We start from the raw sequence: 288,358 nt of genomic DNA on the forward strand, positions 1-288,358 counted from the left end.
CCCATTATATCCTGTCCCTGAGGCCACTAGGCAGCGATCTCTCCCGTGTAACCACAGACAGCAATATGAATGTGTTTTATGGATAAGGGTTGGAATCTCTTTCAAGTTTTTATTTATTTCTGTGTCAATACTGAGAGATACCCCTCTATTCTGAAAACAGTGATCAAACAAACTGTTTTGGTTGGAGTTCTCTGTTATTATCTTATCAAATGGAACAACTAAGCATAAACAATATGGTTTAATAATGTGAAAATGTTTTATTTAAAATTGCTTATTCTAACTTAGTGAGGTCAACTAATACATCTTTTATAGACATACTTAAACCAAATTGTTTTGCTAATCAGTATTTTTTTCAATCTGGTAATTCCTTAAATAATGCAGATTTTTCGATTCTTAATTCTTACAGAGTAAAAGAAGATTAAAGGCTCTGTGTATGATTTAATAATTGCAGCATTTCGAAAAATAGAAATATAGTAGAGAAAAAGAAAGGTAAAGAGAGATGAGATGGAAAAAAAGTTTAAGTTCTAAGATGCATACAATGTTGATGTTTGGGCATTTAGTTGAAGCATGACAATACAATTCTCCAACAGTAAAAGCCATTGTGGAAGAGGACAATTATCTAGTGTTGGTTGAGTTTAATTGTAACTGCTTTGTAAGCACCCCCCATAGTGGGGCACAATGATCTGTCATGTCTCAGTTTTTCAGTGTCTGATCTGGGAGAAGGAAATGGAAAATTTCTTGGGATGCCCTGCATGTGTGGAATTTCATGGATGGAAGATTAATTTTTACCTACTTTTCCTCTTTCTTACCTTTTGACTTTGCTGTGTGGGTCCACCTATGTGTCATGATGGTTGGTGGAGAAGGATGAGACTATTCCTCATTTTTGCTGTAGAACTGAAAGAGGTCATAAATTGCATGCAATGAAGATATATTGAATCTGCTGAATTTGTGTGAAATTATTAGAATCAATGTATGGTCTAAATAAAATTTTGTGATGATGGGTAGTGGCTGGAAGGAACTGCAAGTAAAAATTGAGAGTAAGCTGTAAAGTAAAAATGTAAGTTAGTGCTTTTTAAGACTAGGTTGGTTATTGGTGCTTGAGTCAGACCTAGTGTTGATGTGTTAGTATCTGCTTGATTTACAGCCTGAAAGGAAGATTTTCGAAACTATGGAAAGAGTACCTAAAGTGATACCAAATTATCAAAAATAAAAAAGATGTTATGGGTTCCTCCTCTTCTGGAGTCCCCCACTGGCACTATCTGCTCTTCTTTCCTGTGTGTGCTAAGGGGGCATCTGTGTGGGCATACTCCTGAGACAGGCTATGAGTGTCCATAGACACACACAGTGCCAGTAAGCCACAGCCACAAGTAAGTGTTTAGCGGCAGGGGGAGCTAGGACAAGTAGTGGAGCTTTTTTTTACCTTAATGCACAGAATGCATTAAGGTATACAAAGTTTTGATTTTACAACCACTTTAAGGCACACTATAGATGATGCATTTTTTTTGTTCAACAAGCAGGTTGAACAAAAAAGATTCCCTCATCAACGCACTCGGTATTGAGGGGGAATCCCTCCTGCAAAACTGTTGTATTCTGACAGCCGGAAGAGTTCCCTGCCATCAGAATAGAATGATCAGTGTTGCCAACCATAGCTGGTGGCACTGATTAAGAAAAAAAAACAAAAACGCAACAGGCTGGTTGTACAGAAGTCGATCGAGAGATCAACTTCCATACAACCAGCCTGCTCATAGATGGAATCATCTATAATCCGCTGAAGTTTGTTAATTTACCTGAAAATATGAGTAATGATGAATAAGAAGTCATAATATAAAGCTAAAGTCATTGAATTATTTGACCTGAGGGAGGATAAGTCTTTAAGTGTAGTGTAGATAAGGTACGGGAATGTGAAATTATTTAAGAAATCTAATGACGAGAGGCCAAGATGGTGGTTAAGAGCACTTTATCTTTTTTAGAGTTATTAAATGTTTTACATTCAATAACATAAAAGTAATCTCATTCAGTATGTATGTGTTGGTGTGTGTGGAAATAGCTGGAATGGGTAGACGTCTTAGCCAGTTAGGATAGCAGCTAAGCTGCTGTGAAAGAGTAGGATAGGCATTAGTAGTTTTATACCCCCTGCCCCAAAAGCTAGTGAGAAGTGGAAAAGTATAATAATACTTCTAAAATATAAAATCTGAAAGTAAGCAGGAATATAATGAACAGATCCATTAAATCCATCAGACACACAGCTTGAAAGCCTTTGAATATTTTACATTTTTGAATTACTTTTTGAACATGCACCAAAGACTTCAAAATGCTCTTCTTTCTGTTGCTTTGACTAAACTTGTAATGCATTTGCATCATACACTAACTAATCTGCATTCCCAGGTGTTTTCCTCATTGCCAGATCCTGAGGGACCACTTAATACTGCTTCAGTAACAAAGACTAGGAAGGGTCAAGCAGCACTTTACCAAGCCACTAAAGCCTCATTGGGAGGGACCTTTCCAAGCTCTGTTGTCTATTGCTACATCAGTAAAGATTGAGTGTAAGCCCACCTGGTCTACACCTCCTTTTTTGATGTCAGCACTCCAGGTGGTTTCAGTGACTGGGTTACCAGCCAAGTAGGAATTACTGTTCATGGAGATGGTCACTCCTTACGCTGCTTGGAACCCTTCAACAGGAAGTTGTTTGCGGCTGGTTATGTGTAGCTTTTAGAAGTCTTACTTAAGCCCAGTTGACTATTTATTTTTTGTCTGGAACTGTCTCAAGGATGCTGTCCATCACATGAAAAATGTATGTCTTCAGTATCTTGTTTCTAGCTTATGCTAAAGCTCCAAGGACTGACAATGCTACAGAGTGCTACTCGAACTAGAACTATAATGTGTGTGATCATATTCCTCTAAGTTTTTTAGAGCTTCCCTAATTGGGATTCCATTTGTGAACAAATTTTTTTCCAGTGACAGTTTGTTTGAGCAGGACACTTCTCATCCCTGGAAAACTTAAGTTAGCATTCTTCCTGCATCTTGTTGGTTTTACTTTAGAGAAATTGCAAACACAAATCTGTTTTTAGCATCACAAAAACACACAAAATAAATGGAAAAAAATGCAGTGCTTCCAAATGAATATACAGTAACTTCCACCAACACAATATAATGTCCCAGCATAAATATAATGTGTTTCAAAATCTTCTAATCTGATATTCCATACTTCAACAAAAGAAATCAGACTCTGCTATGATCCACTCTCCCCTACTGACAACACTATTGACCAGGCACAGAGGCAGTAAGGAATAGAAGGAAATTTTCCTACCCGTGTACCCTAGGCATAAGTGGAAGGGACTACCCCCCCACACACACACAAGCATAACCACAGTATCACTCCACTATGTAAATATACACATAAAACATTGCATTACATGTTGTGAAAAAAAACAAAAAAATAATATTATTCTTTTGATATTGTAAAATGAATGTCTCTTAAGAGTAAAGTTGTGACAATATACAATACCTACTCATAAAACACAAAAAAATTAAAACAATTGAAAAAAACAAAAAACTAAACAATAAAAATCTCAAATGGAGCAGGCATACAGGATATCTAAAAAATGCATCTTGCAATATTAAATATTAAAAAATTACAAGCTAAAAATAAAGAAATAAATAAAAAATGACAGCTATTATCATTAAATCAGTTAATATTATTATTATTATTATTATACAGTATTTATAAAGCGCCAATAGTTCGCTCAGCGGTGTACATTACAAAGGGGGACAGAACATGTGACAGAACAATACCAATACAATGCAAAACATGAGGGGATCGAGGGCCCTGCTCTTTCAAGCTTACAATCTAGGAGGGAGGGGATGGTGGCACAGGAGGAGATAGCTGTGGGGGATGGAGTGGTAGGAAGAGTGGAGGAGGTCGGCAAGTTAGCAGGGGGCGGGGTAGGCTTCCCTGAAGAGATGGGTTTTCAGGGTGCGCCTAAAGGAGAGGAGAGTAGGTGATAATCTGATGGGTTGGGGCAGGGAGTTCCAGAGGATGGGTGACACCCTGGAGAAGTCCTGGAGGCGGGCATGGGAGGAGGAGACCAGGGAACTAGAGAGAAGGAGGTCTTGTGAGGAGTGGAGTGTGCGTGCTGGGCGGTACTTGGATATTAGGTCAGTGATGTAGTTCGGGGCAGTATGGTGGACAGCTTTGTACGTCAGCGTTAGGATTTTGAATTTGATCCGTTGCGCAATCGGAAGCCAGTGGAGGGATTGGCAGAGGGGGGTGGCGGAAACGAAGCGGTTGGAAAGGTGAATGAGTCTGGCAGCCGTATTCAGGATGGACTGAAGCGGGGATAGCCAGCGGCGAGGCAGGCCAGTGAGGAGGGAGTTGCAGTAGTCGAGTCGCGATATGATGAGGGAGTGGATGAGCTGTTTAGTGGTTTCTGTAGTTAGGAACGTGCGGATTTTGGCGATGTTGCGGAGGTGGAGTCTGCACGAGTTTGTTAAAGAGTGGACTTGGGGCTGGAAGGATAGGTTGGAGTCCAAAATAACACCAAGTACTCTGGCCTGCGGGGCGGGTTTGATGGTGGCGTTGTTGGACATGATGGAGAAGTCAATGGGGGGTGGTGTCCGGGCTGGAGGGAAGACAAGATATTCCCATCAATATTCCCATCAATATTAGGACCATGGGGCAAACAAATTTTTGGGTTTGATTAGACATAAAATACATTTTTCTACGCAGCTCGGATTGCCGGCCAACCCATCAATGTACATGCTGCACATTTCTTACAAGGATAGAAGCCTTTCATGTGTCCAAAAATGATGCTCTAATAGGCTGTTTAATGATATTTGGTAACAATGGATCTTTCAAACAGGAAACTCTTTTAAATAAAATCAAGGAACTGTCAGGTAATCAACACCCCAAAACTTAATCATTATTAAGGATTGACCATTGTTTTTTAAAAATTTATTTAATTGCATATTAGTGTGCAGAATATGAACAGTAGATCACTCAAACCAATTCTCCACCTATATCTACTTGGTTTTTTTGGAGCAATTACTTCCTGTTAATCGTGTATCATTCTGTATTTCTTTATACTAATCCTCTTTACTTTTGAATTGTATTTCGTGTCCTGACAATCACTGTAAAAATGTTAAAATTGATTGACAAATGATTGCTGTAGTAGTAGAAATTACAAATTCAAGTTGAGACAGGTAACTACCCAAGGGGTTCACCATTTTAATTTTGGGAGAAGCAGTACACATTAATGGCACTGACAAAGGGAACTTTAGTTCCTTTGCTAACAATAAATGTGTCCTTAAAATGGAGGCTAGAAAAAATGTATGATTTCTTAACGAAACCTTCAGAATGTTTACTTCTCATTGGTCCAACAGATCCCTAGTCCCTACAGAAAACATTAATTTCTTGTGTGGAATAAATGTCCTAAAATAGCCATTTAAATTTCATGGGTAACTGTATGTTATATTTTCCATATTTGTAAGGGAAAGTTTTTATCTCTTAATATTTCTCTGGTCTTCAAGTTAAGAGAGACATTTTTACCTTCACGTCCTGGATGAGGGAATTTATTTAATGGAACAAATAAACATTTTCTCCTAGAGAGACCCTGCAATTTGGTATCAGGTAGTGACTGTTGCACATCTATTGCAGACCTTGAGGATCTCATAAGGGAATATTTAAACAAGGTCAAAGAGTTGCAATAGGCAGTTAGGACCTACCGGTAAGTGAGAGTGAGTGGGATCCTATTTCTTGAAAGGGGTTAAATGGAAATTAGTTGAGTGGAATTCTGGTTTAATTTATTACACCAATAGTTGCTTTTATAGTTTTAATAATCATTTTATGCATTTCATCTCCTGACTTGTTTAAACAAATGTACTTTTGTTATATTAGTATCTGATTACCCTATAAAAGTGGCATTGGTAAGAGAGTGTGTGGTTGGCTGCACCAAAGTTGCACAAGAACACAAAATTATATATTTCTTTATTGTAAGTTTATATTATTAATAATATGAGAATTCTAAATGTTCATTCTGTGATATTTCATCTGTAGCCCACACAATACCATACAGACAGTCTCTGTGGTTGAGGGCACAGTGTTCCTGAAGTAAAGACGTCATTCAGCTGCATTACCTCATGAAGGCTATATTTGGGTTACCACAGAGAAAATACATAGATGTTCGCTCAAACCAAACAATGATACAATTCAAAAGCAGTATTAGGAACCTCTAAATTAATAACCTTTGTTATAGAACATTTCTGTGTTTCACTTTCGGCTTCTGCTATGAAAGACTAAAATCGATTGGATTTAGAATTTTGAATTGGTGGCTTTTTTGCCTTCTTTATGACATTAATAATTGCAGATTCATAATACTGCAAACAAATATACTAATAGTACAGACAGTCCCTGCGTTACAAACATCCGACTTACATATGACTCATACCTAAGAACAGAGGCAACGTGACCCCATGCTGGTCTCGGAAACCGCTGGGTGGCCATTTTGTTGCACACCACATGCTACCACCTACTGTTTGGTGGACCTGTCAGCAATCCCACATCACTTCATGGCCAGATAACCATTCCCTATACTATCCAAAACTTAAAAATAATTTTTTGGCTGGAATTACACTTAAAAAATGTACCTGCTGCAAATTACATACAAATTCAACTTAAGAACATACAAACTTGAACTTAAGACTGCCTGCATACATTTTTGCTAATACATAATACTGTAAGAACTTGTATCAGAATACAGATACAGTTGCAAGAAAAAGTATGTGAACCCCTTGGGATTACGTGTAGTTTTGCATGAATTGGGCATAAAATGTGCTCTGAACGTCATCTAAGTCACAACAATAGAAGAACACAGTCTGCTGAACATAATACTACACAAACATTAGATGTTGCCATTGTTTAATTGCACATAACATGTAAACATTCACAGTGCAGGGAGAAAAAAGTATGTGAGGCCCTAGCTTAATGACTTCTCCCAGAGCTAATTGGAGCCAGGAGTGAGCCAACCTTGACTCCAATCAGTGTGATGATATTGGATGTGTTGCTGACAGCTGTCCTGCCCTTAAAAAACACACACCTGTTTTGGGTTTACTGGTTTCAAGAAGCACTGTCTGATGTGAACCATGCCTCGCAGAAAAGAGCTCTCAGAAGACCTACGATCAAGAATTGTTGACTTGCATGAAGCTGGAAAGGGTTACAAAAGTATCTCCAAAAGCCTTGATGTTCATGTGTCCACGGTAAGACAGACTGTCTACAAATTTAGAAAGTTTAGCACCGTTGCTACTCTCCCTAGGCGTGGTCGTCCTGTAAAAATGACTGCAAGAGCACAGCGCAGAATGCTGCATGAGGTAAAGAAGAATCCCAGAGTGTCAGCTAAAGACCTACAGAAATCTCTGGCACATGCTAACATTTTTGTTGACACATCTACAATAAGGAAAACATTAAACAAGAATGGAGTACATGGGAGGACACCACGGAGGAAGCCATTGCTGTCCAAAAAGAATATTGCAACACGTTTGAAGTTTGAAAAAGAGCACCTGGATGTTCCACAGCACTACTGGCAAAATATACTGTGGACAGATGAAACCAAGATTGAGTTGTTTGGGAAGAACACACAACACTATGTGTGGAGAAAAAAAGGCCCAGCACACCAACATCAAAACCTCATCCCCACTGTAAAACATGGCGGAGGGAGCATCATGGTTTGAGGCTGCTTTGCTGCCTCAGGGACTGGACGGATTGTTGTCATTGATGGGAAAATGAATTCCAGAGTTTATCAAGACATTTTGCAGGAAAACGTACGACCATCTGTCCGCCAACTGAAGCTCCGCAGAGGATGGGTGATGCAACAGGACAATAACCCAAAGCATACAAGTCATTCAACAAAACAATGGCTGCAACAGCACAGAATATGTCTTCTGGAGTGGCCCAGTCAGAGTCCTGACCTCAACCCGATTGAAATGCTGTGGCATGACCTTGAGAGAGCGATTCACACCAGACATCCCAAGAATATTGCTACACTGAAACAGTTTTGTGAAGAGGAGTGGTCCAAAATTACTCCAGATCGTTGTGCAGGTCTGATCTGCAACTACAGGAAATGTTTGGTTGAGGTTATTGCTGCCAAAGGAGGGTCAACCAGTTATTAAGTCCAAAGGTTCACATACTTTTTCCTCCCTGCACTGTGAATGTTTACATGTTATGTGCAATTAAACCATTGCAACATCTAATGTTTGTGTAGTATTATGTTCAGCAGACTGTGTTCTTCTATTGTTGTGACTTAGATGACGTTCAGAGCACATTTTATGCCCAATTCATGCAAAACTCCACGTAATCCCAAAGGGTTCACATACTTTTTCTTGCAACTGTATATATACATATACAGTGCTCAGTAAAAATTAGTACACCCAAACAGATTTGTCAGAAAACCTTTACTTTTCTTTCAGAATCAACATTTTCTATGGGTCATTATATTACAAAATACTCCCAAAAATGCAGGCCATTGATTGCAAACAAGATTTGTTAATTTGCACACACACGAAAGTATTTTTCCTAACGAATTCATTCATGACCATGTTGCAAAATGAATACACCCCAATGAAAGTCTTAGGAGCAAAGCTAAATTTTAGACAACATCCTAATTAACAAGAATTCAACTACAGGTGAGTCTAATTATACGATAAACAGGTGTCCAGCAGGCAGTTGATTATAAAAGGGCACTGCTTAAGAAAGAAAACCCCTTCCCATTTCATGCTGTTAGAAATGGCACCACATGGAAGAGAAATGTCACAAGGCCTGCAACCACATCACAGAGATGTCCAGGCCATCCATGGAAGTTAACACATCGACAGGAGTGTCTTCTGAGGAGAATGGTTGAAGAAAATTGCCATGCAAATTCATTGCAGTTAACTAAAGTAGAAAGCCAAACTGGGATGATTGTTTCCCATGGCACAATATGGTGTACATTGCAGAGGAATGGCATGCATGGATGTTGTCCACAAAGGAAGCCCCTCCTAAAGCCTATGCACAAAAAAGCCCAACTAGAATTTGCCAGGGTCCATGCTGAAAAAGAAGACTACTAAAACTCCGTACTTTGGAGTGATGGCTTCAAAACTGTATGACGTTGCAAAGGTGAGGAGTACAAAGAAAAATGTATGGTGCCTACAGTGAAACATGGTGGTGGCAGTGTCCTTCTGTGAGGCTGCATGAGTGCTGCATTTCATTGACAGTATCATGAATTCAAGGTGTACTTCTCTATATTGAAAGAGAAGATGCTACCATCACTCCGTGCCTGTGGTCATCGAACACTTTTCCAACATGACAATGATCCAAAAAACACATCTAAGGCCATTGTTGCATTTCTGTAAAACAACAGGGTCAAGTATGTCTCCTGATCTGAACCCAATCGCACAACTATGGGAATTCTCAAGAGAGAAGTTGAGCATCACTCTCCATCCAGCATCCAGGCTCTAAAAGAGGTTGTTCTTGAAGACAGGAAAAAGAGAGACCCCTGGCAGCCAGCAATAATAGTCCCCTCCTTCCACAGAAAATCCCTCCCAGCAACAATTGATCTTCCCCAGCATCAATAGATCCCCCTCAGAAACATAAGACCTGCCCCCATCAACAATAAATCCCCCACTAGCAACAACAGTCTCCCCCAGCATCAATAGACCCCCTCCCCTGCAAAAATAGATCTCCTCCAGTGACAATAGATCCTCCAGCAGCTAGCATCAATGGACCCTGCAGTACACCCCAGCTCCCCTTGTCACACTCTTACCCTTCACTTACCCTTCAAATAAATAGAATTTCAAACAATAGGTTGCAGCACACTTTAAACGTTTTCCTCAAGTCTTTAGCTTTGCTACATACTTTTGAATAATACTTTTGAAGTGTGCTGCAACCTATCGTTTGGATTTAGATGTATACTTATATGTACACTTCACTGGTGTCCCCAATGTTCCAGTTGGCAGAAAATTCCTCTTCCTCATTATGTGGTCAGTCAGAATGGTGAAGTGGCGGAGGTGGGTCAAGACTGTAGGCTGTAGGGACAACAGATGATTATCAGCATAGAAGATACTGTAAGTGCAGTAGAGACTGGAAGTATGGAGAGGGTATTGGGAATTAATTTTTTTCTCGGTGTAATGGTGGATTTATCCTAAAAGTTCAAGTGTGTGTGTTTGTTTTTCTGAAATAAACACAGAAATAGCTCTTCGGTTTTGTAATAGCTGTCTTTTTGCGTAGGCATTGATAGGTTTTTTTCCTAAAGTGTCCAAAAAAAAAAAATCCCCTGCAAGGTAAAGGCATAATGTGTTAGTATGCATTACATACTAGCACATTATACAAAACTTACCTTAAAACGAAGCCCTCCAGTGCAGCACTGTCACTGCTGTTGAAGCTTCCATCTTCACCAGGTCACCCTTCCGGGTTCCCGAGCTCTGGCTGGCTGAGCTGCGATGACGTACCACTCCTGCGCATGCACATGGGATTCCTGGGACACGGAACAGTACTTTGAAGGACTGGCACAGGTATGCCATTTCTTTAGAGAGCTAGTGTTGGCTGTAAAAAAACCTGAATATCTCCTAAACAGTGCACATTAAGGAGATATTCGTTTTACCTACAGGTACGCTTTATTATAAGCTTACCTGTAGGTAGAAAGTAACAAAGTGGCTTTACTACCACTTTAATTAGAGCATTGAGGTTGTACTCTTCAAAGAACCATTCTGTTCTTCATCAAGAAAATGAACTCCCGTGTAAGATCCAAGTTATTCTAATCAGAGCTTACACATTAGCCACTTCTGCCAGTCACCAGTACTGTCACAAGGGGAGAGAATAACATGCTCTTCCCCACCTGAAAATACAGGGTATTTTGTCTTTCACTCCTGTCAGCTTAATAGGGGAGAAAAAGAAAACTAAGCAAGTGCAGCTGGGGAAAGGGGCATTAAAGCAAACCAGCTGGTTTGCACCATGTGAACAAATCATGGGTTTTCATTAAATAGTATCATGGTACTTTAGCAAGTCTTTTCCTTTTCTCTTGCTTTGGCTAGTTTTTCTAAGGTAACATCTCGCAATCTTTTCTATATGAAAAGGTACTTTCTTACTTGGGAATCTAAAACAATAGTAATGATGATGGTCAACCCACACTCATCATGGTCGTTGATGCTTTTCTTATCACATGGAGTCAGTTAGAAATGTCTGACAATTTTTGGATCAAGAAAACTCTTACTTTCTCCAATATTCTATTGTGCAAAATACATTACAGTGTATTTTGGCAACTACTTTATCTAAACTCAAAAATCAGGGGAATCCTAAGGATTTGAAAGTCCCACAACATCACTACAGCCATACCATATATCAAAATCAAATAAAGTTTACCTGTTTCAGCATCACCTATTTATCTGTGTAGGATCCAGCAAGAGGTTAATGACCAGACTACTTTACATACAACTTCAAACAGTATGTTATAAAGGAAGTGTGGAGATTGTAATCTCTAGAGGTGAATCTCCCCTTGCCATTTTGAGAAGCTAGTGGGTAACTGAATTGTAAATAAGATAAACAGTTGATCATATAGGCCACTTTAAAGTGGTCTATGCATTAAGGTAAAAAAACCTTCTGGGTGCAGCTCCCCCTTCAGTCCTCCCTAATACTTACCTGAGCCTGATCTAGATCCAGTGGTGTGCATGAGAGCCACGGCTCTGCTGGGTCTATCTATCCCCACTGGCTCATACAGCAGTGGGAGCCATTGGCTCCTGCTGTTGTCAACCACTGTCAGTCAGCCAATGAGGAGAGAATTGGAGAATTGAGTGGGATAGAGGGTGAATCACACTTTGTGTGTGAATGGACAATGTCCATTCACAGGAGCGTTGCTCGGGAGCGAGCCTGCACAAGTGTACCCATAGAAAGAGGCTTGGTATTGGGGGCACTCAGCGGGGGGGGGGTCCAGGACCACTGGCAGGGCCCAAGAGGAGAGGGATAGAGTAGGTAAGTAGTTTTATTTTAAATTACAACCTTTAGAATCATTTTAAGTAAATCTGTCATTAGGATAGACCTACTAGGGCTGTATATTAAGCTAGATGCAGGACCCCTAGGACCTCCGTATACACTTTTTCTTAAAGAAAACTGTGCGCTCATTTTACTTACAATTACATTCCATGGCTAGAACCTCCAGGTAACTGCGCATCAGCTCCACTTTTCTTTTAAGAACTAAGGAATGCTAAAACCTGGGACAATCTCTTGTTTAAATAGAAGCCAAATTACTATTTATAACAGGTACTTATATAGCGCAGTCAATTTATGCAGCTCTTTACATGTACAGTTGCAAGAAAAAGTATGTGAACCCCTTGGGATTACGTGGAGTTTTGCATGAATTGGGCATAAAATGTGCTCTGAAGGTCATCTAAGTCACAACAATAGAAGAACACAGTCTGCTGAACATAATACTACACAAACATTAGATGTTGCCATGGTTTAATTGCACATAACATGTAAACATTCACAGTGCAGGGAGGAAAAAGTATGTGAGGCCCTAGCTTAATGACTTCTCCCAGAGCTAATTGGAGCCAAGAGTGAGCCAACTTTAACTCCAGTCAGTGTGAGGATATTGGATGTGTTGCTGACAGCTGTCCTGCCCTTAAAAAACACACACCTGTTTTGGGTTTGCTGGTTTCAAGAAACACTGTCTAAAGTGAACCATGCCTCGCAGAAAAGAGCTCTCAGAAGACCTACGATCAAGAATTGTTGACTTGCATGAAGCTGGAAAGGGTTACAAAAGTATCTGCAAAAGCCTTGATGTTCATGTGTCCACGGTAAGACAGACTTTCTACAAATGGAGAATGTTTAGCACTGTTGCTACTCTCCCTAGGCGTGGTCGTCCTGTAAAAATGACTGCAAGAGCACAGCGCAGAATGCTGCATGAGGTAAAGAAGAATTCCAGAGTGTCAGCTAAAGACCTACAGAAATCTCTGGCACATGCTAACATTTTTGTTGACACATCTACAATAAGGAAAACATTAAACAAGAATGGAGTACATGGGAGGACACCACGGAGGAAGCCATTGCTGTCCAAAAAGAATATTGCAGCACGTTTGAAGTTTGCAAAAGAGCACCTGGATGTTCCACAGCACTACTGGCAAAATATACTGTGGACAGATGAAACCAAGATTGAGTTATTTGGAAGAACACACAACACTATGTTTGGAGAAAAAAAGGCACAGCACACCAACATCAAAACCTCATCCCCACTGTAAAACGTGGCGGAGGGAGCATCATGGTTTGGGGCCGCTTTGCTGCCTCAGGTCCTGGACGGATTGTTGTCATTGATGGGAAAATGAATTCCAGAGTTTATCAAGACATTTTGCAGGAAAATGTACGACCATCTGTCCGCCAACTGAAGCTCCGCAGAGGATGGGTGATGCAACAGGACAATGACCCAAAGCATACAAGTAATTCAACAAAACAATGGCTGCAACAGCACAGAATACGCCTTCTGGAGTGGCCCAGTCAGAGTCCTGACCTCAACCCGATTGAAATGCTGTGGCATGACCTTAAGAGAGCGATTCACACCAGACATCCCAAGAATATTGCTACACTGAAACAGTTTTGTGAAGAGGAGTGGTCCAAAATTACTCCAGATCATTGTGCAGGTCTGATCTGCAACTACAGGAAACGTTTGGTTGAGGTTATTGCTGCAAAAGGAGAGTCAACCAGTTATTAAGTCCAAAGGTTCACATACTTTTTCCTCCCTGCACTGTAAATGTTTACATGTTATGTGCAATTAAACCATGGCAACATTTAATGTTTGTGTAGTATTATGTTCAGCAGACTGTGTTCTTCTATTGTTGTGACTTAGATGACGTTCAGAGCACATTTTATACCCAATTCATGCAAAACTCCACGTAATCCCAAGGGGTTCACATACTTTTTCTTGCAACTGTATCTTGTACATTCACATCAGTCCCTAACCCTCAATGGGCTTACAATCTAAGGTCCCTAACATTCATACATACACATACTAGGGCCAGTTTAGACAGGATCCAATTAACCTACCAATGTGTCTTTGGAGTGTGGAAGGAAATCGGAGTACCTGGAGGAAACCCACGTATGCACAAGGAAAGCATGCAAACTCCAGGCAGGTGGTGCCGTGGTTGGGATTTGCACCAACAACCCTAGTACTGCCAGGCGGAAGCTAACCATTTAGCCACTGTGCTGCTGGTATTACTATGGTTAAGAGCTTTGATACTCCCACCTCCTTTGCCTCACTATTGGTCAGCGAGGTTGGCATCACATTAACAGACCGATCTGCAGAAGGCATAAAGTAGGGTCTTCTTCTGAATGCATTGGGCCCCCTTCCTCAAGACTCTATGCTACACAACCCTATGCTGTGGGTGCATACACATTGGGAGCTTACCAGCATCTGGCATGTTTATGTCCAGAGCTGGCAACCCTGGATGCCCACTATCTGTGACTAAGCTCAGTCAGAGGCACCGGTTGCATGTAACCACTAGTGTGTGTGGATACATGTGATCAACTACAATATTGGCCATTTATATGAGCCCAATAAACACCTTTTCCCCTATTTCTCAGACCATTAAACTGTATACTGCTACTTGGTTTTACTAGGTTGTACAAATACCTCTTTATTATTTGGAATTATTTGTGGGAACAGGTAAGGAAAAGCCTGGCACAGGGTGAGGGTGGGCCAGGCGTATGTATGTATTGATCTGCATATTTCAAATTCCAAAGTCCTCAGGACAGCACACACCCATTAAGAAAAAAAACAGTCCTTCTTGGTGCAGAGCAGAAAAATGGAGACTACCTAATCACTAAATATATAGAAGCAAACAGTCCGCTCAGCAGAACTTTGTAAATGTATTTAAAGAGTAACAAAACTCATTAATACAACAGTTTCAGATCCATTAGGGCCCTTCATCAGGTAAACAAGAATTAGACATAAATTCATAGTGCATAACTCTAACCAATTCACACCAGAACTCAGTACAGGAAAGGTGTGTCATGTACACTTTACCCACACCATGTCCAATATGCACTGCCTTTCCGAGCTACTGCAGGCGCCAATACATTATTAAAGGCACCCCAAATGCAGATAGCAAATGCAGTCCATTTGCAGGCACCAGATTGCATGGTACCACAGTACCATGCAATTTGGTGCACCACATTTTTCAAAAAGTAGTGCATGCATTAGTTTTTGCGCAAGCCGATGTGAACGTGCACCGCATTCTTGTGTGATTCTGGTATAAACTGACCCTCAAACCAGAAACAAGCAATTTTGCAACTTTGAGCTTCTTTACATAAGCCACTATTCAGTCTAATTAACCAGCTTGCTATATAAAGAAAAAAAAATAGAAATATCATGGGCCAATCCACATATTACCTGTAATAAAAAAACAGACATAATTAATACAATGCAAGGAACATAAACTGTAACTTATTAAAAAAAAGAAGTAAATTAAAAATCTTATTGAATCCCTTGGGTGCAATAGTGTCAAGTTCAGAGATCCACTCTCTATTACAGTTTTAACTCTCTATTACCTCCCCTCCTTGAATGAGGAATGTGGTTAATTACCATAAATCTCAGTAGGGCAGCAGTATGACCACACTTTCTGAAATTCTTAGCCACCAGCAATTCAGACTGCAAAGAACTAATAGAATACTTATACTGTGACACCCTATCTTTAAAGTGGTATTAACCTCAAAAGCAAACTTTATATTGCAGCCTACCAATTTTTACATGCTGTAGCTGCATTAGTTTTCTTTTTTTGGCTTTCTTTCTTCTATTTTCATCTAGCGATCCAGCTAGTAAGAGCTGGATTTCCAGCAGAATCTCTGCATCAGTTACAGAGATGAGACAAACCATTTACTACTGACAGGGGTGCATATAATGATCAGCTTTTATTTACTTATGTAAAACCTTTATCCCCCCCAAAACTGTTTGCTGTAACTGCTTATAAAGTGTTAGCTGGAGTTTGTCTTTAGTTTTTCAGTGCATTTAAATCTGCTAGTACATCTAACACCTCCCCAGACTGACAATGCTGTACGCCAAAGGTTCCCTATGTGCTTATTCATCCAGAGTGGTGTCGCACTAATACAGGAGGTGTGTTACTGGCCAGATCACCAGGTGAAAACAGAGGAGAAAAATCTAAGAAAAGAATATTAATGCAGCTACCACATCTAATGACTGGTAAGCTACAATATATTATATTTTTGGTTTTGGGTTTAATACCGCTTTAACATTTTGAGCACGCTCCACCACATAGTGAAATCCACCAGGGAATTTGAGAATATAAACCACATATGTGGCTTGACAGGTATAAAATTCATTGATATTTATCGTTCTCCCTGTATGTGGATGCATGAACGCAATTCCCCTAACCATGCTAGAGCACTGTGCACATGACAAACAAGGAAAAGGCTCATTTCTTTGACTGATCAGCATACTACCAGCACTGCACACTCCAGATGGTGACCGGGGTTCCAGCATACACAAATCTCCTTTCAGCTGCAAGTGACAGGCATGGATCAAAGGACAGGGTTGCTGCAGGGAGTGCTTCCAGAATAAGCAGTGGGCCCCCCCTTGAGGCAAATGTGCACTGCACGCATTAGGAACATACCAGTGCATGATGGGAAGTCCAGAGCTTACAAACACAGGAGCTGTTCTACATTTGCATACTTTTTCAATAAAGCTCTAGAGAAAACTATAGCAGAGGTGAGGTATAAAATTAAAGGGAACCTTCATGTTGCGCACACTAGGAAATGTAACAGGTTGACACTATAGGAGGCATCATAGCAAGGCTGCACTCACCTTCCCAACACTCACCTTGCCACCACAATCTGCAGCCAGAGCAAACTAAAATCTCTGTACAAGTTTTGACCAGATAGAAGGATCAGATATTTTTAGGGCTCACTCACACTTGCTTCAAATTGTGGCTTTTGACATGCTTTTAAGGCACTCTGAATGCCAATCAAATCACCTCTCACTAACTATAATGGTTACCTTACAGTCCTGTTCACACTGCTGTGTTTGCTTTTTTTTCACTTCAAAAATGACACCCCATGATACTTTCTTGGTGCTTGAATGCATCTCCAAAGCCTCCATAGAAGTCTATCACAGTCGCAAACAACACCTGCAGCACCTGCAGCATTTGAGAGGCATTTATTCAGAGTTAGCTTTGTTGGCAGATATGAGATATCCCAGAATGGCCTCGGAAACCAACAAATGAACCAGAAGGACATCATCAGTAGTCTCTTCTGGTTCATTTGTATATATTCTGGGAGTGTCTGGTGCAGAAGTCACATTTAGTGTGCAGAGTGGAGCAGCAGGAAGGTAAATGGACTGGTGTGGAGCAACTAGCAGACAGCACACATGTTGCACAGCATGGAAACCTTCTAGCAGAAGGTGAGCGGGGACTGGAGAGATGAGTGGCAGAGGTACAGCAGAGCTGGGGGACCAGAGAAGGAGAAACAAGCATATGTCACCTGTGGTGAGCAGCATGGGAGCAATATAGCGAGAGGTGACCAGGGACTGGGTGGCAGAGAACAACAAAGCTAGGGGACAAGGGAGGGAGAAACCAGCAGATGTTACATGTGGTGTGCAGCATGGAAGCAATATAGCGGGAGGTGAGCAGGGACTGTAGGCTGAGGAAGATTAGCAAACCGCAGGATCAGCAGAGCTTGGGGTAACTAATGAGTGGGAGATCAGCAGAGTTGGGGGTTACTAATCAGTGGGGGATCAGTGGAGCTTGGGGTCACTATGTGGGATCAGCAGAGCTGGAGGTTTCTACTGAGCGGGGGATCAGCAGAGCTGGGGGAACCACTGAGAGGAGCATTAGAAGATCTGGGGGTAGCACTGAGCCAAGGATCTGATGAATGAGGGGAAACTGCTGAATAGGGGAAGTAATGAGCTGGGGTATTACTGTGTTGGGGGTACTACTAAGCCAAGGTTCGACCCTTTAATACAAATAGAAAATCAACACACACAGGGCATTTGCTAAACTTCATTAAAGCTCCAAAAATGCATCACAAAAGCATTATGGAAGTATCAAAAACACATCATATATGCATGTTGAAGTGTCAGCTGCTGTAGTGTGTGTTAAAATTAAACAGGAGCGTATCTGCCGCAAGGCAAACAAGGCATCTGCCTTGGGCGGCACTTTTCAGGGGGGCGGCATCGCCCCAAGGCAGAAGGGACCAGTGCCATCGCTGCAAAGGGCTGTGCTAGGGGAGCATGCTCGTGTGTGATGGGTGAGGAGACAGAGAACCTGTCACCCATGGAGCCGGCTGGAGAGGGGGCCGGATGGCACATAGAGGACCATGCATTTCTCGTTTGCTCTATGTGCCACCTGTCGCCTCCCCTATCCATCTCCTTTATGCGGTCAACTACTGTATGCTCCCCCACGGCCGCCCACCCTCCGGCACTGCAGGGGATCTGTCAGCATATGCAGTCCCCAGTGTTGACAGTCCCCCCCCTCACACAGACAGGAGAGGCGAGAGAAAGCTGCCCCTCCTCCTCCCGCCCTCTCCTCGTGTGTCTGCCCCGCCCACACTTTCAGCCTTGTGTCTTCTTTCCCCCCTCCCTCTCTCTCCCTCTCCCCCCTCTCTCTCTCCCTCTCCCCCCTCTCTCCTCTCTTTCTCCCCCCTCTCTCTCCCTCCCATCTCTCTCCCCCCTCTCTCCTCTCATCCCTCTCTCTTTCCCTCCTCTCCCTCCCTCCCTCCCCCTCTCTCTCTCCCTTCCCCCCTCTCTCCTCTCTCTCCCCCCTCTCTCTTCTCCTCCCCTCTCTCTCTACCCCCATCTCTCTTTCTCTCCTCTCTTCTCTCTCTCATCTCTCTCCTCTCTCTCTTCCTCCCTCCTCTCTCCCTCCCTCCCTCCTCTCTCCTTCTCCCTCTCTCTCCTCCCCCCCCTCTCTCTTATCTCTCTCCCCTCTCTGTTTCTCCCCGCTCTCTCTTTCTCCCCCCCCTGTCAAGGTCCTACCTTTCCTCAGGGCTTGTGCTGCTCCATGTGCTGACACCATCTTAGGTGTCTGCAAAGCATTGTGGGATCCTTTATGCTTTCAGCCCTCTGCGGCTCCTCCCCCAGGAGGTGGCGGCTTATCACATATATGTCTGCTGTTTGTAGCTGTCCATTGCATTCATGTCCTGTCTGTTGCACAGCAGCAAGCTCCTGTTTAGTTTCTCATTGCTCTCCTGGATACCGACTCGGCTTTGGCAAGACTCCTTCCTGGCTTCTGACCCTGGCTCTGGCGATGATCCTTCCTGGCTTCTGACCCCGGCTCTGGCGACCATCCTTCCTGGCTACTGTTCTACCAAGTCATCTGCTGTTGCTGTTGGACTTGTATGTAGACTCTGTCTTGTTTTTGTATAATAAACCTACCTTTAATTGCACCTCCTTGTGTGTCTGACTCCTCGCTCCCTGACACTCCCTCCCTCCTCTCCAATCTCCCTCCCTCCCTCTCTCTCTCTCTATCTCCCTCTCTCTCTCTCCCCCCCTCGCCTCTCCCCCCTCTCTCTCCCCTCTCTCTTCTCTTTCTCTCCCATCTCTCTCCCCCCTTTCGCTCCTCTCTTCTCTCTCCCCTCTCTTTTCCTCCTCTCTCTCCCTCCCTCCTCTTCCATCTCTCCCTCCCTCGCTCTCTTCCCCCCTCCCCTCTCTCTTCTTCCCCCCTCTCTCTCTCCTCTCCCTCCCCCCTCTCTCTCTCTCCTCTCTCTCTCTGCTCTCTCCCCCTCTCTCTCCCCTCCTCTCTCTCTCTCCCTCCCTCTCCGTCTCTCTTCCCCCCTCTCTCTCTCTTCCCCCTCTCTCCCCTCTCTCTCTCTCTTCCCCTCTCCTCTTTCTCTCCTTCTCTCGCTTCTCTCTCTATCTCTCTCCCCCTCTCTTTCTCCCCCTCTCTCCCTCCTCTCTCTTTCCCACCCTCCTCTCCCACCCCCTCTCTATCTCTCTTTCTCTTGCTCGCTCCCTCTCCCTCTCCCTCTCTCTCTTCTCTCTCCTCTCTCTATCCCTCTCCTCTCTATCTCCCCCTCTATCTCCATCTCTTCTCCCCCCCCCTCTCTTTCTCTCCCTCTCTCTTTTCTCCCTCTCTCCCTCTCTTCTCTCTCCTCTCACTCTCTCTTCTCTCTCTCTCTCTCTCTCTCTCCCCCTCCTCTCAGTCTCTCTTCTCTCTCTCTTCCCCCCCCTCCTCTCTTTCTTCCCCCCTCTCTCTCTCCTCCCTCTCTCTCCTATTGCTCTCTCCTCTCCCCCCCCTCTCTCCTCTCCCCTCTCTCTCCTCTCCCACTCTCTCGCCTCTCCCCTCTCTCTATCCTCTCCCCTTTCCTCTCTCCCTTCTCTCCCTTCTCCTCTCCCCTCTATCTCTCTCCTCTCCCCTTTCTCTCTCTTCCTTCCCTCCTACAAAAAAATGTAAAAAAAAAAATGTAAATATAAACCTACTGACACTAATGGCGAAACTACCAGGGTCGCAAAGGCCGCTCTTGCGACCAGACCCTTGCGTTCTGCCACCAGGCTCTGAGGAAAGGGTCCCTGGGCTTTGAGCTACTCAGTCAAAAGTGCCCGGGCCTATTTTTTGTCCCAGTCCAGGCATGGCCATGATCAATAAAGGGCACAACGTCTATGAAGATCTCGAGGTTCTACTCGTTTTACTAGGAGGTGCAGTATGTGAATCTTCTCTGAGGTGCTGGATGTTTAACTATATTGGTGAAAGCTTGATGTAGACTAGACTCTTTGAGTGGCTTCAGGGTCTAACAGGTTGTGCGGCACCCATCTAATGCGTGTAGGCAAACCAGATATCTATAGTGCTTGGTATAGACCAGGCCTCTCCAGCTGGTTCACAGTCTCTGACCATCTCCTGTATCCTGTCCGCAGTCTCTGACTGTCTCCTGTATCCTGTCCGCAGTCTCTGCCGGTCTCCTGTATCCTGTCCACAGTATCCGATCATCCCCTGTACTATGTCCGCAGTCTCTGACTGTCTCCTGTACTATGTCCGCAGTCTCTGATCTCTCTTATATCCTGTCCACAGTCTCTGACCATCTCCTGGAGTATATCAGCAGACTCTGATCATCTCCTGTATCATGTCTGCAGTCTCTGACCATCCCCTGTATCCTGTCCACAGTCTCTGACCATCTCCTTTAGTATGTCAGCAGACCCTGATCATCTCCTGTATCCTGTCTGCAGTCTCTGACCTTCTCCTGTATCCTGTCCTCAGTCTCTGAACGTCTCCTGTAGCCTCTCCGCCATCTCTGACCGTCTCCTGTATCCTGTCCGCCGTCTCTGACTATCTCCTGTATCCTGTCCACAGTCTCTGACCATCTCCTATAGTATGTCAGCAGACTCTGATCATCTCCTGTATCCTGTCCTCAGTCTCTGACCATCACCTGTATGCTGTCCACAATCTCTGACCGTCTCCTGTATCCTGTCCGCAGTCTCTGACCGTCACCTGTATCCTGTCCACATTCTCTGACTGTCTCCTGTATCTTGTCCAGTCTCTGACCATCTACTATATCCTGTCCGCAGTCTCTGACCGTCATCTGTATCCTGTCCACAGTCTCTGACCGTCTCCTGTATCCTGTCCAGTCTCTGACCGTCTCCTGTATCCTGTCCAGTCTCTGACCTTCTCCTGTATCTTGTCTGCAGTCTCTGACAAACTCCTGGAGGTGGAGCTCTAATAGGAAGAGGCAGAGCCTAAAGCAAAGGGGTGGAGTTTACAGATGAAGAGGTGGATCCTAAACAGGAAGGGGTGGGACAAATTTAGATGGGGGTGTGTGATTTTAGTCTTGCCTAGGGCAGCACAAAACCAAAATACACTACTGAAATCAAAGCAAGTGCAAATGAGCCCTTAAGGCTCTGCTACCAGTGGGGGAGCTTAAGGGAAACTGCTAATAGTTGCACCTTACTGATCCATAGAAAGGAATGCACACTAGCACACCATACTGTGGTAACTGTGGTATGCAGGGATGGCATACCAGAGCTTGGGGCTCTGTCACTATCCACATGCTGGCCCTGGCCGTGACATATTCAGGTGCATAACCTTGCAGTGCATATTTTCATTTTGCTATGTTACCTCATTTAGTCCATCAAAAACATCATGTTTTATGCAGCACAAAATCTACTTTCCTTTTCAATATTTTCATTGCAGAAATGCAGAATAGTATACAGGATTAAACAGATATTTTTTTTCAAATGGCAAAGTGTGTTACATTGTCTTCATTTGCTTACAGAATAAAGCCTCACAAAATGTATTTTCATAGCGAATGAAGCTCCAGACAGTGAATCTCTGCAGCGCCCTTTCAGCGAGACAGAAAAGCCTGAGCAGCCAGAACAGCCTCCTGTCCTCATTTGCATCTTGGAATGACTCAACTTGTTTGCTTGACCTAGATGTCAGAACTGTATGCTGTACAGAAAACGATTAGTGTTACAAGGTGCCGATATGAAGGGAGGTGTCCGAGACTGGGTGTAATCTGCTCGTAAATAGAACTAATTATTATCACGCAAAAGCTGAACAAGCAAAATAAATCCTACAGATACTTTACTGCTTATTTCTGCCATGACCATTGCTTTTGTTTAAAATATGTGATAGTTTGGTCGATGGTGTTGAAGACAGCTTGTAGGCAGGTGTAGTTTGGCCTCCTGATACAGGTGGCACTGACAGCAACACAATGCAGGAGGACTGGAGCAACTAACATTCCTCATCAGGTGAGTGGCTGTCCAATTGGACGTTGCTACCTTGGATGATCCCATGGCCATTTTTAGTGAGGACAGTGCTTCTAAAAGCACTAACTCTCTACAGTTGGTGCACATTTTGTGTGTGGTTAGGACAGGGCCAGGCACCTGCTGGTCAGGAAGAGTGTGCTTAGCGTAGGGAGAGATTCCAGTGAAAGAAGGACAGAATAGGGACTGTTCACCAGTTCTTCAGTGTGGAGCCTTGCCCGCTACTACGCCTTGTTGCGCACTGCTTACCAACCATCTCCTTTGCCAGGTGCTGTCGGCATCCGAGTACCGTCCTCTGCAAGGGCTGCATGTTGCACTGTGAGTGTTGTCGCCAGTTCAGTGCTGCCATATAGACTCCACTGCTGTGTTGTTGAAATTTCTATAGTAATACACTTTGTTGCCAGCTCGGATCTCCACGTGTCTTTCTTACCCTGGGGTAACCCAGCTCAGAGCCCACCTTCAAGCTTTCACAAATACATGTGTCCTCTATTTCACCAGGATCTCTTTGTGTGGAAAGGTGATGGAAACTTCCCACAATCCTTCTGCAATTCTAATTCTTCTTGCAGCGCTTCCTGTTGTTGAAATAGGGTATTATGACTTGACCATATAATACGGTAGTTTAAGACAGGTCACATAAATGGCCCTGAGTCTAATAAATGTCCCTGGGTCTCACAGCTGAGTATTTGGAAAGCACATTTTCATTAGCTATGTAGCAGCCCTCAGTAGGCTACTAGTGTCAGGTAAATTTAGTTTGTGACCTCCCTGCAATCAGGAAGAGCAGTTATCATTTCTTAGTGTCTGTTCTAGGTTCTGCTGGTGCAGGCTTAGCTACTTTCTTCTGCATCCCACTGAACTCTGGGATATAGTGGGCAAAAGAGCTTTGACCCTGGCCTGCACATTCATGCCTCTTCAGCCAATCACTGGTCAGGAGAGTGAGTGACCAGCAGGGGGATGAGAGGCGTATAAATAGGCTAAAGCTTGGAACAGCTTCCTCTTGTTCCTGGGGGAGTAAGACCCAGCCTGAGGGCTGATGTACAGAGGAGTAGGATGATGTAGCAGATTATGGGACCCAACTATCCAAGTACCTACCCTACTTCTTCTTGGATAGGACAGCTACTCATCTGTTGTTGATGGAACCCTCCATCATATTGTGTCATACTTCTGGCCATACGCCCACTCATGACATCCTTGGCCTGGGCCTTAATATTTGAGAATAAAGGAATGCCTTGCACTTTACTGCAACTTTGCATGACTTTCGTGACAACTGACATAATATTGACAATCTAGCAGAAATTCATCAGTATGGAACGCCACACACAAGAGCAAACATTCTGTAGATGGTATTTAGGTGCAGAACGCCAGCACATCATTTGTAGTAAGCCATTTTCCCTTTGCATTTCCACTCCTTGTGAGCACCCCAGAGTTGGGACCACTTTCTCCATATACTGTATACTAAGTCCACAGCATTCAGCTTCCTTCACTAAGTAGGATCAAGGTGTCCTCATTATTTTACTAGTCTCTCCCAATGGCCCATTTGTAGCTCTGCTCAGCCAGGCACGCTCCCACATGGCACACTCATTCCCAAGTTTCAACACTACTCACATTAGAGGACTCTGGCCTGCCAAAATAAAAGGCTTTAGGGAACCTGCTGCAAGACCTGCAGAAGAAGGTGAAAGGGAGATAGGGCAACTACTTCCTTCTGTGTTGTGTTCCACCTTGCCTGTGACTTCAGCCATGCAAAGAGCTATTTGAGTTGGAAGTCAATTACGACAGCTCTGGGGTGTTTAGCTCCCATGCCTCAGCTACCACTAGGCCCCTTCTACATTGGCATTTATATGAGCACTGATTACACCCATGACATCACTAGAAGAGGGACTTTTCTGAAAGGGGACTTAACACTCAATTACAACATTCCCTTACCATACTATAATAGGACCAGAGCCATCTACCGGCAGAGAAGCTAACTACACCTGCCTACACGCTTCTTGTCCAGTTTCTTATTGAGGCTGCATGTCTTCTTCAGAGACCTTAGGCTAAATAATACATTTTTCCTGACACCGTGTTCACCAATGAGGAAGTTGTATATTGGGATCATATTCCCTTTTATGTGCCTTTTATCCAGGGAGAATAAGTTTAGTTTTTGTAGTCATTCCACATATCTGAGGTACTCAATCCCCCTCATTAACTTTGTTGTTTTTCTCCAAACTCTCTCTAGTTCAAGGACATCTTTCCTGAGGATTGGTGACCAAAACGGAATTGCATACTCACATAAGGATATGTCAGTATCTTCTTCTAATAGTACATACAAACTGATGTCAAGGAGGTTTGGGTGATTTTAAAGCATATCTAAACCCAAGAACAAAAAATGGAGTATTGCGGCCCACCAGTCCTCAACATTTTATTATCCTGATATGTAACTGTTGTACCACGTACTTGTGTGAGATACCTGGTGATCCTGTTTTCCTATTTCAAGCTGACCATGCTGGGCACAAGAGCACTTCCAGCTCCGCGTAGTATGTTTTCTGGCTATGCCGGGAGTACAGTTTGCCTGTCCTCCAATGGCCAAGACTTGTGCTGGCACGCCCCCATTTACAGCTCTTCATTGAGAAGATCAATGTACTGCTGTTCCTGTTCTTTTTACCCACTTCTGGTTTTTTCCCACTTCTGAGTATAATTGTCACCCTAGGACAAGAAGTGTGTTATGACTATATAACATTGTGTCAGAATGCCAAAACACCTCCCTCTTTTCTACATAAAAGGGGGGGGGGGCTTTGTAGTCAACAGAGATGGCAGGGAACAATGCTAACTGATAATAGTCCAGAGGCAGATAATACAGGAAATTATCATCTTACAAGTTTTCTGTCTGGATAACACCTATTTTTAGCTGTTGAGTAGATATAATAAAATACTACCAATGATGTATTTAACAGACCAGAAAGGAGGGAATATTTCACAGACCAGAAAGAATGACATTGTTAGAGTTTACATACACTGTAACTACTTGTTATGGGGCGGCAGTGAAGAAAAAGCAGAAGGCTGATAAGCTCATCTCTCTGTCACTCTGCTTTCTATTGTTACCAGCATATGCCTTGCCAGCACATGAGCAATACAGCTCCTTGTGCTGCTTTACCTTCTGCCAGTCTGAGCTCTGCTGTACAAGGACTGTGCATTCAAATTTAGGTACTTACACTGCATGCAGTTCAAATACATGTCTTTTATATCTGCATGGAGTTTAATTCTTTACTTTAATGCGGTACTTTTTTATTTTTATTAATGGCTCATTTACACTTGCAGTTGGAGCATGGTAAAAACATGCGGTTGAGCTGTGTTTTTACTGTTCCCCAATTGTTTCCCTTTAAAGTGGAATTTCAGCCAAATCCTTACTAACTCTACAGCTACTGCCAGCTCCATTCTAAGCCTAATTTCTGTGAAGAAAAGATCGCTATAGTTACCTATTCTGAAGCTGCTCCAGTCCAGTCTCCAGCGGTGGCTTCTGTGTAGAGAGAAGAAACTGACAATGGCTTGGAAATGAAGAGGAGACGACATCACCCATTGACTTACTATGGGACATCCATTGTCGGCTGCCCCTCCTCTGCACATAAGCCACCAGTAACAGCTCAATGTGGGATGAGACCCAGAGCGGCTGTAAAATAGGAAAGTATAGCGATGTTTCCCTTAGGGCTCATGTACACGGGGTATTTGGAAAACTCTTTTGAATTATGGAAACTGACTGCTTGAAAACGTAGGTTAAAAAACATCAGTTTAGCCGTGTTTGCATACCGCATTTATGCGCGTTTATGTGCTTTTGCGTTTAGAAGCGTTTTTAAAAGATAACCTCAGGAGACCTTCCAAAATGCTCAGAATGCACTGAAAAATAGTAAAAAATTAACTATTTCAGACATTTTGAGAGGAATAAAGAGAGCAGAAGCAGAAAGAGCAGTATGTGTTGAGACTACCTGTCTTTTCTGGTTTTATTCACTATGGATCCCATCATGAGCATAATGCAGCGCGTTATACCATTTTTTCCTTCATATGAAACCTGGAAATGACTGCGCTGGGGTACTAGGTCCGTTTGAATACATGGAAAATGCTTTGCATGCATTTCTGATGATGACAAAAGGCTCTGGACAGCATTTGGATATGGAACAGTTAAAAAACGCTTATAAACGCAAACGCTTCTAAACACGGTTAACCACATTTACAAGCATTTACAGGCGTTTGGCGTTTGAAACGCCAGTAAAATCTACTCCTGAATGCAAGTTTGGTGCGTTCAAAAAAACAACTGTAAACTCAACTGCCTGTAAATGACTGTAAACGACTATGTGTACATGGACACATAGGAAAACATTAGGGAGAGTTCAGGGGCTGCTGAAAAAATGCTGAACGGCTCCTGAACGTCAGTTTAGGAGCTGCAGTGTACATGAGCCCTTACAGGGTTAGATATATTAGGCAGAATGGGGCTGGGAGTAGGTTTAGCGTTAGTGAGGATTTGGGTGGAATTCCACTTTAAGCTACAAAGGAAGTGACATGTTGTGTTCGAATATGACCTATTGAAATGGGACCCCGCTGTAACCACCCTGCAAATGGGAACAATGTACGCCACATGGTGCGGTAGTGCGGCAGTCAGGGGGTTAAAAACAGGTAGTGAAAAGGTGATATATCGCCTCCTCACCATCATTCAAATACCTCTGAAAAAGCTATCCAATTGGGGACTGCTTTTCAGAGGAGCGGCAGTCCTTTCTGAATGTGTAAACGAGCCCAAAAAAAGCCTATACTCCCTATTGCACCCTGAGCAGATCAAAATAATAATGAGAATGTAAACATTTTGTGCCTTACATGAAGAATGTTCATAGGCTTTTGGAAACCTTAATTGGCCAAAGTGACCCAGAAAGCCCCAAAGACTTCTGATTGGCTGCTATCTGTTGCATGCTGTTCACTGTTACAGATTTCATGGACAGAAGAGAAGAAAAACTGAGCAGATGACATTTCTCGGAACATTTCTTGGGACAATGCCGGTTTAAGACTGTGACCTTTTCATTTGTAAACAAAAGTACGCTTGTATAGATGTAAACTACTGTTTGCCTCACTAACATGCAAAATTAATAAATGTGAGCCTGTAAAAAGTAATATGATAATAATAATATTATTATTGATAATATTTTTAACAACACAAGTTCAAACATCCAAAGCCGATAAATTTAGAGCTGCACAGTGTATTACTCTAAATCCCTTTGATAAAAGGAGAATTATTAATTTAATTTGTACTCAATGACCCCATCCTGGTAATACTTTCTTCAAAATGTCTATGCTCCTCCTTGTCCTTCAGGCATTTTCCTTTGCTGCCCCCACCTTTGGAATTCCCTACCTCTCATCATTTGCCAATTCTATTTTCTTAACTAGCTTTCAGTCCATTTAGAAGATCTTTTCCTTTAAGGTACATGTCCTCTGATTTGCTTAACTCTTACTTTTCCAAAAATGTCAAGTGAATCAAAGTTAAAATACAAGCTAGCTGAAGCAATTAGATCATAAGTGAGCCCACCTTCCCTCGTAAAGGGAATGGGTATGAACAGAGCATGTTTGTATCACAAAGTAAAAGTTGCTGTCTTTGCTAACTATTTTCTTAAACTGGAACAAGTAGCATTATAGACAGAATACGTTTTTAAAAATAGATTTATAGCAGAACTTCACTCTCTCAATCAACATTGACTATTTTTTAATTCTTATGCTCCTAGCATTTATTAAATAGATAGGAAGGTATATTATTTTTACTTATTTTAAACTTTTTTTCTATCATTTTTTCAGTTACTTCCTGATTTCCAGCCCTAAGTACATGATGTCATACATCCCAGAGGTCTTTAGGTGGGGAGGAGGGGTTTCCTCACTCCCTCCAAGCATACCCTCCTGCCTGTATGTCTGAGTTAAAGGCAGATGGATTCCAGGTGGTAAATGGTACATGAATCATCTGCCCTCACTCAAGGTGGCCACTGCCAGAAATGCTAGGCGGTGTTATTGAAAGTAGTCTCTCAGAAAAATAAACCATGAAGTAGGATGGGTGAGTTTGCTTTGAATAACAAAAAAATGAATTAAATAGCATTTTTGGTTTGTGGTGCTCAGATACAATTTAATTCCACTTTAAATATAAAACACAGGTCTTCTTTTGAGGATGAAAAAATGCTCAGCCAAGAAACTGAGAGTCGCCCCCTTTTAGGGGTGTTATCTGCTGGTACATGCATCTGACAGCATGTCCGCAGATTTCATCTTAAAAAAAGCAACGTTTGCACACTGCATCAAAAGAATCCACTTGAGAGAGGAGCCAGTTTAGCAAGCCTCAAGTGCTATCTCAGACTAATAACTCACGATTAAGGTTCTCCAGCTTCTCTGATCTCGAGAGCATCTGGGAATGGTCATGTAGTACTGTCCAATGGTGCCCCACAGACAAAATAGCGTTTTTGGTTTGTGGTGCTCAGATACAATTTAGTTCCACTTTAGATATAAAATACAGTTCTTCTCATGAGGATGAAAAATGCTCAGCCAAGAAGTTGAAAGTGGCCCCTTTTTAAGGGTGTTATCTGCTGGTACATGTATCTGACAGCATGTCCACAGATTTCATCTTAAAAGTAGCAACATTTGCACACTGCATAAAAAAAATCACTCGAGAGAAGGGTCAGTTTAGCAAGCCTCAAGTGCTATCTGAGACTCATAAATAATGATTAAGGTTCTCTAGCTTGTCTCATCTTGAGATCATCTTGGAATGGTCATGTAGTACTGTCCATGGGTGCTCCACAGACCTTTAACTTTTCACCAATCTGGTCAAAAACATTGGAGCTGGGAGACTGCAACCATAAATTAATGGCCAGCATGAAGACAGTTTTTTCAAAGATTTAGTCCAGAATTTAAGGTATGTTTGCAGTAGTGTTGTAATAATACTGTTTTACACATTTTTGGCTGCCTGTTTTCCCATGGGAGATTGTCTGTTAGATTGTAAAATGTCTAGTCAGGTTTAGTGCTGACTGGACTTTTGATCACTAGCTAAAGGGCAGGGCTATACCTTCTCACAGCCCATTCTGCGGTTGGGCCTGTGCTGGGCCATACTATTTGGAGCAAGATGAAGGAACCCTCTGAGGGATTTTATAAGGTGAATTGTAAAGGGTCAGTCAAACCAAAGGGGATGTTTTAGTTAGGCCCTAGTGGGTTGAGTCAGCCTTACGCTTCTTAGGTGTCTTGGAAACTCCAGCAGCAAAATCTCCTTGCCATAATTCCCAAATCTGTTCTTGTACACCTGAGATTTTGGGATGTTCTCACCTACTTCTGTGAGTTCCCACTGCTCTTCTAGAATATACATTGTGTAGACTCAGAAACCCAAGTGGGGTTTGGGTAGTGAGAAGCTGCATCACACTGGAATCACGTATCTGTGTTGCAATAAACTGCAAATTTTATTGCACATTTTCATAACAAATAAACTATGCTGTGATGCGTTTTGGTGTTGTTCCTTTTAAATGATGCCCTAATGCACATTCCCAACCAACCTGACTTTTTTTCTTTCACAATAACATTTTTATTGTAATATTGACAAAGTAAGAAAGAATACAGAATTACATAAATGTGGCATTGCGTGAAGGGTTACACCCAGAAGTTACATCTTCCATACCAACACAACACAACACAATATGGTTCCATGTCCATAGGAATGATATAGTCAAAGAGAATGAATATGTAAATATGAGAGGCACAGCTCCCAGAAAGTAAACCAATAATTATTTAAAAAAAACTGGTGTACTACCCAAGGAGTGAGGGAATACGAAGGTAGAATCCTTTGTCGACTTTTAGACAATGCCAATATTAAATATCAATTGAATTACTAGCTATATTAAGTTACAATAGGTAATAAAGACATATGGAAAGTAAGAAAAAGCATAAAAAAAACGAGGGAAGCAATGGCCATTAGTAGGCTTGACTGGGATATAGGAAGTTTATGGAAAATAAGGGCAGACAGCAGGGGCCTGGAGTTAAACTGACCTGACTTTTAGTATACCACAACGCACAGATGTGAACATCTATACGTTGTGGTGAGCCGCATTAAAAGAAAAGGGCAGATCTGTTAAAACCTGTTTTGTTGTGCATTCAAAATAAATTGCTGCCTTACCACAATGCCTGATAACAAGCCATACAACTCATACTGACATGTATATGGTTCATTGTGACCGAAGTGAAGCAGAGTGCAGTCAACAAAGTGAAGTAACTTACATGCTGTACATATCACATATGAAACTATTTTCAAGAACAATACACAAAAAGCACGATTTAAAAAAATTGCTTTATTTCTCTGTCTTTTTGGCAGAATTTGCTTGCCTGTAGTAGCTGTAGCCTTGTACATGTTTCAATCAGTGCATTTGAAAGGTCACAATCCTGCTGTTTTTATGTGTGGATCCTTCCTGTTTTTTGTGCTGGGAGCAGTCCACCACAGTTTAGAAAAAATGTTATACTGAATAAATATATCTTTTGCATAAATTTGTGTGGGGGAGAAGCATTTCCTCTCAGCACTTGATGCACTGAACTAAAAAAAAAAAAGAAAAGTGAAATACTGGATGAAATGATAGTTGTGTTATAAGTGTGTTATATTGTTTGGTAGTATTCTCTCAGATCCTGACCTAACAGATCACCATACCTGCATAGAAAAGACAGACATCTTTCATCACAAAGTAAGTAGGCAAAGGACAACTCTAAGCAGATAGAGGAGCTAGAACCTGCTGGAAACATATTAGGAGGGATGCTGTTAGAAACCATGGGGCCCCATACTGCCAACCTGACAGGCCCCCCCCCAAAAAAAACCACAGTTTATTAAGCTTCAGTTATAAGTGAACACCGTGAGTGATCGGTATCAATCACTCATTGTGTTCATCCATGAAAGAAAGGGGCTGGTAAATGTGACATATATACTGGACCCCTCCCCCACTCTCCATCCTGAAGGAACCTAGTGTGTGCTGGAGAGGAGTAGGGAAAGAGGGGAGGGAAGCCAGCAGCACTGTGGAGGGCACACAGGGGGGCCTGGGCAGCAGGGGGAAACGCATGGTGCACAGGGAGGGTGATGGGTGTGATGTGGGGGTGGCAATTACTGAAACCAATCCCCTGTATGGCTTCCTCTGCAGCAGCTGAAAGCTAGTGGGAGGGAGAGGAGAAAAAGCCAGCTTTCAGCTGCTGCAGACAGAGCCATACACCCTCCCTGCCCACATCCAATTCAACCAGCTGCCTGGGCCCCCCTGCTGTCCTGGGCGCCATATAGGAGGACTGGTGGTACCCCCTTATCCACAGCCCTGGCAACAATAACACAAGAAGGGGACACCACATATCTTCATAAATGTACAAGGACCTAATTTCTCCAAGCAAATGGCCAACTATATAACTTCCCCTATGTTATATGAAACTCCCTGTGGCCCATTATCCACAAGCAGTCATCTGACTTTGAGGACTGGTGGCTAACTATTGCATCCCCAGCAAGGAGATGATGCTTATTCATCTGGCAAAGAGTGTGTAGGCAAGGAGTAGCACAACAAGTTCTGCCTCCGCTAAGGTGTCTCATTCAGTGTCTTGTGGGGTGAGGTGAGGACAATCTGAAAATGCAGTGGCAGTCAGACAAAGAATATAAGGAGGAAGAGAAACAGGTAGAACAACAGAGATAAAAGATAAGGGAATCAAAATTCTATACACCAAAACCAATTGTACTTCTTTAGCCCAGTATAGACCTGTATGAGGCACACCACTGTTAAAATCCTATTTGTTGTGATAACCAGTGTAGTGCTACCCCCTTGAGAGCTGCTGGTTTTGGGTGCTCCTATTTTCCTGCACGGCCAGGCAACACACATTTTCCAAATTTCATTCAAAGTCAGTAGCCAGTTAATGGGCCTGTTTTTGTTGTTTTATTTGGGGATAAACAACTTGGATATGGTCTAGGGGTATATGGGATGCCCATCTTAATCATGTACTTTCTTCTCCCTTCGGAGTGGCATCAGTCTCTTTACGGACCAGTAAGAAAGTCTCGGAGAGGAGTTCTTGGTCCCCAATAAGTGAACCTCTTCAGACCCCAGCTAGAAACTAACTATCCACCTGGCTGTCTTTTGAAGAATATCCTAGAGAAAGAGATTTTAGTACAAGTTTAGCTCACTGTCCCAGGGAGAATTGGTTGCGTATGGCACCAGCATCATCTAAAGAACTGCAGGCCTCACTTGCCTCAGTTAAGGTCCGTGTTCATGGATCAATGATAAGAAAGAGACTGGGCAAAAATGGTATCCACGGAAGAGTTCCAAAGTGAAAGCCACTGCTGACCAAAAAGAACACAAAAGCTCTTCTCACATTTACCAAAAAACATCTTCATTATCCCCAAGACTTTTGGGCAAATATTCTGTGGACTGATGAGAAAAAAGTTGAAAGTTTTGAAAAGTGTGCGTTCCGTTACATCTGGTTTAAAACTACCACAGCATTTCATAAAAAGAATATCATAACAACAGTCGAACATGGTGGTGGTAGTGTGGTGGCCTGAGGCTGCTTTGGAATGGGGCATATACTTTTTTACAGCACTGTATATATAAATATATATATATATATATATATATATATATATATATATACAGTTGTGTTCAAAATAATGGCAGTCAGACATCACTAACCTGATCAATCACTGTTTTTGGTAGAAATGATATTTCTACATGGCAAATAATTTACTAGCAGGTGTAGTAGAGTAATAGAAATCCAACAGACCCAACAGTCATGACATGCATGCTGCTGATTCTGTGTAATTGAATCACTAATTGAAAGGGGCATGTTCAAAATAATAGCAGTGTGGAGTTCTATTAGTGAGGTCATTCATTCTTTGAAAAACAGGTGGCAATTATTTCCCTTATTTAAGGAAGGAAGGTAGCAAATGTTGTACATGCTGGTTACAGTGCATTTCTCGCTGAAACTCTGAGAAAAATGGGTCGTTCCAGACATTGTTCAGAAGAACAGCATACCTTGATTAAAAAGTTGATTGGAGAGGGGAAAACATATAAAGAAGTGCAGAAAATGATAGGCTGCTCAGCTAAAATGATCGCAAATGCTGTAAAATGGCAACCAAAACCTGAAAGACGTGGAAGAAAGCGAAAAACTACCATTCGAATGGATAGAAGAATAGCCAAAATGGCAAGGACTCAGCCAACAATCAGCTCCAGGAAGATCAAAGAAGGTCTAAAGTTACCTGTGAGTACTGTTACAATTAGAAGACGCCTATGTGAAGCCAAGCTATCTGCAAGAAGCCCCCGCAAAGTCCCACTGTTGAAAAAAAGACGTGCTGAAGAGGTTACAATCTGCCAAAGAGCACATTGACTGGCCTAAAGAGAAATGGCGCAACATTTTGTGGACTGATGAAAGTAAGATTGTTCTTTTTGGGTCTAGTGGCCGGAGACAGTTTGTCAGACGACCCCCAAACACTGAATTCAAGCCACAGTACACTGTGAAGACAGTGAAGCATGGTTGCGCAAGCGTCATGATATGGGGATGTTTCATGATATGGGGATGTTTCTCATACTACGGTATTTATCGCATAACAGGGATCATGGATCAGTTTGAATACATCAGAATACTTGAAGAGGTCATGCTGCCTTATGCTGAAGAGGAAATGCCCTTGAAATGGGTGTTCCAACAAGACAACGACCCCAAACACACCAGTAAACGTGCAACATCTTGGTTCCAGACCAACAAGATTGACGTTATGGCGTGGCCAGACCTTAATCCAATAGAAAACTTGTTGGCTGACATCAAAAATGCAGTTTCTGAGGCAAAACCAAGAAATAGAGAAGAACTGTGGAATGTAGTCCAATCATCCTGGGCTGGAATACCTGTTCACAGGTGCCAGAAGTTGGCTGACTCCATGCAACACAGATGTACAGCAGTTCTCAGAAACAGTGCTTATACAACTAAATATTAATTAAGTGATTCAAAGGAAAGCAAAATCTTCAAACATTTTTCAGTTTATATAGTGAATGTTTGAGTTTGTAAAGAAGAATACAAACACTGCTATTTTTTTTGGACAGTCTAATATTCTCTTTTCTTCAATTTTTTTAGAGGAACAACACAAATTTGATATATTTTCTTCATGTTTTGATTTGGAATAGAATGTGTAGTGTTCCCAATGCATTTGTGTGTATGGAAATAAAAGCTATTAGTGCTATTATTTTGAACACAACTGTATATATATATATATATATATATATATATATATATGTATGTATATATATGAAATATGAAAATCCCTGCTCTGCTTCAGGGTATGGGGGTAGACATTAAACAAATTTAACGTATTACATCTGCCATTGCCACAACTACTCTGCTCTTTGAAGAACCATATCCTATTTAGGTTTATGCAGCTGTGCAATATTAAGTCAAAGGTGAATAGGTGCTGGAAGGAAGAAGGCATTAAAGTGCACCTGTTGCTTTGGACTTCATGAGTTAACACGTCTATTTACAGAGGATCCAAACCCAATTGCTAAGGTCTCATATAAGCTTTAACATGTTAATGTCTTTTAAAAAAAAAGCTGTTTTCCATCTTTTTAAATCTCCAGCTTTCATGAAACTAACACTTGCCATGAAGGTCCTTCTTCACGCATTTCCTGTTAAAGGGTGGAAACTGTTCCTGATGGAGACTACAAATGGTCATGCCAACACAAACCGCAAAAGACATGATCCACTGTTCTCGCTTTTACGGAGTCAGGTTAGGTTTTTTTTTTTAACAAGATGCTTATTAGTGCTCCTATCTTTTGCATGTGGATCCATTTATTAATAACCAAGTATTTCTCTCTTACACCATAAAAAATCTACAGAGCTAACCTGTTTTTGAAATCACTTTTTTTGTATATCATTCTCTTATTTGGCTGCAAGCCTTTAGTTGCCATCTGCAACACCTAGTTTATCATTGTCTCATATCCACTATTGGTGCTCTTAGCACAGAGATGTTGGCAAGAGCATTTAAAAGCAATATAGCAAAGGTAATGCAGGTTCTATTTATTTGCTTTTAGCTGGATTCTAGCAGACTAACAAGTGTTTATTATAGATGTAATTATCACAACTTTAAAAGAGTCTCTCAGGTGAAGTAAACAGTGCAGAGAAATCAGAAAGTACATGCATGCCGTAATCCACCGTGTTAAGTTGGCAAAAAGCAGTGTTCAGAATTTCTCAAGGCTTATTGATGGAAGTTAAATCACTTCACCATCAGTTAGAAAAAAAGTTTAATTACAGAGCTTATTTAAAGCTCACAGATACCACATTAACAAAAAACAAAACATCTAAATACACAGTTGAAGTGCATACATGTTTACTGCTTTTAATGCAAATGTATTTTTAATTCTGTTGTGTCAGTCTTGTGATTTACATAAATCTTCCACCCTGCACAGTCAGAATGGTGCCACATACAGTCCCTGATAAAAGAAAAACATTTTTGATTCAGCAGTTCATTTTCCCAAGACACCTCTCCACCACCAACCTAGTCATAAGGAATACAGGAAATGAGCATCATCAGTTCTGCCCAATTAACAGGGAGCTGACCCAAGAAGCAATAATGCATATGTAGCACCCCCTTACCCCCTGAAGACTGTTAGCAACCACCAGGTGTCTCAGTGGGGCTAGCATTTCACTTCATGGCAGAATCCTTAACTCTTTGTAGTATGGAAGAAATTGGGCATCAGTCAATTTGGGAAAGTTTAACTGAGTGTATTCAAGCCAAGGGAGAGAGGGATCAGGGCATTGAATACCCACAAAAATAAATACACACACTACTTACAGTCAATGCAGAGAAATGATGTTTAAGCCAGACTGGCACTATTAGTACTATTGTACTATTCAGACTGTAGAGCAGCTTCTGATCACCACATTTAAAGTGATATTAAAGGAAGATTTTTTTTTAATAACAAACATGTCATACTTACCTGCTCTGTGTGGTGGTTTTGCACAGAGAAGCCCTGATCCTCCTCTTCTCAGGTTCCCTGCTGGTGGTCCTAGAACCTGCCTCCTGCTGAGTGCCCCCATAGCAAGCAGCTTGCTATGGGGGCACCCAGGCAGGCTTGCTCCCGAGCCGCTGCTCTGTATGTCCACTCATACATAGAGAGTGGCTAGGAACCACCTCCGCACTTGCCTCATTGGCTCACTGGTAATGGCTCCTGCTGCTGTCTCAGGCAAAGAGAAGGAAGAATCTCCAGAGAGCTGCTGTTCTTGTGCACATCGCTGGATCAAGATGGGGCCCGGGTAAGTATTGGGGGGATCATAGAATGCATGAAGGTAAAAAAACCTTGAGCCTTTACAACCACTTTAATCTTACCATACATTGTATCTTCTCTGATGGGTATTATATTCTGACAGCTGGCACCCACAGTTGTCAGAATACCCAAACAGTGACCACTGTTCAACAAACAATTTTCCATCTGTCTTCTTTGATATTTAGATCACAGGATGGAGGTTGCCAACAGGACCCACTGTGGCTAATATTTCACTCTGTGCATGGCCAGCTTTACTCCTTGGATGAGCCACCAGAACTATTTGTAGCTCTTCCAGACACTCTTCAGCAGATGAAATTCCACCATTGGTGCTCTGTTTCAGGTAATCACTGCTCTGTTACAGCTTCCTTGAATAAACACTGCCTGGGAGGCAGAACAACTTTCCAAGGTCACTCTCAAATATTTATACCCTCACACAGCATGCACTACTGGCAATAAACCTCCTAGTGGTTCGTTAGAGATATATTAATATTAATAAGGCACCTTTCACAGTAAAGTTTACATTGGGCCCACATGTCTGTTTTTCAGGTGGACCTGATCAGAACCTCCATTCTCCTCTATGAAGCAGCAGATGTAAATGAACATATGCCTGTTTACACCTGCCTACATCCAATCCGATCTGCCCTTCTGTCCAGCGGATTGGATTGGATGGCAGTTGGGTGTAAATGGACAGGCGGTCTGTTTACATCCGATCACCCATAGAGAAGAGCGGGCTATGTCTGTGTCTGCGCTGCATAATCTGTCATCCACCTGTTCATCTGGGATTACCAGACAGATCTCCTGCTAAACAAGTGGATTGCAGGCGGAGTCCAACTCATGTGAAAGGGGCCTTACTCAGGTTATTGGATCCAGTTACACTTGTAGCACCCTCCTAGTCAGGTGCTAGGATTTGTAGGGGCAGCAGCACAGACCTATTTTTGGCAGGGGGGGAGTGTAGCACCCTCCTAGTCAGGTGCTAGAATTTGTATAGTTACGTTAAACATAACTGTGTTTCTCTGCTTACCAGAGAGGCTGTCAGGTAAATTCAAAGTGGTATTCTGCTTAACAGAGTGCTGTGATTGTTTGGTCAGGTCTGCTCATGATGCTCTGGTGTTGTTGGAGTTTGTCTGAGTTCTGCCTGCCTTCAGGAAACTATGAGAGCCTTCCAGAACATGGGTAGGTGCTAGGCAAATAAACAGCATGAATATAGATACAGCCCTGGCCAATTGCAGGGGAAGGTGGCCCAGTTGCATGCAGGGAGTGGCATTTATGTTCTGGGAGCATATGGGTTCAGCGTCTTTCCTGGGAGTGGATTGCACCAAGCCAGGCTGGAGTCATGCTTGCCTCGCCTGGCTCTTCCTGCTTTGTGACCTCAGGTGGGTCGATCTGAGGGTCTGAAGTTTGAGAGAGTGACCCTGGTTCTTCAGTAAGCTGAATTAAGGGAGCTGTCTGCAAAAGATCTGGTGCTTGATAGTCACCATGGATCTAGCTAGGCTAGTGTTCTGAAGAGTTTGTCCAATTAATACTACTGCAAAGGATAGCTCGTTTGCTATCACTTCTAGACTGACGCAGTCTGTCGTAACAGGCCTGTACTTGAGGAGTTCAACCCTGTTACTACTATTACAGCTAAAGGGACTTAGCTCATACCTAAAACTACTTGTCGATATATGTTACAAGGAAGACTTCTACATTGCTCAACTGAGAGATAAGTTCAGATGTCCTCAATGTGAATAGTTCTAATTTTGTAGTATCCTACTACAATTCCCCATCCCTATCCCCAGTTCTACAATAAAAATCCAAAAATAAACAACCCCTAGACTGGTCATTGAAGACGAGTGGAAGTGTGTGTATGTATTTGATGGATACTTTGCGAAGATCTTTGCTGTGAAGTTTTTGTGCCCAGTGAGGAAAGAATCCATTGCTGAGCTCTTACTTCTTACTGCCACTGTGTGGGCGGTTATTCCTGGTACCGCAAGACAAGGCGAGCTGCATGCAAACAGACCTAAGCTCCCAATCCTCTGTGTGAGAGCTATGGACTTTGGTTAGCAGAGCTTGGGCCTCAAGTTTGAAAAAAGGACTTTAAAGTTGATGAGTCTATTTTTCATTATATGCTTAGTTAGCCAGATTAGTCAGGATGTCTACCTTCATTTTCTTTCAGGGCTCTGAGAGAGGACATGTCAAGAGTTGCCCTTAGGGGCCATCATTGGATCTGTCTGCTATGAGAATGTTAGAGCAAATTTGATAGTTGCATTTTCAATGGGAAGATCGCCTCTTAGTGAGAGGATGTTCCCACACTTAGCTTGTAGAATAGAATGTGTAATGTGTGCATATCTGTTCTCTTTTCTCTTTCCCTGTATGAAGATAAAGGGTGTGAAGTAGTGCCAACATCCCTATCAAGACAAATATGGAAAGACCCTCTTTTTGTGGGATTTTAAAGGCACAAACAAAACCATTAATTTTGTATCAAAATAATACATTTGATAAACAATATTTTATTATAACAAAAGATTAAAAACAACACAGAAAAGTGTGGCGGTAATACATAATACAGCTGTCATAGAAAATGTATGAGTACAAGGAGCAAAAAAAAAATCATGCATGCACTTGACGCGTTTCAAGCATCAATCTCTTCTTCAGAAGTGCTTAAAAAGCATGACACCTATAATACATATATAGTTATAGTCACATATTCATATGTCTCTAAGACAAAATAACAATCTCACATACATAAATTTCACTTACATAGCCCCTCATGGGGTTGAAGAACATGAGAAACCGCCAAATGGTTAAAACCATAGGTGAAGTAGATGTGGCCAATATTTCCAAAGACCTCTAAAACAGATGAGGATAAAAGGAAAAAGAAACAAAACCAGGATGCTGCCCCACTTAACCCCAAGACAGAACTCCCATTCACGGCCCCCGGGGGGCATCCATAAAGGATGCTCACTTCCACACAGTGACTTCTATAAAAATATATATACAGGAACAATAAAAGTCAAACAAAAACTGATAATATACATATATATGGAAGATCAACATCAATATTGGGGGCTAGGATATAGAATGCTTACTGATAATGGTAAGATGGCAAATAGTACTCAATAATGAGTACTAATATATTGTCAAGAGTCCTAATGCAATAAGGAAGTTCTCTGGTAAAAAAAAAGGTATTACTGCCACACTTTTCTGTGTCGTTTTTAATCTTTTGTTATAATAAAATATTGTTTATCAAATGTATTATTTTGATACAAAGTTATTAGTTTTGTTTGTGCCTTTAAAGTCCCACAAAAAGAGGGTCCATATTCTGCCCACCTTCAGGAAGCTATGAGAGCCTTCCAGAACATGGGTAGGGGCTAGACAGCATGAATATGGATACAGCCCTGGCCAGTTGCAGGGGAAGGTGGCCCCATTGCATGCAGGGAGTGGTATTTATGTTCTGGGAGCACATGGGTTCAGCGTCTTTCCTGGGAGTGGATTGCACCAAGCCAGGCTGGAGGCATGCTTGCCTCGCTTGGCTCTTGCTGCCTTGTGACCTCAGGTGTGTCGATCTGATGGCCTGATGTTAGAGAGAGTGACTGTGGTTCTTCAGTAAGCTGACTGAGGGGAACTGTCTGCCAAAGATCTGTCTGGTATCACAGGGGAGAGTCGCTTGGAAGATTGGAAGGAGGCAACCATTCTGTCCTTGGACTTTTGAGTACAAACACTGAGAGATCTTGGGGACTCTGTGTGCTTTGCTACCCCTCTGGTGCTTGCTAGTCAGTATGGGTCTGAAAAAGGGAACACTGGCTAGTGTTCTGAAAAGCTTGTCCAATTAATACTACTGCAAAAGGACTTTGCTTTGTTGCTATCATTCTTGACTGTCGCAGTCTGCCGTAACGGGTCTGTACCTGAGGAGCTCAACCCTGTTACTACTACTACAGCTAAAGGGACTTGGCTCAATCCTAAAACTACTTGCTGCTATATGTTACAAGGAAGTCTGCTATCTGCTTTTAGTTGGGAGTTTGCTCAACTGAGAGATAAGTTCAGATGTCTGCAATGTGAATAGGTTAATTTTGGAGTATCCTTGTAAGGGACCGCCTGGCGGTACCACTAGCACTCCACTGAATAGGCGTCCCCAGCGCACGGAGTCTAAGTCCCAGGGTGCTTGTTCACCAGGGCCCCTGATGGTGGGGATGGACTTGGAGCCCCCTGAGACCAGGTCGTGGCTACTGGGTGCGTCCGTCAGTGGTAGTGGTATGCGCCAAGGGCTCCCACGGGGAAGAGTCTGATATGAGGAGGTCAGCAGACCCCACTGCACGGGATGGATGGATGGATGAGCAAGGTCAGACGGGCCGGGTCGGTAACAGAGAGGACGGCAAGGTACAAGGCAGCGGGCATAGAATAGTCGGGTCACACGCCAGGTCAGCAACAGCAGGTCAAATCCAATAGGGGGCATTCAGGAGAGAGGTCAGGCAAAGCAAGGGTCTGGGCAGGGGAAATACAGCAAGGTCAGGTACAATCCGGGTCAGCAACTTACAATACACAGGTTCACGGATACAGGATACAGGTAAGACCAGAAGGCACTCAATGACAGCTCAGGGTCGTTTAAATATCCCGCCCTGCGCTGCCATTGGTGCCCAGCGGGCGGCCGCGGCTTCTACTGCGCATGCGCGAACCCGAACGCCGCGGCCGGCCCGGACCCAGTGCTCGAGTCCCTGCACAGGGCGGCACACTGCGCCTGCGCCGGGACCATCGCGGCGGGGATCAAGGGGATCCCTGACATTGCCCCCCCCCTACGGGCAACCTCCGGATGCCCACCCGATCTCTCCACCACGGGTGATCGCGAAAGAACCTCCGGACAAGTCTAGGTGCATGGACATTCTGGGCTGGTTCCCAGGAATTGTCCTCAGGGCCATAGCCCTTCCATTTGATTAGGAATTGGGCCTGGCCCCCCCTCCTTCGGCACTTCAGGATTGATTCCACCTCAAATTCCTCTTCACCCTCGACCGTTATGGCTTCCGGGGGTCTGGATTCTCGGTCAGGGAAGGCATCTGGGATTACTGGCTTCAGCAGGGACACATGGAAGACTGGGTGGATTTTGAGTGTGTCAGGAAGGACGAGTTCGTAGGCCGCTTCATTGACCATCCGTTTAATGCAGAAGGGGCCTATAAACTTGGGTCCCAATTTCTTCGATGGACAAAGCATCTTTAAATTGGACGTCGCTAGCCAAACCTTCTCCCCAGGCCGCAACACAAGATCTCCCCTCCGTTTCCTGTTGAATGCCTTCCTGTAGTCTTCCTGGGCCCGACTGATGGCCTCTTGAAGCTTCTTATTGTTCGTGGAGAAAAACGTTACTACGTCTTGCGATGCTGGTACTGGGCATTCCGGGACCAAATCCGGGAGGAAGACAGGGTGAAAACCATAGTTGGCAAAGAACGGGGACTGGCCCGTCGCTGAGTGACGGGCATTGTTGTATGCGAATTCCGCTAGGGGGAGAAGTGGCATCCAGTCATCTTGAGTAAATGAAGTGTAGCATCTCAAGTATTGCTCCAGGGTCTGATTGGTCCTTTCGGTTTGACCGTTAGTTTGAGGGTGGAATGCAGAGGAAAGGGACAATTTGATGTCCAGGGCCTTGCACAGTGCCCTCCAAAATCTCGACGTGAACTGGACCCCTCGGTCTGAGACAATGTCTTCGGGGACCCCATGCAGCCTTACTATCTCACGAATGAAAACTCGCGCAGTCTCGGCTGCCGAGGGGGTTTTCTTCAACGGGATGAAGTGGGCCATCTTGGACAAGCGGTCTACGACCACCAGGATTGCCGTGTGGTCTAGTGATGGCGGAAGCTCGACTATAAAGTCTAACGATATCTTTTGCCAAGGCCGTGCAGGAATCGGTAAGGGTCGCAGCAGACCCCAAACTTTGTTTCTGGAAGGCTTATTCTTTTGGCAGGTGATACAGGACCTTACATAGCCCTTACAATCTTTAGCCATGTCCGGCCACCAGAAGGAGCGTCAGAGAAGTTCCAGGGTCTTTTCTGGGCCAAAGTGCCCCGCCATCGGGTGGTCATGGCAATGGCCCAAGACCAGGGTTCGGGCTTCCACCGGCACCACAATCCGATCTTCCCTCCATAGGAGTCCCCCCTTGTTCTGGAGGAGCCCTCCGGCTGGGGTAGAGACGGTTGTGGATGCCTCCATTATCTTGGAACGAAGGTCCGACTGAAGGGCCAAGAAGTTTCCAGAGGACAAGATGGTGTCGGGTACTGGGGTCTCCTTGGCGTCCTCATACATACGTGATAACGCATCTGGCTTAGTGTTCTTTGATCCAGGCCGGTATGTAATGTGGAAGTTGAATCTAGAAAAGAATAGTGCCCATCTTGCCTGTCGCGGGCGTAGACGCTTGGCGGTTCTCAGATATTCTAGGTTTTTGTGATCAGTAAAAATTAAGATGGGGTGCACAGCACCTTCCAGCAGGTACCTCCATTCCTCTAATGCCGTTTTGATCGCCAGTAGCTCTCGATCACCGATATCATAATTCTTCTCTGCTGGGGTAAGCTTCCGTGAGAAGAAAGCTACAGGATGGAGCAATTCCTTGGTGCCCTTCCGCTGGGAGAGAATGGAACCTACCGCATTCTCCGATGTATCCACTTCCAGGATGTAGGGCAGGGCGGTGTCTGGGTGACCCAAAATGGGTGCCGAGGTGAACAACTTCTTCAAGGCTTCAAAAGCTTCCTGAGCTTCAGGTGTCCATCTGAACCGGGTTCCCAGCTTGGTTAGCTGAGTAATGGGGGAGACCAGACCCGAGAAGTTCTTGATGAACTTTCGGTAAAAATTTGCAAAACCAATAAATCGTTGGACGCCTTTCCTGTCCGTGGGTTCAGGCCAATCCAGTATTGCAGCGACTTTCTGGGGATCCATCGCGACCCCCGCGGTGGAGATGATCAGGCCCAAGAAAGTAATGCTGGATTGTTCGAAACAACATTTCTCTGCCTTGGCGTACAACCCATGCTGCCGTAATCGCCCCAATACCCTTGCTACATGTATTCTGTGTTCCCCCAAGGAAGGGGAAAAAATCAAAATGTCGTCTAGATAGACGATAACAAAGACGTCCAGGAAGTCCCTAAAAATATCATTCACAAAGTGTTGAAACGTGGCCGGGGCATTACACAACCCGAACGGCATGACCAAGTATTCAAAATGGCCAAAGCGGGTGCGGAAGGCCGTCTTCCACTCGTCCCCCTCCCTTATGCGAACCAAGTTGTATGCTCCCCTCAAATCCAGCTTTGTAAAAACCACTGCTGTTTTTAAACTTTGGAATAATTCTGGTACTAACGGCAGTGGGTAACGGTTCTTTATCGTGACCCTGTTCAACTCCCTGTAATCGATACACGGCCTCAAGGTTTTGTCCTTTTTTTCAACCAAGAAAATCTCGCCCCCGCCGGTGAAGTGGAGGGGCGGATGAACCCCTTCTGGAGGCTGTCCTCGATATATTCCTTCAGGGCTCCCAATTCGAGCTCCGAAAGGGGGAAGATTCGCCCAAAAGGAATTTCTGAACCGGGTAACAGGTCAACGGGACAGTCATAAGGGCGGTGGGGGGGTAGAGTATCAGCTCCCCGCTTGCTGAACACATCTAGAAACTCATGGTAGGCTGCCGGGATTACCTGTTTTAATTCAGCTTCCCCCTCAGAGCACAGGAGGATTTGGGGGACCCCCGGGCCCGAAGTGCGGCAGTATACCCGACAGTATGGAGAAGGGAATGAAATTACTCCGGTCTCCCAGTCAATTTGGGGGTTATGGGCCCGTAACCATGGGAGCCCCAAAATGACTGGGAAGAGGGGTGAGGCTATAGCATCCAGGCGGAGCAGTTCCTGGTGCTGGCCGGCAATGACAGTGGCGATGGAGGGGGTTTCCTGGTTCACCACCCCTGATTTTATCCGGGAACCGTCAGCCAAATAAATATTGAACCCCTTCTGTTTCAATTGGAGAGGAATACCCTGCTGGTGAGCAAAATTAATGTCCAGGAAGCAGCTGCATGCCCCCGAATCAACTATGGCCGATACTTCCACGGTCCTTTCCGGAAGCTGAAAGGAAAGGGGCACCACTAAGTATTGGGATGGACTAACATTGCCAATGGACAAGGAAGAAGAGGTGCACTTACTCAGTTTCTGCGGGCAGGATCGTACCATATGACCAGCTTCGCCACAGTAGAGGCACAGGTTCTGGGATCGTCTGCGCTGATGTTCCTCTGGAGATAGTTTAGGCCGCGCCAGGCCGAGTTGCATAGGTTCAGGGATATCTCCAGGTGGCCGGTTCTGGATGTTTGGCCTAGGTGCTTGACTGGGCCCTTGAAATGGCCCCCAGGGATTTCCATGACCCTGGCCGGACCTCTCAAACCTGCGTTCCCGCAGTCTACGGTCAATCTTAATAGTCAGTGCAATTAAGTCCTCTAAAGTCTCAGGCACCTCCACCCGGGCGAGCTCATCTTTCAGGCCTTCTGATAGGCCTATACGGAACTGATGCAGGAGAGCAAACTCGTTCTAACGTGTGTCCCCCATCCAGCGCCTAAATTCAGACGCGTACTCCTCCGCCGCTCGGCGGCCTTGCCGGAGCGTGTACAAAGTAGCTTCAGCAGAAGCTGCCCGCTGTGGGTCATCGTATAGGATGGCCATTGCGTCAAAAAAAAAGTCAACCGAGCTAAGGTGAGGGTCATTTTTTCCCCGCAGTCGGTGGGCCCAGTCTTGGGGTTCACCCTGCAGGAGGGAGATGACGAACCCCACCTTCACGGATTCAGTCACAAAGGTTCGTGGTTGCAACTCAAAATAGAGGAGACAGGACTCACGGAATGACCTGAAGCGTGTGCGGTCCCCATGAAACCGTTCTGGTAGGGGTACTCGGGGTTCGGCCGCCGGGAGTGGGGCGGATGCCCCAGAAACCGGTACAGGGGCTGCTACGGCCGGAGGTGCGGGGACCGCGGCCTGTGGGGCAGAAACGGATATAGTGCAGGTCTGGAAGTGATTCTCAATCTGCTGACATCTGTCCTGCAGGGCCGATACGGCCTGCGTCAAGTTAGACAGGTGCCTGCAGATCTCCTCAAGCGGCGAGGGCCCTTCTCTAGACTCAGTCATGGCCTTCTGGTACTGTAAGGGACCGCCTGGCGGTACCACTAGCACTCCACTGAATAGGCGTCCCCAGCGCACGGAGTCTAAGTCCCAGGGTGCTTGTTCACCAGGGCCCCTGATGGTGGGGATGGACTTGGAGCCCCCTGAGACCAGGTCGTGGCTACTGGGTGCGTCCGTCAGTGGTAGTGGTATGCGCCAAGGGCTCCCACGGGGAAGAGTCTGATATGAGGAGGTCAGCAGACCCCACTGCACGGGATGGATGGATGGATGGATGAGCAAGGTCAGACGGGCCGGGTCGGTAACAGAGAGGACGGCAAGGTACAAGGCAGCGGGCATAGAATAGTCGGGTCAAACGCCAGGTCAGCAACAGCAGGTCAAATCCAATAGGGGGCATTCAGGAGAGAGGTCAGGCAAAGCAAGGGTCTGGGCAGGGGAAATACAGCAAGGTCAGCTACAATCCGGGTCAGCAACTTACAATACACAGGTTCACGGATACAGGATACAGGTAAGACCAGAAGGCACTCAATGACAGCTCAGGGTCGTTTAAATATCCCGCCCTGCACTGCCATTGGTGCCCAGCGGGCGGCCGCGGCTTCTACTGCGCATGCGCGAACCCGAACGCCGCGGCCGGCCCGGACCCAGTGCTCGAGTCCCTGCACAGGGCGGCACACTGCGCCTGCGCCGGGACCATCGCGGCGGGGATCGAGGGGATCCCTGACAATCCTACTACAATTCCCCATGTGAAAAAAGAAAAGAACGTGCTACTACGCATCCAATGCTCATCCCAGGAACAAGGCAGGTGCGTGATCCACAGTTGCGTATCCATTCCAGAATTAAATTAAATCAATCCGCACTACTGCCATTGCACAGGTGCAAAGGTTAACGTGTTTTGGCGTAACAAGCCTTAGTCATAACCCATACAATTCCCCATCCCTATACACAGTTCTACAATAAAAATCCAAAAACAAACATGGCGCTTGATATTCTGCATGGTTCTAGCTAGGCTAGTGTTCTGAAGAGCTTAATACTACTGCAAAGGACTTTGCTCATTTGCTATCACTTCTAGACTTTCGCAGTCTGCTGTAACGGGCCTGTACCTGAGGAGTTCAACCCTGTTACTACTACTACAGCTAAAGGGACTTAGCTCATACCTAAAATTACTTGCCGCTATATGCTACAAGGAAGACTTCTACATTTCTCAACTGAGAGATAAGCTCAGATGTCCTCATTGTGAATAGCTCTAGTTTTGCAGTATCCTGCTACAATTCCCCATCCCTATCCCCAGTTCTATAATAAAAATCCAAAAATAAACAACCCCTAGACTGGTCATTGAAGACAACGAGTGGAAGTGTGTGTATATATTTGGCTGAAGAAATACACTGTGCCTGGCTGAGAGGCCAAGTAAGGGGAAATCAGGGCAAACATACCTCACTCCCCAACAGCAAGCAGAAGCACTGCTTTTAGGGAAAACCCCCAAAAAGCAGCTTTATCAATTACAACTTAGGCTGACCACAGCCAAAAAGCACTACATTTATACTAGAGACCAGGGGCGGACTGACCATTTGGAAACTCGGGCACTGCCTGAGGGCCCGGGGTCAGTAGGGGGCCCCATGAGATGCCCCTGGTACCTTTTTCATAGGTTTTTTTGAGTTTGGGCAAGGACACAGGGGCCCCATGATCCCCTATTGCCCGAGGGCCCCATGAGTTGTCAGTCCGCCCCTGCTAGGGACACCTCTGCATAGGTCAGGGTCCCTACACATACTTTCTTTCTATCCAGGCTACCCCAAGACATTTGTAAAGTGTTAATTCAGCCTAGAGGTAAACTTAGTAAACTTTCAGACTTAGTTTTAAAAGTTTGCTTTCCTGGAACTGTTTTTACTGCAAAAATAACCAACCATTCACTAGAACAGAACATTAACAGCAGAACAATTTGGTGGATTTGAATGCTCTCTTGGTGTATTTCCCAGGTTGTAAGCAGGTATGTCACTTCCTTTCATTGCAGCTTTCAGCTTTTAACTTGTCTGGAAAACTAGAATTCTGTGGATTGAGCTGAGAAGAAATGTTAACAGTGAAATATTTTAAGACACTTACTCATTCTAAATAGGACGTTAGTTTTACATCTGTCAAACAAAGACTTCTTAATGTTGATATTCAGAGCTCCAGGTTTGATACAGCTTATTTAAAAATATGACAAATTGCTCCAATTTTCCAGCTCTCTTGCAGAATGTTCTATTGAGATCACAGAAGTTTTCATTAGTCGCTGACATTGCAAACTATATACTACAACATTCTCAGCACCTGAATTGCTAAAGGTGAATCAAAACTGCAACGGCAGTATTCATTCTCCTTCTCAAGTAAATCCAGCTTGCTTGATTGTGCACCCTACACATTTGCATCTGCATGCAAACCTGGACGGGTTTTAGGTTTTTTTTCCTAGTGGGAGTGCTTGATAAACAAGTAATGAAGATAAGTTTAACCACTTGCCCTCCTGAAGATTTACCCCCCTTATTGACCAGGCCATTTATTGCGTTACTGCGCTGCGTTATTTTAACTGACAATTGCGCAGTCATGCAGTGCTGTACCCAAATTAAATTTACATCTTTCTTTTCCCTACAAATTGAGCTTTCCTTCCGTGGAAAAAATCAAATTTTGTCATTAATGTAGGGCAAAATGTATTCTGCTACATGTCTTTGCTAAGGAAAAATCTCAATACGTGTAAATTAAATGGTGTAGGTGAAATTTTAGTGTTTACAAATGGCGGTATAGATACTGGAATTTTTTTTTTAACTAGTAATGGCGTCGATCAGCGACTTATAGCGGGACTTCAGCGGGCATTCTGACACTGGGGAGAACTGATTTGGTGTCACTGACATCCCCAGTGACACCAGTACAGTGATCAGTGCTAAAAACAAAAAAAAAAGCACTGACACTGTACTAATGGCACTGGGCAGGAAGGGGTTAACATGAGGGGTGATCAAAGGGTTAACTGTGTGCTGGGAATATTTTACTATGGGGAAGTGTCTGTGTGCTTCACTGTAAGCACACTGCTTTGTGCACAGTCATCCAAAGCAGGGTGCCCAAGCTGCCAGGGAGGATAACTGTTAGTAAACAAAACAGTTATCCCCGTTGGAGATCGTCGGAAATCACCAGGCGTCAGCAAGTAATCACCAGCCGGGACCCAGTGATTGACAGCCGCGTGATTTTGCGTTCCTGTGCTGTCCTGTTGCAGTATATCTGCTATAGGGTGGACGGGAAGCGGTTAAAGTGTAATTTTGCCTTACAAACAAATTGCATACAAGAACAATTTTTTTTTTTGCATAAGAGACATACTATGGGATTTATAAAAAAATTTGCAGTTATTCATCCTGCAAAACTGCATGTATATTCGTTGTGTGTAAATACAGGCAAAATCAAATGTTACTAGGCTTTTTGCTCCCCAGGTCAGATGTTTTTCATTCATAAGAATAGTGTGAATCAGGAAAATACCACATTATGTCCTTAAAATGGAGCTGATGATCATATTAAAGCGAAAAACAATTCTTTTTCTTCTAAACAACAAACATGTTATACTTACCTGCTCTGTGCAATGGTTTTGCACAGAGCAGCCCTGATCCTCCTCTTTTCAGGTCCCCCACTGGTGCTCCTGGTCCCCCTTCCCTGTTGAGGGCGACCATAGCAGGCCACTTGCTATGGACGCATTAATGAATGCTTGCTTCTGAGCTGACTCTGTGTCTATTGACACACAGAGTGCAGCTCATCCTTGCCCCTAGCTCTCTCCTCACTGGCTGTGATTGACAGCAGCAGGAGCCAATAGTCCTGTTGCCTCTCTATCCAGTGAGGAAAGAGAGAGAAGCAGCTCTCGTGCACAGCGCTGAATTGAGATTGGGCTCAGGTAAGTTTTTGGGAGGAACTGGGGGGGGGTGTATGCAGAAGGTATGCATTAAGGTAAAATACCTTCTGCCTTCATAACCACTTTAATTAAGTACTTATTTACCATGATCATTATCTCCAACTAAAAAATTAAAGGGGCGGGAAAGGGACAGTAAGACTAGAAAAGCACTAGATGATGCCGGATGTCCTTCAGCAAAGAAATAAGGCGGACTCTACCTGACTTGACTTGCTGCAGCTTCTAATGCACATTTTGAAAAGCTCACATCATGCAGAGTAACCAATTTCAATACAGGAGATGGGCCTGTATAACTGTGCAAGACTGAACACAAGGCTTCAGTGTTACAATTAGGCTTTAACCACTTCCCTTCAGCTCATGTACATAAACGGCCAGACGGAAGCAGTGAAGGAGCCGGTTTATAAATGTCCTCCTGCATTCCCTGCCTGTGCGGCTCCCTGGGAGCGCGCGGCACCGCGATCCGGTGCTCACTGTGTCAGGAGGACCTCTGTGTGAGGTCCCAATCATATGATCATGGATTGGCCAGTCAGTGATCACATGAATAGTAGTAAGCAAGATGTCATTTTCTGACACTTACTACTAGTGAAATCTGTGAATGATCACAGAGGTCACATGGTACAAGGCTATTCACAACAGCCTTGTACCATGTGACAAGCTGTGACCAATCACAGCTCTCACAGTATTTCTCAATGGCTGCAAGAATGCAGCCAGAGAGAAGGAGAAATGATTGCTTTTACAGCCTTGATGGGTGTAAAAGCAATAAGTGTAAAAGAAAAAAAAAATCATCACCCCCCACAAGTAGTAGTGTTGTAAGCCGTGTACCGGGGTGGGCTCCCCAGGATACAGTGAAGTCATGAACGAGGAAAGCAACCCCAACACCAGCTTTTGCCACAACAGAATTTTACTTAGATGTGGCAAATAAGCACAACCACAAATGCTGGGAACATACAATAAATTTACATACACCCAGCCCAAAGGCTGAGACCCTTGTGCTGCACAGCACGGCGCCTTCTGATGGATGAAGGTAGATAGTGAAGTAATTCACCTACTGGCAGGCACAACTAAGCTGCCACATCTTTCCTGTTATTACCCTAAAACAGCAGGAATCAGTGTATGGGTGTACGGTATGAGCTAGCCTGCGGTGCAGCACAACAGCTTACAATCTTACACAAATCTACAGTATTCCCTCTCCCATAACTGGTCCTGTAGCATGTGCCTGAGAATTCCTTCTGAGCAAAACACCAGTCTGGCTTGAGTTTGTAGGATTTTATCAGCTCTCCAATGTGAAATGTCACTTTAAGTTGTGGAGTCCTTCCAATAATTAGTAACAGCACTTGTGGTCTGGCACAAACAGAGACCCTAACTAACTAACTATAGGCCTGGACTCAGTCTCAAGGCGCCAACACTGAAATGAGGTGCGTGCACGATCTTACTGACCCGGGTCTGCTTTGCATCCGCTGGTGACTCTGAACAGAACAAATGTCTCTCCAACAAGCATGCGGTCTTGCCGTATATGTTGCTTAGTTCCTCTGCTCTCATCAGCCTTTCTGGCAGCAATCTCATCAGCATTCCTGGCAGCAATCTCCTCAGCTTCCTGGCAGCAATCTCATCAGCTTCCTGGCAGCAATCTCATCAGAATTCCTGGCAGCAATCTCTGGTTACTGAGGGATGCTTTCACACCTGGATGTCATCAGATTCTCAGCTCACACGGCCCCTTATTCACCATGCTCCAAAACATGGGTTCTCTCTCTCCTTCCTGTTCTCTCCAACTCTGTGTGCAAAACCCCACCTCTTCATGAATATACAAATATCTATGCAGTCTGAGGCTGTGTTAGAAAAACAGTGACATCTTGTTTCTAAACCGCATAATGTCAGTCAAAACATTAATTTACTTCCACAAAAACAGTGTTCAAACAATGAGAGCTGTTTCCCCATCTCACAGTGTCACTATGGTGACACTGTACTGCTAGGGTGGCAGTATGTTAAAAAACAAACAAAACAAAAATAATATAAAAAAGTAAAATAAAAATGTAGAAAAAAAGGTTTTAAAAATTATAATTTTTGGTTATAAACTAATTTGGGTTATTTTTTGTTTTACTAAAAAGATAGCAGAATACATTTTAGCCAAGATTTATGAAGAAAGATTATTTATTTGCAAAATTTTATAAGAAAAATACTTTTTTTTCAAAATGTTTGAACTTTTTCATTTATATAGCAAAAATTAAAAATCCCAGTGGTGAATAAATACCACCAAAATAAATTTTTATCTGTCTCAGAAAAATGCTAAAAATTCATATGGGTACAGTGTCGCATGACCGTGCAATTGTCATTCAAAGTGTGATAGCACTGAAAGCTGAAAATTGGGGGTGAAAGTGTCCGGTCTTGAAGTGGTTAAGAGGATGGGTTTATACCTTTGCCATGTATAACACACTAACGTGATTTATGCATCTGTTTGGCATAAAACAGGGTTGCTTTAAGATGCTTTTCATTTGCAATCCATGTATTTAAAATATAATACATTCAGCCTTTTTATACAAGCAGGTTTTCATACTTTCAAAGACAGTTTCAGATTTTTTTTCTAATTGTGTTAGAGTTCTACAAAGAAAAAGCATTTGCAACCATTTCAGCAGATCATCCCATCCAAATTGTTCCCTTGACCTCCTGCTGTTTTCTTTGCCATCAATGTCATGTCATAAGGTCATTTATGGAAGTGCTTTTTTTTTCAAATAGGTTTCAATATGATCCATCAGCATAGTCATGTTGGTGGATCATACCATAAAAAAAAAGATCAGTCATGTCCTAGTGCAGATATTCTCACCTTACTGAGAAATATTGTGCTTTAGAAATGCTAACCTGGGCTCATCACCCAAAGTGTAAGGAGCATCAATTATTTCATTGGTTACTGAACCAGAGCACTTCAGATAATAAACTGCAGCAGGTGACAACTTTTGGTGTTGTAAGTTGAAATGTTAAGGTGTGGTTCACATCATTCCCATCTGATATCGACCAGCTACCTCTGCATCCTGTACTAGGACGTGTTGCCAGAGGCAGAGCAGGAAACACCTGGAGCTAATTAGTGTGTAGGCAGCTAACAGCTAGACATGAATGCTAGAAAGTCAAAATAATAAAGACCAGTAGCAGGTGGTGAATGACACATTCACACCTAAAGAGTCTCCTATAGATAATAACTCTCACACATACATATAGAGAACAGCTGGAAGAAAAGAAAAACATGAAGGTCAGGTGCCTCCTTTCAATATATAAAAACGGGAGAAGAACTTAAAGCTGAGCCCCAGTCAGAGACATAATGCACCTATTAATAAAATCAGAAAGAGCTCTTTCACACAGGTGACTGGAAGGAAGTAAAAACAGGCAGCTGAGCTGCATTTTTACTGCTCCCTCGCCACCCAACCCAAATCTGAACATTACAGCCTAATGCAGGCCATACATGGGTCCAAATTCTGAACAAAGTTTCTTTAGAAAATCAGAAATTTTGTGCACTTTGTAATCTGATGGTGCAACCATTGATTTCTAAATTTGACCAACCAAGCCTTTAATTTCACCTCATGTTGCTACAGAAAAGAATTTTCGTGGCCAAGAATTTTCTTTTCTTTTCAGGTCACAGCTCATGCTCATTTCTTTTTCAATTACATTTCCCACACAATTCTTCCATTGTCAAATTAGAAATTCATTTCTTTTTCAAAACCTTCCAACATGCCCGGTCACTCAAATTCGATGGTCGCTCGAAAATCGGACGTTGCTGTGGCCCATTAAAATTCGAACGGAAATTCTTAGAAAAGATTTAGGAGAGAAAATTCTTTTGGAATTTGACCCATGTATGGCTGGAATAATGCAGGCCATGGTAGAATTTCAAACAAATTTTTTTTAGAAAATCAGAATTTTTGTGCATTTTGTAATCTGGTGGTGCCACCATTGATTTCAAAATTTGAACAACCAAGCCTTTAATTTCACCTCATGTTGCTACAGAAAATAAATTTCTTTTCTTTCAAGGTTACAGCTCATGCTCATTTCTTTTTCGATTACAATTCTCACACAATTCTCCCATCATTGATTAGAAACTCGTTCTTTATCAAAAAATTTCCAACATGCCCGACCACTCAAATTCAATGGTCACTCAAAAATCGGCAGTTGCTGTGGCCTACTAATGGTGCGAAATTCAAATGAAAATTCTTAGAAAAGATTTTCAAAAGAAAATTATTTTGGAATTTGACCCATGTATGGCTGGAATAATGCAGGCCATGGTGGAATTCCAAATTAATTTTCTTTAGAAAATCGGAATTTTTGTGCATCTTGTAATCCGATGGTGCTACCATTGATTTAAAAATTTGACCAACCAAGCCTTTAATTTCACCTCATGTTGCTACAAAAAAGAATTATCTTTTCTTTCCAGGTCACAGCTGATGCTCATTTCTTTTTCGACTACATTTCTCACACAATTCTCCCATCATTGATTAGAAATTCGTTAGTTCTTCAAAAAATTTCCAACATGCCGATCACTCAAATTCAATGGTCATTCGAAAATTGTCAGTTGCTGTGGCCTACTAATGGTGCGAAATTTGAATGAAAAGTCTTAGAAAAGATTTTCGAAAGAAAATTCTTTCGGAATTTGACTTATGTATGGCTGGATTAATGCAGGCCATGGTAGAATTTCAAATTAATTTTCTTTAGAAAATTGGAATTTTTGTGCATTTTGTAAACCGATGGTGCCACCATTGATTTCAAAATTTGACCAACCAAGCCTTTAATTTCACCTCATGTTGCTACAGAAAAGATTTTTTGTGGCCAACAAATTTTTATTTCTTTCCAGGTCACAGCTCTTGCTCATCTCTTTTTCGATGACAATTCTCCCATCATTGATTAGAAATTCATTAGTTTTTTAAAAAATTTCCAACATGCCCGATCACTCAAATTCGATGGTTGCTTGAAAATTGGCTGTTGCTGTGGCCCACTAATTGTGTGAAATTCCAACGAAAATTCTTAGAAAAGATTTTTGAAAGAATATTCTTTCAGATTTCAACCTATGTATGGCCGACTTAACAGGGCTGTTCTCATGCCACTGCTGCAATACTCTGTTTCATGTGGCATTTTTAATACAAGCTGCAGAGTTTGACAGGTGGCACTGCCTGTCAAACTGACTCTCTGAGATGAATGGGGCCACACTGCAACTGCCCCACAACCTCTTGCAATGCCTCATCGCCTTTCAAATGCCCCCTGAAAAGTGATTCACATACAGATTGCTCTTCAAAGGGCATCACAAGAGTGAAAGTGCCTAGGAGCTGTTCACAACACTGTGTTGCAGTAACACATATTAAAATGTACATTACCACAAAGCATGGTAATACATTACACATGGTACCATTGTTCTGACCACCACCCCAAAGTGCATGTGTTGCAGCGCATCACTACCATGTGCTGTGGTGCGTGGCAATACAGAAAATGCTGCAGGTGTGTTTTTATTATTTCAAATAAATGAGCTACTTCAAAGGCTAATGCCACTTTAAGTTCATGTTACATCCATATTTAGTGTGCAACATAGTGCCAAGTGGACACTACCCAAAAACAGTCCCTGACAGCATGCAGGGGTTCCCTCTCTCCAGCAGATTTGATATTGGCATGACTGTGCAGGACTCTAACCACACAGCTTCATCATTCATTCAGAGAGATTTGTGAATGCGTAAACTACAAGTCCCATCTGTCACTGTGGTAGATGGACTTGTATCTTTCAATGGGTAGCTCAGTGGCTTAGTGGTTATCACTACCACCTAACAGCACTAGGGTTGGTTCAAATACCAACCATTGCACTACCTGCATGGGTTTCCTCCCACACTGCAAAGACATGTTGATAGGTAAGTTGGCCATAGCGTATGTATGTATGAATATAATTCGGCATCAGAATCGCACCCTGTTCATGCGAACCTCTGAGGGTGTGTATGTTAAGTTAACAAAACCCTGAAATCGGTCCGCAAAACGCGGTACGATGTGCAGAATTGGATCACATAGGTGTGAATACCCGTGCGGACCAAAAAAGGGTCCTGCCATACACAATGTATGGCTCCAATCGCACTGCACACAAATTGCATGTGATCTGCACAGGAATGCGATGCGGTTGCTGTGCAAATCACATGCGATGTACCGCAACGCATATATGTGAACCTAGGCTGAGGGTTAGGAACTGATATGAATTTACAGTATATGTAAAGCATTGCTTAGATTGATGGCACTATATAAGCACCTGAAATAAATAAAATACAGTCTGGCTTCTGCCCACAACATTCCACAGAAACTGCCCTACTAAAACGCACTAATGACCTACTAACTGCTAAAACCAACGGCCATTACTCCATACTCATACTCCTTGACCTTTCCGCTGCCTTTGACATAGTCGACCACCCGCTCCTCCTCAGTAAACTCCACTCCATCGGCCTCTGTGACTCTGCTCTCTCCTGGTTCTCCTCTTACCTTTCTCAGCGCACTTTCAGCATCACATACAACTTCTTCTCCTCCGCTCCGATTCCTCTTTCTGTTGGGGTACCCCAAGGTTCTGTTCTTGGGCCCCTCCTTTTCTCTCTCTACACCTCATCCTTGGGCCAACTGATAACCTCCCATGGCTTCCAATACCACCTCTATGCTGATGACACCCAGATCTATCTCTCCACTCCCCAACTCACCCCCTCAATCTCCTCACGTATCACAAATCTACTAAGGGACATATCAGCATGGATGTCACATCACTACCTTAAACTCAATCTTTCAAAAACTGAGCTTGTAATATTTCCTCCTCCCCGATCCCCTACTCATGACTTTACCATTAAGATCAACAGCACAACCATTGGTCCTTCCCCTCATGCCAGGGTGCTAGGCATAATCCTAGACTCTGACCTCTTCTTTGGGCCCCACGTCCACTTACTGGCTAAATCCTGCCACCTCAACCTCTCCAAAATCCACCCCTTCCTGACCACTGACACCACAAAACAACTTATCCATGCCTTGGTTATATCCCGCCTCGATCACTGCAACTCCCTCCTCACTGGTCTACCGTTACACAGGCTATCCCCCCTTCAGTCTATTATGAATGCTGCTGCTAGACTCATACACCTTACCAACCAATCAGCGACTGCTGCCCCTCTATGCCAATCCCTCCACTGTTTATACAAGAAAACTTATTCCTGCGCCAAAACTTTCCAAATAACACTCTAAAAATGCTGCTGTGCCAATCGTGAAAACACAAACAATATAAATATAAATAAACAGCGCAAATTTAGATAATTAATCAATATAATAAATCATATAAAATAGGTGCATAAATTATTCGTGTTTGCCCTTAATCTTAAACAAAAACACCCAAAAGTCCATGTGCTGAAAACATAATTAAATTGTAGAAATAAAAGTGCCAACTTCTTTTCTTCAGAAAATACTTTCACCTTCCACCAGTGCACAAACCAACATCGAATACACTCACCAGAACTTGGTGAGTAAAGGACCTTTAAGGAATTTTTAGGGATCCTAAACCCTCTTTGGTGCCACGCTAGGGAAAATCTTCACCCTCCGAATAGACTCCACCATCCAACCAAAAGAAAAAAACTCACATAGCATAATATTGTCACACAATAGTAACTTTTTCCAAATGGAGATTAAGGCCACTCACATGTTAAACACTTGCTAAAGGCATGTTTATTATGTATAAAAGGCTTCAGTTCCAGCAGATATACAAACTTTTCCTTCCAGGACTCTCACATCCACAGTGGAACAAAGACAGGACTCCTCTTAGACCAAACAGTGAACCAAGATGGCCGCTGGAACGCACCGCTCAGCGTGCGCTCCACTCACCGGAAATGACGTCAGGCGCATGAAGTGTGGACCGGAAATGCGTCAACGCGTTTCGCCCCTCCCATAGGGCGTTATCAATCCCTCCACTGGCTTCCACTAACCCAACATATAAAATTCAAAATACTAACCACAGCTTACAAAGCCATCCACAACACTGCCCCTAGCTACATCACCAACCTCATCCACAGATACCGCCCAAATCGCCCACTCCGCTCCTCCCATGATATCCTCCTCTCTAGCTCCCTCATAACCTCCTCCCTCGCCTCCAGGACTTCTCCAGAGCCTCTCCCATCCTCTGGAACTCCCTACCACAGCATGTCTGGTCAGCCCCCACCCTGTCTGCCTTTAGGCGAGCTTTGAAAACTCACTTCTTCAGGGAAGCCTACCCCACCTCCACGTAAGAACTGTTATTGAATCACCTCCGCCAGATTATCCCCCGCAGCTATCACCTTTTGTATCACCTCCCCCTTCCTTTAGATTGTAAGCTTCACGAGCAGGGCCCTCCTATTCCTTCTGTACTGAAATGTATTGTAATTGTACTGTCTCCCTTATATTGTACAGCGCTGCGTAAACTGTTGGGGCTATATAAATCCTGTATAATAATAATAATACGAGTTCTGATCACTGGTCTTGTGGTCCATTGACTCTTCCTCCAGCTCTCTAAGGCTACATTCACACTAGCTTTGTCAGCAGGCATCAGAAATGCGCTTGGGAAGCGTTTTTAATGCTTCTCAAATGCCTATGAAAATTCTGCACATGGCAGCACACAGTGCTGTTCACACAGAAGCGTTAACATCGCGTTGTGTCGCAGCAAAACTGATGCCTCATGTCGAGGCAGGAGGAGTTGAAGCCTCCCATTCAAGTCTATAGTGCCGTTCCTCGAACGCCTGGCAGGCATTTGCGATGCGGTTGTGACACAGCTGCGAGGCGTTTGTGGAGCGTTAATACCATTTAACTTCATTATAGGCGTTTGTGGTGCGGTTTTAACGCATCAAAACCGCACATATGGCGTTTGGGGAGCGTTTGAGGAGCGTTAAAAATGCTTCCAAAACGCCTGTCTAACGCCTGTCAAACTCTATAGGGGCGTTTGGTAAGAGTTAGAAATAAATTCAAGTGTGAACGAGCCTTTACTGAAAGTCTGTACGGACATAGAGCTGGAAGAAGAGTCTGCCACAGCCTGATCTCTATTGTCAAGGCTTGCAGGTTTATTTGCAAAAAAAACACTGTACATTGCACATTTGCTTTCTGCAAATATATCTGTTTTTTTTTTAGGTGGACTTAGCCTTTAATGCAATGCACAATAACATGAGTGTGATTGGGCCCTTAAGATTGAAACACTGATCATGTGTTACATGTGGTAATACAGTCATGGACAAAAATATTGGTACCCCTGCATTTCTTTAACCTCTTCCATACCGGGCACTTTTACCCCCTTCCTGCCCAGGCCAATTTTCAGGTTTCAGCGCTCTCACATTTTGAATGACAATTGCGCGGTCATACAACACTGTACCCAAACTAAAATTTTATAATTTTCTTCACACAACTAGAGCTTTCCTTTGGTGGTATTTAATCAACACTGGGGTTTTTATTTTTTGCTAACTTAACAAAAAAACTACCAAAAATGTTGAAAAAAAAACACGTTTTTCTTTGTTTCTGTTATAAAAGTTTGCAAATAAATAATTGTTCTTCATAAATTTAGGCCGAGATGTATTCTGCTACATGTCTTTGGTGAAAATAACCCAAATTAGGATGTATTTTTTAGTTTGTAGGAAAGTTATAGAGTTCACAAACTATGGTATTTATCTGAATATTGATCAATCCTGAAGTATTGACGGCCAATCTAATTTCTTGAGGTCCAAGAATGTCAGAACAGTACAGATATCCCCCAAATGACCCCTTTTTGCAGAGTAGACAGTCCGGCGTATTTCATAAGAGGCATGGCGAGTTTTCTGAAGTTGTATTTTTTTGTCATAATTTTTTGGAAAATGAAAAAATTTAAAAAATTATTTTCACTATTTTTTTTTACATACTGTCATCAGTGCAGTACAGCGTCATCATATAACTGGCATGGCGGTGATCAGGGACACTGACTGGTGACAGTATGAGAAAAAAAAGTATAATTGTTTTTAATTATTTTTAATTTTTTATTACATTTTTTTTTTTTTTTTTTAAGATTTTGTTTCATATTTCACTATGACCAAAGTAGTACATTGTTACCATAGTAACATTGTACTCCTTTGGGGAAGTGATCATTATTTTTTTTTATTTTTTTTACACAATTTGCTTATAGCAAAGAATTACTTTGCTATAAGCAAGCATTTACCTGAATGACATCGATTCATTCAGGGTTTTGTTTTTTTTTTTTTTTGCTTAGCTGTGATTTGGCCACGGCCAATCACATGACACAGCTGGGCTGTGATTGGCCCAGCTTGTGCATGTGATTGCTGTGACCATTCAGAGCTAGACACTAGTATACAATGGATGGCATGAATGAAGCCATCCATTGTATACAACTGTCATGTGACCTGCTGTGATTGGTCATAAATGTAATGTAAATGTTTAGGCATTCTCACGTTTATTTCTTTTGTTTGTATTGGTATGACACAAAAAAGTGAAGAAACAAAAAGCCAGTGGAGAAACTGGCAAGTAAAACAGTTCATTTGGCTGTTTGTCTGGAGTTCAGGTTTATGTCATAGGCATTAAGGTAGTTCTAAAGGCTGAAGGTTTTTTTTTTTACCTTTGTGTATTCTATGTTATTATGCTCAGAATGCAGGATTCATGAGTGTGATAGCCAGAGAGTGCACCTCTGAACCCTATCCAAAGTTCACCTCTGCACCCATTTTTTACAGCTCATCTCTGCAACTCCCCCTTCCTTCTCTTTAATGGCTAAGCTCTGCAGGCATCTTCTTCAGCTCTGACTTCACCTCTGCACCAGCACAGCCCTCAACTTTGCACACATGATTTCCTCACCTCTTCATTTTCCTCATCTGCTCACCCCTCAGCAGCTGGCCTGTCCTATTTTGGGGCTCTGCCAATCCCCCAGTAACCAGCACCAGCTGCAGCGTTAAGATTAACCAGCAGGGGGCATCAGTATCTGGATACAAGCCTGCAGCTCAGCATGGGATACCCTCCCAGCAGTCTGTATACACTGTGTACACTGACAGTTGTCCCTCCCAGGTCCCTGCCCTTAGTGCCGGGCACTTGTAACACAAAAGACTGGCTTCTTTGTTTTCAAGTGAGAGTAAAAAGTGGTGCACACAGGACTACTGCCAGAGGTGGCAGAACTCAGTTCCACCAAGTTCTGGCAAAAAAAAAGCCCTGCATGTACAGTTGCAAGAAAAAGTATGTGAACCCCTTGGGATTACGTGGAGTTTTGCATGAATTGGGCATAAAATGTGCTCTGAACGTCATCTAAGTCACAACAATAGAAGAACACAGTCTGCTGAACATAATACTACACAAACATTACATGTTGCCATGGTTTAATTGCACATAACATGTAAACATTCACAGTGCAGGGAGAAAAAAGTATGTGAACCTTTGGACTTAATAACTGGTTGACCCTCCTTTGGCAGCAATAACCTCAACCAAACGTTTCCTGTAGTTGCAGATCAGACCTGCACAACGATCTGGAGTGATTTTGGACCACTCCTCTTCACAAAACTGTTTCAGTGTAGCAATATTCTTGGGATGTCTGGTGTGAATCGCTCTCTTAAGGTCATGCCACAGCATTTCAATCGGGTTGAGGTCAGGACTCTGACTGGGCCACTCCAGAAGCGTATTCTGTGCTGTTGCAGCCATTGTTTTGTTGAATTCCTTGTATGCTTTGGGTCATTGTCCTGTTGCATCACCCATCCTCTGTGGAGCTTCAGTTGGCGGATAGATGGTCGTACGTTTTCCTACAAAATACTTGATAAACTCTGGAATTCATTTTCCCATCAATGACAACAATCTGTCCAGGCCCTGAGGCAGCAAAGCAGCCCCAAACCATGATGCTCCCTCCGCCATGTTTTACAGTGGGGATGAGGTTTTGATGTTGGTGTGCTGTGCCTTTTTTTCTCCACACATAGTGTTGTGTGTTCTTCCCAGACAACTCAATCTTGGTTTCATCTGTCCACAGTATATTTTGCCAGTAGTGCTGTGGAACATCCAGGTGCTCTTTTGCAAACTTCAAACGTGCTGCAATATTCTTTTTGGACAGCAATGGCTTCCTCCGTGGTGTCCTCCCATGTACTCCATTCTTGTTTAATGTTTTCCTTATTGTAGATGTGTCAACAAAAATGTTAGCATGTGCCAGAGATTTCTGTAGGTCTTTAGCTGACACTCTGGGATTCTTCTTTACCTCATGCAGCATTCTGCGCTGTGCTCTTGCAGTCATTTTTACAGGACGACCACGCCTAGGGAGAGTAGCAACAGTGCTAAACTTTCTCCATTTGTAGACAGTCTGTCTTACTGTGGACACATGAACATAAAGGCTTTTGGAGATAATTTTGTAACCATTTCCAGCTTCATGCAAGTCAACAATTCTTGATCGTAGGTCTTCTAAGAGCTCTTTTCTGCGAGGCATGGTTCACATCAGACAGTGCTTCTTGAAACCAGTAAACCCAAAACAGGTGTGTGTTTTTTAAGGGCAGGACAGCTGTCAGCAACACATCCAATATCATCACACTGATTGGAGTCAAGGTTGGCTCACTCCTGGCTCCAATTAGCTCTGGGAGAAGTCATTAAGCTAGGGCCTCACATACTTTTTCCTCCCTGCACTGTGAATGTTTACATGTTATGTGCAATTAAACCATGGCAACATCTAATGTTTGTGTAGTATTATGTTCAGCAGACGGTGTTCTTCTATTGTTGTGACTTAGATAACGTTCAGAGCACATTTTATGCCCAATTCATGCAAAACTCCACGTAATCCCAAGGGGTTCACATACTTTTTCTTGCAACTGTATACCATGAATGCCAATAAAATAAAGTGAAAGTATAATGTATGAGAGGCTCAGCTCATCAAAAAGTGAAATTTTAGTTTTTTGTTGAGATACTGGAGAGGTAATCCACCCGGCAGATTCCTATATCTCTCCTGGACACCAATGGTGAGACCTCTGTGCTGGAGTTCCTTGGTTGGTGCCCCCGTTGTTGCCTTTATGATGCCTTGCTGGAGATAGATATAGGAAACCCATTACATAATGTGTGTGTGGACTCATTCTTTAAATAAACTTAACCCACTGAAACTTGATCTTTAAAAATATATATATTTTATTCCAAAAATGTGACATATTACAGAGTGGTGACCTTACTGTCTGTGTTATAGTTTAGTTAACTGACATCATGGAAAACTGGCACCCAACTGACTGTGAGCATTTAACATCCAGTTAGTTGTATAGTTATCACTATTTCTTCTCACCTTCAAATATATTTTACTCAGCTGCAGAGATCCCAGCTGCAGGGGAATATAGAGAAACAAGCTGAAACACAAAGCAACATCATTTGGCACATTTCCATCCTTTGAATGAATTTCTCTTTCCTGACGTTGGTGTTAGAGGAGAAATTTGCACAACTGAATAAAGTAGAAATTCTTCTTTCTATGGGGTATTCCCAAATTGTCTTTTATACAAGTATGGAATTGTGTTCATCTATTTTATATATTCAGATGATCATTTCAGTATTTTTTTATATAAACTCAGAAGGTGGAAAACTGACCTCCAGATTGTTGATGTGGCTGCATAGCTTTTCTGAGTCTCAGTATTATGAACTTGCTGCCTTTTTTGACATAACAGGATTTTAAAATAATTGGCATGAACAACTTGTAGCTAATCTTGTGTCTAGCATATAAAGTACTCTCTCAGGTGATCCCAGTTCTTTCTTTCATAATTAGGGAATTATCACTTTTTCTTTTTTTTGAAATCACACAAAAGCTCAAATGGTATTGATCATACAAAAGAAATTAAAGCGAAATTACCAAACCCCTTTCCCTCCTGCTTCTTGCACAAAGTATTGCTAACGTTTTAACATGTTTTCCCGTCTACTTACCTGTGAATCATTTTCCGAGAGGTGCTCAAGTGACCTCCGCAGTGTCTTCCATCCAGTGGTGGCCTTTGGGTGGAGTAAAGCAGCAAACACATGTCACATAGCAGTACCGCCATATGCCAACACCGGCAATGCCAGAATCTTAGCGCTTCATGATGACTGCATCCCTAGATCAAGGGAGTACAGTGCTAGAGCAATGATTGCTTCGGCACTAAGGATTTCAATTATAAATGATAACAGCAAGCATTGTTATTATTCATGATTTCTTGCATAGTGGAGACAGTTTACAAGGCTTTTTTAAAAATGAAAAAATATGTAAACCCTCATTTTGTAAAACAACCCATTCAATTTAAAATAGAAATTAAAGGCAAAACATTTATATATACATAAAAAATGAATTAAAATACATTTCCCCGTTATTTTTTAATAAGTGATCACACTTTCTCTGTTCTCAGCTGCATAAGGAGCTCAGGCAGGAGAAACAGCAGGACACTGATCTTCCCAGTGAATGGCTGTACAGGGGGGGGGGGGGCATGTCAGCACAGCTCTGATCATTGGATTAGCTCCCAGTACAGCTGGGAAAAAAAAAATATAATTGCCTTCAAGCAAATGTTAGAAAGCTATAAATGCTCTTATTCTAATTCATGCCAGTTTAGTGCATGTTGAACAATAGCACTACCTAACTGAAGTTTGCATGTTCTCCCTGTGCCTGTGTGGGTTTCCTCCAGGTATTCTGGTTTGCTCCCACACTCCAAAGACATGTTGGTAAGTTAATTTGCTCCTGTCTAAATTGGCCCTAGTATGTGTATGTATGAATGTGAGTTAGGAACTTTAGATTGTAAGCTCCTTGGGGGCAGGGAATGATGTGAATGTACAATATATACACTGTACTGTATATGTATAAATTGTCTGCACTATATTTGTACCTGTAATAAATAAAGAAATATTGAGTACTAAGCTGACCTCCAAGTAACACATTTCTTTAGCAGTCCTGATGGTCCTGACTACAGGTGAAACTCGAAAAATTAGAATATCGTGCAAAAGTTCATTTATTTCAGTAATGCAACTTAAAAGGTGAAACTAATATATGAGATAGACTCATTACATGCAAAGCAAGATAGTTCAAGCTGTGATTTGTCATAATTATGACGATTATGGCTTACAGCTCATGAAAACCCCAAATCCACAATCTCAGAAAATTAGAATATTACATGCAATCAATAAAACAAGGATTGTACATAGAACAATATCAGACCTCTGAAAAGTATAAGCATACATATGTACTCAGTACTTGGTTTGGGCCCCTTTTGCAGCAATTACTGCGTCAATGAGGCGTGGCATGGAAGCTATCAGCCTGTGGCACTGCTGATGTATTATGGAAGACCAGGATGCTTCAATAGCGGCCTTCAGCTCTTCTGCATTGTTCGGTCTCATGTCTCTCCTCTTTCTCTTGGCAATGCCCCATAGATTCTCTATGGGGTTCAGGTCAGGCGAGTTTACTGGCCAATCAAGCACAGTAATCCCACGGTCATAGAACCAGGTTTTGGTGCTTGTGGCAGTGTGGGCAGGTGCCAATTCCTGCTGGAAAATGAAATCAGCATCCCCATAAAGCTCGTCTGACTGTGGGATTACTGACTAGACAGTCAGTGGTGTATTAAGGTTTTGTGCTTCCCAAGGCAACACAAAAATCAGCACCCTCCCCACAGAGAGAGCCTGACATTGACCAACACCCCTGCCCCCCACTCGAGAGAGCCTTCCACTACCATTGCCCGCCATACACCATCGCCCATGGCGAGAGAGAGAAAGACACTCACCTTCATAGCTCTGGACATCCTTGGGAATGAGAGTTGGGCTGTGCATACATCGTCATGAAACCCACATCCTCTCTCGGAACCCACCAGGTCTCCATACCACGTGTGTCCCTTCTTCTGTCCCTTCTTCCGAGGGGCAGTGCTGCCCCCTTGAAAAATGCCACCCTAGGCAAATGCCTTGTTACAGGATACAGTATGCTAATGTTAAAGTTTAGGATAACTCATATACAATTATTACCATAGGTGTTAGCACACTGTGTATTCCCTGTCTAGTAATCTCATTGAAGGGACACTATAGGCAGATTCTCCCCAATATGCAACTGACTAAAATCCCTGATAATGTATAATAGTATGTGAGCTACACTAAACCTTAGCAACCAGTCAGCAATCAGACTGTATTGTTCATATTTGTAATAATGTTTAAACCACTATACCCAAGCCAAATTATGCTAATATACTGTGTGTGATTGGTTTATGTAAATAACCTACTAATTTTATTTGCAACTATATCCACTCATACCCATACAGAAATCCAGCTTTTTGGGTGGAAGCTTCACCTCATCCACTAAGGCAAAGTTCCCTTGCAAAGTGAACAGCCCATTTGCCTTTAGAAAATCGATCCCATTAACAATGAACACATCACATTTTGTTTTTCAGCCTTTTGCCTAATATTAGCAGCAATGTTAGGCAAAGACACCATAATGTTTCTATGGAATTGCTAGATCTTCAAATTTCTGGGACTTTTTACATCTGTTTCAATGACTGCGTATATGAATGTCTTTTTTCAATAAGTTAATTTGTGATTTATATATAATGACTTTTTAAAAGGAAAACAGCTCAAGATATATTTAACTTGCTCTTTCCATATGTGCAAAAGCTAGAAATCTTTCTTTTAAACATGATGAAATGGTGACATTTATCAATACACTCTTGATGAAAGATAAGACGTTCTTCAGTGTGTATCAATGCAAACATATAATAGGAAGGCTGGCACCAAAATATGCAATGCTGTGGGTTCATTGTCACAATACAGCCTGCACTTCATAATGCCTCTGACACCACTACAAAATGATTCCAAGAGCTAGACTGGCATCCAATAGATCTTCACCTGCCAACATGATAAAATCAATTTCAATTCCTCCAGGCAGCCAGTGCTAAATGAAGGGGATCTACCAAAATAATAATTAAAGCAAATGTCAGGAAATCAGAGCGTGTCTGCCTATCAGCTGCCAATAAGCACATGTACAAGTTATGAGGAGGGAGAACATAGTATTACCCGTAAGTTACATATTTAGGTTGAAAAATTAGTCCATTGGATGAATAAAGGTTTGCGCCGCATAGCAGATCTATGCAATCATAAAGGAATTATGTAACAAACTTGCTTTAGTGAAAGATAACAGCTCCTAGACACTGAATTGTTTGGGTATGCTCAAATGACGCACTTCTTGAACGCTTTAAAAAGCAAGTCAGACCTGACTATTTCCACTTCAATGGAATATCTGTCAGAACTTTGCCTAACACACTGGTCACATATCTAAGCTTTATAGCATATTAACACATAACATCATGAAACTGTTGTATATGGACAAGTGAGAACATGATTTGAATGGAAGATGGAAGATTGGTGCACGCTTGCTCAAAACGCTTCTAAATTTTTTATCAACAGCTCTCTTATAGAGGCAAATTTTAAAGTACTTATGAGATGGAACATGGTACAAATGCGAGTTTCAATGTATGTTCCGGGAACATCTTCTCAGTGTTTTAAGAGGTTGTGGGCAGGAGGGCACCGTCTTCTGCACTTGGTGGTCATGTTGGAAGGTGCGGAGGTTTTGGATTGTAGTATATAACTTCATCTACTTACTTACTCAAGTGAACTTAGTGAAATCCCCTCAGCAGGCCTTACTGGAACGCAAACTTGAGGGACTGCCTAGACATACCAGAAAATTGATCACTTTTTTTGTGGCAGCCAGAATATCTATTGCAAGATCTTGGAGATCTCCTACAATCCCTGTTGAGTTATTAAAGGCCAAGCTATCATGGGTAATGGTCAACAAACGGCTCTCAGCATTGCTAAATAATAGTGTGACATTCTTTGACAAAACCTGGGATCCTTGGATCACATATCTATCAACCTCTCTCTTCTTCCTCCCTTCTCTTCCTTTTGCTTTTTGTAAACTTGAGTTTTCTCTTTGTTTTTGATTGTCTTATTATTTTGGGCGAACTGCTATAATGCAGTCCATAATAATCCACTGTGTGGTTGCGTTCGGGTGTGGTTACAAATGCCCCTTGGGCACCACCCACCACATGGCCATGCATTGCAGTTATAAAATGAATAGTGGATGACTGTATATTTAATACCCTTTTGAAAAATAATAAAAATCAATGGAAAAGAAAAAAGAGTGCATCAAGTCAACCCGATAGAATAAATAAATAAATAGAAAACCTCCATACACAATCCTATACCAACAGCTGATCCAGAGGAAGGCAATAAAGCAATAAACCAGGATCCAATTTGCCCTGGGGGGGAGGGGGTTGGAATTCCATCCTGATCCCTATATTCTCTGGATCAACAATATCTGGTGTTATAACTTGTAAATGGTAATATTTGTTTATATGTTGTGCATTTAGGAAGGTATCCAGCTCTTTTTGAAAACAATCCACTTTGCTGGCCAGAACTAGTTCTTGAGGAAAGTGAAGATCTATTATTGTTGCCTCAAACCAACTCTTAGATGGGCTGTCTACCCTCACATAAATTTGTTATTAAGTTGCTTTGTTATTACATTGCTTTTAACTGCCAGTTTTGGATCCTGCATGTAAATAAGACAGCAATCAATCTGTCCTGATTGACCCTCTTGAACTATGTCTGTTTGGATTCACAAGGCCTTCCATACACTGACAAATGGTAGAACAGTATCTCACTAGATTAGTGTCCTCTAAGCAGTGCAAGAAACCTTAGACACATCTACCAAGATGTCACTGATATTATCTCTAGACTCCCCACATGTAAGCTCTGAATCCATGGTGGCTGCTATGGATGATGGACACCTGAAGATCAATATTAAATACACAAAACAAGCAAAGACTTCAAAACAGTGACCCTCTACACAGAGTGGGGGGAGGATTAAAACTACTATCAGGTTTTTATTGCTGTCTGTTTCCCCGCTGGGGAGCTTTACCCCTCTCTATTTGCTGAGTGACCACTGTCACTGAGACTGAAAGTGATCTAAAATCCAAAATGTTACAGTTGGCATGGAACATGATGTGAGAGGAAATCAATCGATTGGTACTTGTTCTGGTGACAACTGTCTAAAGACCTGTTCACACCGCAATGTGGTGTGGGAAATCCCTATTCTATGCGTGATTCCCACACTGCATTCCAAACGCACTGCAGTTGCAATCTGCAGCAGGTATCAATATTAACGACACTCCAAACGCATGTTTCAAATGCAGTTTACCTGCACTGAATCGGTTGTAGTGAGTTTCCAACAGTTGTCCATGCACTACTTTTGGTGCAGTGCAGTGCAAATTGAGCCCAATCAAAATGAATTGGCTCAAATGGCACTGCACTGAACCACATGTGGATCGCACAGGAATGAGAGGACCGTTTCAGTTTGATTCCTGATGTAAACTGACCCTAGGAGGGAATTTCCTATTTTCCTCTTATTCAGAGAAATTTCCTTCCTGTGTCTCTTGACACATACAGCAGTACAATCCTGACACGTGTTCTCTTTTTTCCCTGCTCTATCCAAAACTAAAAATACAAAAAAAAGAATGCATTAAAAAACATAGTGTATGATGTGATTAATACTAATCTGTTACTAGAACCATGAAAGAACACACAACAAAAAAGCGACATACTTACCTAGTTATTTAGTCCAAAGGGTATTGCTCTTTGTGATATCCACATAGCTTTAGCCATTTCTATCCAGTTGACCTAATTATCAATGTACAGTATCTAAAAGAACTATGAGGGTATGAGAGACACTGCACACCACTAGCTCAACAGGTTGAGAAAATGTGTACGGCCTCAACCTTGAACCCCTCCAAAGCCACGCCTCTGATGCATTTTGCCCCATCCACAGAGGGCTTTGTCATAGAGGTATCTAAAAGAACAGTTTTCCTTTAGATTAGATCTGAAAATCAAAAAGAGACTCAGTTGCTAAGACGTGTGCTAAATATAAGGGTCTAGTTACATTGAAAAATTAGACTCAGATAGTTCTATACACTAAGCATACCCTTATACACTCCCTGATCACTTTATTAGGTACACCTTGCTAGTGCCAAGAAAATATCCCCCACACCATTACACCACCACCACTAGCCTGAACCGTTGATACAAGGCAGGATGGATCCATGCTTAAATGTTGGTTCCGATAAATTCTGACCCTACCATCTGAATCAGCAACCAGTTTGCCCATTCTCTGACCTTTGACATCAACAAGGCATTTTAGTCCACACAACTGCTGCTCACTGGATATTTTTGTTTTTCGGACCATTCTCTATAAACCCTAGAGGTGGTTGTGTGTAAAAATCCCAGTAGATCAGCAGTTTTTTAAATACTCAGACCAGCCCATCTGGCACCAACAACCATGCCATGTTCAAAGTCATTTAAATCCCCTTTCTTTCTTGGAACTTCAGCAAGTTGTCCTCACCATGTCTGGAAGCCTAAATGCATTGAGTTGCTGCCATGCAGTTGGCTGATTAGCAATTTGTGTTACCAAGCAATTGAACAGGTGTACCTAATAAAGTGCCCAGTGAGTGTACATTCCCCATCTGGCTGACAACCTTTCTGAGAAATGTTTGTGGCAAGAACACGAATATTCTTATCAGGTGAGTCCTGAGAGAATACTGTAAGGAAGGCCCTGCCTGGCTGTTCAAACATCGACGTTTGGTTGTATAAAGCCTACAGATATGCAAACAATCAACATGTGAACATTCTATGAGGTCTGTAGTCTCCATTATATTTTGATAAGAGCAATGGGAAAGCCAGTTCAGATGTACTAGTTGGTAGAGAGCGCCAGTTTTGGCAAGGAGGGTAGTCCAACTGCAAATGGGTGTGTTTGCCAATAAATGGAAGAAGCTGTACAAAGACAGTTCTGCATAGATTAGTGCTTCTGAGGCAGCATGTTGTAGAGGGACATAGTATGGCTGTGAGAGGAACACCCTGGGGCTCTCCATCCTAACTGTCTGTGGCTGAACAGATAGGAGCTCTGGACAAGGAAGTGGCTGAAAAGAGCTAGGCTTATGAAGTCCTGAAACCCACCCTAATGAACAAATAACACATAAAAATGCCCTACCTTTGAAGTTGTTTCCTATTGAAAAACATCTTTACAAGCTCCATAAGTTAAAAAAAAGTTATAGTAGTTATTTCCAAAATATGAGGTTTTTTTTCTTAAATTACACATCATTATTTATTTTTAATACTTAACCTGATTTAAGATAATTAGTAATCAAGGTGGTCCACACCTGCACATGTGAAGCTTAGACTTATGAATGGCAGGAACAAAAGCACCCACTAGTGCAAAGGACCTGCTCAACTATGGCATGAGTAGGAAGAGTGGTCCTATTTTTTTTTTTTTGCCAATGTGTATGTCTATTATAAGGCATGATGGGGGAAATTTGCTAAAACTGGAGAATTCAGAATCTGGTGCAGCTCTACATGGTAGCCAATCAGCTTCTAACTTCAGTTTGTTAAATTAAAGTGCTACTAAACCCATAACAGTAAAATCAGTCTGTATATGCAGTAAAGCATGGTTGGTATACTCAATGTGGAACCTAAAAGGCTGTTTGATCCTGTCTTCCCTGACCCTTCTCTTCTTCCACAGTCCCCAGTCCATCTGCTGATAGTACAGAACCCTAGGAGACACTCTGCACATGTTCAGTTTGGTGTGTATTGCTAGAGAGTTGTTTTTTCTTTGGGAGGGTGCATGTGATCAGTACAGGGCCAATCAGCACTGTCCAGACAGAGGGTCAGGGGTCATACAGCCACATAGGACAGTCAGATGTGAATGAAAACTCCTCCTACAAGATTAACCAGTGTTCAGCCAGACACTGGTAGAAGTCACAAGATTACTATATTGTATACTGCTGATAAGAAAAGGTATTTAGCAGTTTATATTTACTAAAATAATTGCATTTCCATGTTCTGTGTACTGTGGGAGACCAGATATAGTGAATGCAGGGTTCTGTGTAAAGTAACACTTTAAGCTTTGACGATAAAACCTGGAAGCTGATTGGTTTCTATGCAGAGCTGCACCAGATTTTGCACCATGCAGTCTTAATAAATAACCTCTGACGACTACATAGAAAGTACATTTTGACTCACTATTAATACATTTGTATTACACTATGATCAGTTTAAATAGAAATATCCTTTGCAGAGTTATACTTTACACTGCTTTTTCATTATGTCAATGATCAATTATTTCAGAAACTGGGTCTGAATGCATTATCTTACATAAGGCTATAGCAGAAAGAAAAAGAAAAAGCTAGATGCAGTCTTCCAAATTATAATCAAAATAGTTGTGAAAGTACAGTGAAGCAAGAAAGTAATGTGAATATCACATACAAAATTACTTTCAGGTAATCTTTAAATATTACTCCACTTTTGATGAGAAAAAACATTCCTCTCTGGGTGATCTATGTACTTTGCAGGGATTTTAACAAACTTCCTTGCAGATTCCTACCTTTTTGTATTCTGAAGAAGTAGATGTTTGTTTGTATATGTCCATGTGCAGAGTGAATCTGTATGGGAGTGACTGATTAATTATCAATCAACTGCTGCACCTGTAGGGCATTAATGAGGACAATTGCAAGCTCTGCATCCCTTTAGATGTGATCTCACATAGGGATCATTTTAACAAAAATGACAATCTTGTTGCAGGAGATGCCAAAAATCTAACTTGCATCTTAGTGCAGACTTCTGGGAAAACCAGTAAGCCAATCACACAAGCAGGAAATTACATATTCAGGGGGTGTTCTGTACACACTCTGTGTACAGAACACCTCCAGGTAGCCATATGGTATTACAATTACATCGCTGTAGATTGAAAAGGAAAAATAATTTTTAATAACATTCAATTACAATATGACTTGAGTCGCAATTGTAAACGCTATGGTATTCTTTTTTTTTGCTAATTTTTTTCCCTTGAAAGTAGAGTTACCCTTTAAACTAATGAAAAATGGGTGCTTGCTGAAAATGCTAAATAATGTCCTAGTAAAGCCACAGAGCTTTCTTAATCACTAAGTAAAATGCTACACAGGTCTAAGAATTTAGGTTTGATGAGGTAGTAAATTGACAAAATACTGTATAAAACTGTAAACCAATAAAGTTAAATCTTTTTAAAATGAAATCCTCCAACAATGAGCCAGATTTCCAACTTTACCTTAGTAATAGATATTAATTTGCAACTAGAAGTGCAAGATACCTAGCAGGCAAATGGTTGGATGACTAGAATAAAAATATACGGTTATCTATTGATCTGCTTTAAGGACTTTGCACGTCATCATTATCGATTCAGCACCATGCCAGAAATGTATCTTGTATTTTTGTATAACCTCTGATCATAATTCAGCTATCTTTTAAGCCTAAACACTCTATAAAATACAGATGAGGCATGTAAAGATGTTCTTTCTACTTTCCTGAAATACTAATTAGTAGTAACTCATCACATTGCCTATGTTGCCCTAAAAATTAAAGGAATCCACACTCCTTATAACCAGATTGTTTGGCAACCAAATTATTTTGATATTCCAACTGTACCTATGAGAAAATGTTTTGATTACTTTTAGCTGATTATGATGATGTTCATCCATTGTGTTCGAAGAGGACCTTGACATCTAACAGGTAGTGGGCTTTGGGAGTTGGGGGTTGTCAGACTTGCGCGTGAATTGGATTACAGTGAGGGAGAGGTGCTCATAGTCAGCCTCACTCTCTCTTCCCAGATTCCATCTTGCTTGAATGGCAGGACAAGAGCTGAGACAGTTGGAGATGGGCTGGGTGCAGTGGTTGACCAGGGCGCCTTTTGTGTCTTGCCATGCTCTTAGCGTACCACATCACTTGCGAAGACCGCCTTCATGAACGTTGTCCTGTTCATGCTTGGGATAGACAAGACCCTATCTCACCGAAGGTCAATGACCCAACGGCTACTCTCAACCTGGTTTGGCCAGCTTCTCGAAACTGTTACCCAGCTACTAGGAGCCACAGGTGAGAGCTGAGTGACAGGCGAGGATAAAGGTGTACGAGCTGCCCTGAAAGGACACAACCTGCCTTTACATCAGAGGTGCTACCCCTCCCTGCACACTCCATACACCCATAGTTGATTATATAGGTCTAATCAAAGTGGAAATGACTGTACAGATTGGAAAATTAAAGTGTCATTAAACCCAGACTATGAAAAACTCTCATTACATGCTATATAACAGAGTGTACTTACTCACAAAGCCACTAAAGCATTTATTTTGTGTAGAGTGAAATATACCTGGTTGATCCTGCCTTCAGCTGTCCCTCCTATCTTCTCTGCGTCCCCCCTGCAGCCTGAAATTGTGTAGACCAACTGGTGTACTCTACTGAGCATGCTCATATTTCACTTGCCTTCTAAGCTCTTCATTTCCTCCTTTTTCTTATCTGTGCAGCCCACATGACTATAGAATCACACATGTGGACATATACACAGTGGCAAATGACACTTCCTTCCCTCCTTCCTCTTCCATGTCCTCCTATTGCTAAATGCTATGGGGGCAGGATATAGTATACTGCTTGTTACATTCACTAAGAAACTCACAAAAAAGCTTAGTTTTAATATAAATTAGTATTAAGTATATCAAATGTAATTGCTAATACCTATAAAGTAAAAAAGAGCCTTGGATGCAGATGCCATCTGAACAAAATGAAAGCTAGTGTCAATCATCTTTGACCCTGCATACACCATATTGATGCACAACAAATACATATTTGATGTTCAATAAAGATGTATAGGGATTTAGGCTTTTGATGTTTATAATATCATTTGAATTGCTCTTCTGAAAAGCTTTTTTATCATGTGACTGGCACAACACCAATCAGGGCTGTGCAGACAAACTTACACTGTAGTAACAGAAGCCACTGCAGATGCCAAAGAAGAGGGAAAGATCACGTGACCATGCAACAGTGCTGCAGGAATAAGGTACTTCGAGGATTAAAACAATACAGTAGCATGATATACCATATTTTCCGGCATATAAACGACTGGGTGTATAAGACGACCCCCTAATTTTCCAGTTAAAACATAGGTTTTGGGCTATACTCGCCATATAAGACTACTCCCCTTCCGAGGCAACACCATTTAAAAACATCAGATTTTTTTAATTCAAATGGTTATGACTTACCGGTACTTAAAATCCTTCAAAATCCTCATGTTCATCCTCTGACATCATAAGTTCATCAATGACATCTTGTGATACATTTGTAAGACAGTCATCATATGGATCTAATTCCAAATTAGATGATGTGGCTTCAGCTTCGGCTTCCCCTTCATCTTGCACAAGTAGTTATTCTTCATACCATCCAATGAATTTAATATGCCACACTTCTTGAAAGACTTGATTTTTTTTTCTGTATCAATAGCATTCCAGGCTTTTATGACAAAGTTACAGAAAACATCCAATTGTGGAGCACGCATGTTTCCTCCTTTTGTGAATGACTTTTCGCCGCTAACCATCCACTCATTCCACTGTTCTTGAATGCGATCTTTAAATGGCTTGTTTAGGCACACATCCAGTGGCTGAAACAACGATGGCAATCCTGCAGGAATAACTGCTGCATGTGTGTTTATTCTTGCCAGTCTTTTCTTTGTGCCGGTAGTTAAATGAGCCCTGAACATATCTCACACCGGTAGGCTATGTTCTTGACGAAGTCCACCTGGTCGCCTACTCCATACATTATCAAGCCATAGCTTAACCCCTTCTTCATCTATCCAGCTTTTTTCATTCACATGTACAAAAACTCCAACAGGGAACTTGATTTTCGGCATTGTTTTTCTTTTAAAAATAATCATTGGTCTTTTGTTTGGCACCGTCAGCTGTACATGCTAGTACCACTTTAAAACAGGACTTCTTATGTCCTGTTGTTTTAATTAACACTGTTTTTGCACCTTTTGAATTGACAGTTTTATTTCCAACCATATCGAACTTCATAGGAGTTTCATCTTTATTTCTGATATTACTTAACGCATAGCCGTGTTCCTTGCGCTGTTGTATTACATATCGATAGAAATTACTTACTTTACCGTCAAGATCTGCAGGTAATTTTTGTGCAATTTTGGTCTTTTGCCTCAGTACCAGATTATGCCTTTCTAAGAACCTAGTACACCAGGATACAGTGGCCTTAAATCATTTACTGTGATCTGGGTTAGAGTTGGCCCACTGAAGTGCAAACATACGTATCTTGTTTCGTGTCACTACATAACCATTTTGACGATGCTCATGCACCATGTCTGCTACTTGATTTTCGAGTTCTGGCCAATGTGGGGGGCCTCTTCTTAATGCACACTTACTCCTTGGCATACTCTTTAAGGCATCTTCATTTGCTTTCCATTCTCGGACCATCTTTTCTGTTACTGCATATTGTCTTGCAGCAGCACAGTTATTATGTTCCTTGGCAAAGTTTACAACTTTCAGTTTGAAACTGGCTTCATATTTCCTTCTTCTTGCTGGAGCCATGATGGGGTCTTGTCTACCAGCCATTTTGTTTAACTATGCGGTACACTCACTAATCTGTCAGCCCGCTGGATGTGCGGTAATACGGTACTATATGTACGGTAGCTTCGGCTACATACAGTATACAGCAGGGGTGGACTGACAACTCATGGGGCCCCTGGGCAATAAGGGAACATGGGGCCCCTGTGTCTTCGCCCACACTCAAACCACACCCGAAAAAGCCTATGAAAGGTACCAGGGGCATCTCATGGGGCCCCCTACTGACCCCGGGCCCTCGGGCAGTGCCCGAGTTCCCAAATGGTCAGTACGCCCCTGGTATACAGTATATATACAGCCCACTGGATGTGCAGTAATAATGTACATACACCCTGTTCCAAATTATTATGCAAATTATATTTTTCTCATTTACCTAAATAATTGATGTAAATAACAGTCAGCATAGTTCTCATGTTATCAACTATTAAGAGGACAATTCAAATTTTATTGAACAAACCTCCTAATGATAACAGTATTTTTTTAAACATAAAAAACTTACAATGCACTGTTCCAAATTATTACGCACAGTAAGTTTCAAAACACTTTATAGGTTGTAAAGAACTGAAAATTGTCATTTATTGTGTTTGCAGCATATTTACTGAAATCAAAAGCTATTTCAATCAAACTTTTAACAACATTTTAACAGGTCCCGTTACATTTTAACATAGGACCCCTTATTTGATAGCAACTGCACAAGTTTTGCATCCATTGAACTTGTGAGTTTTTGGACAGTTTCTGCTTGAATGTGTTTACAAGATGTCAGAATAGCCTCCCAGAGCTGCTGTTTGGATGCAAACTGCCTCCCACTCTCATAGATCTTTTGCTTGAGGATGCTCCAAAGGTTCTCAATAGGATTGAGGTCAGGGGAGGATGGAGGCCACACCATAGCTTTCTCTCCTTTTATCCCCATAGCAGCCATTGATGCAGAGATATTCTTTTCAGCATGAGATGGTGCATTGTCATGCATGAAGATGATTTTATTACGGAAAGCATAGTTCTTCCTTCTGTACCAGGGAAGAAAGTGGTCAGTCATAAACTCCACATACTATGCAGAGGTCATCTTTACACCTTCGGGGACCCTAAAGGGGCTGACCAGCTCTGTTTCCATGATTCCGGCTCAAAACATGACTCCACCACTGCCTTGCTGACTTCGCAGCCTTGTTGGAACAGGGTGGCCGTCCACCAACCATCCACTACTCCATCCATCTGGACCATCCAGGGTTGCACGGCACTCATCAGTGAACAGGACTGTTTGAATATTAGTCTTCATGTATTTTTCTGCCCAATGCAGCCATTTCTGCTTGGTTAGTGGTGGCCGAATAGAAGGTTTATGCACAGTTGCAAGACTCTGGAGGACTCTACACCTTGATGTCTGTGGGACTCCAGAGGCACCAGCAGCTTCAAATATCTGTTTGCTGATATGTAATGGTATTTTAGCAGCTGCTCTCTTGATCTGATGCATGGATCTGGCAAAATCTTCCTCAATGTGCCTTTATCTGCACAAACCCGTCTCTGCTCTGAATCAGCCACAAATCTCTTACTAGTGCGATGATCACGCTTACGTTTTCGGGAAATATCTAATGTTTTCATACCACGTCCAAGGCATTGAACTATTTCACTCTTTTCGGCAGCAGGGAGATCCTTTTTCTTCCCCATATTGCTAGAAAATGGTGCTCTGCTTAATAATGTGGACCACCCTCCTTTAGTAGTTTTTCCTTAAATTGGGCTCACCTGCCAATCTAATTATCACAGGTGTCCCAGATTGTTTTCAGTGATCAAAAGAGCCCTGACACACAATGCCATCCATGAGTAAACTGAAAAACAAAATATTTAATCTTTGTGACACTTAAATAGAATTTGCATAATAATTTGGAACAGGGTGTACAGCATACCACGCTGAGCCAAGCTGGCTCAAAACGAATATCCCTATGACAGATTAATCTGTCAGCCCGCTGGATGTGCGGTATATACAGTATATTACGTTGAGTCAAGCTGTCTCAAAACATACCGGTACGTCCCTATGGTAATCAGCCCGGTGGATGTGTGTTTGTACTGTAGCTGCGGGTACATACAGTATATGCTGGGCCAATCACAGCGAGTGATGTATTCTACTAATGAATACAAAGCCTGCTCGGATTGGCTGAGTCAGAGAGGCGGGCTGATGATGTCACAACCTCAGCCAATCCGAGCAGGCTTTGTATTCATTAGTAGAATACATCGCTGGCCGTGATTGGCCCAGCGTATACTGTATGTAGCCGCAGCTACCGTACATACACGCATCCAGCGGGCTGATTAACGTAGGGATGTACCGGTACATTTTGAGACAGCTTGGCTCAGCGCGGTACACTGTATACTGTATGTACAGTATTACCGCACATCCAGCGGGTTGACAGATTCATCTGTCATAGGGACATTTGTTTTGAGCCAGCTTGGCTCAGTGCGGTATACTGTATACTGTATGTACAGTATTACCACACATCCAGCCAGCTTGACCCAAACGAACTCAAGGTTCACATTTTATACCCCGTGTATAAGATGACACCCGATTTTTGGGGTATATTTTTAAGTATAAAAAGTCATCTTATATGTCAGAAAATACTGGTATACGGTTTATGTGAATGAATTATGGCAATCAACCTTTCTCTATTTGGTATCACTTTAAGTTTATATATGGTTGTAGCATGAGTAGGATAATCAAGATTTTTTAAAATTCTTTTTTAGTGCTTACAATAATTGACTATAATTTAATAACACCAGTCTTTTTAATAGTTATTCCTGTTTTATTTCTGTTTTAATTTCAATAAAGTGGAACAAAACAGCTAGGGGTATATTTATAAAGCATTGAATATAACATTCAGCAAACCTTGACTGGTGGTGAATCAATAACACACACACACCTGCAATTCTGACCTGCAGTGAATGTTTGGTAAATGCCAGATTCACTGCTTTTTAAATATGCCCCACCATTTTTTATTGCACCAGCAAAAGAGTTTTTTCACAAATAATGGAGTCTGATAAAAGTGTAGGAAAGTATGAGAGTCTGAATTTTGTAGGAAAAAAACAAAAATATCAAACATTGATGCATTTGTGCCTGGAGTTACTTAGTTTCAGCCAGTCAAGGCCTTTTTTACTTTTTTTTTAATCTTTATTTAACAATACAATATACAGATCCCCTGTTTACCATACACCAAGACATTTTTGATTGCCTTTGAATGCCACCTCTTCTCTACTACCAATCAAAGCTTCTCAGCTCATCCACCTAAAAGTATTTCTTTATGTTAGGAAAGATGGAGTCATGTAGCAGGCCTTCTCTTATTCATGATCTTGGCTTGCTGATAATCTGTCTCTGAACTTTTTTTGTAGACATCATGTTGCATTCACAAGGTTCACCAAGTTTTTTGTGGGAAAGCTTGGCCAATTTTTGCGGTTCTTAAGTATAAGCCATCCCTTTCCAGCACCATCTCTAAAAGGAAACCACCCCGTACCACCTTCATGCTACCCTTAACCCCTTTATGCCTAAGGGTAAAACAAATCTAAAGGCCTAATCACAATTTTGCCATGTTGACATGTGTTAGTAAAACCGTACATATCATTACAACTACTTTATATATCGAGGCAAATTATACTTTGTTTTTTTCAGGAAAATCTGGCTTTCATTTGGTGGTAAATGGTAATGGATATCTCCAGATTTTCTTTTATTCTCAAAGGAAAACCGGCACAAAATAGAAAAAAAATCATTCATTTTAATTTAGCTGTGTGTTCCTTGTTACTATCTTAACCTACCATCAAAGAGCAACCCAAAAATAAATTTACCAGCTCTTGACCATTGCAGCGATACCATATATGTGTATGTTATTTGCTGTTTGTACCCACAGTACAGCCCAGAAACAATAGTGTGCATTTTGTTTTTCGTTTTTTTTACCTAAAACACACTGACACCAATTTTTTTTTAAATCCTGACCTTTGACCCTGACCTTTTGAACTTGACCGTTGACCCTGACCTTGACCCAAATACTAACCCTGGCACTGAACTAGATCAAACCTTGATCTAGGTATTTTTTCTTTATTTTTTAATACTTTTTTTTTTACAAACATTTGTTTCCCCTCTATGCCAGGAGTTAGAGACATACAATGTATCTCTCTCCTCCATTCATAGACAGAGAAAAAAAACAAGGGGGCCGGGCTGTACAGTGACTGATCACTGTGATAGCCAATCAGAGGCTAACACAGTGATTATGTGACCCGGATCATTAGAACGGGACCTGGGGCTCTCAGTGACACCGCGGTCTTTGTGCTGGGTGCACACTGTGCGGCGCACTCCCAGCACAAAGACAGGTACGCAAATATGCGGCCCTACGGAAAAATGCCCATCTTTGTAAGGTCGCATATTTGTGTTATGTCAGCATCAAGGGGTTAATAAACTAAACCATCCTGCTAACTTCGTGCAAATTATTTTACAATAATTGCTTAGTTGTAATCTTGCTCATTAAGGTTAGCCATTTAGAAATTTAAACATTTTTAATCCAGATGAATGAAAAACATGCCCTGGGTAATACTGGCCATAATGGCTCACAGGGAAATACAGTTCTTCCTTGGGTTAAAACATTCCTATGCTATTCTCTGGGAATAAATACAGTGGGGATCGAAAGTTTGGGCACCCCCGCTAAAAATTTGTATTAATGTGCATAAAGAAGCCAAGGAAAGATGGAAAAATCTCCAAAAGGCATCAAATTACAGATTAGACATTCTTATAATATGTCAACAAAATTTAGATTTTATTTCCATCATTTACACTTTCAAAATAACAGAAAACAAAAAAATGGCGTCTGCAAAAGTTTGGGCACCCTGCAGAGTTAATATCTTGTACTGCCCCCTTTGGCAAGTATCACAGCTTGTAAACGCTTTTTGTAGCCAGCCAAGAGTCTTTCAATTCTTGTTTGAGGTATCTTTGCCCATTCTTCCTTACAAAAGTCTTCCAGTTCTTTGAGATTTCTGGGCTGTCTGTCACGCACTGCTCTTTTAAGGTCTATCCATAGATTTTCAATTATGTTGAGGTCAGGAGATTGTGAAGGCCATGGCAAAACCTTCCGTTTACGCCTCTTGATGTAATCCCCCGTGGATTTTGAGGTGTGTTTAGGATCATTATCCATTTGTAGAAGCCATCCTCTCTTTAACTTCAGCTTTTTCACAGATGGCATCAAGTTACCGTCCAAAATTTGCTGAAATTTTATTGAATCCATTTTTCCTTCTACTTGTGAGATGTTCCCTGTGCCACTGGCTGCAACACAACCCCAAAGCATGATTGATCCAACCCCATGCTTAACAGTTGGACAGACGTTCTTTTCATTAAATTCTGTGCCCCTTCTTCTCCAAACGTACCTTTGCTCATTCCGGCCAAAAAGTTCAATTTTAACCTCATCGGTCCACAGAACTTGTTTCCAAAATGCATCAGGCTTGTCTATATGTTCATTTGCAAAGTTCAAACGATGATTTTTGTGGTGAGGACGTAGAAGAGGTTTTCTTCTGATGACTCTTCCATGAAGACCATATTTGTACAAGTATCTCTTTATAGTGGAATAGTGTACCACAACTCCAGTGTCTGCCAGATCTTTCTGGAGGGATCGTGCGGTCAAACGTGGGTTTTGAATTGTTTTTCTCACAATCCTGCGAGCTGTTCTGTCTGATATTTTTCTTGGTCTTCCAGATCTTGCTTTAACTTCCACTGTTCCTGATGACTGCCATTTCTTAATTACATTCCGAACAGAGGATATTGACATCTGAAAACGCTTTGCTATCTTCTTATAGCCTTCTCCAGCTTTGTGAGCGTCAACTATTTTCAGTTTCAGTTTTCTAGACAACTGCTTAGAAGAACCCATGGTGCTGATTGTTGGGGCAAGGTCAGATGAGTCTGGGCATTTAAAACCTTTGAGATTGACATCACCTGGTCTTCCCAGACAATGATTGAGAACAATCCATGACACTGGCAGGTCTCAGCTTGGCAAAGGGGGCAGTGCATGCTATAAATTCTGCAGGGTGCCCAAACGTTTGCAGACACCATTTTTTTGTTTTCTGTTATTTTGAAAGTGTAAATGATGGAAATAAAATCTAACTTTTGTTGACATATTATAAGAATGTCTAATCTGTAATTGGATGCCTTTTGGAGATATTTCCATCTTTCCTTGGCTTCTTTATGCACATTAATACAAATTTTTAGCTGGGGTGCCCAAACTTTCGATCCCCACTGTAACTATACCATTAGTGTAAGAACGACATTCATTTTTTTCAAAAAGAATTTGCCAGTTAAACGTATATTGTATGTCACTTTTACACAGCCATTTTATTTATTTATAATGGTCATATTTTGAAAAATATTTAAGCATATAGATTTCTTTCCTATTTTATTAGAAAAAATATTGTCTAGGAACATTTCATCATTACATATCCAGCCAGTATGTGGAGCTCTAGGTTCCTTTTTACATGTTTTCCAAACAAACCTTAACTGCTTTACTGAGGAAAGCCCTTTGCTTACAGCTACAGATTACAATTCTACACAGAGGATGCTTGAAATATATTGATAACACAAAATATTTATGACGTTTCTTGATTACTGTGTTATGAAAGGACTATTATTTATAGATGGTGTTATAATGTGACCATTTTGAACATTTGTATGTAAAATGTTTTATAAAAACTTTAAAATATGTATTTTGCTTGTGTTTCCTGAATTTAATGACAACAAAGATACAAAATGTCAAACAGATAAATGTAATTCCAAAACTGGGTCTAACAGTGACAAATATAAATAAAATAAAATCCTGTGTAAGCATTAATTAATGCAAGACTGATATTAAATTGCATGGCATTTACGCATATGGGTGTTGGATGTATTTAAAAAAATCATCTAAGGGTATCACTAAGCACGAGAGATTGTAAAAGCAACGCTCTAAGCAATAACCTTTTCCATAATTGCTGCGCTTCGTTCAGAATTATCCTCAGCGACATGGTAGGGAAAAAAAAGTCAATGCAGAACAATTATGTCTTGTTATTTTTTTATACAGCTCAGCTGCAATGTGCCTCACAGAAGGTAATGAATCCTTGTCTGAAGGAGGTTATATTCTGAAACTGTGAGACTTGAGGCTAGTTACATAACCACAAGATTACTCTAGGAAAATGGGAACTTTATCATTATGTCTAACACATTGCCAACATAGAAATCCAACATATACCTCAAACTCTGGCAGGCTCTGTTCATGACTAAATAATAATAATAATAATAATAATAATAGTATTAATAATATTGTTAACACAATAAGCAGTGCTTTACTATACCAAGGCAACCAGTCACCAATATTTCATTAGTGGCTATTAATTATTTTTTATTTTAATCTATATTTATTATATTTTATATCTTCTCATCTGTAGCTGCGGAGCTCTTTATGTTGTTAAAATTAAATCTCATTTTTTACACCCACATGTTCATGATTCTTTTATCTTATAACATGGAGGTACATTTAGTGTTCTTTCTTTTTTTAGCACTGGATTAAACACATTATGACCTATGCAGTGGTAACCGAGGTAACAAACAAAATTTAAAAAAAAAAAAAACAGCCTGGCAAACAATTCTGTTTTTTCAACACTTGAAAAAGTATGCCAGTGGCGTGAATTTAATCACGGTATTGGATAGCACTTATAAATATGTCATAATTATTATTATTACATCGAGTTTATATAGCGCCAAAGGGTTTGCTCAGCGCTGTACAATAGGGGGGAAAATACATGGCACAGTACAACAACAACAAACAACGTACGAGGGGTAAGAGGGCCCTACTCTTTCAAGCTTACAATCTAGGAGGGAGGGGGTAGTGGAACAATAGGAAGTGGCTGAGGGGAATGAAGTGGCTGAGGGGGATGAAGTGGTGGGAGGAATGAGGGAGAATGGCCGTTAGGTGAGGGTGGGGTAGGCTTCCCTGAAGAGATGGGTTTTGAGGGAGCGCCTGAATGTGGGGAGGGAAGGCGACAGTCGGATGGATTGGGGCAGTGAGTTCCAGAGGATAGGGGAGGACCTGGAGAAGTCCTGCAGTCGTGCATGGGAGGAGGAGACCAGGGAGCAGGATAGAAGGAGGTCCTGTGAGGAGCGAAGGGTACGGGTAGGGTGGTACTTGGGGATCAGGTTGGTGAGGTAGTCAGGGGCAGTGTTATGAACGGCTTTGTAGGTCAGGATTAGAAGTTTAAATTTGATGCGTTGGGCAATCGGGAGCCAGTGGAGGGAGAGGCAGAGGGGGGTGGCAGAGGTGGAGCGGGTGGTGAGGTGGATGAGTCTGGCCGCTGAGTTCAGGATGGTCTGGAGCGGGGAGAGCCTGCACTTGGGTAGGCCAGTGAGAAGAGAGTTGCAATAGTCAAGGCGTGAGATGATGAGGGAATGTACAAGAAGTTTGGTGGTGTCTGGGGTGAGGAAGGCACGTATCTTGGCAATATTGCGGAGATGGAGCCTGCAGGTGTTTGTAAGTGACTTGACATGAGGCAGGAAGGAGAGTTTCGAGTCAAGAATGACGCCAAGGACTTTGGCTTGCGGGGCGGGAATGATAGTGGTGTTGGTGGTGGTGATGGATAGGATGGGGGGGGGGGTGTGGGCAGGGGGAAAGACAAGGAGTTTGGTTTTGGAGAGGTTAAGCTTGAGGAAATGGAGCGACATCCAGTCTGAGATGTCGTTTAGGAGGTGAGTGATGCGGGCGGAGATAGTGGGGGTGAGGAGAGGGGTGGAGAGGTAAATTTGGGTGTCGTCAGCATAGAGGTGATAACTGAAGCCATGGGAGTGTGCCCAGGGAGGAGGTGTAGATGGAGAAGAGAAGGGGTCCAAGGACAGAGCCTTGAGGGACCCCAACAGAGAGGGGGAGGGAGGGGGAGGTGGCGCCATTGTAGGTGATGCTGAAGGAGCGTTGGGATAGGTAGGATGAGAACCAGGAGAGAGCGGTATCTCTGATGCCAAGGGAGAGTAGTTTATTAAGGAGGAGGGGGTGGTCGACTGTGTCAAAGGCCGCAGAGAGGTCCAGGAGAAGGAGGACAGAGTAGTCGCCCTTGGCTTTGGCGTTTAGTAGGTCGTTAGTGATTTTGAGGAGGGAAGTTTCGGTGGAGTGTAGGGGACGGAAGCCGGACTGTAATGGGTCAAGGAGGTTATTGTCAATAAGGTGGGCGCTTAGGCGATCGTAGACTATGCGCTCAAGGAGCTTGGAGGTGAGTGGCAGCACCCGGTAAAATAAAAGTGAATAACAACCACAAGCACAACATCTGGCTATTTGCCCTTCACAGGAAAATTTGGGAAGGGTGGATAGCCTACGGCACAGCGGAGACTGATCACTGCATTAGTGTCATTGGGATGTCAGTGGCAGTTAGTCAGTCCCCCCCAGTGTCAGAATGCCCACTGCAGTCCCACAATAAGTCGCTGATCGCAGCTATTACTAGCTAAAAAAAAAATCCAGTATATATACCGCCATTTGCAGACTCTTTAACTTTCAGGTAAACCAATTAACATACACATATTGGGATTTTGTTTAGCAAAGACATAGCAGAATAGATTTTGGCCTAAATTTATGAAGAAATTTTATTTAAGAATTGTTTTTTACTGGATATGTTTTATAACAAAAAGTCATTTTTTTCAAAATTGTAGGTTTTTTTTTAGTGCAAAAAAATAAAAAAATGTACAGTTAATCAAATGTCACTGAAAGAAAGCTCTATTTGTGGGAAAAAAGGACATAAATTTAATTTATGAACAATGTTGCATAACCACGCAATTGTCAGTTAAAGTAACGCAGCGCCATACTGCAAAAAATGGCCTGGTCGGGAAGAGCAGTAAATCCTCTGGAGGGCAAGTGGTTAAGCCAAATGTAAACCAATTATACATGCAAAATAATTTATGCCATAATGCAGTTTAACTGTCGTCAGTTAGATTTGTACTGTTCTGTAAACACCTCATACAGCTTAAAAGCATCCCCAAAGCATGAAAAAGAAAGACGGACATTTTCTCATGTCACCTTTGAGGTCATCTTAAAGGTGGACCCTCGCCTATGGACTTCAGTGGGGTTCAGAACACAGTTCACAATATCTGGATGTCAATGAGTGCTCTGTGAACCAAACCTAGGCCAAATTGGCAAGTGCTTAATGCAAGAACCCCCCCCCCTTTTTTTTTATATTTTGGATAGAGAAAGAAAAGATAAGAACCAGTGTTTTGTTTTCTGCTACCCGGGGCTCTGTTAGAGAGATTTCCCCTTACTACCTGTTCTACTAAAAATGTTTTTATCAGACAGGAAGTTAAGGGGACATTTCAACAGCAGCATAGTCAAAATAAAAACACTTTTTCAGTAGAGTAGGGGAAGGTTTGAACCCCAGTCAGATATTTATTGCTTTCCCTGTTTATCTATTTATTACAGGAACAGTACTTACAGTGGATATAACAAGTCTACACACCCCTGTTAAAATGTCAGATTTCCGCAAACTTCCAAGGGAAGTTAAAATAAAAAACTAAAATAATATGGTTGCATAAGTGTGCACACCCTTAAACTAATACTTTGTTTAAGCACCTTTTGATTTTATTACAGCACTCAGTCTTTTTGGGTATGAGTCTATCAGCATGGCACATCTTGACTTGGCAATATTTGCCCACTTTTCCTTGCAAAAACACTCCAAATATGTCAGATTGCGAGGAAATCTCCTGTGCACAGCCTTGATCAGATCACCCCACAGACTTTCAATCGGATTCAGGTCTGGGCTCTGGCTGGGCCATTCCAAAACTTTCATCTTCTTCTGGTGAAACCATTCCTTTGTTGATTTGGATGTATGCTTTGGGTCATTGTCATGCTGAAAGGTGAAGTTCTTCTTCATGTTCAGCTTTTTAGCAGAAGCCTGAAAGTTTTGTTACAATATTGACTGGTATTTGGATCTGTTCATAATTCTCTCTACCTTGACTAAGGCCCCAGTTCCAGCTGAAGAAAAACAGCCCCAAAGCATAATGCTGCCACCACCATGCTTCACTGTGGGTATGGTGTACTTTTGGTGATGTGCAGTGTTGTTTTTGGAATTATGCCCAAAAAGTTCAACCTTGGTTTCATCAGACCATAACACATTTTCCCACATGCTTTTGGGAGACTTTAGATGTGTTTTTGCAAAATGTATCCAGGCTTGGATGCTTTTCTTTGTGAGAAAAGGCTTCCGTCTTGCCACTCTATCCCATAGCCCAGATATATGAAGAATATGGGAGATTGTTGTTGATATGATCACAGCGTCAGACCCTCAGCCCTTCTCACCAACTTGTGACCGAAGGACTAGCCAATCTAAAACTGCACTGTCACGTGCGTAACAATGCCACACTCAGCTGCACCCTGTACAAAGCTTTTCCAGCTAATGGACCACAATCGATCTACCTGCAGCCTGAGAGCGATTGTTACTGGGTCAGGTTAATTACGCAATTAACCCTTCACACTGCCACCACCACCTTTTTGTACAGAGTAGGAGGAAACTCACCAATATTAGCAATAACACTATGATGTTTGAATAATCGTCTGTATACCACTGTCACCGCAGGCAGAGATATATAGAGGTTTTAAAAACACACAGTAGCGCTCTTCAGAGACAGGGATTCTTAGTTTGCATTAAAGAGCTTTAGAAACAGTTCAACACTTTTCAGATAATAGGATTTATTACTAAAAAGGTCAAAAGGGTGCAATAACAATATTTATAGAAAAAGATGTAGCATATATATATATATATATATATATATATATATACACAGAGACCAATAACACAGCAAAGAGATAACAGGAAGAAGTGTAGAGAGGTAAAGTACTTGCCATCAGCATTGGTTTACGCAGTGTTCAAGTGTCAGAGCAAAAGGGTACCGTTTTTCCAAAGTTGGTTCCGATGTTAAAAAGGAGAATTCTTCAACTTCAACTCAACTGCTCCCAACATAACAGCCTTTTTTCTAGGAACTCAGCAGGGTGTCTCCTTAAAGCAGAGAACCAAACTCCTCATTTGGGGAGGGGTGTTTAGGCGGAAGCCCCAAGTTAGAACCAAAATCCCTCCCAGTTTTTATCATGATCAATAACCTACCCTAGGTGCATGTAGCAGCCTAGCCACTAGTAGATTAATAAGCAGAATCATCTGCTGAACGTCTAGATATTAAATAATATACCTGCTTGGGACGGTTAAGGAGATATCGTTTTCTGCTCTCCTGTAGATTTCAACTAGGGGGTGTAAGAAATCAGACGACTTGCATTAAACTGAGCTAACCGAATATATGCTTGGTTTTTATGTAATTATTTACCAGCTCCAGATATAAAATTATATGGAAAAGTGGGTTTTTAAACGTGAGTCTGTTTTACAGCTAGCTGGAATGTCTTTGAAGCCCAGTGAAGGCCTGGTTTATGGTTTTACGATTCTCTCAGATTGAGAAGCTAACAGACACCCGGGTACCAGCTAATTTGGGATTTATAACCATGAAGCTGTCCCGCTGTGCCTGATTGCCTTTGCACTTCTGAACCCTAGAGCACAGGGACCAGGTGTCACTCAATAGAGAGGGAGGGGGGATTGGAGGAGGGAGAGAGATACAAGATGGAGGATCCTTAGCAAGATGGATGACCGTGTCCATCTCTGTGTGCACAATTGCTACAGTTGTCACATGTACCACACAGCCAGTACTTGCCAGATATTCCTGAAGCTCCTTTAATGTTGCTGTAGGCCTCTTGGCAGCCTTCCAGACTAGTTTTTTTCTCGTCTTTTCATCAATTTTGGAGGGACGTCCAGTTCTTGGTAATGTAACTGTTGTGTCATATTTTCTCCACTTCATGATGATGACTGTCTTCACTGTGTTCCAAGGTACTTCTAATGCCTTGGAAACTATTTTGTACCCTTCTTCTGACTTTTGCTGTAGGATGCGACTAAGAGAATGTCAGGAAAGACCTACTAGAACAGCTGAACTTTATTTGGGGTTAATCAGAGGCACTTAAAATGATGGCGGGTGTGTACTGATTCTTATTTAACATGATTTTGAATGTGATTGCTTAATTCTGAACACAGCTACATCCCCAGTTATAAGAGGGTGTGCACACTTATGCAACCACATTATTTTAACTTTTTATGTTTACGTCCCCCCTAAAAGATTTCAGTTTGTTTTTCAATTGAGTTGTACAGTTTATAGGTCACATTAAAGGTGGAAAAAGTTCTGGAATGATTTATCTTTGTCTCATTTTTTTCCATCACAGAAACCTGACATTTTAACAGGGGTGCGTATCCACTGTATATAGCGCTGACAATGTACTCAGAGATTTACACATACAGTGGGGATCGAAAGTTTGGGCACCCCAGCTAAAAATTTCTATTAATGTGCATAAAGAAGCCAAGGAAAGATGGAAAAATCTCCAAAAGGCATCAAATTACAGATTAGACATTCTTATAATACGTCAACAAAAGTTAGATTTTATTTTCATCATTTACACTTTCAAAATAACAGAAAACAAAAAAATGGCGTTTGCAAAAGTTTGGGCACCCTGCAGAATTTATAGCATGCACTGCCCCCTTTGCAAAGCTGAGACCTGCCAGTGTCATGGATTGTTCTCAATCATCGTCTGGGAAGACCAGTTGATGTCAGTCTCAAAGGTTTTAAATGCCCAGACTCATCTGACCTTGCCCCAACAATCAGCACCATGGTTTCTTCTAAGCAGTTGTCTAGAAAACTGAAACTGAAAATAGTTGACGCTCACAAAGCTGGAGAAGGCTATAAGAAGATAGCAAAGCGTTTTCAGATGTCAATATCCTCTGTTCGGAATGTAATTAAGAAATGGCAGTCATCAGGAACAGTGGAAGTTAAAGCAAGATCTGGAAGACTAAGAAAAATATCAGACAGAACAGCTCGCACGTTTGACTGCACGATCCCTCCAGAAAGATCTGGCAGAAACTGGAGTTGTGGTACACTATTCCACTATAAAGAGATACTTGTACAAATATGGTCTTGATGGAAAAGTCATCAGAAGAAAACCTCTTCTACGTCCTCACCACAAATATCATCGTTTGAACTTTGCAAATGAACATATAGACAAGCCTGATGCATTTTGGAAACAAGTTCTGTGGACCGATGAGGTTAAAATTGAACTTTTTGGCCGGAATGAGCAAAGGTACGTTTGGAGAAGAAGGGGCACAGAATTTAATGAAAAGAACCTCTGTCCAACTGTTAAGCATGGGGTTGGATCAATCATGCTTTGGGGTTGTGTTGCAGCCAGTGGCACAGGGAACATCTCACGAGTAGAAGGAAAACTGGATTCAATAAAATTTCAGCAAATTTTGGACGGTAACTTGATGCCATCTGTGAAAAAGCTGAAGTTAAAGAGAGGATGGCTTCTACAAATGGATAATGATCCTAAACACACCTCGAAATCCACGGGGGATTACATCAAGAGGCGTAAACTGAAGGTTTTGCCATGGCCTTCACAATCTCCTGACCTCAACATAATTGAAAATCTATGGATAGACCTTAAAAGAGCAGTGCGTGACAGACAGCCCAGAAATCTCAAAGTACTGGAAGACTTTTGTAAGGAAGAATGGGCAAAGATACCTCAAACAAGAACTGAAAGACTCTTGGCTGGCTACAAAAAGCATTTACAAGCTGTGATACTTGCCAAAGGGGGCAGTACAAGATATTAACTCTGCAGGGTGCCCAAACTTTTGCAGACACCATTTTTTTGTTTTCTGTTATTTTGAAAGTGTAAATGATGGAAATAAAATCTAACTTTTGTTGACATATTATATGAATGTCTAATCTGTAATATAATGCCTTTTGGAGATTTTTCCATCTTTCCTTGGCTTCTTTATGCACATTAATAAAAATTTTTAGCTGGGGTGCCCAAACTTTCGATCCCCACTGTATATATTGTACATTCACAGCAGTCCCTAACCCTTGAGGAGTTTACAATCTAAGGTCACTAACTCACATGCATACATACTAAGGACAATTTAGACAGGATCCAATTAACCTACCAACATATCTTTGGAATGCGGAAGGAAACCGGGGTATCTGGAGGAAACCCATGCAGGCACAGGGAGAACATGCAATCTCTAGGCTGGTAGTGTTGTGTTGAATATTTTCTCTCTCTTCCGATGTAAGTAGTACAGGAATCAAGGGTAAATCTCTCTAACAGAACCCATGATAACAGCAAAAAAACAGACGGGTTATAAAACTTTCTATACTCTGTCAAAAACTAGGAAAGTGCTTTGCTTGACAAACACCTTTAACTGTATTAAATGTTTTTGAGATCAGTAATTATTTTCCCAAGTTCATTTTACGGAATCAATTTAATATTAATCTGTATTAGAGAGTGTGGACTTATCCAATAAGAAAACTAGGTTAGATACTTAGACTGCAATTGTAGTTTTCTGGCCTAGAAAAATGCTGCTGTTAAAAATAGTGCACTTGAGGAATCATAACATAGTATAGCAATAATCACTCCCAGACATATATTGGGTCTAGGGGTATGTTGATTCTCATAATATTGCAGAAATATGGTCCCCTAAAGGTAGAACTGCTAAACTTATGTTATAAAGTGCTGTGTAAACTGTTGGAGCTATATCAGTCCTGTATAATAATAATAACTCCTACACATACAGGCATATATAATGTGAAAAAATATTGTTTATTACATTTGCACATCCTGTAGATGCAATAATGTGTTTAAATGTACTATGTGTCATGATTTAGCTTGCAGTATTCCTGACTGTGTAATTCTTATCTCCTTGCTGCAGTGTTTTTCTTAGACTTGTGATTCCATTCACATATGTTGTTTGGCTTCTGTGCTCACCTATGGGTGTCGCTTGCTATTCTTTGGGTTTATATTATCATTCCCTTTCATCACTTCCTGGTCCACCTCCCAGTTTACTTTCCCGTATATGTTATGCTCAGTGCAGTCGGTGTTGCCTGAATAACTTCCCAGTTCTTTGAGCTCCTGTTTGCCTACTAATACGAGTATTCAGTGTCTGACTTCCCCTCTACCAACCCTGGCTTAGTCTACCATTTGTGCTTGCCTGCCTCCTGCCCTGAGCTCGGCTTGTTTCCTGGATTTCCTTCTGTCTCCTGCCGTTTTTTTTACTCTGCACATGCAAGTGGTCTTCGCATCCTCAGCTGGGCGTACCTGGAAGCCATGACCTGGTTCCAATTTCCTGCAAGTCTATCCCCACCATTGGGGCCCTGGTGAAGAAGCAGTCTGGGGCTTAGACTCTGCTACCTGGGCACCCCGAGCTGGCGATCTACAAGGGCTCACTATCACAGAAACTTGACACTATGCTAGAACATGGTGTGGAATGTATAATCCTACAAGCCTACCAGGTCAACAAAGAGAAACACCTTTTTTAAAATGTTAACACCTTTTCTGACTCCTCAAACATCAAACCAGGAATATCATCAATGTCATTTTCTCTGTGAAGTTCATTAAAGAAAGATTAAAACATTTTTTTTTCCATTTCTTCAGCTTAGAAAAATGGACTCTTCATAAAGAACTGGGGAAACAGAAAATGTGAGAAAGAAACCTTTGTTGAGTATGCTATGATCATTTTGCTACAACTGGAATGCATTTATAGTGTTATCTTGGTAAGTCTGATAAATCAGTACTGTATTTTAACCAAAAACATTTAAGATCAAGATCTAAAAAGTCATGAAAGACATGAAAGACACTGAAAGAAACTGTTGTTTGATGAAAGAGTTCTCTAGTGATTTCAAAATGTTGCTATTTATTTGACAAATAGATGTGCTCATTAAGAGCAGTATGCTGTGCTGTGATGGTGATACCTTCCTACTACATTATTCCCTCCTATACCTTGTACTTCAATAAAGTAAGGCATCCTTTACAAGTTCATATTCAAACAGCTATTTTTTGAGTGCTTGTCCAAAAATGTATGTTCTGGTTAATAATAATTTCTTAGGTGCCATTTACAGTCCCTATCCACTTCAAGACAGCAATATGTATATATACGTTTTGGTTTTGAAATGAAATACCAGGGTTATGGCTGCAGCTAGATGCCATGATCCCAGTATTAAAATTTACAGCGGCCACTGCTGTTTCTACTAAAAGTGATCTGTACGGCTAATTAGCCAGCTGGATCACTTTTAAAAATGGTGGGAGGGGTCGCCCCTCTCCCAATGTTTTCAGATGGTTCTTGGGCTTACCTGCTTGATCCAGCAAAGGCAGTGGATCCAGTCGAATGTAAACAAGGCCATTTTTCTTTTGGGAAAGCATTGGATCAATGGGTTTTTTTTTCTGATCTCAGGCTTTCCATTGTAGAGGAGAGATGTGGGGTCTTACACACCCCAGATTTCTGCAAAATGAGGCCCTGTCATGATAAAAAGGTTTTAAAGTGCCTCTTTCCCCCACGTGCTTGCGTGCAGTGGTGAACACATATGTATATCACACCTACATATGTAAATGGTGTTCGCACCACACATATGAGGTATCCCTGTGAGAGAGCGAGAGCAACAATTCTAGCACTAGACCTCCTCTGCAACTCTAAACTAGTATCTTGTAAAGGCTTTTAAAATGTCACCTATGGAGATTTTTAAGTACCACAGTTTGACACCATTTCATAAGCATGTGCAATATTAAAGTGTGACATGTTAGGTATTTATTTACTCAAAGTAACATCATCATTCAAATTTTACAAAAAAATGGGTTATATGTTGTGTTTTTTTTTATTTTAATTCATTAAAGTGTATCATTTAAAAAAAACCTGCATTTGAACAACCGCTCCACAAATATCATGTGACATAAAAAATTGCAACAATCACTATTTTTTTCTCTAGCATCTCTGCTAAAAAATATATATACTGTATAATATTTTAGGGTTCTAAATAATTTTCTAGCAAAAAATACTGATTTTACTTGTAAACAAAAAGTGCCAGAAAATGCTTGGTCCTTAATTGGCTGTATGAGGTTGCATAGGATGGTACTACACCCAGGTGACAGGGGCATTCGCAGGTTCAATGTTATCAGAGTTAAGAAGCATCATGTTTGAAACAAGTTATCTATTATAGCTGTCTGTATGCTGAAGTTGTAGAAAGAAGAAAGAATTATTTTGGACGCTGACCATGCTTCTACTTTCTTTTGCCATTTCACATCTCCCTGTAAAACCATATACTGTAACTATACTATAAAGAAAAATCTGGGATTGCTAACCTCCAACTCTTGTTCTTGTATATGCAGAGTTGATTATTCTAAGCCAGTCTCTCTCAACCTTTTTAATATGGAGGAACTGTTGAAATAATTTTAAGGTTAATTCTTCCTGTCAGCGTGTAACTGCCTGCTCATATCAAGCGGAATTTACTAGATATGTTTGGCACAGCAAGCCACCTTGCATTAGTAATGCAGTCTTAATGAGACCTAAACATAGGGGAGGAGTAGGACTACCTGACCCACGTCACAGAGTGGTTTAAACATGGGGCCTTCAAACTATGGGTATTCTTGGAGGAAGATTGCTTCCTGGTGCCACTCTCAAGACATCCGTGGGCAGGCTATGCAGTTCCCGGTCATTTGATAAAGTATAGATATTTTACTTGTCTAAATGCCAAAGATTCCATCACCTCTGGCCTCCATTCTGGGACATTCAACCTTTGCTCTGAGCAGGCAGATAGACTTTTCCGAGTATGTACCAACAGGAGTATACTCAAGAGCTAGGAATTTCCTACACCGGCTCAACTGAAGCAACCTCTGTTCACTCACGGCAACTAGCAACTACCGAAGTACCATCACTTGGACCCAACTACAATTGTTTCACATTTTATTCTCCCTCAAGGCCTCAGGACACTTCGTCTGGGAACTTACCTCTTGCGAGAAGACTTTCCTAGGGACTATCACTTTCATACTGAACTTTAATAGATGCTAACACTCAAATGAATCCAGACTTTATCTCTAAACGGGGGGGGGACCTGGGCATGACCCTCTCAGATGAACAACAAGCTAGAATCCTTACTTTTGAGCACAAAACCACGATCAGTTGCAAGTACTCAGAAATATCTTAGAGACATTGATTGTCACTCAATGGTACAGAATGCCTTTGGTGCTAGCTATGATATTCCCATGACAGAGTGAACTTTGCTGGCAGTGTGGCACTCTCAGAAGAACTCTTTTGCATATGTTCTGAGAGCGTCCAGCACTCTAATCTTTTTTGGCATCCAGTGTTGGAAGTCATCCATCATGTCACTGGGCACACCTTGGCTGGCAACCTGGCAGCAATACTCCTCTATTTAACACCTATGTCTTGTAAGAGATATGCATGCTGTACCAGTTGCTGAACGCAGCAAAAGCATGTATCCCTAATTCCTGGAGGAGTACATCCCTCCCAACACTGAAACAATAGTTTGCCAATATTCAAGAGATGGGGGAGCATACAATAGCCTTCAAAGACAAGTTTTCTGATCAAAACTAAAATGATACTATTGGAACAAATTTAAATTCTCCCTTAGATACTGTATAAACAATTACTTGGCTAACTCTGTCATTAGACACCAGTTTGCTAACCTCATTCCCTGCCCAGCAATGAATCAGGACTGGGCTGTTCTGGTAACCTAGGATCTGCACTGATAAATTGCAAGTTGAATCCTATCTGTCCCCCCCCCCCTTTTTTTATTACCTTCTTCAACTACTGACAATTTCCTTGGGAAAAAAAGCCACTTTGCTATCTCTCTCCACCCTTCTGGATTTTTATCTCTCTTTGCTTCCTAAGTTCACCCTCTCCCTGTACTGTATACATGTAGGATGTCTGTCAACAATTTATCCTGTCATGATTGTTTATCTTGGATGACACTGTTTATGATGGCTAGGGATTCCCCATGGAAGGGAAATTTCAGTCTCCTTTTTTTTTTCACTTTTTTCATGACTTGTGCAGGACCACTCTGCAAAAGAAAGCTATTCCTTCACAGCAAAAACAGGATCATGGAGGAGTGACAACAGGAGAAATTAGGATCGGATCCTGGAGAGTGCTATCATCCATTATCTGGGGAGAGCCTGTTATTACTGGCTTAGGGTAACTATTCCTTGTTGCACTAGCTGGAGTGAAACACTTTATTTTTTCACCAAGTATTTTTGTGCACTATATGAGAATGAGTTTGAGGAGGAAAACCACAGGAGTGGTATAGAGTTGTTTTTGAAAGTTTAATCACTTTTTGACTTTATATTGAGTTAAGTTTGTTATTTATTATTTACACTAAGTGGAGTTGATCACTTATTTTATTGTTTGTAGTTGAAGTGTTCACATTTGGAGTGTATTCACGTGTGTATTTTTATTGTATTATTGGTTTGGATTTATTGTATTTATATATTGATTAGGTTTTTTGTTTTTTTTTTTCTTCCCCCACGTGTGATTTGTTGCACATGATATGCAGTTTGCATGATACACGATTTTTGGCACTTTATTGATTTATATAAAAGGTAATACACTATCATGAGTTTATATTTTCTTGAGGTACACGAAGAATTTGGAAACATCACGTTGGATTAATTAAAGAAAGGCACTATTTGTTTTGGAGGTGGAAAAGACATTGTCATATAGAGACAATTTTTTGGACATTCATTGGTTGGGACATTTATGTTTTGGGACACTTATTATTCATTGCATATTTATTGTTTTATATATATTTTTTATTATTTATATATTTTATGATTTTACTTAGTATATTTTACTCACTGAGAAAAGTTCTTTATTATTCAACTAAGGACAGGTTACGATCAGTTTGATGGGGAACATACATCTTTATTTCTTTTGGCATTACGGGGGTGTATTTTGGACCTTGTTGTCATATCTTTACATCCTTTTAACCCATGTTGTAACCTTTTGTTGTTGTTTTTTTTTTTTTGCAATGCTAGGCATGGTATCTGTATTATGAATATTGTATGAATTGTTATGCCTTGCGATCCACCTTACCTTCTTATGCTTTCTACATTGTATATCTGTTTTATATGTTGTAAAACCTTAATAAACACAATTGAAACAGGAAGAGAATCTTCAGATGCTTGTCTGTACACCCTTTAAAATAAAGAATTATTAAATAAAAAACTGCAGTTACGTAACAGCCTATTTTGCTGTTCTGAAAACTTTACATAAGAGATTTTATACACTTAGAATCATAAGATTAACTTCTTCTTGACAGTCACATCATCTGCCCCACACTTATTTCAAGATTCTTTTTACTCCCACAACTCTTAATAAGCAGAAACATAACTACTCTCCTATGTGAAATAATTATCTTTTGATTTTCTACTTCATGATTTTAACTTCAGAACCTGAAAAAAAAATTAAAACATGTCCATATGGACCAATAAATTCACAAGAAATGATAACCAAGGCTTCATTTAAATTGTATGCTTTAATTATTACATTAACTACAACTCTAATAATTGAAATTGGTCACTTACATATTTCCCATTTGGGGGAGCAGAACATTTTTGTGTTGCTATTCTAATACAGCTGACTATAAAGAAAAACAATTCTTATTTAAAATAGCATAAAGCTATCTAAAATTACAGTAAAATAATATGTATAGTGCCTAGGAAATCTTTATAAAACGTATAGTATTTTAGTAATGCAATTAGAACAATATAACAACAACTGTAATAACATAATAAGTGTCTTATTGCTGGAAGAAAATTTACACCATTCTTAGGAGCAATCCGCTTTTGGAGAGACACTGGGAGATTTGTAACATTTCCTGAGTCTCAGGTAATTGATATGTCGCTACAATTCAACAGACTGTTAGTGGCAGGTTGTTCCTAATTCCGGGCTTTGTTGCCTTCAACGTAGAATCCCTGGCTTATAGCATATGAGCTGCACAATCTCTGTGCATTTGTAGAACCTTATGCTTTTCAGTGGCTTTCTATGGAATACAATTTACAGAAGTCATCGCAATAATCCTTTATATTTGTGTGTCTAAAATACATTATGCTCAAAGGATGCAGGAAACCTTGCAAAGTCAACCAAAACCTCCACCCATGCTTTTTCCTAAGTTACATATATAAGCTATATTTAAACTACAAACCGTTATTTATATGAAATGCCTATATTGTGCTTACTGAGTTTCAAAATCTGAACTGCATTAGGTGTGCCTGATTTATCTCTAAAATTAGAGGGAATCAGTGTGATCAATGATCCCAGGAAGTGACAAGGGCACTGGATTTTTGGCAAGATCAACAGGTATTTTTGCACCTATGGAAAATATATCTAGCCAGAAAAGTAAACACTAATGCAGCAATTTCATTTAATGATCGGTAAGCTATAATGTATACATTTTGTGTTTTTGGGTTTGGATATGCTTTAAGGAAATACAAGATCTGCACTGCACAAAGAAGATGTTTTTTTTTCTTTCTCACGGAAACTGAAGAAGATAAAGTCTAAAGAAACATAAATATGTGGGTGTTTCATTTTTTCTTACTGTTAACAAGAAACTGAAAAGCCCTGCTATCAATGCAGTATGTGAAAACACTTATTTACAGTAAAAAATATACTGTGCTGATACTACCAAAGCTAATATGACATCTGCGTTTAGAACTGCAGATATAAAACAACAAAGTAACAACACTGAGTACTAATGCCTATTTAAAAAGTGTTAATGTATATCATCTTATTTATTAATTAAAGTGTTATTGTGCTTTCAACCTTTTCATTTACCAAAGAATCCTTAAAGTATACAGCATTTAAAAAGATATTATAGTCTAAATTAGTGGTCTCCCAACTCCGCCAGATCCGACCCCTTTGCTTTCCTATATAGGGCACTTTTCCTCCCGCTGATGCAAGACCCTATTCCGCCCAACTAACACCTACAATAGAGTATAATTCCTGTTACTGACATCAACAATGAAGCACTATTTCTCCCACTGACACCAGCGATAGGGCACTATTTTTCCCACTGATACCAATAACGAGGTACTATTTCTCCCACTGACACCAACAATGGAGTACTATTCCTTCCATTGACAGCAAAAATGAGGCACTGTTTCTCCTACTGACACCAACAATGGGAAACTATTCCTCCCACTACACCAACAAGGGTGCACTATTCCTCTCCTTAATGCCAAAGATGCACTGTTTACTCCCACTGACATCAGGACAATTTCTACTCCCAATTGCCACTGTCCCGTCCCCCTAAACTCTTTGCAAGTTTAGAGACCCCTGTTCTAACTGAGAAGCAGGTAATTGTTTTCTGTTTCAATAGTTTTGTATTGGGTCTTTTACATTTTACAGGTAAGTAAACAATGGAACACGAAAAATGTGCACTCAACATACAAGTTATTAATCTGTTACAGCATTTGGAATGTGCACTAGAAATAGCAATCCCTGGGGTAATTTTCTTCTTGGACTGAAGTTAGGTATATAATTACTTAAGAAAAAATGACTTCCATGGTAGGTGCTCAGAAAACAGGGGAAAAGGGGTAAGGCCAAGTAGGGTAATGGGTTGCTGTGATGGAGATGGGGAAGGGGGGGGAAATAAAAGGGGAAAATGGAGGTTATTTTTTAAAAGATGAGGAACTGATGATGTTCTTATGTTCCTCGAGAGAGCTGCTGACATTTAACACAGAACTTGACTGCCTCAGTAATTCTGTCTTCATGTCTTCTGTCTCAACTACATCATGCTACTTACACAGAATGAGGAATCTCTAGTTGCTCGTTTTTATTTGTTTACGCCTAGTTATCTGTGACAAGCTTAGAAGCAAGAATGGACACACACAAGAGAAAAAAATCAATTCCAGGCATATGTAGATAGCCATTGGAAACACAATTAGAGTTAAACATGGCTCTTTCTCTCAGCAGTAATTGTGTGGAATGGACCAACGTTCCAATTGCCTTTCTCATACCATTGATGGCTTATATCACAGGGACATGATTTGTTCATGTAAAGCAATAATATTTTTAAGTTTTAGATGAAATGGGTCCAAGGAAGCAATGATCGGGAAAGTCAACTGCAGAATGAAGTCAAACCCAGTTACACTTTCTTTGTTGTTATCCATTTTGCAAAGACTATATAGCCATAATAATAAAAACATATCAAACAATTCAAGTGTCTTTTTTTACTTATTCTTATTTTCGTAGTTGGAGGAATGATATTTTTTTATTACAAAAATTTCTCTGATGCAGTTACATATGTTGAAAGTTCACCCCAAAAAATCTTGCATCCTTAGATCTTGAATCCTACAGCTGACCCAGACAAAGGCAAAAAAACCTTAATAATGGTCTAAGTTGCTTATATGGAACACAATTCTCTCTAATCCTCCAAGTTGATTATATGACTACCTGGATTAACATTCTGCCTATTTTATATACAGTAAATATTAAAAGCCTTTTTAGTTTTTGTGTTTAGAAATGCACCCAGACCCTTTTTGATACAATCTATTGTGTTGGCTAGAACCTGTATCTCTGGAAGGCTATTTAACATTTTCAAGACTCTTGCAGTAAATAACCTTATCCACATGCAGAGGTGAATATTTTTCTCCAGTTGCCCTTGTGCCTTTTGCAGCAACCCTAAAGAGTAAATCCAGCCAAAACATTTTTTTAGGTTTGAATGGAATGGTGGAGAATTATTACATCAGGTATTACAGCTTTCCAGGGCACTGCTAGAAAGATTTCCCCTCATTTACAGTTACAATTAAAAAAATATCTTCCATTGATGTTGTTGAAGATTCTCCATTTTTCCTGTGTGGTGAAACCACTAGATTGATTTACTAAAGGCAAACAGAATGTGCATTTGGATGTGCAGTTTTGCCTTTAAATCAACCCCATTGTCTCCAAAACAGCAAGAGAGGAAAAACCTTTCTAACAGAGCCCAGAGTGGAAGAAAAAACCAATAAGAGGTTGCAATTCTTCCCTACTCCATCCTAGACAAAAAATGTTTCATGGTTGATGTTTAGTTAGTGTGTCCAATGTCATATTGCCTACTACCTACAGCAGAGATTTTCTGTAGATGTGAAGGTTAAGGTCTGTATCTGTGACTATAAAGAATTGACGCTTCTCATCCTCCTCTTCCTCCATGCTCTTCTATTTACAAAATTCTCAGTATTCTTTCCCAGCGTGCAAATTATTCCATGAATGGGTTAGGGGTGGATGGATGACAGGATCTACTTTCTCCAATCACAGAGTGCTGGAAAAGAATACTATGAGTTCTGTGAATGAGCGAGACTGGGCAAAAGGGTAATTGAATGGCACTGATGTTTCACAGTCAAAGCTGTTGAAGATCACTGCTGTGGGGGAGTATCCAGAGTCAGTAGAACAAATTTCATCTTTCAAGTAAACAATTATCTACTTCATTTACTATATAGACCTCTTTATATATGTTCTTAATATGAATGCATTTAGTTCATTTAACCTTTGCTCATAGCTGAGGTCCTCCATACCTCTTATTAATTTAGTTGCTTTGTGTAGGATGCTTTCTAGATCCACACTATCCTTTTTGGGAACTAGAACTTAGAACTGAACTGCAAATTTAAGATGAGCTCTAATTTTATGTATAAAGGCAGGATAATGTTTCTCTCAAACGAATTTATACCTCTTTTAATACAGCAAAGTATTTTGCTCAGCCTGCAGACTAGCATTGTATGCTGTTATTATGTCTGTGATCAACTAGGTCACCCAGCCCTTCTCCAATACAAATGCACAGTTTTACTCCCAAGATTGCATGAAAGTCTTCTGTTTTTAGAACCCAAGTGCATTAACCATACATTTAGCAACTGTAAACCCTTGATTTCCCAATCAACAAGTGCATCCAGGTCAGGTTGTAAGTTAGATACATTTATACTATTGGACTATAAATGCAAATCATTATGAGTCTGAGTGAGATCTTTAGGTGACTTTCAATAAATTTCAGACTAAATTGTTTAAACCTAAATTTTTTAGCCATCTCAGAAGAATCTTGTCAAATGGTGTAGCAAAAATAACCAAATATACCAATGCACAGCCACTATTTTATCTAAATTTCTGCTTCCTTCTTCATGAACAAAAATAGATCTGATTTAATGAATTATTTTGACTGATTGAATTAAAACCTCTTTTGGCTCTGCTTCATCTATGAATCACAGGAATGCACTTCTTCCTGTACTCCTGTAACTTGTTTTCAGCCAACAGCGGGCTAAACCCCACTGTCAGCTGATGTCGCTAAGCTGGTCCAGGCTATGGAGAGATCCCAGTTTTAAAGTTGTTATTCAACCAGATTCCTGAGTAGCAGCTAGCTTAGCCTCTCAGCCAGCCACTTAGAGCCTTAGCCTCCTCCACCCACTGCACAGCTCAGTGCTCCAGTGACTGTTGGAGGGGAAGAGCAGAGATGAGTGACATTCAAGAGCTCTCTGCTTAATGAAGGTTGAGAACTGAGCGATCACCGGTCTTTGATCGTTTGGTTCTTGGTCTTAGAGGTGGTTGGAGGACCGATGCAGCTTCAGACCGATGCAGCATCCACCTAGATGAGTATGTAATTTTATTTTTTTATTCCCAAACTTCTCTTTTATAACCATACAAACTATCTATTATTATATTATTTTCAGATAATCTGGTCCCTAAACTATTCCTTTAATATCTTCCTTAACAATATGAGTTACAGATCTGTAGTTACTGTTTGAATGACCCTGATCTCTGTTTAAAGGCATTATAAACCTTCCCACTTGCACCTTGTTTTTTTTACCTGCATAAGATGTTAATCATGTAGATCATGGTGTCATTTGTTATCCTGTACGGACATTCTATAGTAGAGTAAATCTTTTCATTCCTGTGTCAGAGGGTTGTGTTTGTGTTCAAGTATGGGGCAGGTCGTATGGCACTGCACAGGTTAATGAATGAACTCTGTCCGTAGTCTGAGAGCTGACACTTCCTTTCAAGACACTACATATCCCACAATCCCTGGGTCTCTCAGTCTAGTGCTCTGCAGGTAAGAGCTAAATTGAATGCTGTGTGACTAAGCTTGAAAAAAAAGACATAAGTCCATCCAGTTCAACCTGTGCGTTTGTATGTGTGTAATTTTTATTCTTTAATAGTTCCCATAGCCCTGTATAATCCAAGGAAGACATGTAAACATTGTTTAAGGTTGTCAACACTCTCAGCTAGCACCGTTTCCTGGGAGCGGGAATTCAGCATTTTACTGCTCTAACAGAAAAGAATCAATTTCCTCAATCCTTCCTCCTTTCTTCTATCCCCAAATGGTGGCCACCTGTTCTTCAGGGACCTTAAGGTAAACAGTTTGTTATAGTTACTGAAGTCACCTTTGATATATTTGCACATTGTAATCATATTCCCTTTAAGTGCCTCTTCTCCAGAGTGAATAACTATAATTTATGTAATTGATCCTCATATCTGAGGTCCTCCATCCCCCTTATTAATTATGTTGCTCTTTGCTGACCTCACTCACTAATTTAACAACCTCTTTCCTGAGGATTGGTGACCAAAACTGAACTGTATATTCAAGATTAGGCTGAACCAGTGTTTTATGTAGGAGTAGAATTACTGTTTTATCTCTGGAATATATTCCCTCTTTTAATGCATGACAGTATTTTGCATGCATTTTACGAAGTAGCTTGGCATTGCATGCTATTGCTTAGTCTGTGATCATTTTTCATCACTGATTCTCCCAGGGGAGTCCCTCCTAATGTGTTATTTGTATGTGTATTTTTGTTATTAACTTTACATTTCTCACTATTGAACCTCATCTGCCATGTAGCTGCCCACCTCCCTATTTTCTCAAGGTCTTCCTTTAATGATGCTATATAATTTGCCACAGTTATTTCCATGTATAATTTGGTATAAACTGCAACCAATGTATCTCTAATGATACAACCTCTGTATCATCAATAAACAAATTGAACAGCATTGTTCCAAAGACAAAACCCTGGGGCACACCACTCACAACTTCAGACCATTTAGAGAATGAGTCATTTATCACTACTCTCTGAACTCATTCATGTCATCATTTTCTTTTCCACAAACATACAGTTTCATCAACTCCAGCAGATCTTATTTTACAGAGTAAACGTTTATGAGGTACAATGCCAAATGCTTTAGCAAACTCACGATATACTACATTCACTGAACTTCCACCATCCAATTTCTTGTTTACTTCCATACAGAAGGATAAAGGATTGGTCTGACAAGTAATGACTTTCATAAATCCCTGCTGATTGCCATTTATGATACCTTTCTATAAATGTATGTAAAGAGTTGCTGACCATTCCCTCAAATACATAATCTTGATGTTAGGCTGACTGGTCTGTAGTTTCATGGTATGTATCTAGATCCTATTTTGTAAATTGGTACCACATTCTAATCAGCTGGTACCATTCCAGTCAGTAATGTATTTTTAAAAAATTAGAAATTGTGGGTTGTCTGTAAGTCCTTGTTTACACATGTGGTGCCTCTGAAGAGTGATCCGCACCTGGATCTCTCTTCAGAGGACCTGTGACAAGTGGCGAGGAGACATTATATTGTCTCCTCTCTGCCCATTTTAACCCCCTAAATCCTGCACTAACGCAACCCAGTTGAATTGGTCACATTCAGCAGGTGGTTTTTGGTACTCCACAGTGCGAAGCATGTGTTCACCCCCTTCCGCAGCCTTTCAAACTTAAGGGGGAGTGGATGGGGTGGTGAAAATGCAGCTAAACTACATATTTTTACCATCCCCCCAGAAAAGTAGACAGGGCCTAACTGAGCTAAGTTCCCAAAGAACTCTCAGGTATAAGCCATCTGGCCCTGGTGATTTGTTCATATAAAAATGTTTTGGGGCCTTTTTTTTTACCTGGTTTTCTGTCTACAGAGGTACCTGTGCTTAAATATCATTATTATTATTACAGTTAAGACTATCAAGCTCATCTTTTTCATCTGTAAAAACTGAAGAGAAAAAAAATTATTTAATACATCTACCTTTTCCATGTCATTTGTGAACAGTGTTCTGTGCAAGGGCGGACTGACAACTCATGGGGCCCACGGGCAATAGGGGATCATGGGGCCCCTGTGTCCTTGCTCAAACTCAAAAAAACCTATGAAAAAGGTACCAGGGGCATCTCATGGGGCCCCCTACTGACCCCGGGCCCTCGGGCAGTGCCCGAGTTTCCAAATGGTCAGTCCGCCCCTGGTTCTGTGTTATCTGTTATGGGGTCTATCTGTTCTTTCATAACCTTTGATATAGCTGAAAAAAATGGTATTTGTTTTACTTGCTGTAACAATGTGTTTCTCATATTCTATTTAGCCACTCTGATAGTGTGCCTTCTACTTTTTAAAGTCATGTTTTTACTCATTTATTTGTTTTTGTTTTTTTTTACTAGACTTTAGATTTTACCATACCATTGTAAAACAATGCCTAATGCACTTATTTAATTCATCTTTAAAACAGTCCCACTTACCTTGAGTCCCCCTTGTTCCAAATTTTTGGTTCCATTGAGTGTCAATTCTAATCGAAGTTAGATTTGTTTGAAAATTGGAGTTCTTGTTATAGTCGTTTCTCTTTCCTGTGACTTATGGAAAATGTGATTACACCATGATCATTATTGCCCAAGTTGACTCTAACATGCACATCTGTAATAAGCTCCGTATTGTTTGAAATTAATAGATTCAATAAAGGATTTCACCTCATTGAGGCTTCCACGATCTGTCCTGTGAAATTGTCCTGCAATAGCAAGTCATCATTGACTGTACAGTTCCATTTGCTCTATCAATATTAAGACGATTAAAATAATGATAAAATTGCCCTGCTTCCCAGCTATTTCAGTCTGTAAAAGTAGCTGAGACCTCCTCCTGATCCTTTATGTTAGGCAGACCTATAACATACTCCCACAAGTAACTTACTTTTTGTTGCTCCAGCCAGCCATATTGACTCTGCACCATCACAGTTCTTGTTAGGGATATCATATCTCAAAATCACTTTCAGATTGCTCTTCACATACATACCACTACATACATCTTTTTCACCAAAAATAAAATTAGCCCAGTGCTGTGGAAACGAAAACCCATTTTACATTAAGTCTTTAGCTAGGCATTTAGATCTTTAAGCTGTCATTGCCTTTCTCATGCTGAACATGGCACACACAATATTACAAAAGATACAATATTAGTTTTTTTGTTCAACTTACAGTCAAGTCTTCTAAATTGATTTTTAAGAATCCATGTATTCTGTGATTGGTCCCAGCATGGACCAGGACAACTAGATTGCATCCAGCTCTCCCCAATATTTTCTTTACCATATTCTGTCCTTTTGCTGTCCATGCCTTACCTTGGTAAAGAAATCCCCACTTACCACCACCTGTCTAGACATCTTCCTGCATTGCAATCCTCTTCCCTATTAAATAAGCTCTCTTGTTTGCTTCCCTAGATCTTTACATAACAAACTTTTTGAAGGGCAACATACATAAAAGGGTCCTGCACGTTTTTGGTGCGGGTGCGGTGCAACTAGAGCCATATAATATGTATGTATGGCTCCAATTGCACTGCATACAAATCGCATGTGATTTGCACAGGAAAGCAGTGCGGTTCCTGTACGAATCACATGCGATGTACCGCACCGCATATATGTGAACCCAGGCTTAATTTTCCTTGCGCATGATTGGGCATTCTTTGCTTTTGAATTTTCACCTTCACTAAGTTAAGGGACAATTTCCCCGCAATGTAAATTCTCCCTTCCAAAGTCAACAGCCTCTTTGCCTTTAGTAAATCAACCCCATTTTTTTTAAAACTCCCACTTTACATTACAAACACACTCAGTGTATCAAAAATTTATTTAAAGTGACCCTGTCACCATAGAGTCACATTTAACTAACAGGCGATCCATAAAAGAAGCCTTTATACATATACTTATATATCTGGTGGCCCTTGTGTTGAAAAAAGCGGCCATATCTCTGCTTCCCAGCTGCTGCAAGTAATTGACTGTTGGATGGGTGAACTACTTGCACCTTCAGTTGACCACGGTGGTTTCCTGCCAGTTCATATGTCCTGTCGAAGAGATTGACCTAGTGGAAGGAACTTCAGCAGCCAGAGGGGGGAGTAACTAATCTTCATACCAAGAAATGTAGAATACTTTCAGTAGCTAAAATGTAGAGTAGTGAAGGCTTTTCAAAACACGAGTCACCAGAAAAGTATTTAAACGCTTCTTGCATAGATGACCTCCTTGGTAAAAGCGACCCTGTGGTGATAGAGTGACTTTAAAGCACTTTTACACACTTGCCTGCTCCCCATACAGACAGAAGAAAGGTGCTTTAAAAAGTATTAAAAATTCTGTGATTTAAAATCAGGAGGGAAGATACACTTATCCCAGATAATTATGAAGCTCAAGTAGCAGAAAAACTTCAGTGTGTTTAAACTTCCTCTTTCTTCAAATCCGCATAGTTCACAAGCCACACTGTGAGTCAGATTATTAAAGAACGTCTCTCTTAGATTATGTCAGAGTCCTTTATTCTACATAGTCGCAGCCATGATCCTGTCAACATTTTACGCAGCTTCATAGGAAATAGTACACTGCTGCTATCTCTTCAAATGCAGAGCCCTATCAAGGGTCAAGTATTTAAAGTATATATTTTGCTGATGACATAAGCTGTAACAAAACTGCTGCCAGTTTTATAGTTGAAATATGTCTTTATTCAGTTTTTTGCATTACACTAATAATGAAATACAATGTTAAACAAGTTAGAATATTAACAACTTAAAGTGGAGTTCCAGCCAAAAGGGGAAGTTCCACTTTAAGGACTGCTCCCCCGCTCCCCATTAAGGATTGGCACCTTTGGGGGGTGGGGGGTAGCGGGTACCCGAATTTGACAGGTACCCGCTCCCACTTCCGTTCCGATCACCTAGGCGATCGGAAGCGGAAGGTGTCCTCCCTCTCTGTAGTCTTTTGGGACACGTGACAGGTCCCAGAAGACTACAGGACCATTCATGAAGCGCAGCACTACTCGCGCATGCGCAGTGGGTACCCGGCTGTGAAGCCGCAAGCTATCAGAGCCGGATGGCCACACTGAAGATGCCGGCCTCCTGGAATACAGGATGGCCGGTGAAATGGGCTGCAGGGGACACACCGCGGGGCCGAGGGACAGGTAAGTGGCTGTTTTTTTAAAAGTCAGCAGCCACATTTTCTGTAGCTGTTGACTTTTATTTTTTGACAGCATGAGTGGAACTCCACTTTAAGAGATGGGAGTTGCATGGTGGGGTGGACACATAAGAACAATGACCATACAATAATGTCTATTATATACCTGGGTGGGGCTACAACAGACTATTGATGGGGCCATAATATGGCTGCAGAGGTTAATATAATTAAGATTTTGCTAGAGTAGAAAGGGGTGAATCGGAAGGACTCCCTGGGTATAGAGGAGGTATCAGGTGTCGGTTGTTGTTGAGTCAATTCCTTTAAGGAATCAGACCTCTAAGGGACAGCCAACAGGTCTATGAAGAGCGGGCCTCATGGGTCAGTCCTGGTGGATCCCATCATGATTTCCTTATAATTAATTTGTCTAACTACTTGAGCTCCAGAAGGTTTTACCCCCCTTCATGACCAGGCCATTTTTTTGCTATTCAGCAATGAGCTACTTTAACTTGTAATTGTGTGGTCATGCAACGCTGTACCCAAATAAAATGTATATAATTTTTTCACACAAATAGAACTTTCTTTTGGTGGTATTTGGTCACCACTGGGTTTATATATATATATATATATATATATATATATATATACAAAAAAAAGAGATAATTTTGAAAAACAAAACAGCATTTTTTACTTTCTGCTATAAAACATACCCAATAAAGAAAAAATCTAATTTAATAATACATTTAGGCCAAAATGTATTCTGATACATGTCTTTGGTAAAAAAAAATCCCAATAACTGTATATTGATTGATTTGTACCATATAACTAAGGTATATATACTGAATTTGTTGTTTATTTTTTTTATACTTGTAATGGCGGTGATCAGCAACTTAGAGTTGGACTGTGATAGTGCAACAGGCAATCTGACACTAACTGATGCTGGCTGGGAGGTACACTAACTGACACTGACATCACCAGTGACACTAATACAGTGATCAGTGTTAATACTATACACTGTCAGTATACTGCTGTGCTGCTTTTTACTAAAATACCTGTTTGTTCCTTCCCCCTGGAGTTGGCCAGGAGGGGTGGGTAGGGGCCTGAACCCGTAAGCCACTGCCAATGTACAGGTACGTGGTTAAGGTTTGTTAAGGTTTGTGCTCATTTTACAATGTATATACAATAAAGTTGCGGTCTGGAACACCATAGGAGATATGCCTCCATCCCTAAAAATATATACACAATAAAAATACATTGGCCATGGCACTTTACATGAAGCAATTCACATACAAAACATAATAGGGTTGGTATACAAAATGACAAGTTTTTTGTTCAATAAGTAGACACAATAAAGTCCTTTTATACAGATGATTACAGATTGCATTTCTCAATAAATAGACAAAATAAAAGTTTAACTGAAAAATGATGAGCTGATTCATGATGTGCTGAACAGACATTACATCAATATAAATGCATAGCTGATCAAATTATTCACTGTCCACTTCATCAGGAGTAGATGCAAAATAAGTGTCTATAAAAGCAAATAAATAACAAAATGATTGTATGATATAGATAGGTAAAACACTCCCCAAAACAAGGGCAGATATCCGTAATACTTACAAATCAGCTCAGAATAAAACCCAGCAGCCTAAGGGCCAGGAGATGCTAGGGGACATCTATCCTGGGGCTGTGTTAGCCACATGGACCAAAGAGACAAAAGAGGGCAGAACGAGTTTTCATAAAGTAACATGAAATGTATAAGTTCATAATTAGAGATGAGCGAATCGAAGTAGGCGAAGTGGAATTCGTTTCAAATATTAGGAAAATTTGCCTTGTCTGCGCGCCTTCCCAGACATCCCCGCTCCGTCGCCGGAATTGAAATTTTAGGAAAAATTTCAATTCGCGCATCCGAAGTCTGCTTATTTTCGGATTTGGCGCAAATCGAAATTTTTCCTAAAATGGCGGCGACATGTGCGGCGACGGAGCGGGGATGTCTGGGAAGGCGCGCAGACAAGGCGCGCTGACCCATAATGCATTCATTCATGACATGTGATCGCATTAGCCAATCAGCAGCCAGCCAGCCAGCACTGTGTAATGGTCGAGCTATAAATGGCGGCCATTTTAGAATTCTCCATTTGCCTCCAGTCATTCAACAGAGGCAGACCTGGCTGTATTCAGGGAGAGAGTTAGGGACACAGAAACGTTACTTAGGGACACAGAAACGTTAGTTAGGGACACAGAAACGTTACTTAGGGCCACAGAAACGTTACTTAGGGACACAGAAACGTTACTTAGGGCCACAGAAACTTTACTTAGGGACACAGAAACGTTACTTAGGGACACAGAAACGTTACTTAGGGCCACAGAATCGTTACTTAGGGCCACAGAAACGTTACTTAGGGCCACAGAAACGTTACTTAGGGCCACAGAATTGTTACTTAGGGCCACAGAAACGTTACTTAAGGCCACAGAAACGTTACTTAGGGCCACAGAATTGTTACTTAGGGACAGACACAGAATTGTTACTGAGGGACACAGAATTGTTACTGAGGGCCACAGAACTGTTACTTAGGGCCACAGAAACATTACTTAGGGACACAGAATTGTTACTCAGGGACAGACACAGAATTGTTACTGAGGGACACAGAATCGTTACTTAGGGCCACAGAAATGTTACTTAGGGCCACAGAAACGTTACTTAGGGCCACAGAATTGTTACTTAGGGACAGACACAGAATTGTTACTGAGGGACACAGATTTGTTACTGAGGGCCACAGAACCGTTACTTAGGGCCACAGAAACGTTACTTAGGGACACAGAATTGTTACTCAGGGACAGACACAGAATTGTTACTGAGGGACACAGAATTGTTACTGAGGGCCACAGAACTGTTACTTAGGGCCACAGAAACGTTACTTAGGGCCACAGAAACTTTACTTAGGGCTACAGAAACGTTACTTAGGGCCACAGAATCGTTACTTAGGGACAGACACAGAATCGTTACTTAGGGCCACAGAAACGTTACTTAGGGCCACAGAATTGTTACTTAGGGACAGACACAGAATTGTTACTGAGGGACACAGATTTTTTTACAGAGGGCCACAGAACCGTTACTTAGGGCCACAGAAACGTTACTTAGGGACACAGAATTGTTACTCAGGGACAGACACAGAATTGTTACTGAGGGACACAGAATTGTTACTGAGGGCCACAGAACTGTTACTTAGGGCCACAGAAACGTTACTTAGGGCCACAGAAACGTTACTTAGGGCTACAGAAACGTTACTTAGGGCCACAGAATCGTTACTTAGGGCCACAGAATCGTTACTTAGGGCCACAGAAACGTTACTTAGGGCCACAGAAAGGTTACTTAGGGCCACAGAATTGTTACTTAGGGACAGACACAGAATTGTTACTGAGGGACACAGAACCGTTACTTAGGGCCACAGAAACGTTACTTAGGGACACAGAATTGTTACTCAGGGACAGACACAGAATTGTTACTTAGGGACACAGAATTGTTACTCAGGGACAGACACAGAATTGTTACTGAGGGATACAGAATTGTTACTGAGGGACACAGAACCGTTACTTAGGGCCACAGAAACGTTACTTAGGGCCACAGAAACGTTACTTAGGGCTGCAGAAACGTTACTTAGGGCCACAAAATCGTTACTTAGGGCCACAGAAACTTTACTTAGGGCCACAGAAACGTTACTTAGTGCCACAGAATTGTTACTTAGGGACAGACACAGAATTGTTACTGAGGGACACAGATTTGTTACTGAGGGCCACAGAACCGTTACTTAGGGCCACAGAAACGTTACTTAGGGACACAGAATTGTTACTCAGGGACAGACACAGAATTGTTACTTAGGGACACAGAATTGTTACTCAGGGACAGACACAGAATTGTTACTGAGGGATACAGAATTGTTACTGAGGGACACAGAACCGTTACTTAGGGCCACAGAAACGTTACTTAGGGCCACAGAAACGTTACTTAGGGCTACAGAAACGTTACTTAGGGCCACAGAATCGTTACTTAGGGCCACAGAAACTTTACTTAGGGCCACAGAAACGTTACTTAGTGCCACAGAATTGTTACTTAGGGACAGACACAGAATTGTTACTGAGGGACACAGATTTGTTACTGAGGGCCACAGAACCGTTACTTAGGGCCACAGAAACGTTACTTAGGGACACAGAATTGTTACTCAGGGACAGATACAGAATTGTTACTGAGGGACACAGAATTGTTACTGAGGGCCACAGAACTGTTACTTAGGGCCAGAGAAACGTTACTTAGGGCAACAGAAACGTTACTTAGGGCCACAGAAACATTACTTAGGGCTACAGAATCGTTACTTAGGGCCACAGAATCGTTACTTAGGGCCACAGAAACGTTACTTAGGGCCACAGAAACGTTACTTAGGGCCAGAGAAACGTTACTTAGGGCCACAGAAACGTTACTTAGGGCCACAGAATTGTTACTTAGGGACAGACACAGAATTGTTACTGAGGGACACAGATTTGTTACTGAGGGCCACAGAACCGTTACTTAGGGCCACAGAAACGTTACTTAGGGACACAGAATTGTTACTCAGGGACAGACACAGAATTGTTACTTAGGGACACAGAATTGTTACTCAGGGACAGACACAGAATTGTTACTGAGGGATACAGAATTGTTACTGAGGGACACAGAACCGTTACTTAGGGCCACAGAAACGTTACTTAGGGCCACAGAATCGTTACTTAGGACCACAGAAACGTTACTTAGTGCCACAGAATTGTTACTTAGGGACAGACACAGAATTGTTACTGAGGGACACAGATTTGTTACTGAGGGCCACAGAACCGTTACTTAGGGCCACAGAAACGTTACTTAGGGACACAGAATTGTTACTCAGGGACAGACACAGAATTGTTACTGAGGGACACAGAATTGTTACTGAGGGACACAGAATTGTTACTCAGGGACACAGAATTGTTACTGAGGGACACAGAATTGTTACTGAGGGACACAGAATTGTTACTCAGGGACAGACACAGAATTGTTACTCAGGGACAGACACAGAATTGTTACTGAGGTACACAGAATTGTTACTGAGGGACACAGAATTGTTACTCAGCGACAGACACAGAATTGTTACTCAGGGACAGACACAGAATTGTTACTCAGGGACAGACACAGAATTGTTACTCAGGGACAGACACAGAATTGTTACTCAGGGACAGACACAGAATTGTTACTGAGGGACACAGAATTGTTACTCAGGGACACAGAATTGTTACTCAGGGACACAGAATTGTTACTCAGGGACAGACACAGAATTGTTACTCAGGGACAGACACAGAATTGTTACTGAGGGACACAGAATTGTTACTGAGGGACACAGAATTGTTACTCAGCGACAGACACAGAATTGTTACTCAGGGACAGACACAGAATTGTTACTGAGGGACACAGAATTGTTACTCAGGGACACAGAATTGTTACTGAGGGACACAGAATTGTTACTGAGGGACACAGAATTGTTACTCAGGGACACAGAATTGTTACTGAGGGACACAGAATTGTTACTGAGGGACACAGAATTGTTACTCAGGGACAAACACAGAATTGTTACTCAGGGACAGACACAGAATTGTTACTCAGGGACAGACACAGAATTGTTACTCAGGGACAGACACAGAATTGTTACTGAGGGACACAGAATTGTTACTGAGGGACACAGAATTGTTACTGAGGGACACAGATTTGTTACTGAGGGCCACAGAACCGTTACTTAGGGCCACAGAAACGTTACTTAGGGACACAGAATTGTTACTCAGGGACAGACACAGAATTGTTACTCAGGGACAGACACAGAATTGTTACTGAGGGACAGACACAGAATTGTTACTGAGGGACACAGAATTGTTACTGAGGGACACAGAATTGTTACTCAGCGACAGACACAGAATTGTTACTCAGGGACAGACACAGAATTGTTACTGAGGGACACATAATTGTTACTCAGGGACACAGAATTGTTACTCAGGGACACAGAATTGTTACTGAGGGACACAGAATTGTTACTCAGGGCCACAGAAACATTACTTAGGGCCACAGAAACGTTACTTAGGGCTACAGAAACGTTACTTAGGGCCACAGAATCGTTACTTAGGGCCACAGAAACGTTACTTAGTGCCACAGAATTGTTACTTAGGGACAGACACAGAATTGTTACTGAGGGACACAGATTTGTTACTGAGGGCCACAGAACCGTTACTTAGGGCCACAGAAACGTTACTTAGGGACACAGAATTATTACTCAGGGACAGACACAGAATTGTTACTGAGGGACACAGAATTGTTACTGAGGGACACAGAATTGTTACTCAGGGACACAGAATTGTTACTGAGGGACACAGAATTGTTACTGAGGGACACAGAATTGTTACTCAGGGACAGACACAGAATTGTTACTCAGGGACAGACACAGAATTGTTACTGAGGTACACAGAATTGTTACTGAGGGACACAGAATTGTTACTCAGCGACAGACACAGAATTGTTACTCAGGGACAGACACAGAATTGTTACTGAGGGACACAGAATTGTTACTCAGGGACACAGAATTGTTACTCAGGGACAGACACAGAATTGTTACTCAGGGACAGACACAGAATTGTTACTCAGGGACAGACACAGAATTGTTACTGAGGGACACAGAATTGTTACTCAGGGACAGACACAGAATTGTTACTCAGGGACAGACACAGAATTGTTACTGAGGGACACAGAATTGTTACTGAGGGACACAGAATTGTTACTCAGCGACAGACACAGAATTGTTACTCAGGGACAGACACAGAATTGTTACTGAGGGACACAGAATTGTTACTCAGGGACACAGAATTGTTACTGAGGGACACAGAATTGTTACTGAGGGACACAGAATTGTTACTCAGGGACACAGAATTGTTACTGAGGGACATAGAATTGTTACTGAGGGACACAGAATTGTTACTCAGGGACAGACACAGAATTGTTACTCAGGGACAGACACAGAATTGTTACTCAGGGACAGACACAGAATTGTTACTGAGGGACACAGAATTGTTACTGAGGGACACAGAATTGTTACTGAGGGACACAGATTTGTTACTGAGGGCCACAGAACCGTTACTTAGGGCCACAGAAACGTTACTTAGGGACACAGAATTGTTACTCAGGGACAGACACAGAATTGTTACTGAGGGACAGACACAGAATTGTTACTGAGGGACACAGAATTGTTACTGAGGGACACAGAATTGTTACTCAGCGACAGACACAGAATTGTTACTCAGGGACAGACACAGAATTGTTACTGAGGGACACATAATTGTTACTCAGGGACACAGAATTGTTACTCAGGGACACAGAATTGTTACTGAGGGACACAGAATTGTTACTGAGGGACACAGAATTGTTACTCAGGGACACAGAATTGTTACTGAGGGACACAGAATTGTTACTGAGGGACACAGAATTGTTACTCAGGGACAGACACAGAATTGTTACTCAGGGACAGACACAGAATTGTTACTCAGGGACAGACACAGAATTGTTACTGAGGGACACAGAATTGTTACTGAGGGACACAGAATTGTTACTGAGGGACACAGATTTGTTACTGAGGGCCACAGAACCGTTACTTAGGGCCACAGAAACGTTACTTAGGGACACAGAATTGTTACTCAGGGACGGACACAGAATTGTTACTCAGGGACAGACACAGAATTGTTACTGAGGGACACAGAATTGTTACTCAGGGACACAGAATTGTTACTGAGGGACACAGAATTGTTACTGAGGGACACAGAATTGTTACTGAGGGACACAGAATTGTTACTCAGGGACAGACACAGAATTGTTACTCAGGGACAGACACAGAATTGTTACTCAGGGACAGACACAGAATTGTTACTGAGGGACACAGAATTGTTACTGAGGGACACAGAAATGTTACTGAGGGACACAGATTTGTTACTGAGGGCCACAGAACCGTTACTTAGGGCCACAGAAACGTTACTTAGGGACACAGAATTGTTACTCAGGGACAAACACAGAATTGTTACTCAGGGACAGACACAGAATTGTTACTGAGGGACACAGAATTGTTACTGAGGGACACAGAATTGTTACTCAGGGATACAGAATTGTTACTGAGGGACACAGAATTGTTACTGAGGGACACAGAATTGTTACTCAGGGACAGACACAGAATTGTTACTCAGGGACAGACACAGAATTGTTACTGAGGGACACAGAATTGTTACTGAGGGACACAGAATTGTTACTCGGGGACACAGAATTGTTACTCAGCGACAGACACAGAATTGTTACTCAGGGACAGACACAGAATTGTTACTCAGGGACAGACACAGAATTGTTACTGAGGGACACAGAATTGTTACTGAGGGACACAGAATTGTTACTCAGGGACACAGAATTGTTACTGAGGGACACAGAATTGTTACTGAGGGACACAGAATTGTTACTCAGGGACAGACACAGAATTGTTACTCAGGGACAGACACAGAATTGTTACTGAGGGACACAGAATTGTTACTGAGGGACACAGAATTGTTACTCAGGGACACAGAATTGTTACTCAGCGACAGACACAGAATTGTTACTCAGGGACAGACACAGAATTGTTACTGAGGGACACAGAATTGTTACTGAGGGACACAGAATTGTTACTCAGCGACAGACACAGAATTGTTACTCAGGGACAGACACAGAATTGTTACTGAGGGACACAGAATTGTTACTGAGGGACACAGAATTGTTACTCAGGGACACAGAATTGTTACTGAGGGACACAGAATTGTTACTGAGGGACACAGAATTGTTACTCAGGGACACAGAATTGTTACTGAGGGACACAGAATTGTTACTGAGGGACACAGAATTGTTACTCAGGGACACAGAATTGTTACTCAGGGACAGACACAGAATTGTTACTCAGGGACACAGAATCGTTTAATTAAAGAGTATGTCAGACAACATGCATAGGAGTGGCAGAGGAGGCAATGTTTTAGGAGCGAGCAGACGTGGCAGCAGAGGAAGGGGTCGAGGCAGCACTAGTCGCAGCCAGAGGCCAGTGCTCCCGGTGTCATCCAGCGGTCGTGTCTCCACCGACAACCCTGCCATCATCGATTGGTTGGCTCGGTCGTCTTCCTCTTCCCAGGTCACCTCTGACACCTACAGCCAATGGTCGGTGGGTACGTCAGACACAACCGTTAGTTGGCATGGCCCGGGAGCAAGCCCACTGAAATCACGTGTCCTCGACCTGCCCCTGTCCTTTGGTGTTCCTTCACCAAGCGAAGTATCGTATGCTGTGGGCTCAGCCCCACTGTACAGTGAGGAAGAGCTAACAGAGGGCGGTCAGGAACGGGGGGAGACATCCGCCTCTTCAGCAGCCAGGCGAAGAAGTAGTGGCGAGGAGAGTGGCTCGGTAGCCGGTCTAGAGACAGGTCTGTCATCGTCGTCATCAGGCTATTGCTTCCGCATCATCAGGAGAAGAGGGTGGCAGCTTGGCAGCGAGCAAAACAGTCGGTGGGTTGCCCAGGAGGCAGGAGGGTCGCAGCAGTGTCAGTGGAGGCAAACGGCCACGGAGTAGAGCACCAGCTCCACTGCAGCCTACCACCACGGCCAGTAGTGGTGCCGGTGTGCACGGAGGAAGCAGCAGTCAGCCAGTGAGGAGTATCGGGGGCAAAGTTTCCTACTTGGCGGTGTGGCAATTTTTTTCAAGCCGCCCGAGGAAGTAAACGTAGCCGTATGTCGACTATGTGGCCAGAAAGTCAAGCGTGGCCAGGGGGCCCATGTTGGGACTACAGCGTTGCGGCAGCATATGCAGCGTCGCCATTTGGTGGCCTGGGAAAACCGTGATAAAGATACGGCGGTTCTGCCTGCCCCAGCCCCCGCTCCATCACCCGCTCCGTTACTTGCTCCGTCACCCGACGTCAATCGCCCTCTATCAGCCAGTCAAGGCTCCAACACCTCTGCTGAGGGGAGTTGTCGCTCGTTGTCATCTTCCGCTCGTTCTGATGCTCCTTCTCCTGCTACTCCTCTTCACGGATTCCGTCAGCAGTCTTTCTTGGAATCCGTTTGCAAGAGACAACAGTTTGCGAGCACGCACCCGACGGTGCAAAAGCTGAACGTCCTCCTGTCCAAGTTGCTGGTGCTGCAGTCCCTCCCTTTCCAAGTGGTGGACTCAGCACCTTTCCGAGAAATGATGGCTTGTGCCGCGCCGCGGTGGAGAGTGCCAAGCCGTCATTTCTTCGCCAAAAAGGCAGTGCCAGCCCTGCATTCACATGTAGAAGAGATGGTGGGCCAGTCTTTGAGCATGTCGGTCTCTGCCAAAGTGCACGGCAGCGCCGACGTGTGGAGCTGTAACTACGGTCAGGGACAGTACATGTCATTTACGGCCCACTGGGTGAACGTGGTGCCGTCACAGCCGCACCAGCAACTTGGACAGGTCACGCCGCTTTTGCCTCCACGTTTGCACGTCCTTGGTCCGGCAAAGATGTCCGCCTCTACCACCTCTTCTTCCGCCGTGTCCTCAGCCGCCACCCCCGTGCCAAGTCCCATTACCTGACCGGCATATCACATGTGCAGGGCGCAACGGTGTCACGCTGTGCTGCACCTGGTATGCCTTGGCGAACGTAGTCACACAGGGGAGGAACTTCTCAGTGTAATGAACAGAGAAATCGACAGATGGCTGTCTCCGTGCAAACTGAAAATCGGAACCATGTTGACCGACAACGGAAAGAACATGGTGTCTGCTCTGCGTCAAGGAAGGTTGTGCCATGCGCCATGCATGGCTCACGTGTTCAATCTGGTTGTCAAGCGGTTCCTAAAATCCACCATCCCACTGCAAGACACCTTAAAATGTCACGTAAACTTTGCATGCATTTCAGCCATTCCTACACCGCAAAGCACACCCTCCTTGAGCTGCAGCGGCAGAACGGAATTCCACAGCATCGCCTGATCTGCGACATTGCAACAAGGTGGAATTCAACCCTACACATGTTAGACCGCCTTTACGAACAGCGAAAGGCCATCACCGATTTCCTCATGTTACAAGCGGATAAAGGTACTACCCTGTGTAACTTCGATGTCAGCCATTGGCAGCTCATGCGTGACACCTGCCGCTTGCTCAGGCCCTTTGAGGAGGCCACGCTATTCGTGAGTCGGCAGGACTATGGGATGAACGACGTCATTCCTCTGTTGCACGTCCTGGAACAAATGCTGTTAACAATGGCTGGTCAGGGTGTGGTAGACGTGGCGCACAGATCTCAACGCCACATGACCCCTGTGGGGGCAGGACAGGAAGAAGAGGAGGAGGTAGAGGAGGACATTTGTGCTCAGGAATTATTGAGTGAAATGGGTGGTTTTTCCACTCAGCGGACAGGAGTGGAGGAGCAGGAGCATCTGGTAGAGGAGGAGGAGGAGGAGACAGAGGACCCAGATGCACCGTGGCAGTATGCTGTGGAGATGGAGGCAGGGAGTCCCTCGCATTCCTTGGCACAAATGGCCCATAGCATGCTCGCTTACTTGCGTAGTGACAGCCGGATAATAACCATCAGACAGAGGGATGACTTTTGGCTGTCCACCTTGTTGGACCCTCGCTACCGTTCAAAAATGGTGGCCTTTTTCACACCTGCTGAGAGGGAGGCCAAAATAACGTACTATAAAAACCACCTATGTAGTCAGTTGGTCTCTGCCTTTCTGCGCCAACGTCCATCCTCAGACACTGTGGGCCCTGTGCGCTCGCGTTCCGCTGCCATGGCAGCAGGGGAGGGGTGGGGTGGTAGGAGCAGTGGCAGCTCCACCAGCAGCGGCTGCCTCAGTCTGCAGTCGATGATGAGTAGCTTTCTTCACCAGCGCAGTGAGGAAACTACTAACCAGCCGCAGCAGCAGCAGCATCAGGTGGACCTGGAGCAGGACCTCAAACAACAGGCTTGGGCCTACTTGGACAGCACCCTGCCAACCGAGGTAGACAATCCCCTTGACTACTGGGCAACGAAACTTGACCTTTGGCCCCAACTAGCTGAATTTGCCCTTGAAAGGCTGTCATGCCCGGCCAGTAGCGTGGCATCGGAGCGCGTGTTTAGTGCGGCAGGAGGTATTGTAACTCCGCGGAGGACACGACTGTCCACCCAAAGTGTGGAGAGACTCACGTTTGTGAAAATGAATCAGGCGTGGATTAGTCTGGATTTCAAACCACCAGTTCCTGACACAACTGACTAAATCCGCCATGAATCATGCCCCAAACATGTGCCACTTTCAGGTCTCCTCACACTGCTGGTGTGTTCCATTTTTTGTCATAGGGTGCTGGCAGATTACGGGCCTCCCATAGCTGCTGCCAGGCCCCTAATCTGCCATGGGCCCCTATACCGCCTCCTCATGCTGCTGCCAGGTGCAGAGTCTCTCATGGGTCCCTGTACGGCCTCCCATTGCTGCTGTCTCCATCGCCACACTCTGCCATGTGCCACTTTCAGGTCTCCTCACACTGCTGGTGTGTTCCATTTTTTGTCATAGGGTGCTGGCAGATTACGGGCCTCCCATAGCTGCTGCCAGGCCCCTAATCTGCCATGGGCCCCTATACCGCCTCCTCATGCTGCTGCCAGGTCCAGAGTCTCTCATGGGTCCCTGTACGGCCTCCCATTGCTGCTGTCTCCATCGCCACACTCTGCCATGTGCCACTTTCAGGTCTCCTCACACACTGCTGGTGTGTTCCATTTTTTGTCATAGGGTGCTGGCAGATTACGGGCCTCCCATAGCTGCTGCCAGGCCCCTAATCTGCCATGGGCCCCTGTACCGCCTCCTCATGCTGCTGCCAGGTCCACAGTGTCTCATCCCATGTGCCACTTTCAGGTCTCCTCACACTGCTGGTGTGTTCCATTTTTTGTCATAGGGTGCTGGCAGATTACGGGCCACCCATAGCTGCTGCCAGGCCCCTAATCTGCCATGGGCCCCTATACCACCTCCTCATGCTGCTGCCAGGTCCAGAGTCTCTCATGGGTCCCTGTACGGCCTCCCATTGCTGCTGTCTCCATCGCCACACTCTGCCATGTGCCCCTTTCAGGTCTCCTCACACTGCTGGTGTGTTCCATTTTTTGTCATAGGGTGCTGGCAGATTACGGGCCTCCCATAGCTGCTGCCAGGCCCCTAATCTGCCATGGGCCCCTATACCGCCTCCTCATGCTGCTGCCAGGTCCAGAGTCTCTCATGGGTCCCTGTACGGCCTCCCATTGCTGCTGTCTCCATCGCCACACTCTGCCATGTGCCACTTTCAGGTCTCCTCACACTGCTGGTGTGTTCCATTTTTTGTCATAGGGTGCTGGCAGATTACGGGCCTCCCATAGCTGCTGCCAGGCCCCCAATCTGCCATGGGCCCCTATACCGCCTCCTCATGCTGCTGCCAGGTCCAGAGTCTCTCGTGGGTCCCTGTACGGCCTCCCATTGCTGCTGTCTCCATCGCCACACTCTGCCATGTGCCACTTTCAGATCTCCTCACACTGCTGGTGTGTTACATTTTTTGTCATAGGGTGCTGGCAGATTACGGGCCTCCCATTGCTGCTGCCAGGCCCGTAATCTGCCATGGGCCCCTATACCACCTTCTCATGCTGCTGCCAGGTCCAGAGTCTCTCATGGGTCCCTGTACGGCCTCCCATTGCTGCTGTCTCCATCGCCACACTCTGCCATGTGCCACTTTCAGGTCTCCTCACACTGCTGGTGTGTTCCATTTTTTGTCATAGGGTGCTGGCAGATTACGGGCCTCCCATAGCTGCTGCCAGGCCCCTAATCTGCCATGGGCCCCTGTACCGCCTCCTCATGCTGCTGCCAGGTCCACAGTGTCTCATGCCATGTGCCACTTTCAGGTCTCCTCACACTGCTGGTGTGTTCCATTTTTTGTCATAGGGTGCTGGCAGGTTACGGGCCTCCCATAGCTGCTGCCAGGCCCCTAATCTGCCATGGGCCCCTATACCGCCTCCTCATGCTTCTGCCAGGTCCAGAGTCTCTCATGGGTCCCTGTACGGCCTCCCATTGCTGCTGTCTCCATCGCCACACTCTGCCATGTGCCACTTTCAGGTCTCCTCACACTGCTGGTGTGTTCCATTTTTTGTCATAGGGTGCTGGCAGATTACGGGCCTCCCATAGCTGCTGCCAGGCCCCTAATCTGCCATGGGCCCCTGTACCGCCTCCTCATGCTGCTGCCAGGTCCACAGTGTCTCATGCCATGTGCCACTTTCAGGTCTCCTCACACTGCTGGTGTGTTCCATTTTTTGTCATAGGGTGCTGGCAGATTACGGGCCTCCCATAGCTGCTGCCAGGCCCCTAATCTGCCATGGGCCCCTGTACCGCCTCCTCATGCTGCTGCCAGGTCCACAGTGTCTCATGCCATGTGCCACTTTCAGGTCTCCTCACACTGCTGGTGTGTTCCATTTTTTGTCATAGGGTGCTGGCAGATTACGGGCCTCCCATAGCTGCTGCCAGGCCCGTAATCTGCCATGGGCCCCTATACCGCCTCCTCATGCTGCTGCCAGGTCCAGAGTCTCTCATGGGTCCCTGTACGGCCTCCCATTGCTGCTGTCTCCATCGCCACACTCTGCCATGTGCCACTTTCAGGTCTCCTCACACTGCTGGTGTGTTCCATTTTTTGTCATAGGGTGCTGGCAGATTACGGGCCTCCCATAGCTGCTGCCAGGCCCCTAATCTGCCATGGGCCCCTATACCGCCTCCTCATGCTGCTGCCAGGTCCAGAGTCTCTTATGGGTCCCTGTACGGCCTCCCATTGCTGCTGTCTCCATCGCCACACTCTGCCATGTGCCACTTTCAGGTCTCCTCACACTGCTGGTGTGTTCCATTTTTTGTCATAGGGTGCTGGCAGATTACGGGCCTCCCATAGCTGCTGCCAGGCCCCTAATCTGCCATGGGCCCCTATACCGCCTCCTCATGCTGCTGCCAGGTCCAGAGTCTCTCGTGGGTCCCTGTACGGCCTCCCATTGCTGCTGTCTCTATCGCCACACTCTGCCATGTGCCACTTTCAGATCTCCTCACACTGCTGGTGTGTTACATTTTTTGTCATAGGGTGCTGGCAGATTACGGGCCTCCCATTGCTGCTGCCAGGCCCGTAATCTGCCATGGGCCCCTGTACCGCCTCCTCATGCTGCTGCCAGGTCCAGAGTCTCTCATGGGTCCCTGTACGGCCTCCCATTGCTGCTGTCTCCATCGCCACACTCTGCCATATGCCACTTTCAGGTCTCCTCACACACTGCTGGTGTGTTCCATTTTTTGTCATAGGGTGCTGGCAGATTACGGGCCTCCCATTGCTGCTGCCAGGCCCGTAATCTGCCATGGGCCCCCGTACCGACTCCTCATGCTGCTGCCAGGCCCGTAATCTGTCATGGGCCCCTGTTGTCGCTTGTTGGCATATTCCGCTCGTTCAGATGCTCCTTCTCCTGCTACTCCTCTTCACGGATTCCGTCAGCAGTCTTTCTTGGAATCCGTTTCCAAGAGACAACAGTTTGCGAGCACGCACCCGACGGTGCAGAAGCTGAACGTCCTCCTGTCCAAGTTGCTGCTGCCAGGCTCGTAATCTGTCATGCGCCCCTGTACCGCCTCCTCATGCTGCTGCCAGTTCCAGAGTGTGTCATGGGCCCCCGTACCGACTCCTCATGCTGCTGCCAGGCCCGTAATCTGTCATGGGCCCCTGTACCGCCTCCTCATGCTGCTGCCAGGTCCAGAGTGTGTCATGGGTCCCTGTACGGCCTCCCATTGCTGCTGCCAGGCCCGTAATCTGCCATGGGCCCCCGTACCAACTCCTCATGCTGCTGCCAGGCCCTTAATCTGTCATGGGCCCCTGTACCGCCTCCTCATGCTGCTGCCAGGTCCACAGTGTGTCATGGGTCCCTGTACGGCCTCCCATTGCTGCTGTCTCCATCGCCACACTCTGCCATGTGCCAACCTGGTGTGTTACATTTTTTGTCATAGGGTGCTGGCAGATTACGGGCCTCCCATAGCTGCTGCCAGGCCCCTAATCTGCCATGGGCCCCTATACTGCCTCCTCATGCTGCTGCTAGGTCCAGAGTGTGTCATGGGTCCCTGTACGGCCTCCCTTTGCTGCTGTCTCCATCGCCACACTCTGCCATGTGCCACTTTCAGGTCTCCTCACACTGCTGGTGGTTTCCATTTTTGTCATAGGGTGCTGTATGGCCTCCCATTGCTGCTGCCTCCACCGCCACACTGTGGCTCCACACTCTGGTTTTGGCCCCGTGACTGCCCAAATGAGTGAAGTGTGCGGTGATTCTAAGATCGACGGCACTCATCTGCATGTCATACTGACTGTCAGTATTATTTCTCTTCCCCAGCAGACTCCAAGGGCATTTAAATTAAAGGTACAGTGTTCTGCACTAATATAAAGGCTCTCTGAAGCCTAGAAACACCCTTTTATAAGTTAAATTCGCAGCGAATATATTCGACTCGAATCGAAATTTTTTCACGCATTCGCTGAATCAGTCGAATCGAATTTTTGAATAATTTGCTCATCTCTATTCATAATGGCACCAATAACAAAAGCAAACACTTTTCTGTGAAAAATATTTAAATACACAAAGCAAAAGCAGTGATCACCTTGGCAAAAATATTTGCCTCAATATTTATGAAGGAGATGGGCCTGCAGCTGCCACAGATAGACAAATCCCTACCTGGTTTAGGAATAAGAGTAATTTGTGCCTCCAATGCTTGAGGAGGGAAAGGATTGCCGGTGAGCCGGCATTACGAGCTTTAGAAAAGGTCAGAATCAGAGACTCTTTAAGTACTTTATAGCATCTGACTGTGAAACCATCTGAGCTTGGGAATTTGTTTTAAAGGAAAAGTGTGGGATTCTATAAAAACAAACATACATATTCACCTCCAGGCTGCAACATCAGTCTGATGATGCAGTTGTCCACACCAGCTCTAAGTCCCAGAACTGAGTGATCATATAACTGCTGATCACTCAGTTCTCAGTCTACTCTAAGCAGGAGAGCGAAGACTGTCAAACACTGTGAGGGCAGAAAATCAAGTATTTAAAAAACATAATAAAGTCAAAGATGCAAATGGGTGAAAAGCCTGACTGCCTCGTTGAGGAAGTAGTGAGGGATCTGTAGATCAACATAACAAAGCTCAGGTTGGCTATTAGCAGATACAGTAATGGTCTTGATGTTGTGATAACTCCCTCATCTTCTGTGCATAAATGAGAGTCTCAGCAGGTTGGAGAATAAACTGACTGGAAATGCTGATCAAGTCTGGGAAATTTCTGTGTTGAAGCAAGTGGTATGCTCTAGTTTTGCCTACAATAAGGTGAACCAAGGATAAAAGAAAATAGGTATGAAGATTGGTGTAAAAGTGACACAAGGTTTGGCTAATGCCCCACAAAAAGTGAAGATCTCTCACATCTGGTTTGGAGAGACAGCAGTGGGTATCCTTTTAGCAGTCTCTATGCCTGGGTTGTTTTGCCTGTGGGCAGATTCATATCTATAGTGATACAGTGGGAAGCCCCGGAGAAAAGGTTGTTGACTAATCAGGGATCATAACCTGTCAGAGAGTTCAAAAGTCTCCAAGAGAGGGGATAGGTCTCTTAGATGGCAAAACAAAATGTATTTCCCATTCTTGTAGGCTATGAATTCAGAGAGGGAGCCCCATTGGTACTTACTGACACATTGTTTTAACATTTTGGGGGTTTTGGGGCTAGTTGAAGATATAGCGTTTGTCTAGAGACATCTGGTTGCAATTCAATGGGTAGGCCAATCAATAGGACCTCGTCTTGGGATCTAACTCTTTAACTCTGTAGTACTGAATTCAGCATTAGACATCTCTGGGCTTGGCACAGGTAGATTTTCTGGAGCCTCCTGTGTGATGAGCACTGTTCAGTTCTATTGCAGTTCCTGGGCTTTTGTAGCAGTTGGTTCAAGAGAGGCTGAGAGGTCAATAGGAGGTATACATTCCAGTAGACCTCCAATTTAATTAATTCATTGTTCTGCTCTGATTTTTGAGGTAATCAAGATTGTATAGAACAGAAGTAGGCAAACTTCAATCCTCCAGCTGTTCTGGATCTACAAGTAATATCAGGCATTGCAAGACTCTAAAAGCCATGAGCAAGAGTCCCAGAGGTAGAGACACAATGGGAATTCTAGTTCCACAACAGATGAAAAAAAGTTTCTCTTTTAGTGATTGAATTGCAGATTCTATATTGGTAACTTTAGAATTGACTTGACTGAGGTTGGTCCTGAAGTGGTGATCCTCTTGCTTGAAACAAACCTCCAGTCTGGAATCATATTGCTCTCGGTCATGTCTTGTTGGGAAGACTGTTGGCAGGGTTCTGCACTCTGCAGTGAATGATGAATTGGAGAGTATATATGCATATGGGACTCACAGCTTGAGAGCCAAGCTGGCAATTGAAAGGAAGAGCCCAGTAAGAGAAGAAATGCTCACCTCCTTCAGGGGAGAGGGAGTCTTACCTGTTGGCTACATGTGAGGCTCTGCATTGTCTGGGGACTTCTGATGATTCCCACATGCAAGCTCTACCCTGTTGGAGGAGAGCCAGTGGAGGGAAAGAGCTGCAGTGCTGCACGTCCTGTTTTGCCATTGGCAGGCTTTCTGCTGCCAGTTTTTTTTAGTTTTGTCATATATTGATTAACAATAATTTGTACTAAGCATACAAAGTGGAAGCATATTCAGTATCAACTTTGATGTCCAAAATTATACCTGGTGCCAAATTCAATCTATTATATTGAATATATTCAAATCTAGAGAAAGAAACCAATGTTATTTATTCTCAATTCACATGAATTTTCTTCTTACCCAAACCGTTATGCTTTAAAAATTTAGAAAATAAAGCCTTCAGAGCAATTACTGAACTTTTATCTATCTTACACAGAACTCAAACAGTACTAATTTTCTCTTAATACACCGCTTAACAAAAATTAAAGGAACACTTTTTAATCAGAGTATAGCATCAAGTCAATTAAACTCCTTGGATTTTGATCTGGTCAGTTAAGTAGCCAAGAGTGTTGTTAATCAGTTTCAGCTGCTTTGGTGTTAATGAAATTAATAGGTGCACTAGATGGGCAACAATGAGACAACCCCCAAAATAGGAATGGTTTTACAGGTGGAGGCCACTGACATTTTTTCCCTACTCATCTTTTCTGACTGTTTTTCACTAGTTTTGTATTTGGCTAGGGTCAGTGTCACTGCTGGTAGCATGAGACGATACCTGGACCCTACAGAGGTTGCGCAGACTGTCCAGCTACTCCAGGAAGGCACATCAATATGTGCCTTTGCCAGAAGGTTTGTAGTGTCTCCCAGCACAGTCTCAAGAGCATGGAGGAGATTCCAGGAGACAGGCAGTTACTCTAAGAGAGGTGGACAGGGCCGTAGAAGGTCCTTAACCCATCAGCAGGACCGATATCTGCTCCTTTGTGCAAGGAAAAACAGGATGAGCACTGACAGAGCCCTACAAAATGACCTCCAGCAGGCCACTGGTGTGAATGTCTCTGACCAATCAGAAAAAGACTTCATGGGGGTGACCTGAGAGCCCGACATCCTCTAGTGGGCCCTCTGCTCACTGCCCGGCACTGTAGAGCTCGATTGGCATTTGCAATTGAAAACCAGAATTGGCAGGTCCGCCACTGGCGCCCTGTGCTTTTCAAAGATGAGAGCAGGTTCACCCTGAGCACATGTGACAGACGTGAAAGGGTCTGGAGAAGCCAAGGCGAATGCTATGCTGCCTGTAACATCGTTCCGCATGACCGCTTTGGTAGTGGGTCAGTGATGGTCTGGGGAGGCATATCCATGAAGGGACACACAGACTTCTACAGGCTAAACAATGGCACCCTGACTGCCATTAGGTATTGGGATGAAATCCTTGGACCCATTGTCAAACTCTACGCTGGTGCAGTGGGTCCTGGGTTCCTCCTGGTGCACAACAATGCCCTGCCTCATGTGGCGCAAGTATGCAGACAGCTCCTGGATGATGATGGAATTGATACCACTGAATGGCCCCCACGCTCGCCTGACCTAAATCCAGTATCATACCTCTGGGATATCATGTTTCAGTCCATCCGATGGCGACAGGTTGCACTTCAGACTGTCCAGGAGCTCAGTGATGCCCTGGTCCAGATCTGAGGAGGAAATACCCCAGGACACCATCCGTTGTCTCATTAGGAGCATTCCCCAATGTTGTCAGGCATGCATACAAGCACGTGGGGGCCATACAAACTATTGAGTACCATTTTGAGTTGCTGTAATCAAAATTCAGCAAAATGGACTAGCCTGCTGCATAATTTTTTTACTTTGATTTTCGTGGTGTCTTTGAATTCACTCCTCTGTAGGTTGATAATTTTCATTTCCATCAAACGATGGGGCATCCTTGCATTCCTAACACATTACCCAGTTCATATCAGTATAGATATCCAGCATGATAGTATTCCCCATTGAGATCTGATGTGTTTTCAAAGTGTTCCTTTAATTTTTTGAAGCAGTGTATAACCAAAAAGTGATATACTGAAGATAAAAGTCCAAAAAGGGAACGTTTTCTAATTTAACACAGACAGACATAAAATAGTCCTAATTTAGAGTATCAGGTGTATATAAAAAGCACCTTGGCTTGTGATTTACACACTTCACCTAGTCCCCATTCTGGACACCAAAGGTGACTAATCCTTCTGAGAATATTTAAATTGTATTAAATGCTGTATTTTACAGAAAAGAATGATGGGATGTTCATCTCTAGCTAAAATATCCACCATTCTCTGTTTTAATTTTTTCTGATACTTTTTTGGCTCTTGTATTGCAGCTTACTGTAGCTGTGATACTTGCAGAGCAGCAGCTCTATTCACTTGACTGGATAGTGTTGATGGGAATTACGCCTAAATTAACAGGGAGTATAATTCTTGCTGCAGCAAGCATCCCGGTCGCGGCATGTGTACAACCCCAGTCGCTACCTATGCAGTTAAAGAGAGTAGTGGTTGGGGGGCAGCAAAAGTGCAGCTCAACCGTGGGGTATTTCCATTATCCAGCCATTAGTGTGAACAAGTCCTTAGTGACTATAGTACAAGAGCCAGGAATGCTACACAGGCTACAGAGTACAGAAAAAAGTTACCCCCTCTCAGGGGCGGACTGACAACTCATAGGGCCCCTGGGCAATAGGGGATCATAAGGCCCCTGTGTCCTTCCCAAACTCAAAAAAGCCTATGAAAAAGGTACCAGGGGCATCTCATGGGGCCCCCTACTGACCCCGGGCCCTCGGGCAGTGCCCGAGTTTCCAAATGGTCAGTCCGCCCCTGCCCCCTCTTCACAGTATAAATCACCCTCCCTCCAACTCCAACCCATACCCTCAACATTTCAGATCTCCCATAACATCCCGGTATCCCTCCTCCCTGCCTACCCTCTCAGTACAATTCCCATCCCAACACAAATTCCTCAGTGTAGACTCTCCTCCAACCCAGACCGCCCCCCCCCCCCCAACACAGACCCCTCAGGCCAGACTGACCCTCCGGCAGTACAGACCCTTCAGTACAGATTCCTTCCCAGTGCAAATCCCTCAAAACAGATTCCTCCCTCAAAACGTATGTGTGTGTATGAATGTGAGCTAGGGACCATAGATTGTACACTCCTTGAGGGTTGGGAACTGATGTGAATTGAAAGCGCTATATATGTACCTGTAATAATAAATAAATAAATACATATTCCCCAGTGCCGCCTCCCAGCACAAACCCAGCTGTACAGAACCCCGCCCCCGCTCCAACACAAACCCCTCAGTACAGACCCCCTTCCTCCCTGCACAAACCTTTGGCATAAACAGACCTTTCCAGACCCCCTCAGTACAGACTACTCTTCAGCACAAACTAAGCCCCCAGCACAGACTGACCTTCCCAGCACAAGCCCCTCAGAGCAGTCTCCCTTTCCCCTTCACATAGGCCGACCCCCCAGCACAGACCATTCAGTATAGACTTCCCCAGCAAAGATGGACCCCCTCCGCCTGGTACATAAAAAGCCCCCAAGTACACATTGACCCTCCCAACATTCTCTCATCCCCCCCAGGAAAGACCTCTCAGTACAGACACCCCTCGCACAGTACATAACCTCTAAATACAGATATTCTCCCCCCTCCAGGAAAGACCCTGCTCCCCAGTGCAGACACCCCCCTCCCCTACAGAAACCTTAGTGTAGACACCACCCTCTCTTAACTCATTCATTCTCAATCAAATACAGTGGGAGCTCAGAGGCAGGGAAGGACAGTAATGGGTGGGGCAGAGGAGGACACTTCCTCTCACTCTGATCTCCCTCTGTCACTCAAGCAGCAGATACAGACTTGCAGGGGTGCCACAGCTGCCTGACATTTTTCTTTTGTATTGCACGGTGCTGCAGGGCAATGCGGTGCAACATAAAAAAAATGAATGTTAGGCCACCACAGCAACCCCTGCAGATTACACCCCCATTAGTATACTACTGCTCCCTAGAGTCCCCCACCCCCCCAAAAACTCCTCACCCTAGTCATCCATAAAATTCCATTTCACCCGCAGACATATTGCACCATCAGCCCAAGGCCAGAAATTGTAGCTGCACATGCTTCTTGACCCATAACTTAATGATGCAGGGGGCAGGGTAGAAAGGGGCAATGGGTGTTACTGAAGTGCAGAGATAATAGAAGCCATGCATAGTAACTACAGTTGATATAAAAAGTCTACACATCCCTGTTAAAATGTTAGGTTTCTGTGTGGTAAAAAAATAAGATAAAGATAAATCATTTCAGAACTTTTCCCACCTTTAATGTAACCTATAAACTGTATAACTCAGTTAAACAACAAACTGAAATCTTTTAGGTGGAGGGAAGTAAACATAAAAAACTAACATAATATGGTTGCATAAGTGTGCACACCCTTAAACTAATACTTTGTTGAAGCACCTTTTGATATTATTCCAGCACTTAGTCTTTTTGGGTATGAGTCTATCAGCATGGTACATCTTAACTTGGCAATTTTTGCCTACTCTTCCTTGCAAAAATACTCCAAATCTGTCAGATTGCAAGGGCATCTCCTGTGCACAGCCCTCTTCAGATCACCTCATAGATTTTTGATCGAATTCAGGTCTGGGCTCTGGCTGGGCAATTCCAAAAATGTAATCTTCATCTGGTGAAGCCATTCCTTTGTTGATCTGGATGTATGCTTTGGGTCATTGTCATGCTGAAAGATGAAGTTCTTCTTCATGTTCAGCTTTCTAGCAGAAGCCTGAAGGTTTTGTGCCAATATTGACTGGTATTTGGAACTGTTCATAATTCCCTCCACCTTGACTAAAGCCCCAGTTCCAGCTGAAGAAAAACAGCCCCAAAGCATGATGCTGCCACCACCATGCTTCTTTTGGTGATGTGCAGTGTTGTTTTTGCGCCAAACATATCTTTTGGAATTATGGCCCAAAAGTTCAACCTTGGTTTCATCAGACCACAACACATTTACCCACGTGCTTTTGGGAGACTTTCCGATGTGTTTTTGCTAAATTTAGCTGGGCTTGGATGTTTTTCTTCATGAGAAAAGGCTTCTGTCTTGCCACTCTACCCTATAGCCCAGACATATGAAGAATACGGGAGATTGTTGTCACATGTACCACACAGCCAGTACTTGCCAGATATTCCTGAAGCTCCTTTAATGTTGCTGTAGGCCTCTTGGCAACCTCCCAGACCAGTTTTCTTCTCGTCTTTTCGTCAATTTTAGAGGGATGCCCAGTTCTTGGTAATGTTACTGTTGTGCCATATTTTCTCCATTTGTGTTCCATGGTATATATAATGCCTTGGAAATTCTTTTGTACCCTTCTCGTGACTGATACATTTTAGCAATGAGATCCCCCTGATGCTTTGGACGTTCTTTGCAGACCATGGCTTTTGCTGTAGGATGCGACTAAGAAAATGTCAGGAATGACCTACTAGAACAGCTGAACTTTATTTGGGTTTAATCAGATGTGTACTGACTCCTATTTAACATGGTTTTGAATGTGATTGCTTAATTCCGAACACAGCTACATCCCCAGTTATAAGAGGGTGTGCACACTTATGCAGCCACATTATTTTAGTTTTTTATGTTTACTTCACCCCCCTAAAAGATTTCAGTTTGTTTTTTTAATTGAGTTGTACAGTTTATAGGTCACATTAAAGGTGGACAGAGTTCTGAAATGATTTACCTTTGTCTCATTTTTTTACATCACAGAAACCTGACATTTTTACAGGGGTGTGTAGACTTTTTATATCCACTGTATAACGACTTCCATAATCCATAGTCTCTAGTCCATCTTGGGAGTGAGCAGGAGAGGGTGGCTATGTTTCTACATACAGTGGAACCACAGAGAATGAACATAGTCACCCTCTAACAGGAAGTCAGATCACTACAGCAAAGAAAAGGAATTTGGAAATTTGGAGAAGGCTGAGAACAAAAGGTGCTTTTTTAAAAATAAGAATACATACTTGAATATACACTATATTGGCAAATGTATTAGGACACCCTTGGATTCAGGTGTTCCAATCACCTCCATGGCCACAGGTGTATACAATCAAGCACCTAGGCATGCAGACTGCTTTTACAAACATTTGTGAAAGAATGGGTTGCTCTCAGGAGCTCAGTGAAGTCAAGTGTGACATTTCCTTGCTACTAAATATTCCACAGTCAACTGTTAGTGGTATTATAACAAAGTGGAAGCAACTGGAAACAACAGCAACTCTGCCACAAAGTGGTAGGCCACGTAAAATGAAAAGCGGGATCAGCGCATGCTGAAGCACACAGTGCGCAGATGTCGGCCACTATCTGCAGAGTCAATAGCTAAAGACTTCCAAACTTCATGTGTCCTTTAGATTAGCATAACAACAGTGCATAATGAGCTTCATGGAATGGGTTTCCATGGCCGAGCAGCTGCATCCAAGCCTTACAGCACCAAGTGCAATGCAAAGCGGCAGATGCAGTGGTGTAAAGCACGCTGCTACTGAACTCTAGAGCAGTGGAGATGTGTTCTCTGGAGTGAGAAATCACGCTTCTGGCAATCAGATGGACGTGTCTGGGTTTGGAGGTTGTCAGGAGAATGGTACTTGCCTGACTGCATTGTAGCAAGTGTAAAGTTTGGTGGATGGGGGATTATGGTGTGGGATTGTTTCTCAGAGGTTGGGTTTAGGAAAGGAAATTTTAAGGTGTCAGCATGCCAAGACATTTTGCACAATTTCATGCTCCCAACTTTGTTGAACAGTTTGGGGATGGCCCTTCCTTTTCTAACATGACATTGCACCAGTGCACAAAGAAAGATCCATAAAGACTTGGCTGAGCGAGTTTGGGGTGGAGGAACTTGACTGACCTGCACAGAGTCCTGACCTCAACCCGATAAAACACCTTTGGGATGAATTAGAGAGAAGACTGGAGCCAGGCCTTCTCATACAACAACAGTGCCTGACCTCACAAATGTGCTTCTGGAAGAATGGTCAAACATTCCCATAGACACACTCCTAAACCTTGTGGACAGCCTTCCCAGAAGAGTTGAAGCTGCAAAGGGTGGGCCAACTCAATATTGAACCCTACAGACTAAGACTGGGATACCAGGAAAGCTCATGTGCATGTAAAAGCAGGTGTCCCAATACCTTTGGAAATATAGTGTGCGTGTGTGTGTGTATATATATATATATATATATATATATAGTACTTCTTTTAGAAACCAGAGTTTGGTGTCACTTTAATATTTTTCTGTTACTACATATAATTTATCTTTGCCTACCACTTTTCTTCAATATGAAAAATACTATATCATGCCTTATATCATGCACCTCTACATATACATCTTTTTTATCTAATACAAACCATGTTTACTACAGTTTTCCATTACATCTGTAATCTGCATTCAAAGCAACTAGCAGAGACAGTTCATTAAAGGACAGGGCATTTGATTTGTTACTCTTGGAAACAATGAGATATATTATATTCATTTACCATTATGTACATAGTCATACAAAAATAGGTAATACCAGTTAAAGTTTACCATTGTGGTTTTCATTAGGTCAAATGTTGTCTATCTTGTATTTGTGTTTCAACATTGAATAGGATATCCCTTCAAAATATAAAAAATAAAATATAAACCAATGTTACCTAGTGCATCAGACAGTAGCTTTAGTTCATTATTTTCTATGAAGGAGTTCTGCGAAGTCTTCAGCTGAATAGTCAGTTTTGTGGAAGAGAAATATAGCAACAAAGTATGATCTATAATTATAATAGTGTCAGAGTCGTTGAGTAAATCAAATCATAAGCTGACAAGGACATGTTCTCTGTGTTCCGGTTATCATGGAAGTAAAAGTCCCAATGAAAAAAAAATACAATTATCCAGAGCTAATAGGAAAAAAGACTTCTCACAGTGATGGTGCACAATAAAATAAGTTCAGCCAACCACAGTCAAACAAAATAGCAGATCCAAGTTGGTTGGTTCATTATACCATATTCATTGCTAAGGTGCAGACACCCATCAAATTGCATGGGCGCAGTGTTACACTCACTGAAAATCAAAATAAAGTGGAATTCTATTCAAAACTCATGTATGGAGAGTTGCAGCAAAGGACCTAATTGCTTACCATAGGGCTTCTTCATTCTCATGGGCGTAAAGAACAGGCATTTGCTTTGTGTTAGTAAAACTTTCCGAACATTTTGCAAAGCCGATGCCTGCTATCGTACACAGAAAAAACATAATGCATTCACCGTGCTTTGCTTCATGTTGTTGTTTTTTTTTATCTCATCAGCAATGTTTGGCAGGTGAAAAGTTTGACAAACACCCAACGGCAATGAAATACTTGCTTCCACCTTTTTCATCTGCTGTTTCATCGTAGTGCTGCTGATATTCCACCTGCCTCTTTGCAGCCATATCCAATCTAGATATACTCCAGCAATAGCTACATGGCATTTCTCAGGGTGGGTTTCCTGATGGTGACAATAATGGACCATGCTTGTGTCAACTGTAGCTGTAATATGGCTTGTAATATGGCTGCTTGAGACCTGTTTTAGCTTAGTCCAGCTATGTCTGTGGGTGTGCAATCTTGGGCTCCATTACAGAAGGATGGACTTTGGAAAAACCAAATATTCAGCCTGGGTTCACACTTGTGCAGTGCAGCATACCGCATGTGATTCGCACAAGAACCGCACCACATTCCAGTGCAAATCACATGCGAATTCTGTGCGGTGCTATTTGAGCCATACATTTTGTATGGCTCAGATCACAACACATCCGCACCCAAAAGGTGCAGGATCCTTTTTTTGGTCCTCACTAGAATTGGATCGCATGGGTATTCACACTCATGCAATCGGATTCTGCACATCGCACTGCATTTTGCGGACCAATTTCAGGGTGTTGTTAACTTAACATACACACCCGCAGCGGTTTGCATGGTTGGGGTGTGGTTGTGATGCGGTGTGAAATTTGCACAGAAACCGCATCAGTGTGAAACCAGGCTCATACTCACCTCTAAGCTGCAGCATCAGTGTGATGCTGCAGCTGTCCCATGCCGACTCTAAGACTGAGAACTAAGGTATCACCTGATTGCTGATCACTCGCGACTCTCAGTCACCACACTTCACTCTACTCCTCGAGCACTCACAGGAGAGGCAGGCAGGGGAGGGGGCAGGAGCAGCAGACTCCTGCTTTCAGCAGTGCTCTGAGAGGCGGAGCCAGCTGTCATTAAGGCTGCTGGGTGGATCCTGATAATATTGTTGGGATCCTTCTGGAGCTTGGAGCTAAGAGGGCAATAGCCTGATGTCAGCTGACTTTAGGTCACAGGAGAGCAAATGTAAGTGCACTCCTGTAGCCCACTAGAGAAGATTGTTCAAAAATCTTTGACCACAATTCTCTTTTAAGTCACTTCCTTCTCTTGTAACCACACCAGGAGTGGACTGACCATTTGGAAAGTCGGGCACTGCCCGAGGGCCTGGGGTCAGTAGGGGGCTCCATGAGATGCCCCTGGTTCCTTTTTCATAGGCTTTTTTGAGTTTGGGCAAGGACACAGGGACCCCATGATCCCCTATTGCTCGGGGGCCCCATGAGTTGTCAGTCCGCCCCTGAACCACACATTATTATAATTCAGGAAGGACACTTCAGGAAGAGGGTGACAACACTGTTGGAATTTTAAGCAGCAGTCTTGGTGACTTGTCAGCCCTTTCCAGGAAATGAGGTATTTGCATGAAAACTGGCAGAATCAGCAGTTTAAAAGATCAGGAACACTTTGGAATTGAATCAAGGAAACAATGTGTATGCAGTTAGAAAGCTGAATTTATTTAGGGAATTTCCATTTTACCCTAACTTTAAAAGGAAAACTTTGTATGTATTTTAACTCAATCCATGGTGAATATTCTCTTTGGTATTATTTCTACATATGTTGTTGCAGAAGAGCATTCTACTGGGTCCTCATAAGACATCAGGGAAAAGAGTGAAGCCTAGTAGACATTATGAGAAATAGGACAAATGATTGTCCAATTTTCCACAAAGGTGCGTATCATGATGTAAACGACAATGGTATTAACTTGCACAAAAATTCTCAGCCTACGTAGGCAAACATTCTTCCTTGTGTGCGATTTCTGTTTGTTGCCACCTTCTTCCAGGTTGTTCTTTGCTTCTGATCATGCGCATTTTTTTCTATTCGATTATTACTGGACAATTATTGTATACTCAGAAAGAAAATCAGATGTGTCCATGTACGATAAAAACTTTCTAGTTTGCATTTTTTTTCATCTGAACAGTTGAAATCGGCTGTTGAAAACACTATACTGATAAACAGATAATCAACTGATTGTTTCTCCTACAGAAATTTTCTTACAAATTTCTTATTGCATGTACGGGCCTTTAAAGTTTCAAAAATGAGGGTGATGTTTGGCCTTGCGATAAATAGATTCAAGTGACATTTTAGCACTGCACAGTAACTCTAACTGGACAAAATTCGCTCAGTGCACGGCCCTGCTCTGTTCAACAAAAGTCAATCATTTGATCAAACTTTGTTGAAGGTGCCTACTGCTGAACAGTGACTGCATCCAATCAGATGTAGCTGCTGCTCAGGTATACAGCAGCTGCAGTGTGAGATTACTTCTTCTGTGCGTATAAGTTAAAACAAATTAAAATAAATATTCATATTACCAGCCTTAGCAGTGAAAGACTTATTGATTTACTAATGACAAATAGGCCATTCTCTTAGCAAAGCGAAGTTTCACTTTTCAAAAGAATTTTCCCTTAACTCAGTAAATGAGGTGAAGTTCTCCTGACTTCTATCATCCAATCATGTGAAAGTAAAAATACTGGTTGTTAAAGTGAATTTTCACAGCATTCACTAAGCTGAGTGAAAGTTTCCTTGTAAAGTGCAAATTCACTTTGCAAATTGAAAATGCTCCACTCCTTTCGTAAATGTACCCACTTTGCGCACTGTTGTGACTTTGTGATACTAATCCTAGTCAAAAAAGGAGAGAGAGGAAAAACAGAACCCCTATAAAATGGGGACTTTTGAGGCACAACATATATCTAAAATCATTGTTTATTTCATGTCAAAAATCATAACATATATTACTCATAGTACTTTCAAAAAACACTATGTTGTACAAAAGTTAAAAAAGCACAGCTTTATAGAATAACATATTGCATCACAGATGATCCATCTCTTTAGGCTCTACGCGTTTCATGGACTTGATCCACTTCCTCGGGAGCCATCACAATATTTATTCAAAAAGTATTCTAAACAGAAAACATTCAATCAATAAACTCCTTCCCTTCCACTCCCACCAAAAAGTCACACTTTCTCCCTAGAAAGATCCCTTCAGACGAAGTCCGGAAGTGACGAAACGCGTTAGGGGAGTGACGTCAAGATGCACGCACGCCAACCAGAAGTGTTGCCGTGGCCATTTTGTTGGTTGTATACATGTGGTTTCAACCAAAAGTTTGATCAGTCAGTACAGAGCCATTGAGGGAGCAATGCTGGAAGCTGGATTTTCCTTTTTTTAATGGGAGTTCCGATTAAATTTGTTTCTATAATGTGAATTCTGCCTAAGAGCCTTTGTTTCTTTATGAGGAGTTTGGAGGAGTACCCCTGAAATGAAGGATTGAAAGATATGGATGCCCTATGTTAGCCCATGCTTGAGAATAACTTCAAGAGGGTAATAGTACCTGGTATCATTTTTGGCTGGATTATAGAGGGTACTAGTACCTAGTATCACTATTCACAAGTGGTTGGAGTGATCACAAGTTTTTCACGTTTTGGGTTTTATTTATTTATTTTATTTATTTATTGATTTATGCAGTGAAAGAATAAGTATATATTTATATATTACTTGCACTTTTTTTGTTTTTTTTTTCTTCACTATTTTAAGAGTGGTTTTGTGTTTTGCACAGAGTGAAGTACATATATTTAAAAAAGATAATACACTATGAATTTTCTTTTTTTTGAGGTTTTCATGGAATATTTAGGATCAATTTCCTTTTAACTGGATTGAAGTAAAAAATTTGGAACTTGGATTTTGGACACATTGGGATTTTATTTTATGTAATTTTATTTTTGTGATTTTGAGACACAATTGGGAGTGAATTTAATTTGAACACAATTTTTAAGTTTAAGTGATTAATATTTATTTTGATTGTATAAATTGATTATATTTGTAGATTTTAATTTTGGGTTTTATGTGGGATTTATATGTTTTACCACAAAAAGGATATGTTAAACAGAAAATATAATTATTATTCAAAATTTTTCATCCCGGTATACACATTATAGGATAGCATACCCAAACGCACAGAGGGCAAGGGGAAAAAGTCCCAGGAATAAAAAAAACTTGTGGCAGTTGCTGGGCATTTTCTGGTAATAGATGCAGCTGGAATTCTGTGATTGGGGAAATGATATACATCTATGGCTCTAGCGTGGCCAAGCACACTGCTATCTTCTGTGCCCTTGGGTGGTTCTGGGCACACCATGGTGAGAAGTTGGGCGGAGCTGGGGAGAAGACTGCCAGCTGGAGGATCAGGAAAGGAGAGAGCCGAGCAGGGGAGGAAAGAGAAGGCAGTCGGAGCAGAGGAAGAGAGAGAGATGGTGGGTCGAGCAAGGGAGGAGAGAGCCGGTGGGTGGAGCAGGTAAGGTGGGAGCTGGGCAGGTGGAGCAGTCAAGTAGAGAGCCAGGCTAGCGAACCAGTGGAGGAGACTTGCTCTGGCACTGAGCTCCTCCCTTGCTGAAGCAGCAGGTGTAGGCTCACTGGGGCTGCTCTGGCTGCCAAAGTTTCTTTAGCTCTGTGTAACACAAAGAAAGAATACAAAACCCCACTGAGCTCACACCTGCTGAGAGAGTTAGCTTAGCCAGAGGAAGTCTCCTCCACTGCTCCGGACTTCTCACTCTGAGCTGGGTGTCTTCTGTTCTTTCAGTTCTGTACCCTGGGGGTGAGAAGGAAGGGATGAGGGGGTTTTCTGTATTGAGATACCTGAACCGGTAAGGGGGTCTGTACTGGGTGGGGGGAGGGCTGTGCTGAGGGGGTGGTCTGTGTTGTACAGTTGGTTGTTCTGTGCTGGACAGGGAGTCTGTACTGAGGGAGTAGGCTGGGAGGGAGAATAGGGGATGTTAGGGATAGATCTCTATTATAAGGAATATAGGTGAGGAGTGAATTCCACTGAGCAGAAGGAGTCATTTTGGTGGTACTTTATAAAGTGGTCTGTACGTTAGGGCTTGTTCACACAATTTTACCACCTCCCAACCACTCTCCTTTAGCTGCAGTGGCAGTGGCCTGGGGTGTGCACACACTGTGGTCACAATGCTTTTGTTTGTGGCCATGGAAGGAATTATTAGTCTTTGATCACCCCTGCTCACCCCTGCTCTAACTGTTCCTTCAGCCTTTCTCAATCATGGTTTCATGGAACCCTTGGGTTCCTCTTGAAAATGCTAGTGGCTCCTTGGGCAATGAGCAATTTTTTCTTCTCAGATAAATAACCACTAAGATATTTTTTATAGCTATTTGTAGGAGGATTCACCGCAGTGACCACAAATGTAAGGAGCATTCTTACGAGTGACCGTTACACTAATGTAAGCTGTAGATACAGTATATTAATTGTTAGTAGGGGTTCCCTGAAACTGGAAAGTTATTTCAAGGGTTCCTCTACGTTAAAAAGGTAGAGAAATGCTGCTTCTTTACTCTACTAATAATGTGTTCTTAAAAACTGCTGTGGAAAGCTTTTTTTATTTATTAAAGATTGATGCTTAGTATAAAGCCAACACATTGCAGGATTCCTATGTGGTTCCCCTTTTATCAGGGCTATAAAAGATCACATAAAACTAAAATAAATATCTCATCTGTATGGTACGTGGGTAGGGTGTAAATTCCTAGTTTATCTTACATGATTAGCTTTGCCTTTTCCTTCTTACACATTAAGCTGATCTGAGATACAAGCCTTTTTATGGTCCCTGTTCTCCAGACAAAGGGTGAAGAGACCTTTCCCCTGGTGTCTACATGAAATAAGTTATATAGCACCCCACACCATCCTTACTTCCCTTTCTATGTGCATGTATCATTACAAACTATACACGGTTTTTGTTAATACATAACATAGCCTGTATTAGATTTAATCCACCAAAATAAGTAAGCTTTTTCATGTTGGTGATTTTAACTAATTATATAATTTTTTATTCAAAATGATCAGTTCACAAAAATAATTACATAGGTGAATAATTGTTAATGATTTGCATGAAATATGTTTTCAGTTATTAAATACCTCTAATTCCCATTAATTGTAATTTATTTCTCAATTATTATTAGAGTGAAGACCTGACTGATAATAAAGGCTGGTTTTCTGTCTGTAAATTTTAGCAAATTAATTTTGCCTATAAAATACAGCATTACATGCAGTGCTGAACTTCAGGCAAACATATAAATACACACATAAAATACATATACTGGAAGTGAGCTGCCTTACCTGCCAAAGGATTTGTAGCTTGGCCCTTTCTCTGTGGAGTTGAAGCCTGCTGATTGGTCTATAAAAGAACAGCAGTAGACTGATGATGTCCTTCTTTTGCTCATTCTTACAGTGCTATCAGCATGTTTCTCGTCAGCAGCACAACCTCATTTGCTCCCTGTTCTGCTCCTTCCTTCACCCTATTCTAATAGGTCAACTTCATGTACTTAAACTTTTGCAGTGCAAACATTTAGTTACCTTTTTCGACCTTTTGGAGGTTTTAAGTATCTTGCCATTTTCCAGCAATACATGGGTTAAATGTCATATACTTATAAATATTTTTTCTTTTCCATCATGCAGCATTCCTTTGACATGTTAAGCAGCCTTTACCTAAACTATAGGGTCAACCGTTTCACAAGAAAAACAATAGCGTGCTGCATCCTGACTTGCGAGCCAAGGGATGTTGTTGTGGTGACTGTCCTGTAAATTGGAGGAAGCACTGAATATTTCATGAACAATTAAGGTTGGGGTTCACGTCCCCTATGGTACAGTTTGCAGCTAGTAAGGTACGTATTACGAGAATCCCTGTGGAACATTCTGACTGAAGATTAGGCAATCTCAACTTAAAATTAGTTTATTCAACTGTCATCTACTATTAGAGCTGGAGAGTTTTGTTATTATGCAATTACTGAAATATTACACCAAAACTACACAAAGCAGGAGCTTTATACGTATACACACACTACTAAGCAAACATTTTAGGCAGGTGTGAAAAAATATTGCAAAATTAAGAATGCTTTCAGAAATAGAAGTGTTACTGGTTTATTTTTATCAATTAACAAAATGAGTAATAAAAAAAAGTAAATGAACAGAAGAGAACTTCAAATCAATATTTGGTGTGACCGCCCTTTGCCTTCAAAACAGCATCAATATAGTTTTTGAAGGAAATCGGCAGATAGGTTGTTCCAAACATCTTGGAGAACTAATTACACATCTTCTGTGGATGTAAGCTACCTCAAATTCTTCTGTCTCTTTATGTAAGAAAAGTCAGACTCAGGGCTCTGTGGGGGCCCAACCATCACTTCCAGGACTCCTTGTTCTTCTTTACACTGAAGATAGTTCTTAATGACATTGGCTGCATGTTTGGGGTCCTAAAGAAGAGTGAATGTGGGGCCAATAAAACATCTCCCTGATGGTATCTGCCTGTATCTCTCAGCACTGAGGACACCATTGATCGAGGACCGTAGATGCAGTGGTTGGCCAAGGAAACATAATGTAGCAGAAGACACATATTGCTTACTTCCCTTCAATATCAGAAGACGTCCAGCAGTGCCATCAGCACAGAACTGGTGGAAACCAGTGGGACCCAGGTACACCCATCTACTGTCTGGAGAAGTCTAGCCAGAAGTGGTCTTCATGGAAGAAATGCAGCCATAAAGCCATACCTCCAACGTGGAAACAAGGCTAAGCAACTCAACTATGTACAGAAACATAGTGAATTGGGGTCCAGAAAAATGGCAGCAGGTGCTTTGGACTGATGAGCCAAAATTTGAGAAAATATGGCTGTAGTGGAGGCAGTTTGTTCACAAAGGGAATGAGTGTCTACAGGCAACAGTGAAGCATGGTGAAGGTTCTTTGCAAGTTTGGGGCTGCACTTCTGAAAATAAAGTTGGAGATTTGATCAGGATCAGTGATGTTCCCAATACTGACAGATACAGGCAGATACTTATCTGTTATGCCATACCATCAGGGAGGCGTGTGATTGGCCCAAAATGCAATTTGTAGAAGGACAATGATTCCAAATATACAGCCAATGTCATTAAGAACTATCTTAAGATGAAAAATAAGTACAAGGAGTGTTGGAAGCGATGGTTTGGCTCCCAGAATACCTCAACATCACCGAGTCTGCCTGGGGTTATATGAAGAGACAGACGCATTTACATATAAAATCTGAGTATTTTTTCAGACCTTTCATGAACAAGATTATGCCCTGTCTCTCCAGAGAACTGGTCTTGTTGTGTCTTCATTAGTATGCTAAAGCCAAATGTTAAACATTCTAATTGAGACTGCATCTTTTTCTTCTGAGGGCAGCTGAATAGGTGTAGGCCAGTTAATAGACTGTGTATCTCTATGGGGCCATATGGCTGTAGTAAGCTAAAGTAGCCTGACTTTATACTTGTAGAAGGCACCACAACTACAAATAGCAACAAGAGATTTTAATTAGATAGAAATATTGGATAGGTATAATAGCAAAGCGGGCCTGAGTTCCATCCAATTGCTTTCATGAAAAAGATATGATTGTGCAGTTTGGACCAATCAGAGATTCCTCAATGATAATGAATAGAAGGAACTAAGATAAGAATCGAAGAGACATCAAGGGACAAGAAGAACTTACAAGAGAGAAGACCTGGGTTGAAGGAAAGGGGGCTCCATAACCCCATGAAGGCCTGGGTAGAAGGAAAGGGGGCTCCATAACACCAAGGAAGATCTGTGCCCGAGGGAATTTCACAAGACCAAAGAAGGAACTTCACCTGTGGATGCCATTAGATCTACACTATGAGACAACCCGGTTTCCTGCTTGAGTAGCCTGAAGTCCTGTTTGTTATAGAAATTGTGAACTATAATACAAGCTAAGTAATTTTTTAGTGTATCACTATCGCATACAGACTATTGTCAATGCTCATATGCTAAGAAGGTTGTTGCATAGCATGTGATGTGTGTGTTGTATGCATATTTGTAATTATTATTATTATTATTATTATTACAGGTACTTGTATAGCGCCGTCAATTTACGCAGCGCTTTACACATATATATTGTACATTCACAACAGTCCCTAACCCTCAAGGGGCGTACAATAATTATCTGTATGCCTTGTATTGTTTTCCTATAGTTGTAAGTAGTTTGTATGTACGTTGTTGTTTAGAAAAAGCACATTAATATACTAGAGGAGTTTCTATTTCCTTTCCTTACTGCAAAATAACCTAAAAAGATACAAGCAAAACAATGGGTAGTCAATGATACAGGTTCTTGCAACGATGGTGGTTATGGTTTATTTTGGAGGAGTCTTGTTTAAAGCAGGCCTCACTGTAACTTTACAGGTATGCATGATTACATTCCTTACATGTCACAACAGACAGCAACAGTATATCTGAAATTGTGTGCATTTTACCATTGATAAACAATCCTTGAGCCCCAATTAACTTTGCCTTGTGCCTCTCATGGTCTCTCTGGGAGTACCATACTAGTAAAATGAGGTCATATGTCTGCTACAAGAAGGTGGAGGCATGTCCTCACTCTAAAAAAAATGGGAATATGCTCCTGTGCTCTTATGTATATTCAAATAAATTATCTAAAGAGCTGCCAACATCTAATCCTATACCAGTAGGTGCATAAACTAAACATATATAATTGATGCAGCGCTATTAAATAAAGCAACAACACTCATATGTGACATGAAGTGCAAAGATCATACAATAATGGTGGACCTAGATATGAACCATACCTGATGATAAATACACATTGGTGACCCCAATCCACATAGGGATAGTAAAAGATTGTGACCCCTGTTACCCGGATTGGGACACAATCAAAGACAAGTGAATCCCTATGAAGGGATCAATGGTGGGTACACCATGCAAAATGGTGAACATACACATAAGGTTATGATAAATAATGGTGTCAAAAGTAAATTATACTGTGCAGCAATCTTCCTGGTCATGCAAGATGTGGGTGCTAGCACACCATCAATGTGATCCCAAAAAATGGCTGCAGTGGCCTCTCACCTCCACTCAGCGACCCTGCAGGGTCACAAAGCATGTAACAATCCCCTCTGGATCCCTCAGAGTAATGGCTCCTATAACCAGGTGATGCAGGCAGTCATCCAGGTATCAGTGTTCCACTGGACCAATCAACAGGTATACAGGTACTCTTAATAGCACAAAACGCTCATATGCCCATATAATGAAAAGAGAACAATCTCCATAGTGTAATACTGCTTTATTGGCAATGAAGTAAGCAAAAAAATGCAAACTCACATTAAAGAAGCTTGTATCAAGGTAGTTCCAATGGGCTGGGTGTAGAGCATGGCCAAAAGGTGTACAAAGATGGCGTTATGCCAGAAATGCGTCACCACGCTAATGACGTTGACGCGTTGCGTCACATGACCTCGTGACTTCATCAGGTCCTTTTATTACACTAATAAAAGTGTAAATCAGTGATGGATTTTTACACTAATCGGTCACAGGATGAGATGCAGGAGGAAAAAATGTAAATGTGGTGGATTTTTACACTGGCTGATCAAAGAATGAGAGGTAGCTAAATTTAGCTGGTCTCTGATTGGTCTTCTCTTACTGAATGTCATCACATACAATGCAAGATCAACTGCCACTGTTGTTCCTGCATTGTATGTGCCTGATTACAAACAAGTACCCGCCCACATTCTGGTGCCAATTTATCTGCCGTGTCGAGACCGAGATTGAGCTCCAAAGTCAATTTGCAGCAGCTGTTTTCTTATTCCGGGTCACAATCCTGTGCAATGTCCTTTTGTCTCTTTTGGCCAGTTGACCATGTCGACTGCGCTTATGCTTATCAGACGTTTTCCCGGAAACTGTATATGCCGTGATAGCCTTTGATACTGTACCTCACGACACGGCAACTAAATTGGCAAGTTCAGTCACCGAGGCACCAACTAAGCGGGTACCAACAATTTTCCCTCTTTAAAACTCACTAAGCTCTGACATGATACCGTATTACTGGCAGCGCATGCAGTGAATGACAAAAGCGAGTCTTTCCACCTGTTGACTAGGTGTCTCATCACACAGCAGAAGCAAAAGAATGTTACATTACTTCCGCTTTCAATGCAAAACATGTAATCACGTTCACACCTGCAAGTCATGTAGTGTTTCCATTTTTTGTCTAACCCCAGTACATTTACATTGGACGGGAAGTGAAGGTAACTCTCCAAATGGGCACAGATGGCAAAACAAACCTTACAGGTATTTTATATATAACTTAAGCATTCATTTTAGGGGTAGTTTAAATGTTAACCACTTGCCATCTGGCCGCTGTACATAAACGGCTGGACAGTGGCAATCCAGGGGCGGGTTGCCGTTCATAAACAGAGCCCTCCATTTTGGACTGTGTGCACTCCCTGGGAGCGCGCAGCACCACGATCCGGTGCCCGCTGTGTCCTCCGGACACAGAGGAACACCGATCGTCGTATGAGACCTCTCTGCGAGGTCCCGATCATGTGATCACTGATTGGCCAATCAGTGATCACATGCAGAGTAGTAAGCAACATGTCACTTCTGACATCATTGCTTACTACGTGTAAAATCTGTGAATGATCACAGAGGTCACATGGCACAAGGCTATTCACAACAGCCTTGTACCATGTGACAAGCTGTGACCAATCACAGCTCACACAGTAGTTCTCAATGGCTGCAAGAATGCAGCCAGAGAGAAGGAGAAATGATTGCTTTTACACCCATAAAGGCTGTAAAAGCAATCAGTGTAAAAAAAAAAAATCTTCATCACCCCCCACTAGTACAGTGTCACCATGGTGACACTGTACTGCTAGGGTGACAGTATGTAAAAAAAACCCCATAAATAATAATATAAAAAAAAATAAAAAAACTTAAAAAAAAAAATTTTAAATTATTATTTTTGGTTATAAACTAATTTGGGTTATTTTTTTTTACTAAAAAGATAACTGAATAAATTTTGGGCAAGATTTATGATGAAATATTATTTATTTGCAAAATTTTATAAGAAAAACACTTTTTTCAAAATTTTTGGACTTTTTCATTTATATAGCAAAAAAAAATAAAAATCCCAGTGGTGAATAAATAACACCAAAATAAAGCTTTATCTGTCTAAAAAAAATGATAAACAATTCAACTTTGAAGCACTGTGAACCTATGTATCACTTACATATACTACTATTCTCATAAAAATGTATTCTGCGTTCCATAGAGGTCTCCAGACTGACAATATGTCCATCTTGGCTTCAAATCCCAGTCAACCTTTGGCATACCCATTGTATCTCTTAGACTACATATAATTCTGATATTGATCAAATGATTCACACTTTTTATACAGTCATGGCCGAAATTGTTGGCACCCTTGATATTTTTCCTGAAAATCAAGTATTTCACACAAAAAAGGTATTGCATTAACACATGTTTTGCTATACACATGTTTATTCCCTTTGTATGTATTGGAACAAATATAAAACAGAGGCAGAAAAGCAAATATGACATAATGTCACACAAAACCCCAAAAATGGGCTGGACAAAAGTATTGGCACCCTTAACTTAATATTTGGTTGCACACCCTTTGGAAAACATAACTGAAATCAGTCGCTTCCTATAACCATCAATAAGCTTCTGACACCTCTCACCCGGAATTTTGGACCACTCTTCCTTTGCAAACAGCTCCAGGTCTCTCTTATTGGAAGGACACCTTTTCCCAACAGCAATTTTAAGATCTCTCCACAGGTGTTCAATGGGATTTAGATCTGGGCTCATTGCTGGCCACTTCAGAACTCTCCAGCGCTTCTTTGCCATCCATTTCTGAGTGCTTTTTGACGTATGTTTGGGGTCATTGTCCTGCTGGAAGACCCAGGATCTTGGACGCAAACCCAGCTTTCTGACACTGGGCCCTACAGTGCGACCCAAAATCCTTTGGTAATCCTCAGATTTCATGATGCCTTGCACACAGTCAAGGCACCCAGTGCCAGAGGCAGCAAAACAACCCCAAAACATCATTGAACCTCCACCATATTTTACCGTAGGTACTGTGTTTTGTTCTTTGTAGGCCTCATTCCGTTTTCGGTAAACAGTAGAATGATGTGCTTTACCGAAAAGCTCTATCTTGGTCTCATCTGTCCACAAGACGTTTTCCCAGAAGGCTTTTGGCTTACTCAAGTACATTTTGGCAAACTGTAGTCTTGCTTTTTTATGTCTCTGTGTCAGCAGTGGGGTCCTCCTGGGTCTCCTGCCATAGCGTTTCATTTCATTTAAATGTCGACGGATAGTTCGCGCTGACACTGATGCTCCCTGAGCCTGCAGGACAGCTTGAATGTCTTTGGAACATGTTTGGGGCTGCTTATCCACCATCCGGACTATTCTGCGTTGCAATCTTTCATCAATTTTCCTCATCCGTCCACGACCAGGGAGATTAGCTACAGTGCCATGGGTTGCAAACTTCTTGATAATGTTGCGCACTGTGGACAAAGGCAAATCTAGTTCTCTGGAGATGGACTTGTAACCTTGAGATTGTTGATATTTTGCCACAATTTTGGTTCTCAGGTCCTCAGACAGTTCTCGTCTCCTCTTTCTGTTGTCCATGCTTAGTGTGGCACAGACAGACACACAATGCAAAGGTTAAGTGAACGTCTCTCCTTTTTATCTGCTTTCAGGTGTGATTTCTATATTGCCCACACCTGTTACTTGCCCCAGGTGAGTTTACAGGAGCATCACATGCTTGTAACATTCTTATTTATCCGCAGTTGTGAAAGGGTGCCAATACTTTTGTCCAGCCCATTTTTGGAGGTTTGTGTGACATTATGTCGAATTTGCTTTCTTTCCTCCCTTTTTTTGTTTTGTCCCAATACACACAAAGGGAATAAACATGTGTATAGCAAAACATGTGTTAATGCAATACGTTTCGTGAGAAATACATGATTTCCTGGAGAAATATCAAGGGTGCCAACAATTTCGGCCATGACTGTAGATAATTAAAATCATTTACTTATTTTGATTAAATCTTTGGAAAATTGAGCTGTGTGGGCATGGTTTGACCATTTTAAACTATAGAGATAGGAAATGACATCATAATCATACAGTAGGATGAACAATACATTATACAACCATTAACCCACTGACAGCTGTCATCATCCGACCTGGTTAAATAATATTCCCAAGGGACAGTTCCTCAGGCTGAGGAGGAACTGTACTAGCTTGCCTGATTACCATTACCAATCAGAATTACTCAAAGCCAGATTCATGGAGAAAGGATATAATTCTCACACTCTGGATCAAACCGCTAATGAGATTGGTTTATTGGATAGGGAGGATCTGCTCACTATGGAAAAAAGAGTAAAACCTGATAGATTCTGTCCTTTTATAACAGATTTCTCCATCCAATTCAAAGAAGTTACCAGGATTATTAAGAAAAATTGGGCTGTCCTTAGGAATGACCCTATTTTGGGTGACTCTCTACCAGAAGTCCCAGAGATTACTTTTAGGAAGGCACCCCCACTGAGACTCTTGGTGGCCCCTAATGTAATCGATCAGCCAAGGAGTATGACTTCACCATTCGGCCTTAAAGGGTTCTTCCCGTGCAATAAATGTATTGCCTGTAGATATAATGGGGTGCACAAGACCAAGGTTAGGGACTTTGGATCGAGTATTACCGGCAAAAGGTATACCATACATCAGACTATAACATGTAATACTACGCATACAGTATACCTTCTGCAATGTCCCTGTAACCTCCAATATGTGGGTAGGACTACAAGACATCTGAGGGATCGCCTCAGGGAACATTACAATAAAATTAAAAAGGGTTTTGAGTACCACTCATTTTCAAAGCATTATAAAGATTATCATGCCAAAGACCCCTCAACTCTTAAATTCACAGCTATTGATGTGATTGATCAGCATTGGAGGGGGGGACATAAGAGGAGAGCAGTGTCTCGTCTTGAGACAAAGTGGATTGTAGAGCTTAAGTCCCTCAACCCAAAGGCTTGAATGTGGACCTGGACATCAACTGCTTTATTGATAATAGTTGATTTCTGTTTTTAGTAGGTTTTATTGTTTTATGCATTTGGCTTTTATGATTATAGATTTGTATCTGTCCACCGTGCTATTTATATTATGGCTTTATTTTTTCCATAACAATTTTATCCTATTCTAGCCATTGGGTGCATTTATTACCTGGTTTCATCATTGCGTGATGGAACGGTGCTCTTTGTTTTAAAGTTATATTGATTTATGTAAACGCTGGGTAATAATAATTTTTATTTCCAGCTATATGCATATAATTGGATTCACTGTTTGTAGATGGTTCAAATCCCCCTTTGACACAAATGGGTTCTCTTTAAATAGGGAGATCTAGACTATTGTGCGTGATGGGTGTTCCTTTCTGCACTTTTGAACATTTGTCCTATTTAATTAATAATATTAATTGTGCTAGTTTGAGTATTTTAATTTTTTACATATTAATTATATGACTGTTATTATTGATTTGATTATTCGCTATATATATGCGACATCCATTTATGGTATTATTATATAAAAGTTACTGTAATGAGTTATGATTTTATAGTTTAATAATGATGCATTCACTATATGGTTTATTTTGGGTGTATTAACTGATGGATCATTTTAAGGACTCTAATAAAATGTGATCTGGAAGTTTATATATGTATAACATTTTAATATATGCTGTTCTTTTAAATTTTATGTCACTGTTATGGATTTGGATATATCCCATGGCTCTGATATACTTCCCTGGTAGTCTAGTGTATCTAGACTGTGTTTATACTATTTAGATGCTACTCTGGTCTCCGGTTTCATGGAGGAACGAGCAGCCGTTTAGATCCGCCCTAAGCCTGCCTATATGTGGGCAGGTATTGCTATTTGGCTTCAGCGTCCATATTGATGATGCGCTCGCGCATGCGCAGCAGTTACACGGTAGCGTGTTACGTCATTCGCGCATGCGCAGTATCCCGGAGCGGCGCGTAATGCGCATGTGCGAATGCGGGTATTTTAAATTCGGCGTCTAGGGGCAGGATTTACCCCTTTGAAAACGAGCATTAGCTCGAAACATGTTAGGGGATCCACCCTATTGACGCCTTTACTACTAGGGAGCTACTAGCCACCAGGGAATACCTTCACCAGACCTGGATGAGTATCTTTGTGATCACACATTTCACTTCATGTTTTTATGCTGATGATACCACTAGCCACCAGGGACTTATCTATTGGACCTGGATGTATATGGTTTGCATGTTGCTTGAGCCACTAACCACCTGGGAGCCTATCTATTGGGCCTGGATGTATGCTTTTACCAATGTGAATTCTTGTTGTTTTAGCTCACTGCTCATGTTCTTAATAAACGTACTTCACTATTAGCACTTTCTTGCCTCCCGGCTCGTTTTTTAATGAGCCTTGCAAGGTGGCGATTTGGATTTGAAAGCCAGAGTGGGCGTGGACAGCGTTGGACCTGTGATACAGATGTCCACATTTGACCAGATGCTGCCCAGGCTGCTGACCAGACCGTGATGTTCGGTTGCTGTTTATTTTGCATACAATGCTCATATTGTGTGTACTTGTGGTAAGCGCACAACCTTACTAATTTTCTCTTATTCTACTGAATGGGATTCGGAGCATTATTGGATCATATCACATCCCTTTTGCCATATCATATGAACTATTGAACTATTATTGTATATGGTAACACCGTTCTTGCTTGGTATTCACTGTTTAGCGCTACATACCCCATTTGCATTTTTATACTTTAAGGTATTGAGGATTACCCTGTATGTTAGCTGCTCACCTGATCTGTTTGCGCTCACTTACCCACCTTTTTACATATATGCCATTAACCCCTTGGCACCGGTGCCTCCCAACCCTTTAAGGGGTTTCTGAGGATGGGAGGCGGGGCGGGGTTTAGGGCCATTTGACCATTGTGATCGGCTGTCACAGCGGTCACATGATTGGAAAGCTCCCGATCGCAAGAAGTGATCAGGAGCTTTCTGTGATGCGTTGGTAACTGTGCCAGGAGCGCACAGGGCATGCTTTAAGCACATGTTTGTTTATAACGGGTACACATATTCATAACACACTGGGCCACAACATGGCCTTTAAAGCATGAAAATGCAAATTCTGGTGTGAAATAGCCCTAAACATTAATATGCTAAACTAAACTAATATGAACACTGCCTTAAAAACACTACAGTGACAATTTCAATTGAAGAAAAAAAATGCAGAAAACAAAAATACAGCCAGCATAAGTATGAGCAGATCATGCTGTCATGCGGTGAATCTATTCATCCTACATACACAGCTGTCTTTGCTACATTTCCTAATGAATCAGAAGTGCCCTGTCAGAACACACAGTAGGCAAAGCAGAGACGCTTCCTTGTCAGAAAAAGAACTGCTGGGAAAACTCAAGGGAGTTCCAAACCCCACAAATTGGCCAATTCTTAAAAAGCAAGTATCCAAGGGTGGACATAAGCAGCTTTGTTATAAAATAAAATTAGACATGCTTTTTCTTGAAATAAACTTGACACACAATAAACACAGCAGAGACTATTGTTTGTCAGAAAAGGAAATGTTGGCAAAGTTCACGGGAGCTTCATGTCTCCAAATAGAGCATACAATGAAAAACCTTATAAGCAAAGTTTAGAAGTGCATAGGTGCCAACTGCATCTCAGACCTCTGTCCTGATGATACTGTGTCCTAGGCTGTGTCCTGAGATCACAGCATCACCATTATTGAGTTATTGCATATGCTAAATAACTCAAAAAATGATTATGGGGAGAGCCTCCAGAAGTAGGCAATTCCTGCCAACAGGAACCAGCAGAGGACTATCCCAGGAAGTACCACCGTGGTCTAGGTATATCCTCCCAGAAAGTACGCCAGTGGTGAAAAAGTGTTGAGCAGATCCACATATACAGGCAGATGATTCTTCATGCAAATTCTAACTTTTCCTGTGAATGTTGAGCTCAGCCTACCCCTTAATGTCTACCAATTAAACCTTGCATTAGATAGTGGCCTCACTGACAACTATTTTTCGCTCTTTTTAGATGTTGTACTGGCAAGTTAAGTGATTCTCAGAATTGCAATTATCCTAAATGGTATCAATATTGAAACAATAGCAATCCAGCACTCTACCAATGACATACAGGTGTATTATTTAAAGTGATTGTAAACCTCAGACATGAAATATGAACAAAGCATATCCCTCTATAGTGTATTCAGTATGAATCACTTCTGACTAGTTATGCTGACACCAAAAGAAAAATGGTCACGGGGAGGGAGCTCAAGCAAATTGACAACCTCAGCTCTGTTTCTGTGAGATGTGTGTGTGGTGGGGTGTCTCTTCCCTCCAATCAGGTCTCACTGAGCTCTGCAGAGTGTAATTTAAACTTGCTGCCCCCTTTTTTATGAACTTTCAGGCAAACTTTATAAATTCTTGTCTTTGAATGGATGTAGAGAAGAAATGACTGTAGAGAATGGAAGACTGCAGATAAACTTGTACAACTTTTGTAGGAGGATTTTGTTTAATCTCTGTGTATCACCTGAGGCTAGTCACTTCACTGGGTATATGTAAGGGATTACAACCACTTTAACATGCTCAGACCATACAGTACAAACATACCATCAGCTGACTTAAATGCACCCGCAAACGTATCTGAATCAGTTTCCTCTGGGTGCTCTGTTTTTTCCCACAATTTGGAAACACATTGGTAGGTATTAACATTCTCCAAAAAATTGCCTATTGTGTTCATGAGTGGGGTGGGAACATCAGATTGTATACTCCATGGAACAGAGGGACTGATGTGGGCAGTTGTATTTACTCTGTAGAGAGCAGAGTAAATTTTCAGGGCTAAAATTGTCTATAAATCATAAAGGGAAATCCTGATTCCCACCTCCCCTTCCCCCCCCGGGAGAATCGGGAGCTTTTTTGCGCCAGGAGTGGCCTCACAGCGATGTCCTTGCACATCACTTTTTCCTGAAAAGTACCTCATGATCCTACGAAAACTTAATGTCAATATCGCTCACTAGCACATTTCCATTCTGGACATATTGACAGCTTTGACACTTCATTACATCCCATGCCCCAGTGACACCCTGGTCTAGGCAACTTACGCCATTCAAATCCTTATGTATGCGGAAACTGCCACAACAGCATTTAATTTCCTACATTTATACCCTATTTTTAGAGGATTGTTCCCCCACTTCAGACCCAAGTTGCTGGGCGTGGGAGAGGGACCTACAGATCTCTTTTCAAGATGAGGACTGGGACACTATCCATGAATATGTGAATAAAGGCTCTCTAAATGTTGGCATTCAGGAAAACTCTTATAAAATAGAAACCAGATGGTACAGAACCCCAGATCTATTGCATACATGTTCTCCCTCCATACCTAACACCTGATGGAGATGTGGGAAGATCGAAGGTACCCTCTTTCTTTACTTACCCCCCCTTTTTTCTCTTTCTCTTCTTTCTGTCTCTCCTTTCTCTTTCCTTTTCTCTGTTTTCTTTACCCTCAAATGTGAGCCATATTGATTTTCATGGGACCTACAATGGGGGGCTGACAAGTAATAATAGTTTTGTTTTGGAATACAGTTATGCTCTTTGTCTTATCTTTGTTTGATAAGTAATTTGGTAATAGGATTTGAATTACTGTACTTTGTTCATAATGGGCATGGTATTGACACAGCCCCAGATGATCCCCATTGGCTCACAACTGATATGATCCAGAAATATTTAACCACTTGCCGCCAAGCCACTGTATATATAGGACAGGGAGGCACTAGCAGGCAAAACCACGTTTTAAAACGTGTGTGTCAGGGATCCCGGGTCCTCGGCGGCGCGCGCATGCGCAGACCGCCGATCCGTCCCAGGCGGCGAGCGCAGAGTCTTCGGCGATCGCGGCGGCCGCGCATGCGCAGTAGCGATTGCGGCCGCACCAATGGGAGAGCAGGGCGCTCTATTTAAAGCTGCCCTGTGCATCTCCAAGTTGCCGCAAGGTCTTGTTCCTGTCCTGTAAGTACGCTTCCTTGTTGCCAAACTCTGCCTGTTCTGTTTATGCTGACCTTCTCCTGCTCTGACCCCGGCTCGTCCCTGACCATCCTTCTGCCTGACCCTCTGTACCGCGCTGCCCGCTGCCCGCTGCAAAATAAAGTTAACCCCTTCCTCCCCATTGCCATTAGTACAATGTCAGTGTTTATTTTTTTGCACTGATCACTTTATTAGTGTTTTTGGAGATGTCAGTGACCCCAAGTCAGTACCCCCCAATGTCAGAATGTCCGCCGCAGTCCCGCAGTCCTGCCATAAGTCGCTGGTCACTGCCATAAGTCACTGATCGCCGCCATAATTAGCTGATCGCCGCCATTATTAGTATAAAAAAAAACCTAAAAATCCCAGTATCTTTCCCACCATTTGTAAACGCTATAACTTTCACGTAAACCAATTAATTTACACGTATTGGCTTTTTTTTTTTAGCAAAGACATGTCGCAGAATGCATTTTGGCAGAAATTTATGACTAAATTTATATTTTTTGCATTTTTGTTTTACTGGACATGTTTTATAGCAAAAAGTCCAAAATATTGTTTTTTTTTCCTCAAAATTGTCAGCCTTTTTTTTTATAGCGCAAAAAATAAAAACCGCACAGGCGATCAAATACCACCGAAAGAAAGCTCAATTTGTTGGGAAAAAAAGGATGTAAATTTCATTTATGTACCGTATTGCATGACTACACAATTGTCCGTTAAACTAGCACAGTGCTGTATAGCAGAAAAATGGCGTAAATTGCAGTATTTATACCATAGTTTGTAGACGCTATAACTTCCACACAAAGCAATCAATATACACTTATTGGGATTTTGTTTACCAAAAACATGTAGCAGAATACATTTTGGCCTAAATTTATAACCAACTTTAAGTTTACTATATATTTTTTATAGCTGAAAGTAAAAAATATTGTTTTTCTTCAAAATTTTTGGCCTTTTTTTGTTTATAGCGTGAAAAATAAAAAGCGCACAGGTGATCAAATTACACCGAAAGAAAGCACTATTTGTGTGAAAAAAAGGACGTAAATTTCGTTTGGGTGCAGCATTGCATGACCGCGCATTATCAGTTGAATTAGTGCAGCGCCGAGTAGCAAAAAGAGGCCTGGTCATTAAGGGGGGTAAATCCTCTGGAGCTCAAGTGGTTAAACAGAATAAAGGTGAATAAAGCACCTGGACCAGATGGCATACACCCACGGGTCCTTAAAGAATCAAGCTCTGTCATTTCAAAGCCATTGTTTCTAATTTTTAGGGACTCTTTAATGACTGGATAGTACCACTGGATTGGTGTAAGGCCAATGTGGTGCCTATATTTAATAAGGAATCAAAATCCTTACCAAGTAATTATAGACCTGTTAGTTTAAAGCAGAGTTCCACCAAAAAGGGGAAGTTCCGCTTTAAAGACTGGTCCTCGCTCCTCATTAAGAATTTAATTCAAAATTGACAGGTACCCGCTCCCACTTCCGTTGCGATCGCCTAGGCGATCGGAAGCGGAAGTTGCCCTCCTACCCTCCCTCACCGTAGTCTTCAGGGACACGTGACAGATCCCAGAAGAGTACGGGACCATTCAGGAAGCGCACCACTACTCGCGCATGCGCAAGCCGAAAGCTATCACAGCCGGGTGCCCACACTGAAGATGCCGGTGCCTGGAACACAGAATGGCTGGTGAAACGGGCTGTGAGGAGAACACCGCGGGATCGTGGGACAGGTGAGTAGCTGTTTTTTAAAAGCGTAGCTGCTGACTTTTATTTTTTTACAGTGTGAGTGGAACTCCGCTTTAACTTCTATAGTTGGTAAGACACTGGAGAGTTTAATAAAATACCACATAGGTGAGTTCTTGCTAGAAAAAATATTTTAAGCAACAGACAGCATGGATTCATGAAAGGCAGAAGTTGTCAAATAAATCTACTTTCTTTTTATGAGGAGGTGAGCAAAACCTTGGACAGGGGGGTGGCTGTGGATGTGATATACTTGGATTTTGCAAAAGCGTTTGACACAGTTCTCCACACAATAATGTGTAAGGTAAAGTCTACAGGCTTGGAAAAATCTGTATGTAAATGGACAGAAAACAGGCTAAAATATTGTATTCAGAGAATAGTGGTTAATGATCCATACTCTGAATGGTCTAGGGTTGTCAGTGGAGAAAAAGAAATTTAATCTCCAAACACGGAAAGGTTTCTTCACAGTGAGAGCTGTGAAAATGTGGAATAGACTCCCTCAAGAGCGGATTGCTTTAAAAAAGGCCTAGATTATTTCTTGGATACACACAATATCACTGGATACTAACATTTATAGGTAAATTGAACCATGGAATATCTGATTGCCTCTCAGGGGATCAGGAAGGAATTTTTTCCCCTGCAGGAGGAAATTGGATCATGCTTTGCTGGGTTTTTTGCCATCCACTAATTCAATTGTGGATGTAGGATTATAACTTTTTTTTTTTTTGTTAAACTGGATGGACTTTTGTTTTTTTTCAGCTAGGCTGACAATGTAACTATGTTAATCTCTCTGATGAGGGCGCAGACAGCAATAAAAGATGACAGATGTTCTAATCCTTCTATACTCTTGTCAAAAACTACAAAACATTTTGGCTTTAGTTATACTTTAACATCTGCACTACTACACAAACAAATAATAAGCCCTCATGTTTTTCATGGCCATGGCTGTGTAAACTGATTGAAGACATGACCTGTGCTTTTTCCACTTTTGATATATCTGTTTTAAAGAGACCTTGACAGGTGTTTTAATATTAAAAACTGACATTCCCCTACAGTAGAAGACAGAATATACTCACCTCTTCCATGTCCAGTTACTCCTGCCTTTCCTTTCTTCTAGCGTTGCAGCTATGGAAAGCCTCTTTGACATTGAACACTTCCAGGAGTGTGTGATGCCTATGTCCCCCACTGTGGCCTCATCAGTGACCTAGGGGTTGGAGGAAAGGATGACGCTGTGCCGCAATGGACAAAGATATCTAACACTCCTAGAAGTGTTGACTGACTGTGTCTCCTAACAACAGGCATGCAGCAGGTAAAAGAGAGAAGTCAGGACTGATATGCATACCTGTTCCAGCAACACAATAAGGCCTTATGCACACTGGGCGTTTTTACAGCTGCTGTTTTTGGCTAATGGTGTTTTTTTCTACAGCCATGTGTCCATGCACACATAGGCTTTAATCAGCGTTTTTTGACAGGGGTGTTTTCTGGCTGGAAAAACCCCCCAGAACTATTGCATTTTAAGAGGGTTTTTTTAGCTGTAAAAATACTGTAATGGTGGTAAACGAAGTAAAACGCAAAAAAGTGCGTTTATTAATTTATTTTGAGCCAATATTTTATTAATTTTTTAATAATGCAAAAACATTAAAAAATGCAGAAAAACTTTCATTTGTAATAAGACTTTATACAGCTAAAGCCAACACCATTTTTAAAACGCCCAGTGTGCATAAGACCAAGTGTTGAAAAATGCAATACATCTTACATGGTCCCTCAATAGACATGTGCACATCAGAAATTTTTGTATTGTTTCAGATGCATTTGTCCACTATAGAATTTTGTTTTGTATTCTTTTTGGTAAACCGATTCAATTTTGGAATTTGCTTCATATCTTTGGCATTTGTTTTGTACATTTTTTGGTCTGGGATGATTCATAACATTTTTCAGTTTTTTTCAGAAGATTGCTATTTCGACATTTTGGATGGATTAGTTATTCATATTTCAAAACTAGTAGATATTTTCGGACGCAATGGAATAAATATAATGCAAAATTCAGCAAACCCGAATTTTTCAAACCTAAGAATTGAATTTGACTGTGCATCTGAACTGACTGGCAGTGACAATTACAAATTCAATTTAAATCACAAATTTATTCAACTCCAAATTATCAAACAAATATTGAATATTGAATTCCTTTCCCCATGGGCCAGAACTACTATCACATCATGTGACGTCATCCAAATGAAATTAATGAAAGGAACGCTTTTGTTAATTTCGTTGTAACTTTTTTCAGATTCGTTACTATGTCCATTCAGAGATTCATACATACATAGGAATTTCCAAAATTCATATTTTTGTCCAAAAATCAGTTTGTAACAGAACAAAACACACCTGTCAATCCCTCAGCACAGATTTCCTTTAAGAAAACTCCCATTGTCTCTCTACGTCTGCAAGACCATAAGAATTTCCCTCAACTCATATAACCCTCTCTTACATATCCCTGACCTTTCCCATTTCAATTTTACAAAGACGTGAAGTGATCCTGAAAACACCAACATTAGGACAGGTGAAATGGAAGGTATAGTCATGGGAGCAGAAGGTTTTCAACTTGCTGGTTGTTGTAAAAGTATGCTGAGACAATGCTGGAAATGTAATACCTGGGGAGCATCTTCTGGAAGCTTCCTGGTCATCTTTAGAACACTAACTTCTTGATTAATGTCCAAACTACATAAATTGAGCAACGATAATTAAAGGGAGCAGCATACCTCTCCCTCACTCTCCCCCTTATGTCTGTCTAAGTTTTTGTTTTGCAAACTCTGCGGTGTTTGTTTCCCCTGTTGGTTCTTTTGTCATATGGTGTTGCTGCTACTTTGTGAACCTTAGGGTGTACTATCTTCACCTGTTGCATATAATCCTGATTGACATCAGATTCCTGAAGGTGGGCATTTTCATGTAAGTCTATTATTAGCTATCTGGACACATTCCAATGAGAAATAAATACAGTTAGGTCCATATATATTTGGACACAGACACAAACATATTCAAGCTATAGTTATATAATAGATATGGACTGAAAGTTTACACTCTCAGATTTAATTTGAGGGTATGTACATCCAGATTGGAGGAAGGGTTTAGGAATTACAGCTCTTAAGAATAGCCACCCCCCTTTCTCAAGGGACCAAAGGTAATTGGACAATTCCATCAAAAGCTGTTTCATGACCAGGCATGGGCTACTCCTTCTTTATTTCTTCAAAAATTAAGCAGGTAAAATGTCTGGAGTTGATTTTAAGTGTGGTATTTGCATTTGGAATCAATTGCTGTGAACCTACATCATGCGTTCAAAGGAGCTGTCCTTGCAAGTCAAACAGGCCATTGTAAGGCTTCAAAAACGAAACAAATCCATCACAGAGATAGCAGCAACATTAGGACTGGCCAAATTAACAATTTGCTACATTCTGAGGAAAGAACGCACTAATGAGTTCAGCAACATAAAAAGGCATGGATGTCCACAGAAGACACCAGTGGTGGATGATCGCAGGATCCTCTCTATAATAAAGAAAAACCCATTCACAACATCCAGAGGAGTGAAGGACACTCTCCAGGAGGTGGGCGTGTCATTGTCAAAGTCTACAATCAAGAGAAGACTTCACAAGAGCAAATACAGAGGATTTACCACAAGGTGCAAACCATTCATAAGCCTGAAGAATAGAAAAGCCAGATTAAACTTTGCCAAAAAACATCTAAAAAAGCCAGACCAGTTCTGGAAAAGCAATCTTTGGATGGATGAAACTAAGATTAATCTGTACCAGAATGACAGGAAGAAAAAAGTGTGGAGAAGGCTTGGAACAGCTCATGATCCAAAGCACACAACGTCATCTGTAAAACATGGTGATGGCATGGGCATGCATGGCTTCCACTGGCACTGGGTCATTGGTGTTTATTGATGATGGTCATTGGTGTTTATTGATGATGTGACAAAAGACAAAAGCAGCCTGATGAATTCTGCAGTGTTTAGAGATATACTGTCAGCCCAGATTCAGCCAAATGCAGCAAAGTTGATTGGACAGCGCTTCACAGTACAGATGGACAATGATCCAAAACACACTGCAAAAGCAAACCCAGGAGCTTTTGAAGGAAAAGAAGTGTAATATTCTTCAATGGTCATTCACCTGATCTCAACCCAATTGAGCATGCATTTCACTTGCTGAAGGCAAAACTAAAGGCAGAAAGGCCCACAAAGAACTGAAAACAGCTGCAGTTAGAGCCTGGCAAAGCATCAGAAAGGAGGAAACCCAGTTTTTGGTAATGTTCATAGGTTCCAGACTTCAGGTAGTCATTGCCAGTAAAGAATTCTAAACAAAATATTTAAAACAAACATTTTTATTTATGATTATATTCATTTGTCCAATTACATTTGAGCCCCTGAAAATGGAGGGACTGTGTATAAAAATGGTTGCAGTTCCTAAAATTTGTTCTTGATATTTATGTTCAACCCCTTGAATTAAAGCTGAAAGTCTGTACTTCAAATTCATTTGGATTGTTTCGTTTTAATTTATTCTGGTGGCATACAGAGACAAAAGTATGAAAAATTTGCCTGTCAAATATATATGGACCTAACTGTATCTCCTGCACTCCAAGAGAGGCAAGCCCTTATATGAAGGAAACTACACATTGTCCTTTCTGAAAAGTTAACTTAAAGCGGAACGTCACCCAAAAGGTGAAGTCCTGCTTTTCCTCCTCCTCCTCCTTTGACATGTTTGGGACAATTTTTTTTTTTTGGGGGGGGTGCAGGTACCTGGTTTTGATAGGTACCCAAACCCATTTCAACTTGGATCGCCTAGGTGATCCAAGTGGAAGTTCTCCTCCCCCTGCCCGCAGTCTTCTTGGACACATCACAGGTGCCAGAATACTGCGGGACCATTCACAAAGCGCAGCTCAGCTTGCGCATGCACAGTGGCCAGCCGGCTGTGAAGCTGCAGTCACAGCCTGCTACCCACAGTTAAACTGCCAGAACTGGGGACCTGGAGACCGGTGAAGAAACCGGCTGGGTGAGGACAGAGCCGGATCCTTGGACAGGTGAGTTGTTATTAAAAGTCAGCACCTATAGTTTTTGTAGCTGCTGACTATTAATCATTAAAGAATATCCTCTTTAAGCTGGCTATACATGGACCAAAATTCAGCCAATTCAGCTGGGACCAACTGAATTTTGATCCATGTATGGGGAGGGAGCTGGTACAGAAGTCGATCTACAAACTGACTTCTGTCCAACTGCCCTCAACAATTTTCCCCCCTAGATTAGCCTCAGGCTATAGCCTGTAGCCACTGTAATCTGGCATCAGAGAAGTCTCTCTACTGTCAGAATACAATAGCTCAACAGGGAGGATTCCCACATCCACATCAAGTGTGTGGAAGAGAAAATCAAGCCAGTTTTTTTTTTTTGTTCAACCCACTGGTTCAACCAAATAAATTGTATCATCAATAGGCTTCTTTACATGCAAAGTAGCTTTCAAATATCATGGTGAACCATGATGGGAATTTTAGTGTACATAGCTCCACTTAAGTACAAAGCCGTCAAAGATCTTTTGACGTTACCTTTAAGGCTAGGTTAACACCTATGCAGGTTGCGTTTGACCCGGCTGTGCGTTGCATTTTGCACCTGCGTTTTTGCCGCGTTTTGCATTTTTTTTTCATTTTTCTTGTTGCTAGGCATATTTAAAACGCAGAACACACAAAAACGCACTACATGCTTTTCTGCAGTCCATGACCCTTTTAAAAAAACGCACCGGGTGAAAATGCGGAGATGTGAACCCGTCCCATAGGAAATCATGTGAAATGGACTGTACTGTGTTTCTGCAAAATGCTTAGGCGTGAACCTAGGGTAAACGACAGCTCCCATGCTTTATGATCATAGCTCCATTTTGGTCTCCTTTTCCATCCTGGTCCCCTGATTGTTCTAGTTTTGAATCAAGAGAGATTAACCAACCTACATAAAACTGGACTATGGTTTGTCGTAATTTATCCACAGCTGCACAGAAAGGGAATTGTATAATTTTGAAAGGCAATGGGCTGCATAAAGAAAAGCAAATATAAAAATGAATACTAAATTGACATTATTAAATAAATGTACTATTTCCCAGTCTCTTGCAAGATTTTGCAAAATGTCACATATTAATTACAAGAATTCACTGGAAGGGGCTGGTGCTGTAGCTTTCCCAGGAGGCAGCTTGTACCTACAGGTAAGCCTATAATAAATATTTCCTACATATGCACCATTTAGGAGATATTTACTTGCATAGCAGCACTGGTGCATGCGATCTGAAGGAATGGCATACATGTGCCAAGGCCAAGGAACACACCAGACAGGTCAGGGATAAAGTTGTGTAGATGTTTAAAGCAGGGTTAGGTTATAAGAAAATATCCCAAGCTTTGAACATCTCACGGAGCACAGTTCAATCCATCATCCGAAAACACACAACTGCAGACCTACCAAGACATGGCTGTCCACTTAAACTGAGCATTAATCAGAGAGGCAGCCAAGAGGCCCATGGTAACTCCGGAGGAGCTGCAGAGATCCACAGCTCAGGTGGTAGAATCTGTCCACAGGACAACTATTAGTCGTGCACTCCACAAATCTGGCCTTTATGGAAGTGTCAGGAATGGACTGGCAATGGTGGGACTCGCCTGCCTTATGGGCTGCAGTACCAGGGCTGGCCAGCGGGTGCTCCCAGCAATCAGAGACTCAACCTTGCAGCCAGCTAAACACCTGAAACTGCTTATACTGGTGTATTTAAGGGATGGCCAGACCTGCAGACTCTGCCTTGGTGTGTGTTTTTCCTGGGCCCTGTATCCTGTTCCTGTCTTGTTGCTGACCCTGCCTGATCTGACCTCTGCTGACTTCTCCTGCTCTGACCCCGGCTCGTTCCTGACCATCCCTCTGCCTGACCCTCTGTACCACGCTGCCCGCTACCTGCTGAACCTGGCTTGTGACTCCAACCATTTTCCGCTTGCTCCCCCTGTACCTACCTGCCCGATTGATATTGACCCGGCCTGCCTGACGACGCTTGCATTGTATGTACTGTCATCTGTGGGTGGTTTGGTTTGGTTCGTTTGCACTGTGTTATGTTTTAGTATTGCACTGCGTTTATGTTTGTATTGTTAGTGTCAATAAATTATATTGTTTATAACATATCTGAAGTCTGCGTTTCCCTGCGTCAGTCACACACCTCTGGTCATACCCGGGAGCCCTGACATTACACCAAGGCCAATCCTGACCAGAAGTGGCTGCACAGGGAAGCCATCTTGGTTTGTTGATGGGAAGGATGGATCTTGATGAGGTTGTGTATTTATATCTGCTAGTGTTTGATGACAGAGAGTATGCTTATCAAACTCTGAAGGAGTATCCCCGGGATGAACTACTAGAATGTATACGGCTCGCTCATGTTCTAGTAGATCAGGGCACAGAATTCTCTGAGGTGCAGCCATTGATTCAGGTTTGTGCGGAGTTGGTTTCATCTGGTACCCCCGAATGCAGGGATGAATTTTTGCCGCCATTTAGTGCCGACCAGGTAGAGTCCCTGGTATGGTTATTAGAGGATGATGTGGATTGCTTCTTGGAGCATTATTCTGCATGTTCACCACAGGTACTAAGATTGTATAAACGCAGTGCAGTCTTTGGTCAGACAGGCTTTGTGTAAGCTCAGTTTCGTTCAACCCATACTGCAGACATGGACAGATTTGTTGCACCCGGCCTCAGTCAGCCTACAAAAACCCAGTCCTGCTTCTAATCTATTTCCTCAAAGCTCTATTCCTGCATTCCCAACAGCTCCTCCTGCCCTGCTATCTACCGCATGTCAGTACCCTGTTCCCACTCGCTGCACCTATCCTGCCTTTAACCCTGTAAAAAAGCCCTCTGTAGCAACTGCTCCCTCCTCTGTTCCATCCTCCAGCTCTTCTCTGTCTCCAGCTGCTCCATTCGTTTGCAGACCTGCGTTTACTTGCAGTGCTCCAGTAGTTAAAACCAGAAAAAAGCGAAAATTCTTTCCAACCAGTACCATCCTGCCAGTATCCAAACCGGTGAGCCTGCCTTCCGTGGTTCAGCCTGGTGCCTCGGCACCCGCACTTCAACCTGATGCCTGTACCCGGCCTGATGCCTGTACCCGGCCTAATGCCTGTACCCAGCCTGATGCCTGTACCCAGCCTGATGCCTGTACCCAGCCTGATGCCTCTCTTCAGCCTGATGCCTCTCTTCAGCCTGATGCCTCTCTTCAGCCTGATGCCTCTCTTCAGCCTGATGCCTCCACTCAGCCTGATGCCTCCACTCAGCCTGACGCCTCCACTCAGCCTGATGCCTCTACCCAGCATGATGAACTGATCCAGCCTGATGATCCTATTAGGCCAATTGACTCAGAGCCCGCTGTCGTACCTGGTGACTCGGTGCCCACTGCCTTGCCAGATGATGCGGTGCCCGCTGGCGAGCCAAATGACCTGATGCCTGGTGACAAAGTGCCCGCTGTCATACCTGGTGACCCGATGCCCGCTGTCAAGCCAGACGATCCAATGCCTGGTGACCTGGTGCCCACTGCCTTGCCAGATGACGCGGTGCCCGCTGGCAAGCCAAATGACCTGATGCCTGGTGACCCAGTGCCCGCTGTCATACCTGGTGACCCGATGCCCGCTGTCGAGCCAGACAATCCGGTACCTGATGACCCGGTGCCCGCTGTCGTGCCAATTGAGTCAGAGCCCACTGTCGTGCCTGGTGACTTGGTGCCCACTGTCTTGCCAGATGACGCAGCGCCCGCTGTTGAGCCAAATGACCTGATGCCTGGTGACCCGATGCCCGCTGTCCAGCCAGACGATCCAATGTCTGACCCAGTGCCCGCGGTCATGCCAGTTGACTCGGAGCCCACTGCCTTGCCAGATGACGCGGTGCCCGCTGTCGAGCCAAGTGACCTGATGCCTGGTGACCCGATGCCCGCTGTCCAGCCAGACGATCCATTGTCTGACCCAGTGCCAGCGGTCATGCCAGTTGATTCGGAGCCCACTGTCGTGCCTGGTGATCCGGTGCCTGTCGCTCCGCCTGGGGGTCCGGCGCCCGCCGCTCCGCCTGGGGGCCCGAGACCTGTCGCTCCGCCTGGGGGTCCGGCGCTTGCCGCTCCGCCTGGGGGCCCGAGACCTGTCGCTCCGCCTGGGGGTCCGACGCCCGCCGCTCCGCCTGGGGGCCCGAGACCTGTCGCTCCACCTGGGGGTCCGGCGCCCGCCGCCCCGCCTGGGGGCCCGAGACCTGTCGCTCCGCCTGGGGGTCCGGCGCCCGCCGCTCCGCCTGGGGGCCCGAGACCTGTCGCTCCGCCTGGGGGTCCGGCGCCCGCCGCTCCGCCTGGGGGCCCGAGACCTGTCGCTCCGCCTGGGGGTCCGGCGCCCGCCCCTCCGCCTGGGGGCCCGAGACCTGTCACTCCGCCTGGGGGCCCGAGACCTGTCGCTCCGCCTGGGGGTCCGGCGCCCGCCGCCCCGCCTGGGGGCCCGAGACCTGTCGCTCCGCCTGGGGGTCCGGCGCCCGCCGCTCCGCCTGGGGGCCCGAGACCCGTCGCTCCGCCTGGGGGTCCGGCGCCCGCCGCTCCGCCTGGGGGCCCGAGACCCGTCGCTCCGCCTGGGGGTCCGGCGCCCGCCGCTCCGCCTGGGGGCCCGAGACCCGTCGCTCCGCCTGGGGGTCCGGCGCCCGCCGCTCCGCCTGGGGGCCCGAGACCCGTCGCTCCGTTTAGGGGTCCGGCGCCCGCCGCTCCGCCTGGGGGCCCGAGACCCGTTGCTCCGCCTAGGGGTCCGGCGCCCGCCGCTCCGCCTGGGGGCCCGAGACCCGCCGCTCCGCCTGGGGGCCCGATGCCTGTCGCCCCGCCAGGGGGCCCGATGCCTGTCGCCCCTCCTGGGGGCCCGATGCCTGTCGCCCCTCCTGGGGGCCCGATGCCTGTCGCCCCTCCTGGGGGCCCGATGCCTGTCGCCCCTCCTGGGGGCCCGGCGCCCGCCGCTCCGCCTGGGGGCCCGATGCCTGTTGCCCCGCCTGGGGGCCCGGTGCCTGCTGCTCCGCCTGGGGGCCCGGTGCCTGCTGCTCCGCCTGGGGGCCCGGTGCCTGCTGCTCCGCCTGGGGGCCCGGTGCCTGCTGCTCCGCCTGGGGGCCCGGGGCCTGCTGCTCCGCCTGGTGGCCCGCTGCCTGCTGCTTCGCCTGGTGATCCGATGTGCCTCTGCCTGGAGTCCTGCCCGGTGTGCCGCTGCCCGATGTGCCTCTGCCCGGAGTTCTGCCCGATGTGCCTCTGCCCGGTGTGCCGCTGCCCGATGGGCCGTTGCCCGGAGTCCTGCCCGGTGTGCCGCTGCCCAGAGTCCTGCCCGGTGTGCCAGTCTTTGATATCCCGCCAGTTACCAGACCCGGGCGGTGGAACATTTTGCCCAGCTAGGACTGTTTGGAGCGTCCTGAGGCCGCTCCTTGAGGGGGGGGGGGGTACTGTCAGGAATGGACTGGCCAGCAATGGTGGGACTCGCCTGCCTTATGGGCTGCAGTACCAGGGCTGGCCAGCGGGTGCTCCCAGCAATCAGAGACTCAACCTTGCAGCCAGCTAAACACCTGAAACTGCTTATACTGGTGTATTTAAGGGATGGCCAGACCTGCAGACTCTGCCTTGGTGTGTGTTTTTCCTGGGCCCTGTATCCTGTTCCTGTCTTGTTGCTGACCCTGCCTGATCTGACTTCTCCTGCTCTGACCCCGGCTCGTTCCTGACCATCCCTCTGCCTGACCCTCTGTACCACGCTGCCCGCTACCTGCTGAACCTGGCTTGTGACCCCGACCATTCTTCGCTTGCTCCCCCTGTACCTACCTGCCTGATTGATATTGACCCGGCCTGCCTGACGACGCTTGCATTGTATGTACTGTCATCTGTGGGTGGTTTGGTTTGGTTCGTTTGCACTGTGTTATGTTTTAGTATTGCACTGCGTTTATGTTTGTATTGTTAGTGTCAATAAATTATATTGTTTATAACATATCTGAAGTCTGCGTTTCCCTGCGTCAGTCACACACCTCTGGTCATACCCGGGAGCCCTGACAGGAAGAGTGCCAATAAAAAGCCATTGATGAAAGAAAGCCATAAGAAGTCCCATTTGCAGTTTGCAAGAAGCCATGTGGGGGATACAGCAAATATGTGGAAGAAGGAGCTCTGGTCAGATGAGACCAAAATTGAACTTTTTGGTTTAAAATCAAAATGCTATGTGGGGTGGAAAACTAACTAATCACCCTGAACACACTGTGAAACATGGTGGTGGGGATGGTTTTCTTCAGCAGGGAAAGGGAAGCTGGTCAGAGTTGATGAGAAGATGGATGGATCCAAATACAGGGCAATCGTAGAAAAAAATCTGTTAGAGTCTGCAAAAGACTTGAGACTGGGTCTGAGGTTCACCTTCTAGCAGGACAACGACCCTAAACATACAGCCAGAGCTACAATGGAACATTCACATCAGTCCCTAACCCTGAAGGGGTATACCATCTAAGGTCCCTAACTTACATTCATACATACACATACTAGGGCCAATTTAGACAGGAGCCAATTAACCTACCAGCATGTCTTTTGAGCTTGGGAGGAAACCGGAGTGCCTGGAGGAAACGCATACAGGCACAGGGAAAACATGCCACTCCAGGCAGATGGTGCCGTGGTTGGGATTTGAACCAACGACACTAGTACTGCCAGGTGGAAATGCTAACCATTTAGCTACTGTGCTGCACTTGTTAGCTAGGTGTCTCATCACATAGCGAAAGCCACAGACTGTTACAACACTTCCACTTTCAACGCGAAACATGTCGTCACTTGCACACTTGCAAATCATGTAGTGTTTCCATATTTTTGTCCAATCCTGTATCTAAGAATTGGTAAGATGCAATATAATAATTGTTTGCTTTTGTGTTTAATAGCACTTTAAAGCTGGGAAAAATTAAAAAACCTCTTTGTTCCTGTCTAGGGCTCTGGGTGTAGCAGTTTTACGTACCCCGTATCCTCTGTGCTGGTAGACCCTTCTCCCCCATGCTCCAGCAGTTTAATATCCTTGAAAATCATTGAGACTGAATTAGTCTAGGTTCACATCTATTTGTTTTGCGGTGCATTTTGCATATTGCAGAAATGCACTACAGTCCATTTAACATGATTTCCTATGGGACAAGTTCACATCTCTGTGTTTTCATCTGGTGAGTTTTTTGGAAAGGGCCGTGGACTTTTTTCAATGCAAACAGTTGTGTTTTTGGTTCAATACACTTTAATTGAGACGCTGCAGAAATGCATGTAGTGCGTTTTTTGATGTGTTTTAATTTGCCCAGCAACAAGTTGGAAAACAAAAGCAAAACACATCAAAACCGCATGTGCAAAAAATGCAAAATGTACTACAAAAAGCACTGCAGAAACGCATCAAACGCAAACTGTATAGGTGTGAACCTAGCATAGCTCTGCACTGGACTTGATGACGCCAAGGGACGGTCCACTGCTGGAGCATGGGAGGGGGGGTGCTGTCTGTCAGCTGGGGGAACATAGATCGGGTAAACAAAACTGCATCCCACACATTGGGGTTGATTTACTAAAACTGGAGAATGATAAATCTGGTGTAGCTGTGTGTGGTAGCCAGTTTCTAACTTCAGCTTGTTCAATTAAAGCGGAGTTCCACCTGAAAAAAAAAAATACAAGTCAGCAGCTACAAAAACTGCAGCTGCTGACTCTTAAAATACAGACACTTACCTGTTCCTCGGTCCAGTGGTGTCCTCACCACCGTTGGTTTCTTCTCTCCCTGGCGCCAGCATCTTTAGTGTGGGCAGCCAGCTGTGACAGCTTGCCGCTTCACAGCCGGGTGCCCACTGTACATGTGTGAGTAGCACTGTGCTTTGTGAATGGCAACGTAGTCTTCTAGGACCTGTCACGTGTCCCAGAAGACTACAGGGAGGGACAGAGGGAGGACAACGTCCGCTTTCGATTGCCCCTAGGCGATCGCAGCGTAAGTGTGAGCTGGTACCTGTCAAATTCGTGTACCCCCTCCCAAGAGGTGCCAATCCTAAATGGGGAGCTGGGGACAAAGGCTTAAAGTGGAACTTCCCCTTTTGGGTAGCGCTCCGCTTTAAGCTTTGACAACAAACATTTTTTTTAAAAAACAGGAAGCTGATTGGTTTCACAGCTGGGTGCCCACTGAGCATGCGTGAGAAGCGCTGAGCTTTGTGAATGGCCCTGTAGTCTTCTGGGACCTGTCATGTGTCCTAGAAGACTATGGGGGGGAGATAACTTCCGCTTCCGATCGCCTAGGCGATCGCAGAAGTGGGGCGGGTACCTGTCAAATTCATGTGCCCCCTCCCCCCCGCTCCCCAAAGGTGCCAATCCTTAATGGCTTAATGGGGAGCGGGGGACAAAGGCTTAAAGTGGAACTTCCCCTTTTGGGTGGAGCTCTGCTTTAAGCTTTGACAACAAAACTAAAAAAAAAAAACCTGGAAGCCGATTGGTTTCTATGCAGAGCTGCACCAGATTTTGCACCCTCCAGTTTTAGTAAATCTCCCCATAGGGGTGACCATAAACGTTGCAGGTGCAGCTGCACTCTGCAAAGGCATGTTCTCCAGAACTTAGTGAATGAGGGACAGCTCTGCAGACTTCCACCATCCAATCACATGCAAGCAAAAATACTTTTTAATGTAACTATTATTTTCCTTGCGTGCATTTGGCAACTTGTAGAGTGAAGCTTTACACCCCGGTCACACCAAACCAGACTTTGAACTCGTGTGACTTACAGTGATGTCGCATGATTTCAAAGTCGGGGGACATGCTGATTTCAGGTGCGATTTGCAAGACATCTGACACAGATGTCTATACAAAGCGCACCAAAAGCAGTGAATGTGCTACCTTAGAAATCAGTGCAGCTAAGACCAAGTTGGAACCGCAGCAATATGACCGCTGTAATTGCGGACAACAGGGTGCGACTTGGCATGCGATTTGCAAATCGCATGCCAATTTGCATCCAGTGTGACCAGGGTGTTAGGCTCCATTCACACTTGTGCGACTTCAAATTCGCGTGATTTTAATTGCTATTTTGGATGTGTGCAACTGATGGTGTGATGATTGTTTGTATTCTACAAAGTCACATGTATGTTATTAAGGTTGGTTTACATTGAAGTCTATGACCTTCAAGTTGCATGAAAGTCGGAGCAAAGTAGTGCAGGGTCTGCTTTCAAGTCGCACAGCTATGAACGGTACTCACTGGGAAAAATGGGGTTCAACTTGTCATGTGACTTTGGACCCCAAATGTGAAAGGGCTCTTAGCTCATTTCCTAAGTTAAGTCGCAAATGCCCCTACAAAGTGTAGTCTATTGGCCTTTAGTGAAGCCACAATCCTCATCCTGATCACATCATAACCGTGCACTAAACCTCCTGACGCAGCGCAGCGCAGGGCGCACCAACCTGACAGACCACGCTCTTACACTTCTAGAAAGTTTTAAAGAAAAAAAAAGTAACGCGCTGCACCCCTGTACTCCGATACACATGCTGTGTGAACATGACCTCCACGACTTCTGCCTTCACTGGCTGCATACTTGTTGGGGTCTTATTAAGTAAAGAAGTCAGGGGATGAACAGACAGAAGTACAAGGAGGACTGCAATGGAAGGCTGTGTGTGCAGCTCCCCAGCGGTGGCCCTTTATTCTGTATAAGAGGGGCCCCTGCACAGTTCAGCACTGAGGGGCCCCGCTCCGGTGTCTAATGTTGTGCAGAGTAAGTTTGGAGCTCCCCCCCCCCCCCCACTTGGCTTCCTTCCCCCGGAGCTCCCCCTCCCCTCCTGCACGCACACATCCAGCGCTGGTGGTAGAGCCGTAGCTAGACTACAGTAATTCCCCAGTAAGGGCGGCTTGAAACTGCCTGGGCTGAATAGCATTTGCTGTTCCTTGTATGCCGCCCTCCCTCCGCAGCCCCTGGGAGCGCTGCTGATCCCGGAAGTGGCTCTGTCTGCTCACTCCGCACAACAACTCTTATCCTATCCTATGCCTGCTCCCGCCGTCCATGTGTGTGTGTATGGGGGCACCGGGGACGGGGGTGTGTGTGAGGGGGTCACAGCACGGACACCCACATTACACCCCGCATCATTCATCTCCTGTGTGATGAGGAGCCCGGGCTCACCTGTATGACCTGTATTGGCCTGGGCTTTACTAGCAGTCCCAGTACAGGCAGGGGGGCTCACCTAGGCTGTGGCAGAGTACAGCCCTCACACTGGGTTCTTTGTTTAACTCCTTACCCTTTGTTCACATCAAGCCTGACTGAAATCATGCGACTTACAGTGAAGTCACACGATTTTAAAGTCGGGGGACCCGCCGATTTCAGGTGCGATTTGCAAGACATCAGACGTTGATGTCTATGCAAATCGCACCAAAAGTAGTGCATGTGCTAATTTAGAAATCGGGCGGCTCTGAGCAAGTTGGAACCGCAGCGATATGACCGCTCTAATGGCGGAAAAAGGGTGTGACTTGGCATACAATTTGTAAGTCGCATGGCATACAAATCGCACCTGATGTGACCGGGGGCCTAATGACTGAGGTAAACACAAATCTTAACTCTGTTTTGCAAGTTTGCCATGAGTTACTACAAATCCTGTTAATGCTAAGAGAAACCAAAACATGGCGGGCCCCTTGCTGGGACACACGGAACAATTGTTTTCTATGTGCACCATTCGCATTGCAGCGTAATAAATACAGCGTGTCTGCGTCCTTCCACACTGTGCCAGACACAAGGTACGCCGCTGTGCAGTGACACCATTATTATTATTATTATACAGGACTTATATAGCACCAACAGTTTGCTCAGCGCTTTACAATATAATGGGAGACAATACAGTTCAATACAAGAGGGTTAGGAGGGCCCTGCTCCTTGGAGCTTACAGTCTAAGAGGGAGGGGCTGGTGGTACAAAATGGTAATAACTGTGGGGGATGGACTGGTAGGAGGAATAGAAGATTCCGTTAGTAGCTGAAGGCGGGATAGGCTTTCCTAAAGATATAGGTTTTTAGAGATCACCTAAAATTGGGCAGAGTAGGTGATAGTCTGATAAATTGGGGTAGAGAGTTCCAGAGGATGGGGGAGGCTCTGGAGAAGTCCTGGAGATGAGCATGGGAGGAGGAGACAAGGGAGCTAGAGAGTAGGAGGTCATGCGAGGAGCAGAGAGCACGGTTTGGGTGATATTTGGAGACAAGATAGTTGATGTCATTGGGGGTAGAGTTATAAATGGCTTTATATGTTATTGTTAATGTTTTGAATGTTATCCCTTGGGCAATGGGAAGCCAGTGGAGGGATTGGCAGAGAGGGATGGCAGATACAGAACGGTTAATAAGGTGGATGATTCTGGCAGCAGCTTTCATGATAGACTGAAGAGGGGATAGCCTGCGATGAGGTAGGCCTATGAGGAGGGAGTTACAATATTCAAGGCGAGATATAACAAGGGAGTGAATAAGTTGCTTAGTGGTTTCCGAGGTTAGGAACGGCCGTATCTTGGAGATGTTGCGGAGGTGAAGTCTACAAGATTTGGACAGTGATTGCATTTGGGACTGAAAGGACAGACGGGAGTCCATGATTACTCCTAGTACCCTGGCATGAGGGGAGGGACTGGGGGAGATTTACTAAAACTGCAGCACTCAGAATCTGGTGCAGCTGTACATGGTAGCCAATCGGCTTCTAACTTCAGCTTGTTCAACTAAAGTGATTATAAACCCTTACATATATAGTGAAGGAAATAAGTATTTGATCCCCTGCTGATTTTGAATGTTTGCCCACTCACAAAGAAATGATCAGTCTAAAAATCGAATGGTAGGTGTATTGTAACACTGAGAGACAGAATAGCAACAAAAAATTCAAACGAAATGCATGTCTAACAAATTATGCACTGATTTACATGTTCATGAGGGAAATAAGTATTTCATCCCCTATCATTCAGCAGGATTTCTTGCTACCAGGTGTCTTTCATACAGGTACCAAGCTGAGATTAGAAGCAGTCTCTTAAAGGGAGTGCTGCTAATCTCATGTTGTTATAAAAGACACCTGTCCACAGGAGCAATCAAACAGTCAGATTCCAAACTCTCCACCATGGCAAAGACCAAAGAGCTGTCCAAGGATGTCAGGGACAAGATTGTAGACCTACACAAGGCTGGATTGGGATACCAAGCTATCGGCAAGCAGCTTGGTGAGAAGGTGACAACAGTTGGTGCAATCATTCACAAATGGAAGAAACACAAAACAACTGTCAGTCTCCCTAGGTCTGGTGCACCATGCAAGATCTCACCTCGTGGAGTGTCAATGATCATGAGAACAGTGAGGAATCATCCCAGAACTACACGTGAGGATCTTGTCAATGATCTCCAGGCAGCTAGGACCACAGTCACCAAGAAAACAATTGGTAACACACTACGCCGACAAGGATTGAAATCCTGCAGTGCCTGCAAGGTCCCTCTGCTCAAGAAAGCACATGTCCAGGCCCGTCTAAAGTTTGCCACTGAACATCTGAATGATGCAGAGGAGGACTGGTTGACAGTGTTGTGGTCAGATGAGACCAAAATCGAGCATTTTGGCATCAACTCAACTCGCCGTGTTTGGAGGAGGAGGAATGCTGTCTATGACCCCAAGAACACCATCCCAACTGTCAAACATGGTGGTTGAAACATTCTGCTTTGGGGGTGTTTTTCTGCTAAGGGGACAGGACAACTGCACCGCATCAAAGAGACGATGGATGGGGCAATGTACCATCAAATCTTGGGTGAGAACTTTCTTCCCTCAGCCAGGGAATTGAAAATGGGTGGTGGATGGGTGTTCCAGCATGACAATGACCCAAAACACAAGGCCAAGGCAACAAAAGAGTGGCTCAAGAAGAAGCACATTAAGGTCCTGGAGTGGCCTAGACAGTCTCCAGACCTTAATCTGATTGAAAATCTGTGGAAGGAGCTGAAAGTTTGAGTTGACAAAGTCAGCCACCAAACCTTAACCTCTTCACGCTGGCCGCACACAAATGTGCAGCCTCCCGGCATCTGGGCATAGACGCCGAGCGGCCACACATTTGCGTTCTATTAAAAAAGGACTTTTGTGCCGAGAGCGCGTGCCCTGTGCGCTCCCTGCACACATGTCCAGTACTCACGGAAAGGTCCCAATCTCCTCTTTCGATCGGGACCTTTCCTGATCGTGTGACGGCGCATCACGGCGGTCACATGACCCTAAACCCCGCCCGGCCTCTCGGCTTCTAGAACCCTTAAAGGGCCAGGAGGCGCTGGCGTGAAGGGGTTAAGGAATTGGAGAGGATATGCCAAGAGGAGTGGGTCAAAATCCCTCCTGAAATGTGTGCAAACCTGGTGGCCAACTACAGGAAACGATTGCCAACAAGGGATTTGTCACCAAGTACTAAGTCATGTTTTGTGAAGGGGATAAAATACTTATTTCCCTCATAAACATTCAAATCAATGCATCATTTGTTAGACATGCATTTCTGCTGAATTTTTGTTGCTATTCTGTCTCTCAGTGTTACAATACACCCACCATTCGATTTTTAGACTGATCATTTCTTTGTGAGTGGGTAAACACTCAAAATTAGCAGGGGATCAAATACTTATTTCCTTCACTGTACATAGGGAAGTGACTGGCCTGCACAGAGATGAAACAATTCCTCATGAAAGTTCTACATGGTTTTCTACAGCTGTTCAAAGTGCAGCATTTATAAAGCTTGTCTGTGCTATCAGAAAAAAGGGGCGGAGAGCTAAAATTACACTCTGCTCTGAGAGCTGATTGGAAGGAAGAGACCCCCCTCCACACAGGAACAGAGCTGAGGCTGTCAATTTGCTGGAGGTTCCTTGTCTGTCACAATTTTTCTCTTGGTATCAGGATAACTTGTCAGAAGGGACTCATGCTGATAGCAGAGGAACGAAGCAACGGACAGAAATTGCACTTAGTGCTTTGGACTGAGACAAGTACACATAGAGGGATATGCTTTGTTCATATTTCATATACATGGTCATAAAGTTATGGCTGATTGGTGTAGGTGGCACCACAGAAGGAAGCCTACTTCCATGATGTGAGTCTTCCTGGGTTCACACTGATGTGGGGCGGAATTTGCAGCAGTTTCTGTGCGAATTCCACACCACATCACAGTCGCACCCCGTTCATGCGAACCGCAGCGGTTGTGTATGTTCAGTTAACAACACCCCGAAATCGGACAGCAAAACGGTGGTGCGTTGTGCAGAATCGGAATGCATGGGTGTGAATACCATGAGTGTGGACCAAAAAAAGGGTCTTGCACTTTTTTGGTGCAGATGCAGTGCGATTTGAGGCATATAAAATGTATGGCTCAAATCACACCGCACAGAATTCACATGTGATTTGCACATGAATGCAATGCGGATCCTGTGCGAATCTCATGCAATATGCCGCAACGCAGACGTGTGAACTCAGGCTCTGTTGTAAAGCGTTTGAACACGGGAAATGATCTGAGAAGCATAAATGTTATACCTCCTAGATCAAGTTTCCCGGCATTTAAATGTTTAGACATGTTTAGCATCTAACATGACCCCGCCCCCCAAAGGCACAGAATTTTATTTTCTCTAAAAGCAGCTAAACTGAATGCACCTAAATGCTCAGTGAGACTTGTACTCTTTAAAATCATTACATGTATTTATATGCTTCAAGAAATTCCATATAAACACATATCTGTGTCACTGCCAGTGTGAATGAGGCTTGAAGTGGTTCAAAACGTTCAAGGTTTTTTACCTTAATGTATTCTATGCAAGGGGCCCCTTACAGCCCCCAATCCTTTCCTGAGTCCCCTCCAATCCAGCGACGTTCTCGACAGCCTCTGCTGTCTGGGGACTCTTCCTCCTCATTGGCTGAAACAACAGAGGAGCCCAATGACCCAATAAAGAGTCAGTGGGGGGCATTGCCGAGCTGCTCCTGTCTGTATCTTATGGATGCATAGAGCAGTGGTTCGGGGACGAGCACGCAGTAGTGCCCCCAGGGCAAGTGGCTTTTCCTTGGGGCATTGCTTGAGGGGAAGGAGCCAGTGGGGACCGGAAAAGAAGAGGATCAGGGCTGCTCTGTGCAAAACCACTGCACAGAGCAAGTAAGTATAAAAAAAAAAACGTTTTAGTGTCCCTTCAAACTGGTTGTACATCTCAGACATGAAATATGAACAAAGTATATCCCTCTATAGTCCTTTGTAGTGTGTACTTGTCTCTCTCCAGAGCACTAAGTCTGCTGCTTCATTCCTCTGCTGTGTGCATGAGTCACACCTGACCAGTTTTCCTGACACCAAGATGAAAAAAAAGGTGGCAGAAGAGGGACAGCACGTAGCTTGTGGTTGACAGCCTCAACTCTCTTCCTGTGTGCTATGTGAAGGGATGTGTCTCTTTCCTCCAATCAGCTCTCAGAGCTCTCGCTGAGTTCTGCAGAGTGTAATTGCATCTCCATGACCCTTTTTATGATAGCTCAGGCAAGCTTTATAAGTTCTGCACTTTGAAGTGCTGTAGAGAAGAGAAGACTGCAGATACACAGGTACAACTTATGTAGGAGGATTTGTTTCATCTCTCTGTATCACATGAGGCCAGTCACTTCACTGGATATATGTGGGGTTTCAGTTTTAAAACAGAGCTGGTGTCCCCATCCCCTCAAAAATGTGAGCAGGTAGAGTAGATAGAACTCTTTTCCCTTTCTTAAAGTGGAGTTCCGGCCCCCGCCACCTCCCAAAAAAAAAAAAAAGATAAGTCAGTAGCAATACTGTAGCTGCTGACTTTTAATAGTAGTGCACTTACCTGTCCATGCATCCAGCGGTGTCCTCACCCCAAGCTGATTCTTCAGTTGGCTGTCAGGTGCTGGCGCCGCCATCTTGACTAAGGGAAACCGGCAGTGAAGCCTTGTGGCTTCACCGCTGGCTTTCTACTGCACATACGCGAAGCCCGGTGCACTTTGTGAATGAGCTGCAGTCCTCTGAGACCTTGGAAGTGTCCCGGGGGTTGTGAACTTCTGACTCAGTTTGCTGCGGTGAACTCATCCTGGAGTATGTGTGGATACCTTTCAAAACTAGGCACTCGCTCCCTCCTCCCCCCAAAAAGGTGCCATATGTGGCAGTGGAGGGGGGAGGCAGAAAAGCGAAGCCTCTGCTTTTGGATGGAACTGTGTCTTAAGAATGGTTCTATAGTATGTATTGTATTTTATATATATATATTGGTACCCTGCTTGGGGGGGGGCTCATGCAGTGCAGTGTACACTCTCGGTATTTGTAAGGTGAGAATTTAGAAAGCAGTACACATATGTACCAGCCATATGACTGCTCCTCTAGGACCACACAGGAGAAAACAGGGGAATCTCCTCAACAGTAGCAAAGACTGGAATAAAATGTGACAGCATCTCATAACCTCTCCCACACTATATAAAAAAAACAGTTTAGCTGGAGTTGAAATTTATTGCAGACTAGCATAGCGGAAAAAATCCCAACATGCTGGTCCAGTCCATTCCTGCTTACAACAGGCACTTGTTTTTGGAGATCTATCAAAAGCATACTCGATTAACCACTTGACCTCTGGAAGGTTTTACCCCCTTTCATGACCAGGGCATGTGTTTGCTATTCAGCACTGCACTACTTTAACTGGCAATTGCTTAGTCATGCTACACTGTACCCAGATGAATCATTTTTTTGCACACAAATACAGCATTCTTTTGGTGGTATTTAATCATGTTTTTTTTTTTTAAAGATTTTAAAGAAAAAAAAATGTCTTAGTTTCTGTTATAAAATTTTGCAAACTTTATTCCAAAATATACTCTTCTAGATTTCTTTGATAAAAATAGCCTAAATCTGTGTATATTATTTAGTCTGTGTGAAAGTTATAGAGTCTACAAACTCTAGAGTCTACTATATATACTATATATACAGTTAGGTCCATATATATTTGGACACAGGCACAATTTTAGATTTTTCAGGTATTTACCAAAACATATTCAAGCTATAGTTATATAATAGATATGGGCTGAAAGTTCACACTCTTAGGTTTAATTTGAGGGTATGTACATCCAAATTGGAGGAAGGGTTTAGAAATTACAACTCTTAAGAGTAGCCACCCTCCCCCCTTTTTCAAGGGACCAAACGTAATTGGACAATTCTAAGTGTGGTATTTTCATTTGGAATCTGTTGCTGTGAACCTACATCATGCATTCAAAGGAGTTGTCCATGCAAGTGAAAACTGACATTGGAAAGCTTCAAAAACAAATTAATTCATCAGAGAGATAGCAGCAACATTACAAAGTGGCCAAATCAACAATTTGGTATATTCTGAGGAAAGATAAATGCACAGGTGAGCTCAGAAACATAAAAAGGCATGGACGTCCACGGAAGACAACAGTGGTGGATGATTGCAGGATCCTCTATATGGTAAAGAAAAACCCATTCAGAACATTCAGACAAGTGAAGGACACTCTCCAGGAGGTGGGCGTATCATTGTCACAGTCTACAATCAAGAGAAGGCTTCACGAGAGCAAATACAGAGGGTTCACCACAAGGTGCAAACCTTTCATAAGCCTGAAGAATAGAAAAGCTAGATTAGACTTTGCCAAAAAACATCTAAAAAAGCCAGAACAGTTCTGTAAAAGCAATCTTTGGATGGATGAAACTAAGATTAATCCGTACCAGAATGATGGAAGAAAAAAGTGTGGAGAAGTCTTGGAACAGCTCATGATCCAAAGCACACAACGTCATCTGTAAAACATGGTGGAGGCAGTGTGATGGCATGGGCATGCATGGCTTCCAGTGGCACTGGGTCATTGGTGTTTACTGATGATGTGACAGAAGCAGCCGGATGAATTCTGCAGTGTTTAGAGATATACTGTCAGCCCAGATTCAGCCAAATGTAGCAAAGTTGCTTGGACGGCGCTTCACAGTGCAGGTGGACAATGATCCAAAACACACTGCAAAAGCAACCCAGAAGCTTTTGAAGGAAAAGAAGTGGAATATTCTGCAATGGCCAATCACCTGCAATGGATCAACTACCTGATCTCAACTCAACTGAGCGTGCATTTCACTTGCTGAAGGTAAGTGAAGCTGCAGTTAGAGCCTGGCAAAGCATCAGAAAGGAGGAAACCCAGTCTTTGGTAATGTCCATGGGTTCCAGACTTCAGGCAGTCATTGCCAGTAAAGGACTCTCAACAAAACATTAAAAATGAACATTTTATGATTAGATTCAACTGTCCAATTACTTTTGGTCCCTTGAATAATGGGGGGAGGGTGGCTACTCTTATGAGCTGTAATTCCTAAACCCTTCCTCCAATTTGGATGTACATACCCTCAAATTAAACCTGAGAGTGTGCACTTTCAGCCCATATCCATTATATACCTATAGCTTAAATATGTTTTGATCAATACCTGAAAAATCTAAAACTGTGCCTGTGTCCACATATATACAGTTGCAAGAAAAAGTATGTGAACCCCTTGGGATTACGTGGAGTTTTGCATGAATTGTGCATAAAATGTGTTCTGAATGTCATCTAAGTCACAACAATAGAAGAACACAGTCTGAACATAATACTACACAAACATTAGATGTTGCCATGGTTTAATTGCACATAACATGTAAACATTCACAGTGCAGGGAGGAAAAAGTATGTGAACCTTTGGACTTAATAACTGTTCACCCTCCTTTGGCAGCAATAACCTCAACCAAACGTTTCCTGTAGTTGCAGATCAGACCTGCACAACGATCTGGAGTAATTTTGGACCACTCCTCTTCACAAAACTGTTTCAGTGTAGCAATATTCTTGGGATGTCTGGTGTGAATCGCTCTCTTAAGGTCATGCCACAGTATTTCAATCGGGTTGAGGTCAGGACTCTGACTGGGCCACTCCAGAAGGCGTATTCTGTGCTGTTGCAGTCATTGTTTTGTTGAATTACTTGTATGCTTTGGGTCATTGTCCTGTTGCATCACCCATCCTCTGCGGAGCTTCAGTTGGCGGACAGATGGTCGTACGTTTTCCTGCAAAATGTCTTGATAAACTCTGGAATTCATTTTCCCATCAATGACAACAATCCGTCCAGGCCCTGAGGCAGCAAAGCAGCCCCAAACCATGATGCTCCCTCCGCCATGTTTTACAGTGGGGATGATGTTGGTGTGCTGTGCCTTTTTTTCTCCACACATAGTGTTGTGTGTTCTTCCCAAACAACTCAATCTTGGTTTCATCTGTCCACAGTATATTTTGCCAGTAGTGCTGTGGAACATCCAGGTGCTCTTTTGCAAACTTCAAACGTGCTGCAATATTCTTTTTGGACAGCAATGGCTTCCTCCGTGGTGTCCTCCCATGTACTCCATTCTTGTTTAATGTTTTCCTTATTGTATATGTGTCAACAAAAATGTTAGCATGTGCCAGAGATTTCTGTAGGTCTTTAGCTGACACTCTGGGATTCTTCTTTACCTCATGCAACATTCTGCGCTGTGCTCTTGCAGTCATTTTTACAGGACGACCACGCCTAGGGAGAGTAGCAACAGTGCTAAACTTTCTCCATTTGTAGACAGTCTGTCTTACCGTGGACACATGAACATAAAGGCTTTTGGAGATAATTTTGTAACCATTTCCAGCTTCATGCAAGTCAACAATTCTTGATCGTAGGTCTTCTGAGAGCTCTTTTCTGCGAGGCATGGTTCACATCAGACAGTGCTTCTTGAAACCAGTAAACCCAAAACAGGTGTGTGTTTTTTAAGGGCAGGACAGCTGTCAGCAACACATCCAATATCATCACACTGATTGGAGTCAAGGTTGGCTCACTCCTGGCTCCAATTAGCTCTGGGAGAAGTCATTAAGCTAGGGCCTCACATACTTTTTCCTCCCTGCACTGTGAATGTTTACATGTTATGTGCAATTAAACCATGGCAACATCTAATGTTTGTGTAGTATTATGTTCAGCAGACTGTGTTCTTCTATTGTTGTGACTTAGATGACGTTCAGAGCACATTTTATGCCCAATTCATGCAAAACTCCACGTAATCCCAAGGGGTTCACATACTTTTTCTTGCAACTGTGTATATATATATATATATACTCACCAACCACTTTATTAGGTACACCTGTTCACTTGCTTGGTAACACAAATTGCTAACCAACATCGCATGGAAGCAATTCAATGAATTTAGGCATGTAGACGTGGTGAAGATGACTTGCTGAAGTTCAAACTGAGCATCAGAATAGGGAAAAAAAGGGGATTTAAGTGACTTTGAACGTGGCATGGTTGTTGGTGCCAGACGGGCTGGTCTGAGTGTTTCAAAACTGCTGATCTATTAGGATTTTCACACACAACCATCACTAGGGTTTACAGAGAAACGAAAAAGAGAAAATATCCAGTGAGCGGCAGTTGTGTGGATGAAAATACCTTGTTGATGTCAGAGGAGAATGGGCAGACTGGTTGATGTGACATTCAGATGGTAGATATAGAATTTAGTGTAAACAACATGGAAGCTTGGATCCATCCTGCCTTTAACAATGGTTCAGGCTGGTGGTGTAATGGTGTAGGGGATATTTTCTTGGCACTAGCAAGGTGTACCTAATAAAGTGGCCGGTGAGTGTGTGTATATACAGGACAGTACAGATACCCTCCAAATGATCTGTTTTTAGAAAGTACACAGTCCGAGGTGTTTATTAAGTAGCATGATGAGTTTTTTGCAGTTGTAATCTTTTTGGGTAAATTAAGAACTGAATGGTGACAGTATGTAAAAAAAAATGATTTTTTTATTCACTTTTTACATTTTTTTCCTTTTTTTTTTTTACATAATGTCTTCTGAGTAGTTCATTGTCACCATAGCGACACTGTACTACTCTGAGGGGGAAGGTGATTAGGGATTTTATTTTTTTTATACAGTTATTACAACAGTGATGATCACTGTTATAAGCATTAGTTTTAACTGTCATGAATGGCTTTCATTTATGACAGCTTGGTTACTATTGTGATGCGGTGATTAGCTACAGCTAACCACATGAAACAGGGTGCCAGGTACATTGTGATAGCTGTGGGCCAATCACTGCATCACAACAGAAAGCGAGCAGTCATGAATGAAAGCCGTGATCATGATCATTGATTGATATGGTCATAGTGATCACATGATACCCCAGATGCTCACAGTAGCAGGGTACCAAGCGCCGTGACCTACTGTGTCCATTGTCCACAGCGATCAGGGGATCACAATGCTATGTGCCCCAGGAGGGAGATCCAGGGCACTGAGACGTACCAGTACACGGTGGTGCCTGAAGCTGCTGCCCGCTCACAGTAAATGTAGTGGTTAAGTGCAGACACCCCAAGATGCCAGCTATTACTTTTATTAATTAAAACAATGTCTCTGTTCACATTTCTGATTTAGTTTCTCTTCATGCCTTAGATCCAACAACTGCCTCCCTGTGTTCAATGAGAGTGCTGCTTCTGGCCATTGAAGCAGTCTCGTTGGACAGTGGAAAGCCATTTTGAGGGGGAAACAAAGAACATTTTTCCTGCTAATATAGTATATAGCAGGCATCATGAGGGTCTGCTCTGATGTAAGACAACCTTTTAAAGTTACATGTGAAGCTAATACAGCAGTGCTGGAATCGTGTCAATTTGGAAGTCTTTGGAATTTTTGTGCAAGTAGTGTAGAAATAATGTACGAACAAATTTACAAAGGTATTATGTTGAACTTTAATACATTTATTTGGCAATTAGCTTTACAGAAGGTACAAATTTGCATAATGTTTGTAATAAATCATCATAACTGCAAGTTTAGCTGCTAGGGAATCCCAAGAAAAGTGAAATCATCTGGACCAATCTACCAAAAATTGAGGTTCCCTGAGGTTTACTTTAGGAATAAATAATTCTGTGGATTAAAAGAAAGTTCAAGAATGTCGCAAAGTTTTCTGGCAAATTATAAAAAAGCAAGATGTGGGTGTGGCCCTACAATACACCTCCCCTTATCCTTTAAACAATATCATAAACTCAACGAGTAAAATTTGTGCAGTCAATAAGGTATGTGATTCAAACAATACTATGTGCAAAAAGTTTATACAAATAATGAAATCCATAATAGTGCCACAAAGTGTCTCTTGTGTTTCTTATTTTATAAAAGTTCAAAAGTGCCAAAAAATAAAGTGCAATATTCACTCCAGTGCCAGTTTTATGCTCCCCTCCACACACCACACTCACTGGCCATCCATGACTCCTTATTTTTTAAGTGGGTGTGCTTTTGCCTCTCCTCCAAGCTCCTCTCTCTCCCCTCATGGGATATATGCAGATGCCATTATCTCTCTTCCAGGAACCAATACAAGAGTACATGGACCAAACCAAATGCTCGCAATAATGTATTAACGTTTATTTATTGAAAGTTAAAAATCTTTAGAAACACGTACACGCTATAACTTGTAACACGCTTGGTAATCACAAGTTAGATGCGCATTGTTATATATCTGTGACACTCCTGCGTTCCATATACCGGAAGTGAGCAAACCAGAAGTGACATACGTGCCATAAGGAAGCTCTACCCAACATGTTTTGACATCATGATATCATCAGGAGTGGCAGCTGTCTTCAGGAAATTGAACACAAACAAAAGCTATGAGGATAGAACAGTTGAACCTCTTCTATTCTAAGAATACCTCAAATTTGCATCCAGTGGATCATTAAAAATAAAGGGGAGGGGCTTCTGTCCCATAATGTACTAAGAAAAAAGGAATTTAAGGCAAGTCAAAAATCCTATTTTATTAATCATGCAGCACACATGAGAATTAGACTAGTACATAGGGACATTCAAACAGTCCAACTGTAGCAACCTGAAGGCTAACAGGCCCACAAAACCAACATGTTAACAGAGGAGGCTTCAGATTACAGAAAAAAGAGATTACAGAACCTGAAGAACCTTACAACAAGCTGGCATCAGTTGAGGCCTGGACATCCATCTGGTAAAACCTAACAAACAAATGATAAGAAAACCAGGTGGCAGCCTTGCAAATCAGTGAAACAGATGCCTGATGCTGAAAAGCCTAAGGGACACTACTCAATCTACTGGAGTGCACACTAATGGTAAAAAGAGCATGGTGAGTTGTTGAATCCAGCTAGCAATGGCAAAACAAGAAGCAGCTTGCCCTTTATTGGGAGCCATCAAGAATGGCTAGTAGAGAGTAATTTGGATATGGACAGGGATGTGGTTGGACAGTGTCCTGATTAATGTGGTAGAAAGAAACCACCTTGGAAAAAAAAGGCTTTTGGTTCCTTACAGGAAGTAAAGGCCACTTGAAGTACCATCAAGAACACTGATCAAACCTGTTTTCCAGGTGCAATATTAGACTTTGCAGGAAATTGATTTCTTGGCTTGCAAAAGCATAGGGATAACTGAATTTAACAGAGCCCTGTCCCTGAGCTTGGCTGTCAAAGCCAGCAACAGAGAAGCAGGGAGGCAAATCAAGCTTTGGTACACAAGATCCAGATGAATCAAGAAGGCCCACTGAGAGAACACCACAGTTCAGTGCAGTGAGAATCACTGGAACACCCTCTATCTCTATTCTGCAGAGCAGATGAAGAAGGAGGTTCAGAAAGTGATCAGATGAAGAAAGAGATTCAGAAAGTGAAGGTATAGATAAGGTTGATTAGATCCGACTGAGTAACCAGAGCATTCACTGCAAAGGCAAGAGGGTCCCTGAACCTGGCAACAAATGTGGTTAGTTTGTTGTTGAACCTGGAAGCCAGGAGGTCTACATCCAGTGTCCCTTGCCTATTACAGAGGTCTTGAAACAACTAAGAGTAAAGATACCACTCTCCAGAGTCCAGAAAGGGAAATCCACCTGCCAATTGTGCACAGCCGGAATGTGTATGACAGACAGTTCTACCTAGATCAGGATCCATTTGAGTTGGAGGTCTTCTGGCTCCTCCTTGATTGTTGTTGTATGCCACTGCTGTGGCTTCTCTGACTGAATTCAGTTTGGATGAGCTTGTATTCAATAGGTCTGGCACTTCAAGGACAACCAAATCACAATGAGCCCCAGGATATTGATTGGAAACTTAGCTCCCTCAGACGACTGTAAAAGAGGATATCCAAGATTCTTCCCCAATCTGATAAGCTTGCAACCATGATGAGGACCAGTTAGAGGAAGGCCTTCACCAACTGTAGTGCTAGACTTGTGACCCACTATGCCAGGGTAAGCCTGTGGGTCAGGCAAATATGACAGTCCAGAGACTGAGCTCTCTTGTTCCACACAGCAAGAATGTTGAATTACAACATCTGCTTTGAAATTGATCATACAGGTCTGCCTCGAAGGAGACCACCATTAAGTTCAAATCCACCATGCAAAAACAGATGGTCAGTTACTGTAGCTCCTGGACTGCTTAGTATAAATGTGGAGCTTGTCCAAAAGGAGGTAAACCTTGCCTTATCCCCGACCATGTGATGAGATGTTTCCAGTGACAAATTGCTGAAAACGCAATTTTTGAGCACAGCAAACAGCAGAAAGAGTTGGTGAGCTAAGAATACGGGGACATGGAAATGTTCACAGAGGCTTGAAGGTCCCCTGGTTGGAGGAAACCAATGATTGACCTCTCAGATTCCATCCAGAATTTTTGTACCCAGAGAAATATGTTTGGAACCTTCAGATCCAGTATATGGCAGATGTTCCCTTTTACTTTGGGATGGTGAACAGGTTCGAATAAACACTCTAAAACAGACAACAGACATGAGTCTCTGTGAGTGGAGTTTGTTGGGATATTGGAAAGTTTGACAAAATAAAGTGGTGTGGAGGTAGAGACTGAAACTCTAACTTGTAGCCTTTAGGACCCTGGACCCAAATGTTTGATACAACCAGAGACCAGTTGGCCACAAGGGTTTGAAGTAGGGGCGACTCTTGAGAGGAGAACTTTCCCATGGAGTTGTAGGACTTGGGGATCCAGGCCCTACAGTAGAACTGAATGCCAGACTTAGCCTTAGAGCTGAAGGCCTGAGAAAAACAAAAAGAACAAAGGAATTATTCCTAGAGTCAGAAGGGTACTTCTCCCCAGTGACCTCCTTGATAAAATTGTCCAAGAATCTGCCAAAAAGGCATTTTCCATCAAAGGGTATATGCGAGAAGAGCTTCTTGCACTAAAGCTCAACAGTCAAAAATGTGAGACAGAGGGTCTTCCACATGTGTACCTAAAGTTAGTCCATTCGGAACATTTGACAATAATGATTTGCTAATAGACTGTTCACTTTGCAAGGGAAATTGCACTTTGCAAGGGAATTTCCCCCAGAGCTTGTTAACTGAGTGAAGTTCAACTGAATTCCATCAGCCCCACCAAAGCCAGGGCTAATTCTAGCCTTGCACAAGCTACTATTAGCCTACGTTCACCAAGCTCATGTAAAGCATTTATCTTACATATTAATGATCCATTGTTTAAATTTGTGCAGCAACCTTACCTTATCACCAAACTTCAGATCTTGGCAAGCTGATACATGCAGGCATTCCAGTATATGCTGGGACTTGTGGTTTCACAAAGCTGATAACGCTCATACTCCCTGTTTTTATGTTTGGTATATTAGCACCAGGGGCGGACTGACAACTCATGGGGCCCCCGGGCAATTGGGGATCATGGGGCCCCTGTGTCCTTGCCCAAACTCAAAAAAGCCTATGAAAAAGGTACCAGGGGCATCTCATGGGGCCCCCTACTGACCCCGGGCCCTCGGGCAGTGCCCGAGTTTCCAAATGGTCAGTCCGCTCCTGATTAGCACACTTTTACCTCTCTTAGGGACAGTGATGAGCTTTCTACTGTTCCTACTGACCAGTCCACTACAAATGATGGCGTTATCTTTCCATGACGGTATACTGTAGCATACAATAAAGAGATCACTTACAGAGTTAAGTTGCACAGGACTGAATTTGATATTCATCTGCTGCTCCAGATTCCTGTCACTCACTTTCCGCCAACAGTGCAACGCACACACATGTTATTTCTTCTACTGCTCCATAAAGACCGAGTCAACTGGTCTTAGACCCGGCAAGTGCAAGTTAGAGCATATCAGAAAATGCTCTAGTGCAAATGGCCATGTGATTCTCTACCATAGTGTTACGCTGCAGGCAGTTTGGTAATTAAATTGTCACACCTATTATACCTGCATGCAGTTCATTTTGTAGTAGCAAAACAAATTGTATAATCTTAGGACAAACCTTCCATTTTCATGTGGGTGCAATGTTTCCAAATTGGATAATATGAAGATGTAAAATCTGCAATGTAGATTTGGATCCTGTATGATCTAAATGAATCATATTATTTCACTGAAATATAAACCGGGACTGGTATGTTTATATTTAAGTAAAAGTTTGGATCCACCTGGAGGGTTTGTTTAGACTCCTGACCAAATCTGGAGATGGAGCTCAACTGCTGGAGCCATGTCAGAGATGTCAAACATGGAGCAATGCCAACCTGACTTTGTAAATATAGTGGAATCTACATGTCTCCTAAGAAGAAGTAACAATTAAAGTAATCCTGTCAGAATTTTTTTTTTTAATAAAACAATCCACTTCTAATCATGTCCTAGACATACTAAGATTTACCACTCCTCAGATCACAACCACAGTCATTCCTGCATAATAATGGCCAGTCATACTGATTCCCATGCTCCTACGCTTATGCAACTGCACTGGAAAGTGGTAATTTCTTGCCCTTCCCTAACTCTGCATTATGAAGCAACAGGTACCTCGACGTCTACTTTCCCATACCAAGAAATACAAGGGTTAAGGCAAGTATAGGTTTATATTCTAACTATACTGAAAAAAGAAAACCCCTTTGGCCCCTATGGAGACTATCGCAGTGTCTTACTACGTCATGTTGCATTAAGGCAGCCCATCATTTGAACAACGTATATGGCCCTTTTTATTGCTGTGCACCACAGTATACAGTCTGTGCACTGGGGTGTGCTGCAACACAGGTGCATTGCCCATTACTGCAGATGTGTGTTGAGTCCATACTCTAGATCAGTGTTTCTCAACCATTTTTCAGTCAAGGAACCCTTTAAAATTATGGACAGTCCCGAGGCACACTTTAAAATAATGGACAGTCTTGAGGCACCCCATTCTAAAATGTCTTGAGAATGCCCAGTGGGAGGGGCGAAACGCGTCAACGCACTTCTAGTCTGCCATCCTTACGCCCTGTGTCACTTCCGGTGAGAGGAACGCACGCTGCGGGGTGCGTTCCAGGCAGCCATCTTCATTCATTGTTTGAGCTGTGTCTGTTATCCTCTGTAAACCAGGAGTCAGTGAGGTCTCTGGATTGGATTGCGGTCTTATGGATTTGTGTGTGCCAATGGAGGCAATAAATTAATGCTTTTAACTCTCTTTAAACATTTGTTATTAGGAGTATATGGAAGGAGCACATCAAGCCATACAAGGTGAAAGGAGCTTTGGAAGATATAGAGGGGGTGTAGGATCCCTAAAATCCTAAAAGGCGCAATACTCACTAATATCTGGTGAGTGCGGTTGATGTTGATTTCACACTGGTGAAGGTGGAAGCACATTTCTTTTGGAGAAGATTTCTTATTTGTGTTTTGGGAAGAAAGAATTAGTTTTTGCACACAATATTAATTCTTTTGGACACTAATTAATTATTTATTAATATTTTTTTCACTTTTATATATATTTTTTATATTTTTTTTGATTGAACTCTATTTTTTTGATTGATATTAACATATGTTTGACTGATATTGTATATGGTGAGGTTGATTCGCGCTGTTTATATACTTTAATGTCCATAATTTTAAAAGGGCACCCTATTCTAAAATGAGAAAAACTATTCTATTCTTTATATAATGCAGCGACATCCATAGATGTAGGACACCTAACATCAGAGGTGATTTATTCTTCCAAAGCAAATACATTTTTGCACACTGGTACTAAGTAGTGTTCCAGTGTTTCTCTTCCCCCTCAGTTTTTCTCCATCACTGAGCTAATGTGAGCCCAGCACTGACGGAGAGGGGCAGGGGAGAGTCAAATTAGGATGCTGGGCAGGCAGCTGATGTCCTCCTTCTCAGCTGATTGTTGTCAGGCCTCCAGCTAGAAGGTCGTAATGGTGCACAAAGAAAACCTGTGCTTTGTTTAACTAAAAGGCAGGCTTGTTCCACCCATTGGCTTGTATATAATTTGGGCAATTTTTAGACATTTTGCCAAGGCACCCCTGAAGAAACCTCAAAGCACCCCAGGGTGCCGGGCACCCTGGTTGAGAAAGGCTGCTCTGGTTGAATGGCTTTCCAACACCCAGAATGCATGTTGCGGTGATGTGGAGTAAAATGCACAGATCTGAAGGGGGCTTGTATAGGACTGCTTGAGAGTAAATTTAAACATGCAAGATAATGCTGTTGCTTTAACTTCTTGCCGACCAGCCACTGTAGAAATACGGTGGCAGGTCGGCACGGCTGGGCAAAACCATGTTTCAAACTGTGCGTTTGCAAAACAGGTAGGGGGCGCGCGCGAGGCGATCACGGCCACGGGTGTCAGTCGCTGGGTCTCGGCCGGTCATTACTGGCCATGTCCCGCTGATTAGCGGCAATCACTGACAGAGAGCAGGGCTGCAGTAGCTCTGCGTTCTCTCAGTCCCCTGTCAGCTCTTGACATGCTGATCCGGAGAGAAAAATTTATCTCTCCAGATCAGCAGTGTTCCCGTGCAGTACACACCCCCTAGTAAAACACTCCCCTCACATAGTTAACCCTTTCAGTGAATAAAAAGGTTAACCCCTTCCTCCCCAGTGCCATTAGTACAGTGTCAGTGTTTTTTTTTTTGCACTGATCACTGTATTGGTGTCACTGGGGATGTCAGTGACCCCAAGTCAGTTCCCCCCCAGTGTCAGAATGTCCGCCGCAGTCCTGCCATAAGTCGCTGATCGCCACCATAAGTCGCTGATCGCCGCCATTATTAGTATAAAAAAAATTAAAAATCCCAGTATCTTTCCTGCCATTTGTAAACGCTATAACTTTCATGTAAACCAATTAATTTACACGTATTGGGATTTTTTTTTAGCAAAGACATGTCGCAGAATACATTTTGGCTGAAATTTATGACTAAATTTGATTTTTACATTTTTTTTTTACTGGTCATTTTTTATAGCAAAAAGTCCAAAATAAAGTTTTTTTTCCTCAAAATTGTCAGCCTTTTTTTATAGCGCAAAAAATAAAAAACGCACAGGCGATCAAATACCACCGAAAGAAAGCTCAATTTGTGGGAAAAAAAGGATGTAAATTTCATTTATGTACCGTATTGCATGACTGCGCAATTGTCCGTTAAACTAGCGCAGCGCTGTATAGCAAAAAAATGGCGTAAATTGCAGTATCTATACCATAGTTTGTAGACGCTATAACTTTCACACAAAGCAATCAACATACACTTATTGGGATTTTTTTTACCAAAAACATGTAACAGAATACATATTGGCCTAAATTTATAACCAATTTTGAGTTTACTATATATTTGTTATAGCTGAAAGTAAAAAATATTGTTTTTCTTCAAAATTTTGGGTATTTTTTTGTTTATAGCGTGAAAAATAAAAAGCGCACAGGTGATCAAATACCACAGAAAGAAAGCTCTATTTGTGTGAAAAAAAGGACGTAAATGTCATTTTGGGTGCAGCATTGTATGACCGCGCAATTATCAGTTGAATTAGTGCAGCGCCGAGTAGCAAAAAGAGGCCTGGTCATTAAGGGGGGTAAATCCTCAGGAGGGCAAGTGGTTAAAGCCCGCACATCTTTTTCTCCCCTGCCTCTCTGTTTAGTCACTGGGAACAATAGAAATACTGATACTTCCAAGTATGGAGAAACATGTGACCTAGCACTGTCAGATGAGAGCAGAGAGGCAATCAATCCAGTTTAAAATCTTATTAAAAATCCAAAATCAGTTTACCCAGGGTTATTTTTCTTCACTCTTCAAGGCTGAATGGACTGCTTTTAAGGGGAATAAAGTTAACCTGGTCCTTTACCCAGTACTGGAAAATGTCACCTTCGTATTAAACAAAATTATGTATAAATGTTTTTTTTGCGGGCATGCTTTTTCATCTATGCACTTTAAAGTGGACCTTCACCCTTTTCTATCACTTGCCATCATTTGCCTCTCCACATCCCCATGCCCAGAGGCTCCTGGGATACCAACAACACACATCCCAGGAGGCTTCAGGCCATCCTCCACTGTACCACGCATGCGCTGTGGCAGCTCGTTAGACAGGTGCAAGACTCAAGGAGAAATAGCCTGCCTACTGATGACGTCAGATGAGAAGATGGTGACACGGCACCTGGAATGCTGAAATGGAGTTGCAGCTTACACCAGGCAATGCTGGATTTGTTGGGCACGCGAGTATGTTTTTTGTGCACAACTGAGCTGACAAGGTAAGAGGGTGAAAAAAAAATTGTAAAAAGGGGGGGGGGGAGTAAAGTTGATTGATAAAAGTAGAAGTCCATATGTATATATGGGTGTTTTTTCTCTGGCACTTTTTTGGAAAAAGACAGGTCAAAGATGTACTGCAGATCAGAACAGGCTATAGAATACCCACTTGACCTCCGGAAGTTTTTACCCCCTTCATGACCAGACCGTTTTTTGTTATTTAGCATTGCTCTACTTTAACTAGCAATTACGTGGTCATGCAACACTGTACGCAAATTACATTTTTATAATTTTTTTCACACAAATAAGAGTTTTCTCTTGGTGGTGTTTGCTTACCACTGGGTTTTATTTTTTAATATATAAACAAAAAAAGATTGAAAATTTCAGAAAAAACTATATTTTCCATTTTCTGAGATAAAACATATCCAATAAAAAAAAAATAAAAAAATATAATTTCTTCAAAAAAGGTAGACCAAAATATAATCTGCTACTGTCTTTGGTGGAAAAAAAACAATAAGTGGATATTTAATTGGTTTGTGTGAAAGTTATAGCGTCTAAAAACTATGGTATATTTATTTATTTATTTATTTATCGAGTTTATATAGCGCCAAAGGGTTTGCTCAGCGCTGTACAATAGAATATATTTACACAGCTTTGCAGCTATACTGGTAATGGTGGTAATCAGTGATTTATATTGGCACTGCGATAGTGTAGGGGCTAATCTGGTGCTAGCTGAGACTGGCTGGGAGGTACACTAACTGACTGACACTGACATCAATATTCACACTAATACAGTGATCAGTGCTAATACTGTACACTGTCACTGTACTAATGACACTGACTGGGAAGAGGTTAACATTTAAGGGCAATCAAAGAGTTCATTGTGTGCCTAACAATATGTAATGGGTGTAATGTGTGCTGCTTTTACTTACAGACCTGGCTGTGTTTTCTCCCTGCTTACCAGGGAGAAGAACAGCCAGATCACTGTTACCTGTGCACAGAGTTCTGTGTTTTTGTAAACACAGAACTCTGTGATTGCACATAACCAATCAGCTGACTTCAGATAAAATAAATGGCTGAAATCAGCTGCCATACTTATGCTGTGTCCAATTAAAGCACAGGTCAGCAGTGGGCATGTGCATGTGCGCTGCTGAACCTGTAAGAAACAGCCGACGTATAGGTATGTGATTGTACCTGCAGTATATTTACTGTGACTGGTCGGCAGGTGGATACAGTTCGCTGTGCAGTGATTGATTTGCAATGTACCCTTGCGGCTGGATGAACAGAAAGAACAAAGTACAGAGAAGCGTCAGAGAAAAGCACATCAAGCTGCAACATTTCTCTTATGTGTCTTTTCTGATGTTCATCAGTATTCACAGAAAATCTTTCATTATATAGAAATTATTGATCTTTATGATAGTGTTCTTTACATTCACATGACACACTTGTGTTTTAACATGCTCTTTTTTTGACATTTGTTGACATGCTCTTTGAAGAATCTCAACCAACTGGCTTAAATAAGAAAGTGCAAACAAATGCACCAATCAGGATTCAGAAAAATGTATATATATATATATATATATATATTTGTTTTGTTTTTTTTTGTTTTTTTACATAAGAAACTTAAAGGAAATATGTCAAGTGGCAAATGGGGGCAGCCATTGAAAATTCTAGTTGGCTGGCTATTGTGCTTTCTTAGGGCTTGTGTCAATGGGCTTTTGTTCACTTCAAGCAGGTTTTGCATTCCCATCCAGGTCTATGGTAATGCAAAACTTGCTTGAAACAGATAAAATGCAGCTTAGAAGCAGATCAACTGAAGGTCAAATGCACGTCAATGAAATTGAAATGATCTTAGAGGTGTCTCAAGTTGATGTCATCAGCACAATCTTAAAAAGGAACTTTAGCCGATTCTTAAAAAATGAAAAGTCAACAGCTTCAAATACTGTAGCTGCTGACTTTTTGGTCTCATGCACACAAGACGTTTTACTTTTTTTTCTGCCTCTAAACGCCCCTCAATGTTAGCCTGTGTGTCTGTGCACACATAGGTGTTTACAGGCCTTTGGAGGCAGGGATATTTAGAGGCAGAAAAAAAGAACCCAGGGCCAAACCCAAAAAATGCTTGAGGTGCCTAAATGTGTGTAAATGGGTCTAAACATGCTATAGCACTAGATGTGTCAAACGCTTGGGCATTCATTCCTTTTCATGGCCAGAATATACTGTATTAATATTCTGGCCAATGGAATGAATGAATGCCCAAGCACTTGATGCATTTAAGCGTGCCTAAATGTGTTTGCAAAATGTGGCTTTAGGCACGTTTTTGACACTACTTTTTCTTCCCATGGACCAAAAGCATCCAGGGGAGGAAAAAAAAAACGTCCTGTGTGCATGGAGCCTTAAGATACAGATGCCTACCAGCCCATGGAGTTAAGCTCTTGGGAGTCTTGTATTCTTAGCAGAGTAACATATACTGTATGAAACTGATGTGTATAGTGTACATTTCTATAATAAAGTTGTAACAGCGCAGGGGTGGCCAACCTGCGGCTCTCCAGCTGCTGCAGGACTACAAGTTCCATCATGCCTCTGCAAGTCAGTAACTTCCCATCTTTGCATAGCCTCATGGGAAATGTAGTTCCACAACAGCTGGAGAGCCACAGGTTAGCCACCCCTGTAACAGCGTATACCCGGAGATGGACGCGGTTCAACCATCTTGGCAAAGGGGTTAACTGTCCTGACAAATATATTTCTCCCTTATTCTTTCCCACCCCCTCCCTCTGTGAGAGGCACAGTGACATATGGCAGTATATGTGTGTGTTAGAAGTATCACAGGCCAGATCCCAGCAGGGAGCCACAAGGTGCCTCACTGTCCCAAGAAAGCTGTACCATTTCACACCTCGGAAGAGATAAGGCAAGCTTTCTCTGGAGTTGAGAGAGATTCCAACCTCATAAAACTTAACTCAGCGTAGGTGACAGAATCAGATAACCTCGGTTAAAACCATTTTTCCCCTCTGTCTCATATCTTGGAATATGAGAGACTTACATAAAAACCGAACATATCGTCAGATGGACGATGAGCAGGCAAACAGTTTGATGTGTCACTCGCCTTGTCCTGGACACACAGGAAAGCAGAAAAATAGATCTCACGAACCGTTCAGTGTACACTTTCATAATTCATATCTAATCAATCCTCAGACTTGTCTGCATATTAATCTACCCACGGGTGGAATGTCACTTGTGCATAGGAAAAGTTATGAGCCCAAATATGAACTACACAAGATTTTGGCTCTAGTTTAGGTTGACACCCAGACCTCCACGCCTACACGGGGTATTGATCCGTGGCATCAGAGACACCCCCTGCTGGGGAACTACAAATTGGGCTGTCAGGCCTAAGAGAGGGAGTTGAAGAATTCTCCCATTGACCATCGTAACATAGGGAGATCGAAGCACCCTTCTGCTCTGAAACTTGGATCTGCTAACCCAGGACTTTGGCAAGTACTTTAACCATTTCACCTCTCTCTGATATCTCTTTGCTGTGCTATGGTTCTTTGTATATGTATATATACTGTATATCTTAGTTACATCTTTTTTCTGTAAATATTTTTATTGCACCCGTTTGACCTTTTTGTAATAAATCTTTCTTTCTGAAAGTGTTGAATTGTTTCTATAGCTCTGTATTGCAATTTACGAATCCCTGCCTCTAAAGAGAACGCTACTGTGTTTGTTTAAACCTCTGTATAACCGGCCTGCGGACCGTTTTATACAGACGATTATCTCAATCATTATAGTGTTATAGCTGATAACGCAGAGTTTCCTCTTTCTCTGTACAAAAAGAAGGTGGTGGCAGTGTGAAGGGTTAATTGCGTAATTAACTTGACCCAGTAACAATCGCCCAGGCTGCCGGTACATTGATTGTGGTCCGTTAGCTGGAAAATCGTTGTGCAGGGTGCAGCTGGGTGTGGCATTGTTACGCATGTCACATCGCGGTTTTAGATCGGCTAGTCCTTCGGTCACAAGTTTGGGTGAGAAGGTCTGGGGTCTGACGCCGCGATCATGACAAAAGTGATTTTAAAAATATTTGTGTCGCAGTGCCTTTAAAGTCTGCAATTGGCCTTTGTCTTATGTCTTTGGATTATTCCAGTCTTCACTAAAGTTTATTATTCGTCAGGCTTTGTGTCACCAGCACCACCATCTTGGATGGGGCAGCCAGCTGTGACTTTCTGCAGTTTCACTGCCAGCTCCCCATTGCTCAGATGTTAGAGCAAGTCCGACTGGTCCATAGGAATGTAGGAGGGCCAGTTTTCTTCTCGTCTTTTCATCAATTTTGAAGGGACGTCCAGTTCTTGGTAATATCACTGTTGAGCCATATTTTCTCCACTTGATGTTGACTGTCTTCACTGTGTTCCATGGTATATCTAATGCCTTGGAAATTCTTTTGTACCCTTTTCCTGACTGATACTTTTTAACAATGAGATCCATTTGATGCTTTGGAAGTTCTCTGCGGATCATGGCTTTTGCTGTAGGATGAGACTAAGAAAATGTCAGAAAAGACCTACTAGAACAGCTGAACTTTATTTGGGATTAATCAGAGGCACTTGATGATGGCTGGTGTGTAATGACTCCTGTTTAACATGATTTTGAATGTGATTGCTTAATTCTGAACACAGCTACATTCCCAGTTATAAGAGGGTGTGCACACATATGCAACCATATTATTTTAGTGTTTTATTTTTACTTCCCTCCATCTAAAGAATTTCAGTTTGTTGTAAAGTTTATAGGTCGCAATAAAGGTGGAAAAAGTTCTGAAATTATTTATCTTTGTCTCATTTTCTTACATCACAGAAACCTGACATTTTAACAGGGGTGTGTAGACTTTTTATATCCACTGTAGGGCGCTGTAATACTGCCTCACTGTGCTTTGGCCACTTGTACCCACTGTTTTCATATGGATTAGCTGCGCTTTCCAATAGATTTCCTTTATGTCTCCCAGTGTTGGTGCTTTTCTGAAAATGCACCAAAAGTCCTCCATACAGGACAAATACACGCAGATACTGTCCCTGGGACCGGAATACCATGGACACCTGGTTTGGTGATGACATTATTTCCGGTTCCGGCGGCTTGGCGAGTGGCCATGTTTTTGGTTGTCCTCTGACTGGTGTCTGTGTGGAGCTGTGGCACTGGACACTGAAGCTCCTTGTCTGCATGGTCCAGCATTTTTATACCCAATATACCCAACCATGGAAACTGGCTGGTTACACCATAAACCTCCACATTCCATCAGGAGATGCTACCATCAGTTTGGTGAGATCTACAGTAGCTGGTTTCCTTTTGGAGGTACCAATGAGTCATGGTACTTTATGGCGGTTATCTAGTGATGATATATGTTGTTACACACTTCAACAAGTTTTTACTAGAAGGATTACAATTAAATTATTTGGACTGAACTGTTTTGTAGACATTAATTATGTATACTATAAGTAGAATATAAAATGCAAATTTCGAGTGCGTTGTTTTTCTGTTCTTATTTTCTCCACCTCTATTCCCAAGGGGATTATACAGCAGCACTTGGAAGTTTTCATCTATATTGTGCAATCTAGTGCCCAGCCTAATTATTGTTTTTTTCTTTTTGATCAGTAAGGAAGGGAGGGGGAGTTCCTTGCTACTGCACATATGTGTTGTGTGGTCAGTAAAAGGTTAATGGGACTGTGCTTTGGAGGGGTTTGATGACAACAAAGATGGTCAGATCTCACATATTATTGCTCTCTATGAGACCTCTGCCTGTCTTTTGCCAAACTTACTGTGCTGTGTCTGACTCTTATCTCAAACTGATTTTTAATATAAACTTGAAGAAAAAATGTTAGTTATTATTATACAGAATTTATATAGCGCCAACAGTTTGCTCAGCGCTTTACAATATAACGGGAGACAATACAGCAACAATACAGTTCAAAACAAGAGGGATAGGAGGGCCCTGCTCCTTGGACCTTACAATCTAGGAGGGATAGTTGCTTGGTTCTTATGCCAGTCCAATATCCACAATGCTTTTTAGGTCAGTGACCTACAACCAAGAACTCAAAATCTGCATACTCGTTCTTGGTAAGTAGCTTAGACTTGGATGAAACCAAATGATCATCATGAAGCCTAAGGAGCAGGGGTGGACTGACAACTCATGGGGCCCCCGGGCAATAGGGGATCATGGGGCCCCTGTGTCCTTGGCCAAACTCAAAAAAGCATATGAAAAAGGTACCAGGGGCATCTTATGGGGCCCCCTACTGACCCTGGGCCCTTGGGCAGTGCCTGAGTTTCCAAATGGACAGTCCGCCCCTGCTAGGGAGATAGCATTTTCAGGAGGAAAGTCAGCAATGGCAGCCTACATGTATATGTTTCCGTCCACAAAGGAGGTACAGTCAAAGAGACCCATATGCACAAACCATTGCCAGTTCTGGAATAATGATTAGCTACCCATCACAACCCTGCAGACTATTTTCTATTAATGCAAAACACAGCCATCTAGCATATTCCACATGACTGACAGGAGGTTCTCCGTTATTTGCAAAGAAGTGCTTTTTGTAACATGGTTCCATAACAATCACTAAGAGCAATTTGTTGTGCCAGACTGTTGATTAAACACTAAATAATACCCCCTGGGAAAATCTGTCACTGTCTGTTACTTTATTTACAGAAGTGCCTCAACAGACAGCGCCCTACATAAATAAGGCACTCTTGCAGTTGGTATGCGTTTATAGGTGAGTTCAAAATGAAAACTGTACTGCGTTTCACAAATCCATTCAGAATGTATTTCCTAGTTGTCCAAGTATTATATAAGCCATACTTCGTCAACCAAGTTATGATGTTTGAAGCCAGCAGGAGGTGCAAAGTTCACAAGAAAACATGATTTGACAAACAGCATAACAATTCCTCCTTTGTCAAGTTTTTGGCCCCTTCCAACATTGTAATTCAGTAGCTCTTAAAATACAACTTTTTGCTTATCTAGGTACTTGCATCAAAAGCTTCTGTATCACTGTAGCAAAACAGGTGCTTTGCAAAAGAAAGTCTATTTATGATGTCATGTCTTGTTTTTTTTCTTTTTTAAAAAAAAGTGATTGTAAACCTCAGACATGAACAAAACATATCTCTCTATAGCAGTGGTGACAAACCTATGACACTCGTGCCGCAGTGGGCACACAGAGCCCTCCAAGTCGCCCCAGCTGCTGAGCATCAGATAACAGTGCATATAGGGGCCATGTGCATGCTTGGAAAGGAGTAGCAGTGCCAGGCAATGATGTCATGAGCCGCAACTCATTAGCCATGACTCGTCCAAGCTTTTGCATGGCCAGTCAGTGCGCTGCCAAAGATATATATGTTGGACTGGCTGTCCAATTCGTTTTTATTAACACAAGATTGTAGCTTGTGCTGGTGGACAGTGAAACTTTGCCCCCTTGTGCCGGTGATCAGTGGAACTTTGCCCCCTTGTGCCAGTGGTCAGTGGAACTTTGCCCCTTGTGCTGGTGGTCAGTGGAACTTTGCCCATTGTGCTGGTGGTCAGTGGAACTTTGCCACCTTCTGCCGGGGGTCAGTGGAGCTTTGCGCCTTGTGCTGGTGGTCAGTGGAACTTTGCCCTCTTGTGCTGGTGGTCAGTGGAACTTTGCCCCTTGTGCTGGTGCTCAGTGGAACTTTGCCCTCTTGTGCTGGTGCTCAGTGGAACTTTGCCCCTTGTGCTGGTGCTCAGTGGAACTTTGCCCCTTGTGCTGGTGATCAGTGGAACTTTGCTCCCTTGTGCTGGTGCTCAGTGGAATTTTGCCCTCTTGTGCTGGTGCTCAGTGAAAGCTCTGTTATTGTGTTTTTCTTTTAAGACAAAAGATGTTGATGTATGGGTTGTATTTTCTAAACTAAAACCTCAGTATTCAGGTTGAATTGTAGTGTTAGCACTTTGTGATAAATAAATGGGTTTTGGGTTGCAGTTTTGGCACTCGGTCTCTAAAAGGTTCTCCATCACTACTCTCTGGTACATACTTGTCTCAATTAAAGTTGAACTTCACCCTGTAAACAAAAATTTAAAAGTCAGCAGCTACAAATGCTGTAGCTGCTGGCTTTTAAAAAACACACACTTACTTGTCCCAGAGTCCAGAGATGTCCTCACACGACCCAGACCTTTATTCTTTCTTCGGTCCCTGGTGCTGGCATCTCAACTGTGGGCAGCTGACTGTGACTCCTTGCGGCTTCACAACTGGCTGCTCACTGTGCATATGTGAGATGCCCTATGCCCGTGATTGGTCCCACAGTCTCTTGGGATCTCTGACATGTCCCAAGAGACTGCACGGAAAGGAGGAAGGGAGGAACTTCCATGTCATTTTCCTAGGCGATTGGAGTGGAAGCAGGTATCCTATTTTGACAGCTACCCCCCCCCTTCAAAAACTACATAAATATGGCAGAGGAGGGGGGAGGAGGAGAAAAAGCGGAACTTCCCCATGTGGGTGAAGTTCCACTTTAAGATCACTAAGTGTCATTTCTGTTTGCTGCTTCATTCCTCTGCCATAAGTGTCACTTCTGACAAGTTTTTCTGATACCAAGAGAAAAACAGTGAGGAGGAGAGATCTTCAGCAGATTGACAGCCTCAGCTCTGTTACTGCGAGCTGTGTGGAGAAGGTGTGTCCCTTCCCTCCTATCAGCTCTCACAGCTCTTCTCACTGAGCTCTGCAGAGTGTACCTTCAACTCTCCGCCCCTTTTTTTCTGAACTCTCAGACAATCTTTATAAATTCTGGACTTTGAACAGATGTAGAGAAGACTTTACATAAACAGGTACAACTTATGTAGGAGTATTTGTTTCATCTCTGTGTATCACCTGAGGTCTTTCACTTCACTTAAAAGCAGAACTTAACTGCTCCCAAATAACCTCCCCCTGCCCTTGTTCTGCACCACAATTAAAAAAAACAGCATGTAAGCAGATGCCCCTCCTCTTCCTGGCATTTGGCAGAGACTGGAGGTGCATCTGCATATGTGCGGCAGATTTCCACACATGCTCACAAATACTGCCAGCTTTTGGTGGATGGGCATGGATGCTCTATGGCATTAGTGCACATGTGCAGACATCCATTGTACGCGTGCAAATTGCCACAAATTTGCGACTTACTAACATCCTGCCTTCTGAGATAGCTGTAATGTAGCAATCCCAGGAGGCAGCAGGGCCAGACCTAGGCCAAAATCCTGGGAGTGAAGGAAAATTACAAAAAAAAAGAAAAATGGTAAAAAGAATGCAATAAACATATTTAGCACTTGTGGAAGAGGGAGGGACAAAGTAATATGTTGTTGACATGAGTTTTGTTATGCTTTGGGTAACCAGACACATAGCCAAGTTATAGATATTCAACTATGTACTTATTTTTAACAAACAGCAAATGAGCTTTACAACAAGTCCTTACTGACTTCTGTAGCTGCAGGTAATGTAAAGCAATTCATTCTCAATGTTCAAACCAGAAGCACTAAATGCACCCAGCATTTTCAGCTCTCCTTATCTACCCTCCAAGATGTACCTGATTTTTGATAATAGAAAAGAGTGGAAAGCTGGAAGGCTGCTTTGTCAAAGCTGGGAGGAAAGGAGCAGGGTGAGCTGAGATGCTCATAGAATGACTTGAATGACTTCTGTGCAATGTGAGGATGAATTGCTCTATAGTGCTTACAGATACAGAGATCAGTGAAGGGCTGTTTTAAAGCTCATTTTCTGATTTGCAAGAAATGTAAATATTTCCATAGCCTGCTTGTGGGTTCACTTCAAAAACTAAACTTGAAGCAATGCATAGGCATACAGGCCCTTTAACTAGTTGCAGACTTTGGGCATGCTATGCACATCCCAGAAAAGGTCATCATAGTACACAGGGCATGTGTAGCATGTCCACTCCTTCTGCCCTTCTCCCCCCTCCCGTACACAGAAATGTGGCTGTGGCTGTGATTAATCAAAGGAGTATTGCTGTTCAGCAGCTTTAGCTGTCAGTAATAAAGCATTCTGACAGTGTTTGCTACAGAAAGACACAATGTTACATTTTGTAACATTTGTATCACTCTGTTCATTAATCGACAAACGAAGTCAGTTAAAGTAAAACTACTGTATAGGCAAAACATTTTTTTTCATTTTGGATAGAGTATGGGAGGGTTATAACCCCTGTCAGTTAGTTTTTCCCATCTGAGTCCTATTGGAGAGATTTCCCTTCACTTCCTGTTCCATAGCCAAAACAGGATGTGAGAAAAAAAATCTGTAAATTAGAGAAATACCTTGGGGACCCTCAGATCACCAGAACTAGTGTCCCCATTGGAAATTTCCCCTCTATTACTTTTCTGGGGGCAACCCAAATTTGGGTTTTCTTTTACTTTTGAAGATAATGGTAAACAGGACAAGTTTTATTTATTTCAGGTACTTATATAGCGCCATTAATTTATGCAACGCTTTACATATATATTGTATATTCACATCAGTCCCTAACCCTCAAGGGGTGTACAATCTAAGGTCCCTAACTCACATTCATACATACACATAATAGGGCCAATTTAGACAGGAGCCAATTAACCTACCAGTATGTCTTTGGAGTGTGGGAGGAAACCGGAGTACCTGGAGGAAACCCACGCAGGCACAGGGAGAACATGCAAGCTCCAGTGGTGCCATGGTTGGGATTTAAGCCAATGACTCTAGTACTGCCAGGCAGAAGCGCTAACATTTTGCCACTGTGCTGCCCATGAATAGAGAAGGTTAAAATCCCTAATGGGGGCACAAACTGCAATATAAACTCAACAGCTAATGTTCTAATACCTCTCCACTCTACACAAAACTATAAAAAAAAGTTTTGCTAACACTTTAAAACAACCTGACAAGTATACATTTTTTTTAGTAAAATGTTTCTCTGTTTAACCCCTTATTAACCCTTAGTTTACTCTAATCCGGCCTAATTAACTCCTTTCTCCTTATCCATTCAATTATTATTTTAGCATACAATATATTTACACATCTCACATTTAAAAAAGTGCAACATTGAGAAAAAAAAAACACTTCAATTCATTTGTAAATATCTTTGTAATTCTTTGTACCTAGAATCATAATTTTAGTGTCATTTTAAACAGGACAAATTACAGACTAAAATGTACACTTTTTATGTGCAGTAACACTTTATTTTTTAACTAACACTGGTCAAAAAAAGGTAAAAAGAAAAAAGTGTGTTTTGTTTCATTTTGTTACATTTAATTGTCTAAGGATTGCAAAAAAAAAAAGTTAAATTTATTGGAAGACAATAATTTTGAAAAAAAACCTTTGTTTATCCTTAAAAAAACAATATAAGTATTACCTTGTTATCTTAAAGCAGAGCTCCACCCAAAAGGGGAAGTTCCGCTTTAAGGACTGCTCTTCCACTCCCCATTAAGGATTGACACCTTTGGGGGGCGGGGGGGGAGTGGGTACCTGAATTTGACAGGTACCCTCTCCCATTTCCGGTCCGATCGCCTAAGCGATCGGAAACGGAAGGTGTCCTCCCTCCCTCCCTTCCTGTAGTCTTTTGGAACACATGACAGGTCCCAGAAGACTACAGGACTATTCACAAAGAGCAGCGCTACTCGCACATGCACAGTGGGTACCCGGCTGTGAAGCCCCAAGCTATCACAGCCGGGTTCCCACATTGAAGATGCCGGCCTCCTGGAATACAGGACGGCCAGTGAAACAGGCTGCGGGGGACACACCACGGGACCGAGGGACAGGTAGGTGGCTGTTTTTTAAAAGTCAGCAGCTACAGTTTTTGTAGCTGCTGAATTTTATTTTTTTGACATGTAAGTGGAACTCCACTTTAAGTAATGACAATGTTATCAGCAAATAAACAAGTCCATAGCAGAAATGTAAAAATTGCTTTGGTCACAGGGGGTGAACAGATGTGAGAGGCAAAGTGCTTAAGCAACTTTGCCACTATGCAAAGATTTCCTAGCAAAGGCATACGTTTAATAGAAGAGTGTAAATACTCACCTTTCCTGCTGCCCATACCACCAAACACCACTCAGATACTGAGAAATCATCCCAGTGCAGTGGGAAACTGACACTTGGAAACTGACATTTGCAGGAGTGTCTGTTTTCTGGATTCCCTGTTGCTCTATCTAGTTTCTGGCGTTGACCTCTATGTCAACAAGCAGAACCAGTGAAAGTTGCAAGGGAACCAGGAGCTCTATACTCCTAGAAGCGTCAGTTTCCCTTTGTGAATCACATGAAGATTTCTTAGAATCTGACTGGTGCTCAATGGTGCAGCCAATGGGAAAGTTCAGTATTTACACTGTTCTTTTAACCCTTTTTCTGCCAGGTCTGTATGTTGTATGGACCTGACATCAGGGGATTTCACACATAATCTGGAGCCTCCTGGATTGTGTCTAAAACTGACAGGCAGACTCTTGCCTGTCAGGTAGAAGCTGCTGCCTGGTTGCTACCGCACATCACTGCTCCCCTGCCATGTATTCTGCTCTCCGTTTCCCCATCTGCAAGTCTGGGGCCAACACGGTGGGTACCAGGTGATGGAGGGGATGGAGGAGAGTGGACACACTTCCTCTGACCTGGAAAGCGACGTGTAAGACATCTCTTCCGGGTCACCTTTCACTTTCCCTGGCTAAAACAACCAAAAAGCAATGTATTGCAATGTGATCTGAATTCCAATACATTGAGTGAAGCCCAGAGAAGACATGCAGGGTCTTTTAGAATGTAACACTAAACTGATGACCTATCGGGGGCTTTCGAAACCTATAGAAAATATAAGGTACTGAAATTTGTCACTATTTCAAGGGCTCAAACAAATTGAAGGTTTGACATGTTGGGTGTCTATTTACTTGGTGCAACCGTGTCTTTTATATTTTAACAAAAAATGTGGGTAATTTATTGAATTTAATTGCCCTAAAATTCACTTTAGTGTGTTTTTTTACAAAAATTTTGAGTTTCATGTGACATAAAATATTGGAACTACCACTATTTTATTCTCTATGGTGTCTGTTTTCAGAAAATATATAATGTTTGGGGGTTTTATGTAATCTTCAGTCCTGAAACAATTTTCTAAACATGTGTGCAAAAAAAAAAAAAAATGCTCTGGCAGCGAAAGGGGTTAAAAGTATCTGCTCACTGGGAAACTTTTGTATAGCAGGAGGGTCACTTTAAGGATTCAAGAGACATAAGATTTTATTAAGAAGTATTGGCAAACCTTGTTGAATACACTGGCTATCAAGCCCTTGTAAAATGTGTGGCTTTGAGTGCTATGCTTTTTTATTTTTATTGAAAATTCAAGGAAACAATATAAAAAAAACCCATAAAACAACATGTTCCATGTATAACATTGAATAAGACACATGTCAGCATGGTGAAAAGCAAACTACCAGATTTAACTGGATTTATAATAGTAATCATCCCATCAAGCACTTGGAAAAAATGATTATACCCGAAGCATTACACATTGTATCTCTATGTATTTCACGGCATCATTTGAATAAAGTGCCCAGTGCTTCATATCTATTCAGTCTGCTTTGAAGTTGTTACCAAATTCTGTTACAGCTCTGTAGTATGCCTATAACCACTAGCTTTTAGGACCATTCATGAAAAATGTAAAAAGTTTAATGAAAACAGCCATTTTAAACTTAAAATTCAAAATTAAGATGCCTCATTTTGTAGCCAGAACAGTTGAGAAGATCTCAAATTGCCATCTTCAGGGCTAAAACCAAACTCTATAAAGTCAGGGCCCACTCTTCCATCATCTTCCTGTCCAATGAGGATGCCATTAAAAATCACTTATTATTCATATACTGACTTCGCTCCAGGGAAGGGGTGGGGGAAAACTAAGGCCTGAAGTTGGAAAAGTGTGGGCTTTATGCTGGACATACACAGCACCAACTGGCTCAACAAATCAATCCAATGCAGTCATTGTTTAGGTGTCTTGATAGGCGATGAAGCAGTGGCTGTCAGAATACAATAGCTGTTTAGCGTGGATGGTGGAATCTATTAATTTCTTCTGTTTAGCCCATGGGCCTGATTAACAGAAATCATAACTTGTATGGCTAGTCTTAAGCAGTCCATAGACAAGTCATTTTTTGTTCAGCAATTGAGTGTGTGGAGGGAATCCTCCCCACTGAGCTATTGTATGTTGACAGTGGGAAGACATCCCTGCCATCAGAATACACTAGTCAGCACTGCCAGTCTTAGCTGTCACCACTGATCAAGCTAAGTAAATCTGACATATTGGTAAATCTATTGGTGAATCTATTGGTCTGCCTATACATGGATCAATGGCTGAACCAGCCAAATTTCAATCCATGTTAGACCAGCTTTAGTAATAAAGTGAACTCAATCAAAGCGTCACACAAGAGGAAATTTTGGCTAAGAAAGTAATAACAGGTTCCTTGTGGCACCAGCTTTCAGTCAAAATGTTTCGTAAGTCCAACCAGGTAGCCATGTTAAGTCAATGATTTCATAAAAATCCCCTCCACTTTGTGTATGTGCATCCACATTGTGGAGAATCCTGGCTTCAGTACTTTTATAAACTGACCTGGAACAAGTATGGAGATCATTAATGTCAGACTGAAGTCAAAATTCACAGGTTACATTTGTGTTCTGAGTCATAGAATATATTTGAATCCTCTGGATCAGCAGAACATATAAGATTGCAGGGCAAAGCAACGGGTTAAAGATTCCCATTAAATATATCAGTAAATAATAATTGTTCTACCTGCCAAAGACTTTTCTGTGTAGAGCATCTAATGCCTAGTAAACATGATCAGAAAATCAGATGAAAAATACTACTTTGAGCCTGGGTTCACACTGATGCGGTCCGGAAATCACAGCGTTTACTGTGCAAATTCTGCACCACTTCAGAATTGCACCCCATTCAAGCGAATCGCTGTGGGTGTGTATGTCAACAACACTCTAAAATTGGTCCGCAAAACGCAGTCCGATGTGCAGAATCGGATCCCATAGATGTAAATACCCATGCGATACGATTCTAGTGCGGACCCAAAAAAGGGTCCTGCACCTTTTTGGTGCGGATGCGGTGCGATTTGAGCCATACATAATGTATTGTTTAATTCGTACCATAGACAATTCGCTTGTGATTTGCACAAGAATGCGGTGCGGTTCCAGTGTGAATCACATGCAATGTACCACACCCCAGTGAAACCTAGCCTTAAAGTGATCGATAGTCTGATCGTTCGTCGTACACAGCTTTCGAATGTTGATCATGACAGTTCATGCGAAATTATCTGAAGGGACAAACGTGAAACTTTTTCTCACATGATACCAGAACGAATCATTTTCATTTAATCAGTACAGTATTGGTCCGAAAAAAATCGGAAGACCAAGACCACACATGCTCAGAAACAGATTACAGATCACAATATAATACATTTCATTACATCAATTCCGAGGCTGCATTCTGTTGTATGAGAATTTTCAGAACTTTAGTAACCTCTTAGTTTTCAATATGAGACTAGCATGTGAAAAAAAAAACCCTGACGATCATTCATCTAATATTATTATTGTCATGTTTCACATGACTGTCATATTGACTGTCATATGCCTTTTAGTGTTTCTATATTTTGTTTCTGCTCCTCCCTTTCCTTTGGTTTAGTTAATGCTTTATAGATAGCCCTCCCCCTTTTCGCAGTAAGGCACTAGCCTCATGTCATGGAGCAGGAAACATTATGATGTTTTGACCTATTGAATGTTCATTGTTGTAAGATTCTCACAGTTTATGGAATAAACTTCACAAGATCTACAATATGTCTTATCGATTGAGTCACTGACTGTGGTATCCAACTGAGGTTGAAGTTATCGCTATCTCATCACAACTGCAAGTTATAGAGATCACACTATCAATGCTTAGATTGGAGAGACAGAACAGTCAAAAGATCAGTGGAATGCTTAATAGGATCCTGGCTAGTCAAAGGATCAGTGAACTGTCTTCATAAGAATCCTTGCTGGCTGGAATACACAGTGGGATGTTGCATGGATGCTGGATATAACAGCTATAGAGAGTGCAGCCACCTCTATACAAGTCTGTACATGCCTCCAAGTATATCCCAGCATAACACTCGTCAGTGTCAGGACAAATTACACTGTTCAACAAGTTTTTATTTTTTGCCAGTTTTGGAAACAAAAGGATCCATTTCTTAATGAATTTCACATTCTGAGTTCAAATATAACAATGAAATTTGTCAATTGGCTCTAGTTTTTCTGTAAACGGAAAGTTTTCTACTATAGGCGTAATGACTACATAATGCACAATAATTATATAGATAGATGTCTTTCCACAAATATAAAGCAAGTGATATTGACTACATAACAAAGCCTAAATGGCATAATATATTGCATAGGATTACCAAGAAAAATTATAGCCATAAGCTAAGTTGAATCATTTTAATACTTAGGATTCTCACTAGTTTTGTCTTCAGTTTGTGTCGGTTTTGCTTCTCTTGGCTTTTCTCTTGTATTCGAGGAAAGGGCTATCTCTTACAACTGCACGTGACTACACGCTTCAGGTTCTTCCTCACTTGACTCAACCACGAAGGATTCTGGTGCTTTAGGAATTGGTAGCCCCTCTCCATGAGGAACTGGACGTATTGCCGATGGAATATTTGGATAGTGCACAGATAACTTTTTCTTCTTATTTAGCCCTATTGTTGGAGGTACCATACAAAAGTAACAATTACTAACATGATCTGTTGGCTCTCTCCAAATCATTGGCACAGCGAAAGGCATAGATGCCTTTTTTCCATTCAACCATTGCTCCAGTGCCGTCCCACAAGAATTGCAGCATATATATGGTGCCCAGCTCTTGTACTGGTCTCCTATCTTGCAGCCAAAATACAAGTTGTAGGCTTTCTTAATCATTCCTGTTATCCTCCTTTTTTGTGAGATAAAAGTTATTTCACCGCAGATATAGCAGAAATTATCTGCTTTATTCACACAAGTTCGAGGCATTACTGAGTAGCCTATATAAGCATAAAACGAAATGTAAAGACGCTGTCGAACTACAATCAGCTACAGATACTGCAGCTTTTATGCAGTGAAGTGATGCAATTAAAGGCTAATATTGCATCATCTCAGTATACATGCAATTTTCTATTGGTCACCAGTATCAATTGCGCAATATGCAGCTGAAGTTGCATCATAATTTTGAATGGCTTACGTCATTAGATGGGTGAATATATCATGGAAACTAGAGCCAATCAACATTTTTTAGGGTCATTTTCGTTTTCAGCACCCCAAAATTATGTAAGATTAGCTAATTTTATGCCCAAAACTTTTTACCTGTTGAACAGTGTTATTGATGTGAATGTTTTACAACTGCAAGTTTATTCACTGCATCTGTATACATTACCACATGGATTGCCTGTGAACTTATAAGAAAGAAAAAGAAAATCTTTCTGCAGTCATTGCCTAAGAAACCTGAACTCAGCCACAGAAAAAGTGATACATTTCTCTGTAAACTTTCTATCAACCCCTCTCCTTGCTAACATGATGTTTCAGGAAAGTAATATACAGTCTGGGGAAACTAATACACAACCACAATCAGAAATTCATCCAGAACAGGACTTAGACAAAAGAGAAAAATGCTTAAGAAATCCAACCTGGAAAGTGCAAGAAAATCTTAATGCTGTCAAAGTAGAATTGCTGTCTAATATTAATGACTTATGGTCTAATACTGTTAAATGCATGTCTGCTCTCTCCCAACAATCTCATGAGCCAATACAACTAGAGGGCGCTATCCAGCAATTGAATGTTGCTTATGAGAATTATCAAACACTGTGTGTTAAATATATTGCGCTATTAAAGAGGTACAACACTCCGAGGTCATTGGAAGAATTAATGAGTTTTGATTAGCTCAATCTTGAAAGAGACAATTTAGTGGTGCGAACAAAGACAAAGGCAGAAGTGAGAATAACACAGCTCCATGAATCCAGGTCTTATCGCTCTGCATCTACTAGGCGCTCCTCAAGATGCATCTACTAGACGCTCCTCAAGATCTTCCAAATCCCTACAATCAAGGTCATCTACACTCAGTCAACAACTATTAAAAGCCTGTGCTGATGCTGAAGCTTAAATTCAGGCAGCTTTCGCCCAAAAGAAATCAGAAATAGAAGCTCAGGCAGTATATAAGAACGCAGAAATAGAGGCTCAGGCCGCACATAAGAAAGCAGAAATGGAGGCTCAGGCCACACATCAGAAAGCAGAAATGAAGGCTTTGGCAGCATATAAGAACTCAGAAAAGGAGGCTCAGGCCACACATAAGAAAGCAGAAATGGAGGCTCAGGCCGCACATCAGAAAGCAGAAATGGAGACTAAGGCCGCAGAAATGGAGGCTCAGGCCGCACATAAGAAAGCAGAAATGGAGGCTCAGGCCACACATCAGAAAGCAGAAAGAGAGGCTCAGGCAGCACACCAGAAAGCAGACAAAGAAGCTGAAGCCACATGCCAAAAGGCAGAAATTGAAGTTTTGGAAAAACAATGTGAGCATGCCACAGCCATGGCAAGGTTAAGGATCTTAGAACAAGCTGCTAGTGAAAACACTCAGCTGTATCTTATGTCTCAGATTCTTTACACACCTCTCCAGAACGTCAACTCCCTGTCACAGCAGCCAAACTACTCCATCAAAGTCTCTTCTCTGCACCTACTGTACCTCAAGACCATTTTCCCTTATATCCTCCAATACATCAGACTGCAGCATCTCAGCTAGCCGCAGACACTGGTGTGTATTTAATAGACCGTCCATCATACTTTGGCACCAACAGAGTACCTCCTAGCAAATGCACTACTCTACAAACCAACATGCCAATGGACTTTAAGCCAGCTCCGGCATTGAATACCTTAGCAGCAACATATGTTCCCAAGTCACTCCACGTAAGTCCACCAACCGTCACAACCAACTCTGTTCCACATGCAGTCATGCACCCAAAATCAGAAAACACATGTCACAGTTTGCTAAATACATGCTTCGCAGAGAACTTGTTAAGACAGGCCTCACAAAGTTTGATGACAAGCCTGAAAATTACAGAGGCTGGAAATACACTTTTAAGGCCACAATGAGTGACCTAGACATCAATGCCACAGAGGAATTAGATCTACTCATCAGATGGCTAGGTCCCCAGTCTACTGAATGCATCAAGAGGCCCAAAGCAGTTCATATTGACAACCCTGCTGCAAGCCTTAATGCTGCTTGGGACAGACTTGAACATACCTTTGGCAGCCCAGAGGCCATTGAAGATGCTTTATTCAAAAGGTTACAAAGCTTCCCAAGGATTTCTGCTAGCGACAATCTAAAGTTTCAAGAACTCAGCGATGTTCTAATAGAGCTTCAACTTGCTAAGGCTGACATCAACTTACCTGGTCTCAGTTACCTTGACACCTCTCATGGCATCAAATCCATTGTTCTCTAGCTACCATATGGAATTCAAGAAAGATGGGCAGCGCTTGGATCAAAGTATAAGGAAGAACATAGAGTTGCCTTTCCTACTTTTTCCTACTTCTGTGAGTTCATCAAAAGAATTGCAGACACTAAGAATGACCCAAGTTTCTCATATGGGGACTGTAACTCTCTTAGTACACTTACTCCAAGACCTACGAACACACGTATGTCGCACAGAGACCGTAGAGGTCCCGCGTTAGTGAAAAGGATTAATGTTCTACCTGCACCTGCTACAGTTCTTGAAAAAACTGATCAAAACAAGAGAATTGAGGACCCAAATTGCCAGTGTCCAATACATAACAAACCACATCCACTTAAGAAATGTATCGGCTTCAGAAAGAAAACCCTCCAAGAACGTAAGGAACTTTTGAAGAAATTTGGGGTTTGCTACAAATGCTGTGCCTCCACAGAACACTTTGCAAAGAACTGTAAAGCGATCATCAAATGTATAGAGTGTGACAGTGATGACCATGTGCAAGCTCTTCATCAATATTCGCACAACTCTACTATGCTCACAATCTTCCTGAGGCAAAGCAAGGCAGGGAGTGCCCAGATCAAGCAGCACCTACCACCCCAGTGTTCTCTACATGTACAGAGGTCTGTGTAGAAGGATTCTGCGACAAATCCTGTGCAAAGATAGGCTTGGTCCGTGTATACCCCAAAGGTCAACCTGAAAAGGCCATAAGACTGTATACTATTCTGGATGATCAGAGTAACAGATCTCTTGCAAGAACACAGTTTGTTGAACTGTTGAACATAACTGGCGATGCTCTGCCTTATACTCTAAGCACTTGTTCCGGCACTACAGAAGTCTTAGGTAGGAGAGCCAGTGGTCTTGTAGTTACTCCTCTGAATGACAATGTGGAAATATCTTTGCCCACTATCACTGAGTGCAACCAGTTTCCAAGCATCAAAGAGGAGATCCCTACTCCTGAAGCTGCTTTTCACCATTCTCACTTAAAGCACATAGCCAACCAAATACCAGCCCTCGATGAAAGTGCTGATATCCTGCTGTTACTTGGTCGAGACATCCTAAGGGTGCACAAGGTTCGTCATCAAATCAAAGGTTCACACAATGCACCATATGCTCAGCGTCTGGATCTAGGATGGGTCATCATAGGCAATGTCTGCCTAGACAAGGACAGGAGGTCCTACTCAGTCTCTTCCTTTTAAAACACATTTCCTGTCAAATGGACAAACAACTTGTTCTGCACAACGACCACATAAATATATTGTGAAAGAAAGACTGTTTGAAAAAGGTGCACAACAGCACATCCTACAAGACAATAAGAAAGCTCTTAATCTCTGGGATGACAACATCGGCAACGCAGTGTTCGAGCTAACCACTAAGGACAATGAGTTGGCAACTACCATAGAAGACAAAGAATTTTTGAAAACCATGAGTAAAGAGTTCTACCAAGATGATTCCAACAGTTGGGTAGCACCTCTACCATTTTGTACCCCAAAAAAGAGACTACTAAACAACAGGGTACATGCAGAATCTCGGTTTGTTTCTTTAAATTGCAGTTTGAACCAGAAGCCTGAGATGAAAAAGCACTTTGTGGACTTTATGCAGAAGGTGTTTGAGAGAGATCATGCTGAGCCTGCACCTCCTCTTATGGAAGGAGAAGAATGTTGGTATCTACCATGCTTTGGTGTCTACCATCCTCGCAAGCCTGATCAGATTAGGGTGGTCTTTGACTCAAGTGCTCATCATGAAGGTGTCTCTCTCAATGACAATCTTCTCATTGGGCCTAATCTGAACAACAATCTCATAGGAGTTTGACTTTGCTTCAGACAAGAGCCAGTTGCTGTTATGGCTGACATTTAGCAGATGTTCCACTGCTTCATCGTCCGTGAAGACTACAGAAACTTCCACAGGTTACGATGGTACCGCAATAATGATGTCAACGATGAAGTCATAGACTATGGAATGAAGGTACATGTTTTCGGTAACAGTCCTTCTCCTGCAGTAGTAATTTATGGACTGAGGAAAACAGCTCAAGAGGGTGAGAAAGAATGTGGATCTGATGCAAGACAGTTCGTCGAAAGAAATTTCTATGTAGACGACGGACTAAAATCTCTGCCCAATGAAGAAGAAGCTATTGAACTTCTTACTATAACCCAGAACATGATTGCCACTGCAAACCTCAGACTTCACAAAATCATCTGTAACAGCGACAAGGTCATGATAGCCTTTTCTTCTGATGACCATGCTGTCAGTGTGAAGAAATTCCAACTAGGATCTGACCTTTCTGTTACACAACTGCAGTCTTGGATTGCTTTGGAATGTTAAACAAGACACATTCACATTTCAAGCATCAACCTGTGACAAGCCCTTCACAAAGCGAGGAGTTTTGTCTACAGTGAACAGCATTTATGATCCATTAGGTTTCATTATTTATTTACACCTCTCACCATTCAGGGTAAGATACTGCTGAGACAACTTACTTCTGAAAGCTCAGACTGGGATACCCCCTTACCCAAGGAGAAACCACAAAGGTGGGAATCCTGGAAACTGTCTCTAAAAGCATTAGAATAACTCCAGATACCACGCTCTTACACCCAAGCATCCTTAAAGAATGTCACCAGAAGAGAGATTCATGTCTTCTCTACGCCTGATCAATGGCACTATGTTCCCACTAGCCTCAACCCTGCTGACCACGGCAGTCGTGCAATACCTACTAGTGCATTTTGGGACACATCTTGGCTATATCCACCCTGAAAGACGGTTCTGCACACCTTTACTTCAGTCCTCTAAAGGAACTAGTACTTCTTTTGCCCAAAGAGGAAGACAAGTCATCAACCTGAATTAAAGGGAGCTAAGAAGGAATGTGCATGTTGCTGCCTTCCCCTCTGAATATGGATTTCCATGTCTCAGCCTGGACTTTCGAGACCAACATCTGCAAGTATTATGCTAAATGTTTGCATTGTTTTCCTTTTTTCTTCCCTTCCCTCTTGTTTTGCAGATGTTCCTGGAAAGAATCTTTATTCTTTAGATTGGACTTGAACTAAAGTTATTATATTAGAAATCATAGATTTCGACGGGGAGTGTCATGTTTCACATGACTGTCATATTGACTGTCATATGCCTTTAAGTGTTTCTATATTTTGTTTCTGCTCCTCCCTTTCCTTTGGTTTAGTTAACGCTTTATAGATAGCCCTCCCCCTTTTCCCAGTAAGGCACTGCAGCTCTAGCCTCATGCCATGGAGCAGGAAACATTTTGATCTTTTGACCTATCGAATGTTCATTGTTGTAAGATTCTCTCAGTTTATGGAATAAACTTCACAAGATCTACAAGATGTCTTATCGATTGAGTCACTGACTGTGGTATCCAACTGAGGTTGAAGTTATCGCTATCTCGTCACAACTGTAAGTTACAGAGATCACATTATCAATGCTTAGATTGGAGAGACAGAACAATTATTGTGTGTACATGGCTTGAATCATGGCTTTGCATGTCTTTTTATAAATCATCTTAAATCAATGAGTAAACAGTTAATCTGGTTGGAGCTTCTCTTTAGATAACAAAGTAAGGTATTATTTGGATGCCAACAGAGACATCCAAATGTACAACACTTTTCTTTAAAAAACAATCCTGAAGATTTTAGACTAGTTCAGGAGATCTGGGCGAATTAGAGCTCAAGTAACAAACTACAGTTTGCTGAAAAATTGGCACTAAACCACATCAATACATTATGTATTAGCTTATGTCTAGTGTCAGCTAGACTGCGACACTAATTGTTCTTTGGCAACTTTGTTTAGTCCTGTATATGTGTCCAATAGCTTTGTTGTTTTGTAAGAGATTAGATGCCCATTGTTTGATTCCTGCAATTTTGAGAACCAGCAGTCAGCGTATTGGATGCAAATGACCACATCAGATTATCTTTGGAACACCAGGATGGGTTAAAAGTCATTGGCTGGCACGTCAATATTCTATAGTTTAAAAGCAGAGACACAAATCATGCCAAAGCTCAAAGATATGCTACAGTTTTAGACATGCTTGTTTGACTAAGGTCAGTTTTCTATAACGGTTGGGGAAAACTATGTAGGGATTCAGGGAGTAATCAGGACAGAACGTTTTTAAAATGAAGATGGTTTGGTGGAACCAATCATTTCCATTAGAAGGAAACACAAATACCAGTTGTGCTACAAGCATGCCTCAATTTTTGGGCAGGTCTGGACACTGTCACACATACACTGTATTTGTTAATATTAGTTGTACCATTTTATGTAATGCATACATGCATGTAATATTTTTTACTTTGAATGTTTATTTTTTATTGTTCTGTGGTATAGGTATACTGTACCAGGGCTGCTCAGGGCCCTGTACATCCTACTTGACAGGATTCCCCCCTCTGAAAATAATAAATTATGTTTTCGGTAAAATGTCATGGCCATGATGCTGGGATTTGCAGTCATGGCATAAATTATAGCCCCATCAAGAAAGACTCATTCAAGTGCAAGCACCCTGCAACTGCATGCAAAGCATGTGGTTGAAGTGCGCTAGTGTGGGTATACTGCCTCCTCACTGCCTGTCGAATGCTCTGATTATACTGTGGGGCTGAATACATCATAATAAATTGTGACAGGACTACCTGTGTACTACATCTTTAGTGGCACTTCTTGGACTTTATTTCATTTATCCCCATTCAGGAATCATTGGAATACCATAAGTATTAAATCCAGATCACTGTATCCTGGTTGTGCGCACCAATGATGATATCTGTAGTTTGATAGATGACTGAAGGATGTTGCTGTCGTGTTCATATTTTAACTACAGTTATGGCCATACCATGATGTCATACTTTTTTATTTTCCATTTTTATGTTACTATGGACAACATTGTCTGGGGTGAGGTGATGGATATTGGTGTATAGTGATTTTTTTCTGTGTGTTTAATTGGCAATTACTGCATTTACATTTTTGATACATAATAAAGTATTATCTATATACCCTTTATGTGTGATGGTTTACCGCATGGTCCTTTTATGTAGCCGCTTTGGTGGACATGCTGTTCACACAATTTTTTCACTGGGCAGAAGACATTGCTAGGGGGGGCAAGGGGGCAAGAGGTCACTACTATGAGGGAAAGGGGGGCAGAGGACACTACTGGGGGGGAGGTGATTTGCAGAGCCACCCCTGTAACAATGTCCTCTGCCGCCTTTCATATCACCCCCCCTCACAGTAGTGTCCTCTGCTCCCCCTTTTCCCCAAGGCAGTGACCTCTGGCCCCCTTCCCCCCCCAGCAATGTCCTCTGCCCCCCCACCAGCAGTGCCCCCCCCCCCTTCCCTCCCATGGACAGGTATTTAAAAATCTAAATTTCCAGCAAGTGGCTGGGAATTGGCATTTTTCTGCCCCCCCCCCCACCATGGTGCCCTAAGGCAGCTGCCTAAGCAGCCTTATGCTGGTGGCCAGCATACAGCTGCTTAGGCAGCTGCCTTAGGGCACCAGGGTAGCATGGGGGCAGAAAAATCCCAGTCCCCAGCCACTTGCTGGAAGTTCAGATTTTTAAAATACCTGCCTTCCAACGATCCCCATTATTGTCCTCCTGGAGCAGCTGAAAGCTAGCATCTCCACCTCACCCTCCCACTAGCGTACTCCTCCCACACTGCCCCTCCCATCCTTGTTCCTCCTTTTTTCTGCTGCCTGTCCCTTCTCCCAAGTGCTCCACTTTCAACAGGGTTCCTAAAAAAATTGCGAAATATATTAAAAAATATAAATGTAAAAATAAAAACTACTGACACCATCCACTGCTCTACTGACACCAACCTCTGCCCTACTGACACTGTCCATTGTTCTATTGACACCATCCACTGCTCTAGTGACTGACACCATCCACTGCTCTTTTGACTGACAACAGCCTCTGCCCTACTGACACCGTCTGCTGCCCTGCTGACTGACACCATTCACTGCTCTACTGACTGACAACAGCCTCTGCCCTACTGACTGACACTGTTTATTTTTAAGTTTGTATTTTTACAGTAACAGTTTTATTATATTTTTCTACATTTTCGTTGCTATTTAGTTAGGCCATGCTAGTTATCTTTTTTTAAATGGTGCTGAACCCTGGTGATCTTTGATCTCTTTCATGTTGTTCAGGTAGATCTCCACCTCTCAAAGGTTGCCTACCCCTGCTGTAGATGAATCCACTTATTCCATTAAATAACATCTGAGAAAGTATCTCATGGTACAGTTGTATCCAAGTTCAAGCATCAGTCAATGCGTTTCGCTGATTTCCCACTTCTTCATGACTGAAAAAAACTTGAAATAGTACCAAAACATCTACAAAAATAAAGAAAGTTGAAATTACATAAGCTATAAATAAACAACAATTTCCATTCATTTTGTGTCAATATTGGTCTAGTATATATACATAGCCACTTTACAAAGAAATATTAACCCCTTCACGCCTAAGGGTAAAACAAATCTAAATGCCTAAGCACAATTCTGCAACGTTAACATGTGTTAGTAAAACCGTACCTATCATCACAACTACTTTGTACATCCAGGTGGATCATACCTTGTTTTTTCAGGACAAATTGGGCTTTCATTTGGTGGTAAATGGTAATGTTTAGCTCCTAATTTTTTTTTATTATCAAAGGAAAACTGGGCCAAAATAGTAAAAAAAAATATTTTTTTTTATTTAGCTGTGTGTTTCTTGTTACGACCATAACCTACCTCCATAAAACAACTCAAAATAAATTCTCCAGCTCTTGACGATCGCAGCGATACCATATATGTGTATGTTCTTTGTTGTTTGTACCTGTAGTACAGCCCAGAAACAATAGTGCGCATTTTGTTTTTGTCTTTTTTTTTACCTAAAACACACTGACACTGACATTAACGCTAACTGACACTGACACCAATTTTTTTTAATCCTGACCTTTGACCCGGACCTTTGACCTTGACCTTTGACCCTGACCTTGACCCAAACACTAAACCTGGCACTGAACTAGATCAAACCTTGATCTAGGTATTTTTCTTTATTTTTCTTTTCTTTTTTAATATTTATTTATCTTTTTTTTTTTTTTACAAACTTTTTTTATCTCTTTTTTTTTTTATCTGTCAGGAGTTAGAGAGATACAATGTATCTCTCCTCTCCATTCATAGAGAGAGAAAAAACAAGGGGGCCGGGCTGCACAGTGACTGATCACTGTGATAGCCAATCAGAGGCTATCACAGCGATCACGTGACCCGGAATCGGGAGTCCCGGGTCCTGATCGTTAGAATGGGACCCGGGGCTCTCAGTGACACCGCGGTCACTGTGCCAAGCGGCGCGCTCCCAGCACAAAGACAGGTACGCAAATATGCGGCCCCACAGAAAAAAGCCCAGTTCCGTGAGGCCGCATATTTGTGTGACGTCGGCGTCAAGGGGTTAACAGGAAAAAAGAGACTGTCTGCAAAGAGAAGCAAAAAATATATTTGGTCATGTTCTTGTATGTTATTTTATGGTAGGTATGTTAATATATTAATATATATTTTATTATTTCTTTTTTTTTGCCTCCCCTTGCAGACAGTTTTTTTTTCTTTTTTGTATTTTTGTATTGTGAAATGGGGATGTACTGTATATATACTGGACTGGTATTGATAAATATGGATAGAAATTGTTTATTTATATCTTATATAATTTCAACTTTGTTTATTTCTGTCGATGTTTTAGTATTATTTAAAACTTTTTTCAGTCATGAAGAAGCTGGAAATCCATGAAACGTGTCAACTTATGCTTGAACTTGGATACAGCTGTACCATAAGACACTTTCCCAGATGTGATTTTATGGACTATGTGGATTTTAATGATTATTTGTAAAAAAAAACGTATTGTTATATTTTTTCTAGGTGTATATTGTTCATTTTAGATATTTCTGGGGTAGTCAACTAAAATCCATTTTTCTAAATCTTATTTAATTACACATTACTATTGGGAGGAAAACCCTAGAAATAGAGATTAGAAAGTGTGTTATGAATGAACCCCTTCTATTACTTCTTTGAATACTCAATGAACCACATGTACTAGTTTCTATGCAGGATGCGGCAGGTGTCTTTGTATGATAATTTGTTTGGCCAGGCTTCAGAGAAGCAAGGTTGGCCTACAGATATGTTCTATTAAGCCTAGTACACATGATCAGAAAATCATACAAAAAATACCGCTTTCAAGTGATCGTGCGATAATCTGATTGTTAGTATGCAGCTTTCGTATGATACCAGATTGTACGATTTTTGTTTAATCAGTACAGTTTTCATCCAAAAATACAATACAAATACAATACATTACTTTTTAATTTCTATTCTGTCATACAAGAATTTTCTTAACCTCTTCACTTTCGATGTGAGACTAGCATGCAAAAAAATACGGACGATCATTTGTCCGATATTCTCATTGTGTGTACGAGGCCTTACACTACTGTGGTCCCTTTATTGCACAGTAAATGTTAATAGAAAGATGAACTATCTCTTGCTATGCACGTGGGACTTTCTGTTGTGGCTTACAGTTTTAAATAGTCTTGTAAAACTCATAAGAGTGTTGACAAGTCTGACGTGAGAGACAGCACCTAGGAGCTTATATGGGTTATAATATGCCCCGCAATGGTCATCCTTCTCTCAAAAGCAACATCCAAAAATCAAAAGAAGATATTTGTAAGAAATGTATTTTTTTAATAGACGTTCCCCTTAAAGTTTTGAGGGTGCCACTTGAAAAAAAGAATAGAATGACACAAGTTGATCTCTTCCTTCATTGAAGCAAAACTTACAACATCCAGTCACAAATAATGAATAAAAGTTTTGTTTAGCAAACCATCTTCTCAACTGAACTTTTGAGACGTGGATTCCAGCATTTGTACTGAATGTGTTTACATGCAGGTGGAGTTTTCAGATATTTTTCACTGCTGCATATTACAAGTCAAGTTTTAATCCCAAAGAGAAGAAGCTATCCCTTTCATCTGTCTGTTGTGCAGATGAGTCCAGATTTCCCAAATGCAAAGCCCTCTCTGGAGAGACCACTGCTGATCAAGATTTTCAGGATAATTACATTACACTTGCCATTTGATGATCGGATCACAAACCAAAAATAAAAGTAAACATGGGTATAATGTGTACGTTAAAGACAATGCCTTGAACATGTTTGTGTCATGGAGAAAGGAGAAATCAATATTTTTCTTCATTTTAATTATTCATAAATCTCTGGTTCCCGCTGGCAGTCTGATGAAAGGAGCCAGGGAATATAAATAGTATGTTTTCATAGTAGCGCTTCTGTTTTGACGAACTACTTTTCAAGTAAACATATCAGGGTCCAAGAGGATTACCATGCTGCAAATAATGGCTGTCAATCAGTTAATAGGGACGCTTCAGTAAAAAATGAAATTAAGTAGTGAAATATTTGCACTCCACATAGCTTAAAGTGGACCTATCAGTAATTTGACACGTATGCATAAAAACATTTCTGCCAGGTTACAATATACAGCAACAGTATCATTTCTAACAAAGTGGTTCCTCTTATCATAAAAAGCTCCTTTCCTAACCAATTGGCTACCAGGTACTTTTACCCTCCTCCTGCCCAGGCCAATTTTCAGCTTTCAGCGCAGTAGCACTTTGACAATTGCACGGTCATGCAACACTGCACCCAAACAAAGTTTTTATCAATTTTTTGAGACATATAGAGCTTTCTTTTGGTGGTATTTAATCACCACTGGGTTTTTTTTTTTTGCTATACAAACTAAAAAAGACTGAACATTTAGAAAAAAAAAAGTTTTCTGTTATAAAATTTTGTAAATAAGTAATTTTTCTTCTTCACTGATGTGCGCTACTGAGGCTGCAGTGATGAGCACTGATAGGCTGCACTGATGGACACTGATAGGCTACACTGATGGGCACTGATAGACGGCACTGATGAGGAGGCACTGGTAGGTGGCACTGATCGGCACTGAGAGGCATCACTGATGGGCACTGCAAGGTAGCACTCATATATTTCACTGTTTGGAACTGTTAGGCGGCACTGGCAGGCACTGATAGGTGGCACTGATGGGCACTGATAGGTGGCACTGACTGGCACTGATAGGTGGCACTTATTGGTGGCACTGACTGGCACTGATAGTTGGCATTGATGTGCACTGGTAGGCACTGATATGTGGCATTGATGTGCACTGATGGGCATATGACGTCCTCCCAGAATGAGAGAGTCACCGCCCGCCCGTCATTTCCTTATATGGTGGGTTTGGAGGCGGTTAAAGTGGAACTACACCCTTCAATCCTTTTCAGCCAAGGAAGCTGCCATCATAGCCTCTGTTTGATGTGCAAATGTCATGATGCTGCACATGTGATCAAATATAAGACCAGCCATCTGATGGTTTGACGGCTTAGCTGAAAGCACAAGCAAATATGACAGCATTCACGGCATGCCAGAAATGTAACTGCTATTTGAAACCGTTAAATCAGTGGGTTTAGATCCGCTTTAAGCTCTAGAAAAGTGACTTTGTCTAGGCAGAGATGATATCACTAGTCTGCTGCAGACAAGAAGAAGCATTTCCTCTGTCTCCTTCCTTCCCAGGAAACAGACTGTGATATTACAACTTTGTAGCAAGTCGAAAGTGAGAAGCTATAGTAGGAGCTGATCTGTGTCAGCCAAGAACTGTGTATACTGTGTAAGGGTTCATGCACACTGGATGCACTGGGGTGTGTTAATGAGCGTACTCTCAATGAATGGCAACCAAAAATAAAGCTTCTTTATGAATGTAGTTCACAAAACACGTGGCGTTGCGCTGCATTTGTCCAGTGATGAAAAAAAGTACAGAATGCACTACTTTTTCAATGCAACATGCTCAAATGCACGCACACGCGCACAAGCATGCATAAACACAATGCACTGCAAGGCTAATCAAGGCAAACAAGTGGAAGAAAAACAAATGTGAGGCATGTAAAATGCATGCAAACACATTACGTGTTACAAAAAATGCAACACATTGCAATGTGTAAACATATGCATTGTGCTGTGAATGAGCCCTAAATGTGCTGCACTGAATACTGCATAAAGATCTATAGAAATGTCATATTTGTATTGCAATAAAATCTCCATAGAAATGTGCAAATATGTGTGTATAAGGGTCCACGCACACTGGGCATAAAATGAGCTGCTTATACAGGCCTTTTGTATCAGCCGTAGGGTTAGGGTTAGCCTAAGAGCAGCTGTTGGCCTATGTGTTCATGTACATTTGGGAATTTACGGACATATTTTCAGAGCAGTATTTAGAGAAAAAAAAAAGATCCGATTTGGGATTTTGAAAGGAGCTTTTGAGCAGAAAAAAATGCTTAACACTCATAAATGCGTTGTTTAGGAGCGTTCGGCATTTTCAAGTGTACACTGAAAAATGAGCAGAGGGGAATGTTTTGGAAAAGATGCTTATAAAAGCAAATGCCCATAAAATCTCATAAACGCTTGTGCAATACAAGATACTATGAACAATTTTTCTGCTGCTTTTTTCTGCCAGAGTTTCTGACATTTGTTCTGCCCCTAGTGTGCAAGGACCTTTTAAGTGACAACACTAGTTCATCTAAAAACATCTCATATGTTACCCACAAATAAATTGTTGAAAAATTATTCAAATAAAGTCCAAAAAGTATAAATAGCGAAGAAATGCCCGGACACCAGAATATACATGATTGTGTCAACTCTGACCTATCACCTTACTGTAGGAAGAAGATGCATTTATTTTATTTTTAAAAAATTATTACAGGTACTTATATAGCGCCATTAATTTATGCAACACTTTACATATATATTGTACATTCACATCAATCCCTAACCCTCAAGCGTACAAGCTAAGGTCCCTAACTTACATTCATACATACACATACTAGGGACCAATTTAGAGAGGATCCAATTAACCTACCAGCATGTCTTTGGAGTGTGGGAGGAAACTGGAGTACCCGGAGAAAACGCACACAGGCACAGGTAGAACATGTAAACTCCAGGCAGGTGGTGCTATGGTTGGGATTTGAACCAATAACCCTAGTACTGCCAGGTGGAAGTGCTAACCATATAGCCATTGTGCTGCCCCAGATGTAGACCTTGAATAATGCCTGAACAAAGATGGTGTCCTCCTTCTGGAGGGAGGAGTACTGTGGGAGTTCAGTAGGAGTACTGTGATCTCTGTGAGAGGTAATTCACACCTGTAAAAAAAAATGGATGTGGATAGGACCTAAAATCTATAAACGGGCACCATCCCCATGAATAATGGCAAACCTCCTTAAACAGGGGGCTGGAATATAGAGAAGGGGATTTTTTTGTGTGCCATTTTGCTACAACCATATAACAATTTAAAAAATCATGAAATATTATTACAAGCCATAGTATCACAAAAATGTTAAAAACATAATCTGAAGAACACTATCAAATATGATAGCCGGTGATAACAGTTTGTGCATATACAATAGACCACTGTGTTGAAAATACGCATGCAGGATCAACGTGTTTCTTTCACATTGCTTTGTCAGGATCCATGCCAATGCACTGACATTCACAAACTATACAGGTTAAGACAAGAATTACATATAATACACAAAATATTACAAAACATAAGTAAATACCTTCTGAATTTAATTTATATCCTAGAATCATTACAACCACAGAACCAACAACAATACACACCTGTAAGTAACATTTACTGTACATGTTATTGTGTGCAATATATTATGTACGCATGTAAAATAAAAACAGTATGTAATGCTGGATACACTTTAAAACTGGACCATCAGAAACTTTACAAGTCAAGATGAATATAGCAAACTCAAGAGGATTTTGGAAGGTGCATGCCAAACTTGGGAATTTGAATATTATTATTATTATACAGTATTTATAAAGCACCAACAGTTCGCTCAGCGCTGAACATTACAATGGCAGACAATACATGAGACAGCACAATAACAATACAATGCAATACACGAGGGGTTCAAGGGCCCTGCTCCTTGGAGCTTACAATTTAGGAGGGAGGGAATAGTGGTACAGGAGGAAAAGCTGTGGGGGATGGAGTGGTAGGAAAAGTGGAGGAGATCAGCAATTAGCAGGGGGGGGGGGTAGGCTTCCCTAAAGAGGTGGGTTTTCAGGGTGCGCCTAAAGGAGAGGTGTCAGGTACCTACTGACGGTAGCTCTATGGATCCACAGACTGGGATTCCCCAGGGTGGGGAGTCTAAGCCCAAGTCTGCTTGTTCACCAGAGCCCCTGATGGTGGGGATGGACTTGGAGCAGGCTGAGACCAGGTCGCGACCCCTGGGTACACCCAGCAGTAGTAGAGGGAACCTCCAGTGGCACGTAGCTGGATAAGAGCCCGATGTGAAGAGGCAGAGCAGGCCTCGGCAGTAATGGATGGATCCGTGCAGGGTGGATGGACGGAACACACCGTGAAGTAGTAGCGGAGTCAGACAGGCCGGGTCAGTAACAGTGGAGGCAGAACGGAACAGAGCAGCAGGCAGAGGATAGTCGGGTCACAGGCCAGGTTCAGCAGCAGGAGGTCAGACAATCAGGAACAGGCAGAAGAATGGTCAAAACGAGCCAGGGGTCAGGGCAGGAGACGGTCAGCAGAAGTCAGGATCAGACTGGGTTCGGCAACAACAAGATACTCTCACAGGAACAGGATAAGCAGGGAACAAGACCATACGGCAATTTGAGCATTGCAAGAGCCGGTTTAAATAGTGCACCCTGCGCTGTCATTGGTGCCAAGCGCGCGTCTGTGTGCATGCGCGGCCGTAACTGTTGCTGCCGGCGCCTATGTCCTAGTGCCCGCACGCTTGTCCGCATCGGAATTCCGCGCATGCGCAGACCCGTGCGCCGCAGAGAACCTCGAGATCCCTGACATTGCCCTCCCCTTATGGGCAGCCTCAAGATGCCCAGCTGATTTCTCTTTTGCGGCTGGTTTGCGAAAAAATTCTTGAATTAGCCTCGTAGCATGGACATTTTGAGCTGGTTCCCAAGAATTTTCCTCCGGGCCATAACCCTTCCACTTAATGAAGTACTGCGTCTGATCTCTCCTTTTCCTGCAGTCTACGATTGCCTCGACCTCAAATTCCTCTTCCCCATTAATGTCTATGGCCTCCGGGGGTCTTGACCTTCGATCAGGGAAAGGATCTGGTGCTGCAGACTTTAGTAGAGATACGTGAAAGACCGGATGTATTTTGAAGGATTCAGGGAGCGCTAGCTCATAAGCCACATCATTAATTTTGCGTCTTACCCAGAATGGGCCCACAAACTTAGATGCCAATTTCCTCAACGGACATGCCATCTTCAGGTTGGTTGTTGCCAACCAGACTTGGTCTCCTGGGTACAAGATCAATTCCCCTCTTCTCCTTCTATCAAAGGCCCTCTTATTATCTTCCTGAGCCTTTGCAACTGCCTCCTGCAATACTTTGTTATTGGATGAAAAAAAATTCATTGTATCCTGAGCAGCAGGAACCGAAATCTCCAGGATCAGATCAGGTAGGAAGGTAGGATGAAACCCGTAATTGGCAAAAAACGGAGATTGGTTAGTGGCGGCATGACTCACATTGCTGTAGGCAAATTCTGCTAAGGGCAAGAGTGCCAGCCAGTCATCCTGGAGAAAAGAAGTGTAACACCTGAGGGTTCTAGGGTTTGGTTAGTCCGTTCGGTCTGCCCGTTTGTTTGCGGATGGTACGCAGAAGAAAAGGACAACTTGATTTCTAAAGTTTCGCATAATGCCTTCCAGAACCTCGAAGTGAATTGAACTCCTCGGTTAGAGACAATATCTTTAGGCACTCCATGGAGCCTTACAATTTCCTTAATAAAGATCAGCGCAGTCTCCGGAGCAGAAGGTGTAGGTGGTAGGATGTGGGCCATTTTTGATAGGCGGTACTCTATCACGAAGATAGCAGTATGATCTTGGGAGGGTGGAAGTTCCACTATGAAGTCTATGGATATTATTCTTCACGTGTCTATCAGGTACTGGCAACGGTCCTAGTAGGCCCCAAGCCTTGTTTCTGTTGGGCTTATTTCTATTACAGATGGTGCAGGTTCTCACGTATCCCTTGCAGTCCTTAGCCATACTTGGCCACCAGAACGTACCAGCTCTAATGTCTTAAACACCCCAAAGTGACCTGCCAACGGGTGACCGTGGCAGTAGCCCAGGACCAGAGTTCGAGCTTCCTTGGGTACCAGGATCTGCTCCCCTTTCCATAAGAGTCCTTCTCTGTTCTGTACCGAGACTCCGGGGGGACTGGGCATTCCTACAGATGCTGTTTGTAATTTGGACAAGAGTTTGGACTGTAATAATAAGAAATTCCCTGCAGGCAAGATGGTGTCTGGCTTTGGAAATTCTCTTGGATCCTCGAACATACGAGAGAGCGCGTCAGGTTTCGTGTTTTTAGATCCAGGCCTGTAAGTTATATGGAAAACAAATCTTGAGAAAAACAAAGCCCATCTGGCTTGGCGTGGTTTAAGGCACTTAGCCGTTCTTAAATACTCCAGATTTTTATGGTCCGTATATATTAAGATAGCATGCATGGCCCCCTCCAGCAAGTACCTCCATTCTTCCAATGCCGTCTTGATTGCCAGAAGCTCTCGATCTCCAACATCATATTTTGTTTCTGCCGGAGTAAGTTTTATGGAAAAGAAAGCCACTGGGCGCATAAGCTCCTTGAGGCCTTTTCTTTGGGACAGGACCGCCCCCACTGCGTTTTCAGACGCATCCACCTCCAGTATGTAAGGTAGAGCAGACTCTGGGTGGCTTAAGATGGGTGCCATTGTAAACAATTTTTTCAGGGCCTCAAAAGCAACCTGCGCCTCAGGAGTCCAATGGAAGCGGACCCCTAACTTTGTGAGCTGGGTAATAGGAGACACGAGGCCCGAAAAGTTCTTGATGAACTTCCGATAAAAATTGGCAAAGCCGATCAATCCCTGAATACCCTTCTTATCTGAGGGCATCGGCCATTCCAGAATTGCAGAAATCTTCTGGGGATCCATGGCAATTCTTGCGGTAGAGATAATCAATCCTACGAAGGGAATGCTATGCTGCTCAAAACTACATTTCTCTGCCTTGGCATAAAGCCCATGCTGGCGAAGTCGCTCCAACACGCTCCTGACATGACCTCGGTGAACCTCCAGGGATGCGGAAAAAATCAAAATGTCATCTAGGTAGATGACAACAAAGATATCTAGGTAATCCTTGAAAACATCATTGATAAAAATCCTGGAATGTGGCAGGTGCATTGCATAGTCCAAATGGCATGATCAGATACTCGAAATGGCCGAACCGAGTGCGGAAAGCTGTCTTCCATTCATCCCCTTCTCGTATGCGGACAAAATTATAGGCCCCTCTCAGATCCAATTTAGTGAAGACAGTTGCAGTTTTCAGTCTTTGGAACAGCTCAGGAACCAAGAGAAGGGGATAACGATTTTTTATGGTTATTTTATTCAGCTCCCGATAATCCACGCAAGGCCTCAGGGACTTATCCTTCTTCTCCACAAAGAAGATTCCGGCTCCAGCTGGTGAAGTGGAGGGGCGGATGAACCCCTTTTGGAGGTTCTCGTTTATATAATCCTTTAACACACCCAATTCTCGTTCCAATAAGGGGAAGATTCGCCCGAAAGAAATCTCGGACCCCGGGAATAGGTCAATCAGGCAATCATAGGCTCGATGAGGAGGGAGAATGTCTGTTCCCCATTTATTGAACATGTCAAGGTAACCGTGGTAAATCGGGGGGGACTGCTAGAGTCAGTTCTGCGTCAGAGTCCATGCATAATAGGGTCTGTGTAGCCAAGGGTGTCTTGGGTAAACAGTGTTCTTGACAGTAGGGTGAAAGGAACTGGATTGATCCTGTCTTCCAATTGATTTGGGGGTCATGTGCATGTAGCCAGGGGAGTCCCAAAATAACTGGAAATAACGGGGATGCGATGGCATCTAGACGAAGAAACTCCTGATGGTGGCTGGCAACCGTAGTGTGAATTGGTGGGGTGTCTCGATCTACCAGCCCAGACCTGATACTGGAACCATTGGCCAGGATGATGTTCAAACTGTGCTTCTTGGTCTGCAGAGGGATACGCTGATGGGCTGCAAAACTTAAATCTATAAAACAGCTGCAGGCCCCTGAATCAATAATCGCCGTCACCAACACGGTTCTTCCGGGAAGCTGGAATGAGATGGGCATGGCTAGATGAGTTGAATTATTGAGACAGGCTGGGGACACAGCAGAAGAGACAGAGGCACTTACTCAGCTTTGCTGGACAGGAGCGCACAAAATGGCCTGCTTCTCCACAATACAGACAAAGGTTATTCAACCAACGTCTTTGGCGTTCCTCTAAGGTTAATGAAGGTCGTATCAGTCCAAGTTGCATTGGCTCAGGTACATCAGTAGCCTCCGAATCCCAGTTCCTGACAGGGGAATTGGACTGGAATGGAAATCAGGGTATCACCCATGTCGGCTTCTGGCCTTGACTGGACCTTTCTAGCCTACGTTCGCGCAGCCTGCGGTCGATCTGAATGGCCAATGTTATTAGATCCTCCAAGGAGTCGGGTATGTCCACTCTAGCTAGCTCATCCTTGAGTGGTTCAGATAGGCCCAAACGAAACTAATGACACAGAGCTGCATCGTTCCATCTTGTGTCGCCACTCCAGCGTCTTAAATCAGAAGCGTAATCTTCTGCTGCCCGGCGACCTTGTCGGAGTGCATGTAGAGCCGCCTCAGCAGAAGTAGCCCACTGCAGATCATCATACAACTGCGCTATCACGTTGAGAAATGCGGATACAGAGTTCAGGTGCTGATGGCGGGCTTCAAGCAGACGGTGGGCCCAGCCCTAGGGTTCACCTTGCACCAAAGGTATGATGAACCCCACCTTTACAGATTCTGAGGAGAATGTTCGTGGCTGCAGATCGAAGTATATCTGACAAGCGTTCTGGAAAGCCCTGTATCTACTTCGATCCCCATCGAAACACTCTGGCATCAGCACACGGGGTTCAGGCGGAGGTAGCGTAACCACTGTACTGGCGCGCGGTTCCGGAGAGCCCCTGGCCGGGGAGGGAGCAGCCGAATCCGAAGATGTAGGAGCTGGTGAGGCTAGGGTCTGGATACGTCCCTCCAGGTGTGCATACCGTTCCTGTAATGTTTTAACGGCCTGGGTGAGTACCGCCAGGTGATGGCATATCTCATCCAAGAGAGAGGGTCCTCCTCCAGGCTTAGTCATGGCCGTATGGTACTGTCAGGTACCTACTGACGGTAGCTCTATGGATCCACAGATCTGGATTCCCCAGGGTGCGGAGTCTAAGCCACAGTATGCTTGTTCACCAGAGCCCCTGATGGTGGAGATGGACTTGGAGCAGGCTGAGACCAGGTCGCGACCCCTGGGTACACCCAGCAGTAGTAGAGGGAACCGCCAGTGGCACGTAGCTGGATAAGAGCCCGATGTGAAGAGGCAGAGCAGGCCTCAGCAGTAATGGATGGATCCATGCAGGATGGATGGACGGAACACACCGTGAAGTAGTAGCGGAGTCAGACAGGCTGGGTCGGTAACAGCGGAGGCAGAACGGAACAGAGCAGCAAGCAGAGGATAGTCGGGTCACAGGCCAGGTTCAGCAGCAGGAGGTCAGACAATCAGGAACAGGCAGAAGAATGGTCAAAACGAGCCAGGGGTCAGGGCAGGAGACGGTCAGAAGAAGTCAGGATCAGACTGGGTTCGGCAACAACAAGATACTCTCACAGGAACAGGATAAGCAGGGAACAAGACCATACGGCAATTTGAGCATTGCAAGAGCCGGTTTAAATAGTGCGCCCTGCGCTGTCATTGGTGCCAGGCGCACGTCCGTGTGCGCGAGTGCGCATGCACAGCCGTAACTGTTGCTGCGGGCGCCTATGTCCTAGTGCCCGCACGCTTGTCCGCATCGGAATTCCGCGCATGCGCAGACCCGTGCGCCGCGGAGAACCTCGAGATCCCTGACAAGAGGAGAGTAGGTGATAGTCTGATGGATTGGGATAGGGAGTTCCAGAGTATGGGTGATGCCCTGCAGAAGTCCTGGAGGTGGGCATGGGAGGAGGAGACCAGGGAACTAGAGAGAAGGAGGTCTTGTGAGGAGTGGAGAGTGCGTTTTGGGTGGTATTTGGATATTAGGTCGGTGATGTAGTTTGGGGCAGTATTATGGACAGCTTTGTACGTCAGTCTTAGCATTTTGAATTTGATCCGTTGGGCAATCGGAAGCCAGTGGAGGGATTGGCAGAGGGGGGTGGCGGAAACGGAGCGGTTGGTAAGGTGGATGAGTCTGACTGCTGTATTCAGGATCGACTGAAGCGGGGATAGCCTGTGGTGAGGGAGGCCAGTGAGGAGGGAGTTGCAGTAATCGAGTCGTGATATGATGAGGGAGTGGATGAGTTGTTTAGTGGTTTCTGGGGTTAGGAATGAGCGTATTTTGGCGATGTTGCGGAGGTGGAGTCTGCATGAGTTTGTTAAAGATTGGACTTGGGGCTGGAAGGATAGATTGGAGTCAAGAATGACACAAAGTACTCTGACATACTCTGGCAGTACTCCTCAAAGCATACCTAAACCTAGAAGCAAAAATGGTATATGGCGCAGCTTACCAATCCTTATTATCCTAATGTGGTGGTTGCATAAGTTTTTTTTTTTTAGGCTTTTTTCCTTTCTTTTCACCTGGTTTTCATGCCAGTAAGTCTGATGTTTTTCAACTTCCTTTAACAGACCAAGCTGTACAGTGTTAGTTATGGAGGACAAAACCATTTAACACAACGTGCAGCTTTTTTTAATTTGTGTAAAAATGTTATCCTGAATGAAAAAACAAAAAAAAACTTCTTCAAAAGTGTTATCCAGTGTATGGCTTTAATTTGATAATCAAGTCTATCTAAATCTGCTAGTGCATCTAATTCTAACTTCTCCGCTGTTTGACAATGCTGCTATCCAAGGGTTGTTCAGTTGGTCCTTCATAAAATGGAGCTACCCTAAGACAGGAAGTGTGTTACTGGCCAGATCACCAGGCAAAAAGAAAAGAAAAAAAGGCAAATAAGAAGAAAACTAATGCAGCCACCATGTTTATATTTAAACTGTAACTACCTAGGGGTTTTGTTTTTCCCCCTTTGTACATCAGACCATCCTGCTGGGTAAAGTGCTCTGATGCCCAGTAAAAACCAAATGCAGAGCCTACAAATCTACACACATAAAAATATAGCCTCTCTACAGACTAACAATGAACTCCCATCATTTTGGTAATACACCTCTGTTTAACTAGGGGCCAGTGGAACGTTCATCCAAGAGACACCTGAGAGCGCATGTAAATAATAAAAGGGCAATTTAAAAAAGAAAAGGCATAATTAATAGAAATCAACCTGACTGTGGCATTCTTGTATGTTTTTGACAGATTTTTAACTTACTTGTTTGACGTACTGTACATGTGACACTCATTGAAATGAAAGACTGTGCTTCAATTTTATGTGCAAAGGTGAGCATTTAGTATAGGGAACACTGAAAAGCAAGTTTATATGCCTATTATCCAGCTATTATACACTTGGTTAAATATCTTAGACTCCATTCACATATATGCATTTTGCGTTTGATGCTTTCCCCAGTGCTTTTTGCAAATTTGCATTTTATTCAGCTTTTCTTTTTTTTTTTTGTTAAAGTGGAAATTCTTTTTGTTGCTGGACAGAATAAAAATGCAAAACGCGAAACGTGTAAAAAACGCACTACCATGCATTTCATACCATGCATTCACACCATGCAATTCTACCATGTATACTTCACCTCTGCAACATCTCCAAGATACGGCCGTTTTTAACCTCTGAAACCACTAAGCAATTGATTCACTCCCTTGTTATATCTCTCCTTGACTATTGTAATTCCTCCACATTTGCCTACCTAATCGCAGGCTATCCCCTCTTCAGTCTATCATGAATGCAGCAAGCAGACTCATCCACCTTACTAACTGTTCCATGTCTGCAATCCCTGTCTGCAAATCCCTCCACTGGCTTCCCATTTCCCACCGAATAAAATTCAAAACATTAACAATAACATATAAAACCATTTATAACTCTACCCCATATTACATCACCAATCTTGTCTCTAAATATCACCCAAACTGTCCTCTCCTCTCCTCCCACGACCTCCTCTTTAGCTCCTTTGTCTCCTCCTCCCATGCTCGTCTCCAGGACTTCTCCAGTGCCCCCCCATCCTCGGGAACTCTCTACCCCAATCTATCTGACTATCGTATACTCTGCCCACTTTTAGGCGATCTCTGAAAATCTCTTCAGGCAAGCCTATCCCGCCTTCAGCTAATAACGGAATCTTCTATTCCTCCTATCAGTTCATTCCCCACAGTTATTATCTTTTGTACCACCAGCCCCTTCCTCTTAGATTGTAAGCTCCAAGGAGCAGGGCCCTCCTAACCCTCTTGTATTGAACTGTATTGTTGCTGTATTGTCTCCCTTTATATTGTAAAGCGCTGATCAAACTGTTGGCGCTATATAAATCCTGTATAATAATAATAATTTATCAACATTAAAACTCATTTGTCACATAGTTGCCCAATTAAACAGTGCATTGAGGTCGGCTTGTAAATTGTAAATATCGTGTAAGGACATTATTCCACTGCATAGCTTGGTGTCATCTGCAAAGAATGAAATGGTATTTATAATCCCAGACCCTATATCATTTATAAATATATTAAAAAGTAAGGGTTCCAACCCTGAACCTTACACATTAGCCGTGTGGAGGGAACTGTGTCAAACGCTTTTGCAAAATCCAAGTAAACCACGTCCACTGCCCCCCCCCCTCTGTCCAAGATTTTGCTCACCTCCTCATAAAAAGAAATCAGATTTGTTTGACAACCTCTGTCTTTCATGAATCCATGCTGTCTGTTGCTTAAAATATTTTTTTTCCAGCAAGAACTCATCTATGTGGTCTTTTGTTAAACTCTCCAGTATCCTCCCAACTATAGAAGTTAAACTAACAGGTCTATAATTACTTGGTAAAGATTTTGACCCCTTTTTAAATATTGGCATCACATTGGCCTTACGCCAATCCAGTGGTACTATGCCAGTCATTAAAGAGTCCCTAAAAATTAGAAACAATGGCTTTGAAATGACAGAGCTCAATTCTTTCAGGACCCGTGGATGTATGCCATCTGGTCAAGGTGCTTTATGCACCATTGGTGTCAATGGACATAATAACCTCCAACATTGGTGTCAGGGGACCCAATAATAACACCCATCATTGGTGTCAGCAGATGCAATAATAACCCCTCCCACATTGGTGTCAGTGAACATAATAACAATTCCCAACACTGGTGTCAGTAGATGCAATGATAACCCCCAACATTGGTGCCAGTGAACATAACTGCCTGGAGTTTGCATGTTCCCCCTGTACCTGCATGGGTTTCCTCCGGGTACTCTGGTTTCTTACCACACTCCAAAAACATGCTGATAGGTTAATTGGCTCCTGTCTAAATTGGCCCCAGTATGTGTATGTATGAATGTAAGTTATGGACCTTCGATTGTACGCCCCTTGAGGGTTAGGGACCGTTGTGAATGTACACTATATATGTAAACCGCTGCGTAAATTGACGGCGCTATATAAGTACCTATAATAAATAAATAAAATACATTTCAGCAGCTTCTCCATTGAACTCTATTGGAGCAAAAACGTTACTTTTTACTTTTAAAAAAGTCCCTGGTCCTTTCCAAAAATACAGCAGCTCAAAAATACATAGATGTGAACATGTTCCATAGGAAACCATGTTAAATGGACTGTAGTGCATTTCTGCAAAAAGCACTAAAAAATGCATTGGTGTGAACGGAGCCTTACAGAGATGAAATCTGCTATGGATGTGAAATGTCCAACTGCTGATACAGCAAGCTAAACATGTTTAGGTAGCTGCTACTTCAACAGTCTTTTTTTTTTAACTGTATATGAAATATTAGGTCCCTATTTCCACTATATGTCATTTGCTAAAGCAAAATGTTACCATGCATAAAAGGCTAAGTTCACCTTTTCAGGGACAATTTAATTTTTCATAATAAATAGAAGCATTTTCCAATGTCTTTTCTGCCCAAGCCATCCCAATGTGCTTGTCTATCACTTACCTAGTCCATGGTAGCCTTCCAACTGCACCTCTCTGTTCAAAGTGTAGAAAAATGATTCTGAGACTGACTTTCTGTTATATCATGTGACCATCCAGGAAACGTATATTCCTGCATGCACTGCATCACAGAATACAGCACACCTTCCTCATTACTATACCACCTCTTTTTTTATTTCCAGCCACTTTCTTACTTTTTCTTTTAAAGCTACATTCACACCAGCAGTTTTGGTTGATGCGAATTGTAACAGCAGGAATCAGAAGATTCCTGCTACAGCTCTGAGCGGCTAGGTATGGCTGCTGACCTGGTTCATTATAATGACAGGTTGCCAGCATCCAGAGCTATTCACAGCTCTCTGCACAGCCAGCATTAACCCGCATTTGAAAAAAAGGTGAACTTAGCCTTTAAGGCGTTACGTAAAGGCGGGCATTATTTTCTTTCAACACCCATTTGGTTCACATCAGTGCATGTACTGGATCACGATGCAGTTGGACCTTTAAAGTGAATGTGACTTGGCATTAAAGTTTCTGTGTCAACTCCATTGCTGAAGTGTCACCATTATAGTACCTGTGTTAGCCCACTTTCACACTGAGGAGGTTTTCAAGCATTTTTGCATTAAAAAAGCACCTGAAAACTGCTTCCCTATGTAAGTGAATGTATATCTACAGTTGCAAGAAAAAGTATGTGAACCCCTTGGGATTACGTGGAGTTTTGCATGAATTGGGCATAAAATGTGCTCTGAACGTCATCTAAGTCACAACAATAGAAGAACACTGTCTGCTGAACATAATACTACACAAACATTAGATGTTGCCATGGTTTAATTGCACATAACATGTAAACATTTGCAGTGCAGGGAGGAAAAAGTATGTGAACCTTTGGACTTAATAACTGGTTGACCCTCCTTTGGCAGCAATAACCTCAACCAAACGTTTCCTGCAGTTGCAGATCAGACCTGCACAACGATCTGGAGTAATTTTGGACCACTCCTCTTCACAAAACTGTTTCAGTGTAGCAATATTCTTGGGATGTCTGGTGTGAATAGCTCTCTTAAGGTCATGCCACAGCATTTCAATCGGGTTGAGGTCAGGACTCTGACTGGGCCACTCCAGAAGGCGTATTATGTGCTGTTGCAGCCATTGGTTTGTTGAATTACTTGTATGCTTTGGGTCATTGTCCTGTTGCCTCACCCATCCTCTGCGGAGCTTCAGTTGGCGGACAGATGGTCGTACGTTTTCCTGCAAAATGTCTTGATAAACTCTGGAATTCATTTTCCCATCAATGACAACAATTCATCCAGGCCCTGAGGCAGCAAAGCAGCCCCAAACCATGATGCTCCCTCTGCCATGTTTTACAATGGGGATGAGGTTTTGATGTTGGTGTGCTGTGCCTTTTTTTCTCCACACATAGTGTTGTGTGTTCTTCCCAAACAACTCAATCTTGGTTTCATCTGTCCACAGTATATTTTGCCAGTAGTGCTGTGGAACATCCAGGTGCTCTTTTGCATACTTCAAACGTACTGCAATATTATTTTTGGACAGCAATGGCTTCCTCCGTGGTGTCCTCCCATGTACTCCATTCTTGTTTAATGTTTTCCTTATTGTAGATGTGTCAACAAAAATGTTAGTATGTGCCAGAGATTTCTGTAGGTCTTTAGCTGACACTCTGGGATTCTTCTTTACCTCATGCAGCATTCTGCGCTGTGCTCTTGCAGTCATTTTTACAGGACGACCACGCCTAGGGAGAGTAGCAACAGTGCTAAACTTTCTCCATTTGTAGACAGTCTGTCTTACCGTGGACACATGAACATCAAGGCTTTTGGAGATACTTTTGTAACCCTTTCCAGCTTCATGCAAGTCAGCAATTCTTGATCGTAGGTCTTCTGATAGCTCTTTTCTGCGAGGCATGGTTCACATCAGACAGTGCTTCTTGAAACCAGTAAACCCAAAACAGGTGTGTGTTTTTTAAGGGCAGGACAGCTGTCAGCAACACATCCAATATCATCACACTGATTGGAGTCAAAGTTGGCTCACTCCTGGCTCCAATTATCTCTGGGAGAAGTCATTAAGCTAGGGCTTCACATACTTTTTCCTCCCTGCACTGTGAATGTTTACATGTTATGTGCAATTAAACCATGGCAACATCTAATATTTGTGTAGTATTATGTTCAGCAGACTGTGTTCTTCTATTGTTGTGACTTAGATGCCGTTCAGAGCACATTTTATGCCCAATTCATGCAAAACTCCATGTAATCCCAAGGGGTTCACATACTTTTTCTTGCAACTGTTGACGCCCCAAAAATGCCTCTTCCCATGAAATCAATGGAAAACACCTGAAAAACACCTAAAAATACCTCTGAGAAGTGTTTTTGGTGCAGTTTCCTTTAAAAACTGCCGCAAAAATGCGATAAAACGCAGCAAAAATGCCTATGTGGCTGCAGGTATTTGCGCAGGTCCCGCAGCCGCGCCACCTGCACAGATGTGAACCAGGCCTAAGGATACAGGTTGCATCAGGTACACAAACCTCAAAAAGAAAAGACTGCATACCTAAAAAAAATAAATAAACAATATATATAACTTTCAAGCTCAAATATCAGCAAACAACATTGAGACTTATTTTCTTTACAGTCTTTGTATATTAATTCTTGTTAATCTCCTTTAAATACGATTGCTATTTTTAAATAAAACTTCCTCCATGACCTTATAAACATTTGGTTTTCCCCAGCTGGTTGGTTAGCAGTAAACGCTTATGTAACCTTCTATTATCAAGGTCAAGATTCCATATACATGAAAAATTAGGCTAATTTGTTCAACCTCCCATAATCTCTGCTGTCCTACTTTGCTTTTGTTGTGCACAGATTAAATCAAGCCCCTGTGCTTCTGGGCATCAGTGTGCCACGTGCTGCTGAGGCCAGCTGCATCGATCATGGGAATTATCCACTTGTAAAAATGCATGCATGATACAGGCCTTTGTAATAGAAAGAATGGTGAAAAGTGCTTGGCAGTTGATTGCGAAGAGTTACTGCACTGCATTGCTTATAATTTTAGTAAGAAGTTGATTTTTTTTAACTATCTCTGTAGTATTTTTCTCTATATATCCCTATCTGTCTATCTATATAACAGTACATGATTGTGCACACATAGTAATGCACTGTGGTGTAGCAATAAAAATGAATGGCACTGTAAAGCATGGGCATGTTTACGGAGCATTACAACGTGTAGCACTACCCACTTAGGGATTGCTGTTGAATTAGGTTCCCCTGTAGTCCTGCACAGCCAGTCATTCAGCATTTTCCACACAAGCTTGCATTCCGAGACAGAAATTAGTCCTTGAACGTTGGTTTTGTTATTTTATTGAGTGGATTAGGGGATAGGGAAAAGGGAGTATAGGATGCCCAAGGAAACTGATATCTGAGGACAACTTCCTGAACTATTCACAACCTTCTTCTGATGCAGTCTCCGTTGGAGTGCTAGCCAACAGCTCCTAGTTGTACCATCCCAGACCCTAGATGAACTCCACTTCAGCCAACAATCCGGGCACTTTCTTCCTGAGCAGGGGATCTGGCTTCTTACTCCCACCTCTATTCGCCCAGGGGGTGCAGGTCACTCAGATCCTCTCCTGTATTGCTTGCCAGATGGCTGCTGCTATTAGTCCTATCAGCTGGGCTGCTCCTTTCCTGCCGTACAGGTGTTCCTTGCTCAGGGGACCAGTGAGTTCTGAGTTTCCTGCTTTCCAGCTCCAGGATTGCAGGCATGCCCCATCTCACTAGGCCTTCTGGCAGCCTTCCTCCTCCAGCTTCACATCTTTCTCCAAATCTACACCTCTACCACCACCACTCTCTTGCTACTGAGCAGGTTCTTACTCTTTAAGGGAGTCTCAGCCCCTTACCAAGCCTTCTGTTGTCGATTGGCTGAGGTCCCTCAAGAGTGCAGCCAGCCACTCCTCAGATCCACCCACTGCCTCCAAGGCCCTCTTGTGAAAGCCTCAGAGCAGGGGGAAATTCCAGAGAGGCTGGCCTGCACAGTCTCTCAGCCATGACCAAAGTTTGACCTCTCTGGCTATCATACCTGAGCTGCTAACCACATCCTTACTAACGATTAGGGTCTAACTCCCCCTAGCTGCACTAAGAGGGCATTAACAACGCACACTGATGTGGATGTACACTAAAACTTTTAGCTGTTTTCTACTAAAAAAATCAGTTAGGCTTTAAAGCTATCAATTGCACTTAAAATACAGAAACAGTGATATAACACCAACAAAAATTTCCAGCCAAAGGCAAATATCTATCGCCTCACGCTATCAAACAAAAACGAAAGAAAAAAAAAAAAAGAAGAGTAAAGAAGAAAACAAGACCAGAAGCAGGGATCCGGGAATGCATTTACCATACAGCGCCATAAACCCAGACTAGCCGGGGGGAGCGTGGGAAAAGCATATGTTAACTACGGCTCCCATATTTAAAAATGTTTTAGTTAGGAGTCATTACGGATACTCAACATCTGTTCATTGAGCATCAAAGTAGTCATACGGTCCCGCACCCACTAAAGAGGGAAAGACGGGCTCTTCCATGCCTGGGCAATTGTTTTAGTGGCCAACAGAAATATATAGGAAGCCAACTTCTGCTGATGAGCTAATAGGCCTGGTATGGGACAATGAAGCAAAGCATACCGAGTCTCTCATCGTATGGAGAGATGGAACAAGGTGTAAAGAAGGCCAAAGACGTGAGACCAAAAATGAAGCAGTCTCGGACATGACCACCATATATGCAACACATCTCCACGATGGCCGCAACCCCGAAAGCAGCGATCACTATAGGCATGGTTCGCCTGGGCTATACGAGCCAGGACCCAATACCAACGAAACAGTACTTTGAATGCCGCCTCCAGTGTGGCCATAATAAATTAACATTTAGCTACAAACGACCAGGGCTTATTCCAGTCCTCCAGATCCACGACCGTGCCCAAGTTACGCTCCCACTGGACAACATATGATAGAGGATTACAAATTGGGCGCCTATTCAAGGATTTATAGAGTAGGGAAACAAGACCCAGCAGCCTGGACTCTGTTGGCAAAGCTGTTCAAAGGTTGATTTCTGATATGGAAAGGCGGAAGTGCCATGCAATGAGCTCAACCAGTGCCGCAATTGAAGGTAATGGAGAAATTCTGCCTGAGGGATATTCCGTGATTCCTGAAGAGAGTTCCAGGTGGGGAAGGATTGATAGATCAAAAAGTGTCACATCTGCTGATCCAAACCAGGGAGCAAGGGCAGAAAGGGCGCCATTAAGCCACTAGAGTAGTGTACTGAATCCCACACTCATAGGCTGTGGAGCACAATTTAACTCAATGTCATCGGGCGTTGGGCCGGGGGGAAACATAAAAGCGTCGACTTCACAACGGGGGCACAGTTAGGCAGTTCCAAAAGGACTCAGAGAGGAACGTCAGAGGAAGCATGCAACATAGACAGGGGGGCAATCTGGCTCGCCTGGTAATACTTGGCTACATTAGGCACACCAAGACCTCCCTTAAGTCTATGGGTAAAAAGCATGCTTCTGGAGACCCTGGGGCGTCTGTGAGCCCAGATAAATTGCATAGTCCTTGACTGAAGTAACCGGAAAAAATGAGAAGGAACCCACACTGGGTCACCGAATTAACCAATCCAGGACAGTTGCGGGAATTTCCAAGACTGCATAAGGGAGGACACAGGGCGCAGCAATGGACAATAATTTGCTGTAAACAAATAGCCATAAGTGGGGGTCAGGTGAATGTCCAAGTATTCCAGGGAAGAGGAAGCCCATTTGTAAGGAAAGTGGGATTGCAAGCGTGAAACCAAATCTGAGGCCAAAGTGATATTGAGAGCGACAGCCTTGTCCAAATGAAAACAGAGATCCGAAATCAACATAAACGCGCAAGGAGACGTACGTTTGGGAGCGTTATCAATGGATTAGTGAGAGTCAAGAGGGCATCGTCCGCAAAAAGGTTCAGCTTAAATTCCTGTAAGGGACACCTGACATATTACAATCCGCTCAAAGCGCCAAAGCCAGTGGCTCAAGCAACAAATGGGAAAGGGATCTGAGAAATACCCCGCATACTTAACCAAAGTCGAGGGGGAAGAATACAAGGCCTGGATCAAGAAAGGATAGAATCCCCAAAGCCCCAACAGGACAGCACAAACCGCAGATATTCCCAGGATAGGGAATCAAAAGCTTTGTATATATCTAAAGACAATAGAAATCCTGGAATTTTGTGGAATGGAAAGCCCCATACTTGATTCTGCTGTTTACCAGGACTGAGGTGAAGGGGTTCAACTGGCGGTGCTTCTGCAGAGTGATCTGGGAAAGGTCATAGAAGAGCTAATAATGATGCCCCTGGAAGCTGAGGTCTAGGCTGTTTCTGACCGCCAAGAGAATGGTTTCCTTAGTGCGGTTATAGGTGAATTTGATGATAATGTCTCTTGAAGGCCCCTCTGGACCCAATGCACGGTGTATGCGGTCAAATTTGAGACAATCTATGGGAATGGCGGGGTCAGCTCCTGAAACAGGGCAGTAGCGGTTGAGGTGAGATCAGTGACGGATCCCAGAATACCCCTTAAGCATAAGTTGTCGCGGCGAGAGCAATCCTGAAGCCGAAGCAGCGTGTCCGACAATTCTTTCTTTAGGTCGCACAGGTTCTGCTCATGGCTTTCAATGACCGTGGCTGCAGCGTCCATTTTATCCTCGAAATCGTTTCAAAGTAGCGGAGGACAACTCGCTCTGCAGCATCAACTTGAAGCGAACCAGGAGCTCTGCATCTCGCAGGGTCATTGCAGGGGAGCCCCTGGCTCAGTGCCCATCTCATCCACGGGATCTGGTGTACCCGTGGGCGGCGGCGGCAGCGGGCCCGAAATCGAGGCCAGGGATCCATTTGCAGCCTATGGTGGGTAGGCCACAGATTTCAGAGCGACCTGCTGAGCGCTGGAGGTGCGGGTGGCCTCCGGTTTTCTTCCCCATCGGAGCGACTGGGGAGGCAGTGATCCGGGGAGGGTCAGTGGGCCACTGACTGACCCCCTGAGTGCTGATAATTAGACTGATGTGCTCGGTGGGCGAGGAATGCGCCTACCGAGCGGCCATCACGGGTGCTGCTCACGAGCGACCCTCAAGATTAACTATTTTTAATCCTTATGCTGCTAGCATTAGTAAATAGATAGGAAAGAATATCATATTTACTTTTTTTAAACATTTTTATTACATTTATTCAGTTACTTCCAGGTTCCCAGATCCAATGTAGTTTAACTTTAGGAAATAGCCTAAGCAGTGCCTGGCTTCATAGTATGAACCTTGGAGAAAGTGTAAAGTGTGTGAATACTGTGTTATTAATATTCATTTATTTTAGGTACTAATATAGCGCTATCAATTTATGCAGCGCTTTACATTTATATTGTACATTCACATCAGTTCCTAGCCCTCAAGAGGCATATAACGTCCCTAACTTACATTCATACATACACACACATATATTAGAGCCAATTTAGACAGTATCCAATTAACCTACCAACATGTCTTTGGGAGGAAACCGGAGTACCCGGAGGAAACCCACAAAGGCAGAAGAAACAAATCATCCAAGAGGCACTGGGACTTTGATGTGAGTTTATACAAAGTAGTGATAAGACAAAAACATTAAGAGAGCTCACTGGCTCAGGTTAGGTTGCTGTGACTGAACAGATCTGATCATATTCTATGGCCTCACTAGAGATAAGAGATGTTGTCATGCCTGATATATGTGAGGCAGAATGTGGATCTTCTGTACATGGGTGTTTGCAAGCTTGTTCCCTTAATATGTATTGTGGAGTCCAGGAAGCTCACTACTGTTTGTAAGTGGTTTGATTTAAGTTTAATTGTGAGTGGAAGTTGTGATTCCTGTAAAATTGGGAAATATCCTCTTGACTTGCATTCCAGAAAATCAAAATATCATCAGTTTAGCAGAAGTAGACCCTGGGGTTTTTGGGGGAATGTAGATAGGTTCTCCTTCCCTGTTTTAGACATAAATAAATTTGCATATTGGGTGAAAACCATGATCCCATTGCCATCCCAATCTGCTTGCAACTAGAGGTCCAGAAAATCAAAATATCATCCATTTAACAGAAGTAAGTCCTGGAGTTTGGGTGGAAATGTAGATAGGTTCTCCTTCCCTGTTTTAGCCATAAGAAGATTTGCGTATTGGATGAAAACCATGATCTCATTGCCACTTGAATCTGCTTGCAACTAGAGGTCTAGGCCGAAAAGGAAAAGTAGTTGTGGGTAAGCATAAACTTTATCAGTTTTATTGGTTAAGTAGGCTGGTCCAGTTTCTGAAGATACTGCTGAAAGGCAAAATACATAGGGAATGGGATGTGGATATATAAGGATTCCACATCTATGGTGGCTAGGATGGTTCCTTTAGCTAAAGGGCCAATGGCAGTGAGTTTGTTTAGATTAGTTGTGTCTTAAAAAACACTTGTATGTGGCACCTTTCTAATTTTGTTTCAAATTGCTAAGTCTAATTTCATAACTTCACTCAACTACCACTCCTTGTCCAATAAAAATGTTCTTATTGGCTACTGAGCCGGTCTATTTGCTCAGTGCAATGGCATTTAGTAGGACTTAGTTATGAGACCAGGGAAACTCAGGTGCCAGTAACAAATTGATACTCATAGTGTGCCTGCGTCAAGACTATGAACATTAAAACTAGAGACAAAAGCTATCCCCAGCCTCTCTAACTGCTAGTACTGTAAAGTGATTTATTCTCAAAGATCACAACACAACGGGTTAAGTTGATTTAGGTGGGCATGCTAGGTAAAGAAGATAATGCAGTGGGTATATTGGGTACAGGAAATAATGTGGTGGGCTGTTAGGCATAGGAGGTAATGCAGAGGGTATATTAGGTACAGGAGATATCACGGTGGGCAACTTGGGTACAGGAGGTAATTCGGGGGGCATGCTAGACATAGGAGGTAATATGGGGAGTATAAAATATACATAAGGTAATGCTGTTAACTACAGTAGGTAATGTGGTGGCATGTTAGGTATAGGAAGTAATGTGGTGGGCATGTTGGGTATAGGAGGTAATGCTCGGGGCATGTTAGGAACAGGAGGTAATGTGGATGTATGTTAGATACAGTCACTGTATTGTACATATACTAAAGAACACCTTCCCTTCTTTTCTTCTGCATAACCTGCAGGGGAGGTATTCTGTAGTCCACAAAGTGTTAGAACAATGCTAACTGATAAAGACTGTAGTAGAGGCAATGAGCACAGGATATTATTAGCTCACGAGACTTTCAGGCAGCTTTAGTAGAGGAGGTAATGTGGTGAGCATGTTAAGTACAAGAGGTAATGTGATGGGTATGTTACATACAGAGGGTTATATGGTGGCATGTTAGGTACAGGAGGCATTGTGGAAGTATGTTAGGTACAGGAAGTAATGTGGTGGGCATATTAGATACAGAAAGTAATGCAATAGCATGTTAGAAAAAGGAGGTAACGTAATGCGCGGGTTAGGTACAGTTAGTAATGCATTGGGCATCTAAGTACAGAAAGTAATATGGTGGATATGTTGGGTACAGGAGGTAATATGGGGAATACATTAGGTACTGGAGGTAATGTGATGAGCATGTTAGGTGCAGGAGATAATGCAGTGGACATGTTGTGTACAGGAGGAAATGTGGTGGGTAAGTTAGGTACAGAAGGCAATGCCGTGGAATGTTGAGTACAGAAAGCAATGCAGGGGCATGTTAAGTGCAGTAAAGGAGGTAATGCAGGGAGCATTCTAGGTAAGGAGGTAATGCAGTGGTCATTTTAGGTACATGAGGTAATGAGATGGCATGTTAGGCACAGAAGGTAATGCAGTGGGTATGTTTGGTACAGTAGGTAATCTGGTGGGCATATTAGGTACAGGAGGTATTGCAGTCAACATGTTAGCTCCTGAGTAAATGTTACAGGAATACAAGCTGTTACATCTAGATCAGTAGGTACTGGACTGAAGCTCAGGTATCTTGACTGATATCTTGCATTGGGACTCAGGTGTGTCAAGCTATACCACTGGTATATGAAAAGGGCCCCACTGTTGCAACACATTCACAAGAATGTTAACAGAGAACTCAAATAAATGAGAATGCTATGAAGATGTTACAGAACAGAAAAGTAGTTTTAGCCTAATTAACCTTTTGAATGTGCAAGTGAATTGGACTCGAGTTATGCACAAGTCACATTTTCTGATCTTACATTTTTACCCGATTTAGAAGGAAAGTGAGCTTTTAAAAAACGATTTTCAGATCTCATTAACTTGCCTAGAACGGCAAAGGACTTGTAAAATGAATTACTTTAATTTCCAATGCATATTGTGTACGAGACCTAATGCATGACTGTAATCTTGACCGGTGCTCTTTGGCCCTTTGTCATGCTGGGATCGGCTGGACAACTTTATTGATGTCATCGTGGCAACTGGTTGATAAGTACATCTTTTTCTCACCTGCAAATGATATTACAATATCAATATCAATATTTGATTGAAATGAAGATTGAAAGTGCCTTTAAAGCACCTTTTAAGGAAATTGCAGTTATTTTTTGTGTGTGAATTATCTTTTTTTTCCACTTAACTGGCTAAAACAATTTCAGACTCAATAATAAACAACATTTTAAACTTACAAAAAGTTTTACTTTTGTTCTAAAATTGTATTTTTGACCTATAATGTATTCAAAACTAGTGGCAATGCATCATTAATTATTTTATTATTTTATTAAAATGTGTGCAATGTTAATAAGCCAAGCTAAACCTGATTTCATTTTAAGCTAGCTGTTTAAAAATGAATTGACCCAAAGCTTGTGAAAATTTCTGTAAACCAGCATGCTAACAGATTGCACACATAGTTCACGTGTGTATGAGGATAACATGTAAAGCATTGGCTAGGTGTTGTTTCCATTGGACCAACCTCAAACTTCCAAGAAAAACATGTTTATCAATCCGCTGAAAGCTTACCCCTCTATTTATGCTTTTGCAGAACTATCCAGCTGTTGAACGGTCAATGTGAAAGCACAGAATGTAAGGGGTGTGTCAGGAAACTAGACTCCCTTGTGGTTTTACTGACAACTAAGGCAGCAAAAATGTTATACTTCTTTACTGAACCAATACAGGTTACAAGCAAAGCAGGCATATTTTCTCCTAATAAATATTGTATATTTCTGAATTTTGTATTCTCATATATTGATATGATCTAAAATATTTATAGATAGATAGATAGATAGATAGATAGATAGAGTTTTCCAACATACTTCCCAGGCAACAAGGGCTCACCATTATTACCTTTCTAAATAAAAGTGCTATATTGCCATGCTTGTTAAGCTGAGAATATTTCTGAATCACTTTAATTTCCAATGCATATTGTGCACCAGACCTAATGCATGACTGTAATCTTGACTGGTGCTCTTTGGCACTTTGTCATGCTGGGATCGGCTGGACAACTTTATTGACAATTTTGTTGATGTAAAACTAGCAACTGTGCAACAACTACATCTTTTTGTCACATGGAAATGATATTACAAAATATTCTGTAATATATAATTGGAATGAAGATTGAAAGTGCTTTTAACCGCTGAGGATTTACCCCCCTTCCTGACCAGGCCATTTTTTGTGTTACGGCGCTGCTTACTTTAGCTGAAAATTGCGCATTGTCATGCAATGCTGCACCCAAATGAAATTTACTCCCTTTTTTCCCATGAATTGAGCTTTCTTTAGGTGGTATTCGATCACCTGTGCATTTTTTATTTTTTGCGCAATAAAAAAAGTCTGACAATTTTGAGAAAAAAGCTAATATTTGACTTTTTGCTATTAAACATGTCCAGTAAAACAAATTAAAAAATCTAATTTCGTCATAAATTTAAGCCAAAATGTATTCTCCTCACACACTGGGGTGAGGAGAATAATTCTAGGTCGATCGTTAACTTTAGACTGATTAGCTCTAAAGGAATTTAAAACATCCCCCATTGCTAATTTGGGGTACAGTACATTCTTGCCATTTTGTAGCACACACAGTTTCGAGGCTTGACATATTTGGCATCTCTTTACTTGACACTACCTCATCTTTTATTTTGTAATAAAACTCGGGGATTAAATTATGTTTGTGTGTGCTAAAATTCAGTTTCCTCTTTCTGATTTGATAAACAATTGTATAAATACAGTATCATACAAAATAAAAAAAAGAGCAACTACCATCTTTTTATTCTATAGGGTTTCTGCATTCAGAAAATATATAATGTTTTAGGGGTATTGTATAGTGTATTGTATAGTATATGTAGTGTATTGTATAGTATATGTACTGTATATGTAGTGTATTGTATAGTATATGTATATGTAGTGTATTGTACAGTATTATATTGTAGTGTATTGTATAGCAATTGTGTAGTGAAAAAGGCATAGCTCTGGCCACCAGTTATGATGTACTGCTTTTGATATTTTGAAGCAGAACTTTTTTTTTAATGCAGACCCTCTAAAACTGCAGTTTAAAAATTGTGCATGTATGCAGACTTGAAATTCTGTGTTATGTTTTGCATTCTCAGTATTTTATATTATCCATAAGTTATCTTGCCTAGTTTGTTCTTTGGCATTATTAGGAGCTGATTTCATTGGCTGGGCTGATATGGCACCATTACCACATGCTTTGCTGAATTTGTACAGTGAGCTGTGTGTGGGTACAAAGAATGTATCCTCTGCCTTAAAAATCCTGCCTATTCACCCCTTTTTAATTTTTACATTAAATTTTGCTCTAACTTGCAAATTTAGATAGTTTGCACAAAAACCCCCCCAAAAATAAAACATACTTTAGTTTTGCTTTAAGGGAACATAGAGCTGAACAGAGACTGTGGTGAGTGTGGCATGTACTGAGCCATTCACCAAATACAATTGTAGCACATTAATAGCCAGAGAGCATTTGGCAGGCATCAGGGGTGTGTCACTTGCACACTTGTTTGGTACCAATACATCTTTACTGTATATTTTACCTATCACTCAAACTCATTACACAAAAAACAAAAAAGATTGTGTTAGTAGTAATTCATATAAAACATTCATAGTTCATGAAATAGGCTGTTATAAACATTTGAGTGGGCTGAACTAATGTTTCCGAAAATGTGGCCTGTAATTTTAGTAGGCACAAAGCAAAGATAAGCATGTAAAAGAGGTAAACTATCTATCTATCTATCTATCTATCTATCTATCTATCTATCTATCTATCTATCTATCTATCTATCTATCTATCTATCTATCTATCCATCTCTCTATCTATCTTTTTTGCATATTTGTCATTATGATTGTCAAGGGATTTCATGATTCAACAGGTCTGGCAGTAATCAGGCCTGGGTGTGGCAAAAGAAATTTACCATTTTGTGGGCAGTTTCAAGGCTTGACATAGTTTGCATAAAGAAGAACAAAAACCCCCCCAAAAAACAAAATATACTTTAGTTTTGCTTTAAGGAAAAATAGAGCTGGACAGAGACTGCGGTGTGTGGCATGTACTGAGCCATTCACCAAGTACAATTGTAGCACAGAGGGCACTTGGCAGGCATCAGGTTTGTCACTTGCCCTCTTGTTTGGTACCAACACATATCTTTACTGTATATGTCACTTGCCCTCTTGTATGGTACCAACTAGAGATGAGCGAATCGAACATGACGAAGTGGAATTCGTTCCGAAGATTTGGAAAAATTCTATTCGCGACGAATCCGAGGATTAGCAAACTTCGGATGCACGAATCGAATTTTCCCAAAAATGGCGGCGACATGTGTGGCGACGGAGAAAATGGACAGAGAAGATGGGGCGGGGATCTCTGGGAAGGCGCGCAGACAAGGCGCGCTGACCCATAATGCATTCATGACATGTGATCGCATTAGCCAATCAGCAGCCAGCCAGCACTGTGTAATGGTGGAGCTATAAATCGCGGCCATCTTAGAATTCTCCATTAGCCTCCGGTCATTCAAGAGAGACAGACCTGTGTGTATTAAGGGACAGAGTTAGGGCCACAGAGACTTTAGGGCCACAGAATCGTTACTCAGGGACACAGAATCGTTACTCAGGGACACAGAATCGTTACTTAGGGCCACAGCTATCAAAGAATCGAAAATTTAAAGTGACATACACCCTTTTTTTTTTTGGTGGCTGTCGTGCACAGTTGGTGCTGCAGTTTGCCGATTGTGCAAAATAAACTGACTTTCTGCTTCACAACCACTATTGTACGTTCAAAGAGTTAAATCCATTTACACGCCGGCTGGCGGTAATATTTTTTGGGTGATTAGTGCATTCCAGTGACACAAACGTACAGTTTCCAGCCAACGGCAAGCTGCAATTGACCGATTGTGTACAATAAACTGACTTTCTGCTTCACAACCACTATTGTACGTTCAAAGAGTTAGATCCATTTACACGCCGGGTGGCGGTAATATTTTTTGGGTGATTAGTGCATTCCAGTGACATAAACGTACAGTTTCCAGCCAACGGCAAGCTGCAATTGACCGATTGTGCTAAATAAACTGACTTTCTGCTTCACAACCACTATTGTACGTTCAAAGAGTTAAATCCATTTACACGCCGGCTGGCGGTAATATTTTTTGGGTGATTAGTGCATTCCAGTGACAGAAACGTACAGTTTCCAGCCAACGGCAAGCTGCAATTGACCGATTGTGTACAATAAACTGACTTTCTGCTTCACAACCACTATTGTACGTTCAAAGAGTTAGATCCATATACACGCCGGGTGGCGGTAATATTTTTTGGGTGATTAGTGCATTCCAGTGACATAAACGTACAGTTTACAGCCAACGGCAAGCTGCAATTGACCGATTGTGCTAAATAAACTGACTTTCTGCTTCACAACCACTATTGTACGTTCAAAGAGTTAAATCCGGTTTTATTTTTGGGGTGCTTATTGAATTAAAGAGTATGTCAGACAACACGCAGAGGAGTGGCAGAGGAGGCAATGTTTCAGGAGCGAGCAGACGTGGCAGCAGAGGAAGGGGTCGAGGCAGCACTAGTCGCAGCCAGAGGCCAGTGCTCCCGGTGTCATCCAGCGGTCGTGTCTCCACCGACAACCCTGCCGTCATCGATTGGTTGACTCGGTCGTCTTCCTCTTCCCAGGTCACCTCTGACACCTACAGCCAACGGTCGGTGGGTACGTCAGACACAACCGTTAGTTGGCATGGCCCGGGAGCAAGCCCACTGAAATCACGTGTCCTCGACCTGCCCCTGTCCTTTGGTGTTCCCTCACCAAGCGAAGTATCGCATGCTGCGGGCTCAGCCCCACTGTACAGTGAGGAAGAGCTAACAGAGGGCGGTCAGGAACGGGGGGAGACATCCGCCTCTTCAGCAGCCAGGCGAAGAAGTACTGGCGAGGAGAGTGGCTCGGTAGCCGGTCTAGAGACAGGTCTGTCTCCTGACCCACACGCAGCCGAGGGGGCTAGTAGTGACGCGGAGACCCTAATTGATGATGATGAGGCTGATCGCACTTGGCAGCCTCGTCGTCATCAGGCTATTGCTTCCGCATCATCAGGAGAAGAGGGTGCCAGCTTGCCAGCGAGCAAAACAGTCGGTGGGTTGCCCAGGAGGCAGCAGGGTTGCAGCAGTGTCAGTGGAGCCAAACGGCTACGGAGTAGAGCACCAGCTCCACTGCAGCCTACCACCACGGCCAGTAGTGGTGCCGGTGTGCACGGAGGAAGTAGCAGTCAGCCAGTGAGGAGTAGCGGGGGCAAAGTTTCCTACTCGGCGGTGTGGCAATTTTTCGTCAAGCCGCCCGAGGAAGTAAACCTAGCCGTATGTCGACTATGTGGCCAGAAAGTCAAGCGTGGCCAGGGGGCCAATGTTGGGACTACAGCGTTGCGTCAGCATATGCAGCGTCGCCATTCGGTGGCCTGGGAAAACCGTGATAAAGATACGGCGGTTCTGCCTGCCCCAGCCCCCGCTCCATCACCCACTCCGTTACTTGCTCCGTCACCCGACGTCAATCGCCCTCTATCAGCCAGTCAAGGCTCCAACACCTCTGCTGAGGGGAGTTGTCGCTCATTGGCATCTTCCGCTCGTTCAGATGCTCCTTCTCCTGCTACTCCTCTTCACGGATTCCGTCAGCAGTCTTTCTTGGAATCCGTTTCCAAGAGACAACAGTTTGCGAGCACGCACCCGACGGTGCAGAAGCTGAACGTCCTCCTGTCCAAGTTGCTGGTGCTGCAGTCCCTCCCTTTCCAAGTGGTGGACTCAGCACCTTTCCGAGAAATGATGGCTTGTGCCGAGCCGCGGTGGAAAGTGCCAAGCCGGCATTTCTTCGCCAAAAAGGCAGTGCCAGCCCTGCATTCACATGTAGAAGAGATGGTGGGCCAGTCTTTGAGCATGTCGGTCTCTGCCAAAGTGCACGGCAGCGCCGACGTGTGGAGCTGTAACTATGGTCAGGGACAGTACATGTCATTTACGGCCCACTGGGTGAACGTGGTGCCGGCACAGCCGCACCAGCAACTTGGACAGGTCACGCCGCTTTTGCCTCCACGTTTGCACGTCCTTGGTCCAGCAAAGATGTCCGCCTCTACCACCTCTTCTTCTGCCGTGTCCTCAGCCGCCACCCCCGTGCCAAGTCCCATTACCCGACCGGCATATCACATGTGCAGGACGCAACGGTGTCACGCTGTGCTGCACCTGGTATGCCTTGGCGAACGTAGTCACACAGGGGAGGAACTTCTGAGTGTAATGAACAGAGAAATCGACAGATGGCTGTCTCCGCGCAAACTGAAAATCGGAACCATGTTGACCGACAACGGAAAGAACATGGTGTCTGCTCTGCGTCAAGGAAGGTTGTGCCATGCACCATGCATGGCTCACGTGTTCAATCTGGTTGTCAAGCGGTTCCTAAAATCCACCATCCCACTGCAAGACATCCTTAAAATGTCACGTAAACTTTGCATGCATTTCAGCCATTCCTACACCGCAAAGCACACCCTCCTTGAGCTGCAGCGGCAGAACGGAATTCCACAGCATCGCCTGATCTGCGACGTTGCAACAAGGTGGAATTCAACCCTACATATGTTAGACCGCCTTTACGAACAGCGAAAGGCCATCATCGATTTCCTGATGTTACAAGCGGATAAAGGTACTCCCCTGTGTAACTTAGATGTCAGCCATTGGCAGCTCATGCGTGACACCTGCCGCTTGCTCAGGCCCTTTGAGTAGGCCACGCTATTCGTGAGTCGGCAGGACTATGGGATGAACGACGTCATTCCTCTGTTGCACGTCCTGGAACAAATGCTGTTAACAATGGCTGGTCAGGGTGCGGTAGACGTGGCGCACAGATCTCAACGCCACATGACCCCTGTGGGGGCAGGACAGGAAGAAGAGGAGGAGGTAGAGGAGGACATTGGTGCTCAGGAATTATTGAGTGAAATGGGTGGTTTTTCCACTCAGCGGACAGGAGTGGAGGAGCAGGAGCATCTGGTAGAGGAGGAGGAGGAGGAGACAGAGGACCCAGACGCACCGTGGCAGTATGCTGTGGAGATGGAGGCAGGGAGTCCCTCGCATTCCTTGGCACAAATGGCCCATAGCATGCTCGGTTGCTTGCGTAGCGACAGCCGAATAATAACCATCAGACAGAGGGATGACTTTTGGCTGTCCACCTTGTTGGATCCTCGCTACCATTCAAAAATGGTGGCCTTTTTCACACCTGCTGAGAGGGAGGCCTTGATAGTCGTCTCCCCACACTGCTGCTGGGGGGACTTTTTAACCTAGGCCTGTGTATGGCCTTCAATTGAAGCTGCTTCCGCTCCGCCACTCTGCCATTGGACTCTTGATAGTCGTCTCCCCACGCTGCTGCTGGGGGGACTTTTTAACATAGGCCTCTGTATGGCCTTTAATTGAAGCTGCTTACGCTCCGCCACTCTGCCATGGGCCTCTTGGGTATCCCAGAAGCTGCTCAGCGGGTCAGGGCAATAAAACTCCCGGTTCGCAGGTTGTTCCGTCTTATGGATGGAAGTACGACGGTATATGATCTTCTTCGCACCCACAGCATCACCTCATAGAATCTCTGCATTGCATCTGCAATCACAACGCTGACTTCCCGGATCGCCACTCAGCCATTGGACTCTTGATAGTCGTCTCCCCACACTGCTGCTGGGGGGACTTTTTAACCTAGGCCTGTGTATGGCCTTCAATTGAAGCTGCTTCTGCTCCGCCACTCTGCCATTGGACTCTTGATAGTCATCTCCCCACGCTGCTGCTGGGGGGACTTTTTAACATAGGCCTCTGTATGGCCTTTAATTGAAGCTGCTTACGCTCCGCCACTCTGCCATGGGCCTCTTGGGTATCCCAGAAGCTGCTCAGCGGGTCAGGGCAATAAAGCTCCCGGTTCGCAGGTTGTTCCGTCTTATGGATGGAAGTACGACGGTATATGATCTTCTTCGCACCCACGGCATTACTTCGTAGAATTTCTGCATTGCATCTGCAATCACAACGCTGACTTCCCGGATCGCCACTCAGCCATTGGACTCTTGATAGTCGTCTCCCCACACTGCTGCTGGGAGGACTTTTTAACCTAGGCCTGTGTATGGCCTTCAATTGAAGCTGCTTCCGCTCCGCCACTCTGCCATTGGACTCTTGATAGTCGTCTCCCCACGCTGCTGCTGGGGGGACTTTTTAACCTAGGCCTGTGTATGGCCTTCAATTGAAGCTGCTTCCGCTCCGCCACTCTGCCATTGGACTCTTGATAGTCGTCTCCCCACGCTGCTGCTGGGGGGACTTTTTAACCTAGGCCTGTGTATGGCCTTCAATTGAAGCTGCTTCTGCTCCGCCACTCTGCCATTGGACTCTTGATAGTCGTCTCCCCACACTGCTGCTGGGGGGACTTTTTAACATAGGCCTCTGTATGGCCTTCAATTTAAGCTGCTTACGCTTCGCCACTCTGCCATGGGCCCCTGTACCGCCTCCTCTTGCTGCTGCCAGGTCCAGAGTGTGTCATGGGTCCCTGTACGGCCTCCCATTGCTGCTGACTTCATCGCCAGACTCTGCCATGTGCCACTTTCAGGTCTCCTTACACTGTTGGTGGGTTCCATTTTGTGATAGGGTGCTGTATGGCCTTCCATTGCTGCTGCCTCCACCGCCACCCTGCGCCATGTGCCTATGTCGTCTGCTCACGCTGCTGACGGCTTCCGCTTTTTAACCGAGGCCTGTGTTTGGCTTCCGAATACTGCTGCATCCACCGCCACCCTGCGCCATGTGTCTCTGTCGTCTGCTCACGCTGCTGACGGCTTCCGCTTTTTAACCTAGGCCTGTGTATGGCTTCAGAATAATGCTGCCTACACCGCCACCCTGCGCCATGTGCCTCTGTCGTCTGCTCACGCTGCTGCCAGGTCCATACTGATTCATGGCCCCCTGTACCGGCTCCTCATGAACGTGGTTCAGCGGGTTTGCATCACTTAACGGCAAATCGTTGACAAACGCTGGGACGTTCAGTGTTGTGCGCATTAAGCCAGACACCAAAGGGCAGGACAGACCTGTTATTACTCGCTCAAGCATGGCTGAACAAAACCAGTCTCTACCACAAATTGGACCCAGACCTGCCCAGGGTCTCGTAAGTAGATTGCACGGAGGAGTAGAGTTCGTTATTGGAATTAACTGTGAGGGACTTTTAAACCTAGGCCTGTGTATGGCCTTCAATTGAAGCTGCTTCTGCTCCGCCACTCTGCCATTGGACTCTTGATAGTCGCCTCCCCACGCTGCTGCTGGGGGGACTTTTTAACATAGGCCTCTGTATGGCCTTCAGTTTTAGCTGCTTACGCTCCGCCACTCTGCCATGGGCCCCTGTACCGCCTCCTCATGCTGCTGCCAGGCCCGTAATCTGCCATGGGCCCCCGTACCGACTCCTCATGCTGCTGCCAGGCCCGTAATCTGTCATGGGCCCCTGTACCGCCTCCTCATGCTGCTGCCAGGTCCAGAGTGTGTCATGGGTCCCTGTACGGCCTCCCATTGCTGCTGTCTCCATCGCCACACTCTGCCATGTGCCACTTTCAGGTCTCCTCACACTGCTGGTGGGTTCCATTTTGTCATAGGGTGCTGTATGGCCTCCCATTGCTGCTGCCTCCACCGCCACACTGTGGCTCCACACTCTGGTTTTGGCCCCGTGACTGCCCAAATGAGTGAAGTGTGCGGTGATTCTAAGATCGACGGCACTCATCTGCATGTCATACTGACTGACAGTATTATTTCTCTTCCCCAGCAGACTCCAACGGCATTTAAATTAAAGGTACAGTGTTCTGCACTAATATAAAGGCTCTCTGAAGCCTAGAAACACCCTTTTTATAAGTTAAATTCACAGCGAATATATTCGGCTCGAAGCGAATTTATTCGGCGAATTCGGCGAATCAGCCGAACCGAATTTTTGAATAATTCGCTCATCTCTAGTACCAACACATATCTTCACTGTATATTTTACCCATCACTAAAACACATTACACAAAAAACAAAAAATATTCATACTAAGCATTCATATTTCATGAAATAGGTTGTTATAAACATTTTAGTGGGCTGAAGCAATGTTTCAGAAAATGTGGCCTCTCATTTTAGTAGGCACAAAGCAGAGATAAGCATTTAAAAGAGGTAAACTAATTGCAGGCACCACATCTTCCTTGTAGTTTTATTAAAACTGGTGCCAAAAAGAAACAAACCCAACTTTTTTAAAAGGAAAATAAACTTTTTGTGAGTGTTAGTTATATAATTACCTTGTACATGGCAGATAATTTACTCCATTACAAATGTCAATTTCCACTACACACACCAAAAGGAGGTTTAACTCCAAGAGAGAGCGTGCTCTTGTGACGTAGAGGCGAGTAACGCCTGTGCCACAAGGCATGATGGGGGGAACGCCAGCTATGGGGGTTTTTTGTTTAGGCTTCTGGAGGGGTGAAAATGACCAATAGCAGCTATATTATACAGCATTGTTCATAGCAACATGGTTTGTTTTTATCTACTAGCAACTCTTAACTATATAGGCTTTTTTTGCAAAGCTAAACTAACCCTTTAAACACACACCTCTGCAAACCTCATTCCTACATGATTCACTTTGTGCTCTGTTGTAGATCCTCAAAAATCCACTGCACACGATTTGTGTTGTTACATACTAAAGATTCATATTCATTATGGTACCACAGCTGTGCCTTGTATATAGAACAGCTTATCAATATTTGTTCACATTTTTGGATCAAATGTTTATACTGTATATCCATAGTATAATCATAGCAAACTTATTCAGGTTGTTGCCTTAGCAAACCCAGACTATATCCTGATGTCCACTGGGTACATTGTCAGGATAATCCTGCTTTCAACATGGAAAACCTCACGTAATAAACAATGTCTTCAAATCAAATGGTGCTCAAACAGGAAAGATGTATAATGCCAATTCCATCAGTATATATTGTATAGTATATGTCCAGCTTACTGGACTTCCTCAGAAGGGCATGGTGTGGGGCTACTCTGAGGAAGTAACCCAGACAAAACGCAGGGGTGTTCAGCTGACCATAATATAGGACTTACCCCTACACGTACATGGACTTGAATTTCACCTTGTGGGCTTATCAATGCAATAGGATAATTAGTATTTGGGGTACAAGCTCCATGGTTCCTTCACCACTTCTGCCAATACTACAAACTATTGTCCAAAATCCCCCTGTGAATGTTTAAATGTTTAGCCCCAGTGCTTTAGAATTCTTGCATTTTGGGCATTTGTCCCTGGTCGCATACAGCCCCGAACAGTGTCCAGCTGCCACATTTTTCAGCCTCTTAAAGACTTTAACAAGCTGCTGGCAGTGGGGCTGGATGATGCACCTGAGCCTTCTGGATGTATGAAAATGCCAGGATCTGAGGCACAGGATAATGCTCAGGGTGCATGAGACGTAAGACTACTCTGATGTCGATTAATTCATATATACTTATGGAGCAGCAGTACCTAGTAAGTACAGGCAATCATGACCACATTTGTAAATGTGTGCAATGTACACCTACTAATGATTGCTTGATTTTTTTTTCATTTTCAATTTGTGGCTGTGAATGATATAAACTTACATTTTGGTTCCATCTTTTCTATATTATGTTTGGAACATACTGAATAAAGTCAATGTGGTGAACATCTAAGTCCTGGATAGATACAGATCAAAGAAGAACGTACCGGACATATTCAAAGTTCTCCATAAAGCTCTAAACTCTACCAACCCCACAACAAAACCTTCTCAGTCACTGCGTCTCTGTCTGTGATAAACGCAGTGGCCGTGAAGGGAGGTTACTCTCACTGAGCATGTAACTTTATCATATTCAGTGTTACAGAGGACAGAGATGGGATTTTGGTGGTAGAATGTTGGTGTGCTTGCAACACTCTTAGGAGAATTTATTAAAGCAGACAAAATCTGGAGCAGCTGTGCATGACAACCAATCAGCTTCAAGCTTTTATTTTCAAAGCTGGTCTTTACAAGCTGAAGAGAGAATCTGATTGGTTGCCATGCACAGTTGTTCCAGATTCTGGCTGCTCCAGTTTTAAAAAAATTCCCCCCAGAGTGTTGCAAGCACACCAACATTTGTGGTATGGAGGTGCAACAGAATTCTAAAGAGTTTTTACTATACTCTAGGATACTATAGAAATGTGTTAATTGCACAAGGTTTTGCATGATGACAGCAGGATTATCCTGACAACATACCCAGTGTACATCAGGACACAATCTGGGATTGCTAAAACAAGAACCTGAATAAATTTGCTATGTTCATAAATGAATGATCCACACAGTGTGGGTATACAGTACTGTTCAAATGTTTTAGGCAGGTGTGAAGAAATGTGGTAACGTAAGAATGCTTTTAAATATATATATTTTAATTGTTTACATTTATCAATTTACAAAATGCAAAGTGAGAAAACAGAAGACAAATCCAAATCAAATCAATATTTGGTGTTACTACATTTTGGCTTCAAACCAGCATCAATTTATGCACTTGCACAAAGTCAGGGGTTTTGTAGGATTATAGTCAGGTGTATAATTAACCAATTATACCAAGAAGCAGCTAATGATCATCAATATCATATGTAGGTTGAAACACAATCATTAACTGAAACAGAAACAGCTGTGTAGGAGGCTTAAACATGGGTGAGGAACAACCAACCACTGCTACCAAGGTGAGGTTGTGGAAGGCAGTTTCATGCCACAGGTCATACACCATGGGAAGATTGAACACAGCAACAAGACACAAGGTAGTTATACTGCACCAGTAATGTCTCTCCCAGGCAAAGATTTCAAAGCAAGCAGACTGGGGATGTAAGATGTGCTGTTCTTTTAAAGAAGCAAAAAGAAACTGGCAATGAACCATAAATGCAGTGGTAAGCTAAGAAAAATTAATGCAGCAGATGAAAGACACATCATGCTTACATCCCTTCTACATTGGAAGATGTCCAGAAGTCCCATTAGCACAGAACTGGCGGAAACCAGTGGGACCCAGGTACACCTATCTACTGTCTGGAGAAGTCTGTCCAGAGGTGGTCTTCATAGAAGAATTGTGGTCAAAAAGCCATATCTCTGACCTGGAAAGAAGACTAAGCAACTCAACTATGCATAAAAATATAGGAACTGGAGTGCAGAAAAAAAGGCAGCAAGTGCTCTGGATTGAGGATTTAAAATCTGAAATATTTGACTGTAGCAGGAGGCAGTTTGTTCGCAAAGGGCTGGACAGCAGTACAATAATGAGTATCAAGCAACAGTGAAGCATGGTGGAGATTCCATGCACGTTTGGGGCTGCATTTCTGAAAATGGAGTTGGAGATTTGGTCAGGATGAATGGTGTCCTCAATGATGAGAGATACAGGCAGATATTTATCCATTATGCTATACCATCAGGGAGGCATGTGATTGACCCCAAATTTATTCTGCAGCAGGACAACACTTCCAAACATACAGCCGATGTCATTAAGAACTATCTTCAGTTTAAAGAAGAGTCAGGAGTCCTAGAAGTGATGGTCTGGCCCCCACAGAGCCTTGATTTCAACATCATGGATTCGGTCTGGGATTACATGAAGAGACAGAAGGATTTGAAGCAGCCTACATCCACAGAAGATCGGTAGTTAGTTCTCCGTGATGTTTGGAACAAACTACCTGCTGGGTTCCCTTAAACACTATGTGCAAGTGTACCTGTCCTAGGAGAATTGATGCTCTTTTGAAGGCAAAGGGTGGTCATGCCAAATATTGATTTGATTTGGATTTCTCTTCTGTTTATTTATTTTCCATTTTGTTAATTGATAAAAATAAACTATAAACACTTCTATTTCTGAAAACATTCCTAATTTACATAATTTTTCACAACTAACTAAAACTTTTGCACAGTAGTGTATGAATGAATAATCAACATAATGTGGCTATATAAATGAATGATCCATAGTGTGGGGAAAAACTATTGATAAGGTCCTGCGGAAACATAAAAACATATGAATCTTTAAATTCTAACAACACAAGTAAAATGAATGCAGTGGTCTTTGCTTTGTGCATTTACAAAAAAAGCATATAGTAGTTCATTTACATATGAGGTTTACAGAGCTATGAACCGCTTCCCGACTACCCTATAGCAGAACTACTGCTACAGGGTGGCAGGGCTGCGCAAAATCACGTGTATATATACGTGATTCTGTATTTCCAGGTAGGGGTTACTTGCGCGTGACCACGCCGCCCTACCCGCACCGGCATTGGTGGCTTCAGCTGCCAATCACCGGATCCTGGCCGGAGATTCCCCTCCGGCACCCAGCGATTGGCGAGGAACAGTGACAGAGGAGAGGTCTGTATGTAAACAATACAGATCTCTCCCCTGTCAGCTCCAGCACGCTTCTTTGTATTACCCTGCATAGCAGAGCAATACAAAGCAGCATGCTTACACAGACAACACAGGAAAACAGCATACAGTTAACCCTTTGATTGCCCCAGTTGTTAACCCCTTCCTGCACAGTGTCATTAGTACAATGCCAGTGCTTTTCATTAGCACTGATGACTGTATTAGTGTCAGTGGGGATGTCAGTGGCAGTTAGTCGGGTCCCCCCCCCCCCAGTGTCAGAATGCCCGTCGCAGTCCTGCTATAAGTCACTGATCACCACCATTACTAGTATGAAAAAAAAAAATAACAGTATATACAGTATACTGCCATTTGTAGACACTATAACTTTCACGTAAACCAATTCATTTATATACATTAGGATTTCTTTTAGCAAAGACATGTAGCAGAATACATTTTGCCCTAAATCTATGCCAAAATTAGATTTTTTAAAATTTTTAACTGGATATGTTTTATAGCAAAAAGTCAAAAATATTTTTTTTTTCAAAATTATCGGTCTTTTTTTGTTTATAGCGCAAAAAATAAAAAGAGGTGATCAAATACCACCAAAAGAAATCTCCATTTGTGGGGGGAAAAAAGTATATACATTTTATTTAGGTACAGCGTTGCATGACCGCGCAATTGTCAGTTAAAGTAACACAGCGTCATATTGCAAAAAATGGCCTGGTCAGGAAGGGGGGTAAATCCTCTTGAGGGCAAGTGGCTTTAAAGCATAACTCCACTTTTGTTGAGGAAAAAACAATCCCTTTTGGGTGATCTATGTACATTGCAATGAGTGTAACAAACTGCTCTGTGTTTTGTCTTGTGCACAACCGATTCTGAATGGGAGTAACTTTCATTTTTGATCAGATGAAATTTTTGTTGTAGAGGATGCCTAAAATCTGACTTGTATCTTAGTGCAGACTTCTGGGAAAATCTGTGAGCCAATCACACAAGCAAGAAATGACATCTCTGGGGGGATCCTGTACACCAACTGTGTACAGAACACCTCCAGGTTGCCATATTGCACTGAATTTGACAAAATATTACAATACTGAAGATTAAAAATGAAAGATCATTCTAATAACAACAAATTACAATGGGCTCCATTCACTAAAGCGTATCTCATGAGGTATTTAGGTGATCTGACACATTTTTTTCCAAATATCTCATGAGACAATGAAAATGTCAATTCACTCTCCCTTTAAGATGTATCTACCTCAAAAAGCAAAAATGTGCAGTAAATACCTCATAAAACAGTGTTAAAGTAAATTCTCTAAAGGAAATAAATAAATGCATGAGTTAAATAAGCAGTGGTCCAGGCAGGCTGTATTTAAGGAATGTAAAAATATAAAAATATATATATAAAATAGCTAATATGGAATTGTCTCAGCCTTTTTGAATCATTTCTCTCAAGAGTAATGCATAGAAACCTAAATATGGAAAAACACAGAAACATTGGGGCTGACTTACTAAAGGCAAATAGATTGTGCACTTTGCAAGCTGCTGCAGAGCTTAGGAATTGAGATAAAACTTCACTTTACAAAGAATACCCAATCACATGCAAGGAAAAAAAACAGCATTTTTGCTTGCAGATGATTGGATGATGGAAGTCAGCAGAGCTTCATCTCACTTACAAATGCTGGAGCAACTTCACTTGCAAAGTGTTCAGTCTATGTGCCTTTAATAAATCAACCCCATTACATTTCGTAATCCAACTTGTTACATGTAGCAAAATATATCTATTTTCTCTTGTCATTTTACCAGATTTTCAGACGTTTTTGTGTATTTACAAGAATATACATCATTTGCTGTATAAACCTCCCAATCACTCCAAACAGAATGCAATGTACATGGATATCACTATGGTCTAATCCCTTGTTAGAACGTACAGTGTGTCACATGCAGTGGGGATACTTTACTTTTTCACACTTATTTTTTATTTTTATGTCTTTGGTGCAAATATTTGCAAGACAGAATGCTGTTAGGAGAGTAGTGTCATCAATTGGAAGGTTTAACAGATGGATATCAAAGTGACACTTTCCAGAACATTACAGAATGACAATGACTGTTCTCTAACAGAAACAAAACAGACCTGTCCAAAGATATAGCAATGACTACCACAACAAAAATGACTAAAGACAAAACTCTTTTTCATTTTGGATAGAGTAATGGAGGGTGAGAACCCCTGGCAGTTTTTATTGTCATCTATGTCCTATTGGGGAGATTTCCCCACTATTAGTGTTCCGATGTCAACCCAAAATATGAAAATTTATTTTCCTATCACTTTCAGTGATAAGGAGCAACAGTACCAAGTGAAACTCCCTAATGGGGCCACAGACAGCAATAAAAACTGACAGGTGTTCTAGTCCCTCTTCACTGTCCATCTATCCATCCCACTGAATATCACATCATGAGATGAAATAATGGTTTCATTAGATAAATTCCACACATTTCAATGAAATAACTCATGCCTTATGTTAGTAGCATTTTTTGTGATTTGCAAAAAAATCTTTGAAAAACGTTACAAGGTATTTTTTCTCAGATCTTACAGAGGAAAATAACTGTGAATGGACCCCAATAGGGCTTGTGTTGCAATTGTATATGCTATATTAAAGTGTTAATAAACCCACAACGGTAAAATCAGTCTGTATATGCAGTAAAGCATGCTTGTTATACTCACTGCGGAACCTAATGGGTTAATCCTCTGCATTGTATAAAAAAGCTGTTTGATCCTTTCTTCTTTGTTCCTCCCCTTTTTCAAGTGACTACCGCTTATCTCCAGACTGAATTGTAGAAATGCACATGTTCAGTTTGGTGTGTATTGCTAGAGAGGTTTTTTTTTTTTCTTCTTGGGAGAAAGCAGGTGATTAGCACAGGGTCAATCAGCACTGTCCAGACAGAGGTCAGGGATTTCACATCCTCCTAGAGCAGAAAGAAAACTCCTACAAGCTTTAGCTAGTACTGGGTTGGACACCGATAGAAGTCACAAGACTGCTCTAACTACCGAGGAGAAAAGGTATTTAGCAGTTTATATTTACTAAAATAATTGCATTTCCATGTTGTGTGTACTGTGGGAGACCAGATATAGTGAATATAGGGTCCTGGGTTTAATAACACTTTAATATTTTTTTTAATGCAATGTTTTTTTCTCACGAAAGTGGAGTTACCCTTTAAAGATTTGAACTGTAATCGCCATACAAGTATATGGACAAAGTGTTTGTGTCGGGTCCTTTCTGATCTGCAGTTTTTAACTGTTTTTTTTTAATTTTGTCCTAAGTTTCATACTGCAATGAACAAGGTTTTATTAAATTTATTTTAAATTGGCAAAAAAAAAATCAAATTTTTGTGCATGTAAAGGAAGGTGTTAAAAAAGAAAGCTTCATAACAGGAAAGCAATAGTATGATCATTCCTATTTGTTTCAATAAAGCATATATTCTCAAACAAAGAAGATACATCTTTAAAAAATGAGTATCAAACATAAAAAGGAATGTGTTAAAATGTGCCAAAAGATATTAATAGAGAACAAAAGAGAATACAAATGTAGACAATCATGAATAGAAGCAAGTAAATTAGCTCTTTATTTGAATCAGGGTTGACTGCTAAATCATGATGCAGCCTGATCTCCTTGTAGATTAAAGTAGATGTAAACCAATTCACTGAACTCTCACACACGCTTTAACATGTTAATATGAGTTTAAAAGTAATTTTCAATTATTTTAAATCTGCAGCTTTTGTTTTAAATAAATACCTGGTGATCCTGCCATATGGGTCATTTTTCAGACACTCAGACCTATTATACGGCGACAATGTTCTCCCCATGTCTGCTAATTGTACTCCTGGGCAGGGGCGGACTGACCATTTGGAAACTCGGGCACTGCCCGAGGGCCTGGGGTCAGTAGGGGGCCCCATGAGATGCCCCTGGTACCTTTTTCATAGGCTTTTTTGAGTTTGGGCAAGGACACAGGGGCCCCATGATCCCCTATTGCCCGGGGGCCCCATGAGTTGTCAGTCTGCCCCTGCTCCTGGGTGTTATGTGAAGGGGACTACAAGTGGTGGTTTCAAGACTCCTTACTCATGCATGGTCTACTGAAATCACCATCAGGAAACCCACCCTGTATAATGCCACACAGCAGTTGCAGGAGTGCATGCGTGCAGACAAGAAGGCTGCAAAGGGGTTACAGTAGATCATCATCTAAAAAAAGAAGATTAAAATAGAGTATTTTATTACAAAATTGGCAATTTCACAATACACAGCACATTTTGCAAACTAAATAGCATTCAGTTAGGATTTTTTTTTTCAAGTGGCCTGTTTCCTATACTAAACTTTTCCAGGCAAGCTCTCCCTGTGAAAGAACACAGCTCTGATGCAGAGGAATAGCCCCTATGAAAAACACAACTCTGATGCAGAGGAATAGTCCCCATAAAAAACACAACTCTGATGAAGAGGAATAGTCCCCATAAAAAACACAACTCTGATGAAGAGGAATAGTCCCCATAAAGAACACAGCTCTGATTCAAATGGTTGGTCCCCAAAATCAACTGGGAAACAGACACTTCCAGGAGTATTATATACACAAAACAGTGCACAGCTATCCTTCACAGATCTTCATATATTCTCACCAGAATCTTCCCAATAAGAACACGTTGTATATCATATAATCTCCTCTATCTTTTCTTCTTGATCTTCTACTTGACTGCTCCCAATCTCCAAAGCAAAAAAACTAATATAGTGTAGTAATTCCACACATAATATGATACGTGATACACCCGTGTATAAATACAGAATACAGGCATGTAGACGTGGTGAAGACGACTTGCTGAAGTTCAAACCATCAGTAGATCAGCAGTCTTTGAAATATTCATACCAGCCCGTCTGGTATCAACAAACATGCTACGTTTAAAGTCACCTAAATCCCCTTTATTCCCCATTCTGGTGCTCGGTTTGAACTTCAGCAACTTAAACAGGTGTACCTAATAAAGTGGCAGGTGAGTGTATAACATTTTGGGGTTCTAAATAATTTTCTAGCAGAAAATTGCTGATTGTTACATGTAGGAGAGAAGTGTCAGAATTGGCCTGGTAAACAAGTGGTTAAAGAAATGCCTGTTCAACCATGCCCCCTCACATTAATCTATATGGATATTTTGCTGGTGGTGGGACCTCCTTCTCACATCCTCTGGTGTGGCCCAGGTACCCCAATCTGACCCAGTCATAGTCACAATATTAAAAGCCAATATTAACCACTTGCCGCCCAGCCACTGTAGAAATACATTAACAGGGCGGCACGGCTGGGCAAAACCACGTTTTAAAACATGTGTTTGCAAAACAGGTAGGGGGCGCATGCGAGGCGCGCCACCGCCCTACCTGTCCCGCCAATCACGGCCACGGATGTCAGTCGCCGGGTCACAGCCGGTCGTTACCGACTGTGTCCCGCCAATCACTGACAGAGAGTAGGGCTGCAGTAGCACTGCTTTCTGTCAGTTCCCTGTCAGCTCCTGACATGCTGAGCCGGAAAGAAGAGTTTATCTCTCCCAATCAGCTGTCCATCCCCCCCTGCAGTACACCCCCCCGCCCCCTAGTAAAACACTCCCCTCACACAGTTAACCCTTTCAGTAAATAAAAAAGTTAACCCCTTCCTCCCCAGTGCCATTAGTACAGTGTCAGTGTTTTTTGTTTTGCACTGATCACTGCATTGGTGTCACTGGGGATGTCAGTGACCCCAGGTCAGTTCCCCCCCAGTGTCAGAATGTCCGCCGCAGTCCTGCCATAAGTCGCTGATTGCCGCCATAAGTCACTGATCGCCGCCATTATTAGTATAAAAAAAATTAAAAATCCCAGTATCTTTACCGCCATTTGTAAACGCTATAACTTTCACGTAAACCAATTAATTTACACGTATTGGGTTTTTTTTTAGCAAAGACATGTCGCAAAATACATTTTGGCTGAAATTTATGACGAAATTTGATTTTTAAATTTTTTTTACTGGACGTTTTATAGCAAAAAGTCCAAAATATTTTTTTTTCTCAAATTGTCAGCCTTTTTTTTTATAGCGCAAAAAATAAAAAACGCACAGGCGGTCAAATACCACCGAAAGAAAGCTCTATTTGTGTGAAAAAAAGGACATAAATTTCATGTATGTACCGTATTGCATGACCGCGCAATTGTCTGTTAAACTACGCAGCGCTGTATAGCAAAAAATGGCGTAAATTGCAGTATCTATACCATAGTTTGTAGACGCTATAACTTCCACACAAAGCAATCAATATACACTTATTTGGATTTTTTTTACCAAAAACATGTAGCAGAATACATTTTGGCCTAAATTTATAACTGCCCAACCCAGAATTCAGGTGGAAATAGCAAATTTAACTACTCCCCTTGATTTTTTGGAGCTGTTTTTCATGGAAGATCTGTATGCATTGATTGTGGATCAAAGCATTTTATATGCACAACTTATCACCACCAACCCAAATTCAAACCTTGCCAGACCATTTGCATGGAAACCCATTACGGTTTTCGAATTTATATTTTTTGGGGGCTTAACCCTCAACATGGGCATTACTAAAAAAAATTGAATTCCAGTTGTATTGGTCCAGAGACCCAATTCATCAAATGCCCGTGTTCTCTGCTGCCATAGCCAGGCATAGATATGAGAGTATAATGTGTTTTATGCATTTCAACAACAATAAACTCTGTCATCCTCGGGGTGACCCTGAATTTAACCGGCTCCACAAAATTCAGCCCCTTGTAAATCACCGTAACCAAAAATTTGCAGATGTCTATACTCCCCAGCAAAAAATCTGCATTGATGAGTCCCTCATTAATTTTTCTGGCCTCCTTGCATTCAAATTTCTCCCCAGCAAGCGTGCCAGATATGGGGTCAAGATGTAGAAGACCTGTGAGAGGACAACAGGCTATACTTATAAGTTTCGGCTTTACTAGGGAAAAGATAGTCACGTGGAGCCCCCCGGATGCCTAGGCTACATGGGCAGTAGTGGCAAGATAGTTTGGGACTTGGTGTCATCCTTTTTCCATATGGGGTACCACTTATACGTGGACAATTTTTATTGAAGCGTGCCACTATTTAGACATTTGTACAATCTTGGAACTGACGCATGTGGCCTAATGTGTGCCCACCATTAGAAGTGGGTGGATGCAGGGTGGTATATTTTAATGGTGGGCATACCACACATTTTTTTTGGCAGAGATTTCTTCTCTTTTTTTCATTCAGCCCACAAGCTGCATACAAAAAAAAAAAAAAAAAAGAGCATAGCATATATACCCAACAAGGACCAGCGGTGTACTTGTACATCACTGGACTTTGAATGGTTATACCAGGATGATGCCTACAGCTGCAGGCATCATCCTGGTATCATTTTTTACAGCTGGCGATCGGCTTTCATGTGAAAGCAATCCTAGTGGCTAATTAGCTGCAGGATTACTTTTATAAGCAGCGGGAGACAATGCCTTCCACGACCTTCTCGGGCAGTCCCGTGCCATCGGGGGAACCTGAGAATGCAGCCAGTGTTTCTGCCAGCTGACCATAGAGCCAATTGGAGACCAGAATGGTGCCAATCATCTCTATAGCCTAAGAAATCAGAAGCATTTCATCACTTCAGTTTTGCAGGATATAAACAGCGCCATTTGTAAATTGGGAAAGCATTTGATCACACCGATCTTGGTTAGATAATGTAAGGGCTGAGGAGATATCTAGAGTTTGATAGAACCCAGATTTCTGAAGAAAGAATATATGACAATGCCCATTGAAGTTATAGGGGATATTTGCATTCCCTGTGATAGCATTAAAAGTGATAAAAAAAAAAACAAATTAAAAGGGACACTGCAAAAATAATTAAAATATATCAAAATAACTTAAGAAAAAGTTGGTATCGCCAGGAACTTCAGATCAGGGGCAGTAATTCTAACACTAGACCTCCTTTGTAAATCTAAAATGGTAGCTTGTAAAGGCTTTTAAAATGTTGCCTATAGATATTAAAAAAGTATGCAGTTTGTTGCCATTACACCGAGCATGCACAGTTTTAAAACATGTCATGTTTGGTATCTATTTACTCGGCATACCATCATATTTTATATTTTACCAAATAATTGGCCAATATATTGTGTTTTTGTGCATTAAAAGTTAAAAAAAGTTGTTTTTTTTTTTTTTCTTAAATTGAATTTGAAAAATCGCTGCGTGAGTACTATGTGACATGAAAAATTGCAGCACCCACCATTTTATTCACTAGGGTGTTTGCTTTAAAAAATATATACTGTTTGGGGTTTAAATCAATTTCCTAGCAAAAAATACAGATTTTTTTTTCATGTGAACAAAAAGTGTCAGAAAAGGCTTGGTCTTCAGGCGGTTAGAAGAGTGAACGATGTGTGGCATAAACTTTTAATGCTGGGCATAAAATGCTCCCACCCCCCAAAATGACCCCTTTTTGGAAAGTAGACACCCCAAACTATTTGCTGAGAAGCATTTTGAATCAATAGAAGAATTTATTTTTTTTACCACAAGTTTTTGGAAAATGACAAACAAAAAAATTTTTTTTTTTTTACACAAAATTGTCACTTAAATGATTTATTGCTCACACATGCCATGGTTATATGTGGAATTACTCCCCAAAATACATTCTGCTACTTCTGGGGGTACCACATGTATGAGACATGTACAGGATCCCAAAATCCAATAAGCACCTTCAGGCTTTTAAAGGGCTTTATTTCCTCATTACACTTCCTGACTACCTATTACAGTTTCGGAGGCCCTGAAATGCCAGGATAGCACCAAACCCCCCCCCCAAATGACCACTTTTTGGAAAGTAGACACCCCAAGGAATTTGATAAGAAGCATGGTGAGTTTTTTTCAGATCTTGTTTGTTGCCACAAGTTTTTGGAAAATGAAGAAAAAAAACAAAAACATTTTTTCTTTTCGTTTTTATTTTTCAAAACCTTGTGAGAAAAAAATTAGATCTGCAAAATACTCACCATGCCTTTTTTAAATTCCTTGGGGTGTCTGCTTTCCAAAAAGGGGTCAATGGGGGGGGGGGGGGTTGGTGCTATCCTGGCATTTCAGGGCCTTTGAAACTGTGATAGGTAGTGAGGAAGTGAAATGAGGAAGTTACGCATCTTCAGGCTGTCAAAGTGGTCATTGGATTTCAGGCTCCTGTATGTGGCTAGGCTCCCAAAAAGTCTCACACATGTGGTACCCCCATACTCGGTAGAAGTAGCAGAATGTATTTTAGGGTGTAATTCCACATATGCCAATGGCTTGTGCAAGAAATATATAATTTAAATGACAACTTTGTGTAAAAAAAAAAATTTTTTGTCACTTTCCAGAAACTTGTGGAAAAAAAAAATCTTCCATGGATTCAATATGCCTCTCAGCAGATAGCTTAGGGTGTCTACTTTCCGAAAAGGGGTCATTTGGGGGTGTTTATACTATCTTGGTATTTTAGCACCTCAAGAAATGTGATGGGCAGTCAGAAAGGAAAAGCTATGTAAATTCCATTGTCTATACCATAGTTTGTAGACACTATAACTTTCACACAAAGCAATCAATATACACTTATTGGGATTTTTTTTAACCAAAAACATGTAGCAGAATACATTTTGGCCTACATTTATGATGAAATTTTAGTTTTTTGGATATTTTTTATGACAGAAATGAGAAAATGTTTTTTTTTAAATTTTTCTCAAAACATATTTTGTTTATAGCACCAAAAATAAAAAGCGCACAGGTGATCAAATACCACCAAAAGAAAGCTATATCTGTGTGAAAAAAGTACATAAATTTTATTTATGTACCATATTGCATGACTGCGCAATTGTCAGTTAAACTATATATATACGTGATTTTGCATTTCCAGGTAGGGGGCATGCACAAGGCGTGCGTGCACCCTACCCGTGCCGCCATTCACAGCCATGGCTGTCAGTCTCCAAGTCCCGGCTGGTGATTACTCGCTGGCGCCCGGTGATTGCAAAGCATCTCCAACGGGGAGGAGAACTATTTGTAAACAAAACAGTTCTCCTCCCTGTCAGCTTGTGCACACTGCTTTGGATGGCTGTGCACAGTGAAGCACATGGACACAGCACTATGTAACACAGCACACAGTTAACCCTTTGATTGCCCCTCATGTTAACCCCTTCCTTCCCAGTGCCATTAGTATAGTGTCAGTGCCTTTTTTTAGCACTGATCACTGTATTGGTGTCACTGGGGATGTCAGGGACACCAAGTCAGTTCCCCCCAGTGTCAGAATGCCTGCTGCAGTCCCGCTATAAGTCACTGATCGCCGCCATTACTAGTATAAAAAAAAGAAAATCCCAGTATATATACCACCATTTGTAAATGCTATACCTTTCATGTAAACCAATTAATTTACATGTATTGGGATTTTTTGTAGCAGAATACATTTTGGCCTAAATTTATGATGACATTTGATTTTTTAAATTTTTTTACTGAACATGTTTAATAGAAAAAAGTCAAAAATATTGTTTTTTTCTCAAAATTGTCGGTCTTTTTTTTATGGCGCAAAAAATTAAAAACGCACAGGTGTCATGGGAAAAAAAGGATGTAAATTTCATTTGGGTGCAGTGTTGCATGACCACACAATTGTCAGTTAAAGTAACAAAGCGCCATAAATGCAAAAAGTGGCCTGGTCAGGAAGGGGGGTAAATCCTCAGGAGGGCAAGTGGTTAATCCTGTTGAGTTTATCATTGTACATGACAGATTCCCTCCCCCCAAGTTTTGGAGATATCCCTAAGACACCTTCTGTCATGTCACCCCATGCTATGGAAATGAAAAGATGGGAAGGTGTTCTGTGGTCTTAACACTCTTTCTGTCCTAGGATGACATTACTCTATAAATACAGTGAGTGTTGTCACCCTGACACAGGATGTGTTCTAATGGCAGGAGCACTAGGTGAATGTAAAAATTAACAAAACAAAATATAACGAAAGATTCCAATCGCCATATCTAAGGACTGGTAAGCTGAATTATATTTTTGCTGTTGGGCTTAGATAAACTTTAATAAACCTTCATATACACACATATCTCTTTCAGAAGTCTATGGAATTTATTTTAGCATTTGAAGGAGAGCCTTAAGTGAGAAGAAAACATCACTATCCACTACAATCCAACGTTGTTTGCTATGTGACAGTAGAAGATTCGGTGACGTTTCGGTATTACTTTCAGCTTATTCTCAAGTACCAAAGCTGATGTGTTTAAACCTTTTTCCTATCAGTAATTGTACTCGGTATCAGCAGTTAGGGTGAAAAAATCAGCAACATCAGTGATGGATCCATCAAGCATGAAATTTATGCTTAACCTTGATTCAGCAGTCAGTCTGACTGCTATTGACAATTTACAGGTATATCTGTGACTTTGTGAATGTCATCATGATGCTGTCTCTAGAAAAGAGTAACTTGTAGTTTGCTGACTGAAGCTGCTGAAAAACCCTGCTGCATTTATTATTGGCTCCAGTTACACAAAATCTTACTGGTAAAAGGTTAATTAACTTTGTTGCTTGACTCTTGTATGTAAAATGGCCTTATAATATTCCTAGTTTGGTCACAGCAAGATGAGGAGCAGAAGCAGACACATGTATGTTAATGTGAACGTAGGGTGCAGGGGCGGACTGACAACTCATGGGGCCCCTGGGCAATAGGGGATCATGGGGCCCCTGTGTCCTTGCCCAAACTCAAAAAAGCCTATGAAAAAGGTACCAGGGGCATCTCATGGGGCCCCCTACTGACCCCAGGCCCTTGGGCAGTGCCCGAGTTTCCAAATGGTCAGTCCACCCCTGGTAGGGTGCTTTTAAATACTTTCTTCACTTAGCATCTGCCGGACTAAAAATATACATAAATATGTTTTCAACTTTTTTTTTAGTCAAATATCTGTGAATATTCATAATCTACAATTTCCAGCCAGTAAGTGGAATTTAGTCTCCTTGTCACATGTAATTAAGCAGATTTGAATGTCTTTGAAAACAAACCTGTTGCTTACAGTGTTCAGTAGCTGAAGCTCTGATTATACACATAAATATACAAAAATCAGAAGAGAGACTCCTCCCATCTCCCTCCTGGGTCCCTAAGTCTTTTTTTTTAAATAGCCAATCTGAAAAAAAACATATAAGTGGTTTCTGGGTGAAATTCAGTGAAAATATGATGAGTTTGCAAGCTATTCCTTTATAAAGATACCCAAATAGGTGTTGTTTCAGAGCTGCACCAGGTCACATGACCTAACATGGCTTTTCATGTCATGTTTTAGTGAAAAAATGTCCTTACCCTTCAGGGAACCTCCTCCTCCTTCACTGGTTACTAATTATGAGGCAGATGTAAAGTGAGTTTTGTTCTTACTTTAATATGTTCCTTCTAGTATACCCTTAAAGTAGATGTATACTCGATCACTAAATTCTCATGTAATCTTTAACATTTTATTATCATTTTCAATTTCACATTTTCAGACCTGCAATTTAATTGAAATGATACCTGGTGATCCTGCCATGCAGGTCCTTGTTCAGGCACTTCCTGGTATGGATTGAAAATGCTCTGTCCCTGTTTCGCTATTGCTCTCCTGCATTGTCACCCTATTAAATACATTTCTGATGGAGACTATAAAAGTCAATTGGACAGGCATTTTCCACTGCTGTCTCTTTTAGGAAGCCAATGCAGAGCAATTACATTTAGACAATGATGTAAGAAATATATCATTTAGACTGCATTCTTATGAATAAATAATGTGCAACAAATTAAATTCTTCAGTGCAAATAAATGAATGCATCAAACAATCTATAATTTTACAAACGTCCATATTATGCAGTCATAATCAAAGTGCCGAGTAGTGATGGGCTGAACACCCCCGTGTTCGGTTTGCGGTCAAACATTCGAATATAATGAATGTTCGACTGTGAACTTCGAACTTAATGCAAGTCTATGGGACTCGAAGTTGTAAATTAAAAAGTGCCCATTTTGCAAGGCTTATAGGCAAGTTATTGGCCATGAAAGGAGTATAGGGAATCTCAGGTACTGCCCTGATGGACATGAATCAGTGAAATTTTTTTTTAAAAAAGTACCGTTTTTAAAAGGGATGTCATTTTTCATTGCCTAAAGTAAAAAAAAGAAAAGAAAAATTCCTTTAAATATCATGCCTGTTGGACAAGTCCTTTATTTAAAAAAAAAAGCCAAAAGAAATAGTTCCATTGTTGTAATCCATCTTCAATCACGGCGTCCAGCGTTCTCACAACTAAACCAACTTGCCAGAAGAAAAAAAAGCCAGATGCCCATTCGCACCTGCCTAGCACTCGCTACAATCTGACATTTGCCCGTCAGAAGTAAACAATTCGGCAGAGCTAGCGGTGACACCACCACTAGCTCTGCCCAATTGTGCTGTGATTGGCCAAAGCATTGCGCTTGACATGTGGTCAGGTGCATTGATTTGGCCAATAACAATGCACTGTGAGAATGTAGTGCATTGTGGGGCGTGGCACGTGAATATCAAGCCCATCCCTAGTGCCCAGGACACCCAGGAGAATAATGTATTCCTTTTTTTCCCAAAGAAGCACACCAAACTCACCAGAAATGTATGACCTATTTTCTCAAAGAAGGTCAAAATTCGATTTTGGTATCCGAAACGGATGTATGATATCCCATACATGTGGACAATTGAATCTCATCATTTATTTGGCGATACTCCTGCGCCTTTAAGAGACTCTGTATAGATCTCTCTCACTAAGGAAAAGGATAGAGGAACCTCTCGTAGGGTAGTATTAACCAGTTTTATTTAAAAAAATCTTTAAAATTGCACTTATGTCAATGTAGAATAATCAGGCACACAACAGCATGGCAATGGAAGCTAAAAGCACCTGTTTGTGTTCCACCTGCAGAGACTTCTGCTGCAACTGCAGTAAGTGAGAATCCATGACAGCGAGGGGCAGAATCAGGCCTGGATTGAGGGGGGTTTGGAGGTGGGCTGTGCCCCCCCTTATTATAGTTGTGCACCCCCAGATCTCTTATAGTGCATTGACTAATCCATGAGACTTTATGGGGATAATTGGCAAAAGGGGGACTCTGATGGGGGCATTTAATGTGAGTGGCCACTCTGATGGGAGAAAATGATCTAAGAGGGCACTCTGATGGGGACATTTGATGTAAGAGGACACACTAATGAGGGCATTTAATGTAGGGGGGTACAGTGATGGAGACATTCGATGTAAGGGGGCACTCTGATGGGGACATGTGATATAAGGGGGCATTCTGATGGGGACATTGTATGTAGGGGGAGCACTGTGATGGGAATGGTTGATGTAAAGGACACTATGATGAGGGCAACTGATGTAAAGAGGGACCCATATAAGAACCCTGATGTAGGGGGGAACTCTGATGAGGGTTCCTGGTAAAAAGGAAAGACTCTGATAGGGACACCTGATAAAAAGGGGGCATAGGTTCTGTTTAATCATCTTAATCTAATGACAGCCTGGTACATACTTTCATTTCCTGTTCACTCCTGCACCACCTCTGTCAGATGTTACTTCCGGGTTGTGACTCATGGTACAGAAGTGTGCAGAGTGAACAGGGAATACTGTTTCCATGCATTTCTGTCACAATGTTGACAGTATGCACCCTCATTTTTTTTTAATGCACCGCAGATCAGATAGGCTAGATCTGGCCCTGGGTAGAATATGGAAATTCAGCTGAGAGATCTTATCTTTGATATTCTCTAGAGCAGCCATGCTCAATCAGGGTTCTGCAAAACCCTATGGTTACCAGGGGCTCCTTGGGTTGTGGCTGAATGACCTTCCAGTTGATGGTGTCTGCATAGTTTCACGGCCAACACCAATTGGTAAAGCCAACAACATGAAACCAATGGTCTTTTTAGCTGTCTCATCAATCTCTTTTGCCATAATAAATGGAAAGTGTGCTTGACTGTCTCTTATGGGATGTTTCCTAGATTCATGCATTTATTGAATTTTATCCCTCGAAGCGCAGAAATGCTAAATTGTCTTGGTGTACAGATTAGTCCATAAATCTGCAATTTGACTTGTACAATACAGGTGTCCAGTTCAGCAAGAATCCAGGGGATGGAGACCTGAAATATACATGTATTCCCTCCTGGACACAATCAATAAACAATAAATGTTTTTGATATTTGAATATTCTCCTTGTTCTTTCTTTAGTGGTTTTTGAAATTGGAATATGGAAATTACAGTACAATGAGTGAGACTTCTGCTGCAGCTATATTAGTGAGACTCCATGATAGCAAGGGGTAGAGTATGGAAATTCAGCAGAGTGATCTTACTTTGATATTCTCTAGAGCAGCCATTTTCAAACAGGGTTCCGTGAAAGCCTAGGGTTGCTACAAAGATTACCAGGGATTCCTTGGGTTGTGGCTTATTGACCTCACATTTGAGGGTTCCTGCATAGTTTCAGGGCCAACACCACTTGGCAAAGACAGCAATATGAAACCAGTGATCTTTTTTAACTGTCTGTAATGGTGGCATTCTGACTACCACTGTAAGAGGCATTTTCCCATCAAACCACAATTCGTTAATTTTAGCAGGTGTTCCCTGAGACCCCAAAATTGTTCTAAGGGTTTCTCTAGAGCAGCCTTTATCAACCTTTTGAACACAGAGGAACCCTTGAAATAACTTTCTGGTCTCAGGGAACCCCTGCTAAAATGATTATATCTACAACTCATGGTACACCAGTGTAATGGTCATTATTAAAAGCGCTCCTTACACTTGTCATTGGGAAGAATTATCCCTTACAAACAACTAAAATGATTACTGGTGTCAGTGGTAACTTATCTGAGAGGCAGAAATTGCTCATTGCTCTAGGAACCCCTGGTAACCTCTGGAGGAACCCTGGTTGAGATACCCTGCTCTAGAGTAAAAAGGTTTAGAAAGGCTGCTCTAGAGATATAAGAAATAAACAGGTAATTGTAGCATCATTTTGGGTTGGACCGGTCCTTTAAATGGTATCTGATTAGGCAACAGATGAATGGTCGCCTTAGACTGCTTGCTACGGACACAGCTCGCGTATAAGTGTATGTTTATAAATGTTACTTAATATGAGTGTTTGCAGAAGTGCATACCGATATATTTGCAGCAGGCTCCTCATAAAGCATTCCAACTCTTCATAACGGATTCATGTCTCATTTAGAGTGTGATGGATTCCTGTATCCAATTATGAAAGTAACAACTAGTGGAAGATATGAGCAGTGGGAGCAGTTGACCTAACTTTTGACCTTAAGTAAAAAATGTAGCAGTGAAACCAATGCACTTTCCAGTAGGCATTCCACAACACTAAAAGTATGCATTGACTTTTTTTTTTCTTTGGTGTGTCGAACTAGTTGTCCACTTACTGCAAACACTATGCTGACATTCCACCCAAGCAACAGCACAGTATCCCTTACAACAGCTGTCATCATGCCTGTCAGCGGGATTTAAGCCTCTGATGAAGCAAATCTCTCGCCAAGTCCATCAGGAGGTGGGAAAACAAGTAGTCAACAATGGTCATATTTCTTCTTAGCGCCCCCACCCCCCTTCCCAGCCTTGGATGCCAAGAAGATGTTAAGGTTGGTGTTCCTGGAAGGGGAAGAGTCAACAGATGTTAAGACTGTGTTCACTATGAGCCTGTAGTACTCCGAGATGAGTGTACTGTATACCAGGAATGATATTGCTGAATATTTTCCTATAAGAAGTTAATTATGCAGTGGCATGGAACACGTGAGCTGGCTAGAATATGTGTCAGTTTACAACAGATGTCATACATCTTATACATTTCCAGTAATGAAATCTTATCATTCAGGTTCATATACAGTACTGTTCTTCTGATCACCATCTGGATGATACTCCCTGGCAGCACTTTCTTTACCCATATGTTTCCTGTTTTATTCCTTACATTGGCGAAATGCATTTCACAGCATGATGTTAACAATGATTCTGTGACAATTTTTAATTAAGACTTACATTAGTTATTCATCAGAGGGTCTGAATATTGATATTACATATGCTTTGGATCCTAATGGAACACTCTGCACTATAACATCACTCCATTGTCCATTGACAAATATACAATTCGGGAGCATAGATGCTTGTGAAGATTTGAGACAATTCTAGTCCAAATGTCTACCAAGAATGATTAGAAAAACTGGACAGCTTACTTTATCTTAAAATAGACATAAACCCATCTCTAATATATTCTCCCATCCTCTGGAACTCACTACTCCAGTCTTTCTAGCTATCTCGCTCTCTGTTCACCTTAAGGTGATTCCTGAAAACATATCTCCTCAGAGAAGCCTATCCTTTCTTCTCCGAACAACTGACTGACTGTGTTGATGGGGAATGCAATGCTATTGTGTTCTTACGGGGGTGGGGTGGTATGTGGGCACTGGAAGTCTTTACAGACAACAAAACACAATGCTTACTGCTAGCGGCTATAGCCACCACCAGTAATTGGATGTAAAAAATCTGACAAGCTGGTTGTGCCCAAGTCAGTCAATGAATTGACTTAGGTACAATCAGCCTGCCCATACTTGGATCGTATATTGGCTGGTCCCTGCTGAGCCATGTATGACTGGCTTTAATTCTTCCATCAGCTTTTATACCACTTACCTCTCCCTGTTAGAATGTAAGCTCCCACGAGCAGGGCCCTCCTAACCTTCTTGCTTTGAATTGTATTGTAACTGTAATGTCTTCCTTTATATTTGAAAATGTTGCACAAACGTATGGTGCTATAAAAATCCTGTGTAATAATTTTAATAATAATAATTTCAAAAGAACATTTCGATAGTATTTAAATCTATAGTGTTCATTAAAATAACACCTGATAATCCTGCTATAATGGTCCTTGTTCCGGCATTTTACTAGTACTTTGTCCATCAAGTGCTGTCTTGCATTGTTACCCGAACACATGTGCTTTTGGTGGAAAATATAAGTGGTTGTGCTAACAAGCAATTCACACACATAATCCACTGTTGTCACCATCAGGAAACCCACCATGACAATGCTACTGGTGGAGCGCATCTATGTAGTCAGCAAATGACTATAAGAGGATGCAAGAGAACCAAGTTACTGAGATACAAAAAAGGATTAAAAAAAATAAAAACAGTATTTTTTATTCATGGATGTGGTTTGTCATACACAGTGCTTTAGCATAATAAATGTTATGCAGTTATTTTTTTTCATCTACTTTAAAGCTGAATTCCAGAGATGCATATTTTTGCATAGAAAAGTGGTCCTGCATGGACCAATGTTAGTATATATGTGCCCTACCTGGTCAATCCCAGTAGAAGCTTGAAACCTGGGGCCATGGAGGTCATTGGAACACCTGAATCCAATGATTTGGAGGGGTGTCCCAATACTTTTGGCAATAGAGTGTACATGGAGGATAAATTAGCAGGCATCAGTCAGTAATATATAGGCTCCCGCGTCATTTCTGGTATTGGCACCTGACTCCGCCCAATGTGTGTCGTCATGGTCAGGTGACTTCTTCAGAGGTACGGGCCTGGTACCATTCTCCTCCCTAGGTACTTGTTCAGGCCCCTATGTTCTTGGAGGCCGGGGGTCCTGAGCGTGTGAGCTTGGCATGCCACCATATTCTTGGGGACCGGAATGGAGGGAATATACTAAAACACATTAGATATTGCACAGGGCATTGGTGAATTGATGGACCCCTAATTTGCAACCACAGTAAAAATAAAAATATTGGGCAGCACCACCTGCCTGGATTTTGCATGTTCTCCCTGTGCCTGTGTGGGGTTCCTCTGGGTAGTATGGTTTCCTCCCACACTGCAAAGACTTGCTGGTAGGTTAATTGGCTCCTGTCAAAATTGGTCCTAGTATGTGTATGTATGAATGTGAGTTAAGGACTTTAGATTGTACGCTCCTTGAGGGTTAGGGACGGATGTGAATGTACAATATATATCTAAAGCGCTGCATAAATTGATGGTGCTATATAAGTACCTGTAATAATAAATAAATAAAATCAATGTAGAAGGCACCACAACCACAGGAACTAGCTTCCATTTCCTGTGCCAAACAGCTGCATTTCTGCTAAGTGAACACAGGGCGTCACCCACTCTGACCGGATGCCATTCAGAGAACACTTCGCATTTTCTTAATGAATACAAAGCATCATTCTCTGATTGGAGAATTGGAGAGGAAGGGCAGTGATGTTAAAATCACCACCCCACCTATAACTATATTTTTGTCTAGTAGGTACACCAGTTGTTTAATATGCAGCCCAGGTCCCAACCTTTTCTATTGCATGCTCCTTGCTATGTTTAAAGTCTGCTTTACATAGCTTGAATTTTGGGTGATTCAACTGAATCAGCCATAGGTAAACTGGAATCAATCAGGTTAATATACTAATATGGATCTAAGGGGTATATTTACTAATGCTCATTGCATTTGATATTTGTATTTTTTAAATATTGCATGCAATAATAAAGGTAAAATATCAAATTTGTAAATACAGCAATAATTTTAGATAAATCATTAAAGTCAATTCACTAAAAAAAAAAACACATTTGTTATTTAGCTCATAGTATAGGCAGTTGATATTTTAGGATTGTACAAAATAACAATGAGAGGAACTCTGCACTGGTAGCACGTTAAAGAGAAGATCCACCTAAACCCTCCCCCCCTCCATCGCCACATTTGGCACTTTTTTTTGGGGGGAGCGGGTACCCGGTTTTGCCGTGGTGAACTAAGCCGGAAGCTCGGCCCCCCTCCTTCCCCTCCGCAGTCTTCTGGGATACGTCAGGTCTCAGAGGGCTACAGGACCAACTGCAAGGCGCAGTGCGACTCACGCATACACAGTAGGAAACCAGCTGTGAAGCCACAAGGCTTCACTTCCAGTTTCCCTTACTTGGAACGCTGGTGCCGGGAACCCGCAGGCTAGTGAAGAACAATGGCGCTGGACCTTTGGACAGGTAAGTGTCCTTATATTTAAATTTTGGGGGAGCCTTGAACTCCTCTTTAAAATAAAGCAACGTTCAGTGCACAAATGTTATGCCTTTTGCTTAGCAATGTAAAGAATTTGTAACATTGGACTAGAGGGAGATCGTTCTGTGAATGAAGAAACACTAAGAATATTTTCATAGTGTCACAATATTTCATTCTTTAAAGCAGAACTTCACTCAAAAGGGGAATTTCTGCTTTTCCACCCCCTCCTTACTCTACCACTTTTGGAGACTTTTAATATTTTGGGGGGACTGGGTACCCGCTCCCACCTCTGCCCATAACGCCTAGGCTATTGCCCCCCCCTTTGGCTCGCAGCCTTCTGATATACATCACAAGTCCCAGAAGACTGTGGGACCATTCACAAAGTGCAGTGCTGCTCATGCATGCGCAGTGGGAAGCCAACTGTGAAGCTGCAAGGGGTCACAGCTGGCTTCTCTTAGTAAACATGCTGGCGCCTGGGACCTGAAGACCTGTGAAGAACCGGTCGGGGTGGGGATGGCGCTGGATATGTGGACAGGTAAGAGTCCTTCTATTATAAGTCAGCAGCTACAGTATTTGTAGCTGCTGACCTTTAATTTTTTTTGGGGGGGGGCTGCAACTCCTCTTTAAATAAGGCACGTTTTTTAGTGAAGAGACTTTTTGCACTTGCTACACTTCCTGTAACATGGCCTGTGAATGAGGGAGAGAATCCTGTGACTGATCAGCCTCTTAAGGTGGGAATACATGGTTAGAAAGTTGACCGATTGGTCATCTGATGACCGAGAGGCGTTCGTTCGTTGGTCGAAATTGTGACCCACATTAACCAATCTAAAAAAATTGTTCGTCAGGCAATACATAGTGTTGACGTCTTCCGTAGAAGTAGAAGTGATGCGGTGTGCGTGTGACCTTGTAGCCACGCTCTTTCCGGCCAGAATGAACGATATACACAACAATCAACAGCAATGAGTATAATATCGTTTATTACATTATCTATATACATAAATAGTGATATATAAAATATAATATGCAGAATTCTGGTTTCATTATCTCATTAGGCCAATCTACTTTTATCATTTGGATTTTTTGTTTGTGTTTACGAAGATTCCTTGAACATAAACATCCGGGTCATCTTCTGTTTCCACTCATGTGTGATAGCGCTTGATAGTTTTCGTCATACCACCGCATAGAAAATCGGTTGTTCGTATGCAAAACGACAACATTTTTCACTGTCGTTCACAATATCGTTATCAGTTAAAACATCCTGCTCATCAGCGAAGAGAAAATCGTTCAATCAGTGGTTCTGCAAAATTTTTGGTAGAATTGTCTTATCGTGTGTATGGGGCATTAGTCTCCATGCACACCGGGCGTTTTAATAACGTTAGCTGTGTAAAATCACGTTAAAAATGTGAGTTTTTCAGTGTTTTTGCATTAGCATTTAGTGGCATTTTGCCGCATTTTTTCCGGTTTGTGTTTTTTAGCGTTTTGTTTTACCAAAAAAAAGTCCAAAAATGCCAGCTTGCCATGTTTTTCAGCATTAGAGCATTTGCACAGCTAGAAAACTCCTCTGGAAGACCCACTAGCTCTGTTTTTTTCTTCCAGCCAAAAAACGCCCCTGCCAAAAAATGATGATTACAGTCTGCGTGTGCATGGACACATAGGACACCATGCTGGGGAGTTTACTGGCTGTAGAAAAAAACGCCAAAAGCCAAAAACAGCAGCTGTAAAAACGTTCAGTGTGCATGAGGACTTACCCGTACACAGACCGGGTTACAGGCAGTGTTATCAGTGAAAGATCTTTTCTCCATGGAGGAGGCATTAGCGGGCGTGTCCTTATTAAATCATTTTTAGTGCAGCTGAGCCCGGAGATCTGAAGCTGTTAACCCTCACAATGCCAAAAGTTCAGCAACAGAAAAAGGGCAGGGCAGCCCTACAGTGAAAATTTCTACAGAATGCAACAAGCAACACATTGTGGGACATACATCATTACAAGTAATGTAACTAAAGTTGTAAAGACAAGAATGTTTTTATGAAGCTAACTTTCAGCTGTAGGGTAAAACCCTCAGTTTGCCTATTGAAAGCCTTGACAAGACACCCCCTTCAGCTAATTCTTACCTTTCTTAGGCTCCCATGCTGCTCTGCTTGACTGCTGAAGCCCTTAAAGTTCCTAATACCAGTATGGGTACCCAGTGTCCTGTGTATCTTTCACAATGCATTGCAATGTCATGTAGAGGAGGGTCATGAGGGCCTGATACATGGTAACTGAGCTTACATGGGGCTCCAGCAGGCAGGCAGTAAGGCTCAGTTCACACTAACGTTGAAAGTAGGCAAGCACCTATGAAAATAATACACATGGCAGAACACAGTTCTGTTCACACTGAAGCATTAGCGTCGCGTCAAAATTGACACCTCAAGTGGAGTCAGGAGGAGATGAAGCCTTTCAACTCCTCCCATTCAAGTCTATGGTGACACTCCTCAAACGTCTGGCAGGCATTTGCGGGGCGTTAATACCATTAAGTTCATTATAGGCATTTGTGGTGCAGTTTTAACGCTTGTAAAATGCCTATAAAACACCTCAAATCAGCACATAGGGCGTTTGGGGAGCATTTTAAACGCTTGTAAAATGCCTGTCTAATGCCTGTCTAACGCTCTAGGGGCGTTTGGGAAGAAGTCAGGCGTGAACAAGCCCTAAGGCAACAGAGCAGGAGGGAGGTAAGTATCAGCAGCACAGGGTGGGCTATTAAAAGAACATGTCACTTTTTAGTTGACAAAGTGACAGATTAATTTAAATGCTGTATATGTTGGGTTGATTTACCAAAGGCAAATAGGCTGCACACTTTGCTAGGGAACTTTCCCTTAGCTTAACGAATAGGGTGTAGCTCTGCTGACTTCCATCATCCTATCATATGAAAGCAAAAATACAATTTTTTTTAATTTTCCTTGGACAGGATTGGGCATGCTTTGAAATTTCATGACATTCACTAAGCTTTGGGGAAAGTTCCCTTGCGCAATGAACAGCCTTTTTGCCATTAGTAAATCAACTCCTTTATGTAATCACATGAAACTATTACAATTGCATTACTCTACAGATGTAAGAAGTATAAATGTACACTACTATTTAATATACATGGAATTACTTTGCATAACACAATGTACCTTCCCATAAGACTTAAGGGGCCCCAATGTGTAAATGTTTCTATGCAAGAGCCGTCAACTAGCTTGAACTCAGATTTTTCTCTGGTTTCTTTTTTTAAAAAGATTGTTTTATAGCAATGTATTTGTATGTATTGTAGCTAATTAATGCACTATGATCATTAGTAAGCATTGGCTTTGTTTGCTTGCCTTTTCCAGATTAATACAATGCAAGTTACTTTCTAAGTCTGAATTTCTCTATGGTCTAAACATCATTAGAGCTGCTTTTTTAACATTTTTACAGAGAGCCGGTTCCAGTGAGAGCACAGGGATTGCAGATAGCCTGTGTTTCAGAGAGAAAGCGTGAACAGAATTTTTATAAAAGATCTTGAAATGCAAGAGCCAGAAATGCAGCAATAGATAAAGGGGAAGAAGAATTCAGCAGGATATATTATTGCTAATTAACTGCCTATAGCACTTTCAGTGCATTAAAATCAATGACTTATAATGATCAGCTTCTGATATATTTATTTCTCACTGTACTGTATGTTAGGAGGCTAGCTATATTTAGGGTATCGTCTCAGCAGTATCATTTATAATTTTCTCTCCAAGTGAAACAAGGATAGGAGCTGTTTAGCATATATGATACTATGCCAAAAAAGACCAACACATATTGCTTGCTACAAAATTATATGTGCTGAGATAGAGGGCAGAGGACTGGTAAGCACTGCTGGCTCAGACTCCACCAGGGGTCTGCATGGGGTTTATACACACTGATCAGCCATAACATTATAACCACCCACCATAACCCATCAAGGCATGGACTCCACTTCCCTCTGATGGTGTGCTGTGGTATCTGGCACCAAACTGTCAGTAGCAGATCTTTTAAGTCCTGTAAATTGCAACGTGGGACCTCCGTGGATTGGATTTGCTTTTCCAGCACATCCCACAGATGCTCAGTTGGATTGAGAGCTGGCGAATTTGGGGAAAAATTCAACACGTTGAATTTGTTTTGTTCCTTAAACCATTCTTGAATTCATCAGACCAGGTCACCTTCTCCATTCCTCCATGGTCCAGTTCTAATGTTCATGTACCCATTGTAGGTGCTTTTGGCTGTAGACATGGGTCAGCATGGGCACCCTGGCCAGTCTGCAACTACGTAGCCCTATACACAACAAACTATGATGCACTCTGTGTTCTGACACCTTTCTATTGGAACCAGCAATAACTTTTTTTAGCAATTTGAGCTACAGTAGCTCTTCTATTGGATCAGATCATATGGACCAGCCTTCGCTCCCCATCTGCATCAAGCTTAGACCACCCGTGACCAAGTTGTTGGTTTACCAGTTTTCCTTATTTGAACCACCTTTGGTAGGTCCTGACAAGGATCCAACAAAAATTGCAGTTTTGGAGATGTTCTGACCCCATCATCAAGCTGTTACAAATTGGCACTTGTCAAAGTTGCTCTAATCCTTATGCTCGACCATTTTTTTGCTTTCGATGCATCAACGTGATCGTGTTCATGTGCTACCTAATATATCCCACCCACTTTCAAATGCAAGCGTAATGAGATAATCAATGTTATTCACTTCACTTGTCAGTAGTCATAATGTTAGGGCTGATCGGTGTATAGTTTTCATGTGTTAAACTATACATTCAGAGCCTATTCACACCAGCCACTGCGTTGGGCACCTTGACAGGACATGTCATCGTTATAATTACTGTACAGTATTTATATAGAATATATACCTGCAGACATGAAGAGGTAAAAAAAATAAAGCTGACATTTCTCATTTGATCACGGAGACATCATTTTGAAAGAAGCTTTAACACTGTACTCCAGACAAACAGCTAAATACACAGTTGAAACACAGATATTGTTCTTGCCTAACAAAATATTTGTATTGTGTTTAATTACAAGCCAGTCAGGCTGTTGACCTCATATTTCTCAACTTCAGTTAAGTACTTCAGCTTGGTCACCTGTCTGCCTGTTGGACAAAGAGGAACAAGAGCAGTGTTGAGGTTGTCCTTCAGTGTTACAGTAACTCTAGATTCTGTGTCTGTACAGCTGGAGGCATGTCCAGCCCTGTCTGTCTGCCATGTGTCATGTGTGTGCCAATTAGTGGCCTTTTGGCTATGGCCACTTGCACTGTAACCGTGAATGTGTGCTTGTTGGAGCACATGTTAGCATGCGCTGGCACACATTTGGTAGCGTCCATGACACTGGGTGTGCTCACTGGCTTGGATAGTAAGTAATTACTTTCCTTTCTGGTGGTTGGTGCTGTATCTTTTTGCCAGCTACCTTATGTGTCGATTTTCTTCTTGTTCTTGCTGTATGACCCAGATTGATTGATCCTGCTCATTACGTGCCCCTACTGCCGACTCTGTTATTGTTCTCTTGTCTGCCACCTTTCCCAACCTCTGCCTGTACCCCTGATGCCATCTCTGTCTGCTCTTATTGTTCTCTTGTCTGCCGCCTGCCTCAACCTCTGCCTGTGCCCCTGGTGCCGACTCTGTTATTGTTCTCTTGTCTGCCACCTTTCTCAACCTCTGCCTGTACCCCTGGTGCCAATTCTGTCTGCTCTTATTGTTCTCTTATCTGCCGCATGCATCAACCTCTGCCTGTACCCCTGGTGCCAACTCTGTCTGCTCTTATTGTTCTCTTGTCTGCCGCCTGCCTCAACCTCTGCCTGTGCCCTTGGTGCCTACTCTGTCCGCTCTTATTGTTCTCTTGTCTGCCGCCTGCCTCAACCTCTGTCTGTGCCCCTGGTGCCAACTCTGTCCGCTCTTATTGTTCTCTTGTCTACTGCCTACCTTGATCTCTGCCTGAACTCTGACTACACTTTTGTCTGCTGCCTGCCTTCATCTTGGCCCATGCTCCAACTGTTCTCTTGCCTGGCGCAACTTCAAATTGTTTTCTAACCCCTGGTCTTACCATCGGTCTATCCTGTTCCTGGGATCCCTTGGTGGGGTGATCGCTAAGGCAGCAACCTGGTGTCACACTGCAGCAAAAGTAGCCTGGGGGGCACTAGGGTCACCAACCAATCACACCTTACAGGGTGCTCTGGTGAAGACCAAGCTGTTGCACTTGAGTGAGCCCCTTATCACTTGCGTGTATAACTAGCCTGCATCATTTGTCAACCCTAACATTCAGTAAGAGAATCTAGTAGCGTTGTGCAGTGTAGTAGAGCCTGAACAAGCTGATCTGGGCTCTTCCACAGGGAATTACAGGGAGCTGATATGAAGACAGATTCAGGTAATTGTGATTGTTACATCTAAGAAATACACATAATAAAAAACTAAAATGTAGCCGCTCATGCTAAGGATAAGACACAGAATGGAATGAATATTAAGAATTATTATGAATACCTGACTAGTAATAGTCAGATCTCAATTAAGAAAAAAAATGAGGGGGGGGGGTTGCAACAGATACCCTTTTCTAAATTCTTATGCATTCTTATTGGTTTTTCTCCTTGGTTCTATCAAAACAAACTGCTATTGTGTACACTGATACTGCTTGCAATTTAGAACTTGTGTTGTTACCAGCTATTTGCACAAGAAACCTATGTAAGCCTGAAAACCCAATAAAATGTGTAAAAATAAAATATACAAAATACATGATATGATTCCTATCAATGCATAACTAGACTGCTTTGAGTTTCTTTCATCTACCTGGAGTTCAGCTTTCAGGACCTTGTCTTCTGTTACTGTCAAAGCAAGCAGTTTATTCCATACAGATGCAATGCAGAAGTAAAGCCAGATTGTTAGCTCACTGCCTTCCTAGCACATTGTTTGTCCATTACAGAATTGTATGAAGTTATGAAGGTAAACTACAACTGATAAGCATTACTCAGAAGGTCATGTATCTATTTCAAACAAAGTTTGTATTTTCTTTGTATTTACAAAATAAGCAAAGTATGTAGAAACGCATGTTGCTGAATAAAATCTCTTTTTATTAATAAAATTGCAAAGTATTTCAGGACGGTACAAAAAACTGTGGGAGGAAGCAGTCTGAAATGATTTAGGCTAAGCTCTTGTGTGAGCAGTAAACAGTAAAGTATTTACAGTATATTTAAATCAGCCCTGTGGATTTCTGTCTTGGCATAGGTTGGAGGTGCTAAACCTTTAAGTTACGATTTCACAATATCCCGAGCCCCCATGTGACAGTTTCTCATTATTTGAGGATATGAAAAATGTTTTTAATACAATCCCTTGGGATCAGCGTAGTTTCTAACAATCCAGAGACTCAAAAAGAAATAAAAAAATATGATATGCCAACTGGCACCCCAACCCACAGTGATGTACCTAGGGCATAGGGATAAATAAGGATACTTCACCCTAGATTCACACCTAAGCATTTTCTACAGTGTTTTGCAGAAACACACTACAGTCCATTTAACATGATTTCCTATGGGACATGTTCATACCTGTGCGTTTTCACCCAGTGCGTTTTTTGGAAAGGGTCAGGACTTTTTTGAATGCAAAAAGTTGTGTTTTTGTTTCTATAGACTTCAATGGAAACGCTGCAGAAAAGCATGTATTGCACTTTTGATCCGTTTTTGATGCATTTTAAATCTGCCTAGCAACAAGAAAAAGAAAAAGCAAAACGCGTCAAAAATGCAAGTGCAAAAATGTAAAACGCAATGCAGAAATTACTCAAACGCAACCCACATAGGTGTGAACCTAGACTTACACTTTATAAAGCAATACTGTAAATGTGACATTCACCAAACATTCACTGCAGGAATTTCTTGATAGTGCATGTGTTTTAAATCTCATTCACACAGGCGTACTTATGCGCACATCCATCCGAAAGGCTGTCTTTGCACACACGGGATGCACAGGTGTTTCGTGCATACTTGTGCAGGCAGTCCCATTCATGTCTATTGGGACACAGTGGCTACACAGACACAGCTGTTGGTCCCCATTTGTTAGTCACGTAGGTGCAGTTGCATGTCCCTAAACGCACTCTATATTCAGGGAAACACACCTGCATGACTATCAGATTGGAACCAGTGGCTGTGTCTGTGCAGCTACTGCATCCCAATAGACATGAACAGGGGCGGACTGACCATTTAGCCACTCGGGCAGTGCCCGAGGGCCCGGGGTCAATAGGGGGCCCCATGAGATGCCCCTGGTACCTTTCATAGGCGTTTTTGGGTGTGGTTTGAGTGTGGGCAAGGACACAGGGGCCCCATGATTTCCTATTGCCCGGGGGCCCCATGAGTTGTCAGTCCGCCTCTGGACATGAATGAGACTACTAGCACAAGGATGCATGGAACACCTGTGCATCCCGTATGGGCAAAGATGGCCGTGCTCACAAATGTACGCATCAGTATAATCCATGTGAATAGGACCTTAAATTACAGCGATTAACTCTCTTGTAGTGAATATTTGGTAAATATCACAATCTTTGCTTTACAAATAAGTCCCTATGCTTTTTATTAAAAAATAGGTATTGCTTAAAGTGCTCAAATGATGTAGCAGGAGCTTGATGTGATATGCCTTAAAGTAGTTGTAAAGGCTCAAGGTTTTTTACCTTCATGCATTCTTGGCACAAAGGTAAAAAACCTTCAGTGTACAGCTTCCCCC

This window comes from Staurois parvus, unplaced genomic scaffold (assembly GCF_062004578.1).
Source record: "Staurois parvus isolate SC_StPar_1 unplaced genomic scaffold, SC_StPar_1.0 ptg000618l, whole genome shotgun sequence".
Taxonomy (NCBI): Eukaryota; Metazoa; Chordata; class Amphibia; order Anura; family Ranidae; genus Staurois; species Staurois parvus.